Raw genomic sequence first — 237,578 nt, forward strand, 5'->3', positions numbered from 1 at the left:
CTGTCTTCAAGAGACTCACCTGACACACAAGGACTCACATAAACTTAAGGTAAAGGGATGGAAAAAGATATTCCATGCAAATGTACATCAAAAGCAAGCAGAAGTAGCTAGTCTTATATCACACAAAACAAACTTCAAAGCAACAGCAATTTAAAAAGACAAATAAGAACATTATATAATGATAAAAGGACTAGTCCAATGGGAAAATATCACAATCCTAAATATATATACACTGGTGCTCCAAAATTTATAAAACAATGACTACTAGATCTAAAACATGAGATAGATAGCAACACAATAATAGTGGGATTACTTCAATTCTCCCCTGACAGCACGACACAGGTTATCAAGACAGAAAGTCAACAAAGAAACAATGGACTCAAGCTATACCCTAGAACAAAGGGACTTAACAGATATTGACAGATACCCAACAACTGCAGAATATACATTCTATTCATCAGCACACGGAACATTAAGATAGGTGATATAATAGGCCCCAAAACAAGTCTCAACAAATATAGGAAAATCAAAATTATAGCAAGTACTCTCTCAGACCACAGTGGAATAAAATTGGAAATCAACTCCAAAAGGAACCCACAAAACCATGCAAAGATGCGGAAATTAAATAACCTGCTCCTGAATGATTGTTGAGTCAACAATGAAATCAAGATGGAAATTAAAATATTCTTTGAACTGAACAATAATAGTGACACAACCTATCAAAACTTCTGGGATACAGCAAGGTGGTGTTAAGAGCAAAGTTCATCAAAAAGTCTGAAGGAGCACAAACAGACAATCTAAGGTCACACCTCAAGGAGCTAGAGAAGCAAGAACAAACCTAACCCAAACCCAGCAAAAAAAGAGAAATAACCAAGATCAGAACAGAACTAAATGAAATTGAAACAAAAAAATACAAAAGGTAAATGAAACAAAAAGTTGGTTGTTTGAAAAGATAAATAAGATTGATAGACCATTAGTGACATTAACAAAGAAAACAAGGGAGAAGATCCAAATAAACTCAATTAGAAACAAAACAGGAGATATTACGACTAATACCAAGGAGATGGGTGAATTCCTGGAAATATATAACCCTACTATATTAAACCAGGAAGAAATGGAAATATGCAACCCTCCTAGATTAAACCAGGAAGAAATGGAAACTCTGAACAGACCAATAACAAGCAGCAAGATTGAAATGGTAATTTAAAAGTTACCAAGGAAAAAAAAGTCCAGAACCAGAAAGACTGACAGTTGAATTCTATCAAACATTCAAAGAAGAATTGATACCAATTCTACTGACACTACTCCAAAAGATAGAGAAAGAAGGAAACCTCCCTAAGTCATTCTATGAAACCAGTACCACCCTAATACAAAAACTAAGAAAGGGCATAACAAAGAAAAGAAAACTGCAGAAAAATATCCCTGATGAACATAGATGCAAAAATCCTCAACAAAATACTGGCTAACTGAATCCAACAGCATAGCAAAAAGATAACCCACCATGATCGAGTGGGTTTCATACCAGGGGTGCAGGGATGGTTTAACATCTGCAAGTCAATAAATGTGGTACACCACATAAACAGAATTAAAAACAAAAATCACACAATCATTTCAATGGATGCAGAAAAAGCATTTGACAAAATCCAGCATCCTTTTATGATTAAAAACCCTCAGCAAGGCCAGGTGTGATGGCTCACACCTGTGATCCCAGCACTTTTGGAGGCTAAGACGGACGGATCACCTGAGGTCGGGAGTTCGGACCTGCCTGGTCAACATGGTGAAACCCCATCTCTACTAAAAATATAAAAAAATTAGTCAGGCATGGTGGCACACACCTGTAATCCCAGCTACTCAGGAGACTGAGGCAAGGGAACTGCTTGAACCTGGGAGGCGGAGGTTGCAGTGAGCTGGGACCAGGTCATTGCACTCCAGCCTGGGCAACAAGAACAAAACTCCATATCAAAAGAACAAAACAAAACAAAAAAACCCTCAGTAAAATTGGCATAGAAGGGACATACTTTAATATAACAAAAACCATCTATGACAAGCCCACAGCCAACATTATACTGAATGGGGAAAAGTTGAAAGTATTCTCTGGAGAAATGGAACAAGACAAAGATGCCTACTTTCATCACTTCTATTCAACGTAGTATTGGAAGTCCTAGCAACCAGACAAGAGAAAATAAATAAATAAATAAATAAATGGCATCCAAATTGGTAAGGGGGAAGTCAAACTGTTGCTGTTTGCTGATGACATAATTGTATACCTAGAAAACCCTAAAGACTCATCCAAAAGCTCCTAGAACTGGTAAATGAATTCAGCAAACTTTCAAGATACAAAATTAATTTATAGAAATCAGTAGCCCTGCTATACACCAACAGCGATCAAGCTGAGAATCAAATCAAGAAATCAACCCCTTTTACAATAGCTGCAATAAAATAAAATAAAAATACTTAGGAATAAACTTAACCAAGGAGCTGAAAGACCTCTACAAGGAAAACTACAAAACACTGCTGAAAGAAATAATGATGACACAAACAAATGGAAACACATCCCATGCTCATAGATGGATAGAATCAATATTGTGAAAATGACCATACTGCCAAAAGCAATCTACAAATTCAATGCAATTTTTATCAAAATACCACCATTAGTCTTCACAGAACTATAAAAACAATTCTAAAATTCATATGGAACAAAAAAACAGCCCGCATAGCCAAAGCAAGATTAAGCAAAAAACAAAAGCAAAAACAAATCTGGAGGCATTACATTACCTGACTTAGAACTATACTGTAAGGCCATAGTCACCAAAACAGAATGGTACTGGTATAAAAACAACCATATAGACCAATGGAACAGAATAGAGAACCCAGAAATAAAGCCAAATACTTACAGTCAACTTATCTTCAACAAAGCAAACAAAAACATAAAGTGGAAAAGGGACAACCTATTCAACAAATGGCACAGATGGCACAGGCACACAATGGCAAGCCATGTGTGGAAGAATGAAACTGCATCCTCATCTCTCACCTTATACAAAAATCAACTCAAGATGGATCAAAGGCTTAAATCTAAGACCTGAAACCGTAAAAATTCTAGAAGATACCAGCCTGGGTGAAACGGTGAAACCCTGTCTCTACTAAAAATACAAAAAATTTGCCAGGTGTGGTGGTATGCACCTGTAATCTCAGCTACTCAGGAGGTTGAGACAGGAGAACCCCGGAGGCGGAGGTTGCACTGAGCGGAGATGGCACCATTGCACTCTAGCCTGGGTAATAAGAATAAAACTCTGTCAGAAGAAGAAGAAGAAGAAATAGAAGAAGAAGAAGAAGAAGAAGAAGAAGAAGAAGAAGAAGAAGAAGAAGAAGAAGAAGAAGAAGAAGAAGAAGAAGAAGAAGAAGAAGGAGGAGGAGGAGGAGGAGGAGGAGGAGGAGGAGGAGGAGGAGGAGGAGGAGGAGGAGGAGGAGGAGGAGGAGGAGGAGGAGGAGGAGGAGGAGGAGGAGGAGGAGGAGGAATTGGAAAAACCCTTCTAGACATTGGTTTAGGCAAAGACTTCATAACCAAGAACCCAAAAGCAAACACAACAAAAACAAAGATAAATAGATGGGACTTAATTAAACTAAAAGCTTCTGCACAGCAAAAGAAATCATCAGCAGAGGAAACAGACAACCCACAGAGTGGAAGAAAATCTTTGCAATCTATACACCTGACAAAGGACTAATATCCAGAATCTACAAGGAACTCAAACAAATCAGCAAGAACAAAACAAACAATCCCATCCAAAAGTGGGCTAAGGACATGAATACATAATTATCAAAAGAAGATATACAAATATCCAACAAACATATGGATAAATGCTCAACATCATTAATTATCAGGGAAATGCAAATCAAAACCACAATGCGATACCACCTTTCAATAATACATGTTGGCGTGGATGTGGTGAAAGAGAACACTTATTTTTTTTTTTTTTTTTTTTTTTTTTGAGACAGAGTCTCGCTCTGTCACCCAGGCTGGAGTGCAGTGGCCGGATATCAGCTCACTACAAGCTCTGCCTCCCAGGTTTACGCCATTCTCCTGCCTCAGCCTCCCAAATAGCTGGGACTACAGGCACCCGCCACCTTGCCCGGCTAGTTTTTTGTATTTTTAGTAGAGACGGGGTTTCACCGTGTTAGCCAGGTTGGTCTCGATCTCCTGACCTCGTGATCCGCCCGTCTCGGCCTCCCAAAGTGCTGGGATTACAGGCTTGAGCCACCGTGCCCGGCCAAGAGAACACTTTTACACTGTTGGTGGGAATGTAAACTAGTACAACCACTGTAGAAAACAGTGTGGAGATTTCTTAAAGAACTAAAAGTAAATCTACCATTTCATCCAGGAATCCCACTCCTGGGTATCTATCTAGAGGAAAAGAAGTCATTATATGAAAAAGATATTTGCACACACATGTGTATAGTAGCACAATTCACAATTGCAAAAATATGGTACCAGCCCAAATGCCATCAATCAATGAGTGGAGATATATATATATATATATCTAAAAGAATACTACTCAGACATCAAAAGGAATGAAATAATGGCATTTGCAGCAACCTGGATGGAACTGGAGACCATTGTTCTAAGTGAAGTAACTCAGAAATGGGAAACCAAACATCCTATGTCCTCACTCATAAGTGGGAGCTAAGCAATGAGGATGCAAAGCATAAGAATGATCCAATGGACTTTGGGGACTTGGGGGAAAGGGTGGGAGGGCGGTGAGGGATAAAAGACTACACATTGGGCACAGTTACATTGCTTGGATGATGGGTGCACGAAAATCTCAGAAATCATCACTAAAGAACTTATTCATGTAACCAAATGCCACCTGTTCCCCAAAAATCTATTGAAAAAAATGTAATCACAATTCTATTTTCATATCTTTAATAATCATTCCTATTGTCATCAAATATCCAGTGTGTTCAGATTTTCCAGATTGTTCTGCAGGAGTGTGTGTGTGTGTGTGTGTGTGTGTGTGTGTGACTTATGATTCAAATAAAGTCGGTGGTTTTCTTTAGAAAAAAAGAATGCTTGGTTCAAATGAAGAATAAAAGGAAATGTTCAGGCTGAAATGGAAACAGTAGGAGCAGTAAACAAACAAACAAACAAACAAAAACCAAACAACTGAACTGGAAGTGAGGCGTAACAGATTAATAACCCAGCTCTGCCACTATAACTGCCTGCATAATTTTAAGAAAGTTTTATTTAACTTTTATGGACTCACTTTCTTCCTCATCTATAAATGAAGATAGATTATATTACTTCTTATTTGCCTTAATGGTCTGAGAATAATTTTTTGTTTTGTTTTGTTTTGTTTTGTTTTGAGACCGAGTCTCGCTCTGTAGCCCCGGCTGGAGTGCAGTGGCATGATCTCGGCTCACTGCAAGCTCCGCCTCCCGGGTTCACGTCATTCTCCTGCCTCAGCCTCTCAAGAAGCTGGGACTACAGTCGCCCGCCACCACGCCTGGCTAATTTTTTTGTATTTTTAGTAGAGACAGGGTTTCACTGTGTTAGCCAGGATGGTCTTGATCTCCTGACCTTGTGATCTGCCTGCCTTGGCCTCCAAAAATGCTGGGATTGCAGGTGTGAGCCCTCATGCCCAGCCTATAATTTTCAAATTGATATTTTATTTTTCACAAATAGAAAACAGTTTTAAAATTATTTTTATAAAGATCATTATTACTTTTTACTAAGTTATCGACAGACTCAAACTGTTGACACTTTGTTTAATGAATTTCCCATACAGAATAGTGTTATATATGTGTATATGTGTGTATATGTATATCAGTATATATATATATATGCACACACAAACATTCATTGCTTGGATTACTTTGCACAAATGAACCTATTTTTAATGTCTATTCACAATAAATTTCCCAAAATAAATTATTTTGTGTTAAATTACAAAACAAACAAGAAAATGTGTTTTGGCCAGGCGCGGTGGCTCATGCCTTTAATCTCAGCACTTTGGGAGGCCGAGGCAGGCAGATCACCTGAGGTCAGGAGTTCAAGACCAGCCTGGCCAACATAGTGAAACCCTGTCTTTACTAAAATACAAAAATTAGCTGGGCATGATGGCGGGTGCTTGTAATCCCAGCTACTCGGGAGGCTGAGATGAGAATCGCTTGAACCCGGGAGATGGTGGTTGCAGTGAGCCTAGATCATGCCACTGCACTCCAGCCTGGGCAACTGAGCAAGACTCCATCAAAAAAAGAGAAAAAAGAAAAAAAAAAAGAAAATGTGTTTTCACATAGAAAGTATAGGGGCAAATACAAATTAAAAATAAGAGGTTCCATTTACTCTGATGAAAACAGGGGAAGAGATTTCCCTCTTCTCCTTTTTCTTAAGACATTTACCTTAGAAAACTTGTAAGTGTTTTCCCATTTCTTTGAAATATATATATAAATACTTTTGAAAACTAGGCAGGACTTTTGCCATCTGGCCTTTTCTCAGCTCCATGACCAAGGAATGTTTTTCTCGAGGACCTGGAAGCCATCTCTTTGAATTGCAAACATTGGAGCTAAGCTTTGGTGGGTGCCTTACCTGAAGTTGCAAAACTACCTCTGTCATAAACAGTTGAGAAGATTTTCCTCTGGATAAGACCAATTAGCTAACATAGATGGCCACTCCAATTACTACGATAAGGTTGGGGAAAACCGTGTGACAAAAGGTCTGCCAAGTCCTCTTATTTGAGGACTAGTTATTGTTTATCTTGAAAACATGTATGTAATGGGTTGTATCTGTTTGGCTATATAAGGAGGCAAGATTCCTTTCTACCTTTTCATTCTCTTAGTGGTTTGCCTGTGATATGTGTTACATTCTAGTTTAATGCTTCTTTAATAGCGTATTCTTTCCCTGCTACCTTTGTAGAGAGAATTTCTGGGTTGGAAGAAGGATTTGTTTTTAATTATATTTCCCTAACAAAGGTTCGTGGAAACTTTTCCACTGCCTCTTTTTTTTTTTTTTTTTTTTTTGAGATGGAGTCTCCCTCTGTTGCCCAGGCTGGAGTGCAGTGGCACAATCTCGGCTCACTGCAAGCTCTGCCTCCCGGGTTCACGCCATTCTCCTGCCTCAGCCTCTGGAGTAGCTGGGACTGCAGGCACCCGCCACATACCCGGCTTATTTTTTGTATTTTTTAGTAGAGACGGGGTTTCACCATGTTAGCCAGGATGTTCTCGATCTCCTAACCTTGTGATCTACCCGCCTTGGCCTCCCAAAGTGCTGGGATTATAGGTGTGAGCCACTGCGCCCAGCCACTCCACTGCCTCTTTTTTAAAATTAAAATTTAAATGTTTTTTTGATTGCTTCTTAAATGGATTTGGAAATATGAAAATTTCCCTTTGGGAGGCTGAGGAGAGAATCGCTTGAGCCTAGAAGTTCAAGAGCAGCCTGGGCAAAATAGCAAGACCCAGTCTCCACAAAGCAAGAAAGTAAAAGAGATGGAAGGAAGGAAGGAAAGAAGGAGGGAAGGAAGGAAGGAAGGAAGGAAGGAAGGAAGGAAGGAAGGAAGGAAGGAAGGAAGGAAGGAAGGAAGGAAGGAAAGGAGGGAGGGAGGTAGGGAGGTAGGGAGGGAGGAAATTTTCTTGTTTCCTTTGCACTTGCATCAAAGTCTGGTCTGAAAACTACCCCTGGAACTGTGATTTGGGTTCAAAAAACATGCCTGCAGCCAGTTTGGATAGGAGTGAAGCGCTCACCTCTTTTTTTAACTTTCAATAGCCAAAAAAATCATATGGAGCAGCTTGATTTTGCTTGTGATTCAAACTATGTCAGTTGTCAGAATAACTTTACTACCGTGTAAGTTTCACATATAAGAACTGCTTTGTCTTGTAATTCATTGGGAAACATTATCGAGTCTGCAACAAAAACCGAATTTCCAAAGCAATTCTGTTTTGTTTGTTTGTTTGTTTGTTTGAGACGGAGTCTCTCTCTGTCGCCCAGGCTGGAATGCAGTGACACGATCTCAGCTCCCTACAAACTCCGCCTCCCGGGTTCACCCCACTCTCCTGCCTCAGCCTCCCAAGTAGCTGGGACTACAGGCGCCCACCACCTCGCCCGGCTAATTTTTTTGTATTTTTGGTAGAGACGGGGTTTCACCGTGTTAGCCAGGATGGTGTGGATCTCCTGACCTTGTGATCCACCGGCCTCAGCCTCCCAAAGTGCTGAGATTACAGGCGTGAGCCACCGTGCCCAGCTGCCATTCAGTTTTGATCATTGTTGAAGACGGTTCTTATTTAGAAAAAATTCAATCTTACTTCTGATTTCAAAAAATCATAATAAAACTTTACCACTCCTAAGTCATTCAACTAGCATACGGTAGGGTAAGTTGAGATATCTAGCTTTTATTTGAGACAAAAATACACAGAACTGACAATGATTTGGTCTACAAGAGCAAATGAAGTTCACTGTTGACAATACTGGTTCAACAACACATCTAAGACATTTCCACACACTACCTGCTATGAATAACCATGTGTTTTTAACAACCTACATGCTCACAAGCTTTGTGCATTTATCAACTAAGCCTTTCCTCCTTCACACATTTTTTTGTTTTGTTTTGTTTTTGTTTTACTGTCATTCGTAACACTCTTAGCAGATTCTACTTTAGGTTGTACTGAATTGGTGTTTTCTCAGCTTCTTTGAAAATATTTTTACCTGTAGTTGTTACGTGCATATTACTCATAAAGGATAATTCTTTAGTCACTTCAAACTCAGCATTGACTTCTAGAATATCAACAACTGATCAGTAGAGCAATATCAGTAACATCTGTCAACTCATCAAGAGCCAGGAATTGCTTAAGGCCAGGGGTTGGAGACCAGCCTGGGCAACATAGAGAGATCCCACCTCTATTAAATTTTTTTTTTTAATTAACTGGGTGTGGTGGCACGTGCCTGCAGTCTCAGCTACTCAGGAGGCTGAGGCAGGAGGATTCCTTGAGCCCAGGAGCTGGAGGCTGCAGTAAGCTATGATTGTGCCACTGCATTCCAGCCTAGGTGACAGAGCAAGACTCTGTCTCTTAAGAAAAAAAAAGTCCTAGGCAAGTGCTATTGAAAGTGCAAAGTTTAGAGAATACTATCTTTGAAAAATGAAAAGCCCAACTTAAAATGGCCTAATGAAAAAGGAAATGTTTTGGTATGGGTTACTGAACAACCAAGGAGGGTGGGCTTCAGGGTTAGCTAGGACCAGTAACTCTGGCTCTGTTTCACTGTGAATTTCTTGCTCTGCCCTCCTCTAGGTATTGGCTTCATCCCCAGGCAGACAGCAACCTGATTATAGTGTTATGTCTCTGATAGCCACTCACAACTTTGTCCCCTACAAGAGAGAACTGTTTCTGGATGCTTGCTCAGAATGCGAAATAATTCTTTTCAGATACCTCCTTTCTCTCTATCTTGCCCAAAATGGGTCATACGTCCTGGACAGATTACAAAAACAGCTATACATTCTTCCCCCATCTCTCTGGAATGTCACCTGCAGCTCTTCCCATTAAGTGGTGGAGTCTATTTCTCTACCCCTTGAACATGGTCTCAGCATGTGAATTGTTTTTCCCAGTGAAACATTAGCAAATTTGTTGTAAGCGGAGACTTAAAAAGTGTTTGTACATTGGGGCTTGCCATCTTCTGCTGCTCTGTGGAACTCTGAGGTTACCATGTTAAGAAGCCTGTGATTGAGGGAGGAAGAGTGACCATGTGGAGCAGAAACAAGCCATCCCAGCTGAGCACACCACCCCCACCCCAACCCTCACCAACCAGCCTTCCAGCAACAGGACATAAGAATGAGGCCGTGCTGTCCTAAACAACCCACTCTGAGCCAGCCCAGATATGAAAACCACTTAGATGACCCACAGAATTATGAGAAGTAATAAATGTTTGTTATTTTAAGCCACTAAGTTTAGGAGTGGTTTGTTAAGAGGCAAAAGCAAACTGATATATGACCATTTCTGAGGCAGTCACAGGCAAGGGGAATTTCATTGCTCTTAAGTGAATCAAGAGAGCCCTTTGGAGTTGGGATTATGTTTCCATGATGACCATGGCTGCATGGAGGAAGGGTAGATAACTAAACAAAATGGGGTTTTGACAGGAAGAAAAGGGGGAGAAAATGCATGTTGAATTTGGCAACTAATAATTCCACTAAATATACTCTACACCAAACTTTATGTTGCTTCTTTATTTAAGAAGGGAGACTAAGTTACCATTAGAAGGACCATGCATAGGAACTAACATATATTTCTGTGCAGTGAGTGTGTCCTGTAGTATGCTTTGGGAGGGCAACTGAGCTACCAAAACTTGGATTTCACTGCAGCAGGGGTTGGTCCTTAACAGAAGGCTAGTGATTATTTTAGGTTTTGAGAGTCATATGATTTCTGTCACAACTACTTAATTTCGCCATTGTTGTGTGGAAGTAGCAATAGACAGAAAATAAATGAATGAGCATAGTTGTGTTCCAGTAAAACTTTATTTTGAAAAACAAGCAATGGGCTGGATTTGGCCCACAGTTTGCCAATCCATTAACCAGAGGCTAGAGATGTATCATGTGGCCAGCTTTAGCTGAGAAAGAACTTGAGAAATCTGGGCACAGTGCCACTCTGAACAAAATTCAGTTTGGTTAGTAAGGAGGATGAGGAGAATAGATATTTTATGGGCTACTTGCAGTACTTGCCATGATTATCCTTGTTAAACTGGTGGCCAGTGGATCTAAAATTCGTGGATGTAGTTCTGACTCCCTTAGAGATGGTGTGGGGAAAAAGGAGAAAATTTAGACAAGGACAACTGAAATGATGAAAAGGAAAGAGCATTGTCTGCTGTAGCCTTCACTAGGCTTGAAATTCAAAGTTCTAGCTTTCTGACCTGATTCTGTAATGTACAAACTATGTAACACTGGTTGAGTCAAACTCTATAAGCCTGTTACCCTTGTCTGTAAGACGGTGATGGAATGTTAGAAAGAAAGGGAGAAATGGATAAGCAAATGCAAATGTGTGCTATATTTGTATGCAACACAATATAGCTTTTGCATACAAATATAGCTTTTCTTTTTTGTAGCCTTGGCGATAGCCATAGGGATGTAAAATAACATTCTGTAGCAGCAGGTAAGGAAACTATGGAGCGCTCACCAGTGGTATGGAGCACCATAACAAAAAGGCACAAGAATGTATTTGGCTACTTTAGTGCAAAATGTCTAGGACAGAACTGGAAATTCAGTTCAGTTACTAAGAAACAAACACTAGAACTTGATATAACTTCCAAAAGAGCTCACTCACATAGTAGTACATATTATTCTAAGTGATAAAAAAGTGCTAAGGTATTTACAGATATAATGGTTGTACAGTACTTTTTAAATCTGCAATTTAGGTTTCTGATTTTCCATTAAGAATTAACTGCACTGAAATTCTATAAATTATACTTAAGCAATTCAGCTATGGGAGTGTACAAAAAAGAGATAAATACTGCCATCCAAATTATTAATTACAGTTCAACAATAATCTCAACATCAGCAACCATTGTAGCTATTATTATCTGACTTGTTTGGGCATCTTTTAGTCTCATGTACTTCGTGGTTCACAAAATCATCCTGGATATAGGAAAAGATCAAAAAATTATGAAACAATTAGACTGCACACCAACTTTAAAAAATCACATGCAAGACTACATTGCAGCAGATGTTTCAAATGCCTGTTTTAAGTTAAAGCACTCATTAAAAAAAGAAAAAAACCTGGGGTCTTCCAATAAAATTCTACTACGAGCTTTGTAAGTCTGAAATTTTAAGAATGACTATTTAGAAAATCTGGTTTACTTAACAGTATCTTTTGCAGAAGAGAAAAGGCATCTGATTATAAACTACATCAACACCTAAATGAATTGCACTATGCCCTTGTGGCCAGAAAACTGCTTTTTTTCCTAAAATGAAGCCAGTCTTTTATTATTATTTTTTTTGACTTCCAAAACTTGATTTATAGTGACTACAAATATCACTACTTTTGGAAGATTATAGAAAAACTCTTAGAAAAAATAATTTCAAACATTAGTCACACTAATGAAATACTCATCCAATATTAATAATTTGTTCTTCAGTAAGAAGTAGAATTCTTCATAACAAATGCCCCAGAGTTGCCTCACTCAAATACTACAGCCATTAAAAACCAAACTGTTAGAGAAATCATCAAAGTGTTTTTGTAGTCTTACTGAACACCTGTAGCTCTATCCTCTGTTGTTCCAATAGGCACCATATTTATTTGAATAAATAACAGCAGGTCGCATCTGACAGATACTAACACTAAGCTTACATACTGTATGATAAAACCTAACACTGCTACGTGTGTTTGCTGTAGGTGTACTATCTGATGCACATGAAAGAGGACCTAGTTAACACCCTTTGGGTACAGGAGCGTTTACTTTGCCTTGACTGGTTCTCATTCTAACCAGCGAACTCTAACTTTGTGTTCATAATGACACAATTTTTTTGAGATGGAGTCTCGTTCTGTCACCCAGGCTGGAGTGCAGTGGCGCAGTCTCAGCTCACTGCAAGCTCCGCCTCCCGGGTTCACACCATTCTCCTGCCTCAGCCTCCCGAGTAGCTGGGACTACAGGCGCCCGCCGCTACGCCTGGCTAATTTTTTTTTTTTTTTTTTTTTGTATTTTTAGTAGAGACGGGATTTCTCCGTGTTAGCCAGGATGGTCTCAATCTCCTGACCTCGTGATCCGCCCGCCTTGGCCTCCCAAAGTGCTGGGATTACAGGCATGAGCCACCATGCCCGGCGAAGAATTCTTTGAAGCGCTTAATCCCAGTTGTAAGGCAACATTTTCTCTCGAGGGACTGCTTTGTTGCTGAAGAGTTGAGTCTCCTATGCTGATGTTTTTCTCTTTGACATCTTTGACAGACAGACATCTGTCGGAGTTCATGTCAACATTTTCACTACGGCTTCCTCCCTCATGACGGAAGAGATTCTGACACCTGTATTTGAAGTTACTCCACATTTTTCCCACTTTATCCATTGATTATAAAATCGTTGGGGGCGCGTGGGGCGGCCTCATCCAGGACACCTGTGGCCCAGCAGGAAAGGGCGAGTCTGCCCACCCTCCGGTGCATCCTGTGCCCTCGGACTGCCCAGCGATCGCAGCCTTGCTTCCTCTGGACGGAGCCTGGGGATCCCAGCTCCACCAGATTCCCCCACCAGGCCCCTATCACCTTCCCTGCCGCCTCCCCTTCTTCACCTGTTTCCCCTCCCCTCTCCCCCCAAACTCCCCCTGCCCCGGAAAATACCTTCATATAATCTCTTTTGGCGGGTAAGGTAAATATGATTTAGAAGGAGTTTCTATTTCTCACAGGGAAGCAATATTCAACTCTGGAGTACATATTTTAGGTAATGTGGGGGAAGAAAGATAATTTTCCAGCAGTTTTAGCTCTCAAACAAGCAATATACATCTATATGGAATAACTATTTCCTGTAACTTGTTGGAAGTTGATGGTGACTAAGTCATTCATTAAATATTGATTGAACGCCTAGTATGTCAGCCAGTGCTCTAGGTGCTAGAGATACAGTATGAACAAAACACAAAAGGCCCCTGCCTTCAAACAGCTTACATTCTACCAAGGGAGATAACAACTGGATAGAGTGAGCTGAAGAAATGGGAATATGCCAGCTAGGTGGTACTTCCTTTCAGATGTGCAGAGAGCTTGCTTTCTGGATTTAATCTATGGCATCCTCATTTTTCAGTTTATCAAAAATGCAAATAATCTAAATTTCACCTGTATCTGATTAATGATTTCAACAAGTATTTATTTATTGAATACCTTCTCTACCAATCATTGTGCTAAACACTGAGATATAATGATAAGTAATAGCTCCATATAGCTGAGTAGAGTTGTATAAAGATGAACTGATTGGGTCTTTCACAGTTGTCCTTGGGTGGGATGCTACTTGTGTGTATCTTCCTAACGATACCTATGAAAGAAGTACAAGTGTATGCATTTAGCAGGGCACTGAATAGAAGGTTAGCTAGAGCTAGAATAATTAATAGTGATATGTGACTGTAAAGACCCATAAGGGCAACCGTCTAGGTGGTCAATTGAGAATTGGCATTGGGATTTGAAGAACCAGGATAAATTGGATAGCTGAGGTTAGGGAGAGCAGTTAGAAGGAAGGGAGATTATTCCAAAGGGAAAATCCTGGGGAAAAGATCTAGAGTCAGGAACAGGCAAGGGATTTCAGGGGGCCAATGGGAATTCAGCAACGTTAGAGCAGAATGTATATGATAGGCAACCAAGAGACGTTGATATTGAGGTCAGTTGGTGTGGGCCTAGATTGGGAGTTTGTCCTTTATTCTAACATAACAGGGCATCACTCAAGGTTCTTAATAGAGACTTATTTTAAGCAGATAGAATATACTAGTTTCTTGTTGAGATGGCCCATTCCGGCTCCTACCCAGCATCCTTTCCATCCCAACGTCTCCCTATACAATTTTCCTGAGGGTTGAGGTAGCCACTGTGTTTCAGGCCAAGATAGTTGTTAATGGGATATCAATAAAGCGACTGGGCTTGACGGGAAACAAGGCTGGAGTTACAGGCTGGGCTTGGAGGGAACGCCTTCTTCTAGGGTCCCATAGAGCTGTTCCTCCCGCTTCCTAGAGAATCAGAGAATGGCCGCGCGAGCCCGCTGCTGACGCACTACCGGCTGCGCCACCACTCTTCCGGTTTCAGAAGTTAAGGCTGGTGTCCTGGCTCCCGTGAACCTCCGGGAGCGCCCGCGCCGCTCCGCGGGGAGTCCCTGGATCTCACAGTGAGCGGGTTGGGACCCAGGGAAGGGAAAAGAGGGGACCCCGGTGAGCCACGGCTGGGGCGGCGGGCTGGAGGGTTATTTGGGAAGTCAGCCCCGGCCTCGATCCTCCCTGAGTTGCTGCCTACGCGTGCCGCCCGAACCTGGGACACTCCTGGCGGCTCGGCCCGCCCAACCTGCAGCCTCAGCACTGCAGACCCCAAGGCCCAGCACAGTGCCCAGCACAGAGGAGATGCCTAGAAAAATGGCAGAGTGAATGAATGAATGAGTGAGTGAAGGATGGATGGATGATGAAGACCTAGGACCCATGTCAGGAAACGAGATCCTGGGGATCAGAATTCTCAGTTCAGATACCAGTTTCTTTCCCCGGCCTATCCTGTAGCTCCGAAACTTGTTTAGAGCCTGTTTTTATAGGAGACGGCACATAGTGTAAAGTGCGCTCGTTTGGAGTCTTGAGACCTGAGTTACAATTCTGGAGGGTACAGAAATCTCTAAAGTACTGTGTAGAAGTCTGTTCCTTGCTTCTTCACAAAGCCCAGTTGACAGTTGTATGTGATAGCATGTATGCAAACCTTAATGCCTCCCAATGAAGGGTTACTATCCATTACATGCCAAACATTACACCGAATTCAGGAGTGAGGCTACAAAAGAGTGACGCCGGAGACTGCCAAATGTAAACATGCTTCCAGTCTTGTGTAGGACGATAAGTGCATAAGCAGATTTTGGTGGTAATATTTTAAACTACATTTATTTAGCACTTACTGTATACCAGGCACTATTTGAAGCATTTGTGCTAATTGATTTAATCTTCACAACAGCGTATTATGTGTAAGGTTTTTGTTTTTTTGTTTTGTTTTGTTTTTTGTTTTTTTGAGACGGAGTTTCATTCTTGTTACTCAGGCTGGAGTGCAACAGCGCGATATCGGCTCACCACAACCTCTGCTTCCCGGGTTCAAGCGATTCTCCTGCCTCAGCCTCTCGAGTAGCTGGGATTACAGGCATGTGCCACCACACCTAGCTAATTTTGTATTTTTAGTAGAAACGGGGTTTCACCATGTTGATCAGGCTGGTCGCGAACTCCTGACCTCAGGTGAATCGCCTGCCTTGGCCTCCCAAAGTGCTGGGATCACAGGCGTGAAACACTGCGCCAGGCCTATGTATAGTTTTTAAGTGAGGGAACTGAGGTACAAAGAGAATAGAAAACTTACAAAGACAATAGAAAACTTGTCCCAGATCACATTACTAAGTGACCCAAGGCTGCATAAGAGATAAAGTGTACTGCCGCAGCTTGGTTGAGTGCACTGTATGGTGCCGACATGCAGACCAAGAAGGGCTTCAGAGAGGAGTACATTTCAATGTGGTCTCATTGGAAGGATTGTTTAAAATTCTTGAAAAACTTCATCTAGCTCGCCTAGATTCCTTTAGCTAATTATTGAGGGGTAAGGAGGTGGCATCTGGGCAAAACCTTACAAGGTAGAGGGAGGAAGCCAGCTCTCTATTAGGTTAGCAGGATAGGGCTATTAAGAGCCTGTTTCCTTTTATCTTTCACCATAATACTCATCTTTCCCCAGATCTGCAGAGGGATCTTTTTAACATCTTAAAATCAGTAACAGCCAGATTATTCCACAATAGGCATTTGTAGAAGCACCCGTACATTACTTTCTGGGCAACTTATAGACCTAGGAGTCAGCAAATATGGACCAAATTTGGTCTGCCACTTTTTTTTTTGGTAAAACTGTTTTATTAAAACACAGGCAAATTTACATATTGTCTATTTCTGTTTTCAAACTACAAAGGCAAAGTTGAATGGTTGAGGCAGAGACTATATATCCCATTTAACCCATTAAACCTAAAAAAATTTGCTTTCTGGCCTGTTACAGAAAGTGTTTGCTGACCCTTGACATTGACAAACTGCTGACAGCTCAGATGATCCATGATTGGAAGGATGCGTTCATCACCAAGATGTCTTTCTTTCTCTGTAGGTTTTAGTATCAACCATAATAGCATCTAACCCCTGTTGAGTGCTGCCATCGAGTAGATATCTTTTTGAATGCTTTATGTGAATTAACTCATCAAGGATTCACGGATTATGAGAGCTGGAATGACCCATAAATATTGTCTAAGTTGTTACCCTTTTCAGATAAATGGCCTGTCATGTAGGCCCACTCACATAGGCTACTGGCAGAGCAAACTTTCCTGACTCCCAATCCAATCTACTATCATCTTGTGAATGGGAGGCCAATACCATAGCCTTTTGTTTTTGTTTTTGTTTCTGGGTTTTTAAAAAGTAACTTTTTCTAACTATAAAAGTAATATATGTTTATTGAAGGAGAAGTAAAATATATAGAAGAGTATAAAGGACTAAAGTAACCCATTAACCGATCTAGAGATAAGTGTGTAGGCTGTCTTTATGTCTTTTTAAAATGTGTGTGTTTTATCTGTTTATTAACAATAGTTTCTGTGTATTGAGTGCTTAGTCCCAGTATATGTGTGCATATTTCTTGTTTTTGTTTTAGTGTTTTGTATCTTCCTGTTTTAACGTATTATATTTTCTCATGAATATTCTTTGAAATTGTGATTTTTGATACTTTCATAATCTATCTTTGGTAGTCTGTCAATGTTTATTTGCCTGTTTAACAATTGTAGTAATAGTGTGATCTTTGTACATAAATGTGCCATCTCTGATTATGCTTTTTCACTTTTTCTTTGATTACAGAAGTTATTCCTATGGGAAAATTTTCAAACATTACAAAAACATAGGCTTTAAGGCAAAAGTTTACCATAATTTTATTCTTCAGAAATGATCACAATAAATAATTTGATATATATTCTTATAGATTTGTTAGTTTTGGTTTTTTTTTAAGCAAAATAGAGCAAAATATAGATAATAGAGGGCATTTGGGAAAATTATTCACAATTCATTATTTTACCACAGTGATGATTATTTTTCCTTCTTGATCTTATTCAGATGTATTTTTAAGTTTTAATTTTTGAGCGGGGTCTCACTCTGTCACCCAGGTTGGAGTGTAATGGTGCTATCACAGCTCATTGCAACCTCTACCTCCCAGGTTCAAGTGATCCTTCTACCTCAGCCTCCTGAGTAGCTGGACACAAGCACGTCACATGTATATTTTAACAAACATATATTTTACATTATATTAATACTTGAAATTTTACTATATAGGGTATTTAACATATGGCATAATTATTTTTTCCCAATAATCTTATATTTTCATTTTTAATTGTCTTTATGTCTAAATAATTTTCACCAAGTAGAAGTATCATAATTTGCCAATCCTCAGTGTCCACCAATAGACAAACTTTATTTCTGTGTACATTTCAGGGGATATTTTTACAAGTAACAGAAGAATTCTGTTTCTCTTCTCTCTGGAAAGTTACTTTCTGAGAAAGTTATAGTAGAATTACTAGGTCAAAGAATATAGTCTTTTTTTTTTTTTTTTTTTTTGAGATGGAGTTTTGCTCTTGTCGCCCGAGCTAGAGTGCAGGGGCGTGATCTTGGCTCACTATAGCCTCTGCCCCCTGGGTTCAAGCAATTCTCCTGCCTCAGCCTCCTGAGTAGCTGAGATTACAGGCGCCTGCCAGTGTGCCTGGCTAATTTTTTGTATTTTTTAGTAGGGACGTGGTTTCGCCATGTTGGGCAGGCTGATCTCGAACTCCTGACCTCAGGTGATCCACCTGCCTTGGCCTCCCAGAGTGCTGGGATTACAGGTGTGAGCCACTGTGTCTGGCAGAATATAGTCATTTTTTATGGCATACTGATGACTCTGAGGTACACTACAGATGGTGTATATACAAAATGAGCATTCTGTTCTGAATTCCTGTATCCACAAAATGTTGACCACAGCATCCTAACTATAACTAAGCTACAACTTTCACACCTGATATATATTGCTAGATTCGCTCCAGAAAGATGGTACCAACTTACGTTTGCACTGGTGTGTGAGAAACTGTTTCTCTGCACCTTTGTGAATCTTGAATGTAGCATTAAAAATAGATTTTCCACTTTGATGTAAAAATTGATTCTTCATTCTTTCAGTTTCCATTTCTTTGTTTACCACAAAGATGGAACATTGTTTTGATATGTTTATTGGCCTTTGTAATTCTTGGTGTATTTTTTGTATTTTCCGTTTTTCTCTCAGTTCACCTTTTTGTCTTACTCATTTGTAAGAAATCTTTATTAGATCTATCTATCCCTTGATATATAACTGAAAAATACTTTTTTTAAAGCTTGTTTGTCTTCATTTCTTTGTATTTTGGATATACAGGGTATTGTTTTTATGTGGTCAGATTTACCAATTTTTGTCCTATCCATTTTGCATCATGCTTGAAAGTGCTAACCCCAGAACGAATTTTTGGTCATATTTTATTTTGTGGTTTTATTTTTTATATTTAACCCTTTAATTGGTTTCGGTTTATTTTGGTGTGTGGCGCGATATAGTAATCACACTTTTTTTTCCAGGTAGTCAGCAATGGTGCCAACTTGATTTATTAATTATCCTTTTGTGATTAGAAATGCTGCTTTTATCATATATTAAATTATTTTTATTTACATCTCTTAGAGGATTAGAGATATTTTATTTAATTAATTTATTTTTAAGACAGGATGTTGTTTTGTTGCCAAGGCTGGAGTGAAGTGATGCAATCTTTTTTTTTTTTTTTTTTTTTTTTTTGAGATGGAGTTTCACTCTTGTTGCCCAGGCTGGAGTGCGATGACACGATCCATCCTCACCGCAACCTCTGCCTCCTAGGTTCAAGCAATTCTCCTGCCTCAGCCTCCCGAGTAGCTGGGATTATAGGCATGCGCCACCATGCCTGGCTAATTTTGTATTTTTAGTAGAGACAGGGTTTCTCCATATTGGTCAGGCTGGTCTCAAACTTCCGACCTCAGGTGACCCACCTGCCTCAGCCTCCCAAAGTGCTGAGATTACAGGCGTGAGCCACTGTGCCCGGCCAATGCAATCATATTAATAGCTCACTGCAGCCTCGAACTCCTGGGCTCAAGTGATCCTCCACCTTAGTAGCTGTGACTATAGGTGCATACCACTACACCCAACAAATTTTTGTTTTTTGTAGAGATGGAGTTTTCTCTGTTGCCTAGGCTGGTCTCAAACTTCTAGCCTAAAGTGATCCTCCCACTTTGGCCTCCTAAAGTGCTAGGATTACAAGCGTGAGCTACCTCACCTTGTTGGGATTAGAGATCTTTTAAGTGTTTGGACTCACTGTTGGAGTTTTCGTAGCCACATTTCTTTAAAGATTTTATCTGTTACTCCTGTGATTTCAATTACTTTTTTTATGTCTAAAACTCTTCAGGCCACACCTGTCTCTCTTTCAACTATGTGTGCCCTGTTCTACCTTCTGTGTAGATATTTGAAACTAAAGGTATCTTATTGCTTTCCAGACCAGTGTACCCACTGTCACTAAAGGTCACTGTCATCACCCAAAACTGGCTAATTATCCTTGACATCTCCCTCTCTCACCCCTCCCACCAGTATTCATTCATTCTGGTTGATTCTTTCTTTTAATCCAGTCCCCATACTGGACTACTGAAATAGCCTTACAAGGGATCTTCAAGCCTTCACCGTACCCTCCCACTCCCCCCTACTACACACATTATCTGTTGCTGTAGACAGAGGAATGTGTTTCCATAAAACAGCAGATCTAATCATGTCATGTATTTTATCAAACTTTTTCAAATCCTTATTACGGCTTTCTCTTCACTTTAGGGTAAAGTCCTTAAAATGTTTTTTAGGGTTCTGTTTGAACTGGCTTGCCCTCAGGCTTTATGTCTCATTTCTGGTGTTTAATACTTTGGGCATTACTATGATTCCTTACTTGATTCCTTTTGTATGTTCATTTTGTCTCTCCAGTTTTTCCTTTCTTTTTTCTTTTTTGAGACAGAGTCTAGCTCTGTCGCCCAGGCTGGAATGCAGTGGCACAATCTTGGCTCACTGCAAACTCCGCCTCCAGGGTTCACGCCATTCTCCTGCCTCAGCCTCCCGTGTAGCTGGGACTACAGGTGCCCACCTCCGCACCCAGCTAATTTTTTGTATTTTTGGTATAGATGGGGTTTCACGGTGTTAGCCAGGGTGGTCTTGATCTCCTGACCTTGTGATCCGCCCGTCTCGGCCTCCCAAAGTGCTGGGATTACAGGCGTGAGCCACCGCACCCGGCCTTTTTGTTGTTTTTTTTTTTTTTTTTGAGATGGAGTCTCACTCTGTCGCCCAGGCTGGCGTGCAGTGGCGCGATCTTGCCTCACTGCAACCTCTGCCTCCCGGGTTCAAGTGATTCTCCTGCCTCAGCCTGCCATGCAGCTGGGACTACAGTCATGTGCTACCACGCCCAGCCAAGTTTTTGTGTTTTTAGTAGAGACGGGGTTTCACCATGTTAGCCAGGACGGTCTCGATCTCCTGACCTCATGATCCGCCTGCCTCAGCCTCCCAAAGTGTTGGGATCCCAGGCGTGAGCCACCGTACCTGGCCTACTTTTCCCTTTCACATGTCTAAAGGGTACCCAGACTATATCAGGTCCCCTCTGCTCTACATTCTGTAGCACCCCATACTTGCAGTTTTATAACTCCCATATTTGAAATGATTCATTTAATGTCTTTATCCAGCTATGACACAAGTTGGAGCCAGATAGGGTGTCTGGCTTTTTTTTCCAGTGTCTAGCACTGATTAGTCACCCAAATCCCAGTCTGCTTGCATGAGTCTCTGAGTCTCTGTAGGATTGTATAGTAGCTTACAGGTCCCTTTATGTTCTTCCTGTGAATGAGAATCAGGAAAACCCAGATAGGATCTTCTTTTTTTTTTTGAGATGGAGTCTCGATCTGTCTCCCAAGCTGGAGTGCAATCATGTAATCTTAGCTCGCTGTAGCCTCTGCCTCCTGGGTTCAAGTGATTCTCCCACCTCATTCTCCTGAGTAGCTGGGATTACAGGCACCTGCCATCATGCCCCGCTAATTTTTATATTCTTATGGAGACAGGGTTTCGCCATGTTGGCTAGGTTGGTCTCAAACTCCTAACCTCAGGTGATCCACCTGCCTTGGCCTCCCAAAGTGCTGGGATTACAGGCCTAAGCCACTGCTTCCAGCCAAGTATCTTCTTAAAACTTTAAAGTTCAATGCAAAAGCATAGACTTCACTGAGAAGTCCATAAGACCAGCTTATTATGTACTTGAGCAGACTTATTTTATTCTTTCATGTCTTCCAAGTTCTTGACTCTGGTAAAAATCATCTCTGGATCTTCCCTTTTTCCTTGAATAATGCTGCCAGTTCTGCTTCTCACTTCAAGGTTAAATGGAGAGATATTTTTGAATGAACAGTTTTGATACTGACATTTTTAAAAAGAAGCATTTACAGAAACTGGTATTTTTGCAACTTTTTTGTAAGTCAAAACTTATTTCACAATTAAATTTATTTTTGTTTCTTTTTAACTGCAGCCTGTCCTCTGACACTGAGCTATACCTGAAGAAAAACTGTTTAATTGATATGACATCTTGAAGAAAGGACAATCAGTGTGTCTCTAGTTTGTATCAAGTAGATAGCATTCCCTGACACTGTCTCAGCCTCTTGGCGTTTGGTAGAAGTGGGTAAATCAGACTTAATACACAAGCCTTGCTATGAGGACATTTTGCTATATAACTTTTAACTATATTGACTGGCTTTTCATATAGATTATTGTATGATGGACAGAGTGTACTAATTGATATGAATATACCTATTCATTTAATCTTTATCATTATAAAAAGGTAATGAATAACATTCTGATTTATTTATTAAGTACTTAAATATTTGATAGTATGTTAGTCTGATGTTACCACTTTTTGGACAGCTAACAAATGGGGTATGAACCTAGGAGGCTACAAGCCAATGCTGATTTTTGCGGGTGCTTCCACATTGTTATCCTGAGAGTTATTGTGTGTGTTATTAGATAGTGTCACTAGGCAACAGTTCTTTGTTCTGTTTACTGGGACAGTAATATTCCCTCTCTCCCTGCACCTTTTTTCCCATGAGCAGGGCTCCCAGTTTTTCAAGCCTGAAGTGTTTTCCAATCAAAGTGAAGAGAGACAGTCTGTGGATGTTGAATATGCAAGGAACTGAAGAGAGAGAGATTAGAAGAGAGACTTGTCCAGGTGAGTGAGTAAGGGACAAGCAGTGGAAGAAATAGCCAGCCAACAGGAAGCCTTTGGAAATTATAGAAGAGAAGCTGGGTGAGGCTCAGGAGATAAAATAACTGTCTCTTATAGGGATGTTGGGGGCAGGGGTGGGTGAACATGTCTGGGGCCAACTTTTTCCCAGTACTAATTTTATTCTCATTTCTAGCATTTTCCTGTTAACATTCTCCCAGTCTCCACTCTGGATATAAAACATTCATGTTTCCTGTCTTGCCCTAATCTTAGCCTATGTGTTGGTTGTTGTTTTTCATTTATCTCCATTGTCTCATTCTCTTGCTCCTTGGGTGTCTGTAGCTACCCCTTCTATGGGAGTTCCTCATTAATGGTAATCATATTTCCCTGATACATATCTCTTCTACCAGTTGCAACTCTTAAGTTACTTGCCACACTTGTTGTTACTGGCCCTTCATCATAGGCCATTACTGAGGTCTGCCAAAAGTAAAGATCAGGGGCCTTCACTCTGCCCTGTATAGGAGATATTCATTCTGCTCTTTTCTTTCAGGCTGGGTAAACAAGAACAAGCCTGCTCCAGAGCAGGATGTCTGTAAAACTGATTCATCAGGGATAGTAGCAAAGAGATTCCAAGAGGATGAATACCAAGATTCTACATTTGAAGAAAAATATGCATGTGAGGGCATGAAGGAAAACTCTCCTAGGGAGATTGCTGAATCATGTCTTTTCCAGGAAGGAGGTTTTGGGGGAATAACGTTCATTCACAAAGAAGCACCCCCTGAAATTATTAGTCAAAACTACAATTTTGAGAAAAGCTTGCTTTTGACCTCAAGCCTTGTTACACGTCTCAGGGTTTCTACAGAAGAGAGTCTGCATCAGTGGGAAACAAGTAATGTACACACCAATGATTTTTCAGACCACAGTAAATGTCCAACTCTCTGCACACAGAAGAAATCTTGGAAATGTAATGAATGTGGAAAAACCTTTACTCAGGGCTCATCCCTTACCCAACATCAGAGAACTCATACTGGAGAGAGACCCTACGCATGTGAGGAATGTGGGAAAGCCTTTAGTCGTAGTTCATTCCTTGTTCAACATCAAAGAATTCACACTGGAGTGAAACCATATGGATGTGAGCAGTGTGGGAAAACATTTCGATGTCGATCATTTCTTACTCAGCATCAAAGAGTTCACACTGGAGAGAAACCTTATAAATGTAATGAATGTGGGAATTCCTTCCGCAATCACTCACATCTCACTGAACACCAGAGAATTCACACTGGAGAGAAACCTTATAAATGTAATAGATGTGGGAAGACATTCAATCAGAATACACACCTTATTCATCATCAGAGAATTCACACTGGTGAGAAGCCTTATGTATGCAGTGAATGTGGCTCTTCTTTTCGAAAACATTCAAATCTTACACAACATCAGAGAATTCACACTGGGGAAAAACCCCATAAATGTGATGAATGTGGGAAAACTTTCCAAACAAAGGCAAACCTCTCTCAGCATCAGAGAATTCATACTGGAGAGAAACCCTATAAATGTAAAGAATGTGGCAAAGCATTTTGTCAGAGCCCATCTCTTATTAAACACCAGCGAATTCATACTGGAGAAAAACCATATAAGTGTAAGGAATGTGGCAAAGCATTTACTCAGAGCACCCCACTCACTAAACATCAGAGAATACACACGGGGGAGAGACCCTACAAATGCAGTGAATGTGGTAAAGCCTTCATTCAGAGCATTTGCCTTATTCGGCATCAGAGAAGTCACACTGGAGAAAAACCCTATAAATGCAATGAATGTGGAAAGGGCTTTAATCAGAACACCTGCCTCACTCAGCATATGAGAATTCATACTGGAGAGAAGCCCTATAAATGTAAAGAATGTGGGAAAGCCTTTGCTCATAGCTCATCTCTTACTGAACATCATAGAACTCACACTGGTGAGAAGCTCTATAAATGTAGTGAGTGTGAGAAAACCTTCCGCAAGTATGCACACCTTAGTGAACATTACAGAATTCACACTGGTGAGAAGCCTTATGAGTGCATTGAGTGTGGAAAGTTCTTCAGACATAGTTCAGTCCTTTTCAGACATCAGAAACTTCACAGTGGTGAATAATGCTGGCATTTAGGTTATGACAGTTTCTCTAGTGAGGATGACTATGAATCTGACTGGGAGTAGAGAGGCAGGTAGAGTTCCTGGAGGGAAGGAAGAAGGAGCCTTGGCTACTGTACTCTGAGAGGAATGTTTCCAGAAATGGAGGTGAGAGCTTAGGGAATGCAGAGCCTACTTGAGGTGGGCATCTGGGAATACAGGGTAGAAAGAAATTCCTGCTTTTCAGATAAAGCCTACACATTGCCACTGTCTCCCCATGTGACTCTTACAGCTTGAGGGGGCATTTGTTAAGTTAGCACTTCTGCTAACTTTACTACACCCTGCCCCATCTTCTGACTTATCACCCATTTTTGTTGGCTGGCAGGTTGAGATGTTTTTCTTAAACACTGCCTGTCAGTGTAAAGTGGCACAGTTCTGATGTAGTGCTAAGTCCAGCCTCCAGATTTGAGGCAGCCCTGACCATGCTACCATGGGGAAAGCTCCCAACCTGTGGAAGTGGTCCTGTAAAGAGGAGACAGAAACAAATAAGAACCAAAAAAAAAAAAAAAAAATCCATATTCATTCATTTAAAAAAAGGAGATATAAAGCAACAACTGGGCTGACCTCTATAGATCTGCCAGTAAAGAAGGTCTTTCCTGATTCTTCCAAGCTTTGGGGTGACTCAGAGCTAAGAATGAAACAGGAGACCAAGTTAGAATTCATGATATTGGTTTATGGGAAGGCAGTCATACCTGTTCAGAGAACCAGTAAGACCCAATATCTATCTCAGAGGAATAATGGTTACCCAGGAAGGAAATGGTCTGCTCAAGTGACAAGCCTCAGAACAGGAAGCCTGCATGCGACTGAGCAAGTCACCTACATAACCCTGCCTGTGCTAAGGTGTACACCTGTCTGTTGTAACTTTGGCTAGGCTCTTGGTGTACAGAGACCAGAGGAGAGAGACCCACTAGGACTAACAGCATCTTAACAAAGTGATAGTTAGTTTGTTGGTCTTTAGGAGAAAGCATTAGTAATGAAAGAAGATAGAATTTTCAGTTGATTGGACGTTGGGGCCGCTTAAGAAAGTGTTGACATTTGTCGTGGAATGATTTTGGAAAGACTTCTAGAAGAATCTTTTTCAAATCCCTGAAAATCAGGATAGTACATTTTGCCACTGACTGTGAGAGTATTTTATTCTTTTGAGAGAAATGACATAGTTTTCCCTTTATTTCCCAAATTCCTTTCATGTTCTTAACTGCTACCCAGAAATTGAGCTCCAGAAGATTGAGGATAGCCTTTGACTGGTATTTAAAATAGTTTCTAAGCTGTGAAGCTTATAGCATTTTTAAAGTGTGGCTATTAAAAACACTAAATTAAGTTGATTCTGGAATACTTGGTTATTTGGAACTCATCGATTTTTCTAGAGCAATTGCCTTCTAGGGATAGGTTTGGGCCGTGAATTATCATTAATGGGAATATGGTATAAATATCACATATCTTTTTCACTTTCTATGAAGATTATGTTCTTAAAACCTACCACCAATGAAGTCATAATTGAGGAAATTAATACATTATGGGTAAAAATGCTGTAAAAGCTTTCTAAATATGTTCATGAAAATATTATTTTACCAAAAACAGACAATGTATTTATACTTCCTAGATAAAAACACTGTATAATTAATTACTGGCACATAATACATGTTCAGTAAATATTTATTTCATGAGTTAATATATCAACCATTCCCCAACAGAACCTTTCTTGGAACTTCCTGATGAATATTTATAGCAATATTTGTACACTATCTTGAGAATTATGAGTGGAGACTAGAGAGAATAGGGAGAGTTTTCTTAACAAAGAAACAAGAAAACTTTAAAGATATCTTGGGAGGCTGAGGCACGGCGAATCACTTGAACCTGGGAGGTGGAGGCTGCAGTCAGCCGAGATTGTGCCTGTGTACTCCAGCCTGGGAGACAGAGTGAGACTTTTTCTCAAAAAAAAAAAAAAAAAAAAAAAGATATGTATAAGTTCTTGTGGGAAAAATTTTCTCAAATGGAACAGACTTGATCCTGGATTTTTAATTCTCAGGCTGAGAAAATCTGGCATGTTTTCACATTCTGGGGAAACAAAGGTAAATAACTAGTCTTTCCACTACCATGACCCCATATTCTCACACTTGCACTTACGTGCTCTGATTTTCTCTCAGTTGCTGGCCCATGATGTGCCTAGTCACTCCACTGTGGCCCCAAACCTAGGCATTGCCCTCACCCTCAATTTTCCCTCTTACTCAGTCTTCATATCCATATAACCACTATGTCCTGTTGAAATTATCTCCTATCTCTGGAAGCCATCTCCACTGCAATTGTAGTCCAGTCCCCTACTCCTTTAATTTTAATTCTTTCTTTTTTTTTGAGACAGGATCTCACTCTGTTGTCCAGGCTGGAATGCAATGGCATGGTCTCTGCTTACTGCTTACCCTACCTCCCAGGCTCAAGCGGTCCTCCCATTTCAGCCTCCCAAGTAGCTGGGACTACAGGCATGTGCCACTATGCTTGGCTAATTTTTGTATTTTTTTTTGTAGAGATGGGTTTCACCATGTTGCCCGGGCTGGTCTTGGACTCCTGGGCTCAAGCAATGTGCCTGCCTCAGCCACCCGAAGTGCCGGGATTATAGGCATGAGCCACTGTGCCTGGGCTTCCTATTTTAAAATTTATCTTACAGTCTTCCGGTTTCTTGCCCCACTACGCCATTTTCCCATTTCTTCTTGATCTTTGTAAGCATAACTGGCTACTTACTGTTTTCAGAATAAAGTACTAGTCCTTTAAAGAGGCATTTAAGGCCCCTCATCTGGCCCATGCCTGAATTGCCATCCCCAGCTGCCATTCCTTGCCTGGCATGTTCTATTCCATAGTTCAAATTCCTGTGATTCTGGAATATCACCTCTGGACTCTACTTTGGCACTTTTGCACATACTATTCCTGTTGCCTCAATTCCCTTCCCTGCTTCTGCTTGCCTGCAAAACTCCCATTTTTCACTTAGGAATGTGCTCAGGCAATATCTTAAAGCTGTCTCTAACCTCATGGATGTTTTATTCTGTCTTGTATTTTTCATCATTTTATTATGTTACATTATAATGGTTTGTCCACACATCTTTCCCTTTTTCAGCTTTGCTAGGGAAGGAACAATGTGAAATTTGTTTACCTTTGTATCAACAGTGCCTGGTACTTAGGAGGTGCTCAATAAGTATTTGTTGAACTCAGCTGAAGAGTCAGACATTTCTGTGTGCCAGTCTGCAGGTTGTGCCTTAGGTCCCCAGTTGTCAGCAGGAAGGAGGCATGGTGAGTATGTGTATCCATGAAGTGTCTGCCAGGAGTAAGAATTCTGCAACTTTCCCTAAGATAAGGTATGTGGTTTTATTAAACAGAAGATCCCATAAAAAACAGTGTTTTTCAATTAGAGATTTAAAAGTCCTATCACAATTTAACAAAATGCTTTCAATTATATTGATGTCAGGGTCAGCAGAAGGAGGAAAATGCATGCAACTGCAGAGACATACCTGTGTCAACTGGAATAGCTATGAAATAGTAAACAGGAACGGAAGAGTAATGCTGGCCTAGCAGGAGGGCATTTGGAGCTTACAAATCCTACAGTGTGCCAGGCATGGTGGCCCACACCTATAATCCCAAATACTCAGGAGTCTGAGGTGGGAGGATTGATTCAGGCCAGGTGTTCGAGAGCATCCTGTGGAACATAGCAAGACCTTGTCTCTAAAAAAAAAAAAAAAAAAAAAAAATGCCAGGTGTGGTGGTGCATGCCTATAGTCCTAGCTATTCTGGATGCTGAGCCTGAGGTGGAAGGATTGCTTGAGCCCAGGTGTTTGGAGCTGCAGTGAGCTAGGATCACGCCACTGCACTCTAGCCTGTGTGTCAGTGAGACCCTCTCTCTTAAAAAAAAAAAAAAAAAAAATTCCAAAGTGGAAGCACTTCCTGAGATTTTGGGCTCTGGGATGATAAAGAATTTGAGTGTCTTGCTTATTGTGCACTGAAATTTAATTCATGACTTCAGAAGGACACAGTGGGATGGAGCCACATCAGATCCTCAGAACAAAAGAGGAAAGATGTGATTGGGGTTGCTCAAGACTACACAACCAGTGTCAGATGAGGTTCAAACTGCAGTGTCGTTGCATTTCATTCACTTTCCCCTGTATTGGTTATACCTCTATTCCATATGCCTCTTTATCTTTTGTAGAACTGACCACTTTTTTTTTTTGTTTCTGAGATGGTTTCACTCTGTTGCCCAGGCTGGAGTGCAGTGGCATGATCCTAGCTCACTATAGCCTAGACCTCCCAGGCTCAAGCGATTCTCTCAACTCAGCCTCCCAAGTAGTTGGGACTACAGATGTGAGCTACCATGCCTGCCTAATTTTTAAAAAGTTTATTTTATGGCCGGGTGCGGTGGCTCATGCCTGTAATCACAGCACTTTGGGAGGCAAAGGCAGGCGGATCACACGGTCAGGAGTTTGAGACCAGCCTGACCAACATGGTGAAACCCCGTCTCTACTAAAAATACAAAAATTAGCCAGGCATGGTGGCGCATGCCTGTAATCCCAGCTACTCAAGAGGGTGAGGCAGGAGAATCTCTTGAACCCGGGAGGCAGAGGTTGCAGTGAGCCAAGATCATGCCACTGCACTCCAGCCTGGGTGATAGAGCAAGAGCCTGTCTCAAAAAAAAGTTTATTTTATTTTATTTTTTGGTGCAGACAGGTTCTTGCTATGTTACCCAGGCTCATCTCAAACTCCTGCTCTCAGGTGATCCTCCTGTCTTGGACTCCCTTACAGGCCTGAGCCACTGCATCCAGCCTAGAATTGACCACTTAGTGCTCCAGTCTTTTCCTTATCCTGAGGATGTGAGGAGCTCACTTGTATAAGATTGAGAGGGTTTTTGTTCTCAGAATCTCAGACTTTCCTGAGTGTGAGGGTGACAAGTAAGTTGATTATACCTTTTGGCCCCTACTTTTTCTACATAAGGCAGAAACCTAATCTTGACCGTATGTGGCATTAGTTTCATTTCTTTTATCCACTGGCCACATGAGGGCTAAGGTTATTTTAGTGTTATGGAATGTTTTTGGTGTGCATCCCTACCATCTATTTTACACCTCATTGAAAGAAGCTCAGCCCAAACTGCTATTAAACTCCAGATTACGGTTTCTAGTAACCTGCTCTACCTAGGGTACCTCACTCCAGACTTAATGTCCTCCACACACTAGAGCCTGCTGATTTGGAGATTCTTTGAAGCCTGATGTTTGGGGAATGAATAATTAGACCTAGGCTCTCTGGCCTGTGAGATGTTAGGGCTGGAGGGAAGAACTTGCTGATTCCAAAAAAGTGCCGAGAATGTGACACCTGGAAAGAGAAACTTAACATTATTGTTACATGGCATGTCAACTGACAATTTTACGAAGGGTCACTTTTTAGCCAAAGATAGTGATGGCCCCAGTCTGTGGCACCACCATTCCTGATTTGTGTTCAATAGGGACTCCATTTTGGGAAAACTGCCAATCTGAAGATTGGAATGGATAATTTTTTTTTTTTTTTTTTTTGAGACGGAGTCTCACTGTGTAGCCCAGGCTGGAGTGCAGTGGCACTATCTCGGCTCACTGCAAGCTCCCCCTCCTGAGTTGACACCATTCTCCTGCCTCAGCCTCCGGAGTTGCTGGGACTACAGGCGCCCACCACCACGTCCGGCAATTTTTTTTTTGTTTTGTATTTTTTTAGTAGAAACAGGGTTTCACCATGTTAGCCAGGATGGTCCTGATCTCCTGACCTCGTGATCCATCCGCCTCGGCCTCCCAAAGTGCTGGGATTACAGGCGTGAGCCACTGCACCCGGCCAATTTTTTTTTTTTTTTAAGGTGGAGTCTGGTTCTGTCACCCAGGCTGGAGTGCAGTGGCATGATCTCGGCTCACTGCATCTCCACCTCCCAGGTTCAAGCGATTCTCCTACCTCACCCTCCTGAGTAGCTGGGATTACAGGGGCGCACCACCACACCCGGCTATTTTGTGTATTTTTAGTAGAGACGGGGTTTTGCCATGTTGGTCAGGCTGGTCTCAAAACTCTTGACCTCGTGATCCATCCTCCATGGCCTCCCAAAGTGCTGGGATTACAGGCATGAGCCACCACCCCTGGCCTGGAATGGATAATTTCTCTGCTGCATCTCATTAATTTACTCAGCAAGTGTTCTTTACTATATGCTGCACACTAGGGATATGATAGTATGCACGCAACCCTGTTGTCCTGAGCTTGCAGATCAATAGGAATGCTTGGAAGTGAATAAGGTACTCTCCACTCATGCCTTTATCTCTAGACTTTACCTGTCAAGATGAGCCCATGTGTGCAAATATTTCCTGGTTAGGGCCAGCAAGATCTGAAGTTTTGTAGAAAGGGATGAGTGTGCTGTCTTGAGGCCCTAAAAGGTCACTGAAGCCAAGGCAGAACAATAGCACTGGAGCTGGGATTTGAGAAGCAGATAATAGTTCTAACATTTACTGAAGATTTTAAAAATACTAGATGTTAGTAATTCACACGTATTAACCTCATTTAATCCTCACAACAACCCTATGGTACCATTATTATACCTGGTAAGTGAGGAAGCAGGCACAGAGAGGTAAAATTGCAAAGTTCATACACTGAGAATCAGGGATTTGAGCCCAAAGCAGTGCTTTTTTTTTTTTTCTGAGACAGTCTCACTCTGTCACCCAGGCTGGAGTGCAGTGGCTCGATCTCGGCTCACTGCAACCTCCCGCTCCCAGGTTCAAGTGATTCTTGCGTCTCAGCCTCCGGAGTGGCTGGGATTACAGGCGCCCACCATCACACCTGGCTGATTTTTGTATTTTTAGTAGAGACGGGGTTTCTCCATGTTGGGCACGCTGGTCTCGAACTCCTGACTTCAGGTGATTCGCCCGCCTCGGCCTCCCAAAGTGCTGGGATTACAAGCGTGAGCCATCGCGCCTAGCCTGTACAGCTTTTTTTTTTTTTTTTTTTTTTGGCCACCTGAACAAAGATCCTGGGTCAGTAAGGTGTCAGGGGTTTCTGTGAGGAGGTCAATTTTCTTCCAGGTTAGGATGTGTGTGAAGAAGGTGGAAGCCAGTTTTGTGAAAAGCCTTGATAATCCCCAAAGGACAGTAACATAGGAAGTTAAATGTGGCGGACTTGCAGGATGAAGTGATGCACAGTAAGAGCTCCTTGTGGGCGACCCTTCTGACTTCCATTCCGTTTCCCTGTACTGGAAGACGCACGTCAGGTGGGCTCGCAGGTTGTTTCTGCAGGTTGCTTATCCCGCACAGCACCGAAACCCGAAACCCGTAGCTGCGTCGGGGGGAGGAACCACAGAGAGGAAGCCTCTCCCGCCTTCCTAGAGAGGAGACGGCCGTGGTTATTGGCCGAGGCGCGGACTGCTGACGTCACGCCGGCGGGGCGCGTCCGGGAATTACTCCTTTCCACAGAGCAGACCCAGGCACCTGTCGCAAGGTTCGTGAGGGGAGCGCCGCGGGAAGTGCATGGTGAGCAGTTTCCGCTGTGCCGGGCTGCTGCGGGTCGATTCCAGCGCCTCCCTCGGGAGGCAGGGCGTCTTCCTTCCTGGAGGGCCTTTGGAGCGGAGGCCCGAGGCCTAGCGCAAACTTGCCATGAAGGGAGGAGAGGCTGTTCGAGAGCCCTAGGCTGGGAGTCGGGGGACATGCGTTCGATTTGTACATACTTGAGCAAGTTAGTGAACTTCTGGACACTTCAGTTTTCTGATTTCCAGAAGTAAATACTGTTTCTTGCCTTGCCGATTTCCAAAGTTGTGCGGGTTGAAATAAGTATATGCAATAATTATCCACTTCCCTTCATTATTTATTCTTCTCTAATAGCAACAAAATAGGTACTGTATGAAGACATACAGACTCAATATTTTAACAGCAGGCACTATTTATTGAATGCTTACCAGCTGGCATTCTTCTAGGTAGTTGCCATGTAGTAACCCACTTATTCATGACCACAACCCTATAGAGTGGTTATTGTTATCGTCTCCATTTAACAATTGAAAAAACTGGAGCAAAGAAAGGTTAAGTAACTTGTTCAAAAGTCCTAGCCCCAGAGCCCATGCCATACTTGTAAGTTTGGTGGAGGAAGACAGAGTGTAATCAGACTAGAAAGTCCTGCAGTGGAAACTTGTAAAATTCTTTGAGAATGTAGACGAAGAAGTGCCTTGGAAAAGTCAAGAAAAATTTCCCACATGGAAGAGGTGTGGAGGTTCACATTTGAGCTAAATATTAAAGGTTGACTGCAAGCTTGAAAATAATTGCTGGCTTATTTGACCAAATGGGGGAAAAAAAGAGAAGTTTGAAAATAATTAAACAGTTTGTTCAGTGTCAGTTAAGAGATGCTAGTAGATTGGCATGTATTAGACAGGAAACCAGGTTCCTGCCTTTGAATACAGTGTTCTTTACATTAGGAGGGGTTCTTGAAACCTTTTCCTTATGAAGGGTCCTTGACATCTTACAGCAGATACTCCTCACAAAAAGGCTGTCCTCTTGTTATTTTTGAGAAATTCCCCCAATTCTAATTGGAGGATAACTGACAGGAAATTTCCCTGCTGTTGATTCAGTGTGGGGAAAAGAAAGATCAGACTGTTACTGTGTCTATATAGAAAGAAGTAGACATAAGAGACTCCCTTTTGTTCTGTATTTGAGATGCTGTTAATCTGTGACCCTACCCCCAACCTTGTCCTTGCCAGAGACATGTGCTATGGCAACTCAAGGTTTAAAGAATTTTGGGTTGTGCAGGGTGTGCTTTGTTAAACAAGTGAAGGCAGCTTGCTGGTTAAAAGTCATCACCATTCTCTTAATCTCAAGTACCCAGGGACACGCACACTGCCAAAGGTCACAGGGACCTCTGTCTAGGAAAGCTAGGTATTGTCCAACGTGTCTCCCCATGTGATAGTCTGAAATATGGCCTCGTGGGAAGGGAAAGACCTGATCGTCCCCAGCCTGACACCCGTGAAGGGTCTGTGCTGAGGAGGACTAGTACAAGAGGAAAGAAGGCCTCTTGGCGGTTGTTGGCAGTTGAGACAGAGAAAAGTATCTGTCTCCTGCCTGTCTCTGGGCAATGGAACATCTCGGTATAAAACCCAATTGTATGTTCAGTTTACTGAGAGAGGAGAAAACCGCCTTAGGGCAAAAGGCGGGACTTGCTAGCGCAATGCTGCTCTTTATGCAGTAAAAAGGTTTATGGACATGTTTGCATATGCATATCAAGGCACAGCACTTTTCCTTAAACTTATTCATGTCACAGAGATCTTTATTCATATGTCTTACTGCTGACTTTCTCCCTGCAATGATCCTATTATCCTGCCACTTCCTTTTCTTTAAGATGGTAAAGATTAATTATCAATAAATACTAAGGGAACTCAGAGACGGGTGCCAGCGTGGGTCCTCTGTATGCTGAGCGCTGGTCCCTTGGGCCCACTTTTTCTTTCTCTATACTTTGTCTCTGTGTCTCATTTCTTTTCTCAAGTCTCGTTCCACCTAACGAGAAACACCCACAGTTGTGGAAGGGTAGGCCACCCCTTCATTCAACCTGTTCTTAACAAGACCCACTCACCTCACTGCTAGCTCCTTTAGTACTTTTCAAATAAATGAATAAACAGACTCAATCAAAGATGGACTGGAAGGGCTTGATTTTAGGTTTTTGCTCTTTTCCCATCTATATAGAATCAAAGCATCATAGAATGTTGATATTAGAAGAAGCTTTAAATATTATCTAGCTTTTCACTTTCATTTAACAAATAAGAAATGGATGAGACTGAGTGACCTGCGTTAGGTCACTGAACAAATTTGTGGCAGAACTGAGACTAGAATCCACACCTCTTGACTGAGTCTATTACTGGTCCTGCCCTCTGTTGTAGCCCTGCAGCCTTTGACTTTTGGAATAAATGGCTTTTCCAGTAGGCTTAGGGGAGCCATTGGGCTCCAACCTGATCTCCTATAAAGAAATTTTTACCCCCAGATGCTTAGTCCTTAGAACAACCTGCCCTCTTTGTGCATTGCCACATCGCTCTGAAGTGTACCCACTCACTAATTTTTGTCATTGGAGATACTCCTCTAGGATAATAACGATATTCTTTCATTTAAACTTAAAATGGTCGTTTGGTTAGAGATGGGATGTTCTTGAGTTACCCCGAATCCAGAATATGTAGAAAAGTCGGCTGGCAATTTATGGGTGGCTCTTTTTCCTCCCTCAGTGCCTCAAATTCCTGCCTTTCCTCAAGAAGAGTCCCCAGGAGAAAAGCCAGTATTGCTTGTGTGCCTAACAACCTGTCTCTTGGTAAGTTAATTCTAACTAGATGGTGGTGGTTGTGAGACTGCCATCAGAAGTGATGGGACCCACCAACGTCCACTATATGTGGACCAGGAGACTGAAAATGCAGAACCACGCAGAAATGGGTACCATATTACTCAAATCAGTGAGAGTGGCCCACTGTGAAAAAGGCTATGGAATAATTGGTTAGAGTGCACTAACTTCTTATCAGAGTACCTGAACTGAAGACTCTACAGTCATCTGGTAGCACATCTTTAAACTACTTACTGAACTGCTAAGTATGATGCCTTAATGATGTAGTGGTTGGATCTAGGAATATGGGTAGTAAATTATTGGAAGACCCATTGCAAATGTCATTAGGTGTTTCCTCAGAGAATATGGAATGGGTTTCTGGCCGTGTTTAGAACAAGTGCTTAAGTTACTGCAACTGATACTGTCACTGGCTATCAAAAGGCAACTTGGAGCCTGGGTGTCTGTCAAAGTCAGTAAAATAATTCTGGGTAAATTGTATTCTTAGGTTATGGGAACTCTGTGAAGAGAATATGACTGTGTCCTGAAGAATTTGGCCTAGTTTAATATGTATGCATAATACATGAACACTTATGTATGTATCTGTGTTTATATGCATCAAGAGATACCTAGAAGAAAGTCCATCAACATACTAACTCTATTTTCTGTGGTTGGGTTTCAAGTGATTTCCTCTTTGGAGTAGCTGACCATTTAATAGAATGAGTATGCATTCTTTGTATGATAAGATAAAAACCTTTTTATTTTGGAAAAATATGCGTAAAGGAATTAAAAATGTGCTTAGAGTTTTGGTTTTACATCTAGTTGCTTAAACCAACTGGAGTTTGTTTTTGTATATAGCATATCCATGCTGTAAGTTAATACATCAGATAAAGATAGGTTTAGGTAAGGTAGTCGACATATTTAACAAACAGTATGGTACAGGCATTGCCCAAGCAGGTAGTCGTGAACAATTTGTACAGATATACCAGTATGTATCAGTTGACTCTTAGCCCCAGTAGATCCATATGTACCAACATGAAGAGATCTCTAAGACACATTTTTTAGTGGGAAATAAAAGCAAATTGCAGAGCAGAACCTGTAGAACTGTTTCATTTATGTAAAGAGAATTAAGTGCTATATGTGTGTAGAAAAATATGAAGAAAAAAGGAATGAAAGAAGATACTCCAAACTTGATAATCAAGGAATAGGTTTATTTTGCTAACAAAAATTTTTTTAGGGACGGGGTCTTGCTCTGTGTCCTAGGCTGGAGTGCAGTGGTGTGATCATGGCATACTCCAGCCTCAACATCCTGGGCTCAAGTAATTTTCCCACCTCAGCCTACTGAGTAGCTGGGACTACAGGTGCACATGACCACACTCAGCTAATTGTTTATTTTTTGTAGAGACAGTATCTCACTATGTTGCCCAGGCTGCTTTTAAACTCCTGGCCTCAAGTGATCCTCCTGCCTCAGCCTCTCAAAGTGTTGAGATGATAGGTGTGAGCCACCATGCCTGGCCTATCTTATATACTTCTATATTATCTAAATATTTTAAAGTGAGGATATATAGTTGTGTAATTTACATGATTAGAAAACTAAGACAAAAATGGGCCTCAGAGAAAAAGAATGTGTGTCTCCAGCACCTACTAGGGAAGAGGTTGCTCTGACATGCAGCACCTGAATATTCATTCTTTAATTCCGTGTAGCTTATTTAGGGCACCAGGGTTTCAAAATTTGATGATCGTTTAGTTATGATCAATTAAATATTTTGTTCTTTCTCCAGTTCTTTGTTTCCCAAAGAGTGCTCTAATGACAATGATTTGGTTCACATACTGTTTTTCTAAAGTCCAGAGAATGTGTTAACCAGCTCTATATTGAGCACAAAAGTTTTATTTATTTTTATTGTAAATAAATAAAGTGACTTTATTTTCTCTCTCATTCCCCTTATAAATCTGATTAGTATACTTCAGATTCTGAAGTATTTCTTTGGCTACAAAGGTGAGGGCCAGCACCTGGACCAAGATGCTGTAGTCAAGTTACTGTCCAATTAAACCTTCTTCTTTAAGGACCACTTCTCTAATTTTCCTGAAACAAAAGAGCAACATCTTACTTTCTTCCAGTAAGCAGGACTCTAGTTTTCAAACCTGTAGGTTTCCAGTTAGACTTAAGGAGAGAACTATAGATGGTGAATGTTGTGGAGAGAAAGAGATCCAGTGAGACACCTGTAAACGTGACTGAATAAGGAAGGACTGGTGAGATAGGCCTAGTGAAAGTTACAGCCTGAATCACATTTGAAGTTTTAGAAGGGCAACTCTTTGAGTATCACTAGTCTGCCATGATTATAGGCAACCTAAGAAAATAGAATTATTATTCCTCTGTTTTTTGAGGAGTAGAGACTAAGTGGACAGTAAGTTTCCCTAACACTTATATGTCCAAGTCTAGTATACTTATTCCTTTCATATTTTCCAGTTATTTATCACTGTGGATGCAAATCTGAATGATCCCAAATTACCTGGGTTAGTTTTTAGTATTTGATTGTTTCAGAATCAATCGTGATATGGAATTTTATAGAATTCCTAATACCTGTCACAACTTAATCTCTCTCTTCAGAGAGGCTGATCATCAGGGGTTCACTTTTGGAGAAGTTGAGAATACAGGCTGAACAAGGAAGAGGAAGGGGAATCCTGCAGGGATGAATGAGAGGACAGCAATGCATGTGTGATGTGTGTGAGCACACACACACAGTAACCTTTCCTAGAACAGTATTACTCTAATGATAATCATCTGTGAGGAAAAAAAAATTTTGTAAGTATGAATTTGGTGTTACAAGCAGCATGAATTCCAGCCAAATATCACTCAAAATGAAACATCGGAGAGTTAACATGCAGAAGAAACCTTCAAAGTGTAGTGAATGTGGAAAGTTCTTTACTCAGAGATCATCTCTTACCCAGCACCAGAGGATTCACAGAGGAGAGAAGCCCTATGCGTGCACTGAATGTGGAAGTTGTTTCCGTAAACAGTCAAATCTTACTCAACATCTGAGAATCCATACGGGAGAGAAACCTTTTAAATGTAATGAATGTGACAAAGCCTTTCAAACAAAAGCAATTCTTGTTCAGCATCTGAGAATTCATACTGGAGAGAAACCCTATAAATGCAATGAATGTGGAAAAGCCTTTTGTCAGAGCCCATCCCTTATTAAACACCAGCGAATTCATACTGGAGAGAAACCGTATAAATGCACAGAATGTGGCAAAGCCTTCAGTCAGAGCGTATGCCTTACTCGTCATCAGAGAAGTCATTCTGGAGATAAACCTTTTAAGTGTAATAAATGTGGGAAAGCCTTTAATCAGAGTGCATGTCTCATGCAACATCAGAGAATTCATTCAGGAGAGAAACCCTACACATGCATTGAATGTGGTAAAGCCTTCACTCAGAACTCTTCCCTTGTTGAACATGAAAGGACTCACACCGGAGAGAAACTTTATAAATGTAGTGAGTGTGAAAAAACTTTCCGCAAACAAGCACACCTTAGTGAGCATTACAGAATTCATACTGGAGAAAAACCTTATGAGTGTGTTGGATGTGGGAAATCCTTTAGGCACAGTTCAGCACTTCTTCGACATCAGAGGCTTCATGCTGGAGAGTAAAATTTGGAATGTAATGACTATGGAAAGATTTGTATGAAAGCACCTTTTTTTCTCCTAGATTCCTAGGAATGTAAGACTCAATCTGTAGCTAGTATGAATATTTTGTGTTTTGAACAAAAAATGTGTCCTAATGTGTCCTAGTCTGGAGTCTGATGCCTTATCTGCTGCTCAGTGGGTGTAACCTTATCCCTTCTGAGCCTCAGTTTACCCATCCCCCCAATAGAAAAATGGGGATATTTCCTAGGGTTGTCCTGAGAATAAAATGAGTTCTGCATGACAGTTAACTGCCACTAATTAGCCATTCTAAAAGTTTATTTACAATATCAAAATCTGACAAGTAAATCAGCATTGTTGTTTGGTTCTCAATGTATTATTTCTTAAGAACATTTTGTAATTGGGCTTTGATTTTGTGATTAATCTACAGATGTCTATTTAAACTCTAATGTCTAGGTTTAAATAGGATAATACAATCTAAGACTGGTTTGTCTTTGAGAAATTTCAGATTTAATCAGAGAAAAATGTACTGATTGGGATTTGAGTGGACGTGAGGTATATTTCTGGATACCCTCAAGATCTTCATTTACATTTTGATACTTTCTATTACTAGGTCTAATTTGACTTTAAGCTCTACGTTTCACTTTTCCATTAAACAGAAAGCCTCCCTAACATTAGAATAAAGCCTCATGTTGTGGGACTTCTGTGTGTGTTTAGGGTTGGCAGCAGATGATTAGGAGAAGGCATATGACAGTAGAGAGTACTGGAATATAGAGGAGAATATAAGCATGTAGATGAGGATGTGACTATATTTGTTTCCAGTTCTAGGAGCACAGCACCAAATGTGGTCTCTTAAGGGAAGATGAGGGTAGAAGATGTTAAGATCTCAAGTTCCAGCAGGCAATGCCACTAACAATTAGCCACTTGCCAAAGGAAGAAGAGAACAGTGTCTTGGGGATGCTGATGGGATGGAGTGCTTAATGGCTGTTAAAAGCCATAAAAAAGCAAAGAAATCAAAAGATACTTTTGGTGGAGCTTTAGGCTGTGCTAAGCTCTTTAAACAAGCACCTCTAATACTAAAAGCACCCTTGCAAGGAAGATAGGAGTTACTATTCACATCCTAGAATCGAGGAAAAAGAGAAGATGTTTGATTTGCTTAAAGTCAAACAGGTAATGTCAGAATTGAATCTCAAATCTATATCTTACCATAAATGTAGTTCTGGTTTATACAATACCAAAGTCACATACAGGTAATTTCCCACCACTGAACCTTCCTGTTAGTGTGAGATGCCAAATCTGTGAAAACCATTTTTAAAAAGTAAAGACTTATTTTTTTCAGCTTAATGTGTGCTTATTTAAATACATTGATAAAATTAGAAAAACGAAAAAAATTAAAATTGCATGTTTTCAGCAAATAGTCACCTTAGTGTATTTATTCTAGCCTTTCTTTTCTGCATAGCTTTTTTTTCTTCCCTTTTAACAATAGTTAGACTTGTACTATATTAGAGTACTATATAGAGTACTATAGCCTGCTTTTTTATTTTTTTATTTTTTTATTTTTTTTGAGACGAAGCCTTGCTCTTGCCCAAGCTAGAGTACAATGGCACAATCTCGGCGCACTGAAAGCTCCGCCTCCCAGGTTCATGCCATTTTCCGGCCTCAGCCTCCTGAGTAGCTGGGACTACAGGCACCCGCCACCATGCCCAACTAATTTTTTGTATTTTTAGTAGAGACGGGGTTTCACCATGTTAGCCGGGATGGTCTCGATCTCCTGACCCTGAGATCCACCCGCCTCTGCCTCCCAAAGTGCTGGGGTTACAGGCGTGAACCACCGCGCCCGGCCGCCTGCTTTTTAACATAACAATTTAGCAATATGTTACAGACTTTCTATAAACTTTATTTTAATGGTTGCCAAACATTTCATTGGTCTGTTCATAATTTTTTGACCTGTTCCCTGTCTGTGTGATATTTGTATTAATATATTTTTCTTATAAATCAGAGAATCTAATGGTGCCTGTCACGGTATGAGCTCCTGTTAGTAATATTAATTTGGCAGTGAAATATATTTGTATATAACCTTTTTACCATCTTAAAATTATTTTCTGAGGATTTTCAGAGGGTATAATTTTATTTTTAAAATTTAATTCATCTTTTTGACTTGATAATATAAGCTTATGGCTTAAAATTCTAAAAATATAAAAGGTTGAACAGTGAAAAGTCTTCCACTCAGCCACCCGCTTGTCCCCTCATTCTATCCTAGACAACCAATATTACCCATTTTTTGTTTTTCTTACAAAGATATGAATAAGCAAACATCTTTCTCTCTGTTAAAGACTATTTTTTAGAGCAGTTTTGAATTTACAGTGAAATTGAGTAGAAAGTTCCCATATATGCCCTGCCCCAAGACATGCAAAGCCTGCCTATCCTCCACCAGAGTGGTACAACCTACTTTGACACATCATCATCACCCAAAGTCATAGTTTACATTAGGGTGCACTCTTGGTTTTGTATATTCTATGGATTTTGACAAATGTATAATGATATGCATCCATCATTATAGTTTCATAAAGAGTTTCACTTCTCTAAAAATTCTGTGTTCTTCCTATTCATCCCTCCCTCCATGGTAACCCTTGGCAACCACTGATTCTTTTTTTTTTTGAGACGGAGTCTTGCTCTGTCACCCAGGCAGAAGTACAGTGGCACGATTTTGGCTTACTGCAACCTCCGTCTCCCAGGTTCAGGTGATTCTCCTGCCTCAGCCTCCCGAGTAGCTGGGACTACAGGCGCATGCCACTACAACCAGCTACTTTTTTGTATTTTTAGTAGAGATGGGGTTTCACCATGTTAGCCAGGATGGTCTCAATCTCTTGACCTCGTAATCCACCCACCTTGGCCTCCCAAACCACTGATCTTTTTAACTGTCTCCATACTTTTGCCTTTTCTGGAATGTCATATAGTTGCAACCATTCAGTATGTAGTCTTTTCAGGTTGGCTTTTTTCACTTAGTAGTATGCATTTAAGTTTCTCCCATGTCTTTTCATGGCTGATCAGCTCATTTCTTTTTAGTGCTGAATAATATTCCATTTTATGGATGTGCTATATTTACCCATTCATCGACTGAAGAACATTTTGGTTGCTTCCATGCTTTGTCATTTATGAATAAAGCTGCTGTAAATATTTGCTTGAAGTTTGTGTGTGGACATGTGTTTTCAGCTCATTTTAGTAAATTACTAAGGAGTGAAATTGCTGGATTGTATGGTAAGAGTATGTTTAGCTTTTTAAGAAACTGCCAAAATGTCTGCAAAGTGACTGTACCATTTTACATTCCCATCAGTGATGAAGTAGAGTTCCTGTTGCTCCACATCCTTGCCAGCGTTTTGTGGTATTAGTGTTTTGGATTTTAACCTTTTTTTTTTGAGACTGAGTCTCGTTCTCTTGCCCAGGCTGGAGTGTGGTGGCACGATCTCGGCTCATTGCAGTCTCCACCTCCCGGGTTGTGATTCTCGTGCCTCAGCCTCCCAAGTAGCCAGGATTACAGGTACCCGCCACCATACCCAGCTAATTTTTGTGTTTTTTGTAGAGGCGGGGTTTCACCATGTTGGCCAGGCTGGTGTCGAACTCCTGAACGCAAGTGATCTGCCTGCCTCAGCCTCTCAAAGTGCTGGGATTACAGGTGTGAGGCACCACACCTGGTCGGATTTTAACTATTTTAATAGGTATGTAGTGGTAATCATTGTTTTAATCTGCAGTTCACCAATAATATATGATTTTAGCATCTTTTCATGTGTTTGCCACCTGTATAGCTTTGGTGAGGTATCTGTTAGAGGTTTTGCCCATTTTTAATCGGATTGCTCATTTTCTTATTGGTGAATTTTAAGTGTTCCTTGTATGTTTTGTGTAGCAGACCTTTATCAGATAGGTCTTTTGCAAATATTTTCCTCCCAGTCTGTGGCTTATTTTCTCAATCCTTGATTCCCTCTTTTTACTTTTTTTTTCTTTTTTCTTTTTTGAAAGAAATGGTAGCATAATATACACAGTTGTCCATTTTTTTTAAGACTAATCCATCTCACAGATTGTTCTGTATCAGTAAATAAAGATCTTTCCCCCACCGTTGCCCAATGTGTCATTGTCTTAATAGACCATTATTAGTTCCCTATTGGTGGACATTTAATAGCTTTTATTTTTCTGTTGTAAGCAAAACTGCATATGTAGCATCCTTGTCTTTAGGCACATGTGCAAGATATTTATAAGATAATTCCAGGTTGGGCACGGTGGCTCACGCCTGTAATCCCAGCACTTCGGGAGGCCGAGATGGGTGGATCATTTGAGGTCAGGAGTTCGAGACCAGCCTGGTCAACACAGTGAAACCCCACCTCTACTAAAAGTACAAAAATAATTAGCTGGCATGGTGGAGGGCACCTGTAGTTCCAGCTACTCAGGAGGCTGAGGCAGGAGAAATTGCTTAAACCTGGGAATTGAAGGTTGCAATGAGCTGAGATTGCGCCACTGCACTCCAGCCTGGGCGACAGAGCAAGACTGTGTCTCAAAAAAAAAAAAAAAAAAAAAAAAAATTAGGAGGAGGAGAAGTATGTGCCTTGGTAGCTTTGATAGAGATTGTGACCTCCCAGATGTTTAGTTATTCCTGCCACTAACAATGGATGAGAGGTGTGCTCAGTAAAGCAAATAAACAATTGCTCAACAATTCTTTGGTACCAAAAAATTTTTTTTGAATTTCTAACTCACCCCACATTGTTGACAGAATTTCCATCTGTTAGCTAGGAGGCTGAGGAAGGAGGATCAAGTGAGCCCAGGCATTTGAGACCAACCTCAGCAACATAGCAAGACCTCAAAAAACAAACAAAAACAAAACCCTGTTTACCCTGATGTGATGCATTTTATGCCTGTATCAAAATATTTCATTTATTCCATACATATATACACCTACTATGTGCCCACAAAAATTGAAAAATTAAAAAAAAAAAATTTCCAACTGTTATTTGAGTAACCAGCATAACACACTTGAATCCATTTGCAATATAGTTGTCACATTCATAGTGATTCTGCATAGGATCAAGCATTTTACACCCTGTGTGTTATATTACAGTTGTGCTCAACCCTGTATATACTGAAATAATATATCGTTTTTATTATAAATTACATTATTTTTAGGACTTTTTCCATATTAAGCTAGGTGATTTATTGATTTTTAGAAATGTATATATGTAGGTAGTTTATATTTCCTAGGATTTTCATTTTAGGGTGGTAAAGGTGGTATTATAAAAATATCTGTGTAGGCTGGCGGCAGTGGTGCACACCTGTAATTCCAGTGTTTGGCTGGCTAAGGCAGGAGGATCGCTTGGGTGCAGGAGTTCAAGGCTGCAGTGAGCTGTGATCTTGCCACCACACTAGAGTCTGGTTGACGGTGAGACTCTGTCTCAAAAAAACTCTGTAGGGCATTGGGTTTGATGGGGGCTTAGTGAAAGCTTCATGGCATATATTAGAGAATGCAGAAAATGTGCTCATTATAATGAGACTAGACTTTGAGGCCTAGAAGTATGGCCTTAGCTAAAGTTCTGAACATTGCCCCCTTTTATTTGTAAAATGGAAATGAGATGCTATTAATAATACTCCAGGACTTCTGTAAAAAAGAAATACACAATAACATTTGAGATGAATCCTAGATGTATGCATAAAACCCAAAACCATAAAGCTTCTAGATGAAAGTTTAGAACATTATTTTTGCAAACATTAGGTAGGCAAAGATTTGTTGGACAGGAGAAAACATTAGCCATAAAATAAAAAATATAATTTCATAAAATCAATAAATTAAAAATGAAGAATATTCTGTCACTAAGAGAAACCTTTAAGAAAACAGACAAGCCACAGGCTGGGGAAATTTTTTTTTTTTTTTGAGACAGAGTCTCGCTCTGTCGCCCAGGCTGGATTGCAGTGGCCGATCTTGGCGCCCTGCAAGCTCCAACTCCTGGGTTCACGCCATTCTCCTGCCTCAGCCTCCCGAGTAGCTGGGACTATAGGCACCCGCCACCACGCCTGGCTAATTTTTTGTATTTTTAGTAGAGACGGGGTTTCACCGTGTTAGCCAGGATGGTCTCAATCTCCTGACCTCGTGATCTGCCCGCCTCGGCCTCCCAAAGTGCTGGGATTACAGTCGTGAGCCACTGTGTCCAGCTGGAGAAAATATTTATAACAGATATGTTAACAAGGGATTTGTACCCATGATTTATAAACAGCTCCTATTAAGGAGAAATAAAAATATAAACAACCCAATTAAAAATGGGCAAAAGAAGAGACATTTAAACAAAGATATACAACTAGCCATTCATACATAAATATGATGCTCAGTGGTCTGTGATGGTTAATTTTATGTATCAAGTTGACTGAGTAAGCTATCGTACCCAGATGTTTCGTCAAACATCAGTCTAGATGTTGATTTTTAGATGTAACTAACATTTAAATCAGTAGGCTTTGAGTAAAGCAGATTACCTTCTACAATATGGGTGGGCCTTAGCCAATCAGTTAAAGGCCTTAAGGGAGAAAAGACTGACATCCCCTGAAGAAGAAAGGATTCTGTCTCCAGACTCCCTTGGGACTTGAGCTGCAACAACTCTTCCCTGGGCCAGCAGCCTGCTGGCCTGCCCTGCAGAATTTGGACTTGCCATCCACCAGCCCACACAAGCATGTAACCAATTCCTTAAAATAAAATCAATCTGTATCATTCTTTCTCTTTCTACCCCCGTCTATGGGTTCTGTTTCTGTGGAGAACCATGCATGATAACACAACATCTTTAGTCATCAGAGATAAGCAAATTAAAATAAGATACCATTTCTTATATTCTTAAATCCCTAAAACAAAGACTAACAACCCCAAATGTTGGTGAATTTGTGTGGCAACTGGAACTCTCAAACATTATTGATGGGAGTTAAAATGATATACTCATTTTGGCCGGGCATGATGGTTCATGCCTGTAATCCCAATACTTCGGGGGGCCAAGGCAGGCGGATCACTTGAGGCCAGGAGTTTGAACCAGCCTGGCCAACATGGTAAAACCCTGTTTCTACCAAAAATACAAAAATTAGCTGGGCGTGGTGGCACACAGCTGTAATCCCAGCTACTTGGGAGGCTGAGGCAGGAGAATCGCTTGAACCTGGGAGGCAGAGGCTGCAGTTAGCTGAGATCGTGCCACTGCACTCCAGCCTGGGTGACAGAGCAAGACCCTGTCTCAAGTAAATAAATAGTAAAAATAAATAAATAAAATGGTATTATCATTTTGGAGAACTATTTGGTAGTTTCTTAAAATGGTAAACATACATTTAGCCTATGATCCAGCAGTTCTAGTCTTTATTAACCCAAGAGTAATAAAAACCTGTTCACAATAAACTTTTAGAAGAATGTATATAGCAGCCTTATTCTAATAGTGAAAAACTGGAAACAACCCAAATGTCTATCAACAGGTGAATAAAGAAATTATGCATGGCTGGGTGTGGTGGCTCACACCTGTAATACCAGCACTTTGGGAGGCCGAGGTGGGTGGATCACCCAAGGTCAGGAGTTCGAGACCAGCCTGACCAATGTGGTGAAACCTTGTCTCTACTAAAAATCCAAAAATTAGCCGGGTGTAGTGGTGCGTGTGCCTGTAGTCTCAGCTACTCGGGAGGCTGAGACAGGAGAATTGCTTGAACCTCAGAGGTGGAGGTTGCAGTGAGCAGAGATCACGTCACTGCACTCCAGCCTGGGCAACAGAGAGACTCCATCTCAAAAAAAAAAAAAAGAAATTATGCTATATTCATATGATGACGTATTACACAGCAATAAATAAATAAATTACCAACGCACATTCAGCATGGGAACTCTCTGGGACGATTGAAATGTTCTATAGTTTCTTGTTTGCGTGGTGACTACACAGGTAAACACTGGTCAAAACTTACCAAACTGAACATCAAAGATATGTATGTTAATTATATCACTATAATTCACATGCAATAATTTATATTATGCCTCACCATGAACATTGTCTAAGGATTAAATGAGTTTAAATATATTCTTATAGATTTAAAAGACTGTGATAGTAAGTATTGGAACTTGAAATCTCACAACTTATTCACATATGGAGCCTCCAATTGGAGAGTAATAATTTTAATACACTGATGACAGAAAGCAAAATGAATGGTACAATTCCTTTGAAAAGATTGGCAGTTTTTCAAAAGATGATATACCTGCAATACAATCCAATATTCAACTCCTAGGCATTTACCCAAAAGAAATGGAAACATGTTCAGAAAAAGACTTGCACGTGAATGTTCATAGCAAATTTATTTGTTATAGCCAGAAAATGGAACCAATCCAAATGTCTGTCAGTTGTTGTAGAGCCTCTCACTGTATGGGAGTGGCTACTAAAGAAAGCTAGAACTTGGGCTGAAGATTTGCCAGGTCAGTAAAATAGGATGATATTTGGAAAGAGAAAGGTAAAAGTTGCAAGGCCAGACAGGGAACATGTTGAGTTGCAAAAGAGGCACAGTGGTAACTAGATACATGAGGTGACAGGGAGAAGTCAAGACACCAAGCTTATAACCCTGAAGCTGGGATTCCTTAAATCCTTTACCTGCCCCAAAGCCCAGGCTGTAGCTCCCTTGTTGCCCTGCCCATCACCGTTTCCATTCTGCCAAGTCCAACTTCCATTGCTCATGGGGTTACAGAGAATCTCCTCTGAGAGGCAGACAGTCCTGCTGCATTTGTGCCAGAGACTCAGGTTGACTTGATGACTCAGGGAGAAGCAAGGGCAAAGGGAAAACTGATGCCATGCCACCATCTGCACAGGGTGTGAGGGGAAAAGTGGACTGGTCCAGCTGGATTGGTGCAGAATGGAGAAGGTTGGTAAGGATTGAGAGTCTCAGAGCAACTGGGAAGATGGTTTGCATTCTAGGACCCTACACTGCGGGTTAAGAAGGATCTAGGCTCTGGAGAAAATGGAGGCTATGATCAACCAAGTAGCAAGAAAAGTTATAGCTAGGCATGGGAGAATTTGGGGAACCAATGATTAAAAATATAAAGTTCAGGGTTTCATCCTGTAGCTAAAGAACCTAATCAGCTGTCCCCCAACAGCTCCAGGCACCAGGCTTGTCTTAGCCATCGCCGGTCTCTAAGACAACATTCAAATTGATTATACTTAATGGTCCCTTCTACCCCAGCTTCTAGAACCATATATGCCTAAGTCATATTAAACCTAGAGCTGCCATTAGCCTAAGAATGACTGTGGGGCCAATGGGGAGGGTTCCTAACCTCAAACCTGGACAGATGCCTTCTCTCTGCCCTTTCTCCTCCCTGAAAGACTCCATGCATGATCTGGGAGAAGCCATAGGTTGGTGAAAGTAGGTGTCAGTTGAAAGATAGTTTCTATCGCAGAGTTTATTGCTTTCTGCGGGAGAGAGCAGGCCCAGGACTGGTGAAAGGGCCACAGAAACAGGAGTCTGGAAACTCAGACATGCGTCTTCTTTCCCAATGTGACTGTCTGGCCCTGGTTGTCTTGAGCCATCCAGCCAGATATGACTGTATGTTGTGCTGTTTTGTGTCAAACATCAGAACGTCCCTGACCTTCACAAAGTGGGAGGGAATCCCTTGTGGGCTGCAGGACTCTTAACAATTAAAAAAAAAAAATCCCAGTAATACCTAGAACTGTACTAATACAGTAGCTGCTACCCATTTGTGGCTATTTAAATTTAAATTAATTAAGTAGAAGCAAAAATTCAGTTCCTTGGTTACTCTAGCCACATTTAAAGTGCTTAATAACCATAGGTGGCTGGGGCTATTAACATTCCATTATTGCAGAATGTTCTATTGGACAACACTTGGCACTTGATGTTTGGAATTCCTAGACAGTAAATTTCAACATATTCTTTGGAGGCTGGTAAAGATTTTTCAACCTTTTAACAAAGTAAGTACAATAAACTACCACCTGTGAAAATCATTATTTCACAAAAGAAAGTATATTTTAACTTCAAAGAAACAAGAAAGATATAATCTCAGAATAAAGGACTCATTCTGAAGAGAGGATAATCTGACATCTTTACACTGACCCTTTTGCCGCCAGACAAGCCCTGGAGTCTGTATTGGCATTCATGTGCCATTGCCATACCCTAGGATTCTGGCCTTTTTAGTGCTGGACATTGGTTGCCCTTGTGCCCTATCCTTGAAAAGGACATCAGGAAGGCCCTAGCAGGATCTTTGTGGCCTTTGGAAGTGAGGTGTCCTTCTCAGTGCATATCAGTAGGTCATGATGTCAGTATGACTTTTTTTTTGAGACAGACTCTTGCTCTTGTTGCCCAGGTTGGAGTGCAATGGCTCACCACAACCTCTGCCTCCCAGGTTCAAGCAATTCTCCTGCCCCAGCCTCCCAAGTAGCTGGGATTACAGGTGTGCACCACCATGCTCGGCTAATTTTGTATTTTTAGTAAAGACAGGGTTTCTCCATGTCGGTCAGGCTGGTCTCAAGCTCCCGACCTCAGGTGATCCACCTGCCTTGGCCTCCCAAAGGGCTGGGATTACAGGCCTAAGCCTGGCATCAGTATGACTTATTACTGGTAATATTAACTTTGATCATGCAGTTAAGGTGACATTTGCCTAGTTTCTCCACTGTAATGTTACTAGTTTGTTTATTTATTTATTTTTTTGAGACGGAGTCTGGCTCTGTCGCCCAGGCTGGAGGGCAGTGGCCCAATCTCAGCTTACTGCAAGCTCCGACTCCCAGGTTCATGCCGTTCTCCTGCCTCAGCCTCCTGAGTAGCTGGGACTACAGGCGCCCGCCACCACGGCTGGCTAATTTTTTGTATTTTCAGTAGAGACAGGGTTTCACCATTCACAGGATGGTCTCGATCTCTTGACCTTGTGACCTGCCCGCCTTGGCCTCCCAAAGTGCTGGGATTACAGGCATGAGCCACTGCGCCTGGCCACTAGTTTTTCTTTTGTAATTAGTGTCTTGTGGGGAGATACTTTGAGACTATGCAAATATTCTGTTTTTGAGCATAATTTTGGCCACTGATTTTGGCATCCTTTGATGAATCTTGCCAACAGCACTTGTGTATTAGTTTCCTATGGCTGCTATAAAAAATTATCACAAACTTGGTGGCTTAGAACAACAGAAATTTATTCTCTCAGAATTCTGGAGGCCAGAAGTTTCAAATCAGCTACTATGCTGAAATCAAGGTGTTGGCAGGGCCATGTTCTCTCCAAAGGCTTTAGGGGGCAATCCACTGCTTGTCTCTTCCAGCTTCTGGTGCAGCCAGTATTCCTCAGCTTATAGCCACATCACTCCAGTCTCTGCCTCCATCTTCACATTTCCTGCTGTGTCTAATCTCCCTCTATCCGTCTTTTATAAGGAAAGGTGTGAGTGTAATGGCATTTAGGATCCACTTATATAATCCAGGATAATCCACTTATCTCAAGATTATTCGTTTAATCACATTTGCAAAAAACTACCACATAAGGTACCATTCATAAGTTCCAGGATCAATACCTGTTGTCTTTAGAGACCATCATTCAGCCCACTAAATTTTTTTTACTGTAGAATTTGCCAAATGCTAAGTTTCTATTTCCATAATTCCTCCTAACTTTTCTTTTTTTTTTTTTTTGAGACGGAGTCTCGCTGTGTCGCCCAGGGTGGAGTGCAGTGGCCGGATCTCAGCTCACTGGAAGCTCCGCCTCCCGGGTTTTTACGCCATTCTCCTGCCTCAGCCTCCCGAGTAGCTGGGACTACAGGCGCCCACCACCTCGCCCGGCTAGTTTTTTTGTATTTTTTAGTAGAGACGGGGTTTCACCGTGTTAGCCAGGATGGTCTCGAACTCCTGACCTCGTGATCCGCCCGTCTCGGCCTCCCAAAGTGCTGGGATTACAGGCTTGAGCCACCGCGCCCGGCCAATTCCTCCTAACTTTATTAAAATTCTACTATAAGGAAGACCTAGCCCTTCTCATGTGTTAAAAAGTATATATATTGTTCATATCAATAAGAATTTTATGAGTTGTAATCTACTATCATTAATTTCTTGTTCAAATTGCCCCAGATTTGGCCAAAGGTAACTCCTGCTAGTTGGCTCCTATATCCTTTTGACATGCCTTCATCATTTTAATTTTTTTGAGACAGGATTTCATTCTGTCTCCCAGACTGGAGTGCAGTGTTGTGATCACGGCTCACTACAGCCTCAACCTCCTGGGATCAAGCAATCCTCCCACCTCAGCCTCCCAAGTTGGTGGGACTACAGATGTGCACCACCAGATACTGCTAATTTTGTACTTTTTTTGTAGAGATAGGGTTTTGCCATGTTGCCCAAGCTGGTCTTGACCCCCTGGGCTCAAGTGATCCACCTGCCTTGGCCTCCCAAATTGCTGGGATTATAGGCATAAGCCACCTCTCCCAGCCGTTCATCATTTTTTAAACACCTTCTTATTTTTTGGCATAAGATGTTCCAGGATCAGCTTTTACTATCCCCACTTTAGCCCCAGAATCAACTATTTCTCCAAGGATCCCTAGTTTCTTTTTAGGAGAATGATCTTTAGAAACTTTCCAAGCAATGCTGCCACCATCAGTGTTACAAACTTCAGGGAGCTCATCTCTCTCCTATCCAATTCCAACCTCAACCTAGGACCTTGGTACTACCTTTAATTTCCAAAGACCAGCTAAATCTTGACTGTCACATTTGATAAGGTTTTACTAGTTTGGGGGCCACAAAAAAAGGGAAATACTGTACACTAACGTGGCCCAGTTCTATTGGGATTTCCTAAAGTTGCCTCCCTGCCTAGCCTTTGGCTTACCTGCCTTATGCTTAGCAAAGAGCATCTTTCCTCTTAAAAGTGAGAGTCTCCTAGGTTGTAGGGCAGTGTGGTTCACACCCTTGGCTGAAATTTGAAATCACTGGAAGCTTTCAGAACTACTGGTTTCACCACCAGAGATTCCGATTTAATTAATGTAGGTGTGGTTTGGGTATGAGTGGCTCTGTTTCTCATCCCTAAGTTATACATGAGAATCACATAGGGAGTTTTATAAAAAAGAATTGGATGTCCAACTATTAGGTTAAGGGTTGAAAAGAAACTTTATAATGAGCAGTTCAAGCTTGTCTTAATCCATTTTTTGTTACTTAGAATACCTGAAACTGGGTAATTTATTTTAAAAGAGAAATTTATTTATTTTTGAGACAGGATTTTGCTCTGTTGCCCAGGCTGGAGTTCATTGGTGCAAACATGGCTCACTGCAGCCTTGACCTCCTGGACTCAAGTGATCCTTCCACTTCACCCTCCCAAATAGCTGGGACCACAGGCACACATCACCATGCCTAGCTAATGCTTTCATTTTTGTAGAGATAGGGTCTCGTCATGTTGCCCAGGCTGGTCTCAAAACTCCTGGCTCAAGCAATTCTCCTGCCTTGGCTCCACAAAGTGCTAGTATTGCAGGTGTGAGCCACCACACCTGGTCTGAGGGATTTACTTCTTACAGTTTTGGATGCTAAGAAGTCCAAGGTAGAGGGGCCACATCTGGTGAGGGTCTTCTTGCTGGTGGAGACTCTGCAGTCCTGATGCAGTGTATCATATGGTGAGGGGACTGATTATGCTAGTTCAGGTCTCTCTTCCTTTTCTTATAAAGCCACTAGCCCCCTCCCATGATAGCCCACTAATCCATGAACCTATTAATCCACTAATGCATGAATGAATTAATCGATTAATGAGGGCAGAGTCCTCATGACCTAATCACCTCTTAAAGGCCACACTGGGGATTAACTTTCAACATGATTTTGGAGGGTACAAATATTCAAACCATAGCATTTCATCCCTGGCCTCCCCAAACTCACGTACTTCTCATGTACAACCCTGTAACTCCAAAGTCTTAACAACCAGCTCAACTCAAAAGTCCAAAGTCCAGAATCTCATCTATGAGCCTATAAAATCAAAACAAGTTATCTACTTCCAAGATACATTGGTGGTACAGGCAAAAGACAGATATTCCCATTCTAAAAGGGAGAAATAGGCAAAAAGAAAGGAGTAGCAGGCCCTAAGGAAGTCTGAAACCCAGGAGGGTAGACATTAATTTTTTTTTTTTTTGAGGCGGAGTCTCACTGTATTGCCCAGGCTGGAGTGCTGTGGTGCAATCTCAACTCACTGCAACCTCCTCTTCCAGGGTTCAAGTGATTCTGCTGCTGCTGCCTCAGCCTCCCGAGTAGCTGGGACTACAGGCATGCGCGAGCAACACCCAGCTAATTTTTGTATTTTTAGTAGAGATAGGGTTTCACCATGTTGGGCAGGCTGGTCTCTAACTCCTGACCTCAAGTGATCCTCCTGCCTCAGCCTCCCAAAGTGTTGGGATTACAGGCATGAGCTACTGAACTGCGCCAAATCTTAAAGCTGGAGAATAATCCCTTTTGCCTCCATGTGCTTCCTTCTGGACACACTGGGGCAGGGACTGGACCGCCAAAGCCTCAGGCAGCCCCACCCCTATGGCATTGCTGGGTGCAGCCCACATGGCTACTCCTACAGGATGGAGTCTGGTGCCTGTAGCTTTCCCCAGCAGGTGCTGCATACTGCCTGTGATTCTACAGCTCTTGGTGGTGGTTCTGTTCCCATGGCTCCACTATGCATGGCCCTAGTGAGGACTCTCAGTAGTGGCCTTGCTTCCACAGCTCCACTATGCATTGCCCCGGGTCGGGACTTTCTACAGTAGCCCAGGTCATCTCTGCTCGGTGTTGCTCTACTGGGGGCGGCTCCACCCCTTGCAACAAGTCTCTGCCCGGGCAGCCATCCTTTGAAATTTTGGTGGAGGCTGGTAAACATCCACAGATTTTTTTTTTTTTTTTTTTTTTTTTTTTGAGACGGAGTCTCGCTGTGTCGCCCAGGCTGGAGTGCAGTGGCGCGATCTCGGCTCACTGCAAGCTCCACCTCCCGGTTCACGCCATTCTCCCGCCTCAGCCCCCGAGTAGCTGGGACTACAGGCGCCCGCCACCACGCCCGGCTAGTTTTTTGTATTTTTAGTAGAGACGGGGTTTCACCATGTTAGCCAGGATGGTCTCGATCTCCTGACCTCGTGATCCACCCGCCTCAGCCTCCCAAAGTGCTGGGATTACAGGCTTGAGCCACTGCGCCCGGCCTGATTTTTTTTTTTTTTTTCCCTGCAAGCCTACAGAATTAGCAGGTGGACACCACCAAAATTTACTATTTGTACTCTGGAGCTTCAAATACGTGTTCAACATTGCTTAGAAGCAGCATGAGAGAAGAGGCCTTGTCTTTCTTCTTTGAGCCTGTCTTCTCTGACTCCAAACTCACCACTCTTAGCAAAATAGATCTTGCAGTTAACAGAACCCACTGTTCTTAGGAAGCAGTTTCCCTAAGGATGATAAGCACATCTCAGGTGCCACCATGTCTTGGTCTTTGTCTTTCATCACAAGATGTGCTTCCTGGCCGAGCTTTTATGTTTACATTGCTAGAAATATCACCTGCAGTAAAGGCTTCACCAATATGATGTTTCAAGATTTAAGACCTTTTAAACAGTTTTTCATATTCCTTGTTTAAATTTTCCATCTTTTTTTTTTTTTTCGAGACAGTCTTACCCTGTTGTCCAGGCTGGAGTGCAGTGGTGTGAACTTTGCTCACTGCAACCCCTGCCTCCTGGGTTCAAGCGATTCTCATGCCTCAGCCTCTTGAATAGCTGGAATTATAGGGAAGAGTCACTGTGCCCAGCTAATTTTTGTATTTTCAGTAGAGATGGAGTTTCAACATGTTGGCTAGGCTGGTCTCAAACTCCTGGCCTCAAGCGATTGCCCCACCTCAGCCTCCCAAAGTGCAGGGATTATGGGTGTGAGCCATTTTTTTTATCATAGTTCTAATAGAGTAGTCTTCCATGGTTTTTCTTTCTGTGGTTTATACCCAAGGTACAGTACAGTAAGATATTTTGAGAGCGAGTGAAACCACATTCACATAACTTTTATTATAGTATAGTTATAATTGTTCTATTTTATTGTTAATCTCTACTGTGCCTAATTTATAAATTAAACTTTACCATAGGTATGTACATATAGGAAAAAACATACTACATATGAAGTTTAGTATTACCTGTGGTTTCAGGCATCCACTGGAGGTCTTGGAATATATTCCCCACGGACAAGGGAGGACTACTATAGTATTTATCAGTGGTTCTCAAATGTGAGTGAATAACAGAACCACCTGGTTGGCATGTTACAGTGATTACTGGGCCTTATACACAGTTTCTGATTCAGCAGGCAAGGACCAAGAATTTAATTTTTAGGTTTCTGGGGGGTTCTGATGCTGATTGTACAGGGTCTACACATGAGACCTACTCATCTATAAAAAGAAAATTACAGACAACACTCTCATTCATTTTAACTATGTTTATTGTGCACTTAGTAGGCCAGATACTCTTCTGATATTGAGAATACAGTGGTGAATAACACAAAGTCCCTGCTTTCAAGATTCCCACATCCAGATACTAAGATATATTAAAATTTACAGTAATTAAAAGTGTAGTTTGGTACAATAATACATATAGCAATGGTACAAATTAGGGGAAAAAACCCTGGCTTCTATAACAAGTGAGTATACATTAAAGACAGTATTGCAGAATGGCTTCAGGATTAATTTGAGTAATTTAGAGCCTATTTCAGGTCTTCCTAGCTCACCTACATACAATACCTTTAAGTGTTCTTTATAGGTACTTAAAACTTAAAAGGCCAAGCGCGGTGGCTCATGCCTGTAATCCCAGCACTTTGGGAAGCCGAGGCAGGTGGATCATGAGGTCAGGAGATGGAGACCATCCTGGCTAATACAGTGAAACCCTGTCTCTACTAAAAATACAAAAAATTAGCCGGGCATGGTGGTGGGTGCCTGTAGTCCCAGCTACTCAGGAGGCTGAGGCAGGAGAATGGTGTGAACATGGGAGGTGGAGCTTGCAGTGAGCTGAGATTGAGATCACACCACTGCACTCCAGCCTGGGTGACAAAGTGAAACTCTGTCTCAAAAAAACAAAACAAAACAAACTTAAAAAAGATAATGTGGCATCAAATTCGTAAGATACTTTGAAATTCATAATTTCAGATAGATGTGGCTGGTGAGGATCTTAACAAGCCCCCAGTATGGGCTTTTACTAATGAGGAAAATTGTTAGGATTAAGCAGGGTCTTGAGGAATCACCTGGAAAGGCTCAGACTTTACAGTGCTTCCCTCCCTTCCCTACCCCAACACTTGGAGAAATCTCTCACTAGATGACCTTTCAAATAAATGAGAAACACATGGTTCTAGGACAATTGATTATTTGAGGAAAAAGTATACTCAAATAAATTCCAGATAGAATAAAGCTTAAAATGAATAAACAAAAACAAAGAGAACATGGGTAATTCTTTTTTAAAATTTATTTTTATTTTTTTAAATTTTATTTATTTCTTTATTTTTTTGAGACGGAGTCTCGATCTGTTGCCCAGGCTGGAGTGCAGTGGCACGATCTCAGCTCACTGCAAGCTCCGCCTCCTGGGTTCACGCCATTCTCCTGCCTCAGCCTCTTGAGTAGCTGGGACTGCAGGTGCCCACCACCACGCCCAGCTAATTTTTTTTTGTCTTTTTTAGTAGAGATGGGGTTTCACTGTGTTAGCCAGGATGGTCTCAATCTCCTGACCTCATGATCCGCCCGCCTCAGCCTCCCAAAGTGCTGGGATTACAGGCGTGAGCCACCGCGCCCGGCCCATTTTTATTTTTTATTTTTTTAAAGAGACAGTTCTTACTCTGTTGCCCAGGCTGGAGTGCAGTGGTGCAATCATAGCTCACTGCAGCCTTGAACTCCTGGGTCCAAGCCATCCTCCTGCTTAGCCTCCTGAGCAGCTGAGATTACAGGTGTATGTCGCTACACCTGGCTATTTTTTATTTTTTGTAGAGATAGGGGTATTGCTTTGTCGCCCAGGCTGGTCTCAGGTTCCTGGCTTCAAGCAATTCTCCCACCTTGGCTTCCCAAAGTGTTGGGATTACAAGCATGAGCCATTGTATCTGGCCTGGGCGATTCTTTATCTGACATAGAGGTTGGGGAACAGAACAACAAAAAATTGATAAATTATATAACTTACAAATAAGTAAGAAAAATATGACCATACTAATGGAAAAAAGTTAATTCGAAAACTTTTGACCTTAAACTAACTTTTTAGATATCAGGCTTCCTGAAGTCCAAGAGTGATATATTAGGCTCATTTGTAATGTTAGAATTATACAGGAAACACTGTCAAGTGTGAGGTGGTGTTTAGCTTCCTTTGGGTTATACTGATAGAGATTTGTTGTTAATATGTGTTCCAGGATTGTATGAGATTTCTAAAATTCTGATGTCTTAATATATGTTGTAATGATTATGTTAAATTGTTGTAAGCCACAGAAATAACCAAATTTCTTTGTCAACTGTGTCTTTATGGCTGTCTTAAGACTTTTGTCATCCATAATTGATGTTTTGCTTTGATCCTTCTCAACAACAACAACAACAAAAAGTGACTTATAATCAGCTACAGTCCAAGGCTTACTTCTTTGGAGGAGTTCATGAAAGAACTCTTGAATGCAGGTTTCTGATAACTTTGGAGAGTGTGCCATTGGATTAGACAGAAAACTTCCAAGGCACTAATTGAAAGGCTGATGTGTTCATAAAGATGAACATGAAGTACAGCAGGAGTTGATTACAATAGACTGAAATGAACTAATGGAAGACTGAAATAATTTGTATGGCTTTTGTTGTCTGAAATATTGCTAATTCTTTTTGTTTTTTTTCAGTCTGAATAATCTTTTTATTTTGAACTATTTATAGCCTTGAAATATACTTTCAGTATATTGAGTATTCTAATTTCTCCAGAATTTGTAAACTATTTATGAATATTCTTAATTCATGGTATTTGTTTGTATAACGTTAATAACCACGTTTTCTTTTGTAATAGGACACAATTGAAGAAACCGGTTACTTTCTCAGGACTTTGACTGAAATGGCCTTGTGAAATGTTCCAGCAAAGCCAACCTAGGAGAGTCTATATGGACAACGATTCTTGTTGCACTTTGTGTGGGTAATCAGGCCAAGTATACAGGACTGAAGCTTATTTTGAAGTTAGATTGGTTCTGCTGTGATTTGTCTTTGTATGTCCTGAAATTAATATAGCTCCCAACAACCAATCCCTCATTATACTTTAACTGCAACCACCAAGACACAAGGGCTAGGAATAACAGCAAGGGTAGGAATGGGAGTTAGTGGGACTGCAACTTCCCTATCCTATTACCAATGCTTGTCCAAGGAATTTATGGAAAGCTTAAATGACATTGCTCAAAGTATTGCTGCCTTACAAAATCAGATAGGCTCCTTGGCAGTGGTCGCTTTGCAAAATCAAAGGGAACTAGATTTCCTAACTGCTGAAAAAGGTGGCTTATGTCTTTTTCCTAGAAGAATGCTGTTTTGACGTCAACCAATCAGGGTTAGTAAGGGACACCACCTGAAAACTAGCTGACTGGGCCTCCAAAATATGGTACCAGCTGTTGGGTCATGGGGCAGCTAAAGGGCACTAAGTTGGGTTTCATCCCTTGGCCAGCCCATTATTAATGATTATACTTGCCTTGGTTTTTGGATCATATTTGTTAAATCTTTTAACCAAATCCATTTCCTTTTGCCTAGACCACCAAGTTAGATGATCATGTGACAAGATTTCTAGCCAGTTTCAGGTGAACACCCCACCGGCCATCAAGAAGCTACCCTGTCTCCACTAGACAAAACAGGGTGAGAGTTACGTGATCTCCAATAGGTAGGGAGTGTGTCCCAAGTTAGCATGAAGCAGTTACAGAAGAAAGACCCTCAGTCTCTTAGCCTCCCATAAAGATTTATGAGGATCACCTCTCTCAGGGGGAAAATGAGGCAGGAGAATAGGGTCTGGAGGCAGGGAACCTAAGGCTGATTCACATTGACTTCCTAGAATTGAATCAAAAGGAAAACCCCACCTCTCCATACCTAAGTAACAAAAGGATGAGAGGCTACTCCCTTTGCAATCTCCTTGCCTTTTCTGCGATGCAGAAGAAAAACGTAAGTGCCTCTGATTTGTCCCCTCCTGCAACCAATCAGACTGGTCATAGGCCAAGTCTTCATTTACACAGGAGTATAACTTTGTAACTTCACTTCAGCCTCTGATTGGTCACTTTCTGCACCAATCAGACAGGTCACGGGCCACTACTTCATTTACATAGGGTGTATACCAAGTAACCAATGGCAGACCTCTAGAGGATATTCATTGCTTTGTGCGTTTTGTCCAATTATTTGTCCAAAATGCCAAGAACCTGGACACCCTCCACCAGTAACAGTTTGACCAGTTATTTATTGTATTATTTAGGACTGCATTTGGTTGCATATAAGAGAAACCTGACCGAGGCCTAATTAAGCACAGTGTTTACTCTTCTCACTACCAAGAAGTCAGAGGTCAGCAATTCAAGCTGGTGTAGCAGCTCCTCGAGGCATGTCAGCAAGGAGCCAAGTTCTGAGTCTTTTTACTAACATGACCCAAAACACATGGCTGCCTTCCTTATGCCTAAAAATGGCTCTGCTACTCAGGTTTTATCTCTGCATTCCAAGTAGGATGAAGAGATAAAAGCAAAGGCTCATGCTTGCCAAGTCTGTCCTTTTGTATCAAAAAACCCAGCAGCTTTATCAAGCAGATTTCCACCTGTATTTCTTAACTTGCCAGAGCTGAGTCTCATGGCCACCCTTAGCAGGAGTTAGGGAGGTACTTTTAACAAGGCACATTATCATCTACCCCACCCAAAGTGGAGCTATTGCTAATGAAAAAGATACAATGAGATTATGAAATTCTCTGTAGCTATTAATGTTGGTTTTTGAAATTTACTGACCTGGAAGAATACTCATAATGCAATGTCAAGTGAGAAGCAGGACAAAGAACATTTGCAACACAACTGTATTTATAAAATTTTGTTTACACACAAAAAAAGTATTCTGCTTAAAAATATAATTTACATACATATACAACCACACAAGGGAAATAAAATGTTAATACTAGCTAATTTCTATAGCGTTGGCATTTTAAGTCAGAGGGGTCAATACCCCTCTGATTGATGAATAAACATAGTTTATTAAATTTTTTTCTCTATTTCCTAAACTTTCTATAAGGAACTTGTAGTATCTTTATAATAGGAAAAAATGTTATTTTGAAAAATACTCCATATACTTTCAAAGTAGACTACATTCAAAATATTTACACTTACTCATTTTCATCTTCGTTGTCAAAAGAAAGGAGGCTACTATTTTTAATTTGTTTTTGTGAGCTCTTTTTGACTGAGTCCTGATTTATTTCATCTTCATTTGGCTTCTTCTTTTTTGAGCTTGCTGTTAAACCTGAATATTTTTCATCTGAGGGACGCTTGACTGGTTTTCGGTATATGATTCTTCCATCAGCTGGAGCTGGTTCTTCATCTGAGCAAAAACAGAATTTTTAAGAACTTTCTTCTCCTCATTATTTTGCCTTTATCTTAGAAGCAAATAACAAGAAAATCTCATATTGTATTTAAGGATATCCCTGAATCTGATTCGGTCTGGTCTTCTACATTGTTTCTAGCTAAATTGCCCTCAAGACATGCAGTTACTTAATAAAAACTCACACGCTAAAGTATTCTATAATATTGTCAGTTCCCAATTACAATCAGGTTGTATTTTAAAGTATTTTGAAAAGTGATCGTTTGGAACTACAGCATTTTCCCCTAAAGCAATGTAGTAAATGTTCAGAAATAATGAAAAATATACTACATAGCATACCAAACTTAAGGCAGTAATGAAATACACCTTTATCGACTGGTTTATAAGTCTAATCACCTATTTTTTTTTTTTTAAAAAAGGATGCTTTTACTTAAATTCACACTTAATCCTGATAACAACCCAGTAGGTACAATTATTTCCATTTTACTGATGAGGAAATTGAGGCTGAGAGGTGTAATAACTTGCTCAAGGTTACACATCTGGTAAGTGTCAAAGCTAAGGCTGGAACCTGGAACTGCTGCCTTGAAACATACCACACTACTAAATAAAATAAACAATTTCATACCCCGGGCTCCTTACATTGTCAGAAAAACCAGATTACTTTCAGACCTACCTGCTTTGGCAGCCTTTATTTCTGCTTTAATTTTCATGACTTCTTCAACTGACAGGTCTCCCTTTTTCAAAACCACCACTTGAGGCTGTTCATCTTCTTTGTCACTGTGATCCCCATCTTCATCTGGGGGCTGAGGATGAATTCTCTATGGAAAAACACAATGCAATGCGTATAGATCACTGATCTTGAGACAAACAGAACCACTGCCTCTAAGAGAAACTGTAATTATTCACGAGAAGGGTATCTTTATTGAGTAAATAAGGGCAGTGAATTTTAAGGTAACTCCAAAGAGACTTAGCTTGCCACACAAGGGAACAGGTTTAACTGCCATTCACCCTGGAGTGCCTGTCTGGTGGGATTCATTTCCATCTCAGCACGACCCAACTTGTGGTTGCTAGTGTGAGGGACCCTCTGCTTTGGGTACTGCTGTCATTCCTAGCCTACTCAGGGCAGTACTGTGCCATGTCAGTTGTTTGCTCCTCATCAGCACTTTTCACCTGCCTCTTCTCTGAGTTAGACAAGAAATAAACACCATCAAAGTATAGAAAGAAGCTAGTAAAACGGACTCTCTCTCACCTCTGCTCATCTTTTTCCCCTCCTAATAGCTTCAGTTTGGTGGATATCCAACAGCTATTTTCCATGTCTATACAACTATGCAAGTACATAAAACTTTTTGTATACCAACAACACTGTACATATTACTGTGACTTGCTTTTTTCGTATTTATGAAATTTCTCAAACATAAAGTACAGAGAATAATATAAGAGAAACCATGTACTCCCCGTATATGTGTAACAGATGGTAATATTTTGCCAGTTGATTCAGATTTTTGAAATGTCAGACACCATAAGAGCCCCATTCCCACAACTTAACTCAAAAAATATCTTTGCACAGTACTTTAAGATACATATAGAATTATCTGATTTTTAAAAAATCACTGCCTTGCATTTACATAGTCACCTCAGGATTTATTTGACCAGTATCTTGTAAATATAAATTTTGCTTGTTTCCAGACTTTTTTCTACTATGAAAAAACCTCATGCACCTTTTTTTGCTCATTTTTGGGAACTTATATACAATAACTTTTTTTTTTTTTTGAGATGGAGTCTCGCTCTGTTGCCCAGGCTGGAGTGCAGTGGCACGATCTCGGTTCACTGCAAGCTCCACCTCCCGGGTTCACACCATTCTCCTGCCTTAGCCTCCCGAGTAGCTGGGACTACAGGCACCCACCACCACGCCCGGCTAATTTTTTGTATTTTTAGTAGAGACATGGTTTCACCGTGTTAGCCAGGATGGTCTCGATCTCCTGACCTCATGTTCCACCCGTCTCAGCCTCCCTAAGTGCTGGGATTACAGGCGTGAGCCACTGTGACCGGCCAAGAACTTGTAATGTTAACAGTTCACTAGAGGTGGAACTGTTGGATTGAGGTATGCATAACAAAATGTGTTTTCACATGTTATTCAAACACAATCACTCATTAATTCACTTCTCACAGAGACTTCCTTGTCTCCCAAACAAGGCAACAAAGCCCTGCAAGAATTAGCCTCAGCCCATAACCATAGCTTTATCCTGTACCACTCTCTCATGGCATCTAGACTCTGGCATGGCAAGGTTTGAGTACTTGGAGATTTATAAATATATTAGCTCCTTTGCTTTCCCTGTCTCTGAACAAATTCCTACTGCCTTTTAAGCCCCACAGCCCCTGACCAACTTCTTGAAGTTGCCTTCCAGATTCAGAGCCTCTTGAAAGTACTTACCTAAATCTCACCTCCTCTTGTTTCTTACACTGTGCATAGCTCATAGGCAGCATGTACTGCACTGTGGCACCAATGTTTTTCTGCTGGTTTCCATTGGGCAAGTGCCTTCTGGAGAGGCAGGACTTCCAGAACTATTTGTTGATCTACTCATGAATGATAAACAGAATGGAAAATGATGAACTACGTGAAGCCCTGGCAAGTTGCTTTGCCATTCTGACTATATCTCAAAGTTCCCAAGTCTGCTCTATCACTGGACAAGTACATTCTCTTTAATGGTATTCATGTTACTTCACTGATTATTCATCAGTTTCTGCCTGTTTTTCTCTGAAAGTCTCCAATAAATGACCACAAATAGGTAATAAGTTTTTTTAGCCAAAAATATGGGAAGGTGAAATAAAATCATTCCTTTTGTTTCTTAAATTGAGAATAATTAATTCTGACTCTCTTCTTTTTTTAAATGTGACTGCCTGGAAAACAAGAGAAACAGTCTAAGGACAGTGGCAGGAGCCACTGATGACTGTTCAAAGACATTTCTGAATTAACTCTCAAACAAGTGAATAGGGCCAGGCGCAGTGGCTCACGCCTGTAATCCCAGCACTTTGGGAGGCCTAGGCAGGCGGATCACTTGAGGTTAGCAGTTCAAGACTAGCCTGGCAAACATGGTGAAACCCCCCATCTCTACTAAAAATACAAAAATTACCTGGGCGTGGTGGTGGGCACCTGTAATCCCACCTACTTGGGAGGCTGAGGCAGGAGAATCGCTTCAACCCAAAAGGCAGAGGTTGCAGTGAGCTGAGATTGAGTCACTGTATTTCAGCCTGAGCAACAGAGCAAGACTCCACCTCAAAAAAAATAAAAATAAAAAAAGTGAATAGGATGATTTAGCTTAACTGCAGAATGATTTCCCATGAAACTCATTTATTTTTGTTAATAGATGACTAAAATCCTGACTACAGTAATCCCCTCCTTATCCTCAATTTCATGTTCCACAATTTCAGTTACCTGTGGTCAACTGTAGTATGAAAGAAGGGTGAGTACAGTATAATAAAATATTTAGAGACAGCAAGCAAACAAGCAAATTCATATAACTTGTACTAGAGTATATTGTTATAATTGTTCTATTATTAGTTACTACTCTGCTGATATTCCTAATTTATATAGTAAACTTCACCATAAGTATACATGTATGGGAAAAAACATATATAGAATTCAGTATTATCCACGGTTTCAGGAAGCCACTGGGAGTCTTGGAACATAATAGGGGAATACTGTATATTGCCAAACTGATTAAAATGAAGTGGTTCTTACACTGAAACATGGCGTACTTCTCTAAGGGAAATTACCTTGAGTACATAAATAAGCGAAAATCACTGACATTACTTGGAAAGGATTCCCAAAGTTCTCTTAAGAGAGCATTCCAAGCTGTAACCTTCAAGCTGTCAACTGTGTGTACAGGGTCATCACCAGGACCTCAAGCAAAGTAAAGCTGAGTCTCGTCTTCTCATTGCTGAATCTATGTCCCTTTTCTCAAACCTTATCCTCTTTGTCATCATCCCTATTTTTAGTCATGGGGATCAGTCATTCCCTGTGTTACCTCTAAGAAAAAAATGGCTCCCTGTTGCTTACTAAATAGTCCACATGACCTCACCTCCACTAGTCCCTCTAATACTGCTATATATAGTCCATGACTCTCAAATCTCTACACCTTTACCCATGCTATTCTCTTCATCTCTACCTACTGACCTAACCATGCTCAAGAGTCTACCTAAATATCCCTCCTCCACGAAGTCTAACCTGATAACAAGCAGAGTCATTAACAAATACAAGACCACTACTTAGTGCCAGGCACTGTGCTAGGTGCTGGGAAAATATGGAAGGATTAAGATACTAACTTAAAGAGTTCAATCTAGTGGTGAAGATAAACAGGAAAGCAAGTAGTTGCAATATAAAATGAGTGTTATAGGTAAGATATGGATAAGGTAAAGAGAAAAACAGAGAAAGAGTAACTGTTTGGAGAGCTTTGAAGGGTTTCGGAGAGATGGTGACCTGTGAAAATAGGGCAGGAAGTGTTAAAGAACATGGCATTTTGGAGATCCATCTCTTCATCCTTTCAGAGCCTGGCACAGTGCATGGGGTTAGCACATACTCATCCTACTGGCATACCTTGAAGATACCACAGATTTGGTTCCAGATCACCACAACAAAGCAAGCATCAAAATAAACTGTCACACAAATTTTCTGGTTTCCCAGTTTACATAAAAGTTATGTTTACACTATACACTAACTACAGTTAGTATTAAGTACGCAGTATCATTATGTCTAAAAAAAATCTAGATCCCATTAAGAACATCCACGATTCATGGGAGAAGGCAAAATATTAACATTAACCGGAGTTTGGAAGATGTACCTACCTTAATTTAAAAATACTTTATTGCTAACAACGTTAAAGCTCATCTGAGCCTTCAGTGAGTCCTCATCTTTTTGCCAGTGAAGGGTCTGCCCTTGATGCTGATGGATGTTGACTGATGAGGGTGGTGGGTGCTGAAAGGCGGGGTGGCTGTGGCAATTTTTTAAAATGAGACAATGATGAAGTTTGCTGCATTAATTGAGTCTTCCTTTCACAAAAGATTTCTCTTTTGTGATGCTGCAATGCTGTTTCATAGCATTTTACCCACAGCTGAACTCCTTTCAAAATTGGAATCAGTCCTCTTAAACCTGCTGCTGCTTTACCAAGTAAGTTTACTCTAAATCCTTTGTTGACATTTCAACAATGTTCACAGCATCTTCACCAGAAGTAGATTCCATTTCAATAAACCACTTTCTTTGCTCATCAATAAGAAGCAACTCATGTGTTCAATTTTTATGAGACTGCAACAACTTAATTACATTTTCAGGCTCTACTTCTAATTTTAGTTCTTTTCCTTGTTCTACCACACCTGCAATTACTTCCTCCACTGAAGGCCTGAACCTCTCAAAGTCATCCATGAAGGTTGGAATCAACCTCTTCCAAATTCCTGTTAATGCTGATATTTTGCCCTCTTCCCATGAATCATGGATGTTCTTAACGTGTCTAGAATGGTGAAACCTTTCCATAAAGTTTTCAATTTACAATATCCAGATGCATCAGAGGAATCACTATCCATGGCAGCTGTAGCCTTACAAATGTTTTGACTTTTTGTTTTGTTTTGTTTCGTTTTGAGACAGGGTCTGGCTTGGTTACCCAGGCTGGAGTGCAGTGGTGCGATCATGGCTGACTGCAGCCTCAACCTACCTGGGGTCAGGGGATCCTCCCACCTCAGCCTCCCAAGTAGCTGGGACCACAGGTGCATGCCACCACACTTGGCTAAATTTTGTATTTTTTGTAGAGATGGGGTCTCACCATGTTGGCCAGGCTGGTCTTGAACTCCTGGGCTCAAGCAATCCACCTGCCTTGACTTCCCAAAGTGCTGGGATTGCAAGTGTGAGCCACTGTGCCTGGCTGTTATTTCTTAAATAATAAGACTGAAAATAGAAATTACTCCTTGATCCATGGGCTGCAGAATGGATGTTGTGTTAGCAAGCATGAAAACCACATTAATCTCCTTGTAGATCTCCATCAGAGCTCTTGGGTGACCAGGTGTATTGTCAATCAGCAGTAATATATTGAAATAATCTTTTTTTTCTGAGCAGTAGGTCTCAACAGTGGGCTTAAAATAATTCAGTAAACCATACTATAAAGAGATGTGCTGTCATCAAGGTTTTGTTTTTCCATTTCTAGAGCACAGGTAGATTAGATTTAGTGTAATTCTTAAGGACCCTAGGAGTTTTGGAATGGTAAATATTAGCTTCAACTTAAAAGTCACCAGCTGCATTAGCCCCTAACGAGTGTTAACCTGTCCTTTGAAAATTTGAAGCCAGTCACTGACTTCTCTCTAGCTATGAAAGTCCTAAATGGGACAGGCATAGTGTTTTTTGAGAGGCTTTGAGAGGCTAAAGTGGGAGGATTGCTTGAGTCCAGGAGTTTGAGACCAGCCTTGGCAACACAGTGGGATCCTGTCTCTATAAAAAAATACAAAAATTACCCAGTGGTGGTGCGTGCCTGTAGTCCCAGCTACTTGGGAGACTGAGGCAGGAGGATCACTTGAGCCCAGGAGGTCAAGGCTGCAGTGAGCTGTGATTGCACCACTGCACTCTAGCCTGGGTGACAGAGTGAGACCCTGTCTCAAAAACAACCACCACCAACAAAAAAAAACCAAAGTCCTAGATGGCATCTTTTTCCAATAGAAGGCTGTTTCATCTACATTGAAAACCTGTTTAGTGCAACCATTTTCATCAACTATCTTAGCTAGATCTGAATAATTTGCTTCTTCATCTCATACTTTTATGTTATGGAGATGGCTTCTTTCCTTAAACCTCATGAACCAACCTCTGTTAGCTTCACTCTTTTCTTCTGCAGCTTTCTCACATGTCTCAGACTTCATAGGATTGAAAAGAGTTAGGACCTTGCTCTAGATTACACTTTGGTTAAAGGGAATGTTGTGGCTGGTTTGCTCTTCTATCTAGACCACTAAAACTTTCTCTGTATCAGCAACTTAGCTGTTTTGCTTTCTTGTCATTCATGTGTTCAATACTGATCCCTCCAGCCCTAAACAACAGTAGTCAGGTGTGGCTCTTTCCTGAAGCTCCTCTTCTTCTATTTAGACCCAGGATATTTAGGGCTTTTGCCTACTTTTTTTGTTTGTTTTTTTAGACGGAGTCTTGCTCTGTCGCCCGGGCTGGAGTGCAGTGGCGCGATCTCCGCTCACTGCAAGCTCCGACTCCCGCGTTCACGCCATTCTCCTGCCTCAGCCTCCTGAGTAGCTGGGACTACAGGCGCCCGCCACCACGCCCAGGTAATTTTTTATATTTTTGGTAGAGACGGGGTTTCACTGTGTTAGCCAGGATGGTCTAGATCTCCTGACCTCGCGATCCGCCTGCCTCGGCCCCCCAAAGTGCTGGGATTACAGGCGTGAGCCACTGTGCCCGACCTTCTCTCTCTATTTTTTAATTTTTTTTTTTTTTAACTTAACAAAGCATAGAAACAGATTCAGGACATTACTCCGAAGACATTCCACACTCGAGTCCTAGGACACGGTTCGGGCGGGGGTCATTTGATCGAGTGGCCTGTGTCCTTATCTGGAATATGGGACGACGCTGTAACTCTAACTCACCCTGCGAACTCACAGCTTTTGAGGTAAACAAGAGAGAAAGAAGAGACAAGAAAGTGATCTTTCTTTACCATCTACCAAGGACCAGGCGGTTTACATGTAAGGTCATTTTTAGGAAAACAGCAGCGCTCTGAAACCTACAGAGCTTTCTGGGCGTAGGGGGCTGTAGTCGCTTGAAAAGAACCAGGCTGGGGGTCCGAGTTCCACCGGAATTGGTGCCGAGCGCGGGTGAAAAGAGGGACCCGACAGCACCCACCCTCCAAGTAGAGGCAAAAGTTGAAAGTGGCAGGCTGGCCGCGCTTCCGAAGTAACACGACTGGCGAGGGCTCACCTTAGTCTCTATGGTGGGTCCCTCCCTGTAGCCGACCCGTTCCTTGAAGCGGGCCAGAAACGCTGGCTCGGCTGGCCGTACGTACGATACCTGGTTCCGCTTGCTCATGGTAGCTCTAGGTAAAGACAGGTTCCGCGACCGATTCGCGACGATACAGAAGCGCTTAGCTGTGATGTCAACTGGACCACGCCCCTGATGCGTAGACCGGGCAACATGGCGGCCTCCATTCGGGCGTCAACGTCGGATACAAGCGCCAAATTCAAATTCGCGGCCATCTTGAGCGGGAGGAATTCAGTCGCGCGCGGCGCAGTCGGGAGGTGGAGGCGTCGGCTGCATTGTTCCCGGGATCGAGGGGTGAGGGCGCTATGGCACCCGGCTGCAAAAGTAAGTCTGGACCCCAGACTTCGTTACCCTATCTTTGCCCCCAAATACAGCTGTGAAAGGATGGCAACCTCGGACCGCCGGCAAGGTTCTTGCTGGGCATGAACTGCAGGAGCTGAGTGACGGGCGGGGGCGTTTGGGAATCCCTCTCTGTCGCTCAAAGACAATACGCTAGCCGAAAAGGTCATCCCTTCCGTGTCCTGTGCGCATGCTAGGAGTCTGGCGCAGTTGTAGGCGCTCGGGATGAGCAGTGGACCTGCCGTTCTTCCCTTTCTTTCCCTCGGTTCTGCTGTTTCTTCGCAGGCCTCTTCCCACATCCCGACCAGGGCTGCCTCTCTAGATATCCTTGTTTCAGTATCGGCTTTTGCTCCCACCAGCGTCTGCGTATTTCCACATTTCTGACCTTCCTATAGGGAAGGGTTTATTTATATTCCAAACACTTCTTTCTCTTTTTTCCTTAAGTAAATGGAATGTTAAAACACAGATGTCAGCAATGTCTGTGTTGTCACAGTCTCTATTTTCACTTAAAGGAGACCCGTCCGATTTCTTTCTCTTTTTCACGGAGGAGAGCACTGTCATTTTTGCTTATGATAAACCCTACAGTTTTCACTAATGTAGTCTTTTGCTGTGCCTGTGTACGTGCGCCACTTCTTACATTGCCACATCTCTTAAGGAGTCTTGTTTTTGTGAACCTGATTATGAGCTGATTTAATGGGATCTTTGTGAGTGGTCTGAATGGTAATAAGGAGAGGCCTAGATCAGATGATTAAGAATTTGTGAACTTCTGTCATTTGAGCTTTCCAACAGCGTTAATGTTTCTAGCTTTCTGTCAATTATAGTTGTTTTTGATGGGTTTGTTGTTTCAGTAACCTTTTAGGTCGATCGCACTTTTATTGGAACACCTCTTTATGCTACCTTTTTCCATCTAAAATATTCCTTTTCCTTCATCATTTTCAGTATTCAAGGACTATGAGCTCACAAAATGGTACCTTATTGGAGAGAAATGTTCATCCTGCTTTCTGAACAATCATACTGTTTGTTCTTTGTTTCCACCTTATGGATCTGGACTCAAGCCAAAAAAATTGATGCCTGTTAAATAAGTAAAGTATCTGCTTATTTAATGAGATATATGTATGTGACTAAGGGCTCTTGTCTGAAAACCACATTTGAGAGCCTTTCTTAAAGTGGTGGGAGCACTCCCCTTTATGATGGTGGTGATGCCATGGGGAACTTTTCCACTCCCTTCAGTTTGTTGGCAAAATTGAGGTTGATGACTTCCCAGGTAAAGTGCTTCTTGCTTTCCCAGCAGCCCAGAGACCTGGAGCATGAAGTGGGAACACATGGGAGAAGAGAGCCCATGCAGTGGTCTTTACAACTTTTACTTTGTGCCCTGAAGGCTTTTTTTTTTTGAGACAGAGTCTTGCTGTGTCACCAGGTTGGAGTGCAGTGGTGCAATATCGTCTCACTGCAACCTCCACCTCCGGGGTTCAAGAGATTCTCCTGCCTCAGCCTCCCGAGTAGCTGGGATTACAGGCACGGGCCACCACGCCCAGCTAATTTTTTTATTTTTAGTAGAGCTGGGGTTTCACCATGTTGGCCAGGATGGTCTTGATCTCCTGACCTCATGATTTGCCCACCTTGGCCTCCCAAAGTTTTGGGATTACAAGTGTGAGCCACCACACCCGGCCCCATGAAGGCTATCTCTAGTGACATTGACACCATGAGTTGCTGACTGTGAAATCAGAGAAATGAAAAAGTGAAATATACAATTCCCTTTTTTTTTTCTTTTTTTTTTTTTTTAAAGACAGTGTTGCTCTGTCACCCAGGCTGGAGTGCACTGGCACAATCTTGGCTCACTGCAGTCTCTGCCTCCTGGGTTCAAGCAGTGCTTGTGCCTCAGCCTCAGAGTAGGAGATCTGGATTTAGCATGCCTTTGTTCAAATCCTAGCACTTCTCAGTGATGGTTCCTTAGATCTCAATTAGAAATAATGCCAGAACTATCTACATTTGTGTAGTTTTAAATTTCACTTTATCTCGCTATTTGCTCATTAACTTTGCTTCTTTTTTTATTAAGTAAACATTTTACTTTGGGTTCCTTTTAGATTTACCAGGAAGTTTCACATAAGCGCAGATCAGTATCCATCTATTTAGTTTCCATCTGATCAGTTACACAGATCTCTGCAGAGATGAAGAGCTGGCAGCCTACCTTCTGGGGCTTCTTGTTGTTGTTTGATTGTGTATTTGCTTAGCAACTGGCTGGATCAATTTAGTGAAGTCTATTTCCCTCCTATACTGTTAAGCCTTTGATGTTGCTCCTCAGGAAAGCACAGCTTTGGATATGCCCACCTGTATCCTGGGATCACAGTGGTTTTGGTAGGGATCTCTTTCTTTCCATGACTGCACACAGCTGTGAAACTCCAGTAATTGTTAGCTGATTGCTCTATTGTTTTTTAACAATGTCCTGGGGGCATAAATTGTCTTACAAACTACTTCAGTTCTTGCTCCATTGAAGGAGTAGTTTCTGAGGTTGTCTTTCGTATTTCTTCTGACTCCACTGTAGCTACTCCTAGTTGATCTTATATCCCCATTGTCTTCTGGCAAGCGAACAGGCCTACAATTTAGCTTGTATCTTGAATGTCTTCCTAATTACTTTCACTAAAACCTACACTGTTCCTGAGAGTGCCCTTAGGTTTGAACTTCTTTCCCCCACACCCCACCCCAAGACCGAGTCTTGCTCTGTCACCTAGGCTGTACGGCAGTGGCGTGGTCTCGGCTCACTGCAACCTCCACCTCCTGAATTCAAGCGATTCTCCTGCCTCAGCCTCCCAAGTAGCTGAGATTACAGACGTGCCACCATGCCCAGCTAATTTTTGTTTTGTATTTTTAGTACAGAGATGGGGTTTCGCTATGTTGGTCAGGCTGGTCTCGAACTCCTGACCTCAAATGATCCGCCTGCCTCGGCCTCCCAAAGTGCTGGGATTACAGGCATGAGCTACCACACCTAGCCAGGTTTGAACTTCTCTTTTTTTTTTTTTTTTTTTTTTGAGACAGAGTCTCGCTCTGTCGCCCAGGCTGGAGTGCAGTGGCTGGATCTCGGCTCACTGCAAGCTCCGCCTCCCGGATTTACGCCATTCTCCTGCCTCAGCCTCCCGAGTAGCTGGGACTACAGGCGCCCGCCACCTCGCCCGGCTAGTTTTTTTGTATTTTTTAGTAGAGACGGGGTTTCACTGTGTTAGCCAGGATGGTCTCGATCTCCTGAACTCGTGATCCGCCCGTCTCGGCCTCCCAAAGTGCTGGGATTACAGGCTTGAGCCACCGCGCCTGGCCAGGTTTGAACTTCTCTATGCTCTGTTGCAAATGAATTCAGCTCATTTGGGAAGAGAATAGGAGTTATCTGTTTATGGGCTGATTCTTCGTCTAGGCAAAATCTCTGAGCCTGGGCACTATAGTTGGGGATAGGGATAATGGCAGTCTTGTCTCTGAGTGATACCCTTTCTAGTTGCCGAGCATTTTGTGGGGAGGGTGGGGAGTGCAGCAGCCTTGTGTGGAACCACTGCCTAATGAGTTGGGACAAGGGTGATCAGGGCCCCAGTGTTCTCAGCATGCAGTTGCAAGATGAGGGCTGGGTGGGAGAAGGGAGAGCCCTCACCTCTCAACCACACTTGTCTAGGACTTTACCTCAGCATCAGGTAGCTAGCTGGAGACACAATGATACACTGACATCCTGCTACTCTGTGGAAGACACCCTTGCAGTTAGGAGCTGGAGGGGGATCCCTGTGTTCTTGGCTGCTGCAATCGACAGTGGAGTGTTTGCCTTGCTCAGATGGGAGGAAGAGAGCAATCTTGGTTCAAATAACACAGGACCACCTTTCTTGATGAATTTTCATAAATGTTCTTGAACGGATGTTTCTTTGTTTGCTGTTTGCCTTTGGGAACATTTCCAGAGGCTTTAATTTTCTTTTCTTTTTTTTGTTTTTTGAGATGGAGTCTCACTCGGTCGCCCAGGCTGGAGTGCAGTGGTGTGATCTCGGCTCACTGCAAGCTCTGCCTCCTGGGTTCATGCCATTCTCCTGCCTCAGTCTCCTGGGTAGCTGGGACTACAGGTGCCTACCACCATGCCTGGCTAATTTTTTGTGTTTTTAGTAGAGATGGGATTTCACCATGTTAGCCAGGATGGTCTCAATCTCCTGACCTTGTGATCCGCCCGCCTCAGCCTCCCAAAGTGCTGGCATTACAGGTGTGAGCCACTGCGCCCCGCCAATATTCTTTTTTTAAATTTCTTTTTTTAAGTTTCACTGGGGAGTGGGTCAGTGGAGTTCCTTATAACGTCAGTCAGAAGTCAATCTCTGACTTCTTTTTTAACAGAATTATTCTGCCTGCTAGGTTGAGAAAAGATGGGAGTGGGGGAGAAAGAGAAGCAGAGAGACTGTTGTAATAACACAATAAAGAGATGTTGCTGGCTTGGTTCTACACTGTGGCAGTGGATTTGGCAAGAAGCTGTTGGACTGTGGGTATATTTTGAAATTAGAGCCAAAGCTTTGCTGAGATTGGATATGAAGAGTGAGAAAGAACAGGGTCAGGGATGACTATATGGTTTTTGGCCTAAGCAACTGGAAAGATGGAGTTTACGGAGATATAGAAACACATTTGGGGTAGAGGTGGGGTATTCAGGCGCTCAGTTTTGTACACATTAAATTTGATTCATTGCCCACTGCATATCTAGTTAGAGATATCAAATAGGTAATAAGTTGTAAGAGTGTGGAGCTCAGGAGAGCAGTCCAGGAAGAAGATTTAAATTTGTGAATCATCAATTTATACCTAGCATTTAAAAACAGGCCAGGCATGGTGACTCTGGTGACAGAGCGAGACTCTGGCTCAAAAAAAAAAAAAAAAGAACCATTGATGCAGGATATTTTGCTCCTTAGCTCAGCTAAAATCCAGGTTCTTGTTGCATGCCCAGGAAAAATCAGGCACGCGGACACATTGAAAGATGAGGAGAGTGGAATTTATTAAAAGGAAGCTCTCAGTGAAAAAAAGTGTGTCCTGCCAACAAGCTGCCACCTCACAGATTGAATACCAGGTCACCACACACCAGCTGAAGAGGCCAGGCTTCTCCCCCTGCATAAGGTGCAAATTCCCAGTGGCTCCACCCCATTCTCTGAGTGCGCATGTGGGCCTTTAGTCTGAGCCACTCCACATTGATTTATTTTCCTTACTGTGTGTGTGTTAAGGGACAGAATTTTTCTTTTCTTTTTTTTTTTTTTTTTTGAGACGGAGTCTTGCCCTGTCGCCCAGGCTGGAGTGCAGTGGCCGGATCTCAGCTCACTGCAAGCTCCACCTCCCGGGTTCGGGCCATTCTCCTGTCTCAGCCTCCTGAGTAGCTGGGACTACAGGCGCCTGCCACCTTGCCCGGCTAGTTTTGGGACAGAATTTTTCAATGACCTGGGAAGCGTTTGTTGGCTGTCTCCTGTCTCTTATCATTCCCCCTTCTAAAGAGTACATCTAACTGCCCTTAGAATAAAGATGAGAACAAAGACCAATCTTAACTGTTTCCTGCTGACAGGGGATGCTGTGTTGGGAAAATGGCAGTCAGATCTCCCTAAGAAGCTGATCTAAGAGTTCCTGGCAAAAGGGACCATTATCTGAGGCTCCAGTTGCGCGACTGGAGTTTGATAGCCTGAAGGCAAGAAGAGACAAGCTGGGTTATTAGAAAACATGTATCAAAACAAAACAAGGACGGGGGAAGAACAGCTTGAAAATCCTGAGGCCTTTTACTGGTTTGCACAGGGTGAGGGAGGCCAAAAGCCCGATTGGTTAAAAAAAACTTTTACCCTTTTGCCGGCATGTCAGTCTTCTGGGTTCCCTTCCCCCAAGCCCAATCCTAAACCAATCTCAAGTTTAAGGTTTGGGAAATTAACTTTTCACAGTTTAGAGGATGGATTCGAGGGGAGTGTCCTGTAGTAAGGAGACACAATTACCTATCTGTGAAGAGAGGACACAATAGGAAATGGAAAAAAGAAGGTGTTTTTTTCAAAGGAGTCCCAGGGGTTCAGGATGCATTCAAAAAGGGGACAGATTGAAGATAAATGGCTATCCATCAAGAAAGAGGGGAGCAGGTGTCCCTGGTTCCTTTCTCTTCCTAGCGAATACCCAGGGTAGGTGAGGGAGGGAGAAAGCGAGGTGTCCCTTTTTATTTCTTTTGTCCTTATATCCCCAAGACCCGGTGACCATCACAGGGTGCCACCCATGGATGTCAAAGCGACTTTCCCCCATGTTAACAGGGGGGTCTAGGAGGTGGAAATATCCACTCTTACCCACATATGCCCTATCTCCCCTGCTGTCAGTAGCCTTCAAGTTCTCTAGACCTCATTTATGTCATGGATACTAGCATGATGTTTATCCATGAAACAGGAGGCTTGGCTTAATTGGCAGGAATTAGTCATGCTCACCTGTGCTGTGCTTTTTAACTTCTGTTACCATCTGCCTCTGGATCCCTCAGATCCAGTTTTTTTTTTTTTTTTTTTCCTTAGGGACCTGATGTTTGGAATTGAGTTTGGAACCAAAAATGTGTCTCAGGGGTTGTATGGACTCCTTATCATAAGCTGAATGCTAAGGTGAAGCTGTGGAAGTGAGTCCTCCTCCAAGGGAAAGAAACGGATGTCCTGTGTCACACCCAGATAACTGGTGGCTGTGGTTATGCTAAGATTTGGGTGCATGGAGCTTGGTTTTGGTTAGCTCCCTTGGTCTTACTTTCCCAAAAAAGAAACCTCTAGATGACAGGCACCCTATTTATTCCCACCACCTAGCAGGATTTGCAGGATAATTGCTCAGAACTAGAATATAGATTCAGATTTTTATATTACCCGTCCCCCTTTGTTCCTTCTGGGCTATAGTCGGAGATCTCTGGTTGGATCACAGGAATAAGCAGGGTTAGTTTTTAAACAAACTAGGCAAAAAACTTGAAAACAACTAGTGGGTCTAGAATTTAGTGATAAGTTTTGAAACGTAATTTATCTCTCTCCAGTCCTCATTTTTCTTAAAAACAAACCATGATAGGACTGAGTTGTTTGCAAAATAGACTTTAGTCTTACACTTGGCTTGATTATTTGCATGAAGTGCAGCAAGAATTATTTTTACAGAGGACTTTTAGATTGGCTTTGATGGAACTGTATTCCACAAGGAATCTCAGATAGAACTTTCTAAAGCTGAGCCGAGCCATGGGTTTGTACCCTCAAATACCTGTGAGTTGGGTAAACTCCTCTCTTCTTGAGGTCCCAAGAGCATGGGGTTCCTGGGCCTGTTAAAAAGTGACACTTTTTACTCACCACAGATTAGGAACCATGTACGGGGACTGTGTAGGCAAGGTATGAGGCCAGTTTTCCCAAGGAACTTTTTTTTTTTGAGACAGAGTCTTGCTCTGTCGCCCAGGCTGGAGTGCAGTGGCCGGATCTCAGCTCACTGCAAGCTCCGTCTCCCAGGTTTACGCCATTCTCCTGCCTCAGCCTCCCAAGTAGCTGGGACTATAGGCGCCCGCCGCCTCGCCCGGCTAGTTTTTTGTATTTTTTTTTAGTAGAGACGGGGTTTCACCGTGTTCGCCAGGATGGTCTCGATCTCCTGACCTCGTGATCCGCCCGTCTCGGCCTCCCAAAGTGCTGGGATTACAGGCTTGAGCCACTGCGCCTGGCCCCAAGGAGCTTTTATCAGCTCTGCAAGTCAAGCTTGACTCCTTAAAGGGAAGCATACCCTTCCAGTCAAAGTCCTTGGCAAAACAACTAGTGTCTTCAGTTGTGTCCTGTTGCAAAGAAAATGGACTCTTATTGCACTGATGCAAACAACTATATTGTCATAAGTTAAGAATACTCACAACTAGTTTCCAAATTCTGGAGAAGCCAGGCAGAGAGGGAGAGAGACAAACACGCTTCAAATTTTGTTCACAGGAGTATACCTTACTCAATTATTAAAGGCTGTAAAATAGTTCAAAATAGTTTCCTTGACTCTGAAAAACAAAACAAGGATTGGCAATGTTCCAAGCAAAAGTCAAGATTACTTCAGTTTTGTATTCATTAAGTCCATCCAGTTAACTCTTGTTTAGCTTGATATTCATGAACATTTCAACTCTTCATGAGTCCTGTTTGTTTTTTCTTTATTCTAATGTCACAATCTCCAAAGTTATCAGAAACCTGCATTTGAGAGCACCTACGAAAGTTCTATGGCTGATTATAAACCATCTTTTGAAGAGGATGAAAACAAGACAACAATTATCTGTGAATAACAAAATGTCCAGGGTAGTTACAGTCAGAAACAGAATTGACAAATAAATGTGGTTATCTGTGGTTTATAATAACATAACAACCTTAATTGTGATTGATAGCATATACTCCTGATGGGGCCCAAAGATAATTTCTGATGGCCTGGGACTCCTTGGAAAAAATGGAAAAGGCACCACAGATTCCATTTTGATGGTCAGACACCAGAATTTTAGAAATCCCATACAATTTTGGAACATATATTAATACTGTTCCCTAAAATATAACCTGAAGAAGATTAAACATTATTTTGGCAATCTCATGTCAGGTAATCTGTTTACCTAAACATGTCAGGTAATCTGTTTACCTCTCTTCTGGATGTGCCAGGGCCCTCTGTAGCATCCAAAAGCTAGGTGTCAGGAAAGACAATTTTGAAACTGAAGCTTGATTTTGGGAAGCCTGTTGAATATGTTAGAGGTTTAAAACATTTGATTTTCATGAAATAGAATTCCAGATTACCATAAGTTATTTATTTTGCCAAAATGATGGCTCAGAAATTTTAAAAAGCAAAAACCTTTTATGACAGCCCTTTACAGATTTAGCTAAAGAGCAGATTGGTGCCTTAAGAGACCCTCGTTGTGCTTTTATTTTCAATGCTCAATTTACAGAAAAGCCATATAATACCCTTTTGAATTTAATCAGTATGTTCACACAAGGAATTTTTTTTGCAAGATTAATTTTTACAATCCTTCCACTACTTGTTTAAACATTTAGCTTTATCTTATCTAATTCAAAACAGTCCTTTAACCCTAGGCAAAAATGTACATTTTGATGACATCTGAATTTTACCAATAATTTTTAAGGCTGTTTTTATTTTTCAAAGATTAAAGTCATGTGAACTAAACGGTACCACAGCTCTTCTTTCTTTAAAAAATATTTGATCTAAGTGCTTATTTTCCTTTAGGCCAATTAATTAGAACTCTTGTTTATAGAGATCACACACACAACACATACATAACTACACAGGCAGAAGAAGATCCAGTAGCTATAAGATTTTCTGTTCACCAATTTCATAACTGGACAATTAGCCTCTGAGTGGGGCCCTTTAAGAGCAGGGCTAGGAAAACATGTAGTTTCTAGGGCCTAGTAAACAAATATAGCCAGAAGACAAAAACAGATTTTGAGAGGGATCCATCCACCTCTAATTCCTGGGTCTCCAATAGGAAAACAAAGGTCTCTCCCAAAATGGAATCCGTGGAGCCTTTTCTGTTTTCCCCAAGGAGTGTCAGGCCATCAGAAATTATCTTAGGGCCCCCATGCATGCATTAAGAGTGGCAAGACAAAATAGAGAAAAAGAATTCAGTTAACTGAGAAAAAACCTTTTCCCAACAAAATAAGATCCAAGAAGAGAAAAACACAAAGGCCTTTTAAATACACTTATAACTTGGATATCCACTTTCAATTAAGCTGAGCGCTTTTTAAGAAAATCCTTTTAAGTCCCTTATTACCCAATATTAAACATGTAAAGTGGCCAGTATTTCTGGCTTCCAAACTTTACCAAAGGTAACCTCCCAAGTGCTCAGAGAAAGGAAAATTCAAGGTGGTTCATGGAGGGGAAGAGAATCAACAAATGGCTAAGGTCACACAGATATCAAACCAGAAAGGACTCACTCCTTGAGCCAGGATTGAACCGAAGCCACCATTGTAAAATGACAGAGGCTAAAACAAAGTACTGGGTACGTAGTTACAGGCCACGTTTCCAAGGACGTAAAACAAGATGGAGGCCTGCAGCAAAGTTTGCCATTGACCAGTTTACCAGACTGGTTTGAACAGTGGACCTATGGAGTCCTAGGCCGGCATCCCATCCTAAGGTACCCTTCTTTCTGACACAGCCATACAGAAAGACATGGAAAGCACACCAGCTTGGCTACAGCCTAAGACCAACCTCACAAATCCTTTTTCATAATTGAAACCTTACAGAGAATATAAACAGTGATAGTTGGGGTCTTGGCCTAGTAAAACATCTTCAAAAAAAAAAAAAAAAAAAAAAAAAAAGCCTCTCACATAAAAGTTAATCCCTGGTGGAAAAAAGGAAAAAAAGCTTAAATGCAGGGCTTGAAAGATGCCTCAAGGAAGAACCTGTTATTCTTATGTGAATGAGTTTCTGCAACAGGGAGATAAATCTTTAATTGCTGTTTCTTCCCTGGGGCTTGGACCTAGCTGGGCCCCTTGGCTAGGGGAGGGGAAGACTCTGTGGGCATGTGGTGAGGAACCCTAGCCAGCCAGCCAAGTGGGGTCCTTGGGCCATGCACCCCAGCCCCACCTGGGAGGGGAGGGACGCAAGGAGCTGCCACTCACCCATCCATCCTACGCATGAGCCTGCAGCCATTGGGTTGGGGGTAGAACACTCCCAGTATTGTAAAAGAAAAGATAGGTGCTATTACAGTCTCAAAAAAAGAAGGAAAATGCCATAGAAAGGCTGGGCTGGGCTGGAATGAGGCCAACATTCCCTACCCTGAGAGCGATGGGGGATAGAAAGGGGCACAGTTTCCTCTACCCTCAGAAGAAGTCCGAGGACAATAAGGCTCAGAAACGAGAGAGAAAAAGACTTTTTTGTTCACATTTTATTCACCTTTACTCATGTCCTTATACAGGCCACCAAAATGATGCAGGATTTTTTGCTCCTTAGCTCAGCTAAAATCCAGGTTCTTGTCACATGACCAGGAAAAATTAGGCACACAGATACGTTGAAAGGCGAGGAGAGCAGAATTTATTATGTTATGCCCAGACTGTTTGTTCCCCAAAGAAGACCACCAGAGTCCAGAGTCAAAGCCAAGCGGCAAGGATCTTTTACTGCAAGTTCGAACTTGGTCCCTCCATTCCACAGCATACAAGAGGTCCCCGAACAATGCGAGTGCTTGCCTTTTATAGCCCGATGTAAATAGGATAGTAAAGTTACAGAGGAACAAGGGAATTCTTTTGGTTACAGCATTACAATTGGTTTACATTTTAAGTTATACATTTAGTAGTTTTTCTATTGGTTCCCGCGCTTTCAGTAAAACCTCAAACGCTGTGTCCTTATCGGGGATTTTCCAGGTGGTGTTTGTCAGGAAATTGAGAGATATATGGTGGGATGTGTTTGTACTGGGCTCAGGAAGTTGAGAGATATATGGTGGGATGTGTTTGTACTGGGCTCAGGAAATTGAGAGATATATGGTGGGATGTGTTTGTACTGGGCCTGTTTGTGTTGAGCCCGGGGCTGAGGAATGTGCCTGATTTCTTTCAATTAAAAGAAAGCTCTCAATGAAAAAAGGAGGTCCTGCCAACAGGCTCCCACCTCACAGATTGAATACCAGGCCACAACACACCAGCCGAAGAGGCCAGGCTTCTCTCCCTGCATAAGGCACAAATTCCCATTGGTTCCACCCCATTCTCCCAGTGTGCATGTGGGCCCTTAGTCTGAGCCACTCCGCATTGATTTATTTCCCTTACTGTGCATGTGTTGAGGGATGGAATTTTTCACTGTGGTTATGTTAGGCAAGCCCCCTGTGCACAATGACCTGGACGGCATTTGGCTGTCTCCTGTCTCTATCACCATGACACTAGGTGTTATGCACAGTGACCTGGACGGCATTTGGCTGTCTCCTGTCTCTATCACCATGACACTAGGTGTTATAACCAGTAATGGGTTGGGATAGAATGAGAATAGGATCAAGGCCTCAGCTGTGGAGCACCACATTGTTAATGCCAGGGATCTGAGGAGGCTGAATATAGTAGGCAACGCAGGAGCATGTTAGAGAAGAATAGGATTTCCATATTACAATTTAAATGACCTTTAATGACTTTTTATTTTTATTCCAGCTGAGTTACGCAGTGTGACAAATGGTCAGTCTAACCAAACAAGGTAAGAAAAAAAATATTCTTGATGAGCTCCCAAAGGACTAGGGATTGAATATTTTCAAAACAACCATTTAGCTTAGTAAAGAGTACTTATTTCAAAATTTAACTTAGTCCTCAACCAGCTGGAAATGTGAGAAAATCACATATTCCCTTTGCCCTCTCACTTTCCAGGCAAAATAATAGAATCAGTAGCATAATTCTCCTTGGGAATGACTGACTTATTATTGCTAGTAAGAGGGAAATGAGAGACAAGCACTGCTTACTCTATGAAATAAACTCACACTCCCTTTGAGTTCAAGTAAAGGGTTGTGAAGGTGCCTGTTGTGAAGTAAATCAGTAAAAGGAATGGGTCATGTGAGACTCTTTAAAAAGAGATAAATTTGGCCGGGTGCAGGGGCTCATGCCAGTAATCCCAGCACTTTGGGAGGCCAAGGTGGGCAGATAACTTGAGGTCAGGAGTTCAAGACCAACCTGACCAATATGGTGAAACCCCATCTCTACTAAAAGTACAAAAATTAGCTGGGTGTGATGGCAGGTCCCTGTAATCCCAGCTACTTGGAAGGCTGAGGCAGGTGAATCACTTGAACCTGGGAGGTGGAGGTTGCAGTGAGCCAAGACCGCACCGTTGCACTCCAGCCTGGGCAACAAGAACAAAACTCTCCATCTCAAAAAACAAACAAACAAACAAACAAAGAGGTAAATTTGTATGGGGTATGTCTTCGGCTTTGTTGGAGAAACTCATTATAGAAACATTACAGGCAATATGAGACTTGGATCCTTTTTCAGTTTTCTTCTTCAATAAACTGCACTGCTACTTTTTTTTTTTTTTTTTGTCTTTAGTAATGAAGGTGATGCTATCAAAGTTTTTGTGCGAATTCGTCCTCCTGCAGAAAGATCTGGGTCAGCTGATGGAGAGCAGAACTTATGCTTATCTGTGCTCTCCTCCACGAGTCTCCGGCTGCACTCCAACCCTGAGCCCAAGACCTTCATGTTTGATCATGTTGCAGATGTGGATACCACTCAGGTAATGATAATTGGAAATTTAACTTTTTTTTTTTTTTTTTTGAGATGGAGTCTCACTCTGTCACCAGGCTGGAATGCAGTGGCATGATCTCGGCTTACTGCAACCTCCGCCTCTAGGTTTCAAGCAATTCTCCTGCCTCAGCCTCCCGAGTAGCTAGGACTACAGGTGCGCACCACCATGCGTAGCTAATTTTTGTATTTTTAGTACAGAAGGGGTTTCACCATGTTGGCCAGGATGGTCTTGATCTCTTGACCTTGTGATCTGCCTGCCTTAGCCTCCCAAAGTGCTGGGATTACAGGTGTGAGACACCTTGCCTGGCTGGAAACTTTACTTTTTACCTGGAACAGGTAGGCCTTCATTAGCTCTAAGAATTTCATTTCTTGGTCAGGTGCGGTGGCTCACGCCTGTAATCCCAGCACCTTGGGAGGCCGAGGTGGGCGAATCACAAGGTCAGGAGATTGAGATCATCCTGGCTAACACAGTGAAACTCCGTCTGTACTAAAAATACAGAAAATTAGCTGGGTGTGGTGGTGGGCACCTGTAGTCCCAGCTACTCAGGAGGCTGAGGCAGGTGAATGGCATGAACCCAGGAGGCGGAGCTTGCAGTGAGCAGAGATTGTACTGCTGCACTCCAGACTGGGCAACAGAGCAAGACTCTGTCTCAAAAACAAACAAAACAAAAAAAAAGGATTTCTTTTCTGGGTTGGTCTCTTTTTAATTTCATCTGTCTCAAATAAGGAGACTCAAATATTGCATAAATATTTTAAATCTAATTTTATTAAATAGTTTTCTCCTTTTTTCATCAAACTTTGTAGCAGAATGACAAAAGCCTCCATTTTTTTTTTTCCCACCAAGTGATAGGAAATTATGGGCATAGTGTCACATGCCTGTAATCCCAGCTATTCGGGAGGCTAAGGCAGGAGGATCACTTGAGCCCAGGAGTTTGAGGCTACAGTGAGCTATGATAGTGCCACTGCACTCCAGCCTCGGCAACAGAGCAAGACTCTGTCTCTTTAAAAAAAAAAAAAAAAAAAAGATCCGTGATGTTCAGTGTAGTAGCCATTAGTTGTATGTGGCTATTTAGATTTAAACTAATTAAATGAAACTTGAAAGTCAGTTCCTCATACACACTAGTTATATTAAAAGTGTTGCTCGTAGGAGATACAGAAGTATGTTATCAGAAGAAAGGGAATTTATTACAGTCATTGGGGAATAATTTAATATTTATTAGGCACTTATTTAATATTGATTAATCATTATCATATTCATTTTAATAAAACTGCTTTAATTTTAATAAATATATTTTAATAAATAAATTTAAAAAAAAGTGTTGCTCGTGCATCTGAGGCACTGGAGGTTAGTGAAGATGCACTTTTTGGAGCCAGTGCATGATTGAGAAATACCGTTGAACTGCCTAATCTAAGGATTTAGGATTACCATGATGTCAACAAGTGCTTTTCTAATTAACGTCAACTTAATTAAGACCTAGTTAGTGCTATCCAATGGAACTTTCTGCAGTGATGGAAATGTCCTGTATCTGTGCTGTTTGTTACAATGGCCTCTAGCCAAATGTGACTATATAAGTTTAAATTAATTAAATCCAATTTAAAATTCAGTGCGTCAGAGGCACTAGCCACATGTGGCTCCTGAGCACTTTTAATATGGCTAGTATGTATGAGGAACTGACTTTTGAGTTTTGTTTACTTAATTTAAATCTAAATACCTACATATAACTAACGGCTACTATACTGAACATCACAGATTTTTTTTTTTTTTTTTTTTAAGAGATGGGGTCTTGCTTTATTGCCAAGGCTGGAGTGTACAAGTGATCCTCCTCCTTAGCCTCCCAAGTAGCTGTGATTATAGGCATGTGTCACTATGCTTGGCTAATTTTTTTTTCATTCCAGGATAAATCTCAATTATGCCCAGCTACATTTTAAATTTTTTGTAGAGATGGAGTCTTGCTGTTCCCCAGGCTGGTCTCGAACTTCTGGCCTCCCAAAGTGCTAGGATTGCAGGTGTGAGCCACTGCACGCAGCCCATCACAGATCTTCAGTATTCCCTTATACATGGAGATGTTTTTGGGCCGACGTTTAGGTCTTTGGATCTTCTTTTATGTGGAGCATAGCTGGCCAAGAGATACATAAAATGAGGGCCTTGTGCAGTGGCTCATGCCTATAGTCCCAGCACTTTGGGAGGTGGAGGTGAGGTCCACCTCACAAGGTGGATCACGAGGTCAGGAGTTTGAGACTAGCCTGATCAACATGGTGAAACCCCGTTTCTACTAAAAATACAAAAATTAGCCAGGCATGGTTGCGCGCACCTGTAGTCCCAGCTACTCAGGAGGCTGAGGCAGGGGAATTGCTTGAACCTGGGAGGTGGAAGTTTCAGTGAGCTGAGATTGCGCCATTGCCCTAAAGGTGACAGAGCGAGACTCCATCTCATAAATAAATAAATAAAAATAAACTGTAGATTTGGGAGTTCTTACATTCTTAATAAGACTGCATCTACTTATAGGTAAAAATGAAAATAAAATGGAGGTATTGACTGTTCAATGCAAACTTACGAGAAAAATCACTGAAGAAGATATACAGCCATTTTTTTTATGCTAGTACCAGTACAATATCTACATGCAATATGCTATACAAAATTCTGTATACAGTTGAGTTGTGTGCTTTAAATCTATAGTTGTATAGGAGATTAATAAATGTAATTATGTTTAAAGTTTTATCATCTTAGATAGTTTAGCCTTTTTTTTGTAGTGGATGTTACCATGTTATTACTAAGCAATTTTTGCTGTTACATTGTAGAATGTAATTTAGGAAAAATGTTTTCATTTTTTTGAAATGTTAAACATGTTTGGTTACGTTTGTAGGAGTCTGTATTCTCAACTGTGGCTAAAAGCATTGTGGAGTCTTGCATGAGCGGTTATAACGGTACCATCTTTGCATAGTAAGTTGTTGTCTGTGTCCTTATACATAGTACATGCTTGTATTATTTTCCTGTTGCTGTTGTAACAAATTACCACAGACTTAGTGGCTTAAAACAACACAAATGTATTATCTTACAGATCTGTAAGTGAAAAGTTCAACTCGGGTCTCTCACGGGCTAAAATCAAGGCGTCAGCAGGGATGCAATTGTTTTGGCAGCTCTGTTCCTTTCTGGAAAATTTGTTTCTTTGCCTTTTTTAGCTTCTAGAGGCCACCCATATTACTTAGCTTACAACCCCCTTTATCTTCAAAACCAACAACATGTAACTCTTTGACTCTTCTTCCTTTGTCACACCTCCCTCTGACAGCAGCTAAAATAGGTTTTCTGATTTTGGGGACTCATATGATTAGACTGGCCCTGCCTGGCTATCAAGGTAGCAGGGATTACACTCGAAGGTAGAGGGGTAGTGTAGAGCAGAGTATCTGTCTAACTATATATATAACATTTTTTTGTAAGAAAGGTTTGTCCAGCCAGGCGTGGTGGCTCATGCCTGTAATCCTAGCACTTTGGGAGGCTGAGGTGGGCGGGTTACCGGAGTTCAGGAGTTCAAGACCAGCCAGGCCAACATGGTGAGACCCCCGTCTCTACTAAAAATACAAAAAAAAAAAAAAATAGCTGGGTGTGGTAGTGCTCACCTGTAGTCCCAGCTTTTCGGGAGGCTGAGGCAGGAATCACTTGAACCCAGGAGGCGGAGGTTGCAGCGAGCCAAGATTGCACTACTGCACTCCAGCCTGGGTAACAGGGTGTGACTCTGTCTCAAAAAAAACAAAACAAAACAAAAAAGAAAGATTTGTATGTTTTCCACATTTATTTATTCAATTATTTATATGTTATGGATGTACATTTATTTTATTCTTTAGGTTATAATCCAATACTAAAAATTATTTACCTTGTTGTTTCTGTTGTTCCAGCTTTGCCCAATGGGCCCTCCTTGAGGTTGGTTTTTGTGTCCCTTTGCTATAGCTCACCCTTTTGTTTTTTGAGGACCTTCTTACTTTGTGATGCTACAAGATGCTCTGGGCTCATCTTGTGTTTTCCCTGACCTATGCCTAGAATGAGCCATTTCACCAATGAACCCTAATTCCTTTAATTGGAGCATGGTATTTAGCAACCAAGATCTGGGCGCTAGGTGTGTTTGGTTTGTTGCTTCTAGGCCTTCTCAGCAGACAGAGCTAGGTAATACATGGCGGGGTGGGTATACTGTCTGGTTTACTGAGGACAATACCAATTGTCAAGTATTATTAATAATGTCCTCTTCACTCTCAAGTGCCTGTTTGGACAATAATCTGTAGGATTACCCTATTTGTAGGGGACTCAATAATATCCATTTCTCATTCTGAGTTACTAAAGAACTTTTTTCCTCTTTTCTTCCAGAAGAAGGGGGTAAAAAACTATAGCATACTGTTTTCTAGTTTTGGGGGGCATTTAATGAAAAAGTAAATTCAAAATTTTCTATTTTTGCTGTGAATCTAAGCTAAAGTCTTTTGATATCCTGATTGACATCTTTAAAATACAACTTTTTTTTTTTTTTTTTTTTTTTTTTGTAAGATGGGGTCTTGTTATGTTGCCCGGTCCTGGAGTGCAGTGGCTATCCACAGCTGTGATTCTAGTGCACCACAGCCTGGAACTCCTAGGCTCAAGCCATCTTCCTACTTCAGCCTCCTCAGTAGCTGGAACTGCCTGGCTTCAACTTTTTTACTTTTAGTTTTTTGTTACTCTTGTTTCTGTTAAGTGGAATAACAGGAGATACGACACTGCAGAAAAACCTATAGCATAAGAATTTTTTTATTGCTTTATATTTAAATGAAGAGATTTTAGTATCTTTTAAAGACAAAGAATTTAGGAAAGGAAATGCTGTATTAGTTAGCATAGCAAAAATTGGAAACAAAAGTTCATTTGATTCTGGTTAAATAAATTATGGTGCTTCAAGATGCTCCACGATCCCAAACCTGTGGAATACGGTGTAGCTATTAAAAATAATGAGGCAGACCTCTATTGCTGACCTAGAAAGGTATCTGAGGTAAAATTAAGGGAAAAACAGGTTGCCAAGCAGTATGAAGAGCATCATCCCAATTTTTGTAAATAAAGATTAAATGAAAACTCTGATGGCTATGTTTGTGTAATATAGAAGCATTTGCCAATTAATAGTGGTTAGCTCTTTGTAGGGAGATTGGAGAGAAAAGAGGAGGATCATTCACTTTTTATCTAATAGAATTTAAAAATGAAAAGAAAATAAGCTAACTTTTTGTGGAGAAAACTTATACACTAGTATTATAATAGGAGTAGTCTTTTAATTTTATGTGTAAAAATAATATGTAAAACATTATTTTTTACAGTGGACAGACTGGCTCAGGGAAGACGTTTACTATGATGGGTAAGTAAATTAAAGACTAACTTTTGTTGGCTTAATCTACCCTTTCTGTGATAACAGTAACCTACAACATTTTGGGGAAAGGCATAATTTCTATATATGATGTTGATCTCTTGAAATTAAGGAGATTTCCCTAGGCTTCTGCCAAGTTGTGAGTTTTTTGCTAGCAAAGTCCATGTGTTAATCATGTTTGCAGCTATGTTTCCAGCTCAATGCCTGGCACAGAGTGGTACTGAATAAACAGTTTTTCAGTAGGATTTAATGAATTTGTATATGTTTATACACCTGTATAACTACTAACCAGATCAAGATTCCTGGTCAGTAACTACCAAACCCTGTCCGCTGGAATGCCTATTACTCTGATCTCTGTCATCATTAATATTGCTTGTTTTTGATCCTCTACAAATAATATTTTATTGTGTATCTTTTGTTTCTGGTCTTTTAGTGTTAAGTTTCTGCGATTCACTCATGTTGTTGCAAGTAGTAGTAGTTTATTTCCATTACTGTATAATATATTATTGTATGAATATACTACACATTTTCTAGTCTACTGTTGATAGACATTTGGATTATTTCAACTTTTCAACCATATGAATAATGTTGCTGTGAACATCTTTTCTTGTGTCTTTTGAAATAATTTGTGTTGGATATGTATCCAGGAAAATTGCTGGATCATAGTATATATGTATATTTAGCTTTAGTAATTCTGCCCAACAGTTTCCCAAAGTGATTATCTCAGTAGTATATGGAAGTTCCGGTTGCTCCACTTCCTTATATGTACTTGAAATTGTCAATTTAAAACATTTTAGGCATTCTTAAGTATGTATAGTATTATCTTATTGTGTGTTTATTTCTGTTGACAACTGAATACCTTTCATATGTTTATCTGATATATCAATAGCCTCTCTGTTGAAATGCCCATTCAAGCTTTTTTCTCCCATTTGAAAAATTAGCTTGACTTTTTCTTACTCATTGGTGGGTATTCCTTATAAAACAGAGAAGTTAGCCTTTTGTCTATGATATGGATTCCAGATTTTTCTCTAGGTTTTTCATTTGTCTTTTGACTTACTTGAGGTTTTTTTTTTCTATGCTAAAGTTTTATTTTACATGGCTGAATTTTTTTCTTTTCTTTTTCTTCTTCTTCTTTTTTTTTTTTTTTTTTTGAGACGGAGTCTCGCTCTGTCGCCCAAGCTGGAGTGCAGTGGCCGGATCTCAGCTCCCTGCAATCTCCGCCGCCCAAGTTTACGCCATTCTTCTGCCTCAGCCTCCCGAGTAGCTGGGACTACAGGCGCCTGCCACCTCGCCCGGCCTATTTTTTGTATTTTTTAGTAGAGACGGGGTTTCACCGTGTTAGCCAGGATGGTCTTGATCTCCTGACCTCGTGACCCGCCCGTCTCGGCCTCCCAATTTCTTCTTCTTTTTTTAATTTTTTTGAGACAGAGCCTACCCCCTGTCGCCTAGGCTAGAGTGCAGTGGTGCAATCTTGGCTCACTGCAACCTCCACCTCCTGGGTTCAAGGCAATTCTCCAGCCTCAGTTTCCCAAGTAGCTGGGATTACAGGCATGCGCCACCACACCCGGCTAGTTTTTGTATATTTAGTAGAGATGGGGGTCTCACCATGTTGGCCAGGCTGGTGTCCAACTTCCGGCTTCAAGTGCTCTACCTGCCTCGGCCTCCCAAAGTGCTGGGATTACAGGCAGAAGCCACTGCACCCGGCTTCTTTTTCTTCTTTAATGGCTTCTGAATTGTGAGTTGTAGTAAGAAAGGTCTTCCTCTCTCTCTGAGGTTATAGCAACAACAACAACAACAAATAATTGAATACTTGTACTTACAGTATGCCCGGCACTCTTGAAGACACTGTTGGTTTACTTGAATACAAGGCAGTGTCCTGGCTCTTGTGGACCTTCTGATTTTCAGGCAGGGGGAATACACAATTAAAAGCAAATACACCTCTAGAAATTATGCCAGAGGTAATAAGTGCTATGAATTAAAATAAAGCAATGTAAAGGGATGGAAAAAAGTAGAGGGTGCTATTTTAGGTGGTGGGTCAGGAAAGATCTCTCAGGAGGTCACCTTTGAGGTTATTAAGTGAAAGAAGAGTGAACAACGAGACTGTCCAAGAGAATAATCTTACAGGCAGAGGAACAGCAGTTGCACAGGCCCTGAGGTGGGTGCACACTCAAGAATGTTTGAAGAACAGCAGAAGACCCATTGAGAGTGGAGTTTTCCAGGATAAGGGGCTGGTAGCATGGGAAGTCGGAGCTATACCCTAGGGCCAGGTCATATAGGCCCTGGTGAGGATTTTGGATTTTGTTTTGAATATGATGTGACATTATTGGAAGAGTTCTTTTTTAAAATAAACAAACAAATAGGAAGTACATGATCTGATATATAATTAAAAGGATTACTCAGGCAGCTAAGTGGAATAAAGGCTATTAGGGGATAGAGCAAGGATTAGGAGATACTGTAGTGGGTCAGGCAAGAGATGATGAAGGTAATTAAAGATTTGTTGAATCTTTGTCTATTTGTGTTGCTGTAAAGAAATACCTGAGGCTGGGTAATTTATAAAGAAAAGAGGTTTACTTGGCTCACAGTTCTGCAGGTCATAGAAGAAGCGTGGCACCAGCATCTGCTCGGCTTCTGGTGAGGGCCTCATGCTGCTTCAGCTCATGGCAGAAGACAAAGGGGAATGGGCATGCAGCGATTACGTGGTGAGAGAGGAAAGTGAGAGAGAGAGAGAGGAAAGTGAGAGAGAGGGAGAGTGACAAAGAGAGAGAGAGAGATGAGGAAGTGCCAGGCTGTCTCCAACAACTAGTTCTCTTGGGAAATAAGAGAACTCACTCCCATGAGAATGGCACCAAGCCTTTCATGAGTGGTTGTGCCCCCCCGCACTCCATGACCCAAAAATGTCCCAGCAAGCCACACCTCCAACAGTGGGGATCAAATTTCAACATGAGAATTGGGGCCAAACATACTATACCAAATTGATATTCTCCAACAGGAAAATGATGTAAAATTATCTGCATGTTCTAATATTCATTCTCTTTATTCATTTACTTGCATTTTTCTACCTCTGTTATGTGTTTCTTAAGCTACGGGTTACAAGGACTATTTAAAATATTCCAGGTGTGGTGCAAGGCCTTCTACCAAAGACAACTATTATATTTTAAAATTTATTCTTTATTTTTCTTCTGCATATCAGCATTTTGTTAGTTCCTTTGGTCTCTAAGGCATACTTCACCAATATTTTGATTGTTAAATAGATCTAGATCTTTTCTAGCTATATATATTTTTTCTGGGAAATATTGCTATAACTTGAATTAGAATTCCTTAGAATCCTGCTATTTACATATACACTGATACCTCTTCGTTTTCCCAGTGTAACAAAATAGAGACTCTGCATTTTTCTGTCTGCATGGAAATCTTATAGGATATTCTTACAGTACTTTTCTTAACAGCTTGGCTTTTATTGCCTAATTTTTAAAAAAATCAACTAGCTAATCGTGATTTTTAGTACTTAATGTGTTTAAAGCACTAACATGGCTCTCAGTGCTTTGCCTTTACACTCTCAGTTAATTCTTTCCAATAACCCTATGTGGTTTTTATTACCATTATTATCCCCATTTTATAACTGAGAACTCTGCAGCTTAAGAGGGATTTAGTAATTAGCCTATGGTCACAAGGTATGGGGCCAAGGCCTGGAGCACAGGTCAGTCTATGAGACCAAATGTGCTGCAATAAAGTACAGTTGTTTGATATTCCTGCAGATTTTGGTACCTGGCAGTTGGAAAAATTTCAATTCCTCTCACAGACCTAAATTTAACTTGCTTGGAGCACAAGTAGGAAAATCATTATATAGTATAATCATCTTATTTCTATGTAAATTGCCATTTTGAAAGACTCTTGGAATAGAATAAAAATCCAGTGTTTATTTTTTTAACTTTTTTAGGACCATCTGAATCTGATAATTTTTCTCATAACCTGAGAGGAGTAATCCCACGAAGTTTTGAATATTTGTTTTCCTTAATTGATCGTGAAAAAGAAAAGGTAAAACTTAATGTAAAAATAAAGTGGTTCTATGAAATGTCTAATTTTGAATAGGTAGCTACTGATAATTAGCTCATGATACATGGTGGAGCATGAATGGTACTACTCTACAATGTGGATAGACTAGTGTGGTATAAGAAAACCTTTCAGTTCTGAGGATAATATTAAGGATTCTGAGTTGTTTTATCTCAATTGAGTTTTTAGTTTATAAAACATGCATTATCCTTTATCCCAAATTGCTAGTTTACAAGAAAGGAAAATAATGCTTCTGGGGCTCTCAAAAAAAAATATTTTGCAAGAGAGAAACTGTAAAGAAAATCTCAGCTGAGGAAAACAGATACATTAATACTCTAAGCCTAATCATCTACCTGTACCTAGGCTCACAGGTGACTGCAGGTGTCCCTAAATCCTCATGGCATCCAGCAGTGATGGACTCATCCTCACCATCTTTGTAGCACCTGCTACTGCCTTCCCATGGTCTTTGTGCTCCACATGTGGTATGGCTCCATCACTGTGGGGATATGGTCTTTCCTCCTACATTGGCTCCCAGGTTGGGCCTTCTCACAATTGTGCTGATTTAGCTTGGGGAAGTCGGGGCTTAGGACCATTTGTGTTTTATGTTCCATTACTTATGTACCAAAGAAACTTATATATAACATTGGTTTACCATTTACTCCTTTGCAGAAATCACCTATCTGTAAAACTGAAGTTAGACACACGAATTGTGTGGCAGTGAAATAATTTAGTACCATGCATTTCTATGGTTAAAAATCCTATAAAGTCTTTTAAAATAAATTATTTTCAGTCGTTTGAAGAACATAACACTTGTTTCAAATAAAACTTTATGAGGACATCAAATATATAACACAGACAAAAATGGAATTTCCCAACTGGACTGCTCAATTCTCCTCTCCCTGTATTAGCTCCCAGGCACCTGTGGAGGCCTCTAGGGTGCCTGGGACCACACTTTGATGCAGCTCTAAAATATAACCATGTGTTAAAACTAGTTATCGGCCGGGCGCAGTGGCTCACGCCGGTAATCCCAGCACTTTGGGAGGCTGAGGTGAATCACAAGGTCAGGAGATCGAGACCATCCTGGCTAACACAGTGAAACCCCATCTCTACTACAAATACAAAAAATTAGCCGGGCGTGGTGGGAGGCACCTGTAGTCCCAGCTACTCAGGGGGCTGAGGCAGGAGAATGGCACAAACCCGGGAGGCGGAGCTTGCAGTGAGCCCAGATCACACCACTGCACTCCAGCCTGGGTGACAGAGTGAGACTCCATTTCAAAACAAAACAAAACAAAAAACTAGTTATCTAGATTTTTTTACTTTTAGGTATCTTATATTGTATTAAAGGATAATAGCGTAGGAGATTTATGTCTTGTGAAGCAAGTGCAAAATTAATGCTTATGAAAACTAGGTATGAACACATGAAAATAATGTATCTAAATGAGGCTTCTTTTTTACAGGCTGGAGCTGGGAAGAGTTTTCTTTGTAAGTGTTCCTTTATTGAAATCTACAACGAGCAGATATATGACCTACTGGACTCTGCATCAGCTGGACTGTACTTAAGGGAGCATATCAAGAAGGGAGTCTTTGTTGTTGGTGCAGTGGAGCAGGTGGTAACCTCAGCTGCTGAAGCCTATCAGGTACCCTGCAAAGAGTACTTATTTGGTGCTTAGGCAACAAACCTGCTGTGAAAGCACCCCAATCTCAAAAAAGCAAGAATTGAGGTGCCAAAAATATGTCATAAAGGCATAATACAGAATGTTCATGAGAAGTAAAGATAAAATAATATGGCAGTATTTTATTCTATTCCAAGAGTCTTTCAAAATGGCAACCTGGAAAGGGCAACTTAAACAGAAATAAGATGATACATTGTGTAATCAGTTTCTTACTTGTCCATATGTCTTTAGTGGTTCCTCCTGGGAGATGCCTGTTTGAGGGGCTTCTGGGAACTCTGGCCTTTAAACCAGCTGGCTGTTCTTTTCTATGTTGCTTGCTTGTTAGGTGTCAAAAGCTAACTTATCTTGAGCATTCAGCTCAGGACAAGCAAACCTCTTGACAGGAATTTACAAAATATTCTAGATAAGTTTTTATGAAACCTGATCTGGTCCAATGATTTGAAAGTTTTTTTATTATGTAGCATTTGACACATATAAAATATTGCCACACACATGTAAGTTACCAAGCATAATGTTAAAGTGAACATTCAGGAGGCTTTTAGACAATTTAAAGACCCTAGTATCACCAGTACTATCCTATTTACTGGTGATATTTGGTTTTTTAAATATACTATAAATAGGTAAATAGGATACCTGTCCTCCCTATCCCATATCCCTGGCTCCTCTCCAAAATTAAGCACTAAGTTGAATGTCATTATCATTTTCTTCCACTTTTAAATCAATATATATGTGGTTTTGCCTCTTTTTGAGTTTGAAAAAACACATATTTAGCTCTCTCTGACTTTAAAAACTCAACGTGGTTTATGAAATCTATGTTGCATTTCATTTATTTTCACTGCTGTATGATATTTCATAATTTATTCTTTTATCTTCAACAAGCCTCTTGATTCCAGCTATTTAAATTGAGACTCCCCCAAGCAAGAGACAGGTTCTACTTGTGACCAAATGTGTGTATGCATACATACTCAAGAAATTGTGTTGAGTTTTTTATTGGAATTACATTGCAGTTATAGACCAGTTTAGAGGGATAACATTTTTTTACAATGTTTTACAATATTCAGTCCATACATTAACATGGTATGTCTCCTCTTTTATTTAGATCTTTAATGTCTTGCAATATAATTTTAATAATTTTCATCATAAAAGTCATACATACTTTTTGTTAACTTTATTCCAGTATACCTTATGTTTTTAGTTGCTGTAATAATCTTTTTTTATTTTCATTTTTATTTATTTTTTATTTATTTATTTTTTTTTTGGAGACAGAATCTTGCTGTGTTGCCCAGGCTGGAGTGCAGTGGCGTGATCTCAGCTCACTGCAACCTCTGTCTCCTAGGTTCAAGCAATTCTCATGCCTTAGCCTCCCAAGTAGCTGAGACTACAGGTGCACACTACCATGCCTGGCTAATTTTTTGTGTTTTAGGAGAGACAGAGTTTCACCATGTTGCCCAGGCTGATCTTGAACTCCTGAGCTTAGGCAATCCACCCGCCTTGGCCTCCCAAAGTGCTAGGATTACAAGCATGAGCTACTGCGCCCAGCACATAGTCTCTTTTTAAAATTACATTTACTGTTTGGTGTGTATAGAAATGCAGTTGAATTTTTCTTTCTTTTTTTTTTTTTTTGAGATGGAGTCTCGCTCTGTTGCCCAGGCTGGCGTGCAGTAGCGTGATCTCGGCTCACTGAAAGCTCTGCCTCCCGGGTTCACGCCATTCTCCTGCCTCAGCCTCCCGAGTAGCTGGTTCTACAGGCGCCTGCCACTACGTCTGGCTAATTTTTTTTGTTGTTGTTGTTTAGTAGAGACAGGGTTTCACCGTTTTAGCCAGGATAGTCTCGATTTCCTGACCTCGTGATCCACCTGCCTTAGCCTCCCAAAGTGCTGGGATTACAGGCAAGAGCCACCGCGCCCGGCCAAAATGCAGTTGATTTTTATAAGATGCTTTTATAATCAGTTACCTTGCTAACTATCTTAAAAAATCAAGAATGTGTGTTAAAGTTTTGTTTCATGCTTTTTCCACTGTTGTTGAGATAATCTTGTGTTTTTTCTTCTTTAACATGTTAACTTGATAAAGTACTAGATTAAGATTTGCTAATATTTTGTTTAGTATTTTTCATCAATTTAAAAAATTGAGATCAATCTGTAATTTCCTTTGTCCTATTCCGTTTTTGTTTTTGTTTTTGTTTTTGTTTGAGACAGGGTCCCACTCTGTCATCCAGGCTGGAGTACAAGTGACACAGACAATCATGGCTCACTGCAGCCTTGACTTCCTGGGCCTAACAGATCCTCCCACCTCAGCCTCCCTAGTAGCTGAGACTACAAGTGCACAGCATTATGTTTGGCTGAGTTTTGAATTTTTTTGTAGAGATGAAGTTTAGCCATGTTGTCCAGGCCAGTCTTGAACTCCTGGGCTCAAGCATTTCACCTGCCTCAGCCTCCCACTATAAGCGTGAGACACTGCACCCGGCCCTATTCTCTTTGTTTTGTTTTATTTATCAACGTTACTTGTTTTCTGAAAGTATTTATGCCTGGGATGACTTATTCTTAGAATATATAGTAGAACTCAGCTGCAAAATTATCTGGGTCTTGTGAGAAGATTTTTAACTACAAAAAAAAATTATTTTAATAGAGCCATGCAGCCATTTTATTTCTTCTTGGGTCAGTGTTAGTAAGTTATGTATTCTTAGAAAAATTTCAGTTTCCTCTTAGTTTTCAAGTATATTGGCATAAAGTTGTTCCTAGTATTCACATTTTTACAATCTTTACCATAACTGCCATTTTGTTTGCTTTTTACATGGTTGTTATTGTTTATATGGACTTGCTCTTTAATATTTTCTTTGTTTTTAGTTTCTCCTGGGTTTATCTTGCTGTTCTTTTTCCAGCTTCTTAAGCTGGATGTTTACTCGTGTTGGCATTTCTTTTGTGATATAAGTATTTAATGCTATAAATTTTTACTTCTTAATACTTCTTTAACTTCACACAAGTTTTAATATTTTAATTATCGTGTAGATCCAAATATTTTTCTATAATTTTTTTGACTCATTAATTACTTAGAAATGTGATTTTAAATTCCAAAGTGTGTGGTTTTTCTAACTTATTTCTCATGTTGATTCTCAATTGCATTGGGATCAGAGAATGTGGTCTTATGTGACATCTAGTCTTTGAGATTTTTTTGAGACATAATTTGTGGATTTATAACAATTTTTTTCAAGTGTGCCATGTGTGCTTAACAAGAATATGTATCCTTGGTACAAGGTTTTATATTTTTGCTAGTTTTCTTGTCCCTGTAATCTATTGATACTTCAGAGAGATGCACTGATTTCCCACTAAGGTGTTGGTTTTTCAGTTTCATTGCGATTTTTCTCTGTATGTGTATGTATATATACATACACATATGGAAACACAACAAGTCCTCACTTAACATCCTGAGAGGTTCTTGGAAACTGACTTTAAGTGAAACAATGTATAATAAAACCAATTTTACTACAGACTAATTGATACAAAGAAGAGTTAAGTTCCTACTGCATATTTCTAGTCATAAAAGCATCACCAAACTTCCCAATAAGGACCCAACACACTTCTAATATTAAACATTAAAATGTGAACTATACATTCATTTTAAAAAGATGATAAAAACAACTAAGATAATTGTTTACCCAGGTTTGGTGGATAAGTGAGTGATGGCAGTCATGGTGTTGGGTTAAATCAGGAATAAATGTTTACAAAGTAGAAATTGTCAGGAGCACTTCCTACCGCCATACAGTTCAGAAACAAGCGATAACAAATATGGTGGGCTCACTGAGTACTTTCGTACTGCATTGTTTATTGTCCTGTATTTGTATGAGTATCATATACTTTATGAAATTTTTTTTTTTTTTTGAGAGAGTCTCACTCTGTCTCCAAGGCTAGAGTGTAGTGGTGCGATCTCGGCTCACTCCAACCTGTGCCTCCTGGGTTCAAATGATTCTTGTGCCTCAGCCTCCTGAGTAGCTAGGACTACAGGCATGTGCCACCACATCTGGCTAATTTTTTGTATTTTTATTAGAGGTGGGGTTTCGTCATGTTGGCCAGAATGGCCTTGAACTCCTGACCTCAGGTGATCTGCCCTCCTCGGCCTCCCAAAGTGCTCGGTTTACAGGCATGAGCCACCACACCTGGCCACTTTATGAATTTTTATTTGGCAATATTTGTATTAATTCATTTTCTACCATGCTTATTCCTGTTCAGGTTTACATGTGGCAGAAACCAACCAAGACAGGACACCATTCTATTGCAGGCACATACATCCAGTCAGTCAGACTGGGATCATTTGGATGTGCCAGTTCCCTTACCATGCACATCTTTGGAATGTGGGAGGAAACGAGAGTACCTAGAGAAAACCCATGCAGACAAGAGGAGAACCATAAACTTTACACAGACAGTTGCCCTGGCTGGAAATCATTTTTTTTCCTCAACTTCGTAACAAAATAACATTGAATGAAATGAAATGGAGGACCTGCTGCTGTGGACTCTTTTGTTCGGTGTATATAGAAGTGTAGAATTAGTATATATCTTCCTTTTATTTTCATCTATAATTCTTTATTGACCCTATACTTTCCTGTCAACACATTTTGCTTTACAAATATGTTTTGTTTGATGTTCACATACCACTCAACATTCTTTTGATTACCATTTGCCTGGTATATGTTTCTCCATCAGGCTTTCTGTTTCTTTCTTTTTTTTTTTTTTTTTTGAGTCTCGCTCTGTCACCAGGCTAGAGTGCAGTGGCGTGATCTTGGCTCACTGCAACCTCCGCCTCCCAGGTTCAAGCTATTTTCCTGCCTCAGCCTCCCGAGTAACTGGTACTACAGGCGTGTGCCAGTGTGCCCCGTTAATTTTTGTATTTTTAGTAGAGACAGGGTTTCACTATGTTGGCCAGGATGGTCTCGATCTCTTACCTCATGATCTGCCCACCTCGGCCTCCCAAAATGCTGGGATTACAGGCGGATTACAGGCGTGAGTCACCGCGCCCGGCCCCTTCTGTTTCTTAATATTTCAAGTGTTTATTGTAAACCACAAAGCTATACTTTGCTCTTTTTTTTAATCGCTTATGACAGTATCTTACCTAATTTATTTACATTACTGTATGATTGTTGATATTGTTAGACTGGTTTCTGCTATCTTTTTTAGTGTGTTTTGCCTATTTCATCTAATGCTTCCTTCTTTTCTTGCCTTTTTGTTTTTGATCCACTATGCAGCATGATTTGTTGAAAAAAACTTTCTTTTTCCCATTACATTGCCTTTGCACCTTTGGTGAATTGACTGTACACATATGGGTTTATATCTAACTGTATTCTGTTCTGTTGATCTGTTTCTTTTCATCAATACTAAACTGTCTTGATTATTACATAACTTGTTGCTAAGTAGTGTCTTTAGATCAGGGACAGTAAGTCTTCCAACATTGTTCTTTTTAACAATTATTTTGGTTATTCATTGTCCTTTGCATTTTCATTTACATAGAACCAGTTTATCAATTTCTACAAAATAGGCTGCTGGGATTTTGAGTGGGATTGTGTTGAATCTATCAATTATTTTTGGTAGAATTGGCATCTTAACAACATTGAGTCTCCCAGTCTATGAACATTCACCAAGTATTTTTGTTTTTGATTTTTTATTTTGATTTTTGTAGAAGTATTCAAGCAAACATGCTTGTATTTGCTTTTTCTCCTTATGTTGCACAAGTGACAGCATACTGTGCTATTTTTATACCTTGCCTTTTTTATTTTAGAGACCAAGTCTCACTATGTTGCCTAGGCTGGAGTGCAATGGCGCGATCTCGACTCACTGCAACCTCTGCCTCCTGGGTTCAAGAGATTCTCCTGCCTCAGCCTCCCAAGTAGCTGGGATTACAGGTGTCTGCCACCACGCCCAGCTAAATTTTGTATTTTTTCGTAGAGATGGGGTTTCACCATGTTGGTCAGGCTGGTCCTGAACTCCTGACCTCAGGTAATACACCCGCCTCGGCCTCCCAAAGTGCTGGGATTATAGGCGTGAGCCATGGTGCCCAGGTGCTTTTTTTAAATAATAGTATTTTGGAATTTGTCTCAGGTTGGAGGATCTCTCTCTTTCTCTCTTTTTATAGCTGTATGAATGTATTTCAGATGTATTTAATATGTAATATACAGTATTTATTGTTATAGAAAGAAAGCATAAAGTACTATCCAAGGAATATACAAGATACAAATAGTTGGGGGCAGTGGCTCACTCCTGTAATCGCAGCCTCTTTGGGAGGCCAAGGTGGCGGATCACTTGAAGTCAGGAGTTCAAGACCAGCCTGGCCAACGTGGTGAAACCCCGACTCTACTAAAAATACAAAAAAATTAGTCAGGCATGATGATGCATGCCTGTACTCCCAGCTACTCCAGAGGCTGAGGTGGGAGGATCATTTGAGCCTGGGAGGCAGAGATTTCAGTGAGACATGAACATGTCACTATACTCCAGCCTGGGTAATAGAGTGAGACTCCATCTTAAAAAAAAGAAAAATGATACAAATAATTTCAGTTTTATACTGTTGATGATTAATAGGGTTATTATAGCTAGGACTCTCTGTTGCCCAGGCTGGATGGGAATGGCCTGATCTCGGCTCACTGCAACCTCTGCCTCCTGGGTTCAAGTGATTCTCCTGCCTCAACTTCCCGAGTAGCTAGGGTTACAGGTGCGTGCCACTACGCCTGGCTAATTTTTTGTATTTTTAGCAGAGACGGGGTTTCACTATGTTAGCCAGATAGGTCTTGATCTCCTGACGTCATGATCCGCCCACCTGGGCCTCCCAAAGTGCTGGGATTACAGGCGTGAGCCACCGCGCCCTGCCAACAGCTACAATTTATTGAGTGAAGGTGCCAAGCACTGTGCTACCTTTTTTGGTACACATTATTTTACTTAATTTTCAACATGCCCTTTGAGATAAAGATACTAATTTCCCCATTTTACCCTATATATACTGTGACTCTCCTACCAAAACTGTGGTCCTCAGAACATCAACATCACCTGAGAGCTTGTTAGAAATGCAGAATCTCAGGCTCCACCTCACACTGAATCTGAATCTGAATTTTAACAACATCCATAGTGTTGGGGTCCGTGCCGGGGGTGGTGGAGAATGAAAGAACACACAAAAGACAAAGACACACAGAGAACATGGCGGCCACGCTCAGAGCCTCTGCCTCACTTTATTTATACCCCATAAACCCCACGTCAGCAGAAAGAATGCAATGCAAAACAAACTTCCTTTTCCCAGATGTAACCTTCTACTCAGTTCCTTGTTTCTATGCTCTTCCTTATCTGCCCGCCGTCTTGGTGCCTACGGGAGTTCATTAAAAGTTCAATTGGAGATACTGTCCTTGAGCCCTATCTATTCTCAGCATACTGTTTTCAAAGGCCCCTGCATTTCCCCCTTTTTGTTTTAGTAGTTGAGTTTTTAAAGTTAAATTTGCGCGCTCAATGATGGCTTGACCTTGACTGTTGCCCTGGATACCGGTGATATGTTGAATATTGTATTGCTGTAAGAAAACTTGTAATTTATGAGAGACATAGGCAGGGGCATTATTAGTTTTAAGTATAAGAGGAATGCCCATGATGGCGAAACAAACCAAGAGATGTGTAATAACAGAATCAGCTTTCTCAGATGGCAACGGAGTGGCCCATTGAAAATGAGAAAATGTATCAATGGTATGATGAACATACTTTAATCGTCCAAAAGAAGGGACATCTCATGGATTAACCCCAGGATGGAAGGATGGAATGCTCAAAGGAGCACAGGAAAGACAAGCTCGAATAAGAGAACGAGCTTGTTTTGTTCTGCAGCATGTAGGTGGCCGATTAAAAGCGAATCAATCTGAGTATTACCATGAACTAATGGTCCAGGAAATTGAGAATGAGAATGAAGATGAGTGATGAATAAAGGAGCTCGACGTTGGCTCAAAGTAGAAGATAACAAGGAAAAGAGTTTTTGAAGAGAAGAAGTAGCACAAAGAGGTAAAGTGGCCTGAGAAATATAAGAAGTAACATAAACGGCGTATTGAGAATCACTAACAATGTTACAACCAGTAGTAGGGAAATCAGGTAAGACCATGAGAATAGCAAACAGTTCTCCCTGTTACACCGAGGGATAAGGATAAACTGTAACTCGAGATTGATGAACACTCCAATATCCAGCCTTACCATTGCTACTAGCATCAATAAAAAAGGTAGGACCTTGAACAGGAAATACAGAAATTGGTGAGAAAGGCAACACAGAATGTTGCCTAAAAAATGAAAAGATCGGAGACTTAGGATATTGGGTAGAAAATTGTCCAACAAAAGAAGCGCAAGCAACTTGCCAAGAATCAGAAGTTGCAAAAAGATAAGTGATCTGATTATGAGTGAATTGAGGAATAATTAAGGAAGGATCTCCTCCCCAAAGTTGTCAACAGTGATGCCGTCCTTTGATGATCAGTTCAGCTAAACGATCGATATAAGTAGCCAAGCGTTTAGATATTTTATTGGACAAAAAGATCCATTTTAGTGGTCGACTAGTTTGATGAATCATTCCTGTGGGAGAAGGTAAAGTATGAAATAAAAGGAAGGGCCTTTTGAAGTTGCTCTTCAACAAGCTGGAGTTCTTGTAAAACCAAAGGAGTTAAATGGCGTGAGTTGTCCAAGTGACTCTCTCCTTCTAGAATAGAAAAAAGATGTTATAACTGATATGTTGGTATTCCTAAAACAGGACGCATCCAATTAATGTCTCCTAGAAGCTTTTGAAAATCATTTAATGTTTTTAAATGATCACGTCGAATTTGAATTTTTTGGGGTCGAATATTTTGTGTTCTTAAGGTATAACCTAAATATTGAATAGGAAAATCCAGTTAAATTTTTTCTGTGGCAATATTAAGTGAGTAGAAAGAAAGCTGAGTTTGTAATGATACAAAAGCATCTTGCTGCTTTTCTCTGGTGGGTGCAGCAAGAAGAATGTCATCCATATAATGATATAAAAAAACAGAAGGATGACGCTTTCGAACAGGATCCAAGGCCCTATGGACAAATTCTTGACACAAGGTAGGGCTATTTAACGTACCTTGAGGTAAAACTTTCCATTGATATCGAGAAAGTGGCTGAAAATTATTAAAAACAGGGACAGAGAAGATCCATACAATGATAAATTAACACAGTTAGAAACTGATTGTTTACAGGATTTAAAGTCCTATGTACGAATTTTTGACATATAGTAGGGCTATTAAGTATACCCTGGGGAAGAAGCTTTTGCTGATATTTTTGAATAGGTTGTCCATTATTATATTTAGGAATAATAAAGGCAAACTTTTTACAATCTTGAGGTTGTAATGGAATAGAGAAAAAACAATTTTTGAGATCTATGACCATTAATTTTTAACTTTGTGGGATAAGGGCAGGATTAGGAAGACCGAGCTGTAAACTTTGCCTAGGTTGAATGTAAACATTTATAGTTTTAAGAACAAGACAAAGACGGGAATTCCATGCAGAAGTACGTGGCTTTAGATTCCTCTCGGCCATTTGTTTTTTGACTTACTCTTTTAAAATCCTAAGTATTTCTTTAGATAATGGCCACTGTTTCACCTAAAGAGGAGTGGTCGTTTTACACTTTAATTATAAAACTTGAGGCTGGTGAACAGTGGCTATGAGTTTAAAAGATTGTAGCCCATTTTGAACATCATATTTTTGATAGCTGAGGAAATATGAAGAATGTTTAAAAAAGCACCAAATTGTTATGAAAGATTTTGTCCCCAAAGATTAATATTGATAGGAATAATATAAAAAAACACTTGACCTTGTTGACCTTTAGGACTGACACAGGTTAAAGGTTCTACGTTTTGATAAACCACAGAAGCAGCACCCAAGCCAGTGAGTATAACTGAAACTTATCTTTTTTCCCATTGTATAGGCCACTAATTTAAACAAATAATAGACATATTCACCCCCATATCAATTAACCCTTTAAAAACTATTTCATTAATATGCAATGAACATAAGGGCTTTTGATTAGAAACTAAAGTTTCCCAAAAAACAGTTTTTTCTGTGCTACCAAACCCTCCCTATTGAGAAGATGTTCCCCTGCCTCTAGGCATATAAATTGTGAACTTGTACCATAATAAGAATTTTATTAGTAACATCAAGATCAATGATTTCTGAAATCATCATTAACTTCCATATAGCACTGTTGTTTTGACCTAACAAAAGTCCTACATGTCCTTTTGGCAAAGGGCCACACACTCTAATAGCTAATTTATATACTCCTCTATTAGGAGATAAAGTATAAGGCTGAGTAATAGCTAAGTCAGCAGCGGCGCTCTGCTTAGTTGCCGCATAAAGCTGAGAAACTGGGGTAAGGTGTGGGATCCTTAAGGAGGACTTGAATTTATTCCTTAATGTTGTAGGCCATTGCTCACTGAATATTGTAGTAGACTTACATTGTAATTGTTGGGGCCTCAAACCTGTGGGCCCCGACTCCCATTTCCCAGGAGAGGAGACAGTAAATTTCCACTTCTATCAGTTTTAGAATGACATTTATTTGTCCAATGTCGACCTTTATCACAACATTTGAACACCTCTGAAGGCAGCTTTCTGCCTCGAGGGATAAAAGTGTTCAATTTTTATGACATTCTTTTTTGAAATGTCTAGGTTTACCACACTGAAAGCAAATACCTTGTTTGTTATTTCCTTTTAAGGCTTTAGACAAAGCTCCAGCAAATAATTGAGCATTATAAATAGCCCCTCCAAAACTAACACAAGTTTTAATATATTTATCTAAATTGGCCCCATTGGCCTTTAACGATTTTAACAATTTTTGACAGTCAGCATATGCATTTTTAAAAGACAATGTTTGTAACAAAATTTTTGAAGCAAAGCCAGCACTCAAAATTTTCAAGACAGCATCCTGAAGACGGGCTACGAAATCTGGATAGGGTTCATTTGTGCCCTGTAAAATCTTCACAGAGGAAAGGGAAGATTTTCCTGTTATCTCTACCTTATTTCAGGCCCTTAAAAACAAAGTCTTGATTTGAGTAAAGGCAACATCATCTAGACCAGCCTGAGCATTAAGAGTAGCATATTGGCCCGTGCCTGTGAGTTGTTCCTCAGTGGGTCCTGGGGGATCACACATAACATTTTTTCTAGCCTGTACATGTGCCTTGTCCATTTACCAGCTGTGCAATTATAACCACTGAGAACGATCAAGAAAAGCCTTCCCCAAAGTCTTCCAGTCTATAGGAATCATCAAATTTTCTGATGAAAAAATATCAAGAAGAGCAAGGATAGGGGTCCATAGTTAGAAATGGCAGCTTTCATTTCTTTTAAAAATTTAATTTGTAAGGCATTAAATTGGACATTATTGCCACCATTTGAAAACTGAGCATTAGGCGCAAAAGAAGCACAAATAATTAGAAACAGATCCAGCTCCTTAAAAAAATATTTTTTTAATTAAAAGTATATATAATATATAATAATACTCATATCCCCAAATATAAAGAATCCCAACATATTAATAAGAAAAGGCAAATAACCCAACCAAAAGTAGCAGAACAAAGAAATGACAATAAACCTATATGTCTAACATCATTACTCACTAGGAAATATGTATATTAATACCAAATTGAGAATCATTACATACACAATACAATGGTTAAAATTTAAAAACACAGAAAATATCAAGAGGTAGTTAATGTGTTAAGCAACTCGAATACTCAACTTCTGTTTGGAGTGTAAATTGGTGGAACCTATGCACCCCTATAACATAACAATTCCCTAGCTGGGGTTATTAATACTATATTAATATTAATAGTTAATATTAATGTGCTTATTTATTGACTATTGAAATACTCATAATATTTTAACAAACAATAAGATATACATATACACTGGTTTTGACATATTAAACAGGTGTTTAGTATAAATTTAAAGTATGTCTGATGTGAACAGGGCTTCAACTTTGCCAAACAAAGGTAAAGATAAGGAAGCCGGGGGGTTGGAGGCTCTGGAAAATCCTTTTTTAACAGGGCAGAAGGAAAAGAAACAGGGAAAGCTCGCAAAGGTGAATTAGAAGAATATATCTGTAATATTTGTTGAAGCATTTCCATAATACTCTGCATGTCAGAATTTCCCTTAGAAGAAGGAAAAGCTGGCTTTTTCTCTTCTCCCCCTTTTGCTACCCACCCCCCCATCCTCTGTTATCCTGGCACAAATGGGCTCCATTTCAGATTTATTTTTTTCCCAAATCCTCAGATACCTTTCCTCCTGTGGCTACATCACCACACTCTGAATCAGTCTCAAGTAACTCTGATGTCTGAGTGATAGAGTTACACAAGGTCCACAATTTTGGAGGCATAATATCCCCTAACTGGAGAGCTCTAAGCAGAGCTTTTACTACCTGTAACCATTCTCTGCGATTCAGCTGCACTTTAGTCTGATACTGAAACTAGTAACAATGTTGTTCAGCATGGGCAAACAATCACTTCAAAGTCTTTTTCTTTCACTTCTACTCCTATAGACAGCAACAGTCCTTGAAACAGGCGTAAATATTCTGAGGCCAGAGAGATGGAATTCCCATAATGAAAGCTTAGGAAGGTTCCCCTTAACAATATCCGGGCCTTACCCGTCCCTAGGGGGTTCCCCTTCTTGTTCTCCCCTACTCACCTGTGCTGACCCTGCTCGCTGCGCCACTTGTTGGGGTCCGTGCCGGGGGTGGTGGAGAATGAAAGAACACACAAAAGACAAAGACACACAGAGAACATGGCGGCCGCGCTCAGAGCCTCTGCCTCACTTTATTTATACCCCATAAACCCCACGTCAGCAGAAAGAATGCAATGCAAAACAAACTTTCTTTTCCCAGATGTAACCTTCTACTCAGTTCCTTGTTTCTATGCTCTTCCTTATCTGCTCGCCTTCTTGGCGCCTACGGGAGTTCATTAAAAGTTCAATTGGAGATACTGTCCTTGAGCCCTATCTATTCTCAGCATACTGTTTTCAAAGGCCCCTGCACCATAGGTGATTCATATGCACCTAAAACTTGTATGTTCTGTTCTGTGGGGTAGGTACCCACATTCCCATTTTACAAATATGAAGGCTGAGTCTTCAAAAGGTCCAGCTGGCCCCAGACCTCACCTAGTAAATAGTGGAGCCACAGGTTGAACTGTGATGCATCTGATTCCAGAGCCTTCATTCTGAACTTTCATGTATCCTGCTTGCCATAGGGAATAGAAGGGAAAAAATACCTTGTAGACCAAAAGAGCTGACAAAACTTTGGGCTTAAAGATAATTTACAGGTTTTTCCTGTCCAACATTCTCATTTTGTAGGTAAAGAAAGGGGTTCAGAGAGGTTTTGTGACTTACATTAGGTTAACACAAATAAAGGGTGGTAAAACCAGTTCTAGATCCTATGCACTCTGATTTCCTGTTTGTTCTCTTTCTGTAACGTGGAAAGGGAACACAAAGGAAAGGAAAATAGCTTCAGTTTATTCCTTAATGGACCAGTAATCTTTCTCATCACCCTTTACAAATTTCCTACTGATTTTGGTGGATGTTGTGTACCATTTGGAACTTGGAATAATATAATTTATCTTAAAAAGCTAGATAACAATGAAAGGCAATAGATATTCTTAATCCCTCTTCTAAAGAGAAAATATGCTTTGTGTAAATATATTTCCTTTTCCCTATGAAAGTAATTAGCTGTATGTTAGTATTTTTCATAATAAAATGAATGATTCTCAAGTGCTTATTTTACGTTTTAAGTGTACTTACCTTGTTCCTTTTTTTTCCCCCTTTTTTTCTTTTTTTTTTTTTAGATAGGATCTTGCTCTGTTGCTCAGGCTGGAGTGCAGTGGCACAATCATGGCTCACTGCAGCCTTGAATTCCTGGGCTCAAGAGATCCTCCCACCTCAACCTCCCGAGTAGCTAGGACTGCAGGTTCCTGCCACTATACATAGCAAATTACTATTATTATTTTTTGTAGAGGTGAGGTTTCACTATGTTGGTCAGGCTGGTCTACAAGTGATCCTCCAGACTTGGCCTCCCAAACTGCTAGGATTACAAGCATGAGCCACTGTAACTGGTCCTCTCATTTCTTTTAATATGTTTTCCTTTTGCATAGGTGTTGTCTGGAGGATGGAGGAACAGACGTGTGGCATCAACATCAATGAACAGAGAATCGTCTAGGTCTCATGCTGTCTTTACAATTACAATAGAGTCAATGGAGAAAAGTAATGAGATAGTGAATATACGGACCTCCCTACTCAACCTGGTGGATTTAGCAGGATCTGAAAGGCAAAAAGATACCCATGCAGAAGGGATGAGATTGAAGGTAAGAATGAAATTATGGTCTTCAACTTGTGTGTGAGTTCTTACTAGCAGTCAATATAGTCGTGATGCATAACAATGTCTCAGTCAATGAGGAACTGCATTTATGATGGGGGTCCCTTAAGAGTATAATAGCTATACCACATGGCTTACGTATGTTGTAGGCTATCCCATCGCAGTTTGCATAAGTATATTCTATGACACCCACAAAATGATCAAATTTCCTAACAGCACATTTCTTAAAATGTACCCGTGTTAGCTGGGTGCGGTGGCTCACACCTGTAATCCCAGCACTTTGGGAAGCTGAGGCAGGTAGATCATGAGGTCAGGAGATCGAGACCATCCTGGCCAACATGGTGAAATCCCGTCTCTACTAAAAAAATACAAAAGTTAGCTGGGCGTGGTGATGCACGCCTGTAGTCCCAGCTACTTGGGAGACTGAGGCAGGGGAATCACTTGAACCTGGGAAGCAGAGGTTGCAGTGAGCTGAGATTGCCCCACTTCATGCCAGCCTGGGTGACAGAGAGAGACTCTGTCTCAAAAAAAAAAAAAAAAAAAATGTATCCCTTTTGTTAACTGATATATGACCATACCAAGCTAAGTGTTTTGAGGGTGGCAAAGAAATAAGAAATTGTTCCTATTGAAAAGAAACAGAGATTTCTGTTGTGGAACAGTGAACATAGATGGGATAGGGCAAGTCTGTCAGTAGCAAAAATGTTTTAATTCATACCAGAGGGGATAAGGGTACGAGAGACAACAGGGGTCAGAGGAAGAAGGGTGCAATGTGGACTGCTTGCGGAACGTGTGGAAAAGAAGTAGTTCTTGACTTGTCAAGGATTTGGGTAGGGAGAGAGAAACAGGAAATGCATGCCTGGCAGGGGGGCATCTCAAGTGTTATTGTGGATGCAGAATGAGTGTAGCATTTGGCATTTCAGCATGGCTCAATGGATGGGTTTTTTAGAGAGGCAAGCAGGCCCAGATTATCAAGGACCAGGAGTGCCAGGCCAAGTTTGTACTCAACTCTGCGAACATTGGGAAACACTTAACATTTCTGAGCAACTAAATGATTCATGAAGAAAGCCTGTTTTAGAGAAACTTAGTCATCTGACCCACTGCTGTTGAGATTTTAGAAGGGAGAGCCCACAGAAAAAGATGACCACTTATGCTGTTTAATATTTCAGGTGTGAAAGGTTAAGTACCTAGTCCTAGACTAAGGTATTAACAGTGGGACCAGAGGTTCTATGTAGTATGTATTGTCAGTATGTATATATAGAGTAATATGAATTGTCAATAAAATATTTATAGATTCTATAGTTTACAATATACATGGGCAAGGGGAGAGGACTTGGAAAGGATGAGGGAAGAGATCTACTTTTTTCATTAAAAATGAGGATTTGAGTCGCCTGACCTACATTTGAGGCAGTTTCAGGCAATCTGAAGCTCATATTTCTTTGTTTTGAGACAGTCTCACTCTGTCACCCAGCTGGAGTGCAGTGGCACGATCTCGACTCACTGCAACCTCTGCCTCTCAGGTTCAAGCAGTTCTCCTGCCTCAGCCTCCCAAGTAGCTGAGATTACAGGCGCCCACCACCACACCTGGCTAAATTTTTGTATTTTTAATAGAGATGAGGTTTCGCCATGTTGGCCAGGCTGGTCTTGAACTCCTGACCTCAGGTGATGACACCCTCCTTGGCCTCCCAAAGTGTTGGGATTACAGGCATTAGCCACTGCGCCCAGCCTAAAGCTCATATTTCTATTGAGATATGAGGCTTAATAAATATTGCGTATGGGCTGAGCATGGTGGCTCATGCCTGTAATCCCAGCACTTGGGAGGATGAGGTGGGAGGATCCCTTGAACCCAGGAGGTCGAAATTGCAGTGAGCTGTGATTGTGCCACTGTACTCCAACCTGGGTGACGGAGTGAGACTCTGTGTCAAAAAAAAAAAAAAGCCTATGCTTATAATAGGACATATACCAAGTCTGTTCTAAAATGCTTTATATATATTAATTCATTTGACCTTTCCAACAACTCTGGGAAGTAGGTGCTATTATTTCTGTTTTACAGTTAAAGAAAGTGAAGTCACACAGCTAATAAAAGTAGGGCTGAGATTCAAACCGAGCTGCTACAGTACTCTCAACCATGCCACTAACCACCTTTCTGATTTACTGAATGATAGCAGCAGTGACTCTGAATTCAGTATATCTTGCATTATAATTTTGACTTTTTCTCTTTTTTGTATACTTCTTCCACTGCAGACCCAGTTTTCAAAATATGCTACCTACAGTAAAAATCTAATGTAACCTATTTAGCTCATTTTTTACCCCCACCAAGCTTCTGTTTTAAAGTAGTTTTTATTATCCTTTACAGAATTAAACTGAATATTCTCCTCAGATAAGTTCATCAGTGGCTTTGGGGGCTGTATGGGTGAGTTATTAGGCATTATACCCTTAAATATTTTAGCATAAAAGGATTGAAAAAAGTACCTGTTAATGCACTACTCTACCTTTTTTTTCCCTATTTTTTTCTGGTCTTTATCTCTACCTATAGCTTGGTTTCAAACTTACAATCATGAAGTGACATTAATATTTTTTTTTCGTTGCATGATTTTTGTGTTTGTCTTTTTTTGTTGTTGTTTTTGAGACAGGGTCTCACTCTGTTACCCAGGTTGGAGTGCAATGGCACAATCTCAGCTCACTGCAACCTCCACCTCCCAAGCTCAAGTGATCCTCCCACCTCAGCCTCCCAAGTAACTGGGACTACAGGCGTGTGCCACCATGCCCAGCAGTTTTTTATATTTCTTTGTAGAGATGGGGGTTCGCCATGTTGCCCGGGCTGGTATCCAACTCCTAAGCTCAAGCAACCTGCCCGCCTCGGCCTCCCAAAATGCTAGGTTGACAAGCGTGAGCCACAGTACCCAGCCTGTGTTTGTCTTCTAATACTAAAATTACACTGTACATCAAATAGGTAAAGGTTAGGGGGATAGTTCAGCACTTCTTTTTTGTTTGTTGAATAGTTGTTCTTTATTAACGTTGTCCCTGACTTGCCTTTTCATCCAAAATTATCCTCTGCTAGATATATTTTCATTCAAAATACCAAAGAGAAACCAATGTACCTAAATTTTTGTTCTTTTCCGTCAACACCTTAGGAAGCAGGTAACATAAATCGATCATTGAGCTGCCTGGGCCAAGTGATTACTGCACTTGTCGACGTGAGTAATGGAAAACAGAGACATGTTTGCTACAGAGACTCCAAACTTACCTTCTTACTACGGGTAAAGTAGATCCTTGGGTTCCTGGGCTCCTTTTGGTTATGCTAAAGTTGATAGTGGGACCATCTCTCAGCCTTGGCAAGAGTATACATTTTCTTTGCTTAAAAAGATCTTGTGATTTCTCACCGAAAATGTGTCCATTCCTATCATTAAATAGGATTCCCTTGGAGGTAATGCCAAAACAGCCATAATTGCAAATGTTCATCCTGGATCCAGGTGTTTTGGGGAAACCCTATCAACACTTAACTTTGCTCAAAGAGCCAAGCTGATTAAAAACAAGGTAAAATACTGGCGTATACTTCATTAAATAAATGAGAAAAATACTAAAGCTTGCAGTATGCCATTTTTGTGATTGCTCTAATATTAACATTAACTTTTATTTCTCTGTATAGTTTATCTCACTATATGCAAAATTTCTATTTTATCTTTCCTACCCTTCTATATCACACATGTAATTAGAGACCTAGGTTAGATCTTATGGTAGTTATTGCTTGACTAGTTTTTTCTCTCTTTTTTTGAGACACAGTCTTGCTGTGTCACCCAGGCTGGAGTGCAGTGGTGCAAACACAGCTCACTCTACCTTCAACTTCCTGGGCTCAAGAGATCCTCCTGCCTTAGCCTCCTGTGTAGCTGGAACCACAGGCATGCAGCACCATGCCAGGCTAATTTTTAAATTTTTTAAAATGTTTATTTATTTATTTATTTATTTTGAGACAGAGTCTTGCTCTGTTGCCCAGGGTGGAGTGCAGTGGCGTGATCTCGGCTCACTGCAAGCTCCGCCTCCCGGGTTCATGCCATTCTCCTGCCTTAGCCTCCTGAGTAGCTGGGACTACAGGTGCCTGCTGCCACGCCCGGCTCATTTTTCGTATTTTTTAGTAGAGACAGGGTTTCACTGTGTTAGCCAGGATGGTCTCCATCTCCTAACCTCATGATCTGCCTGCTTCAGCCTTAATTTTTTTATTTTTTTGTACAGGCAGGGTCTCACTTTCTTGCCCAAGCTGGTCTCAAACTCCTGGGTTCAAGCAGTCCTCCTGCCTCATCGTTTCAAAGTGTGGGGATTACAGGTGTGAACCACTGTACCCTGCTGACAAATTTTTTCTTAAGGGAAAGCAAATTAAGTTTGTGAGTATTTCCTTCTGCCAACAGCCAATCAATCAGTTCTGCAGCAGATATCAGCTGGGTGTCCTCTGATTCAGTTCCATTCTAACACTATATATCTGGAGATAGGGTGAGATCTCACAGGTTCAGGGCTCAGTCTTACAAGACTGCCCCCGACTTCTGATGCCAGTTGCAAGCCCTAGCTTGTTCTATCTGTGCTTTCAGACCGATTGGCTGTAAATCAGGGGTTCCATGTTGCCCCTTTCCCTGGGTAAATCAGAAGACTATAGATCTAGTCATTTGTTTTATTTCCTTGGACTATGGAGTACTAGTAAGATGAGGAGGAAAAATCATTAGAGCTTCCTGACCCAAAGTCTCTTAAGATTTACTAGAAGTCTTTGGAGATTATAGAACTGCAGCAATAATTAGAATTATGATGTCACTGATGGGACAGTGATGTCAGAAGTACAGTAGTACCTTGTAATGAAGCTGGCGATAAGAATCAGAAGCAACTGGAAATGGCTGCTTAACACGCAAAAGAACAAAACCAAGAGCCTTCTACTAGTCATTCTCAATGGTAAGCCCTCTGCAGCCTATCAGTGGACAGTGCTAGAATATCTGGGACTTGTTTAAGGATGTGCTATTTAAATTTTTCCCAGTGAGCAAATTGGGCTTACGGCAAGAATACGGAAGACCTTGGGGCTGTCACAGGGTGTTTTTTCCTTCCTGGAGTATTGAGTATTTCACAGCTGAGTCCTCTGACCTGGTTGGTACTCAGCTGTTGGCACTCATTGTCGCTCTTTAGTGGACCTTTTTAAATATTTATTTTTTTAATTAATAAACTTTTTTTTTTTTTTTTTGAGATAGAGTCTCGCTCTGTCACCAGGCTGGAGTGCAGTGACACAATCTTGACTCACTGCATCCTCCGCCTCCTGGGTTCAAGTGATTCTCCTGCCTCAGCCTCCCAAGTAGCTGGGACTACAGGCAGGTGCCACCACGCCCAGCTAATTTTTTTGTAGTTTTAGTACAGACGGCGTTTCACCGTGTTAGCCAGGATGGTCTCAATTTCCTGACCTCATGATCCACCCAGCTAGGCCTCCCAAAGTGCTGGGATTACAGGCGTGAGCCACCATGCCCCCGCCAACTTTATTTTTATGGCAGTTTTAGGTTTACCGCAAAATTGAACAGAAAGTACAAAGAGATCTCATATAGTCCCTGTCACCATACATGTGTGACCTCCCCAACTCTTGACATCCTGACCCACAGTGGCACATTTTGTTTGTGAGTCTTTTAGCCTTTTAGAAGTTGTCCTAAATAAGACATTTCTTTAAGAAAATGAAGATAATCATTTAGTGTGGTTAAAAAAAAAAAAAAAAAAAATGGAAGTGTCAAACCAATCCCTCCTTCCAAAAGGGCTGTTAAAAAATAAAGGTTGGATTCCTCTGGAGAAGGTTGCTTCTGCAGAGCTCAAGCCAGCCCTGCAAGTCATCACGCACTTAGAGGCTAGGCTCCTTCCCCGTAGGGAGCTAGGAAAGAGGGGAAATGATACTCAATGAAGTGTTGACTCTTCTCCATTGGGAGGGTGGGGGAAGGCTGTTGTTCTCAGGGAAAGAAGTATTAGGTGAACACACCCGGATCCCAAAGGTGATCCAACCTGACAGCTCAGGGCTAGTCAGCTGGGGGGAAGAGAGCCTGGCTGGGGCTCTCTCTCTCTGGCTCCAGGTCTGAAGGCACAAGAAAAGGAAGCTTCCTCCCCACTCAAGCACACTGTGATTCCTGTGGCCTTTTGATTCCTGTGGTCGTGAAGTTTTGTTTGATGTTCATCACTACAAATCATATCAAACAAATGTAAACACAGGACTATACTACTCAAAAAGCATTATTTTAATGCTTTTTTAAAAATTCCTGAACAGGCAGTAGTAAATGAAGACACCCAAGGAAATGTGAGCCAGCTCCAAGCTGAAGTGAAGAGGCTCAAAGAACAACTGGCTGAGCTTGTTTCAGGACAGACACCACCAGAAAGCTTCCTAACCAGAGGTAGGATAAGCACGCTGTCCTTTATCTTGGGGAAGACTGTGTACAAATAATAGTTTAAGAGCCCTTGATGATAGACACAACACAATAAGGCAACCCACATTTTTCTACAAGTATCTCTTTCTGCTTATTTCTCCTATATAGGAACATAGTGCTTTGTTTGTAATCAGATACCGATACTATAGGCAGTGAGTTCTGTGAGATATGGTAAAAGGGGGAATTAAAATAATTTTAATAATCCATAATAAGTGCTAAAGAGATTAATTTCATTTAGATCTACTTCTACGTAGCATATGTAACCTATATATGTTTACTATAGGATAAGAGAGACTTACTTTTCTTCAAAGAATAGCTAGTAGAGAATTAATTAACTGGAAATCCATAAAGCCAAGAGGGTGAATTATTAATAGATCTTAAGAGGTGCACAGCACCCTAGGACTGCTCTAATTTTTTTTTAAAAATCTACTTCTACTTCTGTTACACCATATGTAATCTATTGTGCATATTAACTAAATAAAGAGAAACCTATTCTTTGAAGAACAACTAATATGTGGAATGGTTAATTTGAAATCCATGATCTGGTGATGACAGTCTCATTTTTTTTTTTTTTTCTTTTGAGATGGAGTCTCTCTCTCTTGCCCAGGCTGGAGTGCAGTGGTACGATCTCAGCTCACTGCAACCTCCACCTCCTGGGTTCAAGCTATTCTCCTGCCTCAGCCTCCTGAGTAGCTGGGATTACAGATGCACACCACCATGCCTGGCTAATTTTTTGTATTTTTAGTAGTGATGGGGGTCTCACCATGTTGGCCAGGCTGGTCTCGAACTCCTGACCTCAAGTGATTCATCTGCCTCGGCTTCCCAAAGTGCTGGGATTACTGGCATGAGCCACTGTGCCCGGCCACAGTCTCATTCTTTTAGATTAGTTGAGAGCAATCAATTAAAGGCTATCTGTTCTCTTGGGTTTGAAGTGTGTTAAATATTTTTTTTTCATCTTCCCTTTCTTATTGGATCAATTACAGACAAAAAGAAGACTAACTATATGGAGTATTTCCAGGAAGCAATGTTATTCTTTAAGAAATCTGAACAGGAAAAGAAGGTAGGAAATGGAATTAGTAATAAAGGAGATTCAGGATACTTAGTTTTTTGCTGTGTGGTTTTTATTGCGTTACTGAGTGAAATAAGTAATACCAAGTCAATAAAGTAATAGAAGGCTATGAAAAATCAAATTTTGCCTTTAAGATTAAATTTGAAGTTAGTATTTGTTGCTGGACTTACGAAAATTTAAGGATGTTGAATTATTTTTCATGTTTAACCAAATTATGAATTTCTTTAAGTCTCTGATAGAAAAAGTTACCCAATTAGAAGACCTCACCCTCAAAAAGGAAAAATTTATTCAATCTAATAAAATGATTGTGAAATTCCGAGAGGATCAAATAACACGCTTGGAAAAGCTCCACAAGGAATCTCGGGGAAGTTTTCTGCCTGAGGAGCAGAATCGTTTGCTCTCAGAATTAAGGGATGAGATTCAAACTCTGCGAGAACAAGTGAGTATAGGGCGTCTGTAATATTTCTAAAAACAAAAGAAGTTCAAAGCAAATCTAAATTTGTCACCAAGTACATGTTCTTTAATACAATGGAAATTGTTTGAAGTGAATTCTTCTGACAGTGTGATTGCATAATTCCTTTACCTGCCTTTTTAAAATAAAGAGAAGAGAAAGGGAAAAGGAAGAAGTTGTGGTGATGTTGCTACATAGTATGCAACTCTAGCAGGCCATGCAGAATTTCACCCAGTGGGCATTGTGGTTGTCTGAGGTAGTAGGCTCTTTAGAGTTGTGCCTTTTAAAGTTTTTGTTGTTTTTCCTTTTCCTTAGGGAGAATGGATAGGTCAAACAGGTACATCGTGGGAAAAACCAAAATCTCTTATCAGCTTCTTGTTTATCTCTCTGGAGTTTTTAATGAATATTCAAACTAATATGGGTGGATATTTTTACTTTTGTTTCTCCTTTACACTTTTCTGCACTTTGCCTTTTTCAGTTAATCTGGGTTGACAAGATTACTTTGGTCCTTGTTCTTTTCAGTGTGTTGATTTAACTAGTCTCCTTTGCATGAAAAGCGTGCCACAGTGTACACCCTTGTGCTTACCTCCTTAGGTGAGTGAACATTGCAAGGGTCTAGACTCCAACTGAGAATAGCAGAGTTACAGGACATGCATATTTTCAAACTGATCACACATGCCAAGTTGCTTTCCACGGTAGTTGCAGAAGGGTACCCCAGTAGTGCATGTGCATACCTAGTTTTCTAACAGCTTTTTAGAGGAACTAATTCACTAAAGAAATGTTTGTAAATATATAATGCATGTAATTCTTCTATGTCACAGATAGAGCACCACCCCAGAGTTGCAAAGTATGCTATGGAAAATCATTCCCTCAGGGAGGAGAATAGAAGACTGAGATTATTAGAGCCTGTGAAAAGAGCCCAAGAAATGGATGCCCAGACCATTGCAAAACTAGAAAAAGCTTTCTCTGAAATAAGTGGCATAGAGAAAAGTGACAAAAGTAAGAAATGATTGTTGTATATATGTTCCATGTAGGAAGGGACTGTTTTAAAGAGTATTTGTAGTGCCTTGTGACTAGAGTCTTCATTTTAGCCTCCAGGCCTGCTGTGCTAATGTCTTATACACATATTCTTTTATGTTATAGAAAGGTATTTACTAAACTTTTTTTTCTCAAAGATCACAGAGCATAAACTATGTAAGCTAATAGATATAACAAGAAAATACTCATTGTATTTCTGTTTTATTGATAAAAAGATTGATTCAGATACTACGTTAAATTTTTAGTAAATTTTCCGGTTTAAAGTATTTGAAATGAAAAGTGTTTAATTAATTAAACATGAATAAAAATCGAGTTGAAATGTTTCTCAATCTAGTTAGGCCTGTGCAATGTAAGAGATGTAGAAAGGTCAGACTCATAGCACAGTGTTTGGGTCCTGATGTTGTGGTTACCAGTGTGTGCACTCTCTAGTTACATGCTACTTTCATAAGTTTGCGTACTATGTGAAAAGTGGTTTAGTTAGTACTAAGTCTGTCCTACAGTCTTGACAGCTGTTGGTGTTCATACCCTGGGATTTGGTAACAAAGTCTGTGTTTGCCCCAGTCTTAGAGTTAATATTTTCATGGTCTTTTATCATAGACATGGCCTTGGTTTCCTTTTAGGTTGAAATTGAGAAAGTTCTACTGTTTTTATTCTACATTCATAAAGAAGACTGTCTCTTTGCTTTTTAAAATTTCATTTTTTAAGCCTTCTATTCTGTTACGACTGAATAGAATATTAAGAGTCACAGTAACTGGGTTGGGGAGAGACTTAAGATATTAGATGTAAAATTACCGTCAGGTTTTCTTTTTTGAGATGGAGTCTCACTCTGTCGCCCAGGCTGTAGTACAGTGGTGCGATCTCGGCTCACTGCAACCTCCACCTCCTGGATTCAAGCGATTCTCCTGCCTCAGGCTCTCTCCTGGGATTACATGCACACACCACCACACCGAGCCAATTTTTGTATTTTTGGTAGAGATGGGGTTTCACCATGTTGGCCAGGCTGATCTTGAACTTCTGGCCTCAAATGATCCACCCACCTCGGCCTCCCAAAGTGCTGGGATTACAGATGTGAGCCCCCACGCCTGACTTAGGTTTTCTGTTTTATTTAAACTACTTTTCCCTACAGTGCCCTTTATTTTGTTGGCCATTTTGTTTTGGTCTCCATAATACCTTGACTTAGTCCCTTCAGAAGATGCTAATATCTGGATCTCATCAGTTTCTTTTTTTTTTTTTTTTTTTTTTAGTTTCTAAACATTGATCACTCTCTAAACAACTTTTATGTGATCTTTTCCCACACTGAAACTCAGTGGACTCTCTTCAATATATTCAGTGTTCTAAAAGGCATTTCCTGAAAATTAGTATTTTCTACCTGGTAAATGATACTGAGTTCTTACAACCTGCTGCCCTTGCTATTTGTTTCCTTTTCTAAATAATTCCTTGGCTGTTAACATTAGCTGCTAGCACTAATTCCTGCAAGATTCACTGGCTGCTGTTTGTCTAGCATTAGGCATGCCACATTTTCGTCATTGTTTGCTCTTTCTCCTAATGGGAAAGGTGTTGCCTTAACTACGCTTCTCCATCCTATGGCCTCTGCTTCTTAAACATGACTTCTAATCCCCTTTGGCACACTGTCACATCCTGCGCCTTCTGCTGAGTTATAAGCTTTTGTATTTTAGGGCTCACTTTCCAACCCATTTCTCATTTTTCCTCCTTGTGGCCCAAAATTGATACCTGACAGAGAACTTAGAAAATGTGTCCTATTGTTTTTGTTTTTCAAACACTGAAGTTGTGAAGCTAGGCATGGTAGCATGCACCTGTAGTCCCAACTATTTGGGAGGCTAAAGCAGGGCGTTCACTTGAGACCAGAATTTGGGGCTTCAGTACACTATGATTGTGCTTGTGAATAGCCACTGCACTCTAGCCTGGGCAACATAATGAGGCCCTGTCTCCAAAAAAAAACAAAAAAGACTGAGATTGTTTTCTTATTAACAGATCAGCAAGGATTTTCTCCTAAAGCTGAGAAAGAACCATGTTCGTTTGCAAACACTGAGAAGTTAAAAGCACAACTCCTGCAAATTCAGACAGAGCTGAATAATTCAAAGCAAGAATATGAAGAATTCAAAGAACTTACTAGGTAAAGTCTAAATACACATGCATGCACACTTATATTCTTTTAGTGTTCATTTGCTGTAGTGTTAATATTGATAATTCAATTGGGCGTTTTACTTTAAATATTAATCTCATAGAAGCAACTACTTTGACATGAAGAAAAAGCATGCTTCTAGCTCTTTACTAATATATTTAATGAACTAGATAATATAGGTGTTTTAAGCAGTTTTTTCCTGTTGGGTTGAGAGTCTATTGAACTTACATAATAAATTATTTAAATTTAAATTTGGTAGTCAGGGTTGTTAAGATTTTTAGGAAGTATAGGTTTATTAATATTCCTACTTGATTCTCATTATGTAAAAACAAAGATAAATCACATTCATATTATAACTAAGATCAATCTTACCCTAAAATATAAACAAATGTTTGGTTCAAAAATGACGTATCACATATGGTATAATCATGGACTATTTGGACCTTTGAATTTGAGCGCTACCATTTATTTACTAGTTGAATCCCTTAAACAGTCAGTCTCTGAGCCGTAGTTTACCGAACTGAAGAATGAAGGGAATAATCTGAGAGAATAGAGAGTATCTCTGATTTAGAGATAACTATAAAGTTATATGAGAGCATAAACTGTAAACTACTCTATGAATGTTTGACATTACTTATTACCTGAAATACTCTGTTTTACAATATCTATTAGGAAAAGGCAGCTAGAATTGGAATCAGAGCTTCAGTCTTTGCAAAAAGCTAACCTTAATCTTGAAAACCTTTTGGAAGCAACAAAAGCCTGCAAGCGGCAAGAAGTTTCTCAGCTGAATAAAATTCATGCTGAAACACTTAAGGTAGGTCATCTGAACCATACTTCCATCTTAAATCACTGCTGTGTCATTTTATTAGTAATGGAGTCTGTATGGTCTATCTGCAGATGCCGATGACATCCCATGCAGGTAATTAACACCGGTGTCACTCTGGTCCTTGGGTTGCTGCCAGCAACCCCACTGATGTATCCCCCCAGGGGTAGGGTGGAGTAGGAAAGAATTCAGCATTTGGAATCAAATTTGAATGTGCTGCTAACCTTAGGCAGGGTTTCCTAACTTCTGAGCCTAATCTTTCTTTTCTCTAAATTGGAGATAAAGGTAATTTACTCGCAGAGTTTTAGTGTACTAAATGAGATAGATAAGCTACCTGGTACCTTGTAGATATCAGTAAAATGGCAGCTGTTGATACAATGTAACATGTCCTCAAAGCTTTCAGTAGAATAGAAACCCTAAAGGGCAAAGACCACTAAGGGATCACAGGTGCCATTGGAAATAACATGAGAGGGTTTTGTCCTAAATAACCATATCCCTCATAAAAGAAAAACAAAAAACAAATGTATGAACGACTGAGAATGAGGGGAGAGAAAGGAAGTACACAAGGAAAACAAAAGGTTGAGGAGGTGATGCTGATTTCAGTTTTTTTTTTTTTTTTTTGAGACGGAGTCTCGCTCTGTCGCCCAAGCTGGAGTGCAGTGGCGCGATCCTGGCTCACTGCAAGCTCCGCCTCCTGGGTTCACGCCATTCTCCTGCCCCAGCCTCCCCAGTAGCTGGGACTACAGGCGCCCGCCACTGCGCCCAGCTCATTTTTTGTATTTTTAGTAGAGACGGGGTTTCACCGTGGTCTCGATCTCCTGACCTTGTGATCCGCCCGCCTCGGCCTCCCAAAGTGCTGGGATTACAGGCGTGAGCCACCGCGCCCGGCCTGATTTCAGTTTTTGTATCAAATTTTTGTGTCAAATTTTCTGAAGGTTAAAAAAAATTTTACCACACCTGGGTGTGGTGGCGCAGGCCTGTAGTCCCAGCTACTTGGGAGGCTGAGGCAAGAGGATCGCTCAAGCCCAGGAATTCAAGTCCAGCTTGAATTCAAGTTCTTTTTTTTCTTTTTTTGAGATGGAGTCCTGCTCTTGTCGGCCAGACTAGAGCGCAGTGGCGCAATCTCGGCTCACTGCAACCTCTGCCTCTGGGGTTTAAGCGATTTTCCTGCCTCATCCTCCCGAGTAGCTGGGATTACAGGTGCATGCCACCATGCCCGGCTAATTTTTGTATTGTTGGTAGGGACAGGGTTTCACCATGTTGGCCAGGCTGGTCTCGAACTTGTGACCTCATGATCCACCCGCCTCAGCCTCCCAAAGTGCTGGGATTACAGGTGGGAGCCACCACGCCAGCCTCAAGTTCTTTTCAATAAAAGAAAGAAGTAGGGCAGGGCGCGGTGGCTCACGCCTGTAATCCCAGCACTTTGGGAGGCCGAGGCGGGCGGATCACAAGGTCAGGAGATCGAGACCAGACCACGGTGAAACCCCGTCTCTACTAAAAATACAAAAAAATTAGCCGGGCGCGGTGGCAGGCGCCTGTAGTCCCAGCTACTCAGGAGGCTGAGGCAGGAGAATGGCGTAAACCCAGGAGGCGGAGCTTGCAGTGAGCCGAGATCGCGCCACTGCACTCCAGCCTGGGCGACAGAGCGAGACTCCGTCTCAAAAAACAAAAAACAAAAAAAAATAAAAAAAATAAAAGAAAGAAGTAGAGAAGAAAGACAGAAAACCTTTCCTTATGTGTCTTAAAATATAAATAGATGTTTATTTATAATGATTATTTTAATAGTGGTGCTTTTCGTGTCACTTAATGGAAGACTAAGTAATTGTATTCATATTTGAATAGGTAATTTATGTGAATGAAATTTTTCTTTTTTTTTTTTTGAGACGGAGTTTTGCTCTTGTTGCCCAGGCTGGCGTGCAGTGGTTTACAATCTTGGCTCACTGCAACCTCTGCCTCCTGGGTTCAAGCGATTCTCCTGCCTCTGCCTCCCAAGTAGCTGGGATTCCAGGTGCCTACCACCACACCTGGCTGATTTTTGTATTTTTAGTAGAGACAGGGTTTCACCATGTTGGCCAGGCTAGTCTCGAACTTCTGACCTCAGGTGATCTGCCCGTCTTGACCTCCCAAAGTGCTGGGATTACAAGTGTGAGCCACTGCGCCTGGCCTGTGACTGAAATTTTCAAAGATATAAAAGGTATTTAGTAGCAAATCTCTTTCTACAGCTTGAGGGCTGTGTGTGTGTGTGTGTGTGTGTGTGTGTGTGTGTGTGTTTTAAAGCAATATTTTAGAGTTTGTCCTATGTCTGCAGGGGAAAAAACGTTCTCCCCTTTTTTGTTTCTGTTTTGGTTTTTGATTTGTTTTGGCAGTTGCTCAAGAATGTTATGTGGATATATAATGATTTATTCAACCTGGAAAATGCTGGGTTTTTTCCTATACAGGCGGAAATTTTTAAAAAATATTTTTAAATTTTGATTTATTTATTTTTTGTTTTGTTTTCTAGAGACAGGGTCTTGCTCTGTCACTCAGGCTGGAGTGCATTGGCATGATCATGGCTCACTGCAGCCTTGAACTCCTGGCTTCAAGCGATCCACCTGGAGCCTCAGCCTCCCAGAACACTAGGATTACAGGTGTGAGCCACCATGCCTGACCAGAATTTTTTTTTATGTTGCCAAGAGCGGCATAGCAATTCAGAGCCTTTGTTGTTGTTTTAGTTGTGCAACTACTATATGAATACATTCTCTTTGTTTAAAAGAAATATACATATTTCAAGTTAAAGTTAAAATTCCTTTTCAGCATCACTTCCAATCTGGATCTAATCTAATCCTTTGTCCCCCCTAATTCCTGGAGGTAGTTTAATCCTTTTTCTTAGCATTTTTATACTATAAATATATACAGACTGAGAAAACACATAGAGTTGTTTCCTAGATTGTTTATTGCTTTTTTTTTTTTTTTAAAGAGTCATTCTTCATATGTTATTCTACAATATGCTTTTGTTAACTCAGGGATATGCCTTAGAGCTTTCCACATTAACTGGTACCTAGAGCCTTATTTGGATATGAGGCTCAAGGAATATGAGCCTCATACCGGTTAACGTGAGGCTCAAGGGATATGAGCCTCATACCAGTTAATGTGGAAAGATCCAAGGCATCTCCCTTGAGGGACAGAAAAATTATAGAGCTTGAATTATAGAGCTTGAAGCACCATGAGGGATATCCCCTTAAGGGATATGCCTTGGATCTTTCCATATTAACTGGTACCTACTTATTTTAACCCTAGGTTTCTATGGCTTAAGTAGATGGTTTCGAGTGCATGCATTCTCTGGGGGTGGATTCCGTTAAAGGAGAATTGGTCATTTTAGGATGTCTTAGCATTTGAGTGAGTCAAGCTGAAGCTCCCTCCCAGTGTCTGTAGCCTGTCCCTGCAGCCCTGATGCACTCCTTTCCCAGCACTGTCCGCAGGAACTGGCATTGTCAGGCTTGTTAACATTTGACCATCTGATGGGTAAAAAATGAGATCTTGCTGTTAAGGTTTTAATTCTCATTTCTCTAATTTCAAATATCTTTTCATGTGTTCATGTCCATTTGTATATCCTATTCCCTGAAAAGAAAGAGCCCATTTTACTATTTTTTAAAATATTTTTCTTCAGATTTTGTTTTTATGTAATAAGCATTTGTTAGGTATACTGCCAATATATTCCTCCATCATGTTGCTTGTCTTTCATCTTTGCATGTGATGCTTTTGTTATATAGAAATTTTATATTTTTGATGTAGCCAGATTTATTGACCTTTTATCTTTATGACTTTTTTGCCTTTTATTTTCCTTTACATTGAGGTGTTTGTGTATCTGCTGTTTTTCTTTTGAATGGTATGAGAAAGGGATTTAACTTAAAAATAATAATACATCTAGGCACAGTGGCTCACACCTGTAATCTCAACACTTGGGGAGGCAGAAGCGGGAGGATTGCTTGAGTCCAGGAGTTTAAGACCAGCCTGGGCAACATAGTAAGACCCTACCTCTGCAAAAAAAAAAAAAAATCTAGCCAGGTGTGGTGGCATGCACCTTTGGTTGTCAGCTACTCCTGATACTTGAAATTTCCACAGAAAAATTATTCTATTTCTGGACTGGGTGTGGTGGCTCATGCCTGTAATTCTAGCACTTTGGGAGGCCAAAGCGGGCGAATCACTTGAGCCCGGGAGTTGGAGACCAGCCTGGCCAACATGGTGAAACCCCATTTCTACTGAAAATACAAAAATTAGCCAGGCATGGTGGTGTGTGCCTGTAGTCCCAGCTACTTGGGAGGCTGAGGCAGGAGAATCGCTTGAACCTGGGAGGCGGAGGTTGTGGTGAGCTAAGATCACACCATTGTACTCCAGCCTGGGCAATAGAGCAAGACTCTGTCTCAAAAAATAATAATAATTCTATTTCTGGACTTTGTATTTCCTCCCAGTGTTCTATTTGAATGTACATAAGCTAATGTACTGTTTTAATATGTACTGTAATGTAATATACTATTTTAATGACCATACTCCCCATACCCCTATGTATTTTTATATCAGATGGGGAAGTCTCCCTAATTTGTTATTTTTATTTTTATTTTTTTTGAGAGACAGGGTCTCAGTCTGTCACTCAGGCTGGAGTGCAATGGTGTGATAATAGCTCACTGCACCCTGGAACACCTGGGCTCTGGGGATCCTCCTGCCTCAGCTTCCCAAGTAGCTGGGACTACAGGCCCAGGACACCATGCCTGTAAAAATAATTAAAATGATTTTTTTTTGCTAGAGACAGGATCTCACTATGTTGCCCAGCCTGGTCTTGGACTCCCGGCCTCAAGTGATCCTCCCCTTCTTAGCCTCTCAAAGTGTTGGGATTATAGCCATGAACCATCATGCCTGGCTTGTTCTTTTTAATTGTCTTGTCTCTTCTTATACATTTATTCTTTGTATGAAATTAGATATCAGCTCATTAAGTTTATTTTTAAAAATTGTATTAGAATTTTGCTTGGGACTGCGTTGAATTGATGAATTTATTTCCACTTGGGCATTTTTATACTGTGTTTCAAGAACACTTTTTCTTTTCTTTTCATGAATAGTATTTCAATTTTATCCTCTCTATTCACAAAATTATTAAATATGCCCTTTTAAAATATGTGCTAATGTTTTCCATAATCATTTTTTGCTGCAGATTATAACTACACCAACCAAGGTCTGCCAACTTCGTTCCCGACCAGTACCAAAATTAAGCCCTGAAACGGGAAGCTTTGGCTCTCTATACACTCAGAATTCTAGTATATTAGATAATGATATATTAAATGAGCCAGTTCCACCCGAGATGAATGAACAAGCCTTTGAGGCCATTTCTGAAGAGCTTAGTACAATGCAGGTAATGTTTTGTTCTAGAAAAAATAAATAACTGGACATCCATTTAAATAAATTTGCTTTGTTATTTTAATTCCCTATAAGTTACAGTGTTCAAAAGTGCTTAGTATTAAAACCATATCTTTTTAAGTGTGGGTTTATAATCATTCCTAGATTGGAAATCAGCCCACTCTTGCGTTTTGTCTCTACTTAGCAATCTTTAGCAAGTCATTCTCCATGGGCTTTGGTTCCCTAGTGTATAAAATGACCAGTTGGCCGCTAGCTCCAAGTTCCAGAACTGGTTTGTATAGCACAGTGCTGTATCTGCTAAAGAAAGTTAGAAGAGGCCGGGCGCAGTGGCTCATGCCTGTAATCCCAGCACTTTGGGAGGCCGAGGCAGGCAGATCATATGAGACCAAGAGTTCGAGACTAGCCTGATGAACATGGTGAAACCCTGTCTCTACTAAATACACAAAATTAACCGGGTGTGGTGGTGCATGCCTGTAATCCCAGCTACTCGGGAGGCTGAGGCAGGAGAATTGCTTGAACCTGGGAGGCGGAGGTTGCAGTGAGCCGAGATCACGCCACTGCACTTCAACCTGGGCAACAAGAGCAAAACTCTGTCTCAAAAAAAAGAAAGTTGAAAGAATCTTATTATTGTGGCGAAAAGAAAGAGAGATCAGACTGTTACTGTGTCTGTATAGAAAGAAGTAGACATAAGAGACTCCATTTTGTTCTGTATTTGAGGTGCTGTTAATCTGTGACCTTACCCCCAACCTTGTCCTTGCAAGAGACATGTGCTGTGGTGACTCAAGGTTTAACGGATTTTGGGCTGTGCAGGGTATGCTTTGTTAAACAAGTGCCTGAAGGCAGTATGCTTGTGAAAAGTCATCACCATTCTCTTAATCTCAAGTACCCAGGGACACTGCCAAAGGTCACAGGGACCTCTGCCTAGGAAAGCTAGGTATTGTCCAAGGTTTCTCCCCATGTGATAGTCTGAAATATGGCCTCGTGGGAAGGGAAAGACCTGATCGTCCCCCAGCCTGACACCCGTGAAGATTCTATGCTGAGGAGGACTAGTACAAGAGGAAAGAAGGCCTCTTGGCAGTTGAGATAGAGAAAAGCATCTGTCTCCTGCCCATCCCTAGGCAATGGAATATCTCGGTGTAAAACCCGATTGTATGTTCTGTTTACTGAGAAAGGAGAAAACCACCTTAGGGCAAAAGGTAGGACTTGCTAGCGCAATGCTGCTCTTTATGCACTAAAAAGGTTTATGGAGATGTTTGCATATGCATGTCAAGGCACAGCACTTTTCCTTAAACTTATGTCACAGAGATCTTTATTCATATGTCTTACTGCTGACCTTCTCAGAACGATGATCCTATTATCCTGCTACTTCCCTTTTTCTAAGACAGTAAAGATAATGATCAATAAATACTGCCAGGGTAGGTCCTCTGGATGCTGAGCGCCGGTCCCCTAGGCCCACTTTTTCTTTCTCTATACTTTGTCTCTGTGTCTCATTTCTTTTCTCAAGTCTCTTGTTCCACCTGAGAAACACCCACAGGTGTGGAGGGGCAAGCCACCCCTTCAATTATAGATCAAATTTTAGACAGCTTTTAGTATATTTGAAATAACCTGAAATTTGATTATTCCAGAATTGTTATGGTTTGTTAATTTTTTAAAATAGGTTTTCTACTGTCCAGTAAAACTTGGAGTGGGCCAGACCACCCCAAACCCCAGTATTTTGTCCTTTCCAGGCCACGGAGGCCTTTCTGGTGAGGTAACTGCTTGCAGCCCTGAGGAAGCTTCTTAGAAGTCTCAAGATGACTCTATCATTTAATCCAGGATTTTAATTTTAATCACTTCTTTCCTTTGTATTTCAAAGTATCTACTTTAATGGACCACAAGTGTAAATCTGAAACATTAGAAATCATTTAGTATATAACCTTTTGATACTGTTTTCTGGCTCCAAACGGGCCTTTGATACCTTTGTTCATATGAGGTTTTGAATTTGTTTTGTTTTGTTTTGTTGTGTCTTTAATGCAGAAGAAATGGTGGAATGTTTGAGAATTCCATTAAAAGAAATTTTGATGACTAAAGTTTTTGTGTTGCAGGAACAAATAAGTGCTCTTCAAGCCAAATTGGATGAAGAAGAGCATAAAAACCTAAAGCTTCAGCAGCTCGTAGACAAACTGGAACATCATTCTACCCAAATGCAGGAGGTGAGACCAAGAGCACGGCCTCAGAAAATGTATGAAGTACCCTCAAATGTTTCCTTGAGGAAACATCCTCAAGGATCCTCAAACATCCTTGAGTATGTATGAAACACACTCAGAGAGTATCACAGAAAGAAAGTGCCACACGGCCTTAGTGAAGGCTTATTTGAGCTGTATTCTCTACCTTGTCACTTGGCATGCTGCTCTGATAATGAGACAGGCATGCATAGTCTGCACTTGGCTGACTTAGTCAATAATGCAAATAGATCCCTTGCTATGTGTTTAGAAGAAACCAAGATGGACTGTCCATGGCTTCGTAGTTGTTAATCCTCTTTACTATAGTTCGTGGGGACAGCCAATTTTCTTCTGGTCAGAGACGTTAAAACTAGACTTTAAAAACGGAAACAGGTTAATGAGGCCAGGCATGGTGGCTCACACCTGTAATCCCAGCACTTTGGGAGGCCGAGGCAGGTGGATCACCTGAGGTCAAGAGTTCGAGACCAGCCTGGCTAATGTGGCGAAACCCTGTCTCTACTAAAAATACAAAAATTTGCTGGGCGTGGTGGCGCATGCCTGTAATCCCAGCTACTCGAGAGACTGAGGCAGGAGAATCACTTGAACCCAGGAGCCGGAGGTTGTGTCACTGCACTCCAGCCTGGGTGACAGAGCAAGACTCTGTCTCAAAAAAAAAAAAAAAAAAAGAAACAGATTAATGATTTGGAGCGCGTCTGCGTCTTAGCATACCAGGATTCCTTTTCCAGTAAATTTATCTTTTTTCCCAAAGCTTTTCTCATCAGAAAGAATTGATTGGACCAAACAGCAGGAAGAGCTTCTCTCGCAGTTGAATGTCCTTGAAAAGCAGCTTCAAGAGACTCAAACTAAAAATGACTGTAAGTTATTCTATCAGGAGCTTTGTGACTTGAAGGAATACTGTAACTCAGTATCTTTTTACTCTTATTAATAAAGCTGTTCCTATGTTTTTGGATGGTTGCTTTGTTGTTGTTTGTTGTTTGATAACCAGACTGGGGTTTGCATGCAGTGGTAAGTAACAGCAATATATCATAAAAGGTAAATTTCTCCATCATTGTTCACAAACAAATGATACAAAAGTTTGCTTAAAGTTTTTTGTTTGTTTTTTTTTTTTTTTTTTTTTTTTTCTCTTTGAGACGGAGTCTCGCTCTGTCGCCCAGGCTGGAGTGCAGTGGCCAGATCTCCGCTCACTGCAAGCTCCACCTCCCGGGTTCCCGCCATTCTCCTGCCTCAGCCTCCCGAGTAGCTGGGACCACAGACGCCCACCACCTCGCCCGGCTAGTTTTTTGTATCTTTTAGTAGAGACGGGGTTTCACCGTGTTAGCCAGGATGGTCTCGATCTCCTGACCTCGTGATCCGCCCGTCTCGGCCTCCCAAAGTGCTGGGATTACAGGCTTGAGCCACCGCGCCCGGCCTGTTTGTTTGTTTTTGAGACAGAGTCTTGCTTTGTCACCCAGGCAGGAGTCCAGTGGCATGATCTCGGCTCACTGCAACCTTCACCTCCCGAGTTCAAGTGATTCCCCACCTCAGCCTCCTGAGTAGCAGCTGGGATTACAGGAGTGCATTACCATGCCTGGCTAATTGTTTTCTTTGGATTTTTTTTTTTTTTTTTTTTTTTTTGAGATGGAGTCTTGCTCTGTTGCTCAGGCTGGAGTGCAGTGGTGGGATCTCAGCGGCTCACTGACTGCAACCTCCGGCTCCTGGGTTCAAGCAGTTCTCCTGTCTCAGCCTCCCAAGTAGCTGGGATTATAGGCATGCACCACCAAGCCTGGCTAATTTTAGTAGAGACGTGGTTTTGCTATGTTGGCCAGGCTGGTCATGAACTCCTGACCTCAGGTGATCTACCCACCTTGGCCTCCCAAAGTGCTGGGAATACAGGCGTGAGCCAACACACGTGGCCTAGTTTTTATATTTTTAGTAGGTAGAGACAGGGTTTTACCATGTTGGCCAGGCTGGTCTCAAACTGCTGACTTCGGGATCCACCCACCTCGGCCTCCCAAAGTGCTGGGATTACAAGCATGAGCCACCATGCCCAGCCTGCTTAAAGTTTTAAATAAGCTGCTTTGAAAATGAAGTGTTTTGAATTCATGAATGTTTTAATATTAGCAAAGCATAGGTTATATATTTGTATATGTTTGTAGATGTGGGAATATCATTTGATTCCCAATGTTTTCACTTTATTTTTCCCTTCATTAAAGTACTTGCAGTGGTTTGTAATGAAGCTAAAACAAAAAGAGATAGCCATTCTGTTTTCTTTGAACTAAAAAGTTAACTAATACTATTTGCAGTTGTAGTTGTCTTAGAAGACCTGAAGTGTTTAACCCATGTTGGAAAGTTTAGGCAAATTTCCAAGGGATTTTTCAATAACTAAGATGAGCTCACTTAAAATACATTACATCTTTTAATTTTTGTTTCTTATATTAAGAGTTTTGTTTGTTTGTTTGTTTGTTTGTTTTGTCACCCAGGCTGGAGTGCAGTGGTGCGATCTCGGCTCACTGTAACCTCCACCTCCCAGGCTCAAGCGATCCTCCCACCTCAGCCTCCTGAGTAGCTGGGACCACAGGTGCTCACCACCACACCCAGCTAATTTTTTGTATTTTTGGTAGAGACAGGGTTTTGCCATGTTGCTCAGGCTGGTCTCGAACTCCTAACCTCAAGCGCGCCTGCCTCAGCCTCACAAAGTGCTGGGATTATAGGCGTAAGCCACTGTGCCTGCCCTTATGTTAGGAGTTTTGAAGCACATTTTACAGGAGAAATCTAGCAAAGCCAAGTGACCTGTAAGTCAGGGACAGACGTTAACTCTTTCTTTTTCAGTAGGAATTTACCAAAAACCATGTGCAAGGGAGAGGAAGAAAACAGAAATCTCAGTGCTGCTAGGTACCCACCACTTAATTCTTCAACATTTTTCCTTAAAATAGTCTCTTCGACTTGATTTTGCTAATTGTGGGAATAGTACCTATCAAATTTATTTGTCTGCTTTAAGAAACCTATTGAGGATATGTTTTATTTGTTTTTTAGTTTTGAAAAGTGAGGTACATGACCTGCGAGTAGTCCTTCATTCTGCTGACAAGGAGCTTTCTTCAGTGAAATTGGAGTATAGTTCATTCAAAACGAGTCAGGAGAAAGAATTCAACAAACTTTCCGAAAGACACATGCATGTACAGCTTCAATTAGATAATCTCAGGTAGAGTTGTTTTCTTATGGTTTCAAGTTGCCTGATTGGCTGTAACCTACGACTGTTTGAAGTTGCAAGTGTTAAACCCAACTCAAAGCAGTTAAACAAATAAAAAAGATAATTTATTGGCTCCAATATTGGGAAGCCCCAGAGGTGATTTTAGTTTCAGGAACAGATTAGTCTGAGTCTCAAACAGTATCGTCAGTGTTCTCTCTCTCTCTCAGCTCTGCTCTGTTCTATGTATTGCTCTTATTCCCTCCTATTATTGAGGTCCTTCTATGTGACAAGGAACAGATTGCCTCACACAGCTCCATATTTTGGTTCCCAGCATAAAAACCCCTGTAAAGAAATTCTCTCTCCCAACAGCCATGTATTATCCCAGAGAAAATCAATTAGTTTTGCTTGAGTCATCTGCTCCCCTTTAGACTAGTCACTTACCAGGTTTGAGATGGCACTGGCCCAACACAGACTAATGTGCCTGCTCTGGAAGGAAAGGTGTGCTCTTACTAGAAGAAAGGACAGTGTAAGGTAAACCAAAACAATAGTCATCACTGCTGTGCACACTAACTCTACAAAGGCTGGCTGATTGGTCAGTACTGGTAATCTTGACACAAATGTAATCTCACGTGTAAATAGTTTCTTCTTCGTTATTTACTGTTTCTTTTTTTTCTTCTTGCTAACTTCAACCTTTTGTATAACATAACACTTTTTGACAATGTCTTCTGTGTCTATAGCCATAATTTAATAATGGACATGAATGTTATACTGTGAATGTGATGTAAATGTAACTGTTTGCTCTGGAAAAGCTACTAATAGGCAGCCTTGAGTTTAATTTTTGTAGACATTACAAAGATTAAAATCTGTAGCTGTTGAGTGTTTTTTGGATATACAACCAGAAATTGAAAGAGAGGAAGAAAACTTGAGATCTGCAGGCCAGAGCCATCTATACATACATTTTTCCTTTTTTTTTAAATTAAAAGATTCATTTCTATTTGTAAAATGAAAAAATGCATAATTATTACTAATGAAATACAATAGTTTCATTTTCATAACAGAGAAAGTGATGACATTTGTAACCTTTCCTTGCCATATCTCTATCTCACTGAATGTTGAATAGCTTGAGTTTTAGGCAAAATCCCATAGTTATCTGCTGCTTCTTCCTCCTTTTGTTGTTGTTGTTTTTTTAATTTTTATTTTACTTTAAGTTCTAGGGTACATGTGCACAACGTGCAGGTTTGTTACATAGGTATACATGTGCCATGTTGCTTTGCTGCACCCATTAACTCATCATTTACATTAAGTATTTCTCCTAATGCTATCCCTCCCCCAGCCCCCTACCCCCTGACAGGCCCTGGTGTTGATGTTCCCCGCCCTGTGTCCAAGTGTTCTCATTGTTCAGTTCCCACCTACGAGTGAGAACATGCAGTGTTTGGTTTCCTGTCCTTGTGACAGTTTGCTGAGAATGATGGTTTCCAGCTTCATCCATGTCCCTGCAAAGGACATGAACTCATCGTTTTTTATGGCTGCATCATATTCCATGGTGTATGTGTGCCACATTTTCTTAATCTAGTCTATCATTGATGGACATTTGGGTTGGTTCCAAGTCTTTGCTATTGTGAATAGTGCCACAATAAACATACATGTGCATGTGTCTTTATAGCAGCATGATTTATAATCCGTTGGGTATACCCAGTAATGGGATCAGTGGGTCAAATGGTATCTCTAGTTCCAGATCCCTGAGGAATCACCACACTGTCTTCCACAATGGTTGAACTAATTTACACTCCCACCAACAGTGTAAAAGCATTCCTATTTCTCCACATCCTCTCCAGCATCTGTTGTTCCCTGACTTTTTAATGATCGCCATTCTAACTGGTCTGAGACGATATCTCATTGTGGTTTTGATTTGCATTTCTCTGATGACCAGTAATGATGAGCATTTTTTTCATGTGTCTGTTTGTTGCATAAATGTCTTTTTTTGAGAAGTGTCTGTTTATATCCTTTGCCTACTTTTTGATGGGGTTGTTTTGTTCTAGTAAACTTGTTTAAGTTCTTTGTAGATTCTGGATATTAGCCCTTTGTCAGATAGGTAGATTGCAAAATTTTTCTCCCATTCTGTAGGTTGCCTGTTCACTCTGATGGTAGTTTCTTTTGCTGTGCAGAGGCTCTTTAGTTTAATTAGATCCCATTTGTCTATTTTGGCTTTTGTTGCCATTGCTTTTGGTGTTTTAGTCATGAAGTCTTTGCCCATGCCTATGTCCTGAATGGTATTGCCTAGGTTTTCTTCTAGGGTTTTTATGGTTTTAGGTCTAACATTTAAGTATTTAATCCATCTTGAATTAATTTTTGTATAAGGTGTAAGGAAGGGATCCAGTTTCAGCTTTCTACATATGGCTAGCCAGTTTTCCCAGCACCATTTATTAAATAGGGAATCCTTCCCCATTTCTTGTTTTTGTCAGGTTTGTCAAAGATCAGATGGTTGCAGATGTGTGGTATTATTTCTGAGGCCTATGTTCTGTTCCATTGGTCTATCTCTCTGTTTTGGTACCAGTACAAGGCTGTTTTGGTTACTGAAGCCTTGTAGAATAGTTTGAAGTCAGGTAGCGTGATGCCTCCAGCTTTGTTCTTTTGGCTTAGGATTGTCTTGGCCATGCGGGCTCTTTTTTGGTTCCATATGAACTTTAAAGTAGTTTTTTCCAATTCTGTGAAGAAAGTCATTGGTAGCTTGATGGGGATGGCATTGAATCTATAAATTACTTTGGGCAGTATGGCCATTTTCACGATATTGATTCTTCCTATCCATGAGCATGGAATGTTCTTCCATTTGTTTGTGTCCTCTTTTATTTCGTTGAGCAGTGGTTTGTAGTATAGTTCTCCTTGAAGAGGTCCTTCACATCCCTTGTAAGTTGGATTCCTAGGTATTTTTGTAGCAGTTGTGAATGGGAGTTCACTCATAATTTGGCTCTCTGTCCATTATTGGTGTATAGGAATGCTTGTGATTTTTGCACATGATTTTGTATCCTGAGACTTTGCTGAAGTTGCTTATCAGCTTAAGGAGATTTTGGGCTGAGATGATGGGGTTTTCTAAATATACAATCATGTCATCTGCAAACAGGGACAGTTCGACTTCCTATTTTCCTAATTGAATACCCCTTATTTCTTTCTCTTGCCTGATTGCCCTGGCCAAAACTTCCAACGCTATGTTGAATAGGAGTGGTGAGAGAGGGCATTCCCTGTCTTGTGCCAGTTTTCAAAGGGAATGCTTCCAGTTTTTGCCCATTCAGTATGATATTGGCTGTGGGTTTGTCATAAATAGCTCTTATTATTTTGAGATACATTCTATCAATATCTAGTTTATTGAGAGTTTTCAGCATGAAGGGCTGTTGAATTTTGTCAAAGGCCTTTTCTGCATCTATTGAGATAGTCATGTGGTTTTTGTCATTGGTTCTGTTTATGTGATGGATTACATCTATTGATTTGCGTATGTTGAGCCAGCCTTGCATGCCATAGATACAGCCGACTTGATTGTAGTGGATAAGCTTTTTGATGTAATGCTGGATTCGGTTTACCAGTATTTTATTGAGGATTTTTGCATTAATGTTCATCAGGGATATTGGTCTAAAATTCTCTTTTTTTGTTGTGTCTCTGCCAGGCTTTGGTATGAGGATGATGCTGGCCTCATAAAATGAGTTAAGGAGGATTCCCTCTTTTTCTGTTGATTGGAATAGTTTCAGAAGGGATGGTATCAGCTCCTCTTTGTACCTCTGGTAGAATTCGGCTGTGAATCCGTCTGGTCCTGGACTTTTTTTGGTTGCTAGGCTATTGATTACAGCCTCAATTTCAGAGCCTGTTATTGGTCTATTCAGAGATTCAGCTTCTTCCCAGTTTAGTCTTGGGAGGGTGTATGTGTCCAGGAATTCATCAATTTCTTCTAGATTTTCTAGTTTATTTGCATAGAGGTGTTTATAGTATTCTCTGATGGTAGTTTGTATTTCTGTGGGAGTGGTGGTGATATCCCCTTTATCATTTTTTGTTGCATCTGTTTGATTCTTCTCTTTTTTTTCTTTATTAGTCTTGCTAGCAGTCTATCAATTTTGTTGATCTTTTCAAAAAACCAGCTCCTGGATTCATTAATTTTCTGAAGGGTTTTTTTGTGTCTCTGTCTCCTTCAGTTATGCTCTGATCTTAGTTATTTCCTGCCTTCTGCTAGCTTTTGAATCTGTTTGCTCTTGCTTCTCTAGTTCTTTTCGTTGTGATGTTAGGGTGTCAATTTTAGATCTTTTCTGCTTTCTCTTATGGGCATTTAGTGCTATGAATTTCCCTCTACACACTGCTTTAAATGTGTCCCAGAGATTCTGGTATGTTGTGTCTTTGTTCTCATTGGTTTCAAAGAACATCTTTATTTCTGCCTTCATTTCATTATTTACCCAGTAGTCATTCAGGAGCAGGTTGTTCAGTTTCCATGTAGTTGTGCGGTTTTGAGTGAATCTCTTACTCCTGAGTTCTAATTTATTGCACTTCGGTCTGAGAGACAGTTTGTTGTGATTTCTGTTCTTTTACATTTGCTGAGGAGTGCTTTACTTCCAACTATGTGTTCAATTTTGGAATAAGTGTGATGTAGTGCTGAGTAGAATGTATATTCTGTTGATTTGGGGTGGAGAGTTCTGTAGATGTCTATTAGGTCTGCTTAGTGCAGAGCTGAGTTCAAGTTCTGGATATCCTTGTTAACCTTCTGTCTTGTTGATCTGTCTAGTATTGACAGTGGGGTGTTAAAGTCTCCCATTATTATCGTGTGGGAGTCTAAGTCTCTTTGTAGGTCTCTAACGACTTGTTTTATGAATCTGGGTGCTCCTGTATTGGGTGCATATATATTTAGGATAGTTAGCTCTTCTTGTTGAATTGATCCCTTTACCGTTATGTAATGACCTTCTTTGTCTCTTTTGATCTTTGTTGGTTTAAAGTCTGTTTTATGAGAGACTAGGATTGCAATCCCTGCTTTTCTTTGCTTTCCATTTGCTTGGTAGATCTTCCTCCATTCCTTTATTTTGAACCTATGTGTGTCTCTGCATGTGAGATGGGTCTCCTGAATACAACACACCAATGGGTCTTGACTCTTTATCCAATTTGCCAGTCTGTGTCTTTTAATTGAACCATTTAGTCCATTTACATTTAAGGTTAATATTGTTATGTGTGAATTTGATCCTGTCATTATGATGTTAGCTGGTTATTTTGCTCGTTAGTTGATGTAGTTTCTTCCTAGCATCAATGGTCTTTACAATTTGGCATATTTTTGCAGTGGCTGGTACCAGTTGTTCCTTTCCATTTTTAGTGCTTTCTTCAGGAGCTCTTGTAAGGCAGGCCTGGTGGTGACAAAATCTCTCAGCATTTGCTTGTCTGTAAAGGATTTTATTTCACCTTCACTTATGAAGCTTAGTTTGGCTGGATATGAAAATTCTTTTCTTTAAGAATTGAAAATTCTTTTCTTTAAGAATGTTGAATATTGCCCCCCACACTATTCTGGCTTGTAGAGTTTTTGCCAAGAGATCCGCTGTTAGTCTGATGGGCTTCCCTTTGTGGGTAACCCGACCTTTCTCTCTGGCTGCTCTTAACATTTTTTTCCTTTACTTCAACCTTGGTGAATCTGACAATTATGTGTCTTGAGGTTACTCTTCTTGAGGAGTATCTTTGTGGTGTTCTCTGTATTTCCTGAATTTGAATGTTGGCCTGCCTTGCAAGGTTGGGGAAGTTCTCCTGGATAATATCCTGAAAAGTGTTTTCCAACTTGGTTCCATTCTCCCTGTCACTTTCAGGTACACCAATCAAACGTAGATTTGGTCTTTTCACATAGTCCCATGTTTCTTGGAGGCTTTGTTCATTTCTTTTTACTCTGTTTTCTCTAAACTTCTCTTCTCACTTTATTTCATTAATTTGATCTTCAATCCCTGATACCCTTTCTTCCTCTTGATCGAATCCACTACTGAAGCTTGTGCAGGCGTCACGAAGTTCTCATGCCATGGTTTTCAGCTCCATCAGTTCATTTAAGGTCTTCTCTGCACTGTTTATTCTAGTTAGCCATTTGTCTAATCTTTTTTCAAGGTTTTTAACTTCCTTGCAATGGGTTCAAACATGCTCCTTTAGCTCGGAGAAGTTTGTTATTACTGACCTTCTGAAGCCTACTTCTGTCAACTCGTCAAAGTCATTCTCTGTCCAGCTTTGTTCTGTTGCTGGTGAGGAGCTGCAATCCTTTGGAGAAGAAGTGCTCTGGTTTTTAGAATTTTCAGCTTTTCTGCTGTGGTTTCTCCCCATCTTTGTGGTTTTATCTACCTTTAATCTTTGATGTTGGTGACCTGCAGATGAGGGTTTGGTGTGGATGCCCTTTTTGTTGATGTTGGTGCTGTTCCTTTCTGTTTGTCAGGTCCCTCAGCTGCAGGTCTGTTGGCATTTGCTGGAGGTCCACTCCAGACCCTGTTTGCCTGGGTATCAGCAGTGGAGGCTGCAGAACAGCAAATATTGCTGCCTGATCCTTCCTCTGGAAGCTTCATCCCAGAGGGGCACCCGCCTGTATGAGGTGTCAGTCGGCCCCTACTGGGAGGTGTCTCCCAGTTAGGCCACACAGGGGTCAGGAACCCACTTGAGGAGGCAGTCTGTCCGTTCTCAGAGCTCATACACCATGTTGGGAGAACCACTGCTCTCTTCAGAGCTGTCAGACAGGGACGTTTAAGTCTGCAGAAGTTTCTGCTGCCTTTTGCTCAACTGTGCCCTGCCCCCAGAGGTGGAACCTATAGAGGCAGCTAGCCTTACTGAGCTGTGGTGGGCTCCACCCAGTTCCAGCTTCCAGGCCGCTTTGTTTACCTACTCAAGCCTCAGCAATGGCTGATGGCCCTCTCCCTGCCCGGCTCCTGCCTCGCAGGTCAATCTCAGACTGCTGTGCTAGCAGTGAGCGAGGCTCCATGGGCGTTGGACCCATCAAGCTAGGTGCGAGATATAATCTCCTGGTGTGCCATTTGATAAGACCATTGGAAAAGCGCAGTATTAGGGAGAGAGTGTCCCATTTTTCCAGGTACAGTCTGTCACGGCTTCCCTTGTCTAGGAAAGGGAAATTCCCCAACCCCTTGCGCTTCCCGGGTGAGGCGACACCTGCTCTGCTTTAGCTCACCCTCCATGGTCTGCACCCACTGTCCAACCAGTCCCAGTGAGATGAACCAGATACCTCAGTTGGAAATGCAGAAACCACCTGTCTTCTGTGTCGATCCCACTGGACGCTGCAGACTACAGCTGTTCCTATTTGGCCATCTTGCCTAATTCACATACATTTTTCTTAGGCCTGCCCAGTGGCTAAAGAAAAATAAATGAACATAGCATTTTAAAAATTGAGTGTTTTCTTATAAAAATCTATATTTCAGCATTCTGTAGTGAAATCATACAATTTGTTACCCCTAGGCCCACATCCCTGCATGGCAGCCATCAGTTGCTGCAAAACTCACTCCTTTCTATTTAGAGACGGAATGTGCTGTCTGGGTCAGCACAGCTTCCACCACCCTGTCCCATTTCCCCAGCACCAAGTCCACTTATCTAGCTCTCTGATTGGCCGGTAATGTACTTGAAGTGCAAGTGGTGTAACCCAACTCAAATTAGTTAAACAAAATAGGTAATTTATCGATAAGTTATCACAGGTGCACTGTTGCCTTCTCTTACACTTAGCATTTGTTTTAACTTCTGAATCACTGGATCTAATGATCTTGGCCTCACCTCAAACTATTTTGTGTAATATTTTTTGAAGTCACTAATCTCATGGGATCTTAATTTCCTAATGTTTATATGTCAGAGTTGAACTATATCAAAAAATGTTAAGAATCCACTATATTTTGGTATGTACTTAAATTCTGTTTTCATCATTAAATACGTCCTAGGTTTGTTTGTTTGTTTTTGAGACAGTGTCTCACTTTGTCACCCAGGCAGGAGTGCAGTGGCATAAACATGGCTTACTGCAGCCTCAATATCCCAGGCTCAAGCTTTCCTCCCGCCTCAGCTCCCCACATAGCTGGGACCACAGGCACATGCCAGTGCACCCAGCTGCTTTTTGTATTTTTTGTAGAGACAGAGTTTCGCCATGTTGCCCAGGCGGTGTTCAAACCCCTGAGCTCAAGCGATCCACCCACCTCAGCTTCCCAAAGTGCTGGGATTAGAGGCATGAGCCACTGTGCCCAGCCTCTTCCTAGCTTTTTAAATACACTGAACACAATTTAACCTTCTCAGTGTTTCCAGTTTAAGAACATCATTTACTGGGCTGCTTGTATTCCACTGTGGCCTTCAATGGTTGTTAAGGCCTCTGAATGAAACAGCACGACACTGCTATGTATTTCTTGAATTATTTTGTCTACTTTATATATCTATATCTGTATAGTTTGTGCCATAAATGCGTAAATATGTTCCCCTTCCCTACCATCTGTTGCCCATATGTCTATCTTTAGCAACTGATCTATACCACTTTATGATTTGCTGCTTCTGCTCTGCTTTGAGTTAGTATAGCAGATATTCCATATATAATATATAATATTCCAGACATTTCATTATAATATAACCTTCTGTACATAAGCTAGGACATCTGTTTTGAATGATCCAGAGGTCAGATTGATTGTGTGGTAGTTCTTGGCTGAGTTCTGGATTCTTGGAGGTGCTACAGCTTACTCAGGAGGGAAATAAGAGGATGAAAACCAAAAAAAAGCAGTAATTATCTGCCAAAGACATTTTCTCTCTTGCTCAAATCAAAGTCACATTGTCATCTTGATGTTCCTAGAGCTGAGAGGACGTATGAATAGTTGGAGTTGAGCTATCAATAAAACTTGGAAATTAATAGCCAGTGCCTGGCTTACGTGAGGGTTAGGTCTGGAAACCCCTAAATGAGTCTAATCACTATAAATTGCTAATCAATTAAGCATGTCTGGTTGAAGCCATGGGGAGAGAATCAGGAAGTGATGCCTGCAAGCTAATGCTTCTACTTGTCTTTTCTGTTCCTACCAAACTACTCTGTGGTCCAGTGTATCTCACATGTTTGTGCATCATGGACATTCCACACAGGTCCATAAGGAGCCTCATATCACTTGAGGCTTATGTGAGTTGGGAATGGGCTGTAGATGGGATAAATTGAAGTGCAGATGATCTGATTAATAGAAATACATTAAATGTTTATTTACCATTTTTAAAATATTTTCCTTATAAAGGTTAGAAAATGAAAAACTGCTTGAGAGCAAAGCCTGCCTACAGGATTCCTATGACAACTTACAGGAAGTAATGAAATTTGAAATTGACCAACTTTCAAGAAACCTCCAAAACTGCAAAAAAGAAAATGAAACTCTGAAATCTGATCTGAACGTATGTTAAGAAGGGAATTGGTTGGTGAATTTGTCCTGCATCTGTGACTGTCCTTTCCTCCTTCCTTGCTATACTTGCCCACAGTGCCTGCCACATAGAAGGTACTTGACATGTTTGTTGACTGCGCATTACTAGTAACAGTTACTTAAAATCTAATGTTGTCTTTTAGAATTTGATGGAGCTTCTTGAGGCAGAAAAAGAACGCAATAACAAATTATCATTACAGTTTGAAGAAGATAAAGAAAACAGTTCTAAGTGAGTGCTTTGATCTTTTCTACTAGCATACTAGAATATTAATACCACATTCTTAATCTTGTTTTTTTTTTATTGCCAATACCCTGTAAGGAGTTATTTTTTAAAAGCATTCCAAAAGGAACAGCAGGTTCTTTTGTATAAATGGCTATGTGGAGAAACTTAATTTTTCAAAACATTTAACAACTAGCTATAGTACTTTTAAATGAATAGGAGTTGGTGGTAATCAGAACTCAGGACCTTCTGTAAATAAATCACAGCAAATATATAAGATTACTTCTAACTATTCCTTTTATTATTGGAAAGAGGAGACAGATTTTTATTTCTGTGTCTACAAATCTTTTTCTACCAGGAATGTCCCCTAACAGGAATGCTGCCATATTTCTTCCCTCTTTCTAAGTTCCTGTCCTTGGTAATCTCAGTGAATCTCCTCAATCACTAGGCTCAGAGTCACTCTAATGAGAAGAATTTGTTTATTCAGTAGGTACTTGTGGAGCTCTTCCTATGAGGTCGATTTTCTTCTAGGCCCTGGTATACAGTGGTGAATGTAGAGCATACATCCAGTTGAGAGACAAGCAATTGACATTTACTCATTTATTCAAACATTTACTGATATCCAACAAGCCAGGCACTGATCTGGCGAATGCCAGAACATTTAGAGGTGAAACAGTGAACAAAACATCCCTGTCCTCATGGATTTTAACTTCTAGCACAGGGAGACAGGTAATAAACAAATACTCTATGATATATGTTATATTTAGGAGTACTAAACACTGAGGAAAAACAGTCATGGCACAAAAATGGGTTCTTATTGAATAATTGTTGAAGAAATGGGTTCAAATTTCTGATCCCCACTGGAAGGTAATGCCTGACACCAAGTGTGTGCCTAACAAAGTTCATTTGCACTTAATCTCTTCTGTACTAACAGATTCAGTTCCTGTTTTCATTGAATGAAGTCAGGGGTAAAAGATAATTCTTCTCTTCCAGAGAAATCTTAAAAGTTCTTGAGGCTGTACGTCAGGAGAAACAGAAAGAGATGGCCAAGTGTGAGCAGCAGGTAAATTTCCTATTACTCTAACTCTAGAATTTGCAGTTTATAACTTTTATTCCTGATCCCTAAAGAGGCTTATTATAAAAATGATTTCAGCTTGCAGATGTTGGAAATTAGTAAGAAAGAGATGGAATTTGGGGCTGGTTCTATTACTACTATTATTTTTTTTTCTTCTTTTTTTAAGACAGTGTCTCACTTTTATCACCCAGGCTGCAGTTCTGTGGCACATTGATGGCTCACTGTAGCCTTGACTTCCCAAGCTCAGGTGATTTTCCCACCTCAGCCTCTCGAATAGCTGGGACTATGGGCGTGCACCACCACTCAGGAGTTGCCCAGGGTCGAACTCCTGAGCTCAAGTGATCCACCAACCTTCGCCTCCCAAAGTTCTGGGATTACAGGCATGAGCCACCGTACCCAGCCTATTGTTTTTCAACTCTTGTTTTTCTAACTCCCAGAGGGTTACAATAATAATTTGTTGGTAGTCTCCTGGTAGACAGCACAAAATCACTGCCTTTCAACCCGATTTATCATTTTCAAGTATTACTCCTAGTATAGACTCTATAATGTGAGAAGCTGCTTTCAACTTGTTTATCTGTGTATATGGTTAACTTTGTGATTTAATTATTCTAAAAATATTTCTTTTTCACCATAGATGGCAAAAGTACAGAAACTAGAAGACAGCTTGCTTGCTACTGAAAAAGTGATCAGTTCCCTGGAAAAGTCTAGAGATTCTGATAAGGTTGGTAGAGTTTGAAGCTACATCTTTCTGTGCATTTTCTTATAAATGCTAGTTTAACATTTTGTTCTCCTACCTCTTCTTGCACCTCCAGGGTAACCAATAGATAGTATGAATATTTCTGTATGCAGTTAGGCCTTGCTCATCTTCCAAGGTTGCTAGAGAATGAGGTCTTCCACTTAAGTTAATTTTCCATGTAACTTCAAGTACAAACTACTGTCATTTTGGATGGCAATGTTTCTAAAACGCATCCTACCCTTTTTACTAGGATGCTGATATTAGTGTGACCCTTTCTTGTTGACTCTAAGTCCCATGATACAAATTTTCAAATCCCTGGTGTTGATTTTAACTAGAATAATAAAAATAGTATATATGTCCAAGTTTAAAATTAGGTATAAAATTCTTCTATGTCTAGCTCACATACATTCATAACACCAAAACAAATGATTAAATGAAATATTATAGACTGGGCACAGTGGCTCACGCCTGTAATTCCAGCACTTTGGGAGGCCAAGGCAGGAGGATCACTTGAGGTCAGGAGTTCGAGACCAGCCTGACCCCGTCTGTACTAAAAATACAAAATTATCCAGGTGTGGTGGCACATGCCTATAATCTTAGCTACTCGGGAGGCTGAGGCAGGAGAATTGCTTGAACCTGGGAGACGAAAGTTGCAGTGAGCCAAGATCGCACCATTGCGCTCCAGCCTGGGCAACAAGAACGAAACTCTGTCTCAAAAAAAAAAAATTATAAAGCCATTAAAATATAAATTGATGCCAGGCGCAGTGGCTCATGCCTGTAATCCCAGCACTTTGGGAGGCTGAGGTGGGTGGATCACGAGGTCAGAAGATCGAGACCATGCTGGCTAACATGGTGAAACCCCGTCTCTACTAAAAATACAAAAAATTAGCCGGGTGTGGTGGCAGGCGCCTGTAATCCCAGCTAGTTGGGAGGCTGAGGCAGGAGAATGGTGTGAACCTGGGAGGCGGAGCTTGCAGTGAGCCAAGATCGCGCCACTGCACTCTAGCCTGGCTGACACAGCGAGACTCCGTCTCAAAAGAAAAAAATATATATATATGTGTGTGTGTGTGTGTATATATATATGCATATATATAAATTGATACTAATGTGACATATGATCTTTTACTAAAATAAAATTGACTTACATTGCCATTAGGAAAGGTAAGTGATTTACCAATTAAAACTTTTCTTCTCCTTAATATCATTGGGTATGAAGATATTATTTCTGTCCTCATCAGAAAGTTGTAGCTGACCTCATGAACCAGATCCAGGAGCTAAGAACATCAGTCTGTGAGAAAACAGAAACTATAGACACCCTGAAAGAAGAACTGAAGGACATAAATGTAAGTTCGGTCACCAACAAGATGTTAAATTTGAGCATGAGACACATCACAGACTTTTCAAGAGATTAACAGATGCTCCACCAGAAAAAAAGATTCTGTGGTCAAATAAGTTTGGAAATTCTAGTTAAATAAAGCTCAACAGGTTTGTGTGTTTGTAGGATTCGCAGAGTCATTATTACGGAAGTGTGTAGTGTGTATCTCCGGGAGACAATGTAGGCTGCAGTGTTTCTCAGGTTTCACTGATCTGGGACAGTGTTCTCTGTGCACTGTTTGGGAATTGCCAGTATAAACTGGATAAGAAACAGGCTGGTTGCTGGCCATGCCAGTTAAGGCAAGTGTGGTGTTCTTTAGTGACTTTGAGGAAAAAGTAACACAGTAGCACATTGTAGTTAAGTTCAGAGACATTAATAATTTAGAAAGTGAGTTTGTTTCCCCAATATTGGATATAATATCATTTCCTAAAGTTAATTACTTATTTTGTCAGCATATATCTGAGTTCAGTGTTGATGCTTTTCTCCTCTGGGTCAAGGCGATGTCTTTTGTCACTCCTCCTCACTCCTCTGCTCTACAGGGAGCTTGCTGCACTCCATGTTTATTTCTGAAGGCAGTAGATGACAAACCCGATGTTTTTTTCACTGATACTTAGAGGACTTTTCCATTTCTCTTCACTATTGATGCACTTATTCTTCTATTCCTTCAGTCAGCAAGTATTTATTGAATTACCTTGTGTTAATCTTGTCATCACCTTGGAACCCAGACTCATTCTTGTTATTTTAATCTAGAAACAAACAGGTAATAAAACAGCTCTTATAGCATGACTTTCTTTTCTACAGTGCAAATACAACTCTGCTTTGGTTGACAGAGAAGAGAGCAGAGTGTTGATCAAGAAGCAGGAAGTGGATATTCTGGATCTGAAAGAAACCCTTAGGCTGAGAATACTTTCTGAGGACATAGAGGTAGGTATTAACGCATCACAGCTTGTTTGCCTTATTACTTGTCAATATGTGTATCATGCGCTTCCGTGTGAAGAGACCACCAAACAGGCTTTGTGTGAGCAATACAGCTTTTTCATCACCTGGGTGCAGGCGGGCTGAGTCCGAAAAGAGAGTCAGTCAAAGGAGATAAGGGTGGGGCCGTTTTATAGGATTTGGGTAGGTAAAGGAAAATTACAGTCAAAGAGGATTTATTCTCTCGCGGGCAGGAGTGGGGGTCACAAGGTGCTCAGTGGGGGAGCTTTTTGAGCCAGGATGAGCCAGGAAAAGGAATTTCACAAGGTAATGTCATCACTTAAGGCAAGGACCAGCCATTTTCACTTCTTTTGTGGTGGAATGTCATCAGTTAAGGCAGGTGAGGGCATTTTCACTTCTTTTGTGATTCTTCAGTTACTTCAGGCCATCTGGTTCTATACGTGCAAGTCACATCTGGGCGTATACTTGCGGTGGCTTGGCTTGGGCTCAGAGGCCTGACAATGTGTATTTGTGTGTGGAAGTTATTAATGAATGAATACAGGATTTTTAAAGAAATAATCCTTATACAGCTGATGTTCCTCAAGGCACTTCACTACACAGGCTCACTCTACCTCTACCTCACTGCCTGCACCTCATGCTGCCACCCTGACTGCTTGCTGTGCCTGAGACACTCCACACACGTTCACGCTGCCAAGCTTCCCACTCTGGCAATCTTATACATATGCTGTCTCCTCTGGGGAGATAGTATTTATATACTACTAATGTATTATTGTATAATGTATAATGATACAAGTAGTCATGTATTATTCTATTTTATCTTGCTGATCTATTTTCCGTCATTTTTGCTGATGCCACTTCCTATAGTTAACTTCCTATAACTGACCCCTGTGAGGGGAACAGAGTGGAAACCACATTTAATTGGATGCAGTGGTAGTAGCAGACAGCAGAAAAGGGCTGTTTAAATAGGCTGATCTCAGGGTTGTCTTTTGCATTTTAGCTAAGGTTAAGTTTTACTTTTGTTTTTGTTGATGTAAATTTATCTTTTTAAAAATTAAGCAGTACAGGTTAATTTGTAACTTACAGCTAAAGGAAGTTTTTTTGTTGATGATGATGTAAACTTATCTTTTTAAAAATTTGTATATAAACTAGGAGCAATATGGATTTTCTCCCAGCCCTTCCTATTTCTCAGCTACCCCCACGTTATCAGTTTCTTAACTTTCAAGAGATATTTTAAGCAATCCTATATACTTTTAGCCTTACTTTTTTTCCACACAGATGATAACCTATTGTATAAACTGTTCTGTATTTGCTTTAGAAATAAAGGGGTTTTGGCTAACCTATGCTACCCATGAAACAAATTCAACAAATATTGAATCTACCTACTATACAACTTGTACGCGACCTGGCATTTGGGAATGGAAAGATGATTGAAAAACACTGTTACTTACATCAAAGCTGCATTCTAACTTAAGAGATATGTGTAATATGATGTAATAACCTGGGGGCACAGAAAAGGGAGGGAGGGGAGTAATTCTGCCAGGGGAAATTCTAAAGACCTACTCAGAAGAGAGAGTATTTATACAAAACTTTGCCAGAGAGGGAAGCTTGGTAGTGTGAACGTGTGTGGAGTGTCCCAAGCACAGCAAGCAGTCAGGGTGGCCAACACGAGGTCCTGGCAGTGAAGTGGAGGCAGACTGAGCCTGTGTAGTGAAGTGTCTTGAGGAACATCAGCTGTATCTTTTAGGAAACCAAAACTGCATAGACATTGAACCCAGGCAGAGGGTCATGAGGTCTGAGCCAAGAAATGCTAGTGGGGATAGGGGGTGAGATAGAGTTGGGAAGTGTTTCAGAGCTACAGGTAACAGTTGTTGGTGTCCAGTCGGATATGTATCATGAAGGGAAGAAGTAGTCAGAGTGGGCACCAAGCTTTCTAGCCTAGGACTGAATGGTTCTGTGCACATTTCAGATGGAAAGAATAGAGGCCCACGGAAAGTTAATGAGATGCATTTATACATACCAGTTTTGAATTTTAAGGACCTGTGGGAATAGATATCCAAGATGGCTATTCCCAGTAATTTGTATTTATATCTTGCTACATCGCAGAAAGGATTTGAAGCTGCTAACGTACATAAGATATAAGATTAAAATAGGCCGGGTGCGGTGGCTCACACCTGTAATCCCAGCATTTTGGGAGACCGAGGCAGGTGGATCACTTGAGGTCAGGAGTGCCAGACCAGCCTGGCCAACATGGTGAAACCCCATCCCTACCAAAAATACCAAAATTGGCTGGGTGTGGTGGTGCGTGCATGTAATCACAGCTATTCAGGAGGCCAAGGCAGGAAAATGGTTTGAACTCAGGAGGCAGAGGTTGCAGTGAGCTGCGATCATGCCACTGCATTCTAGCCTGGGCAACAGATCAAGACTCCATCTCAAAAAAAAAAAAAAAAGATTAAAGTAGACAACTAAAATTAGAATAAAAGGAAAGTAAGGGTAGAACAGTAACAAGTTATTAAGAGCACAGGCTATGGAGTTAGAATTCTAACTGTGTGACCTTGGGGAAGTTAAATTTCTCCCTGTACTTCATTTGCCATATCTGTAGAGATAACAGTACTTCCTACTGTGTTAGGCAGTGGTCCTCAGCCTTTTTGGCACCAGGGACCAGTTTAGTGGAAGACAATTTTTCCTTAGACCAGGAGGGTGAGGGGGGCTGGTTTCTGGATGATTCAAGCACATTACATTTACTGTGTACTTTATTTCTATTATTATTTTTACATTGTAATATATAATAAAATAATTATACAACTCACTGTAATGTAGAATCAGTGGGAGCCCTGAGCTTGTTTTCCTGCAACTAGATGGTCCTATCCAGGGGTGATGGGAAATAGTGACAGATCAGCAGGCATTAGATTCTCAAAAGGAGTGCCCAACCAAGATCCCTGGCACGCAGTTTGCAATAGAGTTAATGCTTCTGTGAGAATCTGATGCTGCCACTGATTTGACAGGAGGTGGAGCTCAGGCAATAATGCGAGCAATGGGGAACAGCTGTAAATACAGATGAAGCTGTGCTCGCTTTCCTCCTGCTGTGCAGCCCGGTTCCTAACAAGCCACAGACTGGTACCAGTCTTTGGCCTGGGGGCTGGGGGCCCCTGGCATAAGGTGTTGTAAAGATGAACTGAGGTAATACATGGAAAGTGCTTAGAACTGTGTCTGGCTCCTTGTAACTGCTCAGTATGTGTTAGCTGGAAATAGTTTTAGCAAGCCAATTGAAAAGTTAGTGCACAGAAGCCACAACCTAGAGTCCCCTACAAAGTATAAGATGATGGGCTAAAAATTCAGTTTTGTACTGACTATTGACAAAGTAAAAAGGGAAATCTAGCTGTTTGAGTGGGAGTAGATAAATAATGAAAACTCATACCGTTTTACCTAAAAGCTTTTCCTTCCTTCCTCGCTTTCTCTCTTTTTTCTTCTTAAAAATAAAATGTGACTATGAATATTATATTTAGATTTAAATATCACATTTTAGATTCATACATTTTAGATTCAAGTGGAATTGACCCTATACACAGCTAATTCACATTCCCTTTGTACTTATCTTCAGTCTTTATTAGCTAAAATTTAGTTTTATGGCTATGTTTTGTGAATTGTTCAATATATTCAAATTGTTCATATATCACTGTTTTTCAACAATATGAGTATTTAGCTAATGCAGTAAAATGGAAATACTAAGTGGGATACAAATATTATAAAAACTGAGAGACAGTGACTGTTATTTGCAGATGGTCATGAGTGTCTACATGGAAACTCCAAAATACTGTCTGAATATCCATTAGAATATTGAGTTTAGTAATCAGTTATAAATTAGTCTTCAAAATAATATTTACTCTATGCCATTAATAACCATTTAACAATATAGTGGAACTAAAAAATTCCATTCACAAAAACAACCAAAAGTATTAAAACCTTAGGAGAGAATTTGTAACAACTGTTAAGGACATAAAATTTCCCTAAGGGATGTTAAAACAAATTGAATATTAAAGAAAGAATAGCTTTATTGGGGCCTGGGCACCGTGGCTCACGCCTGTAATCTCAGCACTTTGGGAGGCCGAGGCAGGTGGATCACAAGGTCAGGAGATCGAGACCATCCTGGTTAACACGGTGAAACCCCGTCTCTACTAAAAATACAAAAAAAAAAAAAAAAAAAAATTAGCTGGGCGTGGTGGCATGTGCCTGTAGTCCCAGCTACTCAGGAAGCTGAGGTAGGAGAATCGCTTGAACCCAGGAGGCAGAGGTTGCAGTGAGCCGAGATCGCACCACTGCACTCCAGCTAGGGTGACAGAGCGATACTCTGTCTCAAAAAATAATAATAATAAATAGCTTTATTGTAGATTATTATAATATATAATATGTTATAATACTATATATTATATTCAATAACCAGTTTAAAAACATAACAGGAGCTTTTAAAAATTCTCTTTCACAGAAATAATATAGGTCGGGCACGGTGGCTCACGCCTGTAATCCCAGCACTTTGGGAGGCCGAGGCGGGCAGATCACGAGGTCAGGAGATCGAGACCACAGTGAAACCCCATCTCTACTAAAAACACAAAACATTAGCCGGGTGTGGTGGTGGGCACCTGTAGTCCTAGCTACTCAGGAGGCTGAGGCAGGAGAATGGCGTGAACCCGGGCGGCGGAGCTTGCAGTGAGCCGAGATCGCACCACTGCACTCCAGCCTGGGCGACAAAGCAAGACTCCGTCTCAAAAAAAGAAATAATATAGCATATCAAAATCTTAGGGAGACTATTTGACAATTGTTAAGAACATAAAAGTTTCCCAGCAACATGAAAAGAGACTTCAATAAAAGGATCTAAAGGGAGACTTGGACAGGAAGACCCTGTCGTTTTAAAAACAGAAATTTATGTAATTCCACTTCAAATTCCAATTTATTTATTTTGTAATTCCACTTCAAATTTCAATTTATTAGTGATGTGATCATGACTCACTGCAGCCTTGAACTCCTGGGCTTGAGTGATCCTGCCACCTCAGCCTCCCAAGTAGCTAGGACTACATGTGCACCACCATGCTTGGATAATTTTTGGTATTTTTTTGTAGAGACGAAGTTTCACTATGATGCCCACACTGATTTCAAACTCCTAAACCCAAGTGATCCTCCCCTGTCTCAGCTTCCCAAAGTGCTAGGATTACAGGTGTGAGCCACCATGCCTGGCCTCAAATCCCAATATAAAAAACTGATGATTTTAAAGTTCCTTTGAAAAAAATACACAAGATTTACCAACAAAACTTAGAAAAACAATAATGCAGAGAGATTTGGAAGCTAATAAATGGTAACCATATCCAGTGTTGGACTAATGATAGAGAGATCATTGCAAAACTTTGAACATCCACAAATAGACAGCAGTGAATATAAAGGAATTTAGTGTAATGGTAAAGGAAGTATTTCTCAACAGTGAAGAAAGAGTGGGTTTAGTCAATATATGTGTTGGGAAAATTGTCTGACCAATTTGTAAAGATATGAAAGCCAAAACAATTCTTACATGGATTAGAGTTCTGTACAAATGATGACATCATAGAAGTACTAGAAAATAAAAATACAAGCCAACCATGGTAACACACGCCTGTAGTCCCAGCTACTCAGGAGGCTGACGTGGGAGGATTGCTTGAGTCCAGTAGTTCAAGTCCAGCCTGGGTAATGTTGCAAGAGCCCCCATCTCTAAAAAAACAAAAGGAGGGATGGGCACGGTGACTCACACCTGTAATCCCAGTACTTTGGGAGGCCAAGGCAGGTGGATCACTTGAGGCCAGGAGCTCAAGACCAGCCTGCCCAGCATGATGAAACCCCATCTCTACTAAAAATACAAAAAATTAGAAAAATTAGCCAGGTGTGGTGGTGTACACCTGTAATCCCAACTACCCAGGAGGCTGAGGCCTGAAAATCACTTGAACCTGGGAGGTGGAGGTTACAGTTAGATGAGATCACGCCGCTGCACTACATCTGGGCAACAGAGCAAGACTCTGTCTAAAAAAATAAATATTTTTTTTTTTTCAGGAGAAGAAAAACACAAATACATAAAAAAATCTTGAGATTATGTGACTCTTTGAAAATATCTTGATATAAAGATTAGAACCCACAAGGGAAGATTATACAATATTAAAAACAAAAATTCTAACAACAGACAGGGGGAAAATATTTGCAACTGATGACAAAGTATTTTATCACTGCAATTTATCCTTCATGAGAAGGATAGAAACACGGCTGGTGGAAAATGGACATAAGTAGCTCCCCAAAGAGGGAGTATAGTGGCACCAAAACCTCTTTGGAATCAGAGACATGCAAATGTTCCTGAAACACCAGGAGTTCAGCCTAGGTCTAGTTGCTTACCACACAGAAAGCCAATCACTGAGTCAAGGAGTATTGCCAGTGAAGAAGACTTTAAATGGGTGCCATAGCCAAGATAGGAGATCAGTCTCAAATCCTTCTCCCTGACTGACTAAAATTGGGAGTTTATATAGCAAGAAAGGTAACCATGTGTGGGAAAACAGGAATTAGGGAGGGGTAAGGAAGAGGAGTTGGTTAACAGGAAACAGGTTGTCAGGCAGCCGTGACAGGTGAGGGGCCTGGCATCTCAGTTGTCCAGTTGCCATAATCTGGTAAGTTTCAGTTCCTTGATCTTGTCTGGGATGCCTGATGGTTTGTTCCCTGAGAAAGGAACTCAGATAAGACAAATGTAACTTTCTTAAGTTTTAAGACTGGGAGGGCCAATTTCTATGTTTATTCAAAAGAAACCATAAACATCAGTCCTAGGGGAGAGTTGGGCCAGTTTCACAAATTAAAATAAGAGCTATTTTCTAATCTTATAACTGGTAAAGTTTAAGACCCAAGGAAGATGTGCAGACAAGGATGATTACTCAAATTTCTGGAGGAGTTTATGTTCAGCCTTTGGGGAGGTAGTCTGGTAATACATAGCCTTATACTTTTTACATATCCTTTGAGTTTGCACTTTTAAAAATTCAGCCTAAAGAAATAATCTAGATATAAGAATAAAGTACACAGAATAGTGAAAAATTCATATCAACCAAAATATTTAGTGATGGATTAAATTGTGGTACATCCATAAGATGAAATGGAGTCCACACAATGAAAAAAAGAGTGAGTACATGCAAAAATGTTTCTGATGTGTCAAGTTTTTTAAAAGTGTGTGTTTATATGTATGTATATCTATGTGTGTATATCCATGTATATGTACACATACATTTATATGTGTATATATATATATGTACACACATACCTGCATACATACATGTACATTTGGAAAGGAAAAGAAGGATAAGCAGTATCTGCTCTAATTTGGGAGGAATTACATATACTGTGTACATAGAAATTATGTATGCAACCTATAGGACTTATAATTTTCTGTGCCACTTTCCACAAAGCTACTTCCTGAAACTTTGATGGTCTATGACAATGAATCACAAGCTGGTGCAAACTGCCCACCCCCTCCCCAACTGGCTGATGGAGGCTCATCTTTACAGCTATTTACTTTCTAGTATTTAAAGGACTAGAGTCAATTGGTGAGACAAGTAACCAAGAGACCTTTGAATCCTTCCCAGGAGAGAGAGATTGGCTTTGAGATCCTGGGGGTGAGGGGAGAGTGCAATTAAACCTCAAACCTAGAGTGCAGTTAAACCTCAATTGGGATACCTATATAAGTTTACTGTAATAATGCTAATGTCTAGACCTGTTCATCTAAATATTAACGGATTACTTTGTCTAAGAATGGATTAGCACGCAAGCAAAAGAAATAGGTTTTCACATAAAACTTCCTTAGTCTGTTAAAAGTTGCACATAGTAATGATTTGGGAATCCTTATTGGAGTACCACAATTAAGAAACTGTGGTGATTGCCTCCTAATAGAGGGATATGCTCTGTGAGGACCTGGCTCATGCCACTGAGCAGCTGAACATGCTCACAGAGGCCTCAAAAAAACACTCGGTGCTGCTGCAGTCTGCCCAGGAAGAACTGACCAAGAAGGAGGCCCTGATTCAGGAACTTCAGCACAAGGTAAGATGCACACAGGTGTCACTCAAGATAGGACACAGCAGGCCAAGCGCAGTGGCTCACTCCTGTAATCCCAGCACTTTGGGAGGCCAAGGCAGGTGGACCACTTGAAGTCAGGAGTTTGAGAGCAGTCTGGCCATCATGGTGACTTGAAACCCTGTCCCTACTAAAAATAGAAAAGTTAGCCGGGCATGGTGGCGCTCGCCTGTAATCTCAGCTACTTGGGAGACTGGGCCACAAGAATTGCTTGAACCTGGGAGGTGGAGGTTGCAGTAAGCCGAGATTGCACCACTGTACTCCAGCCTGGGTGACAGAGTGAGACCCTGTCTCAAAAAAAAAAAAAAAAAGATGGAGGACAGGAGGAATCCACAGTTGAGGTTGTCATGACATTCCTGCATTGGTCAACTTCTCCATGTACAAAGGGGAGGCTAATGGAGTGTCCTCACCTGGACTGAGACTTGCTCAGCTGCCTCCCACCCACCTTAGGTCCTAGACACATGGCAGCCAGTTCTAACCACTCTGATGAGGTTATGCCTGACTTTTATCATATTTTTGGTGGTGGTGGTTGTCATTTTTTATTTTGTATTTTTCTCAGATGACCGTTTTGTTACTTGTGAAACTTGGATCATTTTTAAAAGTATAAATAAATTTGTGAGAAAAAAGGAGATGGGGCCAGGCGCGGTGGCTCACGCCTGTAATCCCAGCACTTTGGGAGGCCGAGGCAGTGGATCACAAGGTCAGGAGATCGAGACCATCCTGGCTAACACGGTGAAACCCAGTCTCTACTAAAAATACAAAAAATTAGCCGGGTGTGGTTGCGAGTGCCTGTAGTCCCAACTACTCGGGAAGGCTGAGGCAGGAGAATGGTGTGAACCCAGGAGGCGGAGCTTGCAGTGAGCCGAGATTGCGTCACTGCACTCCAGCCTGGGCAACAGAGCGAGACTCCGTCTCAAAAAAAAAAAAAAAAAAAAGAAAAGGAGATGATTGGGTTATAGTAGCAACCAAGTTAGATTTCACAATTACTTTTTAAAATATCATAGGTTTAATATCTTACTGCTTTTCAAATTATTGATCAAGTTCTGAAAAAAATAATGTAAATACAGCAGATTTCCATATGCCATGGGAAGAAACCACAGTTACTTTTGCACCAACCTAATAACTGTAATCACCATGCCCTGCAGTAGATCTCCAAAAGGTATTCCTCCTGTCTAACAAACTATACCCTTTGACCAACATCTCCCATTGATGATTCATGTCTCCTTCCACCCCTCACTTCGTCCCCCAGACTCTGGTACTCTCTATTTCAATGAGTTCAACTTTTTTTGATTCCACATATAAATGAGATTATGTGGTATTTGTCTTTCTGTGCTGGCTTATTTTACTTGGAACAATGTCCTTCAGGTTCATCCATGTTGTGACAAATGACAGAATTTGCTTCCTTTTTAAGGCTAAGTAGTATTTCATTGTGTATGTATATAGCACATTTTCTTTACCCATTCTTCTGTCAGTAGACAGTTAACTTGAGTCCATAGCTTGGCTATTATGAATAATGTTTCAGAGAACATGGGAGTGCCGCTGTCTCTTCAACAGACTGATTTTAATTCCTTTGGATATATATCCAGAGGTGGGACTGCCGGATCATACGGTAGTTCTATTTTTAGTTTGTTGAGGAACTTCCATACTATTTTTCACAATGGCTGTGCTAATTTACATTCCCAACAGTATACAAGGATTCCCTTTTCTCCACAAACTCACCAACACTTATCTTTCATCTTGTTGATGATAGCCATCCCTATCAGGTGTGAAGTGATATCTCATTGTGGTTTTCATTTGCATTTCCCTGATGATTGGTGATGAGAAGTTTGTCTTTTCTATTTAGAACATGTACTCTATATTTCTTTCTAAGTTGTAACCTTGTATCTGTTCAATTTTCCCAGCTAAACCAAAAGAAAGAGGAAGTAGAACAGAAAAAGAATGAATATAACTTCAAAATGAGGCAACTAGAACATGTGATGGATTCTGCTGCTGAGGATCCCCAGGTACTTTTCAGAAAAAGAATATTTCAGGAGGAAGAAACAGTTTTGTAAATGATAAAAATCTGGAAATTACGAAGACCATACCTTTGTCTTTTTAAAGAAAAAGATTTTCACTAATACCCTCTGTCTGCTTTTTACTTGATGAAACTACCAGTCTTTTATTTCCTTGGAAAAGAATTAGAATAATAAGCTAAATAGCTGGAATTTTTTTTTTTTTTTTTTTTTTTTTTTTTGGCAGATGGAGTCTTGCTCTGTCACCCAGGCTGGAGTGCAGTGGCATGATCTCGGCTCGCTGCAACCTCCGTCTCCCAGGTTCAAGCAATTCTCCTGCCTCAGCCTCCCAAGTAGCTGGGACTACAGGCACACGCGGCCACACCTGGCTAATTTTTTTTTCAGTATTTTAGTAGCGACAGGGTTTCACTGTGTTGCCCAGGCTAGTCTTGAACTTCTGAGCTTAGTCAGTCCGCCCACCTCGGCCTCCCAAAGTGCTAGGATTACAGATGTGAGCCACCATGCCCAGCCATAGCTAGAATATTTTTTTATGTGCTTGACATTTACATTTAAAAGAAATCGTTATGATATCACTTAATCGGATATTTGGATGAGATGTGATTTTATTTTAGAGCCCTAAAACACCACCTCACTTTCAAACACATTTGGCAAAACTCCTGGAAACACAAGAACAAGAGATAGAAGACGGAAGAGCCTCTAAGACTTCTTTGGAACACCTTGTAACAAAGCTAAATGAAGACAGAGAAGTCAAAAATGCTGAAATCCTCAGAATGAAGGTAACTGGATTTTTTTTTTTTTTTTTTTTTTTACAGTAAATTTAATTATTTTTAAAGAGATCAAGTCTCACTATGTTGCCCAGGCTGGGCTCAAGTGATCCATCTGCCTCAGCCACCCAGTATCTGGCACTATAGGTATATGCCACCATGCCCAGCCAGTAAATTTAATTTTTTTTTTTTTTTTTTTTGAGACGGAGTCTCCCTCTGTCACCCAGGGTGGAATGCAGTGGCACGATCTTGGCTCACTGCAAGCTCCACCTCCCAGGTTCACAGCATTCTCCTGCCTCAGCCTCCCGAGTAGCTAGGACTGCAGGCGTCTGCCACCATATTCAGCTAATTTTTTGTATTTTTTAGTAGAGTCAGGGTTTCACTATGTTAGCCAGGATGGTCTCGATCTCCTGACCTCATGATCTGCCCTCCTCAGCCTCCCAAAGTGCTGGGATTACAGGCGTGAGCCACCGCGCCCGGCCAATGTAATTTTTTAAACTAAGCAGCATCCTCCTGGTTACTGAAGATACAAAAGGCACAGAACTGAAGGGTAGACAGAGAAAAGTATTCCTTCTACCCCTGATACTAATCCACCTACTTTGCTGTCCCTGGAGGCTCCCAGGGTAGCCCCTTTCTTTTAGAGCTTTTTAGTGCATACATAACCACATCTCTAAGCATTCTCTCTTGCCCCATTTGGTTTTTACACAATGGTACCATATACAGGTTGTGCCAGCTATGCTGTCATCGGGAATGAAAGTGAGAGCATGTTTCCTTAAACCTCACCTCATGGTGCTATCTGAATTTCGGATCTCTGTCCATTTAATAGCTAAAGCATGCTATTTCAGTGTAGTCTAAAATTTATATTTTTCTTAAGAGTAAAATTGAGCATCTTGTTTTTCTGTTTCTGTGAAAAATATCCATTACCCATTTTTCTATCATTGGACTTTTTCTTATTGATTCATAGGCATTTTTATATATTAGAGAGATTTCTTTCAGTCTCTGATAAATTTAAAATACTTTCTTGTTTTCCATTTTTTTAAGTTCCCTCATAGTGTTTTTACCCAGTTACTTGGTGGTATGTTGTCCGAATAGTGGGGCGTGCACATGGCTCAGGGGTGGGCCCATGGAGGAGTGTCTGGGTAGGTGTGTAGGTGCATGGGGGTAGGGAGGATGTGATGCTCCACAGAAGATAGCATTTATTCTGTGAGGTCATTGCTCTGCAGGGAGTTTTTGTTTAGGAACACAAATTGTTCACTTTAACCAAGGGATATATATAAAGATAGCACTTATCTTGAGTTTTGTTATTCAGGGAGAGGATTATGCCTGATCTTTTTATTTAGGGCAGTTCTTAGTATGCTATCTCAGGAATGTGGCTGTTATCCAGATTGGCGTGATCTTGAAACTTAAAAGAAATTGGGTCAGGTGAAACGAAATCAGATAATAGGCAAGTAAATCCAAAAGGATATTCCTTGCAGACAAGTATTTATTTCTTCCAGATAGCTATGCTTATGATTTTCAAGTTAGGATGCAATTAAGTATTTTGAGGGATGAGCTGTGATATCAATGTTTTGTTTGTTTTAATTAGAATCTACCTAATAGAATCGAATGTTGAGAATATTTTTCAATGTAGAGATTTTTGTCATCTTTATTCACAAAAGAATTTTAATATTTAATGAACTCTGTGATATTGATTTTAAAAATCTGTGTTCAAGACACTGTGGATGTGATCATCACTCACCATTCTAGGCCTCCAATAGCTTGTCACGGTCTGCTTTTCATGTAGCCATACCCAGTGCAGTGTCTCTGCATAGGAACGTAAGAGGAATACCTGTCTCAGTGGTGGCCTTGGGGAGCTAAATGAAACCTACTGTAATGTTGTTTTTGAAAATATACGATTTGATATGTTATTAGGAGCAGTTGTGTGAAATGGAAAACCTACGCCTGGAAAGTCAGCAGTTAAGAGAGAAAAACTGGCTCCTGCAAGGTCAGCTGGATGATATTAAAAGACAAAAGGACAACAGGTGAGAAAGAACCACGAGAACTCTATGGACTAAATCTTGGCCTGACTGTGTGGAGTTAAATGAGGTTGGAATTGGTTTCACAGGTTTCCCAAGGTGTACAATGTTTCTCACTAATCCAGGAGATGTTCTTTTGGTTGATTTTGAGTCAGGTCTGATCTGTTCACCTTTGCATTGCTCTGCAGTGCGTTTTTGGCATTGTTGCATTTGTTTTAAAGCGATTGAAATGAATTTAAAACGTGAAATACTTAAACCAAACTACTTATATTTTGAAAAAATATTTTTTAAGGAATAAATAATATTGACAAGGTTCAAGAAGCCTTGCAGAGAAAGGGAGAATTCCCTACTAGTTGGTTTTGCTTCGTAACTCATGGTCCAGGAAAAGCTCCTGGGCAGGACAAGAAGGATATCCTTAGCATTTTATAGAGGAGCATTCGCTTGGGTTTAGACATCTCTCTGAGCATGTTTTGGCTTCAGGTAAGGCAGTTTTGTAGTTGCATTTGCCAATATATTTGCATAGTGTCGGGGCAGCCATATATCCAGACTTATATCTTGTCTTTGACTTAAAAATACGATTTTTGACGTATTTTTTACCTTCTTAGTATTTTACTTTCCTTACCAGTAAAATGAGGAAAATGATAATTTTCTCACGAGGAGTTTTAAAGATTAAAAATTACATGTATAAAGTGCCAGTTACAGTGCTTGGTAGCAGGCGTCAGTCAATGAAAGGCAGGTATTAAGTACACAAGGTAGCATTATGATTCTGCCTATTACAACTTTCTGAGTGAGGGTTTGGAGATGATAGTGGCCTGTAAAATTATGCAAGAAGTTGAATTGAATCGAAGTGGGATCTCCGAGATAGAAGCCCTTACCGAATTCCACTGACTGCTGTCCATGCTGTTGCCAGAACGTCTGTGACAGAGAAGCTTGTGCACTCCTGCAGCTCCCTGGCCCTGTGCAGAAACATCCCTGATACACAATGTTCAAAACCTAAATGAGGCAGTAGAGATTTGAGGATGGTAATGGTGGCTATGCTAAAATCTCTTCTGAAATGATTCTCTTCAAATTTTAGTGAGCATCAGAGATCTTAATTCAGTAGGGCTAGAGCGAAGCCCAGAATTCTGCATTTTAATAAGCAACTGCCTCCCTTTGTAGGTGATTCTGATGCAGGTAGTCCACAGTCTGCTCACCTAGCTTTCATATGCTCCACATATGTCCAATTATATTAAAGAAAAGCCTTATATTTAGTATACTGTCTTTTATCAAGAGCTACTGTGAGCATAGAACATAGAACATTTCCGGATCATTTGTAAAATGAAAATTAAAAATACCGTATTTCAGAGATACATCATGAGCTTACTACTTTTGCCCATGGATGCCACTAAGGACGCATCGTTCAAGTCTCTTCCCACTACCAACATGTCTAAGTCAGAGTCTCTTAAATAGCCCAAATAGCTACAGAAGCTCTTCATCAGATGACTGAGCTTTGAAACAACCAATAAGCGTCTGGGGAGCCATTCTGAGTAGTGAGGAAAGCTCATGGGTTATATGGCAGTGAGAGACCCGAACACCAAGCATTTGGTTTGTCACAGATGGCACTGTGGAGGAGGTGGATGCAGCCATAAATCAAGGCCACACAAGGCAGATAAAAGAGTTGTGAAACCAAAAGAGGGATGTCAAGAAAAGAGTCTCAAAGACCAGGTGCCTGGTTAACCGTAAAAAAGATATTTGTTGATGGCATCACAGAAAACACTGAAGAACATCACCTAAGAGATTATTGTGAAGGTACGAGAAAACAGGAGTGGTTGAAATCATGACTGACTGAGGCAATGGCAAAAAGAGGAGCTTTACTTTTTTTACCTTTGAGGACAGCCATGACTCTGGGTAAGATTGTCTTTCAGAAATACCGTAAAGTACATAGCCACTACCATGAAGTATGGAAAACCATGTTGAAGAAAGAAATGGTTAGTACTTGAGCCAGCCAGAGAGATCAGAGTGGTTCTGGCAACTTTGGTGGTGGTCATGGAGGTGGTTTTGGTGGGAGTAACAACTTTGGTCATGAAGGAAAAATTTCACTTGTAATGGTAGCTTTGGAGGCAGCCGTATTGGTGGATATGCAGGCAGGAGAGATGGCTATAATGGATTTAGTAATGATGGAAGCAGTTTTGGAAATGGTGGGAACTACAACAGTTTTGGTAATTACAACAACCAATCTTCAATTTTGACCCCGTGAAGAGAAGAAACTTTGGAGGCAGAAACTCTGGCCCCTGTGGTGGCTGAGGCTACTATGTTGCCAAACCATTGAGCCAAGGTGGCTAAGGCATGTGAAAGTTGCCAGTACCAAAATGGAGTCACTTATGTCAAAACCCTAACAAAGTGGAGTCAGGAGTCCATAAAGAAGTTCTCACTGCACATGCCTATAATATACCTTATCACAAGAAATTCCTGCAGGTCCCACATGCCCCACTTCTGCACTCACCCTGCAACAGAGCTTATCACAGGAATTTTTCAGGCTTGCAGTAGTTCAGACAAGCCGCCAGCACCAGGACAGTTACTCAGCAACAGCCAGCTCCACCAATGAACAAACACCAACTCCTGCAGTGAGCTTCTGTGACCTGTGAGCTTTATTTCAAGCTTTATTTCATGGATTTCTCTTTGTCTTTAAAAGCTTTCCCTTTCCCCAACTCCCCTGGATACACCAATGGCCCGTCATAGCTTGCATACCCTGCAATTGCAATCCCTCTGCTATTCCTAGATAAGCCTGTTTGTTCTAAAGAGCCTGTCTTTCTGAGTTTCTTTTTACGTTGACAGGCAGTTCCAGTAGCAGCAATAGCTATGGCAGTGGCAGAAGGTTTTAATTAATGCCAGGAAACAAAGCTTAGCAGGAGCGTAGAGCCAGAGAAGTGACAGGGAAACTACAGGTTACAACAGATTTGTGAACTCAGCCAAGCACAGTTGGTAGCAGGGCCTACCTGCTACAAAGAAGATATGTTTTAGACAATACTCAGGTGTATGGGTAAAAAACTCAAGGACCGTATTTGTGATTAATTGTATAACAGGTTATTTTAGTTTCTGTTCTGTGGAAAGTGTAAAGCAGTCTTAACAAAGAGTTTTAATGTGGTTTTTTTTTTTCCTTTGCACTCATCCTGTTGATTGCCAAATGTCATAGGTCTGATCATGATGTTCAATAAATGTCTTTAAAAAAAATTTTTTTTTCTTTTTTTGAGACGAAGCCTCACTCTGTCACCCAGGCTGGAGTGTAGTGGCACGATCTCAGCTCACTCCAACCTCCGCCTCCCAGGTTCACACCATTCTCCTGCCTCAGCCTCCCGAGTAGCTGAGACTACAGGCGCCCACCACCATGCCTGGCTAATATTTTGTATGTTTAGTAGAGACGAGGTTTCACTGTGTTAGCCAGGATGGTCTCAATCTCCTGACCTCGTGATCTGCCTACCTCGGCCTCCCATAGTGCTGGGATTACAGGCGTGAGCCACTGCGCCTGGCCTAAAAAATGTTTTTCACTGGGTGTGGTGGCTCATGCCTGTAATCCTAGCACTTTGAGAGGCTGAGGCAGGCAGATCATTGGAGGTTGGGATTTTGAGACCAGCCTGGCCAACATGCCAGGCCAACATGCACTCCAGCCTGGGACAGAGTAGGACACCGTCTCAAAAAAAAAAAAAAAAAAAAGTTTTTCATTTCATAGCTTCACGTCCCTTATATATAAAAGAGCTACTCAGAGCCTTCTTTGTGAAAAATTAGAGAAAGGGCAAACTATAGCTCAGGGGCCAAATTCAGCTCTCAACCTGTTTTGTAAATAAAGTTTTATTGAGACATAGTCACACCTTATCATTTTAATATTGTCGTGGCTGCTTTTGCATTACAGTAGCCAAGTTGAATAGCTGTGGCAGAGACCGCATGCCTCCCAAAGCCTAAAATATTTACTGTCTGGTTCTTGACAGAAGACATTTGCCAATCCTTGGATTAGTGGACAGAAAACACATCTTTCCTTAATGATTTGGGGTGAATTCTTCATTGAGGACTCATTACCATTTGTGTCTAGGCTGCCAGATTTGTTAAGGAAAAGAAACCTCACTGTAGCTTCTGTTTTGTTTCAAGAAATGGTCTTTTACTCACCAGTGAGAGAGAGATTCCTAGAGAAGCCTACAGCATTCAGGAAGGTTCTCCAAGGAGGGAGGGAGGGATGTCTCTCTGGTCCAGGGGCTGCACACAGACACTTAACTTATTATCCTCACCTGGTCAGGCTCACAGAGATAGATGTGTTATCTAGAATGTGATTTCCTTACTTTATATATTGGAACATTCCTTTTCCATGAAGACATATCTGGTGCTTGGGACATCTGGCCCTGGTGTCCACATACATGGAAAGGCAGAGTGGTTATCAGAAAATGTCAACTGACTATGGAACCTGAGCAAAAGTAGACTCAAGGGCTCTACCAGCCTGAGGCCAGAGCGACCCTCCCTACCCAAAATGTGCCCCCTCCCAGCTGATCACATTCATACCAGCCTCGTGGCCCTTTCTTTTAGCCCCCTTTTGTTCACATTCGGTCTTCAGATGTTACCACTTTCAACTAAGTTTCTACTGTATTTGACTTTCAACCAATCCTTGATTATATTTCCCACCTCTGCTCATGTTGCTTTTGTACTGGGAGGAATCCTGAGTTCTGGGGGGAATCCTGAGTTCTGGGGAAGTGCCTTATTTCATCCCCATGTGTCAATCACATTTATCAACTGTATTGACTTGACCCAATCACAATAGAGTTAGCCTTTCTTTGCACACCTTGGCATTGCTGCATATAATAGATTTGAATTTGAAATTGATACTTGAATATATTTAGCAGTGTTTTCCTGTGCCTCCTCCCCACCCCTGTTAATCTATGCAGTGATCAGAATCATCCAGACAATCAACAGCTGAAGAATGAACAAGAAGAAAGTATCAAAGAAAGACTGGCAAAAGTAAGATTTTTTTAATATATGATAGTTTCTTCTTATCTGAGCAATGCTTTTATAGTTAGTATTTATGGTTATATATTTTAGAAATCATTTTACTATTGAAATTCCTGTCTTTTCTGCATTCCCACTGTTTAGCTTGATATTTACCATCAGTATTTAGACACAGCTGAGAATTAAGAATTTGTCTTCATGCCTAGATAGTAAGCCTGCTGCTCAGCATACACACATATAATTCTCCATTTAGAAGCAAGTACCAAGGCCTGTTTGAAGCCTTAGAGGGCGTAGTGCTTGAAGTCTTGGAAATAGGTACTTCCTTTATGTGTAGCTGGGATTGTGGAAAAGGATATTGGTTTGATTTTATTCACAGGAAGGAGAATAGGCTGGTTCCTTTCTATCTTTTTAAAGCAATGTTATTTAAGAACCTAAGCCATCTTTTTATTTTCTTTTTTTATATCTTCTTATAGAGTAAAATAGTTGAAGAAATGCTGAAAATGAAAGCAGAGTAAGTGTACTATTTTGTAATTCAAATTATTGATCATCTTTTCCTTATTCTCCTCTAAAGGAATAATATACTACAAGGTAGGTAACTTCTTTCCTTCTGCAGTAATAAGTGAATTTAATAGATGTTTACAAATTTTTTTTAATACCATTTGCTAAAGGGATTTCTCATGTGAAGCCACTTCAAAAGAAATCTTAAAAAAATAAATAGCAGGAAAAGCTTAGCTTTCCTTGAGGAATTGATGGGTCTTTTCCTCATGGACAATGAGAACAATATAACTACCAGGTGTCCCTTTTCACTTCTGCTTCTGGTTTCCTCTGATTTAAAACCTGAGGCCCTCTAAGACCCAAAGATCAATACTCTGATTTCTTCTGGTCTAGACCTTGGGTCTCTTTATGTTTCCTAAAGCCGTGAGTTTAATTTATTCATACAGTTTTCATATTAATTTATGTAGCCTTATAAATGGCTTCAGTCTTTGATGAACAAGGTGTACTGTATTTTCCGTAAAATTCAAACTAAGTAAGCTGGTTGGCATTAACACAAACAAAACAACATTAGAGAGCTATTGGGCTTTTTCTGGGTAGGTACTCCTCAATAGGAATAGAGATCTTCAAACATTTTTGCTTATCATACTGATAGATTTTGAGACATCATATACCCTCCTGCATATTTTTGAAGTTGACTTTATATCTAAAATTTTTCATTATAAGTTTAAATTGTTACAAAGAATAGACATTCTGGGATATACAATATAGTGACATTGGAAAATAAAGCTGTTAGCTGGGCGCAGTAGCTCATGCCCTTTGGGAGGCTGAGGCAGGTGGATTGCTTGAGCTTAGGAGTTTGAGATCAGCCTGGGCAACATGGTTAAACCCTGTCTCTATTTCTAAAATATTTTTTTAAATAAATTTTTTTAAAAAGAGAAAAGAAAGTAAAGCTCTTGCCATTCTTTTAAATGTATTTAACTAATTTGCTGCTTTCTATCTGTTTAAAAAATACATGAACAAATTTCTAAGTCTAAAATTTTATGTTTTTCCTTTGTAATTGAATTTCCTTTCTACACCCTGCAGGATTTTATATTGATTTAATATATTTTCTGGAAAATTTTTTTATTGATAACCCCATCATACTACTTAACAATAAAATATATGTATGTACATACATACACACACACAAATTGAAAGTAATTTGTAAAAACTTATTTTAATCATATGACTTTGTTATATTTCCAATTGAGTTCACATTACAATTATTAATCAATGTGCCCTAAATTTACTGGAAATTTTTATAAATAATTATTAGGGAAAATTTTAGTGGAAATGCATCTCTTAATGTATTTTAACCTAATGCTTTTTCTTCAGTCAACTCATTTTTCTGTTGTACTCAAATGAGACAGGATTCAGCATCAACTCTATTCCTATTTTCTGCTTTTATGGATTTAAATGCTGAGAAATCTTGTTCACATAGTTAAGTAAATGGCAATGGAAGGAGTTTTGATAGGGTACTATCTTCCAATTATTTGAACTTTATGCAAGTAAATATGTCAAAAATTACATGGTGATTTACCATCAAAAATTCTTTTTAATGATCAGCTGACAAAGACCACCCAATTTATGAAAGATTTGTTACCCAATCATTGAGTCATTTGCTTCATAGAATCAGAGTATACATAGGAAAACAGCCTTTTCACCTGTGTATGAGCCATTCAGAGTCCAGCTCCTAGCTAATTAGTGGTAAAGCTAAGTCAGAAACCCAGATTATTTACAGGATTTTTGAGAATCCAGCTAGTTAGTTTAATTACAGCTATTTTAGAACTAATATCTATTCGAGGTCTTCTAGCAAAAAGAGTAAAAGCTATTTAACTTGTTGTATAATTTATTTCATAGTCTGGTAACCAAGAGTCTTCATGATATGCTGTCTCTGGAACATACAGCAAGCCAGACTTCACTGCGGGCAAGTGAAGCACGCTTCAGCAAACGGCATGCACTGTTTTATCAATCCCAGCCTACGACAGCAATTTTAAATGTTATGTTATCCATATATTTGTGAAGATGCTTTAAAAAGTAATGGGGAACCAATACGAAGCCAACAATGAATTGAGAGAGCATCAGTGCCCCTTCTCCCAACACCGTCCTTCTGAGATCCACAGAATGTAGTCCAAAAACAACTTGCCTAGAAATTAGCTGGGCCTTAGTGTATTAAATTTTGTGTATTATATCATTTCAGTAATCAACAGCTAGAAATTAGCTGGCCTTGAATGGTGTAATAATACATCATTTCAACAGTCAACATTACATTTCATGAGCATTATAAAATAAAAAACAGGCCTGGCACAGTGGTTCACACCTGTAGTCCCAGCATTTTGGGAGACCAAGGAGAAGAGGATTGCTTGAGGCCATGAGTTTGAGACCAGCCTGGGCAACATAGCAAGACTCCATCTCTATGGATAATTTTTAAAACATTAGCCAAGCATAGTGGTGCATGCCAGTAGTCCTAGATACTCCAAAGGCTGGAGCAGGAAGATTGCTTGAGCCCAGGAGTTGGAGGCTGCAGTGAGCTATGATGGTGCCAGCATACTCTAGCCTGGGCAGCAGAGCGAGACCCTGTCCCTAAGGCAGGGGGTGCGGGGGGGTGGGGGAAGCCATTTGTTTCGGAAAATTTACAGGATTCAGACCATTTTATAAAGTCAGTGAAATGTATATGAAGTGTATAAATTCTAAACAACACATCCTTGAAGAAATGACTGGTGTCCTACTGTCTGAGGACCAGTTTCTGAAATCAGAAATGATCAAGATAGGGGATGCTGAATAAACCATGCAGATTATAATAATACTTAAATTACATTTGCCCCAAGTGGGCTGAACCTAAACAATTTTATTCTAAATTTTTATTGTTTAGAAAATGCTTTGAGGAGTTTTCCAAAATGAAAGTCTTGGGTAAAACAAAACCAAAAAAAGCATATCTGATATGTAACACTTACTGTCTTCTTTTGCCATCAGCAGAGGAGGGCTAAAGATTAGTAATACTTTCAAATCAAAATTCTGACCTTGAAGGACACATATCTAACTGGAGCACTATTTTATGATTATGTTTCTTTCAAATACTATAAAGTGATACCTATTCTTACAGCCTAGAAGAAGTCCAAAGTGCCCTTTACAACAAAGAGATGGAATGCCTTAGAATGACTGAAGAAGTTGAACGAACCAGAACTTTGGAGTCTAAAGCATTCCAGGAAAAAGAACAACTGAGATCGAAGCTGGAAGAAATGTATGAAGAAAGGGAGAGAACATCCCAGGTGTGCTAGTGTGTTGGTTTTTTCATGATACTTAGAACACTCAAATGAATAGAACTAATTAGCATAAAACTCACTTCTATGATTGGGTGTCCTTAGTTCAGAGTTGCTTTATTGTATGAAGAGTTGTGAGGCCATGAAAGCTGGGATTCTGGACTCTCTGACTTCCTGTGCTCTTGGAAGGCAAGAAATAATGTAACTTTAAAAGAAAAATTAAGACCTACTTCTAATTTTTCCCTCCTTGGATTTGATTACCTGCAGGAGACGGAAATGTTAAGGAAGCAGGTGGAGTGTCTTGCTGAGGAAAATGGAAAGTTGGTAGGTCACCAAAACCTGCATCAGAAGATTCAGTACGTAGTGCGACTAAAGAAGGAAAATGTCAGGCTTGCTGAGGTAAACCTAAAAATTGTTCTGAATAAATTATGTCTGGTTTAAAAATGATTATTTTATTAAAACCAAATTAAAACTTAATTATTGAATCAGTTAACTTCTTCAGGGAGCTTCCTGAATTCAAAAAAAAAAAAAGTGTTCATCATTGCTATTCTGAGCCTAATTCAATCAGTTACATTTTCATAGACAGCAGATTCTTGTTAAATGTTTAGTTTGCACATGGAAAATTCCAGTCTTAATTTGAAATATGCACTTAATGAATGCCAAAAAAAAATAAAAAGCACACTTCCTGTAATAATTAGAGCCTTATTTTTTTTCCTTTTTGTTTTTTTAAAATTACTTAGGAGACAGAAAAGTTGCGTGCTGAAAATGTATTTTTAAAAGAAAAGAAAAGAAGTGAATCATGAGGATTCCGGTCAACTACCTAGGCATCACCTTGTTTGAAGATGTTTCTTCTCTTTTACAAGTAAGACCTACTCTTGGCCACTTAGGAGAGCTGTATTAACGGACCTTAATTATTAAATGTGTGTAAGGTGGTGGTGGCTGAACCTCAAGTTTCTGATGAACATTCTGCATCCATATACAGCCTGCATCAGTCAGCAGTCTGCTAATAAGTGGCCCACTTCGAGGCTTTGAATCAACTGTAAGAGAAAACCTTTTGTCTTTGTAAAAATAAAAGCCTGTAGCTAAGGTTTACAGTGGACGTTAGCCAGATCATTTTCTTCTTAGATTATGCCATAATCTCCTTTGATTCTTATGGAAGTTCTAACAATATATGGTGGTTCCAACACCTGCAGTGAGTTTAATGACTGACTTAGTAGCAGGTACAAGAAGCAAACTTGTTAATATAGATTATTTTTGTATTCTTACTTTAGGTATTTTCTTGAGCATTTTCCATGACTGTAAATAAAGCCATTTTTTAAGATAATAGTTAAAGTGACTGACATTGTTCATTCTGTTGTTCATTGAACACATACTTAATGAACACCTACAATATGCCACGCACTAATCATCAGTGAACAAAGCAAATAAAATCTTGCCCTCAAGAAACTTCTATGTATCGGGCCTTCTTTCTTTTTTATTGAGACAAGTATTCCGTTTTATGGATATACTACACTATCCATTCACCAGTTGATGGCTACTTGAATTGTTTCCAGTTTAGGACTGTTATAAATAATGGAGCTATAAATGTTCATGTATAAGTCATGGTGTGGACATATGTTTCATATCTCTTGAGCACATGCCTAGGAGTAGAATTACTGGGTTATCTGAAAAGCATGTCTTTACTTTTGAAGACATTGCCTGTTTTACAAATTTACCATTTAGGTATACCATTTTACATTTCTACCAACAGTGTATTCCAGTTTCTCCACATTTTCACCAACACTTGTTATCGTCAGGTTTTTTACTGCAGCCATCCTAGTGGTGTGTAGTTATATCACTTGCATTTTCCTAATTATTAATGCTATTGAACATTTTTCCATATTATGGAATATTACTTGGCAGTAAAAAAGGAACATGCTACAACATGATGAATCTCAAAAAAATGCTAAGAAACCAAACCCAAAAGACCACAGATTGTATGTTTTTATTTATATGGCAGGTCCAGAAAAGGCAAAATTATAGAGATAGAAAGTAAATCATTGGCTGCTTGGAGCTAGGATGGGAGTGGGAATGACTGGGCACAGGGAACTTTTTGAGGTGGTGGAAATGTTTTAAAATTGCTTCGTGATGATGGCTGCACAACTCTATATTTACTAAAAAATGAACTATAGGGCTGGGTGTGGTGACTCACACCTGTAATCCCAGCACTTTGGGAGGTCAAGTGGATCACTTGAGGCCAAGAGTTCAAGACCAGCCTGGCCAACATGGCAAAACCCCATCTCTACTAAAAATACAAAAATCAGCTGTGTGTGATGGTGTGTGCCTGTAATCCCAGCTACTCGTGAGGCTGAGGCACAAGAATCACTTGAACCCGGGAGGCAGAGGTTTCATTGAGTCAAGATTGCACCACTACACTCCAGCCTGGGCAACAGAGTGAGACTCTGTCTCAAACAAACAAAAAAAAGGAACTATACATTCAAAATGAGTGCATTTTAATAAAACTGTAGGAAAAAATTGTAATGCATAGTTGAACTCTCAAGGAATAGTAAATAGTAAATCAAGATGGGCCAAAAATGAAGAAGGAACTTTAATGTAGTATTAAATATAAGGTAGCGAGCAGACACTGCAACTGCCTCGGAGCTAGAAGAAGGTGGAATATTGAAGCTGATAATGAAGAGGTTTGGCTCTGATCACCTGTATTAGCTGTAGGGCTGCTATAACAAATGACTACAAACTGGGTGGCTTAAAACAACAGAAATCTATTTTCTGACAGTTCTGGAGGCCAGTAGTCCAAAATCAAGGTGTGAGTAGGGCCACATTCTCTCAGAGCCATAGGGGAGAATCTGTTCCATGCCTTTCTCTTAGCTTCTGATGTTGTCAGGAATCTTTGGTGTTCTTCCTTGTGCCTCTGTCTCTTCTGAGAAAGACACTAGTCATATTGGATTAGGGCCTACCCTAAGGATCTCATCTTAATTTGATTATATCTGCAGTGACCCTATTTCTAAATAAAGTCACATCACAGGTTCCAGGGGTTAAGACTTCAATATATCTTTTTCAGGGACACAATTCAACCCAGAACATCACTCATTGCAAGGAAAGCGTCACACGCATCAGTGTGAAGAGACCACCAAACAGGCTTTGTGTGAGCAACAAGGCTGTTTATTTCACCTGGGTGCAGGCGGGTTGAGATTGAAAAGAGAGTCAGCAAAGGGTGGTGGGATTATCATTAGATCTTATAGGTTTTGGTATAGGTGATGGAGTTAGGAGAAATGTTTTGCTGGCAGTGGGTGGATCTCACAAAGTACATTCTCAAGGGTGGGGAGAACTACAAAGAACCTTCTAAAGGTGGGGGAGATTACAAAGAACCTTTTTAAGGGTGGGGGAGATTACAAAGTACATCAGTTAGGGTGGGGCAGAAACAAATCACAATGGTGGAATGTCATCAGTTAAGGCTGTTTTAACTTTTGTGGATCTTCAGTTGCTTCTGGCCATCTGGATGTATACAGGCAGGTCACAGGACATATGGCTTAACTTGGGCTCAGAGGCCTGACATTCCTGTCTTCTTGTATTAATAAGAAAAGCAAAACAAAATAGTGGTGAAGTGTTGGAGTGGCGAAAAATTTTGGGGGTGCTATGGAGAGATGATGGGCGATGTTTCTCAGGGCTACTTCAAGCGGGATTAGGGGTGGTGTGGGAACCTACAGTGGGAGAGATTCAACTGAAGAAAGATTTTGGGTTAAGGGGTGATATTGTGGGGTAGTTAGAAGGAGCATTTGTCGTATAGAATTATTGGTGATGGCCTGGATGCAGTTTTGTATGAATTTGAGAAACTAAACAAAAGATACAAGGTCCTAATAAGAGAAGAAGAAAAACAGATATTAAAGGACTAAGAATTGGGAGGACCCAGGACATCCAATTAGAGAGTGTCCAAGGGGGTTCAGTGTAATTGCTTGTTTGGTTGGTGAGTTTTTGGGCTCTATTTTTGGCAGAGTCCTTTTTTTTTTTTTTAAGTTGGAGGCTGAGCTTGATGAGGTGTGTTTTTAAAAGACCATTAGTCCATTCTACCTTTCCTGAAGATTGAGGACGGTAAGGGATATGAAGGTTTCACTGAATACCAAGAGCCTGAGAAACTGCTTGGGTGATTTGACTAATAAAGGCTGCTCCATTATCGGACTGCATAGAGGTAGGAAGGCCAAGCTGAGGAATTATGTCTGACAAAAGGGAAGAAATGACTGCGGTGGTCTTCTCAGACCCTGTGGGAAAGGCCTCTACCCATCCAGTGAAAGTGTCTACCCAGACTAAGAGGTATTTTAGTTTCCTGACTCAAGGCATGTGAGTAAAGTCAATTTGCCAGTCCTGGGTGGGGGCAAATCCCCGAGCTTGATGTGTAGGGAAGGGAGGGGGCCTGAACAATCCCTGTGGAGTAGTAGAATGGCAGGTGGAATACTGAGAAATGATTGCCTTAAGGATAGATTTCCACGATGGAAAGGAAATGAGAGGTGCTAAGAGGTGGGCTAGTGGCTTGTAACCTACATGGAGGAGGTTATGAAATGACAATAGAATAGAATGGGCCTGTGAGGCTTGAAGGAGATATTTTTCTTGGTCCAAGAACCATTTGTCTGGTGTGGGAAGAGATTGATAGGTGGAAGTTTCAGTGGGAGAGTAGAGTAGGTGGGAGTGACTGATGAGAAGGAGAAAAACTGGCTGTGAGGGACAGAAGTTGGAATGCTAACTGCTTGTTTAGCATAAGCGTTGCCCTGAGTGATGGGATCTGATGCCTTTTGGTGAGCCTTGCAGTGTATGACTCCAGCTTCCTTTGGAAGTAAAGCGGCCTTGAGAAGAGTTTTCATTAAGGAGGCATTAATGATGGAGGACCCTTGCGTAGTGAGGAAACCTCTTTCTGCCCATATGACAGCATGGTGGTGCAGGATATGGAAGACATATTTAGAGTCAGTATAAATACTGACACGTAGTCCTTTTGCAAGAGTGAGAGCCCGAGTTAAGGCAATGAGTTCGGCTTGCTGAGAGGTAATGGAGGGGGCAGAGCGGTAGCCTCAATGATAGATGTGGAAGATACTATAGCATAGCCTGCCTTTGCTGGTGAGTGGCAATTAGGCCTGATGGAACTGCCATCAATAAACCAAGTGTGATCAGGATGAAGAACAGGAAAGAAGGAAATATAGGGAAATGGAGTGAATGCCAGGTGGATCAGAGAGATATAGTTGTGGGAGTCAGGTGTGGTATCCAGAATAATGTGGGAGGCTGAAGTCCAGGCCAGGAAAAATGGTAATTGTGGGAGACTCAACAAAGAGTGAGTATAGCTGAAGGAGCCGGGGAGCAGAAAGTATATGCATCAGGTGGGAGGAAGAAAACAGATTTTGGAAGTTATGAGAACTGTAGAGAGTGAGTTGAGCATAGTTTGTGATTTTTAGAGCCTCTAGAAGTATTAGGGTGGTGGCAGCCACTGCACGGAGACATCATGGCTAGCCTAAAACAGTAAGGTCAAGTTGTTTGGACAAAAAGGCTACAGGGCATGGTCCTGGTCCTCGTGTAAGAATTCCAACTGCACAGCCCTGCACTTCAGCTGTGTGTAATGAAAAGGGTTGGGATGAGTCAGGGAGAGCTAGTGTGGGAGCAGTCAGTCTCTAAAGCTGTCTTCAAGGAACGGAAAGAGGAATGGGGAAAGGATTCAGGATCTATGGGATCAGCTAGGGTTCCTTTTGTGAGTTTATATAATGGTTTTGTTAGGATGGCACAACCAGGTATCCAAAGGTGAAAGTATCCAACCATGGCCAGGAAGGAGAGGTGTTGTTTTGTAGAAGGGGTTGGGGTTTGAGAGATCAATCGGACATGATCGGCAGGGACAGCATGTATGTTTTTATGAAGAATTATGCTGAGGTAGGTAACGGATGGAGAAGAAATTTGAGCTTTGGAGGGAGATACCTGATACCCCTTGGAGAATAAATGTTGAAGGAGCAGGAGGGTGTCTTGTTGAGTAGGAGGGGCTACAAAGTAGAAGGTCATCAATATATTGAATAAGGTGAGAAACGGAGGGGTGGAAAGAAAGTAAATCATGAGAAAGAGCTTGGCTGAAGTAATGAGGGCTGTCCCTGAAGCCTTGTGGCAGTACAGCCCAGATAAGCTGCTGGGACTGATGGGTGTCAGGGTCAGTCCAGGTAAAAGCAAAGAGAGGCTGGGACGAGGGGTGTAGAGGAATAGTGAAAAAAGCATCTTTAAGATCAAGAACGGAACAGTGGGTTGTGGAGGAAGGTATTGAGGACAAAAGAGTGTACGGGTTTGGCACCACGGGGTGGACAGGCAAAACAATTTGGTTGATAAGGCACAGATCCTGAACTAACCTGTAAGACTTGTCCTCTTTTTGAACAGGTAAAATGGGAGAATTGTAAGGAGAGATTATAGGTTTTAGGAGCCCATGCTGTGTAGCAGGCAAGTGATAACAAGCTTTAATCCCCTTAAAGCCTGTTGTGGGATGGGATACTGGCGTTGAGCAGGGTAAGGATGATTATATTTTAATGGGATAGTAATGGGCGTGTGATCAGTTGCCAGAGAGGGAGTGGAGGTGTCCCATACTTGTGGGTTAAGGTGGGGGGATACAAGAGGAAGACGCAAAGGAGGCTTTGGGTTGGGAAGAAGGGTGGCAATGAGATGTGGCTGTAGTCCAGGAATAATCAGGGAAGCAGATAATTTGGTTAAAATGTTTCCGCCTAATAAGGGAACTGGGCAGGTGAGGATAACTAAAAAGGAGTGCATTAAAGAATGTTGTCCAAGTTGGCACCAGAGTTGGGGAGTTTTAAGAGGTTTAGAAGCCTGGCCGTCAATACCCACAACAGTTATGGAGGCAAGGGAAACAGGCCCTTGAAAAGAAGGTAATGTGGAGTTGGTAGCCTCTGTATTGATTAAGAAGGGGATGCACTTGGCCGGGCGCGGTGGCTCACGCCTGTAATCCCAGCACTTTGGGAGGCCGAGACGGGCGGATCACGAGGTCGGGAGATTGAGACCATCCTGGCTAGCACGGTGAAACCCCATCTCTACTAAAAAATACAAAAAACTAGCCGGGCGAGGTGGCGGGCGCCTGTAGTCCCAGCTACTCGGGAGGCTGAGGCAGGAGAATGGCATAAACCTGGGAGGCGGAGCTTGCAGTGAGCTGAGATCCAGCCACTGCACTCCATCCTGGGCGACAGAGCGAGACTCCGTCTCAAAAAAAAAAAAAAAAAAAAAGGGGGGATGCACTTATCCTCCGCTGTAAGAGTTACCCGAAGCTCGGTGTCCATGACGGTCCAGGGGTCCTCCAAGGCGATCGGGCAGCATCAGTCTTCAGCTGCTAAGCTGAGAAGATCTGGGAAGGAGTCAGTCAGAGAGCCTTGGGCCAGAGTTCCAGGGGCTCTGGGAGTGTCCAACTGCCGGGCGAGTTGGACAGTCCGATTTCTAGTGGGGTCCTGCACAGTTGGGACATGGCTTAGGAGGAATCCCGGGCTTTGGGCATTTCTTGGCCCAGTGGCCAGATTTCCAGCACTTGAAGCAAGATCCTGGGAGAGGCAGTCCTGAAGGAATGCCTGGCCACTGTGGTTCAGACGTTTTGAAGTTCTTGCGTGCTGGAGATGTGGCTGGGGTTTCTCTCACAGTGGAGGCAAGTAATTGCAACTCAGAAATACATTGCTACTTGGCTGCCTCTATTATTGTACACCTTGAAGGTGAGGTTAATTAGGTCCTGTTGTGGGGTTGGAGGGCCGGAATCTAATTTTTGGAGCTGGGGGCTGGGGTGCAGTGGCACATGCCCATAATCCCAGCATTTTGGGAGGCCAAAGTAGGTGGATCACTTGAACTCAGGGGTTCAAGACCAGCCTGGGCAACATGTCAAATCCTGTCTATACAAAACAATACAAAAATTAGCCAGGCATGATGCACCCATAGTCCCTGCTACTCAGGAGGCTGAAGTGGGAGAATCACTTGAGCCCAGCAGGTTGAGGCTGCAGTGAGCTATGATCCGCCATTGTACGCCAGCCTGGCAAAGCAAGACCCTGTCTCAAAAAAAAAAAAGAAAAGAAAAAATTGTCTGGGTTTGATGGTACATGCCTGTAGTCTTAGTTACTCAGGAGGCTGAATGGAGAGGATGGCTTGAGCCTGGCAGCTCAAGGCTGAAGTGAGCCATGATTACACCATTGCACCCTAGCCTCAGTGACAGAGACCCTGTGTCCCTCTAAAAACAAACAAAATTCAGTATAGCTGTAGACCTAATCAGAATCTTCATCTTAGCAAGATCCCTAGGTGATGTGTGTACACAGTAGTTTCTAAGAGGCAGAAATCACTTCTCAGCAGTGTCTGAGGATGGCATCACTTTAGCCCATCATCACCAGGGCTGGGGACCCGGAGATTAACAACGATATAGTCCCTGCCCTCAAGGAGCTTGCAGGCTAGCAGAGAGACAGACAACCAGAGGAACAACCACAGGACTGGTATGAAGGTAGGGGAGTAGCAGAGACGGCTTTACAGAGGAGGTGGCTCTGAGATGCTTAACCTTTAGTGCTAGTAGAGGCATCGTTTGTTCTAAGAAAATTCGCTTTACATTCTTAATGCATGCAGAGTTGATCAATGCAACACCTCTTGATTTCCTCATAAGAGCTTTCAGAGGGTATCATCTTTGAGCAGCTCTTTACTCAATGGAGTGGTGCAGTGAGACCTCTGAGCCTATTTCCTCATCTGCAAAATGGGACAGTTTGTACTATATCGGCGTTACTGAAATTACCCGTGCTTTTTTTTTTTTTTTTTTTTTTTTTTTTTTTTTTTTTTTTTGAGACAGAGTCTTACTCTGTCACCCAGGCTGGAAGGCAATGGTGCAATTTCGGCTCACTGCAACCTCTGCCTCCAGGTTCAAGCAATTATCTGCCTCAGCTTCCCGAGTAGCTGGGATTACAGGTGCCTGCCACCATGCCTGGCTAATTTTTTTTTGTACTTTTAGTAGAGATGGAGTTTCACCATCTTGACCAGGCTGGTCTTGAACTCCTGACCTCATAGTCACCCACCTCAGCCTCCCAAAGTGCTGGGATTACAGGTGTGAGCCACCGCGCTCAGCCTTATCCGTGCTTTTATTTGAGCCACAAAACCACCCTGTGAGAGAAGCAGCACAGTGTGGAAGGACTTCCATAAAAAGTTGCTAAACATAAGATACAAAAAGAATGCTGCTGATCAGTATGTTCAACTGTGAAATAATTTTTGTTTAAAAAATGCATATACATTCTATAATTTTTTAAAACACTTTAACTGTATATAACAATAGACATATAGAAAAATGCTCTATTAACATTGATTTTCCTGGAGAGTGGCAACAGCACTTTATACATTTCAACACCACTTTATTTTCAAGGGAATGTAATTTTTAAATGGGAACATTTTATTTCTATTTTTGAGACGGAGTTCACTCTTGTTGCCCAGGCTGGAGTGCAATGGCACGATCTGGGCTCACCACAACCAACGCCTCCTGGGTTCAAGCGCTTCTCCTGCCTCAGCATCCCGAGTAGTTGGGATTACAGGCATGCTCACCATGCCTGGCTAATTTTGTATTTTTAGTAGAGACGGGGTTTCTCCATGTTGGTCAGGCTGGTCTGGAACTTCCAACTTCAGGTGATCCGCCCGCCTAGGCCTCCCAAAGCGCTGGGATTACAGGCGTGAGCTACCACGCCCGGCCGTAAACATTTTAAACATGTAAGTGCAATAGGAGATTAGAAGTCATGTTGATTCTGCGTGGCTTGATTATGGATTACTATCTTCCTCTCATCGCGGATCCGCATTTTTTGGTTTTCTGTGATGCGCTTGTCCCCATCTGGGGCTCTGGCGTCTTTCTGGGTCTAACGGTACCCAGCGCCCTCTGCCGAAGATCTCGGTACGGCGTCCTCAGGCTGGAGGGTGGAGCGGAGGAGGCCTGGTCGACCTGTATGGACTCGGTGGGCCGAGGCGGGGCCCGTTCGGCATCTTTAATAAGTTTCACCGGGACCCGGTGGCCGGGATGGAGACGGCTAAGCCGCGAGATGTTTACCTACTACCACAGCGTCCACAGTACCCGGCTCGGCCTTAGGCCTCGGGTCCCGACGTCCTCTCGGGAAGCACAAACCTACTACAGAGTAAGCCTGAGGCCACCATAGCCCTGAGGCTCTGCCACGCCCCCTGGCCCGCCCCCTCCGAGGCGCCGGGGAGCGATTCCCAAAGTGCCTGCGGGAGCGCCGCGTCACGGGAGCGCCGCGTCACGTGAGGCTGCCGTCCAATCGCGGCGCGCGCTCGGCCCTGCTGGCGGCTGGCGCCAGGCACGGTGGCAGCGGGCAACATGGCCGAGAGGCCGCGGCCTCCGGGCGGCGCCGTGTCTGCGACCGCCTACCCCGACACCCCTGCGGAATTCCCTCCGCACCTCCAGGCGGGTGCAATGCGGCGCCGCTTTTGGGGCGTATTCAACTGCCTGTGCGCCGGCGCGTTCGGGGCCCTGGCCGCCGCCTCCGCCAAGCTGGCCTTCGGCAGCGAGGTCGAGCCCGGGGCGCTGCTGCTGCTGCTGCGGGCGGGCGGGCTGGGCGGCGCTGGGCGGAGGAGGGGCGCTGCGGGGCCCGCGGGGCTCCTGGGGTGGGGCGGGGGTGGGCACAGGGCGCCGCCGCACCCTCGCCGGTCTGTCCGGCTGGGGCCCCCGGCCGCGCACGGCGCTGCGGTCAGCTGGGGTGGGAGAGTGTGTTTCGCCTCTAATCACGCCAAACCCTCGTCCAGTGTAGGCGGTAAGAGACGTCGGGGACTGAGGCCTCCTCCCTTACCAGGGACCTAAAACCTTTTCTCCGGTTGGGCTAGTTCGCTCTCCGGGAAGACCTACACCTCCTACATCCACCCTCTACCTCTCATTTTAAGTCCCTTGTGCCTGAACATTTCTCTCCACGTGACTCTTAAGGTGAGAAGCCTGTTGCCCATCCCTTTACTCCATAATTAACGGGTATTGTGACCAGATGACCTGTCTGCCCCACTACCAGGAAAATTGGGAGTTTGGGATACTGTAGGCATAAGCAGATACTGACAGAGACGTTCTGGTTGTTTTCCTGATGCTGAGAACTCCCAAACTTGCCTCCTGGCGTCTGCTAAGGTGTATCTCTGCCTCTCCCGTCCCATGTCGTAGACCAGCCTCTGCTTGCTAGAGGGGTTTCATTGCATCTGCAGCCCAGGGTTAGCCTCTGACCTGGACAGTGGTCACTGATTATTTAGGGTTAAGCCTATTTAGGGCTAATCCAGTAGGAGCTGCCATGCTTGAGGTTAGTATCCCATTGGGTGTAGTTCATAGGGTAGGTGGTCGAAAGTAAAATGAATAACTTTGTATGGGCCATGAAGTTTGTTGTCATGAACCAGACCTTCATAACCCTTTATGTAAGCAGGTTGCCACTGGCCCATATGCTGCTTTGTGTAAGACAAGGTTGTCCAACTCGCGACCCAACACAAATTTGTAAACTGAAAACATGAATTTTTTTGCGATTTTATTTTTACTGTTTTTAGCTCATCAGCTATCATTAGTGCTAGTGTATTATATGTGTGACCCAAGACAATTCTTCCAGTGTGGCCCACGGAAGCCAAAAGACTGGACACTCTGGTGTAAGTTATAAGAAAGCACCTTTTTCTCAAGACACTATGTGTTCAGCTGCTGAGAAACCACTACAAGTAATAAATATGATACTTAGATTCCGCCCCCCGCACCCTCCCCTCCTCGCCTTGTCTCCAGGCCGGCTTCTAACTCACCACCAAGCAAGGGGGGCTGCATATCCTTTGTGTAGGAGGCTTCTAAAGATCCTCTCTTTTCTTGAGACTTTCTCCTTTAAAAAAGAAAGAAATTATCTGCAAGTTCTCCAAGGAATGTCTGGGATCACTAAATAGTCTGAGGTGGTGTTTCCCCCAGGCAGGACTGTGTCCTAGTTAAGAGCATGGAGGTACACTGCCTGATTGTGAAGCCTGGTGGCTCTCATCACGGTAGCACTTTAAGAAAGTTACTTGATGCCCCTGGGTCTTTATCTGTAAAATGAAGTTAAGGAATAAATGAGAATGCTTAAACTCTTAGCACAGGGCCTAACACAGAGTAAAAGCTCAAGAATGCCCAGAGGGGGTGAGCCTTGCTGGGCTATAACTTGTATAGGATTTGGGGGTGGGAATACAGAGCAGACATCGCTAATTCGTGCTTTCCCTGATCTCAAGAAGTAAGAACTCCATCCCTGACTTAACTCATACTACCTACGGAGTAAGAACTACTTGGCCCTCTGGGACTGATCTTCAGGCACTGGTCATTGTAAGACCAATAAGGGGCTGGTGTCAGTAGAAAATACTGACTTTGGATTAGCATTTTGCTTCTTCCCAAGATCGTATGGCCAGCAAGGTGGCCAAATGAGTGTCTTCTCTGAATTTGCTTTACTTGTAAGATGGGTCTGCTGCCCACTGAGGGTTAAATGAAGCCCTGTGCAGAAAAGCTCTGAGGCCTTCTGAGCTGTAGTGGGAGCTCAGTAGGAGCCTGGGTGCCAGCAGCCACAGCGCTGGCTGTGCTGTGAGGGGGTCTGCAGGTTGCTGTGCAGGGTGGATGTGGCTGCAGTGACACTTTCTCCTGCAGGTGAGCATGGGTTTATGCGTCTTAGGCATTATTGTGATGGCGAGCACCAATTCTCTGATGTGGACCTTCTTTAGCCGGGGCCTCAGTTTCTCCATGTCTTCAGCCATTGCATCTGTCACAGTGACTTTTTCAAATATCCTCAGCTCGGTGAGTAGCCTGAGGGTGTGGTGCTCTTATCCTAAATCTGGGTTCTGGGTGAGTTGTCTTTGGGTAACCCCTCCTTTCCCAGACAGGAGAAAGGACAGGAACTGAAGCAGAGGTTGGGCTGTGGCTTTACCCCTGGATGATGCTCTATTCATGAAGCAAATGTAATTCTAATCATGGAGGAATTCTCAAGTTAGATATGAGTGAAGCCTGACAGTAAAAAGCCTGCTTGCTTGCTGTGCCTCCAGGGTGGAGCCCTCATTCTGAAGTCACTGTGCATCCTAGCTGTTTCCTAGGTTTCTGTGCACTCAAGGCTCCATGAGATTTAGAGCATTGGGATTCCCAGAGACTTTTCTTCCCTATGTAATCTGAGGTTGACAAGATGGAGCTGAGCCTAGTCAATCTTGAATTGAGAGAGAAACAAATACCAGGTACCAGCTGTGTCTACCTGCTGGCCTCTACTGGGTCTTTCTTGTGTGCTTTGCTGAGGTCCAGTGCAGTGACGGAGGTAGCCTCTCCATTCATGCAGGTGAGATTGAATAGAGTGACTTGATGAAGGTGACAAGTAGGTTTCAAGCCCAAGGCTTCTGGCTCCACACCTTTCCTTCTGGCACCCTTAGAAGGAAGTTAGTCCCAGGAGAGTGAGGTTGTGCCCACCCGCTGAAGTTGAGTCCCTCACAATTGTCTTTGTCCCACAGGCCTTCCTGGGCTATGTGCTGTATGGAGAGTGCCAGGAGGTCTTGTGGTGGGGAGGAGTGTTCCTCATTCTCTGCGGACTCACCCTGATCCACAGGAAGCTTCCGCCCACCTGGAAGCCCCTTCCACACAAGCAGCAGTAGCACCACTTGGCTGGACGGACTAGCTGGAAAGATCACGATGGTGGCCCAGCCTTGGGATGGCATGTGGGACTGTGTCCTAGGGCGACCCAGTTGTGCAGCCTTCTGACCATCAGCCAAGGGAAGCAGGCCTCTGACAGAGCAGGCTTGAGGGTGGACAACTCTGGCTCTGTAAGGAGAGGTGCAGCCACAGCAGTGTTCTACTGGAAGCGTTTTGATCATCTGTGCAGTGCTTTGGATTCTTGCTCCCAGGCCCACCCCAGTGAGCCTTCGCAGATGCTGGAGATCCTGGGGTTGGTCTGCTTTGTGTATGGTACTTGAAACCACGCTGTAATTATTATCCTGTTGCCAAACAAAAGCCAGTCATGTAACTCTAGAAGCAGTGACTGGTGGGGCCTTCTGACAATTCCATGCTGATGTATCAGGCCATCTGTGTCATGCTTATGTATTATGGCAAGAAGAGGAAAACTGGGTGAATAAATACTTTTTTTTGTAAGTTAAAACTACCAGGTACAGTGTCTTAATTCTTTCCTTCCCTTTGGAGTAAGAGGGAGCCAGAGTGAGCTGAAATCCTGGTGTGAAGGAGGCAGGAGAGTGAGGCAGGTACAGAAGCCTTGTGGCCTCATTGCTCTGACACCTGCTAGAGCTTGATCTTGTGGTACTTCCTGAGGTCACACAGCCTAAGGCTCTTTGAACTGCACAGGGTCTGCTCATTTTTCCTGGTGCTCTCAAGGAGAAAAGTTTGACCTCCCTTTGGAGACCTTGTTTTACTTACTAGGGAAAGAAAGTGGTTCAGAGGTCCCTCCCTTCCCTGCCACTCTGTTCTTCCAGCGTTTACCTTTAGGGCTCTTCTGTTGTTTGCTTTTCTTTCTCAGATCCCCTTGTTCTTTTTTTTTTTTTTTTTTTTTTTTTTTGAGACGGAGTCTGTCTCTGTCACCCAGGCTGGAGGGGCAGTGGTGCAATCTCAGCTCACTGCAAGCTCCGCCTCCCAGGTTCATGCCATTCTCCTGCCTCAACCTCCTGAATAGCTGGGACTACAGGCACCCACCACCACACCCAGCTAATTTTTTGTATTTTTAGTAGAGACGGGATTTCACTGTGTTAGCCAGGATGGTCTCGATCTCCTGACCTCGTGATCTGCCTGCCTCGGCCTCCCAAAGTGCTGGGATTACAGGCGTGAGCCGCTGCACCTGGCCTCCTTGTTCTTTTTGTATCTTAGACCGTGTGAATGTAATTCCTAGTTCAAAGTGGGCTGTGTGCTGCCTGCACACTTTCCCAGCACAGAGCTTCAAGCCCGGCACTTACCTGCTTCACTTCTCCCCTGGGGTGTCTGAGGGCCCTCTCAGCTCTCCTGAGTCTGATCTCTGGCCCCAAGTCTTAATGCATTTCCTGCAGTTGAGAGGGACCTGATGGCCAGGAGGCTAGGAGAGCGAAGGGTCTTGTCCAGACCCTCCTCCTCGCCGGTGTAGCACCTTCATTGCTCTCTTCCTTTACTGTGGTCAGCACAATTAACAGAATGAGCTTACTAAAACCATTCCATGGCCCCTTGTGATGTGGATCTGTTCCTAGCCCACCACTCCAACAAGAGTTCTCTTCCTCGATGACTCCTTAGTACCTGCTTCCCTCACGCTATCCCCACCATGCTGAGTCCCCCCAGATGTCTGCATGTCAGCCATTCTCAAGTCTACCGTGTCCAGTCCTGCCTGCATGTTTTGTACTTGCTCTTTCCCTTGCCTTGGGTTCCTTTCACCTTCACCTCTTGCTGGCAAACTCCTACTCTTCAAAACCCTTGAGCGCCCATGGGGGCCAGGGCAAAGTTGTAATTCACAGAATGTTAATCATTTATCTCCACTTTGACGCATTCCCTCCCAGCCATCTCGTGATGGAGCTACTCTTGTTCCTGTATTAGAGGTGAGGAAACTAACGCTTGGGAAAGTGGAATAATTTGCCTGACATCACACAGTTGAGGAGTGCCAGAACCACAATGTCAGCCCAATCTGACAGGGCTCAGCTCATTCCCTACATCTGTCCTGCTTCCCACACCAACACCTTAAAGCCCAGAAAGGCCCTGCAGTAAGGGGCCTATTCCACACTGTGACTCAGCATGCCCAAACCTCAGAACCCTTTGGTCACCAGCCACCTACCTTTTCTTAGGGGCCCTAGTGTTGATATCCCTGATCTAGTCTGACCCCATCTTTCTACCAGTGAAGAAGCTGTAGGATATTCAAGGCTCTCCAGGGTGTGTTCACCATGTGGGTCAGACACGCAAGCCAAGGCCAGACCTGAAGACTGCTGACAGCTGGTGGTCGGCCTCCCTGGGCAGTTAGTGAAAAGGGCAGAAGGAAGTCCATCTTGGAGCAAGCATTGTCCTGAGAGGACCTAGCCTGCCATCCAGACACTTGCTGAATGCATAGAGATGGTTGGTGTTGACGTGGAACCCTATCACTCAATTCAACAAATATGCCTGTATTTGTACAAGATGTACAAGATGTATTTGTAGATGTACATTTGTACAAGATGTAAGATGTTTTTCTAAAAGGAAGATCAGTCATTCTTCAAAAAGCAGAAAGATACACCTCTATAGTCATCTAAAAAGTTGAGGAAATGTTCACTATATTTATTTTCCTCATTTCAGAGGTTTATTCTCTTGATAAGAATAAACTATATCAATACTATATCAATATTTGTCTTTTTGGTGTGCATCTTGGATGATGGATTGAACTTTGCTTGGAGCTGGCAATTTGACATCCAGGTTCAAAGGCCTCATAGGACATTCCTTTTGTTTAATTTTATTTTTTAACTTACTCTTTTTAAAAGTGTGCAATTCAGTAGTATTTTAGTAGAATTACAAGGTTTTCGACCATTACCGCTAGCTAATTCCAGAACTTTTTTATCACTCCAAAAGAAATTCTCATACCCATTTTCTATTCCACCCTCCCCCAGGCCCATGGGAATCAAGGATCCACTTTCTGTCTATAGATTTGCCTATTCTGGACAGTTCATATAAATGGATTATACAACATCAATATATGGCCTTTTGGGTCTTTTTTCACTTAGCATAGTGTTTTCAAGGCTCATTCATGTTGTAGCATGAATCAGTTATTCCTTTTTATGACAATAATACTCCATTGTGTGTATCTACCACATTATCCATTCATCGTTTGATAGACATTTGGATTGTTTCCCTTTTCTGGCTATTAGAATAATGCTGCTTTGAACAATTGTGTACACGTTTTTGTGTGAACATGTTTTTAATTCTATTGGGTATGTACCTAGGAATGGAATTGCTGACATAACTATGACATGATATGATAACTATATTTAAATTTTTTAGGAACTTCCAGACTGTTTCCAGGGCAGTTGCACCATTTTACATTGTAACCATCAGAGTATGAGTGTTCCCGTTTCTTCACATCCTTGCCAACACTTATTGTCCTGCCAGTCTAGTGGTATCTCGTGGTTTTGATTTCCATTTCAAAATGACTAATGGTGTCAAGCATCTTTTCTGTGCTTGTTGGTTATTTGTATATTCTTAAATGGAATTTCTTTGGAGAAATTCTGTTTAAAGCATTTACCCATTTTAAAACTGGATTATATTTTTGTTAATGAGTTATAAAGGTTCTTTTGGTATTCTGGATAGAAGTTACTTTTCAGGTATATGATTTGCAAATATTTTCTCCCATTCTATGGGTTGTCTTTTTATTTTCTCAGTGATGTCTCTTGAAGAGCACAATTTTTTTATTTTGATGAAATTCAATTTGTCTATTTTTCCTTTATGTTTGTTTGGTTTTTCATTTGATGCATATCCAAAAATCCATTACCAGATCAGAATGTGACAGGGGCCAGATAATGCAGGGTCTGTTGCAGACCATTAAAAGACTTTGACTTTTACTCTGAGGGTGCAGAAGAGAGCTAATCTGACTGATACTCTGAAGGGATCATTCTTGTACTGAGAACACACTGTGGAAGGCTAGAGCAGAAGCAGGAAGACCTTTTAAGGGGCCACTGGAGCCATCCAAATGAGAGGAGAGGGAGGCTCTGGTAGCAGTGAAGGTGACAAGAAGTAATGGACTAAATAATGCATTTTAAAGGCAGAGCCAACAGGATTTGCTGATGCCTTGGATGTGGGTGTGAGAGAAAGAGAGGTCAATAATGAATCCATAGTTTTGCCTGAGCAGCTTGAAGAATGAAGATGTCAATAATGGAGTGAAGAAGACTGGAAGAGGAGCCTGATTGAGCAGGAATATCAAGAGCTCAGTTTTGAACCTGTTAATTATAATCCCTGTAATAATATATCCAGGTGAAAGTGTTGGGTAGGCAGTAACCAATAGGACATAGGGCTCAGAAGCTCAAGGAGATGTCTGGGAGTCATCAGCATAGAGATGGTATTTGAAGCCATGAGACTAGATGACATCTTCTAGAGAGAAGATGTCCAAGGACTGAACTGGGCACTCCAATGTTTAGAAGTCTGGGAGATGTGAAAGAACCAGCAAGGTAAGTAAGAGGAAATAGCCACTGAGGTCATTTGCAAGTGTCGTGTCCTGGAATCATCTCCAGAAAAAGGCAGTGATCACCCAGGCTAAAGCTGCCGAACAGTCAGGTAAATTGAAGATTGAGAAATGGCTTTGGATTAGCAAAGAGATAACACTGATAAGAGCAACTTTGAGGAGTGACAGGGCAAGAGCCTTACTGGATTAGATTCAAGAAGGAATAGTGATCATCTCTATGCAGTAAAAGCATTTGACAAAATGTAACTTCCTTTCATGAGAAAAATCAATAACTAGGAATAGAAGGAAATTTCCTTAACATGATAAAGGCCATATATGAAAAACCCACACCTAACATTATAGTCAATGGTAAAAGACTGAAAGCTTTTCCCCTAAGATTAGGAACAAGACAAGGATGCCTATTTTCACGACTTCTATTCAAGATGATACTAGAAGTCCTAGCCAGAGCAATTAGGCAAGAGAAAGAAACAAAGGATATTCAGATTGGAAAGGAAGAAGTAAAATTACCACTGTTCACAAATTATATGATCTTATATGTAGAAAACCCTAAAGATTCCAAAAAACTGCTAGGAGTTAATAAATACAGCAAAGTTGCAGGATACAAAATCAACACACAAAACCAATTGCATTTCTATATCCTAACAACAATCTGGAAAGGAAATTAAGAAAACAATTCCATTTAGAATGCATCAAAAAGAACAAAATACTTAGGAATAAATTTAACCAAGGAGGTGAAAGACTTGTGCACCAAAAACCACAAAACTTTGCTTCAAGAAATTAAGGAAGTCATAAATAGAGTTTCTGTGTTTATGGATTGGAAGACTTAATGTCGTTAAGATGACAGTACTACCCAAAGCGATCTACAGATTCAACGCAATCCGTTTCAAAACCCCAATGATGTTTTTTGCTGAAATAGACCTATTCTGAAATTCTTATGGAATCTCAAGGGATCCCAAATAGTCAAAACAATCTTGAGAAAAAAGAACAAAGTTGGAGGACTCATACTTTCTGACTTCAAAATTGTTACAAAGCTATGTATTTTTAAAATGTGGTAATGGCATAAAGAAATACATAAGGACCAAAGGGATATATAGAGAGCCCACAAAAAAACACTTTGACAGGGTGCCAAGGCAATTTAATAGGGAGAAAACAGTCCTTTTGACAAATGGTAATAAGAAAATTGTATATCCATACGCAAAATAATAGAAGTTGGACCCTTACCTTACATGATATACAAAAGTTAACTAAAAATGGATAAAAGACCTAAATGTAAAAGCTAAAACAATAAAACTCTTAGACGAAAATAGAACGTATTCAAGAATTAGATTTGACAATGATTTATTGATTGTGATACTGAATATAAGCAACAAAAGAGAAAATAAATTGGGCTTTATAACAATTAACTTTTGTGCATGAAAGGACACCATCAGGAGAGTGACCAGACAACTCAAACAGAATGGGAGATATTTGCAAATCACATATCTGATAAGGGATTAATATCCAGAATATATAAAGAACTTCTACAATTCAATGTCAACCCAAAACCTAATTTAGAAACAGGAAAAGGACTTTAATAGACAAATCTCCAAGGAAGAAATACAAATGGCCAATAAACACATGAAAGATGCTCAATATCACTAGTCACTAGGGAAATGCAAATCAAAACCATAATGAGATACCACTTCACACCCATTAGGATAGTGTTAATTACAAACAAAAACAACAAAATAACAAATGTTGATGAGTGTGGAGAAATTGGAACCCTTGTGTATTGCTGGTGGGCATGTAAAATGGTTCAGCCATTGTGGAAAACAGTATGATGGTTCCATAAAAGTTAAACATAGAACTATTACATAACCCAGCAATTCCACTTCTAAGTATTTATATACCCTAAATAATTGAAAATAGGGACTCATACAGATACTTGTACACCAATGTTCATAGCAGCATTATTTACAATAGCCAAAAGATGGAAATGACCCAAATGTCCATCAACAGATGAATGAATAAACATATGGTATATACTTACAATGGAATAATATTCAACCATAAAAAGGAGTGAAATTCCAACACATGTTACAATATGGATGAACTTTGAAAACATGTTGCTGAGTGAAATAAGCTTGACACAAGGACATGTATAATTCTACTTATATAAGGTACCTAGAATAGGCAAATTCATAGCGACAGAAAGCAAAACAATGGTTACCCCGGGCAGAGGGTGGGCAGTTATTGTTTAAAGGGTATGGTGTTTCAGTTTGAAATGATGAAACTTCTGAAATGGATAATGATGATGGTTGCACAACATTATGAATGTCCTTAATGTCACTGAATTGTACACTCAAAAGTGATAAAGATGATAAATTTTTTGTATATTTTACCACAATTTTTTTAAAACAGAAAAAGAGAATGGTGAGACGAGGAATTGGAGACAACAAGTGGTGATGACTCAAGGAGTTTTTCTACAAAAGGAGCAGAACTCTGGGGCAGTGGCTGACAGAGAAGATGGGAACAAGAGAGGGGCTTTGGTTTTGTTTTAGTTTTGGTTCAGATAGGAAAACAGCAGCATATTTACATATGTTAATGGCATTGATCCCATATCCATGGGAAGATTGAGAAATTCAGGAAGAAGGGGATGAAGAGAGCATTGAGTGCTGAGCCAGAGCAGGTGAGACAGGATCTGATGCACAAGTAGACAGTTTTGCCCCTTAGCGAGGAGCACAGACATCTCACCCCCAGTGAGGGCAGGAACAGAAAGATTCAGGTAGGTAGTTGGAGGGGGTCTTAGGAATTATTTTCTCAAAGCTGCTCAGATCTTATAAATCATTAGGAAAAAGACAAAATACCTCAACAGAAAGTATGTAGGTTGATAATTCATAGAAGAGGAAACTTGAAACAGCCAATAAACATATGAAAAGGCTCTTCCTCACTAGTAATAAGGAAAATGCAAATTAAAACTGCAGAGGACAAGGAAAAGGCATGCCACAGACTGGGAGAAAATACTTGCAAAACATATATCTGATGAAGGACTTGTGTCCAGAATATGTAGAGTTCTTGCAATTTAAGAGGACAACCCAGTAATACAAGGGCAAAAAGTTTTAACGGCACTTCACAAGAGAAGATACATAGGTAATAGATATGCATTTGAAAATAGACACAATATCATTAGTCATTAAGGAAATGAAAATTAAAACCACAATGAGATACTACTGCACACTTACTAAGATGGCTAAAATTTAAATGAGTGAAATTAATAAGTATTGGTGAAGATGTAGGCAACTGGAACTACTGATTGTGGAGCAACATGGTACAACCATTTTGTGAAACAGTTTAACAGTGTCTTATAAAGTTAAACATATACTTGCCCCTCCTAGGCATTTATCACAGAGAAATGAAAACATATGTCCACATAAACACTTGTAAAAGAATGTTCATAGCAGTGTTATCCATAATAACCCTGTTACAGACTGAATTATGTCCCCCCGGAGATTGATGTTGAAGCCCCAAACCCCAGTATACCTGTATTTGAAGATTGGGCTTTATGAAGATAAAGTTAACTGAGGTTATAAGGATAGAACTCTAATCTGATAGAACAGGAGTCCTTACAAGAAGGACTCTATCTGCACATGTACAGAGGAGAGGTCATTTGAGGACATAGCAAGAAGGGGAGAAGGCAAGCCAGAAAAAGGGCCCTCCAGAAACTGAATTTGCCAGCATATTGATCATGGACTTCTCAGCCTGCACAACTGTGAGGAAATAAATATCTGTTGTTTAAGTCATACAGTCTGTGGTGTTTGTTATGGCGGCATGAGCTGACTGATACAACCCAAATGGCCACCCATATTCATTCTATGGAATACTACTCTTCAATAAAAAGGAAGAGAGTATTGATACAAGCTGTCACAAGGAGAATCATAAAATAATTATGCTAAGTGAAAGAAGTCAGACCCAAAAAGAATATATACCATATGGTTCCATTTATATGTAATTGGAAAGAAAAAAAGGCAAAACTCCAGTGACAGACAGCAGATCAGTGTTTGCTTAGGGCTGGGAATCAGGGCAAGAAGGAACTTTTTAGGGTGATGCCTCTTTTCTACATCTTGATCATAGTGGTCATTACACAGCTGTATAAAACTAACATTCTACACTGAAAGTGGGTGAATTTTATTGGATATAAATTGTACCTCAGTAAAGCCAGGGGTAGCTCAGTAAGATACCATTGATGCCATTTCATATAAGATTGGCAAAAGTTACAAAGTTGAACAACAAGCAAGGCTAATGTCGTGGAGCACTGTGAATTCCCATGTGCTACTGGTGGGAGTATAAATTAGTATAACCCTCTGGAAACATTTTACTGTCATCTGACAAAACAGAAGATGTGCATACTGTTTGAGCCAGCAGTTCCAGTCCTGGAAACTCTCACTTGTGCACAAGGAGACATGCACACACGTGCTTGTTGCAGCAGTGTTTATAACTGAGAAAAATGTGAAACAAGTATCAATGGGAGGATAGAGAAGTTATAGCATAGTGTATTGAATACTATACAGTGGTGACAAGCATGAATTACATGGAAAAAAATCTCAAAATAATAATGTAGCGTGAAAAAAAGTAGAAGGGCACGTTAAGTATAACTTTACAAAAAATTTAAAACCTTCAAAACAATACTACCTATTATTTTAGATATCCACACATGTAGTAAGTATTTTTAAATAAGCAAAGAAACTTAAATACCAAACTCAGAGTGGTGGTTACTTTTGGGGAGGGAGGAAAGGAAGTTGGGGTTGGGAAAGGATATATAAGGGGCTGAGAGCTTCAGTTGTAGCCGTAAAGTTTTATTTCTTGAACTTGATGAGGGAGATGTAAGTTTTCATTACTTGTTTTGGAATTTTTGTAAGGTTTCATAAATGTTTTTAGACAAAACTTCACTGATAAATGGGAATGATCATATTTAACAATCATTAGACATACAAATATCACTGCTGTTGTTTAGCAAGAAAACCCCAAGATCGTCTTTGCTAGCCAATGTGTGCTCTGGGCTCTTTGGGCCTGGGTAAGGAATGGCAGGGCCCAGCCCAGAGTCTAGAGGTATGGTGAATCAGACAGGTTAGGGTGGGAGGTGAGGCGGACCATGTTGATTCCAGTGGAATTGGCTCCAGGGCTGGACTGGCCAGAGAATTATTACTCCAAATTCCAGAGCCATCCAGTTCCTTTGGGAAACAACGGCTTGGAGGGCTCAGATTTCCCCCAAATCTACTCAACTTGTCATATATTGAACTGAGATGGGACCCCAGATAGCCTGACTGAGAGCCTGTCTTGTCTGTACTACTTCCGTGTTCCCTTGCTGGTCTTCAACAGGGTCCCCAACGTTCTTCTTGCCCAGAGGCCTACAGTAGTGAGTCCTGTCACCAGGGTGGTCCATCATGGGGCAGCCCCTCACCGGAGTTTAAAAGTCAGTCCCCTATGCAGTTAGACCTAATGCTACACCAGGGGGAAAATTCAAAAGGAAAAAAATACACAATTTAGGCAACAGGGTTCCTAGCTGCATTACTGCTAGTAGCAGTCAGTTGCCTGATAGTTGAGGAATGGTTAGGCAAATATGGTAGAATATCATGTGCCCATGAACGGGGTGAGCATTTGAAATAGGCAGATCCTAGACAGTGTCCACAAGGGCAACCTGCCAGGCATGGCCTGAAGTGCCAGGTTTTCTCCATGCCGTGTAAACACATTTGTGTACTATGGCAAGCGCTAGGAGTGGCTTAATGAGAGATGACTTCAGGGTTTATTGGATTCTTTTACTTTCTCCTATAAAGTTGTTTACATATATAATAAGAGTCAGATTAGAGATGAATTTATAGCTTCAGATACAAGAAGAAAAGATTTTTCTCCCATAAATCTGTGGATGCGTATTTACTAACTCCTCCCTGTCTCCACACAAAAAAAGGGGGCGGGGATGCATCGGGATGGCTATCTTTATGATTTAGCACCGAGCTTAGCACCATGAACAGCCCCTGTGGCGCCTAGAGTCTGACAGGGCCTCAGTTGTTCTTTCATCCTCAGAATCGGCAGGTGGGTGCAGATGTGGGTCGAGGATTGGGCTTGAATCCCCAAAACCAGTGTGTATTGGGCTTTCCTTCCAAAAGGGACTCCCAGCATGCATTGGGAGAAGGGGACACAGCCTCCCCTGACCTCTGCAGGAGGCACCTGCCCCACAGGCACAGGCATGGGGCCACTCCCGGGCTTCCACCTGAGCACCCTGTCCTGTTTGCTTACTTGTTCATTTATTCATGCATTCTCTCATCTGCTGAGTACTCTGTGCCATGCTATGGGTTAGGGACACAAAATGAGAAGATTCCATTCCTGGCTAAGGTCCTCTGTGAACTTCATCTTGAGACATGTCTTCTGTTCCCCACCTTACCAGGTGGTTTGCAGGCTCTTCTTGCCTGCCTTTTCCTCTTCTCCCTCCTCCCCAGCTCCATCATCTGTGGATTAATGTGAAGTTTAGACCATGCCAACTTTTCTGGGACAGCACATTCGGAGCCTCCTGTCCCATGGTGGGACCTGCGCCTGGTCCCCTTGGAGAGCAGAGAGCAGAGGGTCTTGAGTGGGCTGCCTCTGATCCCAATATGCCAGGGGTTGGCCACCAGGTGCTAGTGCAATATGGGGGCTGCAGTTCAGCCTGAGGTGGGGGGGAGTGGAGGGGGTGGCGACGGCCCCAGTGGCCTGTGACTAGACCATGGTGTCAGCTGTGGCCCCAGACAGGAAACGTGAGAATAGATGATCCTTTGGGACCAGCTGACAGACAAAATGCCACATGCACAAGGTACTAAATACGGCCCGACTCTGCTGAGGCCTGGAAGTTCTGTTGCAGGAAGAGGGAAGGCAGGCTCATGGATTCTCTGCTGATGCCCAGGTGGCTGCCTCTCTCTAAGCTGCACTTTTTCTATCTGTGAAATGAGGGTGTTGGGATGGGGGGGGTCCTTTGTAAGGTCCCCAGTGTAGCTCATTTCTTGCAGAGAATTTTGAATGCCTTTGCCTCCTCATCGCATCCAGTTTCAGACACGTGACCTGTGGTGTGGGTGTTATTATTTCCCACCTCCCAGATGAAGAAACAGAGGTACAGAGAAGTGACTTCCCAAGGTCACACAGCAGATCTGTAGAGGACCCAGGATGTAGGCCCAGTTCTGTCTGACCCAAAGTCTATTCCTTTTAGACACTTTTATACTCACTCTGGTACCCTGGATTCTCTGGCCTGGAGAAAGCTCATCTTGCACAAGCCCCTCATTTGTCAAAGATGATGAAGGAAGCCCAGGGAGGTGAAGCAACTAAAACCCGGACCCTCTCACCCCTAGGCCAGGACTTTTATATAGAGGCCTTTTCCCTTTAAGCAGTGAATTTATTCTTAAATAGGTAATTCATGCACATGGTGCTAAATTCTGATGATGCAAAAGGAAATACAGAGAAAAGCAAGCATCCTTCTCCCACTCCTGCGCCTATAATCATGGGGCCTAGGGCTTCTCTGCAGACAGAGCCCAGCCAAGGCTTTTCGTAAATGCCATGTGCACTTCAGGGCTTGGTTTATTCTATTATATCTAGGGATGTGGCGCTGAGATACTTGCCTGCAGAACAGCAAAAACCTCTGACTTCATTATTGTTATTCAAAGTAACCAGGGTCGTTGCTCTCTGGCTTGCCTTAAAGCCAGCAAAGGCAATTGCCCATCCCCTGGGCTTTTCGTCTGGAAGAGACCATTGGCATCATTATTCAGTCCCCTCACTCTTCAGGTAAGGAGCTAATGAAGACAACATTCCCATTGACACACAGCAAGTTACTGTGGTGTTGGGGTTTCAATGTCAGGAGTCTCCTCTCTTCCTCTGGCATTTCTGCTACTATGCCAGGCTGGCTCCTTTCAGTAGACATAGCATCATTAAAAAATACCACAAGTGCCCCTGTGGAGAGCAGAAGAGATAGCCATTAAAATTAGAAAAGCTTATGCTCTTTGGCCTAACATATCTACTTCAAGGCATTCAATTCTTCCTATAGACACACTCACAGGACAGTAAAATGATCTCTGTCCAACCTTATTCTTTGCAACACTGATTGTAATAGGGAAATATTGGAAGCAAACCAGATGCCTATGGATGGGAGGTAAGTTACATAAATTAGGGACCATCCACACAAACAGAATATGTGCAGCTGTGAAAAGACTGGGCCACTATTCCATGTGCAATAGGAACAGTCCCATCTTGCCAGGCATGGTGGCTCACACCTGTACTTTGGGAGGTGAAGGTGGGCGGATCCCTTGAGCCTAGGTGTTCCAGACCAGCCTGAGCGACGCAGTGATATGCTCTCATTTGTGTAAATAAAATAATACATTATTTGCTTTGCAGATGATGCCGTCGCTGCTGGGAGCCCTGTAATATCAGCCATGGTCAACCCCACCATGTTCTTCAACATCGCCGTCGACGACAAGCCCTTAGGCCACGTCTCCTTCGAACTGTTTGCAGACAAGATTCCAAAGACAGCAGAAAACTTTTGTGCTCTGAGCACTGGAGAGAAAGGATTTGGTTATAACGGTTCCTGCTTTCAGAAGTATTCCAGAGTTTATGTGTCAGGGTGGTGATGTCACACGCCATAATGGCACTGGTGGCAAGTTCATCTATGGGGAGAAATTTGATGATGAGAACTTCATCCTAAAGTATACAGGTCCTGGCGTGTTGTCCATGGCAAATGCCGGACCCAACACAAATGGTTCCCAGTTTTTAATCTGCACTACCAAGATTGAGTGGTTGGATGGCAAGCTTGTGGTCTTTGGCATGGTGAAGGCATGAATATTGTGGAGGCCATGGAACGCTTTGGGTCCAGGAGTGGTAAGACCGGCCAGAAGATCACCATTGCTGACTGTGGACAGCTCTAATAAGTTTGACCTGTGTTTTATCTTAACCACCAGACCGTTCCTTCTATAGCTCAGGAGAGCACCCTCCACCCCATTTGCTCGCAGAATCCTCGAATCTTTGTGCTCTCGCTCAGTTCCCTTTGGGTTCCTTGTTTTCCTTGTTCCCTTCCATGCCTAGCTGGATTGCAGAGTTAAGTTTATGATTATGAAATAAAAACTAAATAACAAAATAATAATAATAGTCCATTATTTGCTTCTCAGTGCACACAACATCTCTGGAAAGATCCAAAAGAAACTGGTAGTAGGATACATCAAGGTAGCCAGGGGGCATTTTTTCAATTTTGAACCATGTGGATGCATTATATATTCAAAATGTAAAACAAAAAACTCACAAGCATCTCTTATTTTTTCAACTTGAGGAAAAGAGAAGAAGAAGAAAGACATAAAGTCACTGAAGATTAGCCTGGGTTCCTAGACTTGATCTTGATAGTAACCAGAATGTCAGGTCACATGTAGTGTAGGTCATAGGGTCCTGGCTTTTGGTTACCCATTGTTAGGCTCATATAACAGACAAGGAGGTGCCATTCTCCATTGTCTGTCCCTTTTACATCAGCTCATCTTGGCTCCTGATTTCCTAGGTCTGATATGGAAGGTTCCGGGATTTTATTATTTCTAGTCAACATCCCCTTCCCAAACCCCGCCCCTTGGCAGCCACAGCAGAGTCACATCTAGCCCAGGATCACATAAAAAGGGCTGTTTCCTCTCCTGAGGACCAACTGTGTGGAAGCACCAGGCATCAGAGATAGTCCTCCCTGGCATTGCAGGAGAGAATCTGAAGGGATGATGGATGCATCAAAAGGTGAGTGGGTGAAATCTCCATGGAGCCCCACGTGCCCCTCCAGCCAGCTGGCCCTAAACCGCTCTCTTGCCTCTGCCCGGTGCTTGGGGCCATTGCCCTCTCACCCTAACTTGTGGCCCTTGTGCTGCTTGCTCTCTGTCTCATCCCTTTTTAGAAAAACAAAACAAAAAAAACCAAACTTTTCATTTAGGCATAATTTCAGATTTACAAAAAGATTGCAAAAATAAAAAGAAGAATATCCATATATCCTTTATCCAGATTCCCTAAATGATTACCGCATTTGCTTTATCCTTCTCGATCAATGGACAGATAGATGATACAGACAGATAGATAGATAGACAAATATATATTTTTTGAACTCTTGAGAGTAAGTTGCAGATATTACATTATTAAATACTTTGGTGTGTATTTCCTAAAAACAAGGACATTCTCTTATGTAACCAATACAATTATGAGGACCAGGACATGAACACCATTTCAATACTGTTATCCAACCCACAGATTTTATGTAGATTTCACCGATTGTCCCAATAATGTCATTTATAGCAGAAGAAAATCCTAGGTCAGGCTTTGCATTCTGTTGTGGTGCCTCTTTGGTCTCCTTTGTCTGGAACAGTTCATCTGTCATTCTTGGAATTTTGTGACTTCATCACTTTTGAGGAGTACATACCAGTTACTTTGTAGAGTGTCTCTCAATGCGTCCTGTCCTTTCTCAAGGTCACCTGATGGAGTTTCCTACTGCAGAGGGTCTGTCTGCTGCTGTCAGCAGTGTCATGCTTCTCAGAGTGGGGAATAGCAGAGGGGGTTCATGTGCCAGGCTCTGTGTGCCATGAGGATGCAGCCACCTACCACCACCAAGAGCAGGCACTAGAGCCCTCACTTTTACTTCAGGGAGTCCGGGTGCTGCTAGGAAACAACACGGCTGGGTTTGAACCCCTCTGCCGACTCCCCAGCCCCCAAGCCCTCTGTGACCTCCCAGCAGGGTCTGCTCAGCAGCCTCCTCTGTTGCTTGAAAAGCTGCTTGATAGCCAAGGAATGGCTACTTTGAAACTCTGCAAAGGGACTAAGCCAGACCCTCCTAGTTTCCAGCTTCTCCTTTTTTATAGGGTGATATTTCTAAAGAAATCAGACTCTTCTTTTTAGTCCCAAGGCCACAGAGTTTTGAGTTCCTCCTTAGACGGTTGACGCCTCAGCTAGACTCAGCCTTGAAGGGTAAAGAGTCCTTGGGACTGAGAAAGGGTGGTGTGGTGTGATGGGAAGCACCTCCTGATAGGAGAGAAGATTCATGTCTCTACCATGCACTAAATGGCCCTGTGGCTTTGGGCAAGTCACATCAATTCTGGGAAAGTACTATGTAAATTACTGAGGACTACCTGAAGGAAAGGTAGTATCGCCTGACCCATGCTGTCATTCTCAAGAGATGCAACCTGCTCACTGGGGAGGTTTGATGACTTGCCTGAGGTCCCAGCCATGGGTGGCAGAGCTGGGACGCAAACCCGGTGTGTGTTCGTTTCATGCTGCACGACTCTGCCTCCCTGCTGGGCACAATTTGACTTTACTCTCAAGATCTAAATCACCAAAGACAGTCATCTCATGGCCACCAGTGTTGGGGTGTTGGTGGGGGAAGCTGACGCTTCCTGAGGTGTCCTTTCTGATGGGCTTGTGCAAGTAACCATCACATGCTACCTTACAACATTAGCGAGTTGTGATGACTTCACGGTGTTTTCATTAATATTATGTCATTTTTTCTTCCAACCACTCCGGGAGGTCAGGACATCCAAATAGGGACCTGGAAAATGGTGGTATGTGTGGGATAAAGATAGGATTTCATATAAGCGGAGGAAATGAGAAATTGTACAATTTGTGGTATTAGGACAACTGGTTAGTATTTAGAGAAAAACAAAGCCAGATCTCTATCTCATGGCTTATACCACAACAAATCCCAGAAAGGTCGAAGATGAAACTGTAAAGGCATTAGAAGAAAATGAAGGCAATATGAAAAATAATCTCGGACTGGAGGAGGTGTTACAAAGGAAAATAGAAAACCTAGAAACATAAAGTAAAAGAAAGGTAAAACTGACTGCAGAAAAATTAAAAATACATGTGAGACAAAACCTCCAGAGTCAGAAGGTAATGGAACTGTGAAGGGTACTTTCAACACATATGAGAAGCAAATGCTATTCTGTAGTATAAAAAGAGCTCTCAGATCTATAAGAAAATGGCCAACATCCCAAAATATACGTGGACAAAGAGCAGTATTAGGTAGTTCAAAGAAAAAGAAATATAAATTGTAATACATGAAAAGATGTTCAACCTTACTTGTAACGAGGGTGGTCATGAAACAAAACTGAAACAGCAGGCCAGGTGCGGTGGTTCATGCCTATAATCCCCAAATTTGGGCGGCTGAGGTAGGAGGATTGCTTGAGTGCAGGAGTTCAAGACCAGCCTGGGAAACAGGTGCGGTGGCTCATGCCTGTAATCCCAACACTTTGGGAGGCCAAGCTGGGCAGATCACTTGAGATCAGAAGTAAGGGACAAGCCTGGCCATCATGGTGAAACCCTGTCTCTACTAAAAAATACAAAAATTAGCCAGGCGTGGTGGCACACACTGGTAATTCCAGCTACTTGGGAGACTGAGGCATGAGAATCACTTGAACCTGGGAGGCAGAGGCTGCAGTGAGCCGAGACTGCACTCCAGTCTGGGCAACAGAGGAAGACTTTGTCTCAAAAATAAATAAATTAATAGAAATAAAAATTAGCCAGGCATGTGGTGCACATGGGTAGTTCCAGCTACTCAGCTACTCAGGTTCAAGGCTGCAGTGAGCCATGATTGTACCACTGCAGTTCAGCCTGGGTGACAGGCCAAGACTCTGTCAAAGAAAGAAAGAAAGAAAGAAAGAGAGAGAGAGAGAGGAAGGAAGGAAGGAAGGAAGGAAGGAAGGAAGGAAGGAAGGAAGGAAGGAAGGAAGGAAGGAAGGAAGGAAGGGAGGGAGGGTTGTATAAAAGCAAAACAGCAATGAGATTTCATTTTTTCATTTATCAGATTAGCTAAGATTAAAAGTTTAATAGAAAATAGCTTTAAAAAGGCATCGTCCCATCTTTTTGTAGGAGTGTCACTGGTGCAGTCACTAGAAGGCTCTCTGGCAACATTTACTGAAATTAAAGATGCCCATATCATGTGACACAGCAATTCTGCTTTGGAAGATTTCTCTTACAAGTATTGTCACACACGAGTGCAAAGATACATGTACAAGGAAGTACATTGTAGCATATAAGATTTTAAACGATCTGCATGTCCATCCAGAGGGATAATAGCTGCTAAAAAAAAAAAAAAAAAAAAAAGCAAAACAAGGTTGAGACCAGCCTGGGCAACACAGGGAGACCCTATCTTCACAAAAAATGAAAAGCTTAGCTGGGCGTGGTGATGCATGCCTGTAGTGCCAGCTACTCAGGAGGCTGAGGTGAGAGGATTGCTTCAGCCCGGGAGGTGGAGGCTGCAGTGAGCTGTGATCACACCATTGCACTTCAGCCTGGGAAACGGAATGAGACTCTGTCTCAAAAAAAAAAAAAAATTAAAAGAAAATAATAACAAGATCTAATTGGGTGGTTAGGAGATAAATTTCAAGATATATGTGAGAGAGAGAAGTAGGTGGAGAAACAGAGAGAGAGAAGCAATGTGCAGAATAGTGTATTGAGAAAGCTCCTGTTTTTGTAACTAAAGTATTGGTTTATGGCAGAGAAAACTGGAAAGATACTTAGATGCTTTATAGTGATTTTCTCTGGAGAAAAGATCTGGGAGTCTGGGATAGGAGAGAAACTTAATTTTTGTAATGGGCATTTATTACTTTTATTTATTTTTATTTTATTATTATTATCATTATTATTTTTGAGACAAGGTCTCACTCTGTCACCCAGGCCGGAGCCCAGTGACACAATCTTGGCTTACCGCAGCCTCCAGTTCCCAGGTTCACGCGATTCTCCTACCTCAGCCTCCTGAGTAGCTAGAATTACAGGCATGTGCCACATTACTCAGTTAATTTTTTATTTTTAATAGAGATGGGGTTTCACCATATTGGCTAGGCTGGTCATGAACTGGCCTCAAGTGATCCACCTGCCTTGGCCTCCCAAAATGCTGGGATTACAGGCGTGAGTCACTGTGCCTGGCCTCCTCTTTATCCTATTTGTGATTCTTTATGATTCCTAAATAAGAGGATTCATGTCTCTCATGCATTTTGGAAAGTTCTCAACCATCACCTCTTCACTGCTGCTCCCCATTCTTGATTCTCTCCTTTCAGAACAACTATAATATATAGTTTAGACCTTTCCATCCAAGACTCCACGTCTCTAAACTGCTTTTCATATTTACTTCTATTAATATTTCTCTAGGTTGTATTATAGGTATTTGTTTCCAGTCTATTTTCTAGTTCACTGATTCTCTTTCAGTTATGTCTATTTGCTATTTAACCTGTGAGTTTTTTTCATTTTGAGAACCATATTTTCATTTTTAGAAGTTATGTTTTAAAACATTTATCTGGTCATTCTTAATAGTGGCTTATTCCTTTCTCATCATTTTGATTTCTTCTCTTATGTCCCTAGCCATCTTTGACTTGGCTATTTTATGATCTCTTTCTCTCTGTCTCTGTCTCTGTCTCTCTCTCTCTCCCTCTCTCTTTCTCTCTCTCTCTCTATATATATATACACACACACACACAGTATATATGTATATATGTGTGTATATATACATATATGTATATGTGTGTGTGTGTGTATATATATTATATACTTTTTTTTTGAGACGGAGTTTCACTCTTGTTGCCCAGGCTGGAGTGCAATGGAGTGATCTCGGCTCACTGCAACCTCTGCCTCCTGGGTTCAAGCAATTCTCCTGCCTCAGCCTCTCGAGTAGCTGGGATTACAGGCATGAGCCACCAAGTCTGGCAAATTTTTTTTTTTTGAGACGGAGTTTCACTCTGTCGCCCAGGCTGGAGTGCAGTGGCTCACTCTGCTCACTGCAAGCTCCACCTCCTGGGTTCATGCCATTCTCCTGCCTCAGCCTCCTGAGTAGCTGGGACTACAGGCGCCCGCCACTACGCCCGGCTAATTTTGATTTTGTATTTTTAGTAGAGATGGGGTTTCACCGTGTTGGTCAGGCTGGTCTCGAATTCCTGACCTCAGGTGATCTGCCCACCTCGGCCTCCCAAAGTGCTGGGATTACAGGCATGAGCCACCGTGCCTGGCCCTATATTTTTTAATATTTTATTTATTATTTTTTGAAATAAAGTCTCACTCTGTCACCCAGGCTGTAGTGTAGTGTTGTGAACATGGCTCACTGCAGCCTTGACCTCCCAGGCCCAAGTGATACTCTTGCCTCAGCTTCCCAACTGGCTGAGACTGCATGTGCACATCACCATTCTCAGTTAATTAAAAATTTTTTTTGCAAAGACAGGGTTTCTCTATGTTTCCCAGGCTGATCTTGAACTCCTGGGCTCAAGGGATCCTCCTGCCTCAGCCTCCCAAAGTGCTGGGATCATAGGTGTGAGCCACTGTGCCTGGTCTAGAGTCTATATACATTATTTTATAGTCTGTATATTATCTGATTTCTTGGATGAATACTTGTGTGGTTTGTGCTGAAATAGTGTATTTTCTGTTTTAAAATTTGGGGCTGTAAGCTCATCCTGAGTGTGACTTTATCTGTGGGAATTCCATAAAACTTTGGTGGAGAATGGATCACTCCAAAGATTGGCATTTATCCCCTAAACCAGTGACAACTGTGACTAGGAGCCAGTTTGTGCCTACGAGCCAAGGACAACTGTTTGTTTTACTTTCTCAGTTTGGGGGAATCCCAGACCTCTACAGAAAGAGGTGATGTTTGAAATTTTTCATCACTGGTATGCATTCTGCAGGGGCTGTGCTCCCACAAACAGTCTGGGAGACTCTCCAAGAGTACCTGCTGGCAGGTGGCAGTAGCCTCAGGCAGCAATGTGGACACCGGGGTGGGGGTGGTGGGGGATGTGATTTATTGTGGCAAAAGGTACAAAGAAAAATCAGCAAAGGGAAAAGACTGCTGGGGTGAGGTTCTGGGGGAACTAGGCAGGTGCTTCCAAGAGTCCTCTCCAGTGGAGTCACACAGGATGTGTTTAATTCCTTTAGCAATTAGTTGTGACATGTTTTTTCTCTGTGTGTCTCATTCAACAATCATAACTTTATTTATTTTTTGTTTTTAGTAATCTCTTATTCTCACTCAGACCTTTCATCTGGAATGGTTGTTTGCAAGAGGGACAAAAGCATTTTTACAGAAAAATATTTTAATACAATGTAACCAGAATAACACATCATATTCTGGAATTGGTCAGGACAAAATCCTGAATTTTTGAAAATTTTCAAAATGGTAGGTCGGGTGTGGTGGCTCATGTCTGTAATTCCAACATTTTTGGAGGCTGAGGCAAGAGGATCACTTGAATTCAGGAGTTTGAGACCAGCCTGGGCAATACAATAAGACTTTATCACCACAAAAAATAAAAAAGCCAGGTGTGGTGGTGCACACCTGTAGTCCCAGCTACTCTGGAGGCTGAAGTGGGAGGATCCCTTGAGCTCAGGAGGTCGTGGCTGCAGTGAGCCATGTTCACACCACTGCATTCCAGCCTGGGTGACAGAGCAAGGCCCTGTCTCAAAAAAAAAAAAAAAAAAAAAAAAAAAAAAATTCAAAGTAAGCTTAAATAATCTCTATTTTTTGTCCTGATCATTCATTCATTGAGCAGCCTAGAAAAGGTCAGTTCCTTTCTGGGGAAAGCTGCATTTAATACTCAAACTGCCTTACCAGGAGGAAGGAGAAGGAAATTGTATTAGTTTATTTTCTGTTGCTTATAAAAGAATACCTGAAACTCAGGTAATTTATAAAGAAAAGAAATTCATTTCTCCACCAGTTACGGAGGCTGAGACTCCAAGGTCGAGGAACTGCATCTGGTGAGGGCCTTCTTGCTATCTTGGACTTCCTGTGGAGTCCCAAGGTGATGCCGGGCGTCACATGGTGAGGAGCTGAGCGTGATAGCTCAGGTATCTCTTCCTCTTCTTCTAAAGTCACCAAGGTCCTCTTAAGTGCGTTTTTTCTTGTCATTTTAAGAGTCCCACTTGACCCACTCAAAAATATACATACAGGCTGGAAAATCATAAGCTTCTAAGGCTGACAATTTCACAAGAGCTCATTAGCAACTAATGCTAATTTTAGTTTAAAAGCAACTTTGCTTTTTAAAACTCCAAAAGTATATCTCCATCTGGAGATTGCCTGTCTTTTATGTTGTCTCCTTTTTTCCAGAGGCTTCATGGCAAAAATTATAGCAAAAATTATCCATTGCAGAGACTTTTGTTTTTTAATACTCAAAGAATTTAAATTCCAACCCACACACTGGTGGCAAAAAACAAGGATATTGTATTCCACTGACAGTTTTTCTTTGCAGGTTTCTCTGGTCATCTTGCATTTATGACACTGAAAGCATTAAACTGCTATATCAGTTTTCACCATCCATTCAAGTGCAGTAACTACCAAAAAAAATACAAAGCCTTTTTTTAAAATTTTTTTAGAGCTGGGGTCTCACTTTGTTGCCCAGGCTGGAGTGTTGTGGTTATTCACAGCTGCAATCATAGCTCACTGCAGCCTCGAACTCCTGGGCTCAAGTGATTCTCCCACCTCAGTCTCCCAAGTAACCGGGATTACAAGTATGTGACTCCAAAGGCATTTTTTAAAAGACAGCCCCAATGTGGCTTCCTGTAGTTCCAGGATGCCCCCAGCCTCCCAGATCTACCTTTAAGCAGTGCTCAGGTCACAGAGCAGTGCCCAGAAGAGGGTGAGGGAGGAGGCTCCAGTACTGCACATCTGTTACGTGCTGTATGTTGGTTTCTTAGGGCATTCATAACAAATGACCACAAATGGGGTTGCCTAAAACAACAGCAATTTATTATTCTCTAGTTCTGGAAGATAGACATCCAAAATGAAAATGTCAGCAGGGTCCTGCTCCTGCAGAAGCCTCTAGTGGAGAATCTTTCCTTGTCTTTCCTGGTTTCTGGTGGCTCCAGGTGTTCTGTGGCTTGCAGCTGTATCACTCCAGTCTCTGCCTCCATCTTCACATGACCCTCCCCTTGCCTCTCCATGTCTCTTATAAGGACACTTGTTATTGGATTTAGGGCCTACCTGGATAATCCGGGATAATATAATGACAAGATCCCTAATCACACCTGAAAGTCTCCTATTTCTATAAGGTCACATTCACAGGCTCCAGGTGGAGATATCTTCTGTGTGACCACCATTCAAGCCACTATATGCCCATCTGCCTAACATTAATGATGGCCTGCGTTTTATTAAGTGCCTACTGTGTGCCAGGCACTCAATGTGCACATTAGCCACCGAGGGAGGGACTGTGTTTACCATTCTAGGGAGATAAGGTCTTAAGAAGCTTCCAGAGAGATGACTGCATTTAGGATTTGGATTTCTTAACTGCTCTTTCGTGCTTCCTGGTACCAAAACCTATACCTTTACGCCTTGGGAACCCAGGTCACCCACCTGCCCAGTCCATGGGGGAGCAGGAATAAATCAGAACATGGGAGGGACTGTTAAAGCCCTTTTCCAGCTGTGATTGCTTTGCGGTTGGCTCTGGGCCCCACAGCAGGAGCTCTGCTGTCCAGGGAAATGAAGAAGCCTTTCAGGACGGCAGCTCCTGACAGCATGCTATGGTTTGAATATGTCTCCCAAAAAAATTCAGGGGTTGCCAATGTGGTGATTCTAAGAGGTGGGGCCTTTAAGAGGTGATTAGGTGATGAGGGCTCCTTCCCTGTGAATAAGATGAGGTGCCCCTATAAAGGGACCTGAAGGAGGGAGTTGGTCCTCTCTCGCCCTCTGCCTTCTGCTATGTTACAACGCAGCAAGAGGCCCTCACCGGATGCTGGTGCCTTGATCTTGGACTTCCCAGCCTCCAGAACTGTGAGAAATAAATTTCTATTCTTTCTAAATGACCCAGTCTCAGGTATTCCATCACAGCAGCACAAATGGGCTAAGATGCTCCAGCTAGCCATGGGCCCACCCCAAGGTTTCAGCCCAAGAAGGGGAGGCATCTGGGAAGGTAGGTCTGTCTGCCAGGTGGGCCTCCCTGCTGGAGGGAGCAGATTCCCAGGTCCCGGGAACAGTGCAGCAGTGCAGAGGGAAGGCCACTTGCTGGGGGCTTGCCTTCCTGGAGAACACTTGTCCAGGCCCCAATCCCAAAGCCACTCCAGCAAGAATGAGCTGTGCTGTCTACAAACACATCACTGGCCACATCCCCAAGGTCGCCCTCTGATGTGGGCGTGACCACTCCACCTATTTTGTAGTCACGAAAGTCCGCGTTTCCACGGCTGTCCTCCATGATCTCTGCAGAGGATGGGTTTCCTCTGTGGGTGAGCCCTCAGGAGCAGGGGAAGGTCCCTGCATCTCACCTCACTTTACGTCACAGGCCACAGTGGGGCTTCCTAATCTAGGGGTTCTCAATATGTGCCTCCCTGGGCCAGCAGCATTAGCATCATCAAGGAAGCTGCTGGAGTGGAGTGGCAGATTCTCAGCCACACCCCAGATGTGCTGAATCAGAAACTCAGGGTGGGCCCGGCAGTCTGTGTTTTACCATGCCCTCTGCACACTGGAATTGCCTGGAAAGCTTTGAAAACACAGAGGCTCAGCCCCACTCAGATCAATTGTATCAGAATCGCTGGGGGAGAACATAAGTAGTTTTACAACCCCCAGGTGGTTTCAGGGTGCAGCCAAAGCACATTTCCCTTCATGACTCATGAGCCTGGGAATAGTTTGAATTTTAAATAAAGGGAAGGGGTTTGGGTCCCAAGCTGAGGTAATACAAATGTCATTATAACAGACACATGGTAAGAAATACATGTGTTACAGAAAAGAGTGTATGTGGAGATTATTTCTTTTACTGAATGTACTTTTCACTTGAGCATTGAAGAAGAAAATCCCCTTTCTTTTTTTTTTTTTTTTTTTTGGAGAGGGTGCGGGGGGACGGAGTCTCACTCTATCACCCAGTCTGGAGTGCAGTGGTTCGATCTTGGCTCCTGATCTCAGGTGATGCGCCCCCCTCAGCCTCCCAAAGTGCTGGGATTACAGGCGTGAGCCACTGCACCTGGCCTTAAAAATCCCATTTATAGTGCAAGTAGTCTTGGCCTCAGATCATGGGAGCTCCTTGGTGCTTCTTCCTCGATTTGGATAAAAAGGCTTCACCCCAGCCACTTTGCACCCCACCCTTCTCTTCAGGATGTGAACTCTCACGTCGGGATGGTGTCCGACTGGAAGCTGACGGGAGTCTGGGCTGAACAGGAAGGGGAGCAAGCCCAGGGCTCATCTGTTCCCTCCTCAGTTTGCCTGCTCCCCTCTTTCCCTTCAGCTTTTGTGTTGATTAACGGAGAACACCCTGGCACTAGCTTTGTTCCTGAGGCCATGTCTACAGAGAGGGGGAGTTGGGGTGGGAGCCTTGCCTAACAGCCACTCACAGACTCACCCTGTCTGAGTCTCAGTTTCCTCACTTGTAAGATGGGCATGCAGCTACCTATTTTGCAGGGTTACATGACTGAGCACTTTAGTCCACTGCTCTCGGCTCATCCCCATGTAATCCCACAAGGTAGGTACATGCACATCCATCTTATAGGTGAGGAAACTGAGTCTCAGACAGATTCATAGCCAGCCAGAGGTGGAGCAGGAATGCCCGACTCTAAAACCCAGCTCTACCTCAATGCACTGTCAGATTTTGAACCGAGAAAGAGGTGATCAAGGAATAAACATTCTCTGTGCTCTCTTTCCCCACGTGCTGTGTGCTGACAGAGCTGAAAGTTCTCCTCGTTGACTTCTTGAAGCAGGAGAACGCCGTTTCTCACCACACGCGGGAGTTCCAAACGAGCAATCCTGTGTTCCGGCGAGGGCAGGTGTTTCACCTGCGGCTGGTGCTGAACCAGCCCCTACAATCCTACCACGAACTGAAACTGGAATTCAGCACAGGTGAAGCCTCGGGGCCCTGCTCATGGGGCTTGGGGGAGGGACCATGAGAGTCCCTGGATGCTGGAGTGGCCCTTTCTAGTCAGTCTGAGCCAGGAGTGCCTTCCCCTCTCTGATCCCCAGTTTCTCCATCTGTAAAGTGGTAATAATAGCAGGTATGATGAGAATAGAATGGGAAGCTCAGTCAGGACCTCACACATAGTGAGGCTCTGATTCCTTGGCTAAGCAGGGGAGGGGGCTGGAGCAGAGAGAGGAGGCGACTCAGCAGGAATCTGCCGCAGTGGGGTCTGGAACATTTTGTAGAGATGAATCATAGGACTGAGATGTGCTGATGCCATAACTGGGTGGGCTGGAGGTAAGCCAGTAATAATGATTAAAATATCATAGTTTGGTTGCAAAGATAATAGGAAATGGCTCACGCATTTGTTATAGTTAGGTAAATATATGTGCATAAGTACAACTAGGGGAACAGAGAAAATGTATTAGATTTTGTGACAGGTGGTGGGATAATGGAGGGGAGGTCTTCTTTAATGCTGTTTTTAAGCTTTTTTTTTTTGTTTGAATAGCTCAGTAGCTCAGTCTTTACTTTTGTTTTGTTTTGTTTTTGTTTTTTATTATACTTTAGGTTCTAGGGTACATGTGCACAATGTGCAGGTTTGTTACGTATGTATGCATGTGCCATGATGGTGTGCTGCACCCATTAACTCGTCATATACCTAATGTTTTTAAGTTATAAAAATAGATCAAGTAAGACAGGCATGGCAGCTAATGCCTGTAATCCTAGTATTTTGGGAGGCCAAGGTGGGCAGATCACCTGAGATCAGGAGTTCGAGACCAGCCTGGCCAACATGGTGAAACCCCGTCTCTGCTAAAAATACAAAAATTAGCTGGGTATAGTGGCAGGTGCCTGTAATTCCAGCTATTCAGGAGGCTGAGGTAGGATAATTGCTTGAACCTGGGAGGCGGAGGTTGCAGGGAGGTGAGATAGTGTCATTGCACTTCATCCTGGCGACAAGAGTGAAACTCCGTCTCAAAAAAAATTAGATCAAGTAGATCTACTTTACAAGATGGCATACAATAGCACTTCCTGGGAGAGCGCTCCTTTTGCTCCTTCTCTGAGTGAACAACAGGCTTAGGGTCTCCTCCAACGTGCTGGTGGGGATCAGTCAGAACAGCCGCCATTCCCTTCATCCAAGATGAAATAAGCACCTACTGTGTGCCGTGCCATGAGCTACCTGCTCAACGTGTGGACTGGGACCGTGCTGTCGCTGACTTTGTGACTTTATAGTATCCTGGGTCCATGTGCATTCCCTCACCCAAAATTTCCTGAGCACTTGCCGCATGCCTGGTGTTGCACTGAGCACTCTCCATGTGTGGCGTAGTGCGACTCACTCAACAGGTTTTTGTTGAGTACCTACTTTGTGCCAGGGAACCCAGAGGTAAAGCGGTCCCTGCCTCCTAGACTTGACCATACTAGCAGAGAGAGCAGTAAACAAAACTGCAAGATAATTTCAGACAGGGCCAAATATGATGAAGAAACCAAAAACAAGAGGCTCCTCCAGCAAGACAGAAAGCAGCAGGTCAGGGCGGGGATGACTCTGTCGGGGTTGGAAGGGCTTCCCTGGGAAGTGAGCCTGCTGAGACCCATGTCCCACCGTGTGAGGAGCGGAGAGCAGGGTGTTCCCAGCCATGAGCATGGGAAGTGCCAGGGCCCCGAGGAGGCAACACTTGTGTCACATGCTCTTTGTCACGAGCTAACTCTCTGGGGACCAGAAACCCAGTCATGACAGGGAGGAAAGTGGGGAGTTGGGGAGAAGCGTCACTGAGGGCCACCTGTGGGCTATGGAAAGAAGTTGGATTTGATTCTAGTAGTCCCTGGAGCTCATGACATAACCTGATGTACCTTTCAAAGAAGATCCTGCAACAGTATGTGGGGTAGGGGTGGTATCTGCCTCCTCCAGACGAGAAGAGTGAAGGTTAAGCAGTTCCCCTGCATTACGCAGAGTGGACAAGCGTGTGGGTCTGTGGCATGAGCCGGCGGGGTTAAACAAATGGTAACTGGAGTGAGCACGTGACAGAGGCAGGAGCTCTAGGGAGACCTGGATCTGATGGGTAAAAAGGGAGAATGTGGAGAGGAGGCAGGAAGCTCATGTAAATTGAGCAGAAAACTAAAACTGGACATGTGGGGCAGAGGGAGGCCCCTGCAGAATTAGAGGGGCTGGAGCCAGGGGACAAATGAGCCTGGAAAGGAGGGGTGGGGGCTCCGTGAGTGGGCAGTAGGTGCGGCCGAACTAGGGGAGATTGTCTTGGGGGTGACCCATGGCTGGGCCAATGTTTTTTTTTCCTTCGGGTGTCTCCAGGGCCAAATCCTAGCATCGCCAAACACACCCTGGTGGTGCTCGACCTGAGGACGCCCTCAGACCACCACAACTGGCAGGCAACCCTTCAAAATGAGTCTGGCAAAGAGGTGAGCACCCACCGGGCTGGCGGGCGGGCTGGCTGGCTTCTGGCGGATTCCTCCTAATGTGAGCAGCCCCTATCCCCTTCCTCACCTGTCAGCTGGCAATGTGGCTTAAAGCCATCCACAGCAGGGCATGAGAGAGGGGCCACGGCTCCAAACGTCTCTTTCCCCACTCAGCCTCCTCCAAGCACACAGTACCTCTGTGGCCAAACCTCCTACATGTCACCCTTCCCCTTTTCATTTCAAAGGGAACAGTATTCACTGGAGGGCACGAGCAGAGAGAAGTACGTAAAAATAACCCATGGTTCCACCAATTAATTTACCCATCCTTCCTTCCAGGCTTTTTCTATGTCATGGTCAAATACAAAGTGGGAGTCCATCTCATGCTTCACTCATTTGACAAGACCTAATGGATGTTTTCCACAGTGGCTCCTGCCTGAGTGTGTGGCTTACAGTGGCTGGTTTTCCACGCTTTTGGGGAGCACTGGGTGTTCACAGTTGTCTCCAGTCTTCCCGTGTTGTAAAGAACCATCTCTCAGGCAGATCTTTGAACTAGCTTATGGATATTTGCTTAGGCTAAATCCCTGGAAGTTTAATGCTAGGCTAATGCCATGATTTTAAAATGGCAGTTACATTGGGTTTTTGTAGAAGCAGGATCTGCTGGTGGAAATGAGATGAATGGGCCAGTTGCTGCTGGAATCCTCCCTAGTGCCCCGGGCTCTTCCTTCTTCTCCCTCCCATCCAGATCCCAGACTCTCAACCCCAATTTTGCATTTGAGTGTTTTTCAGGGTATCATGAAAATCTCTCCCGAGGTGGGCATGGGGTGGAGGCAGGAGCTGCATTTCTTTACTCAAAAAGTGTTATTTTTAAAGTTTTGTTTTTTAAATTGACATATAACACACATAAAAGACACAAATCTTAATGGTTTGCACAATGAATTTTTACATATGCATACAGCTGTGGGACCACCAGCCAGATCAAGGTGGAGGCCATTTCCTGTACCCCAGAAGGCTGGTTCTCCTGGGTTCCATTGTAATGAACAGTGAGGGCACAACCTCCTCCCCCTTGCCACAACAGGGGTGTGGGGAGTTAGCCTTGTGGATTCTGAAGTTGTAGCATACTGAGTTTGATCCCAGCTCCACCTCTTGGGCAACCTCTGTGAACCTCAGTTTCCCCACCAGCAAAATAATGACAATTAAACATTTATATATATTAGCTCATTTAATTTTCACAATGCTCTCACAAAGAAGGGGGCCTGTTATCATTCCAAATTTTTAAACCAGAAAACTGAGGCACAGGAGAGGTTAAGTAACCAGCCAAGGTCATATAGCCAGTAAGAGGTAGAGCTGGCCAGCCTGGGCAACATAGGGCTACCCCATCTCTACTAAAAAAAAAAAATTAGCCGGGAGTGGTGGCAGGCACCTGTAGTTCCAGCTAGTTGGGAGGCTTAGGTGGGAGAATCACTTGACCCCAGGAGTTCAATGCTGCAATGGCACTCAAGGCTACTTCTGCCATCACCAGCACCAGCTTCTCTCCAGAGGGTGCTGGACATCTTCTTGCCGCCTCAAATGTGGCACATTCTATGTCAACCCTTTTCCACACCTGCCCTTTCTCCTGGGGCCTTCCTGAAATCAAAAGCCATCAGGTGCCCATGCTAGAAGCCAATTGCACTCCAGCCTGGGTGACAGAGAAAGACTCTGTCTCACAAAAAAGCGGGGGAGAGTAGAGCTGGGATTTGAACTGAGAGCCTATTGCTCCTATGAGTTATAATAATAAGCATCTCATGGGAGGATCTTGAACCACAAATGGAAATGTTTTGTGACAAGGATGAGAATTATTATTCTTGGTACCATTGTGGCTACAGCAATATTGATGTATCCTAATTATCTCTCCAGCTATTATTTATCCTAAAAGACTGGATAGAGGCCTGGACGCCCTTGGACCAATGGCCCTCTGGGACTCTGGCTGCCTGTATTCCAAGAGAAATGTGTTTTTTTGGGTTTTTTTTTGCTGCAAAAGACAGTTGACATTTAACCTTTCCCCGGAGTTCCAGGCACTGGGCTAGGCACATGTATTAGTCCATTCTTGTCCTACTCTACTACTCTAAAGAATACCCGAGACTGGGTAATTTATAAAGGAAAGAAGTTTAATTGATTCACAGTTCCACATGGCTGGGGAGTCCTCAGGAAACTTACAATCATGGCAGAAGGGGAAGCAGGCACATTTTACGTGGTAGCAGGTGAGAGAGAGTGAGAAAGAGCAGGGGAAACTGCCTTATAAAACCATCGGATCTCATGAGAACTCACTGACTATCACGAGAACAGCAGAGGGGAAACTGCCCCCATGATTCAATCACCTCCCACCAGGTCCCTCACTCAACATGTGGGAATTATGGGGATTACAATTCAAGACGAGATTCGAGTGGAGACACAGAGCCAACCATGTCAGCACCTTAAGTGTGTTTTATCCACAGCATCTTCCCAACAACCTGGAGAGAGTATCACCTCCAGGCTGTGGTGAAGGGAGTGGTGAAGGGAGTGAATCTCAGGGAGGTGAAAATGCCCAGTCTGTCTAGGGCTCTTGCAAGACGTGCCAAAACTTCATGCTGTATGAGGCTGCTTTTCTTTCTCATGCATCCTGCCCTTGCAGGGACGCTCCTGGCTGTCCAGGGTCCTGACCATTCCTTGTCTCCAGGCTGGTTCCAGATGGGATGAGTTGTTAGGACTGATGGATTCTTCTGGGAAGCATTTGTAGGATTTGGGATCTGGCCAGAGGGGGAGATGTCCACCTTATCTTGTGGTTTGCTCAGGTCACAGTGGCTGTCACCAGCACCCCCAATGCCATCCTGGGCAAGTACCAACTATGTGTGAAAACTGGAAAACACATCCTTAAGTCTGAAGAAAACATCCTATACCTTCTCTGCAACCCATGGTGTAAAGGTACTGTGAATCTCAGGTCTGCTGGGGCATGGCAGGTGCCCCTGGCAAAACCTGCTATGTGCAATGCATAGTCTATGAGCTTTTGTTTGCTCTCAAGGTACTTGTAAACTAATTAAAGGGATGTGACCCAGGAACAGATTGCGGACACCATTGGAGCGTTTTCTTTGTGACCAGGCCCCTTAGAATGGAGGTCCTTATTCCCCGTTTCCACTTCTCCCCAATGCCTTGCCCTGCCCCAGCTGGCTTCTGCCTTCACCACTGTACAGAGGCTGCCTTGGTGGGGGTGGGGAGGGGCCACCAAGGACTTCTTTCTTGCCAACTACAGGTCAGGACCTGAACTGTGGTTGGCTCCTCCCTTCTGCTCCCTTAGTTCTGTTCTCTTCTTTCCACTCCCACATGTACCCAGCTCATTTTTTCCTGTGGCTACACTGGAGCCTTTATGTAAATGGCACTCGAGGCTACTTCTGCCATTGCCAGCACTGGCTTCTCTCCAGAGGGTGCTGGACATCTTGTAGCCTCAAATGTGGCACATTCTATGTCAGCCCTTTCCATACCTGCCCTCCCTCCTGGGGCCTTTTTGAAATCAAAAGCCATCAGGCGCCCATGCTAGAAGCCAAGGAGCTCTTTTTTTAACCTTTGTATTTGGAAATGATTTTGATCTCACAGAAAAGTGGCAAAAATGATGTAATGAACAACCTATACCCTTTATCCAGGCTCACCTGTTGTTAATATTTTTCTCCATTTGCTTAATCATTTTCCCTCCCTCCCTCCTCTACACACACACATGCTTTTTATTTTTGAACTATTTGAGAGTAAGTTACATATAAGTTGGTTTTTTACAACCCCTAAACCCTTTGATGTGTATTCCATAAGAACAGGGCTGTTCTCTCATATAACCACAGTACAGTTATCAACTTCAGTAAATTAAGTGTTAGCAGCCAGGCATGGTGGCTCATGCCTGTAATCTCAGCACTTTGGGAGGCGAGGTGGGCAGATCACAAGGTCGGGAGATTGAGACCATCCTGGCAAACACGGTGAAACCCCATCTCTACTACAAATACAAAGAAAAATTAGCTGGGCGTGGTGGCAGGCACCTGTATTCTCAGCTACTCAGGAGGCTGAGGCAGGAGAATGGCGTGAACCCGGGAGGCAGAACTTGCAGTGAGCCGAGATTGTGCCACTGCACTCCAGCCTGGGCGACAGAGCGAGACTCTCTCTCATAAAAGGAAAAAAACAAAAGGCCGGGCGCGGTGGCTCACGCCTGTAATCCCAGCACTTTGGGAGGCCAAGGTGGGCGGATCACAGGGTCAGGAGATCAAGACCATCCTGGCTAACATGGTGAAACCCTGTTTCTACTAAAAACACAAAAAATTAGCTGGGCATGGTGGTGCGTGCCTGTAATCCCTGCTGCTTGGGAGGCTGAGGCAGGAGAATCACTTGAACCCAGGAGGTGGAGGTTATAGTGAGCCGAGATCGCGCCATTGCACTCCAGCCTGGGAGACAGAGCAAGACTCTGTCTCAAATAAATAAATAAATTATTAAAAATATAAGCATTAGCATAACACTTTCATCTACTATCTATATAACAGTTTGGTCACTTTAAAAAAAATTTTTTTTTTTTTGAGATGGAATTTCGCTCTCGTCGCCCAGACTGGAGTGCAATGGCACGATCTTGGCTCACTGTAGCCTCTGCCTCCTGGGTTCAAGCAATTCTCCTGCCTCAGCCTCCCAAGTAGCTAGGATTACAGGCACGCGCCACTACACCCAGCTAATTTTTGTATTTTTAGTAAAGACGGGGTTTTGCCATGTTGGCCAGGCTGGTCTCAAACTCCTGACCTCAGGTGATCCACCCGCCTTGGCCTCCCAAAATGCTGGGATTATAGGCATGAGGCACCGTGCCCAGCCAGTCACTTGATTTTATCATGTTCTTTATAACATTGTTTTCTCTCCAGTACAAGATCCAGTCTAGAGTCACATTTTACATACAGTTATGTTTCTTTACCTCCTTTAATCTGGAACAATTTCTTAGTCTTTGTCTTTTTGACATATTTTTGAGGACTAGAAGTCCCCCTTTTTAACAGATCATTCGTCATTTGGGTCTGATGATTCATCATCTTTAGATTCAGGTTACGCAGTCCTTGCTGGATATTATGTAAACGATATGTCCTTCTTGGAAAATCATATCTGGAGGCACACAATGTCTGCGTGCCCCTCATTGGGAATGTTAAATGTGATCATTTGGTCAAGGTGTTGTCCAGTTTTTCTGCTATATAATTACTATCTTTTTCTTTGTAATGTGGACACATTAAAGACCGTCCAAACATCCTGATCCTTATCAAAATTCTCCACCCCTAGATTTAGCATCCACTGATGGTTCTTGCTTCAACCATTCTTCTCTGTGATGGTTGCACAGTGATTTTCCAAGGCCAACTCTCTACCATGTTTACCTGCTAGCCCCTGGCATTTGCTGTAGGCAGAGCCCTCCCTTCACCCCCATCTACCTCTCTCTCTCTACCATCTGTATGGACTCATGGACTCTCTCTTACTTTTCAGTGGTTTATGATTCATCCTTTTCTTAACTCATGCTTAAATTGCTCCAGATTTTCCCAGGGGAAGCCCCCTACAGCTGGCTCAGGAAGTTCTTTTGGATACTTTCCCTCCTGCTCACCTCCCTCCCCCCAACATTGGGTGTTCCAAGCTCCTCACAAAGACCTTAAAGCTCCCTCAGCACAGACAGTCCCCAGTGGCAAGCCTGCCCCTGTCCCAGGGCAGACTGTAACCTCTGTGGATGTGTGGTCTTGCTTCAGAGGACACGGTTTTCATGCCTGACGAGGACGAGCGCAAAGAGTACATCCTCAACGACACAGGCTGCCATTACGTGGGGGCTGCCGGAAGTATCAAATACAAACCCTGGAACTTTGGTCAGGTAATGATTTGCCATCCTGTGGCTGGACCAGGCCCCATCTGTTAGACCACCCTTTTGGTTGGGTAGTAGCCAGTAAAGGTTCTGGAGAAAGGGTTGTGAACCTCAGGTCAAACGCCAGCCTCATACGGGTGAAACTTGGCCAGAGAGGGGTGACCTGCCTAGGCTGCACAGATGGGGTGGAGTCCTGGGCAGAAGCCCTCCCACGAGGACCACCCATGGCCTTTCTCACCCACCCCAAGGCTCTCTCCTACCCCCCACGGCTCTCTCCCACCCCCCACGGCTCTCTCCCACACACCACCCCCGCCACATGGCTCTCTCCCACCCCCCATGGCTCTCTCCCAACCCCCACAGCTCTACCCCCCACGGCTCTCTCCCACCCCGCCACGGCTCTCTCCCACACACCACCCCCGCCACATGGCTCTCTCCCACCCCCCATGGCTCTCTCCCAACCCCCACAGCTCTCTCCCACCCCCCATGGCTCTCTCCCACCCCCCACGGCTCTCTCCCACCCCACCACGGCTCTCTCCCACACACCACCCCCGCCACATAGCTCTCTCCCACCCCCCATGGCTCTCTCCCAACCCCCACGGCTCTCTCCCACCCCCCCACGGCTCTCTCCCACCCCCCACCACGGCTCTCTCCCACACACCACCCCCGCCACACGGCTCTCTCCCACCCCTCATGGCTCTCTCCCATGCCACACGGCTCTCTCCCACCCCCCATGGCTCTCTCCCATGCCACAAGGCTCTCTCCCACCCCCCATGGCTCTCTCCCATGCCACAAGGCTCTCTCCCACCCCCCATGGCTCTCTCCCATCCCCTGCCTCCCAGTGTATTTACCGAAGAACCAAGCACTGTTACAAGGAAGCCCTGTTACAATTAGAATGTTGGTGTTGACAAAGAGCTTTTAAACGCGAGGGAGAGTTTTTCAGAGACTTGTGTGGAGGCCTCTGCTGAGTGGAGGGCCAATGCCTTCGTGCAGCCATGAGGCAGGAGAAGCTGGGGTGTGAGGATGTCAGACACCAGATGCTTCCCACCTCCCCTCCCCTCAGATTTGGCAACAACAAGCTCCTGGGAAATGCCAGGCATTTCACAGCTGCCTGAATTTCTCCTCTTCCCCCGGGTCTGGACACCTAGGACAGGGCGGAAGCAGGGACAAGGGAGGAGGGACTCTGAGCTGGCGAGGCTCATGCTGTGTGCTCTGTGCAAAGTGCGCCCTGCGTGCCCTCTCCACCCTCACTCATTCCTAGAAGGCCCTCAGCATCCTATCCTTACACATGAGGACCAGAGGGAAATGAAATGGGAGGGAGTAGCTGGCAAGGAAACAGTCAAACGAACCACAGAAGGGATAGGGAAGAAGGAATCACCTGAATCCTAGGGAGTTTCCCCTCTTAGAAAATCAAGGGGTGGGCGGGGCGTGGTGGCTCACACCTACAATCCCTGCACGTTGGGAGGCCGAAGCAGGCAGATCACGAGGTCCGGAGATCGAGACCATCCTGGTTAACACGGTGAAACCCCGTCTCTGCTAAAAATACAAAAAATTAGCCTGGCGTCGTGGCATGTACCTGTAATCCCAGCTACTTGAGAGGCTGAGGCAGGAGAATCACTTGAACCCAGGAGATGGAGGCTGCAGAGAGCCGAGATCACACCATTGCACTCCAGCTTGGGTGACAGAGTGAGACTCCATCTCAAACAAGCAAACAAAAAAGAAAAATAGAAAATCAAGGGGTGATTTTAAGAAGCCCAAAGAGTGACTGGGTATGGAGGCTCGCATCTGTAATCTCAGCACTTTGGGAGGCCAAGGTGGGAGGCTGGCTTGAGGCCAGGAGTTCTAGGCCAGCATGGGCAACACAGGGATACCTGGTCTCTACAAAAAATAAACAAATTAGCTGGGCATGGTGCTGCATGCCTGTAGTCCCAGGCAGAGCTGCGGGGAGGGGGACTGCAGTTGGAGAGGGAGGTGGGTGGATCACTTGAGTCCAGAAGGCTAAGTCTTCAGTGAGCGGTGATTGTGCCACTGTCCTGTAGCGTGGGCAACAGAGCAAGACCCTCTCTCAAAAAAATAAAAAATTAAATAAAAATAGAAAGAACCTCAAAGAATTGTAACCACAAAACTCCCCTAGACTCCTTCTGGAACATAAACATTATGGTCTATTCCTTTTATTTTGGTAGTTTTTCCCCTCAGGTTACAAAAGTAACATATGTACTTCAACTCTGTAAATATACAGATATTTACAGATAATCACAGCTATTGAATCATCCAGTTTAGATAGCAGATTTTATGGGATATAAATGATATCTTGATAAAGTGGCTTACAGTAAATAGAATTTCAAAAGTAATGTGCTTATCACAAAAGACTTAGGAAATACAGAAATGTGGAAAAAAAATAAAATTATTCATAACTTCCTCCCTCAGTGATAACGACTTAACGTTTTAGTGTATTTTATTCTTTTATCTATTACTAAGGCTTACATAGTTGTAATGCTATTTGTGCACAACTTCGTAGCCTGTTTCATTATTTATTTATTTTTATTATTATTATTTTTTTGAGACAGAGTTTTGCTCTTGTTGCCCAGGCTGGAGTGCAATGGCGCTATCTTGGCTCACCGCAACTTCCGCCTCATGGGTTCAAGCAATTCTCCTGCCTCAGCTTCCGGAGTAACTGGGATTACAGGCACGCACCCCCATGCCCGGCTAATTTTGTATTTTTAGTAGAGACAGAGTTTCTCCATGTTGGTCAGGCTGGTCTTGAGCTCCCGACCTCAGGTGATCCACCTGCATCAGCCTCCCAAAGTGTTGGGATTACAGGCGTGAGCCACCATGCCCAGCCTGTTTCGTTTATTTAACTTGATTACAAAGGAATTTCCCCATGGTATTAAAAACTTGTACTTCCTTTTAGTGGCTGCATGCTATAGCTCTATAAACTTACTTAACTATTGCCCTGTGGCAGGACATTTAAATGGTTTCTAGTTTTCAATGCTGTAGTGGACTTTTTTATGAGACTGTAGGCAGGGGAGATGGGTTACGCTACAGGGTGGCTGTGACATGCAAATTAGGTGGTATGTGTTAAGTTTCTGACGCAGGGCAAAGTCTTAACCGCCTCTTTCTTCATTTCCCGAAATAGTTTGAGAAAAATATCCTGGACTGCTGCATTTCCCTGCTGACTGAGAGCTCCCTCAAGCCCACAGATAGGAGGGATCCTGTGCTGGTGTGCAGGGCCATGTCTGCTATGGTAGGTGTGGAAAGCCTGGGCTGATGCTGTCCTGTACTTGCCGATTGCTCAGCCGTTTTCTGTTTTTCCCGGGCTAGACTGGAAGCTCTTTGAAGTACACCACAGTGCTATGGCCAGTCAACTGTTCAAAACTATTAAGAAATAGACATTGCTGAAATCTGTTCTGAGTGCAGGTTTTCAAGTCAGACCTGAGTCTGAACCCCAGCCCTGCCACTTATGGGCCGATCTTAGGTGTAAATGGCTTCACCTGTCTGAGCCTCAGTTTCCCCATCTGCAAAATGATAATACAGAAGGTTATCTTTCTACCTGCAAGCTGGGCTCCAGTTGGGTGAGCAAACTGGCCCAGTTCACTTGGGACTTTTCTGGCTTTAGCACTGAGAATACTGTGTTCCAGGAAACCTCTCAGCCTTGGGCGAGCAGGATGGTTGGTCACTCTATTCCGCCTGGCCTCTTGGAAGTCAGTTTGTTCAGAGTAGCAGTTCTCAAATATTTTGGTCTCAAGACCCCTTTGCACATTTAAAAATTATTGAGGACCCCAAATAAGTTGTGTTTATATGGTTTATATTTACCAATATTTACTGTATTAGAAATTAAAACTGAAAAGTTTAAAACTATTTATTCTAAAAGAATAATTCCATTACAAGTTAACATTAATAATGTATTTTTACTTTTAAAAACCTATGTTTTTCAAAGCATAAAATATGTAGTGAGAAGAGTGGCATTGTTTTCCATTTTTGCAAATCTCTTTAATGTCTGGCTTGCTAGGAGTCAGCTGGGATTTCGTATCTGCTTCTGCGTTCGTTGTTTCAGTTGGAATATATGAACATCTGGCCTCACACAGATATGTAGATTTAAAAAGGCAGAGGCCAGCTGGGCGTGGTGGCTTATGCCTGTAATCCCAGCACTTTGGGAGGCCAAGGCAGGCAGATCATGAGGTCAGGAGATCAAGACTATCCTGGCTAACACGATGAAACCCCTTCTCTACTAAAAATACAAAAAGTTAGCCCAGTGTGGTGGCTCACACCTGTAGTCCCAGCTACTGGGGAGGCTGAGGCAGGAGACTCACTTAAACCCGGGAGGCAGAGGTTGCAGTGAGCCAAGACCATGCCACTGTACTCCAGCCTGGGTGACAGAGCAAGACTCCATCTCAAAAAAAAAAAAAAAAAAAAAAAAAGCGGGGCCGGGGCAGGAATATTCCTGAAGCTCCATAAGTGGCAGTTTCTTAAAGTTTGTTGCAATGTGGAATCTGAAACCACAATTTTTCATCCTTTGTACACTTAGGAGAGAATGAGAGTGAAGAAGGCAAATATTACCTTGGGATTATTATGCAAATAGTTTTGATCACAGACCTTGGAACTCCCAGGGATCTCCCAATACCAATGAGGACCTCTCTCCAAAGGTCCACTGAGTTCAGTCAAATGGCTGCTCTTGCCATCTGTGGGAGGCAGGCAGATATATGTTCATCTCCAGGAGAGTCTGTGAGCTGAACTGCTGTGACAGACGGATCTTAAGTAGGGGCCCTTGAAATGCCCTCCTTGCAGAATGACTGTGAGCCTGTGCCTGTTGCACGTGGTTTGCCTCATAAATGCTGGGGCTCCTGTTCCCCTGCACCCTAGGGGCTGGTAGGATTACCGGGGGCCCTCACACTGACCCTCTTGGGCACAGGAGTCCACCATGCCTGCTCTTCCCCCCTCACCCCCATGCTGGTATGTTCATTCTTTAGCCCAGGGGCCAGCAGGTAGCCAGGCTGGACACTGAGAGAGAACAAGTAAAGGAGACCAAGTCATTAGCAGGCAGAACTTGCCATGAGGGGCTCTAGTTCTCAGTGGTGCAGGTGGACTTGCACATACCTGGCTGCTTCTCCTTTCAAGCTCTGTGACTCTGGACAAGATTCTAAACCTCTCTGGGCTTCTGTTATCTCATCTTTTGGGTGATTATGGGGTCTCAATAACACACAACAGTGCCCAGCCCAAGGTCTGACACGCTTTGGGCCCATGAGTAGCCTATTCCCAGGTCATTCTTACGAGTGTTGGGGTTTGGGAAGCAATGGGCTAAGCCACTGCTTGTTTCAATGATGAGGAAACCAGCCAGGGGAGAAGGGGCAGTTGGCCAAAGACTGCACAGTGAAGTGGTGGTTGAGCCAGTTCTGCTGACTCCTGGTGCAGTGCTCCTTCCTAATGCCCTCCCAGCCACCTCCTCAGGCTGGGAGGCAAGCATGGGCAATTCAGAACTCCAAGGTATTCCAGGAGTCACTTCCAAAATTAGGTTACTGCAGATTAGCTTCCATGCTCAGGAGTCTGAGAACCCCAGCCCGCTTCAGAGACCCTCCCCATTCCAGGTTCCCTATAAAGGTTGCCCCTTAACTCCTAGAAGTTCGTGGCTATCCATGGGCCTCCCGGATCTGTGAATTTCTGACTAGCAGGCAGAGCTTCTGGCAGGGCCGCCTAAAAGACGACTCCCACACCAGGCAGGGAACCTCGGCAGGGCAGTGAGTGCATTCATTATCCATTGCTAAGTAACAAGTTACCCCAAGACACTGTGGCTGAAACAACAAACATCCATTATCTCCCATGTCTGTGGGTCAGGAATCCAGATGTGGTTTAGCTGAATGTTCTGGCTCAAGATCTCTGGGGGAGGACCTACTTCCAGGCTCACTCACCTGGCTGTGAGCAGCCTCAGCTCAGGGCAGCTCACAGCACGGCAGCCAGCTTCCATCAGAGTGAGCAAGTAAGAGGGGGGCGCCCAGGCTGGAAGACACAGCCTTTGTCACCTCATTTCAGAAGTGACAGCCATCACTTTTGCTGCATTCTGTTGGTCAGAAGTGAGTCGCTGGGTCTAGGAAAGGGGATTACTGGGGGCCATCTCGGTGACTGCCTACCACACCTGGGCATAGGAATGTGCTTTGTTCTGCAGGGGGTAGAGCTTCATGCATCAGGAGTTTTGAAAGTACTGATGTCCTTTGGGCTCAGCGTCACTCCCCTTCTTTCCCTATCTCCTCCCTCCCTTACATTGCTCTATAGACGGCTTGGGTCTAGCAGGCGCTGACAGGCTGGGGCCACTCAATTTCGCAGGAGGACGCAGAAGCTGGACCAGATCAGTGGCTGGGTGACAGTTAAGATAGGAGGTGTGTTTCCTGCTTTGCCTAGGACCCTTGCCTGTCTCTCTTTCATCTGTTTTCATTCCGTCTGACCACTCTGGAGTCTGGGGGTGGCCTCTGCTCTCTCTCTGATTTTGATGAATGAAGAGGCTTGTCCAGCCACAGGACCTGAGAGGTCATGAGAGACCCAGGCCACACCGTTGTTTGAGACTTCTTGTAAATTTTTTTTTTTTTTTTTTTTTTTTTGAGACGGAGTCTCGCTCTGTCGCCCAGGATGGAGTGCAGTGGCCGGATCTCAGCTCACTGCAAGCTCCGCCTCCCGGGTTCACGCCATTCTCCCGCCTCAGCCTCCCGAGTAGCTGGGACTACAGGCGCCCACCACCTCGCCCGGCTAGTTTTTTTTTTTTTTTTTGTAATTTTTAGTAGAGACGGGGTTTCACCGTTTTAGCCAGGATGGTCTCGATCTCCTGACCTCGTGATCCGCCCGTCTCGGCCTCCCAAAGTGCTGGGATTACAGGCTTGAGCCACCGCGCCCGGCCAGAGACTTCTTGTAAATTAAAACTGAACAAACCCCCAAACAGGATTCAGAAATTGTGGCATACTATAAGGGTTTTAGTTTAACAAATGGACATCTTTAACATGCTGGGAAACATGAGGCGCTGTAATTGTGCTTTTCACAAGGCATAACGGGGTTTGCAAAGGATGTTAGTGTGCAGGCCAGGAGGGGATGGGTGGATGTGGTCAAAGTCAGGCCACCACCAGATCAAAGATTTGTGACTGTGTCACTTTTCATGTTTTCGGAGGGCTCCTCTGCACCTGCCTCTACAACCTTCTTTAGAGATTCCGTTAAGTGCTTTCAAAGGTGAACTCACAAGCTTTGTCCTCTCTCTGGTTTTAATAAGGTGGAAAGGATCGTCCAGCCAGGGCTCCTCAGGGGTTAAGAGAGGTGCAGGCCACTGACAATTTAAAAATGGAAGATGCCAAAACAGGCACAGACTTAACTCAGGTCATCCTCAAAACAACCTAAAGGGACTGGGCATAGTGACTCACGCCTGTAATCCCAGCACTTTGGGAGGCTGAGACAGTTGGATTGCTTGAGCTCAGGAGTTTGAGACCAACCTGGCCAAAATGGTGAAACCCCGTCTCTACGAAAAACTACAAAAATTAGCCAAGTGTGGTGGCGTGCGCCTGTAGTCCCAGTTACCTGGGTGGCTGAGGCAGGAGGATCACCTGAGCCCAGGAAGTTGAGGCTGCAGTGAGCCGAGCTCACACCACTGTACTCCAGCCTGGGCTACAGAGCAAGATCCTCTCTCAAAACACAAACAAAACCAACCTAAATGTAGGTGTCGTAATGATCATCATTTTACAAGGGAGGAAACTGAGGCACAGAGCAGTGAGCATCCTCCCTGGTCACTCACACAACTGGCATGCTCCTTGGCCCTTCTTGGCACCCTGCCTGTTCTGGATAGCCCGTGTCCTCCAAGTGCTCTGAGACATTGTGAGGTGTCCACTTTGGGGGCTGGGTGGCCAAGCTGGGCTGGCAGCACCGTGTTCTTCTGAGGAGTGGACACTGACCCCACCCCTATGTGTGTGGCAGATGAGCTTTGAGAAAGGCCAAGGCGTGCTCGTTGGGAACTGGACTGGGGACTACCAAGATGGCACAGCCCCATACAAGTGGACAGGCAGCGCCCCAATCCTGCAGCAGTACTACAGCACGAAGCAGGCTGTGCGTTTTGGCCAGTGCTGGGTATTCGCTGGGATCCTGACTACAGGTAAGTGGGAGATGCAGGGGCTGAGAGGAGAGGTACCATGGGAGGGACTCCCAGCCCCCACAGCTGCCAACCACCACACCTTGGATCATTTCAGTGCTGAGAGCGCTGGGCATCCCAGCACGCAGCGTGACAGCCTTCGATTCAGCTCATGACACTGAAAAGAACCTCACGGTGGACACCTATGTGAATGAGAATGGCGAGAAAATCACCAATATGAGCCGCGACTCTGTCTGGTAGGTTCCTCCTTCTCAACCTGCCCTGTCTCCTCCCAGGAACTTCCTTTTTTTCTTTTTAGAAACAGGGTCTCTTGCTAGGTTGCCCCTTCTGGTCTTGAACTGGTGTCAAGCAGTCCTCCTGCCTTAGCCTCCCAGGTAGCTGTGATTCCAAGTGCAAGCCACCATGCCTGGCATCCCAGGAGTTTTCTAGCCCAAGCCCAGTCTCCAGGACCTCCCAGCCCAGAGATTCTGCTGAGCTGTGGGACCCCTTCAACCTCCCTCAGAGACTGATTCAAGTTGTAGGCCAATGCTCACTGCTCCTGAAATTCAATATTTTTCAACATTTGGCCTTGGACAATCTGTGCTGGAATCACCTGGGGGTGATTGTTTTAAAATGCAGATTCCTGGCCGGGCACGGTGGCGCATGCCTGTAATCCCAGCACTTTGGGAGGCCGAAGTGGGTGGATCACGAGGTCAGGAGATCGAGACCATCCTGGCCAATATGGTGAAACCCCATCTGTACTAAAAATACAAAAATTATCTGGGCCTGGTGGCGCGTGCCTGTAATCCCAACTACTTGGTAGGCTAAGGCAGGAGAATCACTTGAACCTGGGAGGTAGAGGTTGCAGTGAGCCGAGATCACGCCATTGCACTCCAGCCTGGTGACAGAGCTAGACTCCCTGCCAACAACAACAACAACAAATGCAGATTCCTTCACTGGAGCTTTTGCCTCTACAGGGGAAGGGCCAGGAATCTGAAGTTCATGTTAGCACTTGGCCCAGGAGATCTGATATATACCACTGTTTGAGAACTTTTGACGTAACCGGTACCCACTGGCCAGCATGAAGCTTATGTCCTTTGTTCTCTGATCCAGAGCACATGGGCCCCTTGCAAGCTAAAAGTGACCACAAGATAGAAAAGGGAGAATGAGAAGTTGCAGAGGGAGTAGACGGGGTGGGAAGGTCAGGGCATGATTACAAATTCCCGAGGCATTTCAGTTGAAGTTGGAGCCTTACAGATTTTATTTAAATACTGCTGAGACGTTCTAGTTCATGTACCAAGACAAGAAAAAACAGGAAGACTTGGAACTTTTGGAAAGGAGGCACTAACCAGTATTATTTGTAGATGATATACAGTTGACCCTTGAACAGCATGGGTTTGAACTGTGCAGGTTCACTTATAGGCAGATTTTTTCAACTGAGTACAGGTGTATTTGTGGGATGTGAAACCTGCCTATACTGAGATCTGACTTTTCCTATATACACGTTCCACAGGGCCAACTGTAGGACTTGAGTGTGTATGGATTTGGGTATACTCAGGGGTCCTGGAACCAATCCCCTGTGGATAGTGAGAAACGACTGTTAATTTTCTAGCTAGAAAACCAAGAGCACCAACTTAAAAATAGCCAAGATTTAATATGAGAATTCAGAGACTGGCCAGTTACAAAGTTGCTGATCCACCAAATCAGAATCCCAGCAAATTGAATACATTCATTGAATGAATGAAATAACAGTTGTAATCTTTTACTAGGCTGTGACTGCACAGCCTAGTGCATTTCACCCATTGGTTCAGGAAAAGTTTATTAGGTATCTGTTATGTTTCAAACACTGCAGATGTCAAGACAGATAAGATTTAGTTCTGCCTTGAGTTCACCACCTCTAATGGTGAAGACTCCCAGGTTCTTTGAGATCCATAGGCACGGTGAGGGTCTCATGAGGTTCCTCCAGCCCTGCCCACTGCACACAGCTCTGTGCCCTGGGAGGCTTTCTGAGAGGCAGGTGGGACTCAGCGGTGGCCCCTTCCTTGCCAGTGTTGACAAAGGTTCCCAAACCCCTGAGAACAACTTCAGTGGTTCCCTGGTGATGAAGATGTCTCTGGCAATTTTGGCGTGTTTATCTCTAACTAGGTTTGTGGGTGGTCTGGGGTGGGGCCCGTTCCCAATTTGTGGCAGGAATTTCCACGTGTGGACGGATGCCTGGATGAAGCGACCGGATCTGCCCAAGGGCTATGACGGCTGGCAGGCTGTGGATGCAACGCCGCAGGAGCGCAGCCAGGGTGAGTGGGTGGCAGGAAGGCGCTGGGCATCCGTGATGCTCTCCTTACATGGCCCCGGGTTCTGTGGGTCTTGGGTACGCAGCCAAGCAGGTGGGGAAAGTTTTAATACAAATTTCCCAACACAAAAAGCATGCTCAGTCCTTCCTGCTATTCCCACTGAGCAGGGGCTTCGGTTTGCTGGCTATTTTTATGAAGTAATGCCAATGACAATACTGTTAAGAGCAATGAGATGGTAGCATTTAAGGGTTCCCTACTGCGTGCCATGCTCAGTACCAACATGATCCATTTTACTCACAACTAACCTTTCAAAGTAGGTTGTTACTATCCTCATTTTACAAATGAAGAAACTGAGGCTCAGGGAGGTGAAGTGAGTTACCTGAGGTCACACAGATCCACGAGGCTGGACCCGGATTCAGCCCAAGTCAGACATAATGGGGATGCTTATCTCAATTGGTTATGGGTTACCAACTCCTGGGTAAGGACCTTGCCAGGGGAGGGAGGGTGTCTTTGTACAGCTGGGGAAACAGGCACGGGTTTGGTCTGAGGTCACTTGGAAAATCTGTGGAATCAAGTTATCTTTATTTTAAATTGTGAGTCCTAGTACTAAAGACAAAGTCAGCCCAGTAAAGGGAAAATAGATTAGCTCAATAGTTCTCAAATTTTTTAAAATTATTCATTTATTTATTTGGAGACAGAATCTCACTCTGTTGCCCAGGCTGGAGTGCAGTGGTGCAATCTCGGTTCACTGCAACCTCTGCCTCCCAGATTTAAGCAATTTTCTTGTCTCAGTTTCCTGAGTAGCTGGGATTACAGGTGCACGCCACCATGCCTGGCTAATTTTTTAATTTTTAGTAGAGACAGGCTTTACCATATTGGTCAGGCTGGTCTCGATCTCCTGACCTCAGGTGATCCACCTGCCTTGGCCTCCCAAAGTGTTGGGATTACAGGTGTGAGCCACCGTGCCTGGCCTTTACTTATTTATTTATTTAGAGACGGAGTTTCACTCTTGTTGCCCAGGCTGGAGTGCAATGGTGCAATCTTGGCTCACTGCAACCTCTGCCTCCTGGGTTCAAGTGATCCTCCTGCCGCAGCCTCCTGAGTAGCTGGGATTACAGGTACCTGCCGCCATGCCTGACTAATTTTTTGTATTTTTAGTAGAGATGGGGTTTCACCATGTTGGCCAGGCTTGTCTCAACCTCCTGACTTCAGGTGATCTGCCTGCTTCAGCCTCCCAAAGTGCTGGGATTACAGGTGTGAACCACCTCAGCCAGCCTCAAACTTTTTTTTTTTTTTTGGAAAAAAGCAGTCCGACTGCTCAGAAGGAAACTTTGTGTGCCACCTCGTAATGTAAAGTAGAACTGCTCCAGCTGAAGTGTGCTCAGGGACCAGCCAGCCCCTCCCTGACACCTCTGCCTCACTCCTGCAGCCCCTGAAGTAGATGTCTCTCAAGGTTCTTCTAGGAATAAGTCATAGTTTGGCTGTGAACCTCATCCCAAGGATAGCAAATTCATCTGCCCACAGAGCCACAGAGCCACAGAGTGAACAGGGCTGTCTACTTGGGAAGATGGGGACCTAGAGACATGAGCATGCAGATCCCCAAAGGCATTCAGGTTAAAATTTAAACATACTTTGCAGGCCTCACACCCCTCAGTGTGGGACTCCTGATTCCTCCAGCTGCAGTGTGAGCCCACATGGCCCTGAGGCAAAAAGTGCTGTTAAAAGTGAAAACAGCCTCCATGTTTCTCCAAAGAAAAGGCATTGCCCTTATAATAGGGGGTGAGGATGGTGGGAGGTGGCCCCCAGAGGTGGGAGGAGCAGGTGATATGCCCATATCCCCCTATACTCTGCAGGAAGATTCTCAGCAGGGCAATGTTGAGGGTTCTTTCCGTCCAGGGAGTCTAAGTAGCATTTGCTGAGGTGGGACAGTAGCCATGGCAACCAGGCAGTGAGTACCCTAGTGCCACTATCTGCCTGAGAGGCAGAGGAAGCCCTGTTCCCTGGCCAGAAAAGAGGCCTTAAAAGCCCACCTAACCTGCTCACTTTATAGATAAGGCCAGAGAGGGAGGGTGGGGATGCCCAAGGTTAGTCAACAACTTAGGAGAAGAACCAGTATTAGATTAGGAGACCAGTTATCCTGAGTCCTAGTCCTCCAATACACTGACTTCACAGGTTTGGCTGCCTTAAAGAGGCAAGGGGGAGGAGCCTGTGTGTTGAGGATTAAATAAAATAACAGAAGCAGAAACCCAATGCCCAGAATACAAGGGTGTGTAAAAACCAAAGCTACTACTGAGGAACTATCAACCAAGAGACTAATTCTCACTAAGTTGTCAATGACTAATAAGGGGAACTCTCTATCCCCATGCTAGAAATAAAAAGACAGCTCTTAAAAAAAATAAATAAATAAAAAGACAGCTCTTAGAATGGAAATTTTCTTATTAGCCCAGATCCATAAGCAACAGCTTGCATTTGTTTTAGGCACAGGGCTAAGTACTTTGCCTGGATTATTTAATTTAATCTTTGCAATAGCCTTAGGAAGTAAGTGCAGTTTTTATTCTTAGTTTTCTAGGAAATGGAGCCACAGAGAGCTGAAATGACTTGCACAAGATCACATAGCTCCAAGGCGTGATGCCAGGAATCAGACCCAGATTGTGTATCTCTGTGCTCTACTGGGGACTGATGTGCTGGGATGAGTTTAATAGGCAGTGTGACTTCCTCTTACTGGGACGGAGGATTTCTGATACTCTTCAAGTCAAAGCTGAGATATGCCCCTCTTTTCAGAATAGTAAGGACAGCCTAGGAAATGAGCACCCAGATGCTTCTTGGGCAAAGTTTGCTTGCCAGTCCTGTTTGAGTTTGGGAATCATTGCTGCCACTGGGTCCAGGTTGGGTGGGCTGGGGAATCTTACTGAGAGTGACCACCTCTGGCTTCCCCTCAGGTGTCTTCTGCTGTGGGCCATCGCCACTGACCGCCATCCGCAAAGGTGACATCTTTATTGTCTATGACACCAGATTCGTCTTCTCAGAAGTAAATGGTGACAGGCTCATCTGGTTGGTGAAGATGGTGAATGGGCAGGAGGAGTTACACATAATTTCAGTGGAGACCACAAGCATCGGGAAAAACATCAGCACCAAGGCAGTGGGCCAAGACAGGCGGAGAGATATCACCTACGAGTACAAGTATCCAGAAGGTGGCCAGCATCACAGGGCTCCTTCTAACTCAGCCCCTGAGTCACTCAGACCATGAAAATACTCAAGATTGGGGGTGGGCCTGGGCAACATGGTGAAACCCTGTCCCTACCAAAAAAAAAAAAAAAAAATTAGCCGGGTATGGTGGCATGTGCCTTTGGTCCCAGCTACTCAGGAGGCTAAGGTGGGAGGACTGCTTGAGCCAGGGAGGTTGAGGTTGCAGTGAGCTATGACCATGCCACTGCACTCCAGCCTGGGTGACAGAACAAGACCCTGTCTCAAACAAACAAACAACAAAAAAACACAAATCCTAATTGAGGCCTTTGCATTGTTTGACCAGCTCATTCACCTTGCTAAGACTGTCCATGCTCCCCAGTGCCCAGGAGATTAGACATCTTCTCAGCCTGGCTTTCTGGCCCCTGCAGAGCTGGCCTCTGGCTCCCTTCCTGAGCTCAAGTTCATCCCCTAGCCATGCTGCCTGCTGTTCCCTGAAAAGGCTGGCTACTTTCACCCCTGGCCAAACCTCTGCTTATGCTTTCCCCACCTGAACTGTCTCCTTTGCAATCTCTACTATCCACAGGCCAATACGCTGCCTCTGTTCTTGATGTGCCTCAATCTTACAGATTTGTATTTCCCCTGTGGCCCATTGGCTGTGGTTCCTGTACCACGTGGTAAGGAAAGGAAGACAACTCCATACAGCATCCTCAAAGGGTGCAAGAGTCCAGACAGGGGCAAACTGAAGATGGGATGTGATTAAGAGGAAGGCAGGAAATCATAAGGACTCATAGATGAGGGAGTAATTTGCTGTGCTATGGGATGGCAGATGATACCCATGCAACTGGGGCTTTTCCCACCCTCCATTGCAGTACAGTTACAAGCAGGTCAGTTTGGACCCCTGGGTTGATTGTGAGCTTGCATAAAACCTTGCACAAGGTAGGCCTGCAATAAATATTTCTTCCATATAAATGGGGCAAGTGATGGCTACCAAGGCAGCTCAGGACAAACTGGAGATCTCCACTTTGATGTCTCTTTGTGTTCAGAGTGGATGTGGATGGAGAGCTTTGTAACCAAGCTCAGAAATTCCTGTCTTACAGCTGCTATATCTGAGATAAAATCTTATCCTCAGGGTTGTGTTGAAAATGAGCAAACTTGATTAAAAGCAATTAGGTCAGGAGTTTTTTTTGTTGTTGTTGTTGTTGTTTTTGTTTGTTTGTTTGTTTGTTTTGGCAGGGTGACAGAAGTTCAGAGAGGGAGGGATATGATAGAGAGGGAGACCAGTGGTATCTGTCAACTGCTACACTTGATGGTGTCCCTCAGGTCTCTGAGGCTCTATTCTCTTTTCCTCATTGTTTTTCCTTTCTGTCTCTCAGACTAGATAATCTTATGACCTGTCTTCAAGTTTGCTGATTTTCCTGCAAGCTCTAATCTGCTATTATTGTACTTTTCAACTCCAGAATTTATATTTGGTTCTTTTTAAAAAATAATTTTAATCTCTCTCGATATTCTGTATTTGGCAAGCCATTTGTTCTCACGCCTTTTTTTAGTTCTTTGAATATATTTAAAATAACTAATTTAAAGTCTTTGTCTAGTAGGTTCAATGTCAGGGCTTCCTTAGGGACAGTTTTTATTGACTGTTTCCATGTTCCTCCCCTCCAACCCCCGCACCGCCATATATGGCCTATACTTTGTATGTTTTGTAATTTTTGGTTAAAAATTGGACATTTTAAAAAACATAATATGGCAACTCTAGAAATCAGATCCTGTCCCCCGTCCCAGGGTTGCTTTTGTTGTTGCTATTTGTTTAATGACTTCTGTGATGTAATTCCAGAAAGTCTGTAATCTTTCTTGTCCATGACCACTGAATTCTCTGCTCAGTTTGCTGAATGGTCAGCTAATGATTGGATGGATATTGCTTTAAATTCCTTGAATCATTAAGACTCCTAGCCTTTGGCAAGGGGCTCTGTGTACAAGTTGGGGTACATTTCATTGCTCTGGCAGGCAATTTATAATTCTGCCTTCACTTCTTGCTTGGGCAGAGCCTCAAGGTCAGCTAGAGGTGAGAGCTTAGAGCCTTATCAGATCTTTCTCAGACGGTCTAGATTTCCAGGATTCTGTCTGAGCTTTCCAAAGCCCCTATGGACATTTTGTTCCTCAGCTTTTCCTTTTAAGATTTTTGGTCGGCTTCTTTTCCCCTCAACTCCCTTCTTTTCCTTGTTGCCTTAGGAAACTGCAATTGTAAACAATTGCTGTAGGTTGGTTGTTTGTCTTAACAAATGCTCCAGGGAAAAGGCTGTTGGTAACGAGGGAGCTCTGAGTCAGGTCAATGAAGACAAACTCTGTGAATGAGGGTTTCCAGGGAATCGCCCTTAGGTGAATTAACAACAATTCTCTGGTAGTGGAGCTTTTAGGGAACTCCAAAACCATTCTGTCCCCTCCAGAGGTGGCTAGGCTGCTGGTTTTCACTGTGATTTGGTGCTGTTGGTTTTTGAGTCTACTGTGGAGCTGGAGAGAAGGGGAGATGGGAATCAGAATGCCACAAAACTATTCTTACTGAGATTGTGCTGTTTTACTTGAATAAATGCTCCTTAGATTATTATAAGCCTTTAGTTAATGTCAAGAGTTCTGAAAAAATTGATTTGATAATTTTTGCCAATGTTCTCATTGCTTTTATGGAAAAGCAGATTTTTGGAGGTCTTTTTTCTGCCATTCCCACTGATGTCAAAATGTGCTATTGCTTAGGAATGGGGATTTGAATGCTTCTCTCTGTGAATCTATAGCTCAGGAATGTCTCTGGAGTCCTGGCCATGCAGATGGGCTCCTTCTGCCACAGGGGTGGTTGGGACATTTGGCCCTTGAAGGAGCACCCAAAGGAAGCTGTCTTTGTGTCTCTTTCAGGCTCCCCTGAGGAGAGGCAGGTCATGGATCATGCCTTCCTCCTTCTCAGTTCTGAGAGGGAGCACAGACGACCTGTAAAAGAGAACTTTCTTCACATGTCGGTACAGTCAGATGATGCGCTGCTGGGAAACCCTGTTAATTTCACCGTGATTCTCAAAAGGAAGACTGCTGCCCTACAGAATGTCAACATCTCGGGCTCCTTTGAACTACAGTTGTACACCGGCAAGAAGGTGGCAAAACTGTGTGCCCTCAATAAGACCTCGCAGATCCAAGGTCAAGGTACCAGAACCAGGGGGAGGAGAGGCCTCAAGTGAGCTCAGGGTCCCCACAATCTGAAATCCCTCTTCTCCTCTGTGGACAACTTCCATACGTTAACAAATTTTTGTGTGTGAGTTAACACAAACATTTATTGAAAACCTACCCCTTGGTAGTCACAAGAAAGCCAGGCACAGAGGAAAAGTGGGCCAATAGACCACTGGACTAGGAGCCGGGGTCTATCGTAGAGCTATAAATTAGGGGTGCTGAAAGTGTCATGAGAAGTCTTCTGTGGTGGCAGAAATTTTAATCTCAGATGCCCAATCAAATCAATGATCATGAGTGCCCAGGGCACAGTGTTGGGAACAAGTGGGATGTCCTGATGACAATGGGTAATGTCTGTCATGCACTCAGGATGGAAGCTTGGAGAAATTGGCCAATTATTATTCCATCTTGAGCCCAACGTCTTGTTTTCTAAAGAGAGTATGGGACATGTCCCAGGTTATCCAGTTCAATTCATACAAAGTTAATCTAATTCTGTGCTTGATGAGGAAAACTCATGGGGCCTATGATGAATGACCTCTCCCCTCCACCCTGACTCTTTGGCAGTATCAGAAGTGACTCTGACCTTGGACTCCAAGACCTACATCAACAGCCTGGCTATGTTAGATGATGAGCCAGTTATCAGAGGTTTCATCATTGCGGAAATTGTGGAGTCTAAAGAAATCATGGCCTCTGAAGTATTCGTGTCTTTCCAGTACCCTGAGTTCTCTGTAGAGGTGAGATTCCTGCAGGCCATAAAGGGCTCCTCCTGCCTGGAAGTTGGCCATGGAGTGTGACGGGGTCCTTAAGAACCCTGAGGGTCCTTGGTTGGCTCATGCATATCTTCTCTCCCCATCTCTCCTCCCCACCCTACTACAGTTGCCTAACACAGGCAGAGTTGGCCAGCTACTTGTCTGCAATTGTATCTTCAGGAATACTCTGGCCATCCCTTTGACTGACGTTAAGTTCTCTTTGGAAAGCCTGGGCATCTCCTCACTACAGACCTCTGAACATGGGTGAGTCTGCCTGAGGTATTCTTACAAACAGAAATATACTTCTGGACATATATCTTGCACATGTGTGCATATTCTTGAGATGTGAATTCCCAGTATGGGGTCATAGGGTCAAAATGTAGATACATTTTGCTAGTGCCAAATTACTTTCAGAAAAGATTGCATCAATTTATGCTCTATCAACAGATCTTTTTGATTCTTGCCAATCTAGTGGTTAAGTAATCTCATTGCTTTACTTTGCATCTCTGATTATTTGTGAGGCTGAGTATTTCTTACATTAATTGACTCTCTCCTGTGAATTGCCTGTTCCTAACTTTTGTCCATTTTTCTACTGAGTCGTTTATTTTTTCATATTAGTATGGAGTCTTTACACAGTAAAGAGTGTTATGTGCTGTGAATTGTTTATAGCAGTTTGTATTTAAATTTTTAAATTTAATTTTTAATTTATTTATTTTGAGACAGAGTCTCACTTTGTCACCCAGGCTGGAGTGCAGTTACAGGATCTCAGCTCACTGCAACCTCCATCTGTCCCCAGGTTCAAGTGATTCTCTTGCCTTGGCCTCCTGAGTAGCTGGGATTACAGGCATGCGCCACCACACCTGGCTAATTTTTGTATTTTTAGTAGAGATGGGGTTTTCCCATATTGGCCAGCCTGGTCTTGAACTCCTGACCTCAGGTGATCTGCCCACCTTGGCCTCCCAAAGTGCTGGGATTACAGGCATGGGCCATCATGCCTGGCCAAACAGTTTGTATTTTTTTAAACACTAAGATGTCTTTCACCATTAGAACTTTTAAATTTTAATGTAGTCAAATTTTTCAATCTTTTCCCTTACAGATACTGAATTTCTTTTTTTTTTTTTTTTTGAGATGGAGTCTCGCTCTGTTGCCCAGGCTGGAGTGCAGTGGCTGGATCTCAGCTCACTGCAAGCTCCGCCTCCCGGGTTTACGCCATTCTCCTGCCTCAGCCTCCCGAGTAGCTGGGACTATAGGCGCCCGCCACCTCGCCCGGCTAGTTTTTTTTTGTATTTTTTAGTAGAGACGGGGTTTCACCGTGTTCGCCAGGATGGTCTTGATCTCCTGACCTCGTGATCCGCCCGTCTCGGCCTCCCAAAGTGCTGGGATTACAGGCTTGAGCCACCGCGCCCGGCCTGGATACTGAATTTCATGTCATCCTAGGTGCATAGAAATTTTCTCTTATGCTTTCTCTAGAATTTCCAGCTTTATTTACACAATTAGGTATTTATCTGGAATTTTTTTTGGGTGTGGTGTGATGTGGAGCTCCAACTTTGTGTATGGTTTTCCTAGTACTTTGTAGCACTGCCTTTATTAGGCTGTAAATTCCCATATATATCTGGGTCTCTGGACTCTTTAATTTGCTATTTCATTTGTCTTCTTCTACTATAACATCATACCACTTAAATTATTATAGTCCTAAAATAATTTTATATGATTATCATATCTACGTATTGATATGCATTAGGCAAATCCCCACCCCCCACATTTTTGTCTATAGAACTTTTAGAATCATCTTGTCATATAGTTTAAAAACAGTTGGGATTTAAGTTGATACTGCATTGAATTTACCTATTTATTTGGGGGAGAATTGTGCCAAATGACAATATTGTGTCTTACCATCTAGGAATATGAGATTTTCCCATTTTTTTCAAGTCTTTTTTATCACCTTTAGAAAAGCAATATTGTTTTCTTTATATACCATATGCACGTTCTTAGTTGGGTTAATTCCAAGATGCATCAGTATTATAGCTTTTATGAATGGAATATTTTTCATTATATTTTCTAATCGTTTGCTGGACTATATGGAAATTGATTTTTGGCATGCTGATATATCCAGCAAAAACCTTTACTGAACTCTAATATTTTGTTTCTGAGAGGTTTCTGATGGTCTCTTTCTTACAGGATGTCTGAATCTTCCAAGTAAAAACCAGTCGCTCCTATTTTCGTTAGATCAGGATTTATCACATTTTAACATGCACACAAATTACCTGGGGAGTATTGTTACCGTGTAGATTCTGATTCAGCAGGTTTAGGGTGGAGCCTCAGATTCTGTGTTTCCTACAAGCTCCCGGGTGATGCTAGTATTGCTGAGCCCCAGAACACACTTTGAGTAGTGAGGGGCTAGACAATTCCTTTCATGTGGATTCAACATAAGATACATGTTCCTCTTAGATTTCATGTAATAGATAACTGTTGCTAACACCCGTGAAACAAGAACATCTGTAGTAAAGTCAGTCAAGACTCCAGGGAAGGCTTGTGAAATGTCAGAGTTGGAAGAGCTTCTGGAAACCAGCTGGTTCAACCATCTTGCTTTACATCTGATAAAACTGATAGCAGCACCCAGGGTGTAGGTCCTGTATAGAACTTTTAGAATCATCTTGTCATATAGTTTAAAAACAGTTGGGATTTAAATTGATACTGCATTGAATTTACTTATTTATTTGGGGGAGAATTGTGCCAAATGACAATATTGTGTCTTACCATCTAGGAATGTGCCATGCCCTGGAATGGCCAGGGCTTTTCAAAGAGGCTGAGCTAAGGCTCGGCTTTCTGGCTTCTCACCCAACTCATCTTCTTCCTCTTCCCGTAACATCCTTGGCTGATTGTATGTCCGTATGTCTTTGAATTTTCCAGGACGGTGCAGCCTGGTGAGACCATCCAATCCCAAATAAAATGCATCCCAATAAAAACTGGACCCAAGAAATTTATCATCAAGTTAAGTTCCAAACAAGTGAAAGAGATTAACGCTCAGAAGATTGTTCTCATCACCAAGTAGCCTTGTCTGATGCTGTGGAGCCTTAGTTGAGATTTCAGCATTTCCTACTTTGTGCTTAGCTTTCAGATTATGGATGATTAAATTTGATGACTTTTATGAGGGCAGATTCAAGAGCAGGAGGTCAGAAAGGCCAACACAACCATAAGCAGCCAGACCCACAAGGCCAGGTCCTGTGCTATCACACAGCTATAAACACCAGCCTAGGCCACAGAATCCCATCCCTTTCCTGAGTCATGGCCTCAAAAATCAGGGCCACCATTGTCTCAATTCAAATCCATAGACTTCAAAGCCACAGATTCTCTCCCTGGAGCAGCAGGCTATGGGCATGGGAGTGGTTAGAGAATCCCCAGTAGCCACCCGCTGGCACCCTGTGAGAAGCTGCCATATTTTCAGGCCATGGGTTTGCAGGCCCTGAAAGCACCTGTCAACTGGAGTGCTCTCTCAGCACTGGGGTGGGCCTGCTAGAAGTGCATTCTCCTTCTATTGCCTCCATTGTCCTCTCTCTATCCCTGAAATCCAGGAAGTCCCTCTCCTGGTGCTCCAAGCAGTTTGAAGCCCAATCTGCAAGGACATTTCTCAAGGGCCACGTGGTTTTGCAGACACCTCTGTCCTCAGGCCTGAACTCACTATAGAAACCCATGTCAGCAAACAGTGACCAGCAAATCCTCTTCCCTTATTCGAACTGCTGCCCCTCAGGAGACTCCAGGGGACAGGCATTGCTTCCTCCCTGGTGTGAACTCTTTGGTATTCCATCCGCCATCCTGGCAACTCAAGGCTGCTTCTGTTAACTGAAGCCTGCTCCTTCTTGTTCTGCCCTCCAGAGATTTGCTCAAATGATCAATATGCTTTAAATTAAACTCTGCTTCAAGAAAACTCTGTGGTCCCTGAGTCCTTTTTCCTTTATGCCAATAAGCTTCTTAAAGTATCCTGTGCTGGGGGTTTATTTTATGTGGTCACTGGGGAGCCGTGGAATCCTTTGGCGTCCCCAGGCAAAGGTGCTCCGAGGAGTTGGCTTTTTTTTTTTTTTTTTGAGGCGGAGTCTCGCTCTGTCGCCCAGGCTGGAGTGCAGTGGCCGGATCTCAGCTCACTGCAAGCTCCGCCTCCCGGGTTCACGCCATTCTCCTGCCTTAGCCTCCCGAGTAGCTGGGACTACAGGTGCCCGCCACCTAGCCCGGCTAGTTTTTTGTATTTTTTTTTTAGTAGAGACGGGGTTTCACCATGTTAGCCAGGATGGTCTTGATCTCCTGACCTCGTGATCCGCCCGTCTCGGCCTCCCAAAGTGCTGGGATTACAGGCGTGAGCCACCACGCCCGGCCGGAGTTGGCTTCTTTATTGTCTGTTCAGTACATCCAACCCCTCTCTCAAAGGTTGTCACCCCAACTGGATACACACCCTGGCAGAGGCACATGCGTAGCTTGAATGAGGGTTATTTTGTGTCTAATTCACAGGACAGTCATGGGTGGGATACCTGTCATCCTCTGCCTTTCCAGCTGCCCAAGTGAAAAAAACCTCAATCCTGGTCACCCTTGCCCCAGTTGCCCACCTCCCTGGCATACAGTAGGTGTTCAATAAATGTTTATTGAAGGAAAGGTAATTGTTCCTTCTGCTGGAAATACCACAAGGGTGGTGACACAAACAGAAGGGTTTGGTCAGTCACTCCACAGCACAGTGTCCGATCCCAAGAGGTGATAAAGCCTGGCATGGCCACTGTGTGGTGCCGTATGACACTGGTCTCCCACACTGGGAATGGAAGAAAAGTAGCTTTCCTAGAGGTGCCTTTAGGGTGACCCATGAGGAAGGACACTGCCCAAGGGTTTGGGCTGGGATCTCTTAATTAAAACAGGAGACTCTAGTCACTGAGGGTGAGCAAAGAGCTTTTTATTCAAAGAAAGAGGCAAATTGCACGCACTCTCTCTCCCTGTAAGATCTCATCGGGTTTTGACTTCAGTTGCAATGCTTTCAGTTTGAGGCTAAGCAGAATGTTATGCTGTGAACGGTCACCACAGACAGACCAGTGTCGCTGGTATAGGGAGGCGAGGCTCAGGGTTGGACAGGTTAATTACCTACATAACCCTGGCTGTGGCCCAGCCCAGCACCTTCCAGAACAGGGACTGACATGGCTGAGGTCTACCTTGGAGATGGGGTCAGTGATGAGGGGAGGCAGGGTCTGCCTCTGTGCAGGTAAAATGCCCCCTCACCCCAGCCTTCCTTTCCAGAGCAACCAATCTGAAAACACTTTGGCTTTGGGGCTGCTGTGTACCTCTGCTTTCAGGCCAAGCTGGATCCCTAGAAGAGGAGTTTGAAGCCCAATGTGCAAGGACATTTCTCAAGGGCCATGTGGTTTTGCAGACACCCCTGTCCTCAGGCCTGAACTCACCATAAACACCCATGTCAGCAGTGACCAGCAAATCCTCTTTGCTTATTCGAACTGTTGCCCCTTAGGAGACTCCAGCGGGCAGGCATTGCTTCCTCCTTGGTGTGAACTCTTTGGTATTCCATCCACCACCCTGGCAGCCCAGAGATGCTTCTGAGTTAGGACAACAAATAGGGGGGCCCTATAGTCAGAGCAGCTCTTACCCAAAGTGGTGAGCGTCGACTTCCTGTCCAGATTGCAAGTTAACGGCCTTTACAGCTGACTCAGGCTCCTATGTTGTTATTAATAAATATTAAAGCTGATAAGGACCAAGAAAGTGGGCCTGCAGCCTGACTGTGGGAGGCCCAATGTCTTTCTGGTTGCTCTGTTAATGTTAGAATCCCCCATCACCCCTCTTGTGGGTCATACTTGGAGAGCTCTGAGCAAGGATTAGGGCAGAGGTGACTTTGTGAACATTGGGCCTTTTGAGCAATTAACCCCAGGCCCTTGTGGGTCATCAGTTGTAGAGAGACGGTCTCTGGCAGGATCGTCACCCTTCACAGTGTCCAAGGATGCTGTCCAAGAACCAGGATGCTGCTTGGCTCTTTTCTTTCTCATAGTCGCCAGTTTCCTTTCTCAGTGTCCTGAGACTGCACCTCCAAACACTGACCTTCTTCTCCTCTGAACTAGAGCCACAGGCCACTTGGGGCCAGGACTCATGCCCTTTTGCCTGGAGCTGGAAGGGGGACCCTGACACTGAGGCCTTGCAGGGGCATGCTCTGCTGAGTGCCTATGCCCCTGCCAATCCTGACGCCAGTAGATGCTGGGGAAATGGCCCAAAGAGAGGAACAAAGGCCCGTGGAGGGAGTGGGTGGTGAATCCACTTCTTATACCAAACGGGGATAAGAACTCTTCTGTTGGGCTTTGTGCAGAAGATGCTGCAGCAACCACTGGAATGGGGTTTAGGAGCACCAGAATGCTGCTCAGACCTTCAGAAGTGGTCACAGACACCCTAGGCTTCAAATGGGGTGAATAGAGGGCAGACTCATCCTGGTAGGGTGTGTGTGTCTGTCTTCCTGATTCATCTGATTCGTCAGTCAGCAGGCCCTGGCCATCACCCATCTTTTCAGAGACAAGATGGGCACCAATTTGGGAGAACTGGCCTCAAACACACAGGCAGGGTTTATGGTTAGTTCTACCTACGTGTGTTATTAGACTTCCTCCAAGAGGTAACATTCAACTAAGTTCTCATGGGAGTGGTTAGAGAGTCCCCAGTAGCTCTAAAGACGTCCTTCCCGCTACCCACACCTGTGAATGGCTAGATACGTAGCCATAGGCAGGACAGCTCCCAGCTGTCTCGCTCAGTGAAGACTCTGGTGTCTGTGGAATGGGGGCTCATTTTCGGCTCTACTGTTATAACCCTGGCTCTGTCTGTGCTGGCCATGTCCTGCACATGTGTATTTAGAGCTAAATGCAGGGTCCTCTTTGAACCATGCCTGGCCCTTGCAGGTAGATGTGGCAGCCACCTCTACCTCCTAATTTCAGCAGGCAGCAGGGGGAAGCCCTTTCCAGGGAGTGGCTGGCAGCTCTGCAGTCTTTTCAGGCTAGTCTCCCCTGATGTCAGTGTCCCAACCCAGGTCACCAAGGCCAGCCCTGCCCAGTCCTTCTGTCACAATCTTAATTCTCAAAGCCAGGAGCCAAGGCCCCAGCCTTCCCAAGAGAAGACAGAAATCCCAGGGAAAGCCAAAGGCAAGCTCTTTTTTGCCCCTGGGCTGCCCTGTTCAAAAGCTCCCTTTGCTGGGCTGAGAATGTAAAAGCCGCCCAGTCTTGGAGAACGGTTCTTGACGAGCCCTCT

General features: G+C 42.3%; 6 protein-coding genes across 10 annotated transcripts; 5 read left to right on the plus strand and 1 right to left on the minus strand.

The window, feature by feature from the left end:
- The first annotated feature begins 14,724 nt into the window (after positions 1-14,724).
- On the plus strand, positions 14,725-26,435 carry LOC105480314 (zinc finger protein 502). 4 transcript variants are annotated; one of them, XM_011738980.2, is made up of 4 exons: positions 14,725-14,805; positions 16,683-16,780; positions 22,838-22,953; positions 23,498-26,435. In XM_011738980.2, exons 3-4 carry the CDS (start codon positions 22,899-22,901, stop codon positions 25,075-25,077), a joined length of 1,635 nt encoding a protein of 544 aa, XP_011737282.1. In that variant the 5' UTR covers positions 14,725-14,805; positions 16,683-16,780; positions 22,838-22,898; the 3' UTR covers positions 25,078-26,435. The 4 variants fall into 4 exon arrangements, with proteins under 4 accessions (XP_011737282.1, XP_011737280.1, XP_011737283.1 ...); XM_011738978.3 differs by lacking the exon at positions 16,683-16,780; XM_011738981.3 differs by lacking the exon at positions 16,683-16,780 and having other exon boundaries at positions 14,743-14,848.
- Positions 26,436-31,094: 4,659 nt separating this feature from the next.
- LOC105480316 (zinc finger protein 501) lies at positions 31,095-40,395 on the plus strand. Of its 2 annotated transcripts, none has more exons than XM_011738984.3 (3): positions 31,095-32,609; positions 35,330-35,412; positions 38,024-40,395. In XM_011738984.3, exon 3 carries the CDS (start codon positions 38,248-38,250, stop codon positions 39,061-39,063), a length of 816 nt encoding a protein of 271 aa, XP_011737286.1. In that variant the 5' UTR covers positions 31,095-32,609; positions 35,330-35,412; positions 38,024-38,247; the 3' UTR covers positions 39,064-40,395. The 2 variants fall into 2 exon arrangements, with proteins under 2 accessions (XP_011737286.1, XP_011737287.1); XM_011738985.3 differs by having other exon boundaries at positions 31,095-32,577.
- Positions 40,396-55,440: 15,045 nt separating this feature from the next.
- Positions 55,441-68,666, minus strand: LOC105480315 (KIAA1143 ortholog). Its single transcript, XM_011738983.3, has 3 exons — positions 68,490-68,666; positions 61,215-61,359; positions 55,441-60,541 (listed from the first exon to the last, which is right to left on the minus strand). The coding sequence occupies exons 1-3, from the start codon at positions 68,595-68,597 to the stop codon at positions 60,330-60,332; spliced, it is 465 nt and encodes a 154-aa protein (XP_011737285.2). The 5' UTR covers positions 68,598-68,666; the 3' UTR covers positions 55,441-60,329.
- A 100-nt stretch (positions 68,667-68,766) lies between these two features.
- LOC105480317 (kinesin family member 15) lies at positions 68,767-166,707 on the plus strand. The gene is made up of 35 exons (XM_011738987.2): positions 68,767-68,873; positions 80,978-81,020; positions 81,857-82,040; positions 84,916-84,992; positions 87,368-87,405; positions 91,352-91,449; positions 92,922-93,101; positions 107,266-107,475; positions 110,618-110,743; positions 110,898-111,020; positions 113,752-113,875; positions 114,892-114,968; positions 115,207-115,416; positions 116,250-116,427; positions 118,459-118,600; positions 119,282-119,423; positions 124,615-124,812; positions 126,902-127,009; positions 127,788-127,893; positions 130,052-130,217; positions 139,430-139,580; positions 139,750-139,835; positions 140,820-140,889; positions 141,536-141,622; positions 142,876-142,980; positions 143,814-143,936; positions 151,881-152,027; positions 153,962-154,063; positions 154,684-154,848; positions 156,748-156,857; positions 161,756-161,828; positions 162,290-162,327; positions 165,454-165,619; positions 165,878-166,009; positions 166,351-166,707. The coding sequence occupies exons 1-35, from the start codon at positions 68,855-68,857 to the stop codon at positions 166,411-166,413; spliced, it is 4,167 nt and encodes a 1,388-aa protein (XP_011737289.2). The 5' UTR covers positions 68,767-68,854; the 3' UTR covers positions 166,414-166,707.
- Positions 166,708-175,908: 9,201 nt separating this feature from the next.
- LOC105480621 (transmembrane protein 42) lies at positions 175,909-179,718 on the plus strand. The gene is made up of 3 exons (XM_071091551.1): positions 175,909-176,138; positions 178,236-178,382; positions 179,078-179,718. Exons 1-3 carry the CDS (start codon positions 175,947-175,949, stop codon positions 179,216-179,218), a joined length of 480 nt encoding a protein of 159 aa, XP_070947652.1. The 5' UTR covers positions 175,909-175,946; the 3' UTR covers positions 179,219-179,718.
- Positions 179,719-193,446: 13,728 nt separating this feature from the next.
- Positions 193,447-234,227, plus strand: LOC105480319 (transglutaminase 4). The gene is made up of 14 exons (XM_011738988.2): positions 193,447-193,473; positions 204,320-204,493; positions 206,851-206,957; positions 209,762-209,891; positions 212,699-212,817; positions 215,942-216,049; positions 220,744-220,918; positions 221,013-221,151; positions 223,085-223,188; positions 226,125-226,376; positions 229,270-229,548; positions 230,134-230,303; positions 230,446-230,582; positions 233,229-234,227. Exons 1-14 carry the CDS (start codon positions 193,455-193,457, stop codon positions 233,368-233,370), a joined length of 2,055 nt encoding a protein of 684 aa, XP_011737290.2. The 5' UTR covers positions 193,447-193,454; the 3' UTR covers positions 233,371-234,227.
- Positions 234,228-237,578: the final 3,351 nt, after the last annotated feature.

The sequence above is a fragment of the Macaca nemestrina genome, chromosome 2, assembly GCF_043159975.1.
Source record: "Macaca nemestrina isolate mMacNem1 chromosome 2, mMacNem.hap1, whole genome shotgun sequence".
NCBI lineage: Eukaryota > Metazoa > Chordata > Mammalia > Primates > Cercopithecidae > Macaca > Macaca nemestrina.

Bases quoted from the DNA above. Each gene is read 5' to 3' on its own strand.
- LOC105480315 (XM_011738983.3), bottom strand. From the start codon at position 68,597: ATGAGCAAGCGGAACCAGGTATCGTACGTACGGCCAGCCGAGCCAGCG. The intron at 61,360-68,489 runs GTGAGCCCTCGC...GTTTTTCCATAG, and splicing joins GACCCACCATAGAGACTAAG to AGAATTCATCCTCAGCCCCC. The intron at 60,542-61,214 runs GTAGGTCTGAAA...GTTTTTGCTCAG, and splicing joins AATAAAGGCTGCCAAAGCAG to ATGAAGAACCAGCTCCAGCT.
- LOC105480621 (XM_071091551.1), top strand. From the start codon at position 175,947: ATGGCCGAGAGGCCGCGGCCTCCGGGCGGCGCCGTGTCTGCGACCGCC. The intron at 176,139-178,235 runs GTCGAGCCCGGG...TTTCTCCTGCAG, and splicing joins AGCTGGCCTTCGGCAGCGAG to GTGAGCATGGGTTTATGCGT. The intron at 178,383-179,077 runs GTGAGTAGCCTG...TTTGTCCCACAG, and splicing joins TTTCAAATATCCTCAGCTCG to GCCTTCCTGGGCTATGTGCT.
- LOC105480317 (XM_011738987.2), top strand. The intron at 113,876-114,891 runs GTAGGATAAGCA...GATCAATTACAG, and splicing joins AGAAAGCTTCCTAACCAGAG to ACAAAAAGAAGACTAACTAT. The intron at 156,858-161,755 runs GTGAGAAAGAAC...TAATCTATGCAG, and splicing joins AAAAGACAAAAGGACAACAG to TGATCAGAATCATCCAGACA.
- LOC105480319 (XM_011738988.2), top strand. The intron at 212,818-215,941 runs GTAATGATTTGC...TTCCCGAAATAG, and splicing joins AACCCTGGAACTTTGGTCAG to TTTGAGAAAAATATCCTGGA. The intron at 230,583-233,228 runs GTGAGTCTGCCT...TGAATTTTCCAG, and splicing joins CTACAGACCTCTGAACATGG to GACGGTGCAGCCTGGTGAGA.
- LOC105480314 (XM_024792546.2), top strand. From the start codon at position 22,830: ATGAGCAGGGCTCCCAGTTTTTCAAGCCTGAAGTGTTTTCCAATCAAA. The intron at 22,954-23,497 runs GTGAGTGAGTAA...CTTTTCTTTCAG, and splicing joins TAGAAGAGAGACTTGTCCAG to GCTGGGTAAACAAGAACAAG.
- LOC105480316 (XM_011738984.3), top strand. From the start codon at position 38,248: ATGAATTCCAGCCAAATATCACTCAAAATGAAACATCGGAGAGTTAAC.